The sequence below is a fragment of the Rhinichthys klamathensis genome, unplaced genomic scaffold, assembly GCF_029890125.1.
Source record: "Rhinichthys klamathensis goyatoka isolate OS25496 unplaced genomic scaffold, OSU_Roscu_1.1 h1tg000139l_1, whole genome shotgun sequence".
Lineage (NCBI taxonomy): Eukaryota > Metazoa > Chordata > Actinopteri > Cypriniformes > Leuciscidae > Rhinichthys > Rhinichthys klamathensis.
Genome location: NW_026606674.1, coordinates 2,105,120 through 2,393,477, shown reverse-complemented (window position 1 = coordinate 2,393,477; position 288,358 = coordinate 2,105,120). Strand labels below are relative to the sequence as shown.

Here is a 288,358-nt window from a genome sequence, read left to right as displayed (position 1 = left end):
GCTGCCTGATAAGGCCAGCTGAAATGATAGCAAGAGGCCACTAGCTTCCTGAACCCAGCACCGCTAGGGAACCACTCACAAGGAGGCCTGGTGAGGCCTACTACCTGATAGCAACAGTATGTGGGACCACAACTTCAATTAGAAGGGGTCCCTTCTAGGGAATGTGGCTAGGGAACCCGAAGGAACCCCAGCCAGTCACTATTCAGGGGAACGTACTCACCCCGATATGCCACCAGGACGGCGTGACCTGGTGTCAGAGCATAGACACTTAGTCTGGCCACTTCCTGTCTGTCCGAAGACAGAGCCTCTGGACACTTGCCTTAAGTAAGGCATCCAACCCGAGGGACTGCGAAGCTGGCAGTGAACCACTCGGCCCGGATCTCAGAGACGGGATATCCCGGAGAGTATGACTCAGCATAGTGCTTTATGACCCTTGCTAGCGAGGGGAGTTTCTCTACTCGATCCATGGATCAACCCAGTGTTTGCAAACACTGAGGAGGCCTGTGAAGGCCTAATGGCTGATCTAACCGGGAGGCCTCACGAGAGGCCTACGACCGTCTGACCAGACTCAGGAGTCCGCGTGTTCACAGTGACCCTCAATGAGGGGAGCATATGGTCCCCCTGGTAGGCAAAACCAGGCTTTAGGCAGGAAAGAGGTTCCGAGAGGGAACCAGCAGCAGAGAATGAACACTTCAGTCGAGCCAGGGCGCAAGCTCGCCTTCAGCAGCTGCCTGATAAGGCCAGCTGAAATGATAGCAAGAGGCCACTAGCTTCCTGAACCCAGCACCGCTAGGGAACCACTCACAAGGAGGCCTGGTGAGGCCTACTACCTGATAGCAACAGTATGTGGGACCACAACTTCAATTAGAAGGGGTCCCTTCTAGGGAATGTGGCTAGGGAACCCGAAGGAACCCCAGCCAGTCACTATTCAGGGGAACGTACTCACCCCGATATGCCACCAGGACGGCGTGACCTGGTGTCAGAGCATAGACACTTAGTCTGGCCACTTCCTGTCTGTCCGAAGACAGAGCCTCTGGACACTTGCCTTAAGTAAGGCATCCAACCCGAGGGACTGCGAAGCTGGCAGTGAACCACTCGGCCCGGATCTCAGAGACGGGATATCCCGGAGAGTATGACTCAGCAAGTGCTTTCCAACCCTTACCAGCGAGGGGAGTTTCTCTACTCGATCCATGGATCTACCCAGTGCTTGTGTTACAAACACTGAGGAGGCCTGTGAAGGCCTAAGGGCTGATCTAACTGGGAGGCCTCACGAGAGGCCTACGACCGTCTGACCAGACTCAGGAGTCCGCGTGCTCACAGTGACCCTCAATGAGGGGAGCATATGGTCCCCCTGGTAGGCAAAACCAGGCTGTAGGCAGGAAAGAGGTTCCGAGAGGGAACCAGCAGCAGAGAATGAACACTTCATTCGAGCCAGGGCGCAAGCTCGCCTTCAGCAGCTGCCTGATAAGGCCAGCTGAAATGATAGCAAGAGGCCACTAGCTTCCTGAACCCAGCACCGCTAGGGAACCACTCACAAGGAGGCCTGCTCTTGTGAGGCCTACTACCTGATAGCAACAGTATGTGGTCACCTACAGGGAGGCCTAGAGAGGCCTACTACCCAATAACGATAGTACGTGGGGAACTCACCCTCAGGGAGGCCTGGTGAGGCCTACTACCTGACAGCCATAATATCTGGGAGCTTTTTCTGCTACCCGATAGAAAGTCAGGCTAGCTGTCCAGTTGTCTGTCCTTGGGCTTGTCTCCAGGGAGGCCTGGTGAGGCCTACTACCTGATAGCCAATGTAGGTGGGGATTCGCCTTCAGGGAGGCCGGGTGAGGCCTACTACCTGATAACCATCTTAAGTGGGAATTCACCTTCAGGGAGGCCTGAGGGGCCTACTACCTGATAGCAACTGGTAGCTGAGTCCGGGTGACAGTTCCAAGGCGGCCTGCTAAGGCCAGCCAGCTGGGGACTCGCCTATCAGGGAGGCCCGGTTGGGCCTACTAGCTGATAGCAAGTCAAATCTGCAACAAAGGAACACTGTTGGGAACCATACTACACCAATGTAACTATTGGGCCCACCCACAGGAGGCCTAGTACGGCTAGCTACCTGTAGCGGCATTAAAGCATGTCCCACAATGTTGGGACTCACCTCCGAGGAGGCCTGTTTAAGGCCTACTACCCACCGGTGAGTCAACTGCCCGAACCACCAAGGCCAACCAACTCTCTCGAGAAGTAGCCTATAGCGCCCTCTTGGGGGCTGCTCATACAAGGAGGCCTGCTGAGGCCTACTACCTGATGGCGCAGCCTTCGTTGGCAGATAAGCTGTTTACACAGCGCCTACAGCATCCTGGTGCCTAATCACATTGCCCATGGCAATGTACTCAGCATAGAGAGCTAATACCCATAGAACAAGGGGAGTACAACATACGCCACTCTGCCTCAGTGGAGGCCCCAGTTAGTCAGGGGCCTACCATCTATGCATGGGCGTCAGCACAGGGCAATGCTCTGGCTTCAGGGGAGCGAACTTCGACCAAAGAAGAAGTGAAGGCTTACTTCATACTCAACCCGAGCCATTGTAGTGCGAGGTAGGATAAAAACAGAACTGGGAGTGAAGTGCTAAGACCTACCCTGAATCACAGGGGAATACTTCACACCTCACCCTGAGTTTACCAGGGTGCGGGCCTGCCAGCGGCTCTAGGGGTAACAGAAAAACATCTGTGCCCAACCTAGGGGAGTGGGGCTTGAATGAAAGCCAACCACCTACAACCCACAGCCTGAGCAGTAGCTCAGCAATGTATTAGTGAAGCCTACACTGGCGGCCTAAATCCGTAGGCCAGTTCTGCACGGCAGGGTCGGGCAGGAGACTCAGTCTTCTTCGTGAAGCGAAATACGGCCTAACCCTGCTCAAAAGGACTTATATACCACGGAGGCCTAACTGAGGCCTACCATGTCCTTATAAACCATCCTCTGCACCACGCTGCATTACTCTAGTCACCCCAGAATGCAGAGAAGGGGGCGGGCCTTGGCCTAACGACTCCCATGGGAGGAGGCTGATTATACAGGGATGCCAAAACCTACATTCACAAAGTGAAGGGTCAGAGGAAGAAATGCTAATTTTAGCAGAACGCCTCTAATATCCCTGGCTACAGAGGCGGCCCTGGTGAGGGCCAACCTGTAAGCATAGATCTATCTGAGGGCTCAGAGGAGCCACAGCCTACTAAAGAATATAGTCTGTATTATTCCATACAAAGGGCTGCAGAACGCTCAACCTAATGAAAACTCAACAGAGCTCAAGGGGCGAAATACTCAGAAAAGTCAAAACGGTCCCATGGGCCGGACATAAGATCTATCTGAAGCTCTAGCGTCAGTCAACACTCTAAGTAAACATTCTATCAGAGAGAGACCAACTACTCTACCCTGAGGTGGCTAGTAGCCCGAAGGCTAACATAGTTATCATTCTGGCCACCTAACGGGGAACTTCAGGGCCCTAATAATCCAATAAAGTTACCTTACCTTTATTACCTTGACATGACCCCATAACTCTTTATACAGGGAACGAGGTCTGTAAAGAGAAATATGTTATTTTTTATCACAAAAAATATACTCCTTGAAAAGACCAGCAGCTCACCTGCGGCGTGCAAAGTGAAGACTCACCAGACAGTTCTTCATGAACATGGGGTCTACCACCTTTACATACCTGAAAGAGGCACTCTCACTAACCAAGCCGAGGCGGGCCATCAGAACATTGTTCTAACCATGAGCCCAGCCTCAGGCCTGATGTAAGAAGCGCCTGGGGAGTCGGGGAAGAGAGGAAAAGGCAAAGATATAATCACGCCCTCAGGGAAGATGATCCAAGACCAACGCAACGTGCGTTTGTGCCGGATCACCTCCCTCAGATCCCTCTTCCCATCCACGCATACCCACGCTCTCCTATCCTCTCAACATCAGCGAGCTAGCCCGCTGATGTTGGTGGATACAGGCAGAGTATGGGTTCTTCCATGTCCTCTCGATCTCAGTATGAGATCGGGAAGAAATGAAAGGCTCACCTGAGCTGGTGGTTCTATGACCGGGGAAAAAACCGCTCTCATCGCGAGCGATTTCTCCCCCAACGAGCAGCCACGGCAGCTGCAGCCTGCCCGCGGCGCCTTCTATAATACCAACCAGCTCAGCATACACGGGGCAGGGTGGCTGAGAAGATACAGGAAAATATTTTATTATTTCCACCCTCACCAGCCATCTCCTGTTTGTCCGGGAGAGCGCTTGCTGCCGGACTAAGTTTTCCCTTTTTTTCTTTTTTGAAAAACTTCATCCAATTGCAGCTTCTCATCAGCCGCCGCATCGTCTGAGAGCATTACACCCCTCTCAAGGCGATCGGCGAGCTTCATCTGTGACATCCAGACGCTGAACCCTCTTCTCTCGAGAAGAGGGACAGGCGCGATCACAATTTGTACAGGCAGTTCCCTCGAGAACCGCCTGTGCGCGTCTTCCTTCCCAAACAAAAAATGCACAGTTCGCGTGTGTCACCCGGCTACAAATATCTTGGGCACGGGTCTGCACACTTCTGAAAGCATTTCATAATTACCTGATTTTCAAAGCAGTTACAGACAAAACAGTCCCTGAAGACGAAAAGATGATTTGTCATGTTTGCAAGGCGCCCTTATATACTTCCAGGTCGCACGTTAATCATTCACGCTAATGATTCACGGGCTGTCGCCGGTCAATGTGATTGACGTGATTTGACAGTGATTTCAGACACCTGTCACGCCTGAGGCGTTCCCCATAGCGTCGAATGACGTATTGTTGAGTTCCCTTCGAAAGGGAACAGATATATAGTGACCATGGCTGTCAGGCTTCAAAAAGGACAAAAATCCTCCATTAATCAGAGATGTATAGTAGCCTAACTAAGTAGCCTACTACTTCACTACTGTACTTAAGTACTAAAAGGCTGTATCTGTACTCTACTAGAGTATTATTTTTTTCTCCTTCTTCCACTCTTACTTCAGTACATATTTTCGATGAGTTTAATACTTTTACTCCGATCAATTTTTTATCTGCTGCATAGTTACTCGTTACAATTATAAAAATGTTACGAATCATTCCAAACCCAAATAATCACTGCCAGAGCGATAGATGGCTCTGTCACCAGGTTTGATGAAGCTTGCTCATCACTGAGCGAATCAAGCGATCAAGAAGACTGCGCGTGCTCCCGTTCTGCCTTTCGCTCTGCTGCCTGCCTCCACTGAGAACACTTGAGATTTGTTAGTTTGTTTCGAGATGGAAGAACCAGAAACACCACCTTCAACTTCGAGTGATCGTGGCGGTGAGGAAGGAGACCCCTGGCCCTACTTAGAGTCCATGTTTTCATTTGTCGGAGTGAAAGATTATTCATATAGAATGTGCGAGGACGCCGATGCACTGAATCGTTCTTTGTTTTTAATAGTTCAAAAGTTACTAGATTTAATGTTATTACCTTGACAAACTATACATCATTAAAAAAGATATAAGACTCAAGTTAAGTTTCAGTATTTGACCACTATTTTATTCTGAGAAAATTATAGTGACAGTTATTTCTTAATTTGTGTCAGCAGTAATGAAAAAAATGAGTCGATACCTTTAATATGAATTATGAGCGTCAGCCGCTGCCAAAAAAAAACAAAAAAAAAAAACTCCTGTGTATTCGTCATGAAAGCGCTTGACCAAACAACGTCCCTCAGGCTTTTAGCTCATGCAGTTTTTGACAAATATTGATAGCTTTTCATAGGTTTACATCAGATGTCTTTAGAGAGGAATAATATTTATTGAATTTATACCCCAAATGGGCCGATGTAATCATTATGAGCTTTGGATACTCTGATATACTGTATTTTCAATCCATGCTGGCAGCCTGGGGGCGCCATATGCACATTTAGTCCATATATGGAACACATGAAGAAGAGCCATATGTGACATTCCAGGAACTCCCTGACATAAACGACTAGCTTTCAGATATCGCTGTAACATGCAGATAAATAACCAATAAGCTGTGGAGAAAAAAGGCACAAGCAGGGAAGAGAAGGGTGAGATGCTTTACTACATAATACAATACTTGTACTTTTACTTTCAGTAATTGATGTTGAGTAGTAATTTTTTTTTAAACTACTTGCAATACTTAAGTACAATTTATTTTGAATACTTTAGTACTTCCACTTAAGAATGGTGCTTAAAGAGTACTTCAACTTCTACTCAAGTCACTTTTTTGATAGAGCACTACTTTTACTCAAGTCTGTGTCTCTAGTACTTTATACATCTCTGCCATTAAAGTAACACCAAGTTACTTTTCCTCTGTGGTCGCCCTACAGGTTGGAAGCGGAATTGTCCATTACCGCTGTTGTAAATAATTTAGCCTACCGCAGCCTACTGTCGCACGCGCACGCTCGCTGTTTATCCAGCACCGGCTTTGGAATCAACAATGGCAGACATCCCAACCTGTAAGAAGTCATTTCAGGGAGGTATATCTTGGTGACTGGATTGTTGACGGGGGGCGACGGGTGGCGGGTTGACTAGCTTTCGTGAGGCACACTCGCAAGGTCTCTCGCTCTCTCCCTCTCTGCCGTCCTCGCGCTATGTATATTATGCGCGCAGTATGTTTTGTCTCGCATGCGCGCTCTAGATTCCGGCAGATTTGAACTAATTGTCGGGCTTCAGGGAGACGCTATCAATATGCGGGAGACTCCCGGGAGACTTGGGATGTCTGCAATTGCCACAGGCAATTTGAGGAAGTGGTGGGGGAAGTGACGTATGCCGTAAAGCAGTCGAATTTTGTAGTTCTTTTTGTGCACGGGTTCCTACCCGAAACCCGAAGTTACATAGTGCCAGTAAAAGCGATACAGACCACGTCAGGCTATGGCAGACGTGTCATTTAACTTATTTTAAGTCGATGTACCATCACAAGGGTCTTGGAAATATATTATGAAGGTTGAAAAACTACTTAGTGTTACTTTAATACCATCAAATTATTCCATATGAAACTTCCCTTTCACCATTGCTCTTAAATCTCATTTTCTATATATTCAAGCCTGATCAGCCTACAATATACATGCGAATAAATGCCATTTGGTATTGTCAAACATGACATAATGTGTCCTTACGGTCGAGTTAGATGTGTTCCTATTTTGTTGATCCTGGAACAACATTCCAGTCCGAAAATGTAATCCTAACCCTATCCCTACCCCTCAACCTGACCCTACACATAACCTATCCCAAAAATCAGAGGGAAATGATATGTGAATAATTTGGAAGCATATAACCCTGGTTGTAAGCCTAAACTTGACATAAACTGTAAACTTGTCTCTCAAATCTGATTGGTTGCTTGGAATGTTGTTCCAGGGTCAAAAAGATGTTGATCCAGGAATATGTTGCATTTGTTGAAATCTGGTTCCGCATCTTTACTTGCCAAGTTAGAAAATGCAAAGGAAATTTGAGAGCAGCTTTGGTTTTATAGACTTATAAAATGTAGTGCATAAGTATAATGGCTCTTATGGTTCCCTGTCTTTTTTGAAGCTCGAAAGCCCCTGGTCACTATATGCTTTCATTGTATGGAAAAGAGCAGCTCTAAGATAATATGCTAAATGTTCATTTATGTTTTAACATTTTCTCAAAATCCAGGGTTTTCAACAAGGAATCAAAGAACAAGACAGTGAAAGTTCTTACGATTTATAACTTTTAATTAATTCCTGACTTTCAAGCTAATTGCTACGCTTAACATAAGGCCATGCTTAAAAATATTCTTGTTTGCCGTAACCCGACCGACCCTGTCAAATTAGGACCGACCCAATTATTTATTTTTTTCCCCTTTTAGTCCGACCGACTTGCCGGTTGTAAACTTGCATTAAGACCGACCGATTTTTTTTTTACTCTTCAAACAACTAATACAAATGCAATAAAATAATATACATTTATTATAGTAAGTATTGTGAATATAAATTGCGTAGGCTACGTTCTTTCTTTTAAATAAAAACCCGTGGCGTCATCTATTATGATTATGTTTACACCATTGGTTTACGCATGTCACACTTTGGCCTGTGCGTTCGCTTCGTTTCATTCACTGTCAATGGTTCGCGCTCGGTGATGATGGCTGCGGCGCGGCTGCTTGTGAAATACGTCTGTATGAGCCTACATTTAGTCGCTCATTATTCGAAATTCCTAATGGTCAAATAGGGAATCGATGTTAACGGCCTTTTCTCGGAGCCCGTCCAGCTCGTCATGACATGCCCACCGCGAACGCGCGTCACACAGCAACTGCAGGCTCTGACAAACAAACACACATAAGTGTGGGAAGCCAAACACACCGAAAGGGGGACGAAACGGCGCGGTGTGTTACAGAGTTCGCGCTGCGCTGACTTGTAATCTGCGTGGCTCAATGGACCGAGACGCGCGAGCGCGACAGACTCGACAGCGCAGGAGAAGTGTTTGCTTGCGCCAGCCAATGGTCAGAGCGGCGCGAATTAATCTCACCAGCGCCGCGCTGACCAATAAAACAGCACATCCCATACCGAAATGTACTAAATTGCACAAAAGAAAATCGACCATTCCATAATATGTCAGGACTACTTAATCGGCCTATAGTTTCCTACAATGCGCCTAGCTATTTGACCACACTGATTTCCGTTAATAATAGCAGATGTTTATGGGTCAAATCTCTCACTCTCTCCCTGCAACTTTTTGTTACCCTCCTTTCCTGCCCCTAGACCAGAAAGGGGGCTTGTAACAGTATGGGTCAAATGTAAACGAATGGTGCCAAACGCGCTGTTTTATTGGTCGGCGCGGCGCTGGTGAGATTAGTCATTTTAATTTATTTGTTTCCCTCTGAAAATCCACTTTCATTGAAATCTAGTGGCTCCTTTTTTTCTTTTGATTCTGCCTATTTTTTTCCAAATGAATGCAGCTGGAATTAATGCAATAAATATGTTTTTTTTTTTACAAAGATTTCAAATTGTTTGTGGTCTATAACCTGTATCAGAATGAGGTTCGCAATGGTGCGCCCGAAGGCATGGGGGTTGAAGACCCAGTCAGTGACGTCACGATATGCAAATTTGTTTAAATTCATACCGACCTAATCACCATGACCAAAATTATCCTTTTTTTTTTACATTGAATCTTGAAAAAAAAATATATAGACCTACCTACCGACCCTTTTTTTTTTTTTTTTTGCTGTTACTGCAAACCAAAATATTTTTAAGGATGGCCTAATTTACTGCTTGAAAATTATTGTAAAATGTTAACATGAAAAAATAGCACTCACTCCCTATTTAAAACCCCTTTAAAAGAGCAGAAAACAGTAAGAAATGTTCCGAGGGCAAGATGGCAGAATTACACCAATACCACACATTGGAGGTACAGAACAAATTCATGCAGTTTTCAGTTCAGTTTATTTGAACACCACTTTTTACACAAGTTGTTCTAAAGCAGCTTCATAGACAAAATAAAAATAGCGAAGATAAAAGGAAAATAATAAAAAATATGTCTCGTTTCATTTCATCCTGATTATGCCAACAGACTGCTGAGTGTCTGAAAGATGAAAGTTCGACTGTCACTTTAGTGTTTGTCTGGTCGATTCGTCAGATCTGATTCTCGGGAGAGCTGGAAAAAACAACAGGATCAGGTTTGGTAAAATGTCACAGACAGAGCAAATAACCTATCAAAAATTGTGACATTTACATGTCCCAGTCGTTTGCTGAATACTCCGGGCTGTTCGGATGCCACAGCAAGGAGAATTACTGCCTTTGTGATGGAAATTAGCAGAATGAAAATGAACACAGTCATCTGTGTTAACTCATTATCGGCAAATGAGAGCGCTTCAGAAAAAAAGACGGATAATTAGGAATATTGTTTATCATGCGAAGTGTGTGTGAGTATGTCTGCAGGTCAGTCTGTGACAGATTCAGACCCTTATCGCGCCACTGTCATCATTTGGTTCACATTACACTGATGGACGCAACAGGACGTGCATTGCATTTCAATGTGTCGACCACTGTGGTTTGGGCAGGAATCAAATTCAGGTCTAATTATGAGTGCCGTGAGGGTGTGTGTGTGTGTGTGTGTGTCAGTCAGACAGCATCAGTCGTGATGGGAAGTGTGTCTCGTGTTGCCCTGGGTGACAGCCAAAGATGTTGGCAGAGCATGCGGTGTGGAAGCCACTGACAGCTCCAGGAGGAACAGAAGTGTGTGCATGCGCGAGGGAGTGTGGTTATGCACTTTAGCATGCATGCCAAAATTGAATAGTAACAAACAGGTAATTTGATTATATAATAAGATTAAAAAACGTCTCTGTAATAAGGTCAGGCTGCAATAAGAAAAAGTGTAATTTAATTATAGTTGTATTCACAGAGATGGATTTGTTTAATTACGTTCTTGAGGAAATATTGCAGTCCTGAACAGTGCAATCAAATACTTTTTTTGTGGGATAAAAGGAGGATTTTCTCAATGGAATGCTTGCGTGGTCTGTATACTGTATACCAGGGCAGTATGTATAACATAGTACTGGATATGAATATACAATCATATAGAAGTGTTTAATCTTTTACAGTGTTTAAAGTCGGCATTAAACGGAAATTGCGTTCTTTTCTTCCATAATGTGATGTATATTCAAGTGCAATGTAGGGCGGGACTTGGTTTTGTCCAGCAGGAATTGATTGAATGGTTGTGGTTTGCTATTGGTTGATCTCATGTGAGTGACAGGTTGCCCCGTCCTATTGATTAAAGATCATGAGGGCACATGAATTTAAAAAATGTGCATGGATAAATTATTTATATGAAATACTGCAATATTCCATTAAAAAAAGAATTGTCCATTTTGGTGACTTTAATTCAATGAGTTAAGTCAAGCAAGGCTGGGAGCTGATCCCAAAAAGAATAGATTCTTTAATTTCGAGGTGGGAACCAAAGGTAGGAGTCAAATCCACTCATGTTTTGGTGCGACCATGTTCCTTATGTTCATTTCTAAGCTATTAGAAGAGCCTTTAGAGCTTGTAGAGGAGATTTTGATTCATCCCATTGTCTTGAGCTTTTTTATTCAGTTCACCAAAAAGACTCATCAAGATTTGTTCTCTGATTCTCGCTGTGACTCTTTCTGTAGGTTACATTGTTACACCAGTAGCGATGAGTCAGTGACTGTCTCTTCGAGTAAAGTATTATGAGGGATTCTTTCAATGGTTTGCTAAACAGATTAAAGGGATAGTTCACCCAAAATATGTGAATAAATTAGTTTTACAAACTCCTTGTGAACTTTTTTCAAAGTGGTAGTTGTGTACAGTAGCTGTCAATGGAGGGACAGAATTTGCTCAGATTTCATCAAAAAGATCTTCGTTTGTGTTCCGGAGATGAATGAATGTCTTACAGGTTATAGGAACGACATGAGGGTGAGTAATTAATGACAGAATTTTCATTTTTGGGTGAACTAACCCTTTTAAGTCAGAAACCCTGAAACCAAGTTCATGACCAAATCATAATTTAGGATATATTGTTTTATATTGCACTTTTTAATATATATATATATATATATAAGATCTCACCTCTTCTACCTTCTTTTTCTTTAAAATAAAGAAAATTAGTCTGTAATTAACTCTTGGAATCAACTCCATTGATTCTATAAATGTATATTTATATTGTACATTTTAAATAATATATTTTAATTGTGTAAAAATACCATTCTAATAAAAAACAGTCATGAAAAGGGTGTTTAAATTGGGGTATACATTATTCCACACAGTGTGATCTGTACTACACATCTGGGAATTCCACAGAATACAGAAAATGTGCTTATATACAGAACTGTTAAGAGAAGTCTGGTGGTATGTTGCTGTTTTTCCAAAGGAAGTTTGTACAGTAACTGTCATATAATTATTTGCAATTTAATGCAAAATCATGTCAACTAAAACCCACAACACATTTAAATTAGTGATATTTTTGTTGTTGTTGTTTGCTTCATTTATTATTATTATTATTATTATTTATTTAAGTCATTTTTTCAAAAACAGTCCCTTTTGTAGAGCTTGTGTTTCTTATTTTGATAAACGCTATTAGTTTATTAATATTGAATTTCAGCCATATTCAGAATAAATGAAAATATAAAAGCTATGAATACATTACCCAATTTTCTTATGCAACGATCTGTGTCTCTAATCAGGAAGACTGACGTTTGGTTTATATTCTGTGACAGATTACATTTTGTGTAATCATGCAATGTGCATTGCACGTTTGTGTATGTATATTCGATGCATTTGTTTACAAATGCAGCCTTGGAAATATTACTCATAATGCAATTGCATGCTTGGCCATACATTGTGTGTATGTGATTTGAAGGCCAGCATTCACAACTCTGTACTTTGCAGATTAACGAACCCTGTCCGTATGTTTGTGTGTGTTGTGGGGGAGCTTGGCATCGGTGGGCGGTAAATGAGGATTGCTGTAATTGGATTATACCTTATAAATGTTCTTATGGCTGACTGGGAATTATTAGGGCTGAGCAGCATGGCCAGATTAATTTAAAGCACATAGACTGTGTGTAAGGTGTGTGAGTGTGTTTGTTGTGGATGCTGGAGTTAAAGGCTTAGTGGAATGTCCTCTCTCCCTCGCTTAACATTCAGGGGCTTTCCATTTCTCATGGAGATAAACGGCTTGAGGTAGATATTCTCATGCCATCTCAGTCTACGGTACACACACATATATAAATACAATCAAATAAACACTTCTCCCTTCAGCACTGCACATAGAAACATAATTAATATTATGCGGTTGCCAATCATTTTGACGTGCATTTTGAGTTACAGCACATATTCAGACTTGTGTAAAACACTCATGCTAGCACGTAGCAAACAAACAAGCAAATGCAAACTCAGAGGTCTGAGGTAGTATGAAAGATCAGTGATGATCATAAGCCTGTTTTATATCACATGCACAACCATGGCAAACTTTAGTTTATGGCTGTTATCAAATGAAATACTCAATGTATTTACTCAAAAATCGTTATATTCTGCGCCAAGCTGTGGGTTGCTCATGCGAACTGTGTAAAACAGGTGCTTTATGTTGTCTTAAACTCTACCAGTGTGTATTTCCAGCGCAGTGGGCTGTTTTGGGGTCATCCTGTGTATCTAAGTCAGTGGAAACAGGGGTATGTATAGATTCAATTAAGACGCATCCATTACATCGTGCCAGATTAAAACATGCCGTGTTCCATCATCGCGGTTACATAAACACAGCTTAGCACCAAATCCTGGCCGCAGGCCACCGCTGCCAAGAGTGGAGACACAGAAAACTGTGACTGGCATTTTAATGACGGCTACATGGTGGCAAAAGCTATTGGGAGTTAGAGCTCTGTCTTTGGGGAAAAACATTACTTGTGTGTGTGTGTGTGTGTGTGTGTGTGTGAATGCACAGTCAGTTTTATAAAAACAAAATGTCTTTTAAAAAGGGGGAAAGGCAAGCACAAGCAGCACTGCTTTTCAAATATTTTAATAATACTTTGTGTGTTTGTATATTTTGGCTTGTGGGTTGGTGTTGAATACATTGGATGTCTTCTTCTTCACATTAAATGTCATTAAGGTGCTATTATTTTTATTATTATTATTATTATTACGTGTTTGCTGATCATGTGTCTTTTTTTGTCTGAAAGGTTTGATTTCAGTGACATAAAATGAATATAAAATTTTATATTTTTATTTATTTGATGTTATTTTATTATTTTGAGGGTGTATGATACGCGTGATTTTTTCCCCCAAACCACTTCAGCGGAAATCCCGCCCTGCAGCCGATTTCATTGGTTTAGGTTACAGTGACGGGTAGGTTTTGGGATCAGTGTTTGGTGTAGGCAATCAGTACAGTGATTGACATGACCAATGAAAACTTTAGAATCAGCTGCAGGGCGGGATTTCCACTGAAGTGGTTTGGGGAAAAAAATCACACGTATGATACGTGCATGATACGTGAATGGCCATGCTTCTATTGCGTTTTGTTGCTTCACATCTAAATCAGATGAAGGCAGTGAAGCATGAAATCTCACCGAGTGAGAAATGTAGGACACGCATGCACATTTAATGCATGCCATATACTTACATACACATTTGCTTTCAAAATCATAACTTAACAAACATTCATAAACAACTCTAACACTTCATGATGATGATGATGATGAACTTTTCATAATGTTGCTCCATTGAACTTGTGCCAGTGTGGTGCTTTCCATACTTTGTAATACATTTTTTTTTCCTGTAGCCCACTTTTGTTAGTCAGGTTTTGACGGTTGTTCATGTCTGTGTATGGCTGTGATTGTCGAGTCTTAGGATGTTGTTGTGAATGCGGTCGGGTGCGTTGGGGAACGCTAATGGGGTGCATGACTAATCTTGTGCATTGTGTGTTCAACACTGATATGGCTTTGGATGAAGTACAAGAGATTACGTCCCAGAAACCATCTTCAGCGACCAGCTAATCTCTGTGTCCCCTCCCTCTCGTCTCCAGAACTCCCACGCAAAATGTTATAATCCTTCTGTTTATTTTGAAAACACACAACACCATTTAAAAAAATTAATCTACTAGTTAGTGATATCACAGTTAAGTGATTGATTTAACATAAGGGGTGAACTTTCACTACTTTGGTTTGAGCAGATGTTGGCATTTTTGTCAAGCCTGCAGTTACCACATTTCTTTTTTTTTTTTTTTCATGCCTGCAGTTGGCAAATTGGCAATTTATTTAGAAATATTTCAGGTGTTCTTGCCATTTTGTAAATAATCATGTCATAATAAAGGATGTCTGAAAGGAATATTAAAAGTCAATATACTTCTGTATAGAGCTGCATAATCAGCAGTAGTAATCTGCAAATTAATGTGTAAGGTCGTTTAAGGTAATCTTTCACATGCCCGTTAGTTCACTTCAATGACAGTTAGTGGACTGAGAATTGCACGGATACAAGCAGGGCCGGCTCTAACCCTTTGGTTGCCCTAGGCGATATTGAGTTTTACACTACAACTAATAGATATAACATTAATCCCATGACAGTAGGCTAATTGCCATAGGCTTTATTGCAAAACAAATGCACTGAAAAATAAAGGAAACTTTCATGAGTATTGTACAAATGTCTATAGCCTACTTGAAAGTAAGTTATATATTTGGAAGTAACCCAGCGCCGCCAATTAAGCAAAACAAAACAAAACGAATGGGCAACCGATGTACGAGTTTTATGGGCCGTTAAGACAAAAATAGAAACATAAAAGTATGAGATATGTATCGGCCCAAAAAGCACGTCGGCCCGCGGGAATCTCCCGGTAGTCCCGATGGCCAGAACAATTGACACCTTAATGGCTGAGATGAGAAGACTTACCTCTATACTGGGCTTTCTTTTTATCTTGTTGCTTTCTCCGTTTTCGTCCCTGTGCACCAGAGGGTTTACACCGCTTCATTTTCGATCAAGCGCCAGCAGCTGAGCACTTGCCTAACGTAACCATAGAACGTAACGTAACGCAACTACCCCGCCGCCCCTTTAGGAAATGATCGACAATAATCATCCATTCAATCTAATAATCAGGTTGACAAGTAATTAAACGTATGGCTAAGGGGCGCCTTAGGATGATCATGTTTAATAAACATGTTTTTGTTTCGCTTGTCATTCTAATTCTATGATTAATGGGAAGTAGGCCAGGGGCGACACTAGAGAGCGCCCGCGCCCCCAACACATTTGTCGCCCTAGGCAACCGCCTAGTTCGCCTATAGCAATCGCCGGCCCTGGATACAAGTTTCCTGGGAAAACCGCAAAGTTATGTAAGCGCGTGTCTTCTGTTATCCGAGAAGGGATCTCCTATTACCTCTGTTTCCTTGCCTTATGGTCTCTATACTTCTCTCTGTCTCTTAATCAACCTCTCTCGGGCTACTCGTCTTACCTGCTGGATTAGCCCTTTGTTTCCACATACCGAGCTCTCCCTGTGTCCACCTGTGGTGTTAGGGTTTCACCTGTGCATGTCAGCCTTGCTCAGGTAGGACTTACACTGTAGCCTACTTAACTTGTGACTCCCAATAATAAAAAAGCATTGTAGCTATTACGTCGCTTCTTTTCAATAATTTCACTATTTCAGTTTTAACGGATGTTGCCATGTACTTCACAATTCTACTGACTTCTTAAATAAAAAAAAGTTTTCCCCTTTCCGTAATCAAATTATTTCAAACAAGACATTTTTTAGGGCATAATGTTGTAATTGCTCTTTTTTCCCCATCTTTTTTCATATGGTTGCATGCCAGATCACCAATATAAAATGTGCTATAAAAGCATACATCACTAGTGATGGGAAAACATATTCTTTGGGCATTTAGTGTTCTGTAATTTTACACTAATTCTAATCTCGCATACTGACTCACATACTGACTCATAGCGTCAAACTCACGCACTGCTATGCTAATTGAGATGTAGGGCATGTTTTCACTCATCCGTGTTAGTGTTTGTTCATTTGCTGCTCTTATATTTCATTAGTTTAAAGACATTTAACCACTTATCTGATCATGCTGCGACTGAAGAAACCACTCGGATGAATGAAAAAAAAATGTCCGTTTAGTGAGTGCCGGAGAACATCAAAACTACACCTAGATATTGCATTAACTATCACTGAAAAGTAAATCTTTTTCAGAAAGTACGATCTGTAACTTTTTTAATAACTCCTATTTTTCTTATAATCTTTGTTGCTTTTTGAGAAACATGTAAAGCTGCCTTTGTTTGCACGCATGAATAAAATATATAGCTTGAAGCTAATGCACAGAGCAGCAGTGGCAGGACTTATTAAAGTTTCACAGTGCATTTTGTGAGAAACATCAGGCAATTCTATGAGCCTCTCTGCATCTATCATTTCTGTTTATATCTCCCGCTTTCCCTCTGTGGACTCTCCAACGTGCCGTTTAGCTAGAATCCGTCAGAAATCGATGGCGCCCAATAGAAACCCAGCTGAGATCTATCTGCTTGCTCCACATGCTGACTTTTCTCTTTATCCTCTCTGCCTGCCGTCTCTTCTTGTTTTTTTTCCCACACTTATCCCATCCGGCTCTCCGAGGACGGGTCCAAGGCTCCTTCTCACTTCTTGCCTTGAGCAACAGGCCCCAAATTCCCTGTTGTGTGCCATCCTGGTCATGCAGCTTTCTTCATTTCCTGTAAATCTCCCACATAAGGCACACACAAACATGTGATCCCCTATCTCACTTCTGTCATGACACAGGAGGACGCGTCCCCCAGGGGTCTGTCCTGGGTAATCTGCTGATCTCAGCAGGTGTGTGTTTCTGGGGGTTGCTTCTGTTAGGGTTTTTTCCATGAAGGATTGCATTGTCAGGTCTCTGTTATCGCTAGATGCTATCACAACTGTAACACCATCCCTCTAGCAGCGTCTCTGGTCCTCTACTCTTTTGTGTCTTCTGAGCTATAGATGTAGCCCTATCGAATTATCAGATGTCTCTGTCTATATGTGTGTGCGACTGATGGGTTTGACAGTGGTAGATGGAACATGTGTGGTGTCTGTCTCAACCTCCACTTGTTTGTCATGCATTCATTGTGCGTCCCATTCTTTTTTGCTTTAACAACATACTTAATTTATATGATAGACTACCAAACATGAGACACATCAATGCTGTTGAACAAGTAATTTTCTTTTAAAACAACACAAAATAGCACATTTAGCTCATTTGACTTCTGTAATGTGAGGGATATTAAGTGAAATGCTTATTAAATGCGAAAAAGTAGGGCCGGGATAGATTGCTGTAAATAATTGTACATTTCGTTAATATCAATGACTTTGTAGCATCAATTTGTCACAACAACAAAAAATGCAATTGAATAAGAAAATAATGTTGGCCAGAGATTTTTAATCAATTGAATATTGATTGTTTAGTAAAAAGTGGTCTCCTTGACAGGTGGTTGGAGGGGAGGGGCTGAAAAATGAGGGGGCTTGGTGATGTCAGCCAAAAAGGAAAGTCGTTTAAGAGGCGGAGCAAGTTGATTACTTTTTGATGAAAGACTGCAAATAACATGCACTGATGAATAGTTCAAGAATATATATTAAGAAAACATATTTTATGCTGACTTTAATGCGCCAACAGTGGTTAGTTTTACTAAATTGTAAATCTAGTTTACAAACAGGTCCACTTCAACCCTATTGAAAAGTTTTTCCGACCCTAAACCAAAGCATTGATTAAGATAGAGGGTGACATGTTAGGCCACTCAAACAAAAAGATTGATGTGTGTTTACACTCTTCAGGAAGTGAACCTGGCTTACTTATATTTGTCTGTTCACAAAAGACTATATTTTAGGAAAAAGCGTCTTAACATCGAAAATATTACACACCCACGAACCGTGTCCATTTATAAGTGAACTCTCCTAATGTGTATTGTCTGTAGCACTTATTTGCTGCATTAAGTGGGTCAGATGCGCACACACGTCGCGATTCAACCTAGATGAGACTCACAGCGAGAGTTGGTCCGAATGAGGCTGTCAATCAAAGAGAGGGATCACGTAATGTGACACCCTTCCCATCATACAATAATGCATCTCAATTTAGCACCCCCACATCTCTTTCTCTCATTCTCCCCCTCCAAACCTGTCTCCATCCCCAGACAGGCATTCGGCCCAGATCCCTTCCTCACAGTGATGGATGGATAAGGTACAAACAAAGGAGAGAACAATTCTTTTCATCTAATACTACCTCTCTCACTGGGAAATCTAATTTAAACACAACACCTCTCACCTCCCCGCCTCGCCCGTCAATATTATTTATCGATCAGCACCCACGCATGCATGCGCTATTTCGCACAAACCAAAAGGCATCCCTTCCTGTCGTATGTGGGCCGCCACGTGCCCGCTTCTCTGGGGACGGGGAGAGAGATGGTGTATCTAACAGCTACTGACCTGTGAGGGAAAGCTAATTAGCTGAGAAAGCGCCGCTAATGTTGGAGCGTTCCACCCACAGGTCTGGCCGGGGGTCACCCTTGATTAACCCCAGAACGGATCACTCCAACTCCAGGGACGAAGTTAAACTGTCTGCAAGATATATGTACATGAGCAGGAGTGAAAGGTGGGAAAGAGCAAGAGGTTTGAGAGGAACTTATGTTGGTGCAAAACGACATAGACCACGTTCACACAGCAACAGAATATGTTTGTCAGTCCTGTATTTGAGTCTTTAATGTGGTCACATTCAAACACAGTGCAGTTATTTACGAGAGTGACAACCACATTCTATAACCTAACTCACACCTTAGTTTTAGGATTCTTTGGTCACTGTTGAATACTGGCGTGACTCCTGTTGAACGTTCATACAGTATTCGAGACGCTACTGTAAGTTGCTGTTTGAATGGGACATTTAAAAAATAATAACTGCAAGTTAATACGATTGTCAATCCCAAAAACTGACAGTGTTAAAAAATGATAAACACCATACATGTGTTTTAGTTCCTCTCACTCCACAGCAAATCTCCAAGGAGCAACAGCTCCAAAATCTCCTCTTGCCTTGAGCAACAGGCCCCAAATTCCCTGTTGTTCCCTAAATCCCTTTCGAATAGGATTCACTTTGGAAAATTATTCACGGCCCATTTTAGATATTGAAAAATTTGTATTTCGAAAAACACGATAGTCGGTCGGTAATTAACTCATCTGAAAAAGAGAGTTTACTCAAAAATGAAAATTCTGTCTTTATTTACTCGCTGCCATATCCTTTCAAACCGCTATAGCTTGTTTTCTTCTGCTGAACACAAAATCTGTCCATTCTATGAAATTCAGTGGTGTCCAATGGGGTTGTTTTGGACCCCATTGACTTTCATTGCATGGACAAAACAGTTTTTCAAAATATATATTTATGTTCTGCAGAAGAATGAAAGCCATATGAGTTTGGAATGATGTGAATATAATGAGGGGGCATGAGTAAATTTCAGAATTTTTGGATTAACTTTCCTTTAAGCCACAAATTGGCTTAAAAGGAAGGCTGGCTTTGGTTTACCTGACCTCAATTTAAAATATTTCTTGGAGAGTTTACAAAAAACACATTTAAAACCAGCTAGACTCCGAATGGATCACAGGCACTTTTGTAGCATGAATAGTCAACTATCATAATCCATCTCTTTGGTGATGGATGGATGGTTAAAAATAAAAGCAATTGTAAAATAATCAATAAGGGTTTCAAGGTTCAGACATGTCTAGATTTTCCTCATTTGTGAATGTAGTTTATGACCGCTCAAATTGTATACAGGCAACTGTCACGATTTCAGTGTGTTTAGTTCTGTTTTGTAATCTTGTTTTCCCCTGTCTTGTGTGATTTTTGGTTTAGTCCTGTTAGTTTTCCCGCTCCTCGTTTGTGTTCAATTCTCTGCACCTGTTTTCAGTTTATTATCTCGTTTGGTTCAGTTCATTTAAACCCTGTGTTTTCCCTCAGTGTTTGTCGATCGTCGTCAATGTATGGTTGTATGTTAACCCTGAAGTCCTGGAGTTCTGTTCTTTTGTTCTCGTTTGTTTTTGGATGTTTTGAAGTTTGTTTAATAAATCTATTATATTGAAGCCCTTGTCCTCGTCTTCAGCTACCTGCAGCAACCCTGACAGAACGATCGACCCACATCTAAAAATGGGCCGAAGGAGGAAAAACAAAGAGGTGAGCCCCTTCGAAAACCCAATCCTCTTCCAAGAGGAGCGCTCACTTGAAGAATACGCTGGTCTTTACCTAGAACTCTATGATGATGTGACGCTGGAAGAAGAAGAGCTGACTAAGAGTTTCTGGGGTGGTCTGAAGGACCCGCTAGCCCAGTTAATTCTGGTGAAGGACCTCAATATGTCCTTTTTGGAGTTTGTGGATCACACACTGTGGGCGTGTGGATCCACATACCTCGTGGAAGATCTCCCACTCCAGCCAGTTCCAAGCCCGCCAGCCCCTGAGCCCATCACCTGCACGCCAGCGCCTGAGCCCATCACCTGCACGCTAACGCCAGAGCCCATCGTCTGCCCGCCAGAGCCTGAGCCCATCGCCTGCCCGCCAGAGCCTGCACACCGCATCAGCCCTGCCACCAGATCTGTCCCTGGACTTCCCCGGCTGATATCCTGTATGGCTGATCCCCCGCTGATATCAGTGCGATTAGCCAAAAAGATGGCTGCCGAGGCTGGGGTTCACATCAGCCACATCCAGCCAGAGACCGTCCAGCCAGAGACCGTCCAGCCAGAGACCGTCCAGCCAGAGACCGTCCAGCCAGAGACCGTCCAGCCAGAGACCGTCCAGCCAGAGACCGTCCAGCCAGAGACCGTCGCCTGCCCGCCAGAGCATGAATCCAGCCCCAAACTCCCTGATGTGCTGGCCCCGTCCAGTTCCGAGTCCCCTGATGTGCTGGCCCCGTCCAGTTCCGAGTCCCCTGATGTGCTGGCCCCGTCCAGTTCCGAGTCCCCTGATGTGCTGGCCCCGTCCAGTTCCGAGTCCCCTGATGTGCTGGCCCCGTCCAGTTCCGAGTCCCATGATGTGCTGGCCCCGTCCAGTTCCGAGTCCCATGATGTGCTGGCCCCGTCCAGTTCCGAGTCCCATGATGCGCCAGAGCCAGAGCCCGTTGACCCAGCGCCAGAGCCAGAGCCCGTTGACCCAGCGCCAGAGCCCGTTGACCCAGCGCCAGAGCCCGTTGACCCAGACCCAGAGCCCGTTGACCCAGACCCTGTTGACCCAGCGCCCGTTGATGTCAAGTCTGTTTCCGTTCCTGAACCTGTCCTTCTCCCCAAGAAAATTTTGGGGGGGGGCTATACGCCTTCGCCGTGGCCAGCCAAAGATCCACGGAAGCCCGGAAAAATAACACCGCCGTGGCCACCTGATGGGTCTTCACCGCCGTGGCCACCCGAAGGGTCCTCACCGCCCTGGACGCCCGAGGGTCCCACAGCTCCGCCCTGGACGCCCGAGGGTCCCACAGCTCCGCCCTGGACGCCCGAGGGTCCCACAGCTCCACCCTGGACGCCCGAGGGTCCCACAGCTCCGCCCTGGACGCCCGAGGGTCCGACAGCTCCGCCCTGGACGCCCGAGGGTCCGACAGCACCGCCCTGGACGTCCGAGGGTTCGACAGGTCAGCCCTGGACGCCCGAGGGTCCGACAGCTCCGCCCTGGACGCCCGAGGGTCCGACAGCTCCGCCCTGGACGCCCAAGGGTTCGTCTGCTCAGCCCTGGCCACGCCCACGTCCAGCTCCACCGTGGCCACGCCCACGTCCAGCTCCGCCGTGGCCACGCCCACATCCAGCTCCGCCATGGCCACGTCCACAGCCGGTTCCACCCCGGTTCCCCAAGCTACCAGCTCCGCCCTGGAGGCTTCCTGTCCCTGCATCACCATGCCCTCGTCAGCCTCCAGGGCGCCCACCCTCCCACCCCTTTGGATGTTGTACGGCGCGAGGTCGCGCCTTCGGAGAGGGGGGGGTACTGTCACGATTTCAGTGTGTTTAGTTCTGTTTTGTAATCTTGTTTTCCCCTGTCTTGTGTGATTTTTGGTTTAGTCCTGTTAGTTTTCCCGCTCCTCGTTTGTGTTCAATTCTCTGCACCTGTTTTCAGTTTATTATCTCGTTTGGTTCAGTTCATTTAAACCCTGTGTTTTCCCTCAGTGTTTGTCGATCGTCGTCAATGTATGGTTGTATGTTAACCCTGAAGTCCTGGAGTTCTGTTCTTTTGTTCTCGTTTGTTTTTGGATGTTTTGAAGTTTGTTTAATAAATCTATTATATTGAAGCCCTTGTCCTCGTCTTCAGCTACCTGCAGCAACCCTGACAGCAACATTACATCATGTCATTAATTTAAACCAACACCCCTATCACTTTTTCTGATGTACTCGGCAAACATCTTTTTTGTCACATTGGCATGGAAACCATTCTAGGCTGTGTTGCCTCAGTCTGTAGATGCAGCTTTCACACTTATTAAGATTCATGCCTTTGTCAGCTTTTTTGGTTTTGCTTCAGATTTAGATTGGACATTAGGTAGCCAACACAGCACCAAAATTGTTCATAGTACAAAAGTAAATATAAATGTCCTTAAAATCAAATATTGAAACCAAGCAACAGATGAATTTGACATCAATTCATCATCATTTCCCCCCCCCCCCCCCCCCCCTTTTTACACAACCCTACAAGTTTGGTGCTAGCTCATTGGGTCCAGCTGGTCATAATCATGTTAGCATAGTCATTGTTCATGTATGTGTATTATAATCCTGTTTCTTAATGACTCGTAGCCTCACTCAAGCATGGTTTGGTCACGGCGTGGCCTGCATGTAACTTCTCCTCATATTATATATGTGGGCCCTCTATCATAGCTGTCAGCTCCTCCATTATTCATGCCGTAGTGTTAGCCTAGCAAGAGCGCCGCTGATTTATACAGGCCATTCATCTCTCCTAACAACGTCCTGACAATGTTTGCGCAATGTTAAGCTGACGAAAACAGCTCGTATCTAGCAACATGTCCAGCATAGGTTGCTGTGTGTGTCAGTCAGGGTTATCACAGCAGATGTTTGATTAAGAAATGAAGAAAATCGAGTCGGTCGGATCAGTAATTGGTTTAATTTTGCCTTCTCTGGTGTCTGGTGGTGTTGATGAAGCACTCAGGTTTGCTGTGGTCGATGGATCAATACATAGTTAGCTCGGCTGAATTCTGATGGCAGCCTATTGATTTACAAACAACGGGTTGCTTTCCTTGCATCAGTTTGAGATGTTAGCTTGACCATTGAGGGGATATTCAGTCATTATTGGCAATTACTTGTATTTGAGGTTTGAGGTTTGCACATTGAACATTGTGCAACTTTGGATGCTGTGAAGTGTTGTGTCCGTGCATTTATGTGAATGGTGTTATTCAAATCAATGGCAAATAAAAGTGCCCATGATAAATAAAATGAATGCTCTTTTTAAAATCTAGTTTAAAACACCCATGCTAAGTTATTAGAAATGTCTCAGAAATGTTTCTGCTTGTTGGTAACTGTCACACTGTGGTTTCCTCAGGAACAGACTGAAGATTCCGATTATACATACAAACTCAAACTTTAAAGGGTTAGTTCACCCCAAAATGAAAATTCTGTCAGTAATTACTCACCCTCATGTTGTTCCAACCCCGTAAGACTTTCGTTCATCTTCAGAACACAAATTAAGATATTTTTGATTAAATCTGAGAGCTGGATCACTCCTCCATAGGCTTCTAAAGGGATCGAAATTGGCTGGCCCATAAAAGTTAAAGACATCGTTAAAATAGTCCAAGTGACTACAGTGGCTCAATCTTAAGTTTATCAAGCGACGAGAATACTTTTTGTGCGCAAAAAAAAAATAAAAAAAAAATAACGACTTTATTCAACTATTCATTTCCTTCTCTGTGGGCCGTGAGATTTCACATAGTGTCACTGCACAAAGCTTCTGAGTTGCACGTCACACGTAGGCTCACTATTGGCCGACGCTGGTTATGTGTGTGATGCGTGTGACGTACAACCTAGAAGCTTTGCGCAGTGACACTACGTGAAATCTCGAGGCCCACAGAGAAGGAAATGAATAGTTGAATAAAGTCGTTATGTTTGTTTGTTTTTTGCGCACAAAAAGTATTCTCGTCGCTTGATAAACTTAAGATTGAGCCACTGTCACTTGGACTATTTCAACGATGTCTTTAACTTTTATGGGCCGGCCAGTTTTGATCCCTTAAGAAGCCTATGGAGGAGTGATCCAGCTCTCAGATTTAATCAAATATATCTTAATTTGTGTTCCGAAGATGAATGAAAATATTATGGGGTTGGAACAACATGAGGGTGAGTAATTACTGACAGAATTTTCATTTTGGGGTGAACTAACCCTTTAATAGTAATCAGGAACAAGCTGACAGGCGTGGAAAACACACATAAACACAACGGAGATCGGACAAGGACTGATAGAAAGGATGCATCTTAAATAGCAAACAGAAACAAGATAATTAATCATACACAGCTGGGACAAATAAACTTAATGATAGTAACCATAGAACCGAAGGAGTGGCAGGAAAAGAACAAAGGAAACCAGGAACCAATCAAAACACAAACTTAAAGTCCAAACATGCATTGACACGTGACAGTAACAGCAAAGACTTTTTTTTTTTTTTGTCTATATGTATATGTTAAATTAATAATATATTTATTTTTGATAAACATCTACAATATACAAATACAAAAAAACAATTGTTAAATTAATAGATCTGGACATAAAAATATGTCATTGACATTTGTAATGTCATTTTTTTATTTTTCAGGTGCATTTTGGTATCTTCTCTGCATGTCATGTCTTTTGTCCATCCTGCACTCTGTAAAAAATAGAGTTATCTTGTATTCTTTTGCACAAATACACTCAATGTAGCTGTGGCAGCGGCAGCAGTGGTACTATACCTTTTTTATGAACACATTTCCCAGTTTTGCAGGAATGCTCTTACCAAACATTCTGAATCCTGTTCCTTATCAACAACCTACTTTTCCCACTCTTACTTTGTCATCCATAAACCTCTACTTTCCTTGGATGACGAAAGACAGGATGAGTTCCGGAAGAGTTTGCGAAAAGAAAGAGTTTGCGAAAAGAAAGAAGCGCGAACAAACTGGATTGTCTTACTTCCGCAGAATAAATGTATCTCTTTTCCGCAGACACTTTCTTAGCCTATTTTCTCATATCTCCTTAACGTCTAAGTCCTGATGAACTCGCAGGAAACCCCTCCAGCATGAGCTGAAGGACAGAGGAGGATTGGAGAAGAGAAGGGATCGGAGGGATGCCGATTTTAAGCAGTTTTCATCCTTTAATATTTCAAGAGTTTTCCCCAATCTCTACAGTGTGGATTTAAATAAGTCGTCTGTGCTGAAATTGTAAAGTGTATTTTTAGATGCATCATTCCGTTTAGGTTTTTATACATGTGATGTAATAACAGGACATTAATTGCGGCAGATGAGTAGCATTGAGTTTTGTGAATATATCAACAGTATAATGAGCCTAATTTACATAAAATGGAGGCAAGCTTGTGCTTGAATAATAATAGTGACTTAAATATTTTAAACGTAGTGCTAATTCAGCACATTTAGTGTCTGATTGAACTGGACTATATAACTGGTTAGTGACTAAAATGCAGTTTTTTTGTGAAATACCGTGGCCAACGTGAGTTTTGTATGTGTGTTTGTGTGCTAGACCTCATTCAGCAGTGTTTTGTGCTAGTCCTCACCCAGTGTTTGTGTTCGTCCTCAACCAGTGTTTGTGTGCTAGTCTTAAATCAGCAGTGTTTGAGTGCTAGTCCTCAACCAGCAGTGTTTGTGTGCTAGTCCTCACCCAGCAGTGTTTGTGTATTCGTCCTCAACCAGCAGTGTTTGTGTGTTAGTCCTCAACCAGCAGTGTTTGTGTTAGTCCTCAACCAGCAGTGTTTGTGTGCTATTCCTCAACCAGCAGTGTTTGTGTGTTAATCCTCAACCAGCAGTGTTTGTGTGCTAGTCTTAAACCAGCAGTGTTTGTGTGTTCGTCCTCAACCACCAGTGTTTGTGTTAGTCCTCAACCAGCAGTGTTTGTGTGTTAGTCCTCAACCAGCAGTGTTTGTGTGTTAGTCCTCAACCAGCAGTGTTTGTGTGCTAGTCTTAAACCAGCAGTGTTTGTGTGTTCGTCCTCAACCAGCAGTGTTTGTGTGCTAGTCCTCAACCAGCAGTGTTTGTGTGCTAGTCCTCAACCAGCAGTGTTTGTGTGCTAGTCTTAAACCAGCAGTGTTTGTGTGTTCGTCCTCAACCACCAGTGTTTGTGTGCTAGTCCTCAACCAGCAGTGTTTGTGTTAGTCCTCAACCAGCAGTGTTTGTGTGTTAGTCCTCAACCAGCAGTATTTGTGTGCTAGTCCTCAACCAGCAGTGTTTGTGTGTTAGTCCTCAACCAGCAGTGTTTGTGTGTTAGTCCTCAACCAGCAGTGTTTGTGTTAGTCCTCAACCAGCAGTGTTTGTGTGTTAGTCCTCAACCAGCAGTGTTTGTGTGCTAGTCTTAAACCAGCAGTGTTTGTGTGTTCGTCCTCAACCAGCAGTGTTTGTGTGCTAGTCTTAAACCAGCAGTGTTTGTGTGTTCGTCCTCAACCAGCAGTGTTTGTGTGCTAGTCTTAAACCAGCAGTGTTTGTGTGTTCGTCCTCAACCAGCAGTGTTTGTGTGTTCATCCTCAACCAGCAGTGTTTGTGTGCTAGTCTTAAACCAGCAGTGTTTGTGTGTTCGTCCTCAACCAGCAGTGTTTGTGTGTTCGTCCTCAACCAGCAGTGTTTGTGTGTTAGTCCTCATCCAGCAGTGTTTGTGTGTTAGACCTCAACCAGCAGTGTTTGTGTGTTAGTCCTCAACCAGCAGTGTTTGTGTGTTAGTCCTCAACCAGCAGTGTTTGTGTGCTAGTCTTAAACCAGCAGTGTTTGTGTTAGTCCTCAACCAGCAGTATTTGTGTGCTAGACCTCAACCAGCAGTGTTTGTGTGTTAGTCCTCAACCAGCAGTGTTTGTGTGTTAGTCCTCAACCACCAGTGTTTGTGTGCTAGTCTTAAACCAGCAGTGTTTGTGTGCTAGTCTTAAACCAGCAGTGTTTGTGTGCTAGTCTTAAACCAGCAGTGTTTGTGTTAGTCCTCAACCAGCAGTGTTTGTGTGTTCGTCCTCAACCAGCAGTGATTGTGTGTTAGTCCTCAACCAGCAGTGTTTGTGTGGTAGTCCTCAACCAGCAGTGTTTGTGTGTTCGTCCTCAACCAGCAGTGTTTGTGTGTTAGTCCTCAACCAGCAGTGTTTCTGTGTTAGTCCTCAACCAGCAGTGTTTGTGTGCTAGTCTTAAACCAGCAGTGTTTGTGTGTTCGTCCTCAACCAGCAGTGTTTGTGTGCTAGTCTTAAACCAGCAGTGTTTGTGTGTTAGTCCTCATCCAGCAGTGTTTGTGTGTTCGTCCTCAACCAGCAGTGTTTGTGTGCTAGTCCTCAACCAGCAGTGTTTGTGTGTTAGTCCTCATCCAGCAGTGTTTGTGTGTTAGTCCTCAACCAGCAGTGTTTGTGTGCTAGTCTTAAACCAGCAGTGTTTGTGTGCTAGTCCTCAACCAGCAGTGTTTGTGTGCTACTCTTAAACCAGCAGTGTTTGTGTTAGTCCTCAACCAGCAGTGTTTGTGTGTTAGTCCTCAACCAGCAGTGTTTGTGTGTTAATCCTCAACCAGCAGTGTTTGTGTGCTAGTCTTAAACCAGCAGTGTTTGTGTTAGTCCTCAACCAGCAGTGTTTGTGTGTTCGTCCTCAACCAGCAGTGTTTGTGTGTTAGTCCTGAACCAGCAGTGTTTGTGTGCTAGTCTTGAATCAGTAGTGTTTGTGTTAGTCCTCAACCAGCAGTGTTTGTGTTAGTCCTCAACCAGCAGTGTTTGTGTGTTCGTCCTCAACCAGCAGTGTTTGTGTGTTCGTCCTCAACCAGCAGTGTTTGTGTGTTAGTCCTCAACCAGCAGTGTTTCTGTGTTAGTCCTCAACCAGCAGTGTTTGTGTGCTAGTCTTGAATCAGCAGTGTTTGTGTTAGTCCTCAACCAGCAGTGTTTGTGTGTTCGTCCTCAACCAGCAGTGTTTGTGTGTTCGTCCTTAACCAGCAGTGTTTGTGTGTTAGTCCTCAACCAGCAGTGTTTGTGTTAGTCCTCAACCAGCAGTGTTTGTGTGTTCGTCCTCAACCAGCAGTGTTTGTGTGTTAGTCCTCAACCAGCAGTGTTTGTGTGCTAGTCTTGAACCAGCAGTGTTTGTGTGCTAGTCCTCAACCAGCACTGTTTGTGTGCTAGTCTTAAACCAGCAGTATTTGTGTGCTAGTCCTCAACCAGCAATGTTTGTGTAAGTCCTCAACTAGCAGTGTTTGTGTGCTAGTCTTAAACCAGCAGTGTTTGTGTTAGTCCTCAACCAGCAGTGTTTGTGTGCTAGTCCTCAACCAGCAGTGTTTGTGTTAGTCCTCAACCAGCAGTGTTTGTGTTTTAGTCCTCAACCAGCAGTGTTTGTGTGTTGGTCCTCAACCAGCAGTGTTTGTGTGTTAGTCCTCAACCAGAAGTATTTTTGTACTAGTCCTCAACCAGCAGGGTTTGTGTGCTAGTCTTAAACCAGCAGTGTTTGTGTTCGTCCTCAACCAGCAGTATTTGTGTGCTTGTCCTCAACCAGCATTGTTTGTGTGCTAGTCCTCAACCAGCAGTGTTTGTGTGTTAGTCCTCAACCAGCAGGTTTTGTGTGAGTGCTAGTCCTCAACCAGCAGTGTTTGTGTTAGTCCTCAACCAGCAGTGTTTGTGTTAGTCCTCAACCAGCAGTGTTTGTGTGTTCGTCCGCAACCAGCAGTGTTTGTGTGTTAGTCCTCAACCAGCAGTGTTTGTTTTAGTCCTCAACCAGCAGTGTTTGTGTGTTCGTCCTCAACCAACAGGTTTTGTGTGCTAGCCCTCAACCAGCAGGTTTTGTGTGTTAGTCCTCAACCAGAAGTATTTTTGTACTAGTCCTCAACCAGCAGTGTTTGTGTGCTAGTCTTAAACTAGCAGTGTTTGTGTTCGTCCTCAACCAGCAGTATTTGTGTACTTGTCCTCAACCAGCAGTGTTTGTTTGCTAGTCCTCAACCAGCAGTGTTTGTTTTAGTCCTCAACCAGCAGTGTTTGTTTGCTAGTCCTCAACCAGCAGTGTTTGTTTTAGTCCTCAACCAGCAGTGTTTGTTTTAGTCCTCAACCAGCAGTGTTTGTGTGTTCATCCTCAACCAGCAGTGTTTGTGTGTTAGTCCTCAACCAGCAGTGTTTGTGTGTTAGTCCTCAACCAGCAGTGTTTGTTTTAGTCCTCAACCAGCAGTGTTTGTGTGTTCGTCCTCAACCAGCAGGTTTTGGGTGTTCGTCCTCAACCAGCAGGTTTTGTGTGTTCGTCCTCAACCAGCAGTGTTTGTGTTAGTCCTCAACCAGCAGGTTTTGTGTGTTCGTCCTCAACCAGCAGGTTTTGTGTGTTCGTCCTCAACCAGCAGGTTTTGTGTGTTCGTCCTCAAACAGCAGGTTTTGTGTGCTGTGCTAGTCCTCAACCAGCTGGTTTTGTGTGTTCGTCCTCAACCAGCAGGTTTTGTGTGCTGTGCTAGTCCTCAACCAGCAGTGTTTTGCACAAAGAAGCTCATTAATGACATCTCACTGCAAAACAATTAGCATCAAATGCTTTTGGTGCCCATTTATCTTCAGTGGCACTTTTCACAGGTTTTATTTAGCTGTGTGCGCTTGTGTGGGGATAGTCTTAGTGTATTAACTTGAGTCGCCATTAGCAGTAGTTGACTGAAGTGGGAGTGGGAGGTTGACAAGTAATATCCTGATAATTGGAGTGTGCTTTATAAGTGTGAAGGGAAGAACACCGTGGCCAATGCAGTCATTCTGTCTGACTGTGCTACTATTAAAACACTAAAATACCAAGATAGACTTTAAGAACCTGTTCACTCATTCAGATGAGTCTCGGAAGGCTATAAAATATAATATAACATTTTATTATATATATTTGTTTATTTATTTATTGTTTGTCATTCTGAAGCTTGACAGCCCATTCACTTTCATTGTATGGAAACCATGAGCCTCCATCTCTTTGTCCAATCGCCTGATTTATCTCCCATTATAAAGTACCCATTGTCACTAAGAGTTCACAAGCATAATCATCATATCTCGCACATATTATATTTATCCTATCAGTTGTTAATTAGAAGGTTCAAATTGATTTTATCAATAATATGTCATCTCTCAAAACTTTTTGCATTCATTTCTCTCGCTCACACCCGCTCTGTCATTTCAAGGTCAGATTTAATTGAAAAGTGCATCTAAACTGCTCTGTGCCTCATTACGTGCCAGATGGCTTTGCAAAAATTAATAGCGAAAAAATGAAAGGAGGTATATAATTTAATGGCGGTTTCCCATCAACGTTATCTGCTAATGAAGGGCTTTCTCTGTTGCATTATGAGGGGAATCTGTGTTTTCAATAAGCCCGTTATTAACCTGAATCAGTGAAAGGAGATTAAAGGAGAGGATGTTCCAGCGCTTTTGTTTATGAAGCATAATGCCAGCTAGGTATTAGAAAACAATTAGCGCTTGTGATGGAGGCCACGGCTTTACAGCTGCACCATCAGCAGAGGTGTTTGCTATGCTAATGCTCAGAAAATAACATAAGCTGTATTTTTAATATCTTTAAGATTGGAGATATAGATTAATGCAGTAATCCATGAGAGACTGTGCTACAGCAAATTTGCCACAGTTAAGCCTTGTAAAATCAATGAGATACGATACAATCTTTCAGTTTTCAATAAAAGTTACAATCTAATTCTAACAATTTCCCCTCAAGATGAACATTTTTTATAATTTCCAAAATATGTCCCAGAGTGTACCCAGATTTATTAAAAATAATCAAAATGAACAAATCCCCAACCAGTAATATAATTAGCCCAAACATTGTGTCCTAACTAAATTATTAAAATGTTTAATTTTCTCCCTAATTTTTTATTTATTTAATTCAATATGAGGCAAGGAGAGAGAAGAGTTTAAAATGGATAAATGGAAAATATATGAAAAAAGATAAACATTTTCAAATGTAAAAAAGTATCATCTTAAACCCAGATACAGAACGATCTGCCATGTTTCATGCATTTTAAATATTATTATATTAATTATATTATATTATTCTCATTTTGTTTTTAGAGTTTATGACTGACAGGCAATGCAGTAATCAAATCTTGCATTTTTTTAAAATATTATATTACGTCACATTATATTATATTACATTATATAATGTTCTCATTTTGTTGTTACAGTTTATTATGTTTATACTGTTATGATTCATCTCTTTTACAACGGTTCCGAACGTGACTCATCCTGTCTGTTTTATAATCATGAGACACACATACACACACAAGGTTAAGTGGGTTGAGGGCATGAAATCTCACACATACCCACACACACAGCAGGACAGACAGGCACCTAGGCCAACCTCTGCGCTCCACCCGCAGTTCACTAACAGAGCAAGCTGTCGCTAACGCACACACACACACACACATGCACCTGCTATGGCTCTTCCACAGGTACAAAACCTGAGACACACACACCTGCTGCTTGATCCTCGCTGCAGGGGGGAAATAAGGCAGAGAAAAAGAGATGGATGGCTATTTTCAGAAACCTATGTCTTTTTTTTCTTTATTCTTTTTTTTGTCTTGTTTTTTTGTCTCTGTGTGTCTAAGTGTGTATTCTCACCGTTTCTTATTTACACCTTTCCATCTGTGCAATCACACCTCCAGAGTGTGCACCCTGCCGAGTGATGACAGAGCGAGTGAACGGAGGAAGAGAAATAGTGGTGAAAGTAGAGAAGGATGAAGGGATGCAGAGACTCCACCGTGAGAGGAGGAACGGTCTGTCTGAAGACATTTATAACAGGCTTAATGAGACAACCTGTTTGTCAGACATGCAGAGATCTGCGAGTCCTTCAGGAGAGACCGTGATGCCTGCGCAGTGGTGTTAAACAAGCAGCTGTACACAGAGATTTTTAGAAACAGGTCTTACTGGAATACCTTAGAGGAAAAGAGTTTGAGCTAAGCAGAGTGCGAACCGCAGGATGGCGAAAAGACCCGAGGACGTGCTTGATTAATAGCCAACTTCTGCGAGCACAGAGAGGAAGAGTCTGACTGTGGCCATTTTTAGAGACTTCAGGCCATCTGAGATCAGGGTTTCATTTGTGTATAGACAGTACTCAGAAAATATAGATGACAGATCTGAGTCTGGCACTTTATGCAGAAGACTGATGTGATTTATCTCAAAAGAGGCTCGGATGAAAGGTTAGCATAACGGATGCATAATTCCACTGGGGGCAGACGCACTGTAATCGCTCAGAGCAAATTTGTGGAAATGATAAATTACTCTCGGGGTTCACATTTTCCTGTATAGTGTGTCACAGTTAATGGATTTTGATGCTTTTAATACATTTTTTTTTTATTTGAAATTGCTTTGTTTCTAACACAAAAGATTTTAGTCAGTGTAGAGTTGAAAGAAGTTAATAGCCTACTTTTATTCAGAAAAGGATGCATTCAATTGATACAATATTAAGACAATAATAATGTTACAAAAGATTTCCATTTCAAATAAATGCTGTTTTTTTTTTTTTTTTTTTTTTTTTTTTTTATACTTTCTGTTCATCAAAGAATCCTGACCAAAATATGTTATCATGATTTAAGCTGTTTTCAACAATAATAATAAGAAGAAATGTTTCTTGAGCACCAAATTAGCATATTATAATGATTTCTAAAGGATCATGCGACACTGATGATGACTGACTATGATTCTGAAAATTCAGCTTTGCATCACAGGAATTAATTACATTTTAAAATATTTGAAAATAGAAAACAGTTGTTTTTATATTTCACAATATGTATGTTTTTGCTTTATTTTTGATCAAATGAATGCAGCCTTGGTGAGCATAAAAGACTTCTTTCAAAAATATATATATATAAAAAAAAATCTTACAGACTGCAAACTTTGTAATGGTTGGAACTGACTTTCATGTCCTTCAAAATCCGGCTTAAAAACACGTAATTTGTAAAAAAAAAAAAAAAAGAAGAAAAAAAAAAAAAAAAAGAAGAAGAAACTTGAGTGTCCAAAGTGATCTTGAGCTCCAAAACAGCAAAATAAAAGTATAAATTACTCAAAATGATTGATTCTTCTGAGGCCATACAATAGCTTTGTGTGAAAAACCGGCCTGAAATTTGTTCTCAGACCTGCCATAGCTCTCAAAAGTCCAAACCTGGCACATCATGTCTTGACATGTCATTTTTGAGTGAGATTTGAGAACAATAAGTCAAATTCCAGTCTGTTCCAGCTGTATAATTATATAGGCTTTTATTGAGATGTAGGCCTATGGGATCAGGAATGTTGCTAGCCAGATTCGAGTGTGTCGTTTGAACGAGCACCAATGACTCATATGTGCAATCAGTAAGCAGATTCAGCTCTCTGATGTCCGCCACATCTGAAGTCAGCAGTCACGCCGACCGAATATTTTGTATTCCGAGTGACTCTGCCGATGATTGACTGTGCAGAGCCCGTCTTAACACCACACTCATTAATCTACATCTGTTGTCATGGTTTGATATGAAAGAGAATAAATTAACAGGCAACAAATCTTCTCTTCTGGCTGTGTGTGCCCCCTGTTGGCTGGGAGCAGATGGTGTACGGGAGGGGGGAGAGTTCTGGACTGGTTTCAGTGGCTCAGATTGCTTTGGGGATTACAGTTTAGTTTAGGTTAGTTCAGTTTGGTTTGGACATGCTGTGCGCAGGACCTCTGAGTGTCACCAAGGTTGTGCCAAGGAGCTGCATTGTATTTGAGCGCCCCCTAGTGGTGCTTCATTGTGCTCTGGCTCACACACACACACACACACACAATCACTTCAGTACACTCTTAAACACACATTCCTGCAAATAGATGCAAACAATAGAGTAGAGTGTATCAAAGAAGAACTATTCTCTGAGCATGAAACACCACGGATCAAAGCGGATCTCAAACGCTCTTCACAGCGGTAGATCTGCGTTCTCACCTCGCTCTGTAAATCAGCTTGCTTAAGAAGCGAGAGGCTTTGATTCGAAGTAATGACGTGTGAAGCGGCGTTGTTTACTTATAAATACATGCTCCTTTTATTCGACGAGTACAGTGTGAGAAATTCTGGGTACGTTTGCTGTTTTCGTGTGTGTAACTGTAGAGTAATCACATTTATTGGCGCTGAATGTGATTACATGCTCAACGGGGAGGCTCATTGTCTGACTGTATTTAGCTCATCAAACCCTGAGCAGAGCCAATATGATCTGTCAGGTGATAATCACACAAACACTTCAAGAAAAGCTCAATTTGCACATTAACGCATTGATAAACACAGCATGTGTGTGTTTGTGTTGCAAATTAGTACATACAAATGGTTTCTGCTGCGCCTTAATGGCCCCTTTGTAGGCTACCTGCTTTTTTTACAATAAAATCCAGATGTAAATGCACTCGAGACACTGGGAATAGATCGCCACATCCAGAGCTGGGCGGATTGTGACCACAATTGGTTTAAACTAGAATAGGTTGTACATTTTTCCATCATTTTTTTCTATCTATCAATAACCCTATATAATGAAAAAAAATGAGATACGTTTTTATTTTTATTTGCTCTTGCGAGGCCTTTTAAAACTTTTAACGTTTATTAAATTTTTTGCTTCTAATCCCTGTTAGCATACGCTGTAAAAATGTGTATGATCAATAAAGGTTATGACACAATATGTTTTTACATTGCTTTAACTCATCAAAATAAGTTAAAGTCCCCCTGTGGTGAAAATCGAGCTTTTAATGTTGTTTATATGTCTATGTGTTGTTTTTAATATGCTTTAAGACAAACCATGTGCAAATTCATAAGTCAGCACCATTGCTGAGAATTTTCTCCTTGAAACTGCAGTGAACCAAAGACAGTCTGAAAATCGTGGTTTGAAATCGCTGGTGTTTCTGACGTCACAACTTGTAACCAATCAGGTCAACGTGTGATCTTTAACGAGTGGATCTCTGAGCTGGTGCGAGTGAGTGGAGGCGGGGCTAATTTGCATATTCATAGAACTGTGTATACTTAATGAGGCAAGGGTGTAGTTACATTCAAGCTATTTTAAGCCATGAATAATTTATTTCCCCAAAATCCTAAAGATATTTATAAATGAATAATTCATGATATTTGTACAAAAAATAACCTAAAATATATTTTATATATATTTAAAAAAAAATATATATATAATATATATATATATATATATATATATATATATATATTTATATATCTGTATACTCACAGGCATACTAACTTTTAAAACGCATGAAACCATTATGAATAAAAAAGTACATTTCTCAGAACTTATTATCGCTTGGGTTTTTTTTTTCTTCAAAAGACTTTTTCCCCCCTTTTCTTTATTCGTGGCCACTTACTGTCATTGACATATCTGAAGTAGGAAAACGTTATAAACTAGACATCTATCTGACAAAAGGAAAGCAGCATCAATATTTTAAAATTAAGTCAATGATGGAACATCATCAGGTAAGAATCCTTTGTAATTTTAGTAAGTGCTAAGTAGAGATACATTGGAATGCAGCAAAATGCAATTCAGCCACACACAAAAATCCAGATACTAATCTGGACACAAAACGCAGTGTAAAGTCGACCTGTGTGTGTCTTTGTGATCTGGATGTGATAGTGTGATGGATCAGTGTGCGAATGAGGGATTGTGTGGTTGCCAGGGGTACCACCTCTCTTCACCCCTTCTCCAAAAAGAGATGGATGACATGGCCCACAGCACCAATTTGGCGGATGACAAGTTCAAAAGCAGACGGATGAGTGAAGCAGCCCAGGTGGGCTATTTATAGTTTGCCCGCCTTTCATCCCTCTCCATCCTTGGCTCAGTTTTCCCTCTCATTTTTTATTCCGTGAATTATAGCGGCTCCACCGGAGACACTCTTTCAGAGGGAACAGGACTGGTTTATCCGTCACGGACTCCGTAAAGAGTCAGGTGTGTGAAGATCTTATGATGAAAGATCGTGATGATCAGGATTTAACACTTCTTCTGCTTTCACGATGCTCTCATAACCAGGTTCACAGTCCAAGAAAACTCCAGCTCTAATATTTAGAGCTCATTTCTGTCGAATGAGTTTAAGTCAATTTGTTCAATGGAGCTGCAAATACAAGACTCTTAATTGTAGATGAAAGCAGAATTGCATTAGCCAAAATTACCCAAGGATGAATAAAAGCTGTGAAAGTTGTTCTTTGTTAGTTCATGATATCTAATGCATTAATTAATGTTTATGCATTGAACTTTAATGTAAAATGTTCAAAATTCTTTTAAAATAGTTGAACCCCTCTGATTATCACTGTATAATTTGCACATACTTGATATTTGATATCTAAAAAACAAATTGTTTTAGTCATTAGTCATCATGTTCTGGCATACAGTGTAAAATCCAATCACGAATCAGTGGTGTTTCTAACAAAATCTGTATATCTGTATCTGTCATTCATTTTCAGTATAAACACACAGACTATGGGAACCCAGTGGAGACAGTATTACTGGATTAGAGAGAAATATGGCATTTGCATCTGTCTTCCCCAAGGCCTGGTTGACTAATTGTCCTCTGTGCTCAGGTCTGTAGGTGGAATGAAGTGTCAAACTGGAGCTTGTCACTTGTGTGTGTGTGCATAATTTAGTGAGATTGTGTGTGTGTGTGTTTAGCTCTGAGCTGAAAAGGTATGCAATAAATCTTTCATTTCACAATTGTTTGTGTTTCTTTCCTCCTCATGTGAGTTTGTGTTTGGCCTTTCCTTGAGGACTACATAGACTATCAATGGAACTGACTGAGACTGAGTCAGATCTGTATTCAGACAAATGCAGTGTTTTTTTTTCCTGACAGCTCTCAGAAGAAACATTCAGTGCGTGGGTGTAAATAACATCTGCTTCTATATGTTTGTGCATAATGGGTGAATCTCACAAAAACTCTCAAAGACAGGTCCTTGTCATGATTGTATGGTTTACAATAGGAAGGGGTGAGAAGCGTCCTTGCGTTGGCAGTTATGATCTGTTCTTCTAGTATAGACCTGCTTACAGGGACCCTAAGGCTCGTTGGAGCCAAAGGCAATCCACTGTATCATCTATAGGACGGGCCGACTCTGTATGCAGTAATGAGAATCATCGGGAATAATGGGAACTACAGCAAAAAAAAAAAAAAAAAAGATACATTACAATAATGAGTTTTTGATGGGAAATATAACAAAGTAATTGCAGATTTTTATGGCTATAATTTTGGCATAATATTTCTGAATTGTAACTTTTTCACTATAATAGTAACTTTAAATTACTCAATGTGACTTCATGTCTAAGTTTGACGATTACTACTTGAGAACTTTATTTCTCTAATTTGGACCTGTCACAATTTTATTATTTTATCATAGGATTAATTTATATTTGAATTAGTTTTTATTTTTATTCTTCAGTTGTAATTTTAGTTTAATTTTTAGTGATTTCATTGGTTTTGTAAATTTGGTTTGTTTTTATAAAGATTTCAATTTAGTTTTTTATTAATTTTAGTACTTCGGCCTAAACCTATTTATTTCAGTTAGTTGCCAAGGCAGCAAAAATGCAAATATTTATTCCATTATATGGACAAAAACAGCTAAAACATTCTTTAAAAATATCATGTGTTTTACAGGAAAAATGAAGTCAATCAGGTTTGCAATGACATGAGAGTGTAAAATTATGACGGAATTGTCATTTTTGGCTGAACTATCCCTTTAATAGTCTTAAAAATAGATTTGCTTTATGCCTTTTTTTTTTTTTTTTTTTTTTTTTTTGGGTGGGGTGGGTGGGGGTGAAATAAAACCTGGACATATGTTCTCAGCACGTTTTGGTGAAACTCACATACTGTAAGAACAGCGGTTGTGCATGTTTATGTGTGTACTGGTGTGTCAGCTTGACAGACAGCTACAGATGTTCTGTCTTGAGAAGGTCAGTCACAGATTGAAGCATCTTCACCCTCACTGCTGGAACCTGTGTCGGACAAACAGCGCTAAACATTCCCTCAATGTTCCGTGGACAATTTCCGAAACATTATTGCAGCATAATGCCGCTTGACATCAGCGCCACACTGTGACCTCTGCTACTGCCTCAATGATGTTATATCTATTCATGTTCTGCCCTCATACCTGCTCTCTTTCTCCTACACAGTGTTATTGCACATTGGCCTTTGACATTTGATGCGGAGTTTTCCTTTGTGATAATGTCAGGGACAGCTCATTGATTTGACCTTGCTCGCTTGTCATATGCCCAAATAGCTTCCCTCGGAAATAGAGGAATGAAAAAATGAAGCCATTTCTCACATTCAGCGGCTCTCTTATACGTGCCTTTCCATAGCTGCCCTGTTATGACAGTCTGAAGGTTAAATTATACGGATATATTATATGATGGATTATAGATACAAAATCACATGTTCAAGAGGCAGATGAAAAGATGACCTCTGAGTCAAGTGTGTATGTGTGAATCATAAATGTTTCACAGAAGCATAACTGTAGTGGAATAGAACATTAATTATGGCCTGTCGGTGGACATGTGTTAATGTACTCTTCTGCTCACACACCACGACCACACAAGCACCTGCTGCAGGAACTTAGTGGCACTAATGTCATCTCAACTTCAGATGATGTTCTCTGATCATTAGCGTTGGTGCTAGCAATGGCATTATTTGCTCATCCAAATCTCAGCCCCAGCCATTTCTTTTGAACTCTGAGACACGCAGAGTGCTCTGACACACTAATCAGACCCATTCTGTTTGCTTTGCTTCCTGTTCTTCCATGTTTCTGAAGTAGTGTGCATATTAGCATTTATTAACCTCTTGGTAGCAAACAAAATCAATTTAGCCGCATATGTTAGCATTTTACTTTCTATTTCAACAACATTAGCAATTCAAATGAGAAAAAAAACAAACATACAAAGTGAATTTCTGAACGAGGGTCATTTGCATTCTGCCAAAATCTGTGAAGGATTTGTCCTTGAGTTTTAGTTCTGTCGAAGTAGATTCCTGGAGCATCTGTTGCATATGCACAATACTGTAGTTATACGGTGAGAAAAGGCTGAAGGTTTGTTTCCTTTTCCTCTGTCTACTGCGAGTGGCAGGGGAGGCTCCCTTAGTTTGACCAGGTGGGTCATTAACATCCACACATAATACCAGTTATGTGATCATAATTATGCTGATTAGCACTTAGTCATGACATAAGTCCTGTTGGACCGAAAGCAGAAAATAATTACGTAAACACATTAAAATCTCTTTAGGAAACAACTAAATCACATAAAACACACTTCCAGAGCTTCAATTATGGCTGGAAATAGTGCAATTATTATAATAGGTAATGTTTTTTTTGGTTTTTTTGGTTTTTTTCGCAGCAAAAGAGAACTGAGAATGGAATCTAGCGATGTCCTATAATGAAGGCCCAAAACTTGCATAAACAAAGGTCGATTTGTGCATTGTGGCATTTCAAAATGTGTTGAAAATACAATTATTTAATTCAATTTAAGTAATCTTGCCATGCTAATTAGTTAAAGCTTGTTTAAACTTATACGCACCTAACAAATGATATCATACACATTACCATTGTCTGTCAGGTCAAGTAATGTCATTGTGGACTGTCATGCATAAAAACGCAAATTTGAATGCAGTACAAGTGCGACAGGCACTATAAAATGCTGTTATCCGTTTTCTCTTTCCGGTCAACTACTGTCATGGTGCGCAACAGTTTAAAGTAAAAAAAATTCAATGCTAGTTAGTTAAAGTTAGCTTAAACTGCTTTTGTAGCTGCTTAGCAAACATTAGCATAAACATCACCAACCATTTTTTCTTTAAACATGTTTTGTAGCTACCTAGCAAAACATTACCATCACTTTTGTGTTTCTGGTCAAGTATAGTACTGTCTTGTACACACTAACTAGTTGACAGTTGTGTCGTAGCAACAGTTAGAACAAAATCTTGCCACGCTAATTAGTTAAATTTAGTTTAAATGTGTCGTAGCTTAGCAGACATTAGTGTAAACTACCATCCATTTTCTCTTTCAGAACTACTGTCATAGTGGAGCAGCAGTTTGAAGAAAATCTTCCAATAGTAATTTAACTTCTAGCTAACGCTAGCATCTCTTTTCTCCTTCAGGACAACAACTGTCATAGTGAAACAACCGTTTGAACAACAAATCTCCTCAAGCTAGTTTTTTAAAGTTAGTTTAAACTGGTGCTGGAGCTATAGTTACCCGAATAACAGCACACTCTTTGTTTTGTTTTTTTGTTTTTTTTACCGAGGTTTGTTGCCACCATATCTAGAACAATATCAATCATCAAGTATGATAAAAAAAAATGCTTTATGTGTATCTGCTTAACAATCACATTTGCATACTCACATCTGTCCTAAAACTAATAAGCCGTTTCCTAGAGTTTTGAGCAAAGAAGATTTTAGTGTTGTTTAGCCTCTTAGCATACATTAGCATCTCAACTCTCTTCTCCATTATTCACTCTAAGCTGGAAACAGTAGGGAAATGTTTGGCCATAATGTTGTGAGAAATGTTGTGCATCATGTTTGCCCATAAAAGCTCATTCACCTTCCTCTATTTCGATGTCAGCGTATCCCAACTTACCCCCGTTCCTCATTTTTGCCATCAGCGATGACCTCGCGCTGTTCCTTCTCCATATCTCATCACCTTTCACACGCTGTTCCCCGAGCCGTGACACAAACGGCATCACCAGCCACAGCGCCCAGCTGTGTAAAAATGGTCGATCTGTCCATATAATGATCATTAAGTGTGATCTTCTCTGGAAATTGAACACCTTGAGCTTCACGCCCATTGTGCGGGGAGAGTATTTTTTTTCTCGGACACAAAAGTGAGCTCAGAGCTTTATCTCTGATTGATCTGCTGTGAGTAAGTGGAGCAAGAGACCAATCTGTGGGTTTATAAGAAAAGATAAAAGACCCTTATCTTCTCTCTCTCCCTCTCCCCCACTTTTATGCATCAACGAGAAGTTGCGTTTGAAAGCCAGGAGATCATCTTTCATTATCAGGTCAAGGACTTTGTGCCTGCTTGTGCTAAGAGCTCGGGAGAAGAAAGCATTGGTTGATGCGATAAACTCTATGTGTCTGTCTCACCTCTAGCCATGCTCAAACAGGGGACATCTCTGATATGAGTCTGAATGAGTGTCTGTCCACAAATGTGATGGAGGCAAAGGGAGTGAAAAGATGTAGGAAGGTAAGATAGGATAAAACAGATTGTTGAGCATTCATGGGAGGGATAAGGAAAGCATAGACAGAATTATTGATGAGGGAGGGAGGGAGTCTCATGTGAAGCTTCCAACTGCCTCGCCATAAAGCATTCACAAAAGCCTTTCATGAAACCCTCAGTTGTGAGATTTCACCTAGAGTGCTGTGCCCAGCCGAAGGAGAGGAGAATCAGAGCTCAGTAGTGCTGCTTGTGCATGACATACACATCCCGCTTGTTTTGCTTCCTTCGCTTAGATGAGTTGCGGAACAGTGTTGGTCCTTCTTGAGTTGGACTAAAGTGGGACAAATCTCAGCATCTGTCCACCAAAAATGTAATCTCATGTAATTACGTCTATTAGTGCTTATTTTCAAGGTCTTTATTTACTGACAGCAAGCCAAACTACTTAATGATAATGTTTGTGATGCATTAATGATTCCTCCAATAATATGTCATGATGTAGACAGCTGTGCTGTCAATTTTCCAAATGATCAGACTAATGATTTTCGCCTGGTGGTCGATAAAACAGGTGAAAAAATCCCCTTGATTAGAATAGCATATTTATTACACAGTAAAAAAAATAATTCTCAAATTAAGTACAATTAACTTGGATGTTTAAGTCATTTCAACTTAAACTATACATCACACTGACTTTAAAAATGAGTTGAATCTTGGTACAAGATTGTCCTATTCAAATCAATGTGATAAACGAAATAGGTCAAAAGTAATCTAAAAGTGATCAAAAAGTAGTCCGATTATATTACCATGTGTAATGTAATGGATTACGTTACTAACTACATTTTTTGTCATTTAATTTGGAATCGGTAACCATCTATGTAATCTACCCAGCACTGCTCCTTAGCATCGTGACAGTGAATTGTTCATGGACACCGCGTGCTATTATTTTTCAAGCGAAGCTGTTTTCTCATAGCAGACAAAAAGGGCCAAAATAAACAACATCGTTTCAACCGTTACGAACAGCTTAGCAAATGCTGTGGAAGTTTGCGTTTTGTTTGTTTAGATTACTTTCAGCACTCTTACAAATTATATTTGCATAATGTCAGTATGCGAACACTGTGTGAATACGATTATTCTGTGCTTTAAAAACAGTCACAGTATGCACATTACAGGACAATAAAACAAGGAGAGTGACATCTCCCACGTGTGACTGTGAATAAGAGTTAGAAGCCCAGACGGGCTTAGTTAAATGGAACGCTCTAGTCATTAACTCAGGCTCTTAATATTCTAATGAGTTTTGAATTCGTTAGACTTGATAAGCATATTTCATCTCCAATCAGTCCAGAGCTTCATGAAGCAAGAGTTATTAAGTCAGTGAGCTCTGCGTTTTTTAATCTCACTGTCTCTTTATGTCCATCTACCCTTCTCTCATTTCACATAATGCTGGAGCCGAAGATATGGACTCATAAAGTGTGGGGAAAATAGCAGGTTTTACTGCTTTCTTAGTCATGTCAGCAGTCTTTCTGTCTCTCTCATTGGATTTCGTCCTCCCCCTGTAATCTGCAGGACTGTGTTTGGGTTTACGTGCTCTTACAGCTGTTTACTTTGAGACTGTGGGTGTCTTTGATGACCCGTTTTCTCTGCCGGCTGATTGGATCGTAATTGCTCTGTGTCCATCATGGTGCACTCAAAGTTTCTTGCAGAAGAAGTGTGAGTTTAATTAGCTGTAGTTTGAGGACAAAACTGTCCTCGGAAATTGGACAAAACCTTGCTTTGGGGATATCCTTAAAGGTAAAAACGATTTGTAAATATTAAAATGATTGTGAGAAAGTTTAAAATAATTAAAAGTCACATTGTAAGAGATATAGCGTCGCGATCATGAGAAACAAAGTCGCAGATGTTAGACATAAATTTAGAATCCTGAGTAAAGGCCAAAATTGTGAACTACAAAGTCATTGTGAGATATAAAGTTGCCTTTGTGAGTTAAAGCAGCTATTACGAAAATGACGTATTTACGAGAGTCGCAAACACAAGAAACAGAGTTGCAACTGAGATTTAAAGTTACTTTTTGAGAGATAGTCGCAATTGTAAGAGAAAAGTAACAATTCAAAGAAATAAAGTTCTCTTTACAAGACATTGTTGCTTTTATGTGATATGAATTTGCAATTACAAGAAATAGATACATTTACGATAAAGTCGCAGTTATGAGAATCAAAGTTGTGAGATATGAAGTTATATTGTGAGAGGTAAAGTCACAATTACAAGACATAAATCACAATTGTAAGATAAAGGCCCGGTTTCACAGACATGGCTTAGATTAAGTCAGGATTAGGCCTTAGTTCAATTAGGGCATTTAAGTAGCTTTTATAAGCGTGCCTTAGAAAGAAACATTACTAGTGTGCATATTGAGACAAAACATTGGCACTGACCTATTTTAAGATATATCAGTACAAGTTGCTTTCGATTAAAACAGCTAAAACATGCGTTTTAGTCTGGGACTATCTAAGCCTTGTCTGTGAAACCAGGGGATAAAGTCTCTAAGATCTCTAGAAGATTAACTTCCTGACTTGTGTATACCAATACCATTAAACAAGATTTATGCATACTGTACGTGTTTTTGTGATTGCCTTTATATGTTTTGTGCTGCAGTGAAGTGTGTGTGCTGTTCTAAACTAGAATCATTTCCTCAGTTTCTCTTGAGTGGCCAGTGCAGGTCGGCTGGGTTAATTGGGATGCTGTCATACGTAACAGTACTGGACAGTGAGCAGCAAGGAAATGACAAACGCAGAGTGCAAATTAGAGTCCTTGCTGTCCCCTCTAGTTCGCTTCACACACACACACACACACCTGACTGACACAATGCAAGGTCAATATCTTTTATTACGATCAGGCTGGCCGTGGAGGATCAAAATGCGACGCACACACACTTTGCGAATAACAGCTTAGTGTGCGGATTTGGATTAGCAGCTAGTGGCCGACATATTCATCATGTACACAAATCTAATTATGAGGGTAATTGCCTACAAGGGACTTTATTGGTCCCTTATAATAAGTCTATTGTCTGTCGGTGCAGGGGATCACAAAGCTCTCTATTGATCAGTCATGAATACCGCTATAGCTCATGCGACCATTAATATGGATATTTTTCAGGGCTCTGAATGACTGGGTCAGTGTCGTCGATAATGTCGGCCACGGTACAGAGCAGAAACGAGAGCCTCTTAACTCTTTGCGTGTCTTGTCTTTCTCTTTTTCTCTCTTGCTGGCATATTTAATTACAGGCGTTTAATTGGAGAAGTCGACTCTGTGCCGTCCGTAATTATGGCTCAGTCTTTGGAGGCTTTGTCGCATCGGGCCCCTTGAGCTCATATTCTCTTCGCCGTAATTCAATTAGATCCTTCACTTAGAGCACGGAAGCCTCTCAGCACCGTTACGACATGCTATGCACTGCTTTCCGTATCTCACAATGCTAATTTATTTATCTTTTTAATTCTTTTAAATCATACCATATGTCATTTGAGAGGAGATGAGTACCGGAAAAAGCTCTGTTGTTCATTTCAAAAAGACTATATGGTCCCTTGAAGCACATGCACATTGCCATGACGTTTATTCAATACATGCATTTTCATCTTAAAGTGACAGGGATGTTTTAAATTATGTGTTGGTTTTATCCATAAAAGTCAATGGGGTCCAAAACAAACCTATATTGGACCCCATTGACTTTCAGTGTTGAAAGTACAGTAATTTTGTGATGGGTTAACAAGTCAGACAGTTAGTCTTCTAAAGACCTATATGTATATCTCACAATTGAGACTTTATCTTTCACAATTGTGACTTTATTTCTCATAACTGTGCTTTAATCTCTATCAATGTAACAATGTAAGTCACAATTTTGTATTTGTTTCTCATAATTGCAGCTTTCTTGCAAATGCAACTATTTCTCGTAATTGCAAATTTATATTTCCCGTAAATGCAATTTTATTGTTTAGAATACCCAATTGAGATTATCTTTCACAAAGTACCCTCATATCTCACAATTTTGACTTTCTTGGATCTCATAATTGCGACTTTTTTGTAAAAGATGCATTTTTCTCCATATTTTACAATACTACTTTGTATAGCTCGCAATTTTGTCTCTCGTAATTGCCACATTACTTATTGTAACTGCAAGTTTTATCTCAAATGCAACCAACAGGTTTGAAACGGAATGAGAGTTAGTACATTTATTTTTGGGTTATCCTAATTTTTCAACGAATGGAAGATAGAGGTCTTGCCCCTGAAACATATTGTATATCACTTCAGTGGTCATAGCAAAATAATTGTGATGACAAATTATAGAAGGCATATACCATGGTGCCAAATGATTGCAATATTTCTATGCATTTACATGCTACTTGCTGGCGATGTTCCTTATTTGTTAGCCACAAGTATCAGCTAAATGAATATATATAAATGCCATTCAAAGAATACTATGGCTTTACCATAGTACATGTGCAAAAAAAAACATCACCATGAAAATCTTAAAGTGGCGCTGCTGGAATGACAGCTTGGATACTGATGAGATGAACCATCATTCTGTTGACTAATGGCAGATCGTCTCCTGAATGCCAGTGACGGAGTTGGTTTGTCATGCGTTGGCCTGCTTTAAAAAGACGAAGAGGAGGTGGTACAACAGAAGGGGTGTGTGTGTTTGTTTGAACAAGAATGAAATCGTGCCAGTACTGTGTGTTCTCAAGACAGCATGTTCACGTGAATGCCATTTTAGGACGAGATTGTGTGGAATATGAGCGTTTTGGATCTCTGTAATGGTTATTATTTTAATGTAATTTTAAACTGAGAGTTGGGAAGTAGGTCAGAGAACTTGATCTCATAGCATGAAACTCAGCCCACACACACATGTAGCTCTTCATGCAAACAGTCATTTTTTAACATCGAGTTAAAAGTTTGAGGATGTTAAGGCTTTATGGGGAAAAAAGCCTGCGGTCAAATATAAAAAAAAAAAAAGAGATTTTCACACATAATTGGAGAATGAACATTTGCCCCATGCTGTATAGTTCTCTAGTGCCCCCTAGTGCTGTCATCCGTTTCTTTTTACCAGATGAAATCACCTGAGCTGGTGGAAATAAAGCAATAATTAAAAACCAGCTTGTGAAGGTCTAAAATATTTCTGCCATTTCGGGGTCAATGACGTGATGGAATTCATTTAGCTTATGCTTTTATCTAAAGTGGCTAATGTTTTGCCCGGAACTATGAAGCTATTCAGAAAAACATGACTTGAATAGCCTACACCTATTTTATGGACATTTTTTTATTAAAATTCATTTGTATATTTCTGTGGGATTTGAAGCAACAAAAAAAAAAATGCGTAGGTGGTCTTATTGAGATTGTAATACAGGAAAAAGTCCCATTGAAAGGCTGAAATTCTTGAAGAAGAAAAAAACTTTGGTATAAAAGCAAATTTGTTTGAAAATATTTTTAAAGTCATGTCCTCGTGCATAAAACGGGAAATATCACTGATTAAACCAATGTAGACCATCTATTCATCAGATTTTTTTATCATCAGATTTTTTCACTGAACTGTTGCCACTGACCCATATCAATGCTGTGACTCTCTCCTTTTTTTTTCTGTGTTACAGATATGGAGACATGGTTCCTAAGACCATCATGGGGAAGATCTTTGGCTCTATTTGTTCTTTGAGTGGCGTGTTGGTGATCGCTCTTCCCGTTCCTGTCATCGTGTCCAATTTTAGTCGGATCTACCATCAGAGTCAACGTGCAGAGAAGCGGCGTGCCCAAAAGGTACCCTACACCAGCACGGTCCACCACCTCTGACCTCACAGCGCTAAACGGAGCTGGACTCAAATGTAGATGTTCTCTTGAAATACAAGCTGGTCTGGCTGTGGCAAAGAGATTAGTCTCTGACAGGACCATGAACACACAAACACAGAAAAATGACACTGGGATAGTATTTAATACAACTTGGCACAATGTGCTTGTGACCCAGATGTCTGCACGCTGAGTGGTGTGTGTGTGTGTGTCTCTGTGGTATGTTAACTGCAGGTCTCTGTGGAACCATCATTTAGTGCATGGCCAGATCTCATCCCGTACTTCAACAAAGCAGACAGAAACACAAACACACAGAAACAAGACAGACAAGCAGAGAGAAACTTTGAGATTGGCAGATATAAAGAAATTATGAGAGAATAGAACAAAAGAGAGAACGGCCACATACATACTGCAAAGTTTAAAAGCACAAGCATATGGAAGCTTGTTTCCAACGTTGAGTTAAATATTTAAAAAGTCATTGCGACATTTTATCCCACAATTCAAACTTTTTTTCTTGCAATTCTGATATATACTCAGAAAAGGAGTTTAGAATTGTGAGGAAAAGTCAGAATTGTGACAGAAAGTCGCAATTACCTTTTTTTTTTATTCTGTGATGGAAAAAGCTCAAAATTGCAGGTTATAAACTCAAAACTGCAAGAAATACAGTCAGAACTGTGAGTCTATATCTTTCAATTCTGACATTTTCTCTCAGAATTGTAAGATACAAACTCACAACTGTGAGTTATAAAGTCTAAATTGTGATCTATACGTAAACTCGCAATTCTTAAAAAAAAAAAAGTCAGAATTGTGAGATAAAAGAACTCGCAATTGCGAGAAAAAAGTCAGAATTGGGAGTTTATGTCTCTCAATTCTGACCTTTTCTCAGAATTGTGATATATGAACTCGCAATTGTGAATTATAAAGTTGAATTGCGAGATAAAAAGCTACAATTACCTTTTTCATATTGTTTTTTTATTCCATGGCAGAAACAAGCTTCCATACAAGTTAATCTCCTAAATACTCAAATTTCGTTATGCCTGGAACCAGTGGAGAAAATAATTTTGGGTTTGCTGTTATCTCAAACTTTAGTAACACTTTATTTTAAGGTGACATGGTTACTGCGTGTACTAGTAGTAACAGTAAATTATGCATAATTACAAGTAACTAACCCTAAACCAAACTCTAACCCTAACCGTGACTCTATAGTAGTACATGGTTGATTAATATTACTCAGTAGGCTACTTATTTGAGTAAATTCAATGTAAATACGTCACCTCAAAATAAAGTGTAGCCCAAACTTTAGCTGTGGCGGCAAGTGGAATGTGCCGTGATGACGGAATTTGCATATCCTGATGCTTCAGGATTATTTAAAAAAAAACTATTCAATTAATTCCCAAACCTCAATTAATCTGATTACTCTTGCAATTAAATTTAAATACAAGTTTTACAGCCCATCTGCACAGCGACTGCCATTATAATCAACAAGAAGCTGTCCGCGCACACGCACTACATTTATAGTCGATGCATTAGCCAGACGTTTGAATTTATTATGACACGAGCCTTGTGATCTGTCATTACTTTTTGTGATTATTCCTACCGTAAATCATCATTTCATGTGCGTACAGAAAACAGGAGTCACTTCTGAACATGCAATGATTGGTTTAAACCTTTTCTTTAGCAACATCTGTCAGCATTTAGTAAACCAAATTCTATTGTTCATGCCATTTAAATGAGTTTTGTACGTACTACGCACAATTATTTGGTCATCATCAAACTTCTAAATGACAGAACTCTGTGTACAAGAGGAGTCACAACCGTATTTAGCTGCAGTGTGTACTTGGCCAATGAGACCAGGCAAGGAACAGATGCTGTGTTCTGTATCATGTTCTCCTTTGGGGGTGATCAGAATACAGACGTAGTGATATCCCATCATGTCTCATTAGATGAGTGTCTTCTCTTAATTTAGCTGTTCTTCTCCAGCCACAAATAGTTCAGATATCCCTCTGCCCCTCTGCGCATGGATAAACAGTACAAGCAGTCCACCCAAGAACAACAGTCTGTTTATCCAGTTAACTAGGAACTGAGAACGAGAATAGAAGAGGGGGAAATGAGACAGGAAGTCAAGTTTGTAACAATACCAACATTTCAGTAGTCGATATACTGGATATACCAATACCCTTATCATTTTACAATACTGAAACGTAAACAAAAACAAACTCCTTTTTTACGATGTTAATACTTTAATGAATAAAATATTTATAGCAGTCTGATATTTTGACACAAATTGCAGGTTTTTGTTCTGGCAATCTATCTGGAGAATGGAGATATAAAGAAAAAAAGACTGAAAAGACTGAAATTCCTCAAGGAAAATTTTTGAAATAAGTAGTTTGACATAATTTTATAAATACAATTCTTAATTATTCTCTATCTATCTATCTATCTATCTATCTATCTATCTATCTATCTATCTATCTATCTATACACACACACACTACTGTTGAAATGTTTGGGGACGGTAAGATTTTTCATGTTTTTGAAAGGCGTCTATTATGCTCACCAAGGTTGAATTTATTTGATCAAAAGTACAGTATAAACAGTAATATTGTGAAATATTATTTCAGTTTAAAATAACTGTTTCCTATTTTAAAATATATTTTAAAATGGAATTTATTCCTGTGTTGGCAAAGCTGGATTTTCAGCAGATGTTCTGCTGATTTTGTGCTCAAGAAACATTTCTTAATATTATCAGTTGATCAGTTAATACTTAATATTTCTGTGGAAACCATGATACATTTTTTTTTAGGATTCTTTGATGAATGAAAAGTGTTTCATTCTAAATATTTATTTGAATTAGAAATCTTTTGTAACATTATAAATGTCTTTACTGTCACTTTTGATCAATGTAATGCATCCTTGCAGAATAAAAGTATTAATTTCTTTCAAATAAATCTTACTGATGCCAAACTTTTAAACAATTTATATATAATTATTATTTTCATATGACTGTATATTTATATATTTTTTTATTTAATTTATTTTATACAGTATATGGTGTCAAAATATTCGGTCCTTGCTATGTACATCTAGCCACAATACAGAAAGACTGGTATTGTTACAATTTTTATTTGATCAAAGTACTTTCAACGGAGAACACATTGCCATTCTTCATGTCAGACATGAGCATGCAAACCTCCAGTCACATTCACAGCCACATTGATCACGAGAGGAGGACGTGTTAGGCTAAACGCACGTGTGTTTGTCCACCTGAACAGAAAACCAGGCTTGCTAGAATTCATGCAGCGAAGAGCGGTGGTGCTAGCGCTTATTTGCAGTACAAACGCAAAGGAATGCTGGTGGACGCAGAGGAGGAGGTAACGGTGGAAAGCAATTCGCCGGGGTCTCTCTTAATGGAACATGACATGATGGGCTGGTGCTGGTGCATGTGGACCCCTCTTCCCCCCTGGCCGTTCACCTCTCCGCCAGGGGGCCGGGGTCCAGCAGGGCTGTCCCCATCAACGCTTCCGTGGTGTTCCTCTAACTTTCTATCTTTCTCACTCTCTTTCGCTCTTTCTAAAGCCTAGACCGGGTACGCCGGCACCTCTTACTGGTGGCTGGTCGTGAGACCATCAATAATCATGTGTCCTCTTTTTCAATGGCAGTGCGGTGCATGCGGCTTGGCCTTGCGGGGGCCACTCCCATCCGCTCCAGTTCCAACGGGGCCCTCTGTTTTTTACTGCAACCCTTTTCTCCATTTACTTTATCTCTTTATTACTTTTTGTATCTTGTCTACTTGTTTCAACTGATTTTTTCGACAACTACTACTCATGCATTTTTGAGTGAATTTCTCTCCGGACTGGTTTCTGCTCGCTCTCTCTCTCATTCTCTCTCTCTTCATGACATCATCAGAACTCATCACATGGAGGAATGAAACTGTCTGAGTTGCATGTCATTGATTGGCCAGCATCTAAACGGGAGGCGGGGTTTAATGTGAGGCAGAGACCACGAGGCGTGTTGATCGAGTGCCTGCTGATCATATGCAGGTTCTCGAAGAGCAGCGCCCTAGTCCAGGGGTGTCCAGTCCTGCTCCTGAAGGGCCACTATCCTGCACAATTTAGCTCTTATACTAATTAAACACACCTAAACCGGCTAATTTGGCTGCATCCTAAATTGCATATGTCCCTACTATACAGTAGGCGAAAAACAGTATGTGAAAAGAATAGTATGTCCGAGTTCACAGTATTTCATAAAACGGTAGTCGAAAAGTTCCCAGATGTCCTACTACTACCGGCGAGATTCTGAAATGCACATCTAATGGACACTTTATCCTATAAGGCCACGGGAGAGAATTTATGAAGGGACACAATGACAACATTCCTGTATTAAATTCATACTATATAGAGCATACATCGCAAAGTACGCAAAATAACTATGAGGGAATATGATTTTGGATGCGGCCTTGAGAATTGGATTGGTGTTGGGGTAGGTTGGAGCAACAATCTGCAGGACATTGGCCCACCAGGAGCAGGATCGGACATCCCTGCTCTAGTCGCCTGGTCACTGCATCATGGTGATTCATTAAGGCTGTAGTGAATTTGGGTACGGTGGGCGTCATGGTTCAAATACAGCAGACACTCATTTAGACAAATTTTCCAAATACTGCTTATTTTTTCAAATAATTAGTCTATACACAAATTTAATAGACATTTACAGACACAGAAAACTCTTGTTCCTGTTGTCCACTGTTTTGAACCTAGAGCTGTCCGTCAATGTGGTGATGTTGAGAGAAAAGAACGGGGCAGTGACCTAACGCCTACCATTGTCACAATGAAGTGGTTAAACGTTCCTCAGCATTGTCTCAACGTTGCTGGATCATTGTGAGAATTCAGGCCTTGCTGTCATTGGTCTAGTCTTTTCTCTTAGCTTCTTTCTGCTCTGATAGGTTGATAAGCAGTGTTTTCTGTTTCTCCAAAAGGCATCAAAACAGGCGGGTCAAGCTTTGGTATGTAAGACCAACCCCACTTTTGAGACCCAGCATCACCATCTCCTGCACTGCTTGGAGAAAACCACGGTAAGAAACCTATGGAGAAACCTTTACACATACAGTAACTGGAAGTTTTTCTCAGCAATTCAGCGTTGCCATTATTTGATCTTGTTGATGCACAGTTCTCCTAAAAGGCACACTAAGCACATCTGTAAGAATGTGAGAAGAGGTTCTTCTACAATTTTATACTCTTTCTCAGCTGTTTTTTTAGTACCTTATAGAAGGCTCAATAGCTACTGGACAGGTGTTGACTGTATTTAAAGTGGAAATGAAAATTATGTTATCATTTATTCCACTTCACATTGTTTCAATCCTGTATGACTTTCTTTCCTCATAGGATCACAAAAGGAGAAGTTTGGCATATTATCCCAGGTGCAAGAACAGACACTGTAGAGTTATAAAAAAAATGCTTAAAAGTATTGTGTAAAGTACATACAAATATTTAATACAAATTATTTCCCAAGTACAAGTGCTATTTTCCAGGTTTTTCGTAAAAAGGCCAAGTTTTCTAAAAGATAACTTTGTGTTAACAGACTGAAATTTGAGTTGTTATTAGCTGACGTGATCGGTTATGACATAAGCAAAGCTTTTTGGCATAATTGACATTAAACGTGGCACGATGCGTCTTCGTATAACATATTTGAATAAAACATGATTTGAGAGCAGAGGGAAAAAATGAGGGTGAAAGTGGACAGAAGTTTCATTTTCATAACCTTTAACAACCGTGTCTGACTTCGTCTGCACCCTTGTGGGTTTGCCACAAGTAAGTGCAGTTTTTCTCTCAAGCGAAATCATTAGTCTGGCACTGGCAATGAAAATGACAGCCACTGTTGTCCCCTGCCAGCTAGACTCATGACAGTCTGGAGAACATACTGTGACCCATTCTTGCTTTCCTAGGGCACTAGACTTGAGACATTTGAAAGGAAAATTCCAGTGTCCTGCTGAGGATGCAGGACTGTTTGAGAAACAGCCAAAACAGTAAATCTGGATTCAAGGACACCCTCTGATCTTTGTTTTGACTGGCTCACATTATTAAATGCTTGTGCAATATTTGTTTTAAAGACAAAGGGATTTGAGATTTACCATTATTCTTTAAGTTCTTGTCAGCAATTACTGAAACTAACGAGAACTCAATTTAGACAAAGCACTAAAACCATAAAACAAATTGTGCACAAATGCAAGCAGAAAAACTTCTGTATTTAATTATTCCATACATTAATGAAATATTTCCAGAGGTGTAAAGAATATCTGAAATATTCTTAAGTAGAAGTACGGCTATACCTTACAGTGAAAATGGCTCCATTACAAGTTACAAGTCACCAATTACAATACCACTTGAGTAAAAGTCTTAGAGTATCTGATTTTAACAGCACTTAAAGGGATACTCCACTTTTTTGGGAAATAGGCTTATTTTACAACTCCCCCAGAGTTAAACTGTTGAGTTTTACCGTTTTTGAATCCATTCAGCCGATCTCCGGTTCTGGCGGTACCACTTTTAGCATAGCTTAGCATACATCATTGAAGTGGACAAGACCATTAGCATTTCTCAAAAAAAAATGACCAAAGAGTTTAGATATTTTTCCTATTTAAAACTTGACTCTTCTGTAGTTACATCGTGCACTAAGACCGACGGAAAATGTAAAGTTGCGATTTTTTAGGCTGATATGGCTAGGAACTATACTCTCATTCCTGCGTAGTAATCAATAAACTACTGCTGTACCATGAGTGCAGCAGGCGTAATGATATGACGCAGCGCCTGAAAATAGTCCCCAGCTCGGTAACTTCCAACGTGACCGGGACTAAGTGCCTGCGCCTGCTGCACTCACGGTACGGCAGTAAAGTTTCTTGATTACTAGAAACTCAGGATAGTGTCATTTTTTTTTGAGAAATGCTAATGGTCTTGTCCACTTCAATGATGTATGCTAAGCTATGCTAAAAGTGGTACCGCCAGAACCGGAGATCGGCTGAATGGATTCAAAAACGGTAAAACTCAACAGTTTACCTCTGGGGGAGTTGTAAAATGAGCCTATTTCCAAAAAAAGTGGAGTATCCCTTTAAGCATTTTGATCATACTGAATGTAGGCTCAAAGATGCACTAGTCCTCATCACCTCAGAGATATGCCAGTGAACAACAAGAAACAGTTGATTTGTGGGGAAAGCAATGACACATTTATTTTCTAAAATATAAATAAAACTCAAGACCTCAAAATTGCAATAAATCAAGGTCGACTCAACAGCCTCTTAACCATCAACAAACACCCAAGTCTCAGTTAAGATCAAGTGCTCGGAAAGGGGATAAGTAAACCAATAAGGTTCTTCAATATAACGGTTAAATAAAATAATGTTAAGTAAAATTAAAGAGTCAAAGCCTACTTGCACTGGACGTGCTGGTTTCGGCCTCATCACCGACTGCAGTCATGTCCTCATCTCATTTATGAAACTCCTGCGATTCACAACTACCCGCTAATGCACTTGCATTCGCATAAAGTAGCCTTGTTGACAAGTTTGGGTGAGTAAGGGATATTGTACCTTCAATGCCCTGTAGATGGCGATATCACTTATTTTGTAGCAGAAATAAACCGCTGCAGAAAAAGTTAGGTGCCATGCAAAATGTCACGAGTAATTGCACTACTCATCATCACAAATGTATTGGAGTAAAGAGTACATATACTTATTCAAAAATGTAGTCAAGAGAATAAAAGTTGCTAATATCTTTGATACTATAGTTTAATAATCATTACCCACAATAATATAAAAATCAAATACCAAAATCAATCCTTAAAGTGATAAATACTTCCTGTTTCGTTTTCTCTTTCAGAATCATGAGTTTGTGGATGAGCAAACCTATGAGACGAGCTGTATGGAGGTTTCTCTAGCGAAGGCGTCCATGTCGCGTTCTTCCTCGATGTCTTCATCTCCGCACGGTCTGTCTTCCTGCTGCACACGCAGAAACAAGCGCAAGAGCTTCAACGTCCCCAATTCCAACATGGTCGCCGGCCGCAGGGGCAGCATACAGGAGCTCAGCACCATCCAGATCAGAGAGAGACCGGTTAACAACAGGTGCTCTCACAGCACTCATGCACACTTACACACACATAAGAAGGAATATGATGATATATTGGCAAATTATATAATGTCCAATATAATAGTAATCCATAGTATTTAGTATGCAAATGTTAAATTAAGTATACCGTGCATAATTTGCAGTGTATAGAGCAGTATGTATGTATAGTAAATAGTATGCAATATGTAGTGCGTAGGATGTAGATAGGTTATTTGTACATAATGCAGTATGTAGTATACATAATGTGTAGAATAAAATGTGTAATGCATAATATGCAGTATTTAGTGCACTGTATTTAGAATGCAAATATTTGGAATACAATGTGTAATGCATAGTATAATGGTTAGTATGCAGTGTTCAAAGTGTTTAGTTCAAAGAATGTAGAATGCTGTGTATATTACATATGATTTAGTATACATAATAAGTAAAATACAGTATGCAAAGTGCATATAGAATACAGTGTAAAGTTTATTGGTTTAGCATGCATAATAAGTTGACGCATAGTATGTAATGTGTAGTGTATAATATGCAGATTCTGTTTGGATCTGGGTATGTGAAATTGTTCCCATAGTGATTCACGCTGCTGGAATCCTGTAAAGCTCCGGTTGTGACACTCCCCATATGCCAGGATACTCTGGGAACGCTATCATGATTCCCTCCAACAGCTGGGGGAATTTGCCCATCAGCTGGATTGTATTCTCACCCTCCCTCTCTTCCTCTCTCTTCCAATGCAGCCGCTCCAGTCTCAATGCCAAGTTCGAGGAGACGGTACCCCTGAACTCGGAAGAGCAGTCCTACATCACTGCCGCTGTCATCAGCATGCCTACCCCGCCCGTGACCACTCCCGAGAGTGGAGACCTGGGCAACTGTCCCGACTTCTTGCAAAGCAACATCGTCAGAGTGTCAGCGTTATAGACCATGACCACTATCCTTTCTTTTTATTTTTGGGGCGAGTGGACGCTGCAGCGTAAAGGATTGATGGAGCCCCCTAGTGTAGTGGAGGAGGCATTGCAGCAGGATGAGCCGTAGCTGGACATTTTTTTAATCAGCTCCCGTCCAGAGCTCTCAGTCTCTGTGAGCTCCATCAGCTCAACCTCTAGGCCCATACGTCATGTGAGGAAAATTAGAGGAAAACAATGACCATTATGGTTGTTACCACTTCTATGATTTTTCAGTATTGTGTGTCTTTGAATTCGTTGTCTTCAGTTTGATGGAATTGCGCGATGTTTGGGACGAATAAGGAGTGTACCAGCAGGGGCGGGATTTTACAAGCTTTTAGACAGCTCTACACACACTTTTGATACTAAAAAAAGTAAAGCTGGGCTCTACTAGGGTGTGCGGTCGGATGCTTTTGTGCGCGTGTGATCGAGACCGATCTCTTGCATGATTTGCGTAAGTCTTTGTCTTTTTCCAATTCGGCATGAGCAATAAGGTTTGGCTCTCTCTGTCAGAATGTGCGTTTTACTTGTCAATAATTTGCCTCGTTATGTAGTATTGATCTTTGGAACCCAACGAGTGTGTGAAAACAGCTGTTTTGTTGCTCTCTGAGAGATTGGCCTGTTGATACAGGTGATAAACGGAGACAATCCTCTCTCACACATGTCTGTCCCACCCGTGTTGTGTTCACTCCTTGCCTGGCCTGATGGGATGTTTGTTATACTTCTCTTTTTGAGGATGGGCACAAAGCAAAGCTAAACGGAAAGGGAAACGCCTTTTGTGTTTCAATAGATTTGACTTTCTCACACTGACAGTGGAGGCTTTTGGACTTGAGCTCAAATACTAGCCATTCCGTTTTATACTCCAAATTTTGCGAGTAAACTGTGAAAAAAAATAATAACGTGCTTATTTATTATCTTTGTTAAAATTATTGTGCATGTTGTCGTGGACATGTAAAACGGACCAGAGCATAGCCCGCCCAGAACTTTTTTTTTTTTTTTTCAGGTATAACTTTTTCTTCCCTTCTTTGCCTTCCCTTTAAAGTGATGTACTTTTATCAGCAAACATCCTCACCAAGTCCTGCTATCATTTCTGGATAATGGCATCAAGTTGTGTGTGATGACACTTTGAGAATCATCCAATCAGATTCTTAGCGCTGTTTTAGGGCTGATCACCCAAACCCGCCCAGCGTGAATCGCACAAAATCATGTTCAGGTATGTTTCACTCCAAAATCAAAAGAAAATAAATTATATTTTGCATAAAATTGTTTTAAAAAATAATATAAAACATTTTAATGACAATTAAGCACACTTTACACATCCTCATGTGTTTCTCATTCTCAGTGAGGATATTTGTTACTGTAACAGTACTTTTAAAGGTACTACAACAAATGTAAAATGCTTCATAACGATTGTAAAAATACTTCAAAATGTAAATTATATCATTACAGTAATAATTATATTATATTTTGCACTACAGTAATGACAGATTTGGGGGTGTAAAGTGTTTAATTGTCATTAAAATAATGCACAAAATTGTGCAGAAACATGTCTGTGAGATTTATCCAAAATGTATTATTATTAATTATTTAAAAAAACAAATGTGCACCTGAAATATGAATGATCTCTTCTCTGCCATTTAATGTCTGGAGTTAGCGAGAAATTAGTCTATAATGTTGATTATTTTTATACCAATGTCAATGCAATTTGTTGAGCTGAGGAGCTCTTAATACACCTTGCTCAACACACACACACACACACACACACCACTGCCCTCCTGCTCAATGCCTGAACCCATTCTTGCTTTACCATGTAACTTATGCAACAAGATTCCTTTTGTAAAGATATGCTTTGTATTAAAGAGGTTACTTGGGGAATAGAATCTCACAAATGCATATTTTTAAAACTCAAATGGTGTTGATTATATATTATAAATGTATTTCAGTTGTAAAATACACAAAAAAAGAAAAGAAAAAAGATGAAAACAGAAAACTACGAGAGTGTTGCTAGTGCACCTGTGCTGTAAATTTGTTCTTCGGTGTAGTGAAATTTATTACAGTTTCTTAATTTCTCCTAATTTCCATGGACAGAAAATTTGATGTCTCACAGTTTGCTTTCTGGATCGACGATGACAAAGGCTGGACCATCTGTTTAGGTTTGAAGAGTTTATTTTTTCCTGTTTGGAGGGCAGAATTGACGGAGTGCATGTGCTCACAGACTCACAGAGAACATGTGTGGTTTTTTTTCTTCTTCTTTTTTCAGGATCCACAGGGGACTTTTAAAACAGACTTCCTGTTTGTGATATAATGTACATTTAAATGACTACCAGGTGACGATGGTCCTTTGGAATTTGTTACAGCTTGTGTTATGGACATTAAAATATGACATATTGAAAAACAATGGAAAAAAATACAAATCAGTTGTTTAGTCCGGTGCAGTGTCTATGAATAAATAGAATTAACTAATTGTCCTATTAAAATACAGATACAAAATTACAATGGTGTTGTGATTATTTTATCAATCTTAGTTCATCATGGAAGCATTTCCATCTTATGATATTTAATACCTCATTGCAACTGTATTGTCTGGTTTCAGACAGGGCTTAGATTAAGCCCGGATTAGGCCTTAGTTCAATTAGGACATTTATGTAGCTTTTATAAATGTGCCTTAGAGAAAAAAAACATCTTGAGACAAAACAATGGCATTGGCATATTTTAAGATATGTCAGTGCAAGTTGCTTTTAGTTAAAACAGCTCAGACATGCATTTTAGTTTGAGACTAGCCTGTTAGCTTTGTTAGCATTGATATGCTAGCAAACTGCTAAAAGCAGGTACATGAATTTAAAATGTAGTCTTTCTCTGTAAAATATTGACAGTGTATTAAAATTTTTGCTGTAAATTAGGCCTTTTTTTTCAGGGAGCATTCATGTCCGCCGAGAATACAGTTATGATCCGCAATCAAAATTCAGACAGTATTCACGTAACACAAACATCTGGAATAAGTTGCTCTCCAAAATGTAGGGTTCGTTCAAATACCTAACTGTTACGAATTAATCCACTGGAGGCAAGCTGGTAGAGAACCCAAATGCAACTTTACTTCAAAACATAACCAAACATAAAACCAAGACATGAAACAAGAACAACAACGAGAAACATTCGATACTAGACAAAGACACAGGGCAAACATGAGGGCTTAAATACACACACTAATTACAAGACAAGGAACACCTGTGAACAATGATCAGACGATTAACAAATGACAAGACACATGGCAGAATCACATGACAATCAGGGAATCACATGACAGACAAGAACAAGAAACAAAACCCACAACGTGACAATAACCATAATTATGAGTAATAGTAAAAACAAGTTAGCAAGGCTTCACTCGCTTCTATTCCTAGCTGAGTGGCATTTTCTTTTGAGTTTCCATTTTGCCGATTTCATGCGTTTCTCAGGCCGGTACATATGAGGGACCTGTTTTAATACGGGCAACCGAAGCGGTCTCACACTCTAGCCACTTAGCGTGATTACGTTACACATTAACTTTCTATGCGATGACCACTCAGCTTTTCTTTTATACTCAGGAATCAAAGGGATGAGTAGGGCCGGAAGGCAAGGGATTGCACCTATTTTCCGAGTTCACTCAGAACAAGCCCAGCGCAGGGCTGTGGTGAGCTCCCAGCAGGCGAACGATACTGCGCATTAGCATATTTCCCATCACACCGAGGGTAATTGAGACGTTTGAAGTCGGTTGTAGGAAGAGACCGTATCTGAGAGACGCAGAAGGAGGGGGACCTCACCACACACCGGGGGATATTGAAGTCAGACTTTATACAGGCTGCAGCTGTCTGTTTGTGACCTCGCTATTTTTGCTGAGAGGTGAAAGGTTAATGGTTTTATTTCCCCGCTGACTCGTTTTACTGTACTTGGAGAAAGGAAAGAGGGATGGAGGCTGTCTATATGATAGTACCGTCCGTGTGAAACTCTCTGTACATCTGAACCGACGCTAAACGGCGGATGACACAAAGTCACCAATCTCAATTGGTGTCTTTGGCTGAAAAGTAATACATTTTGACAGTGATTTACCACAGTAGGCCTATGTGAACACACACCAGCACATGCTTGAGGATGGAAGACTAAGTTATAAATCCAGATTTTATTTCTCTGTCTGCACTGGGCCGTAACCAAAAAGTTGCAATTTTAGGGTGGTCTTCCTCAGTGGTCGTCAATGTCAAAAATGTTTGAGATTGATGGCCAGTCAAATCAATAAAGGAGGGCTTTACTTTTCACAGAAGCTGAGGCCGAGCACGAATTCCAGAGTGAGTAGCTAAACATTAAATATTTGGCAAAGTACTCAACTTTTAGTCAAATTTAGAATGAAAAATATAGGCATTTACGTAATCATTTACGTGTTTTATGCAATTAATAATTGTCTGTCATGACAAGAAACATTAATGGATCCATTTTTAGTGCATTAGAAACATGATGACCAGTGAGTGTACATATTATTATACAAACATATTATTTGCAAATAGTATAAATGGATTACAATAAATTACTGTTCTTATACGGCTTTTCTTTTTATTTATTCCTTCAGGGTATATTTACATGACAACCATGTACTAAAAATGGAAAGATTTTCCTTTGCTTTGAGATGACGACATTGTCAAAACTAACCCGGTTCACAAGGATCTGCGAAAACAACTAAACACGCTGTGTTATTCATGCCAGGCCAGTAGTCGGCGAAAGTAGTCACTTTGTAAAGAAACACCAAGCGCCTGACTGAACACGTTATATGCATGACATCACCGTTTTCACAAATATGCGTTTTTGTTGTTTACATTAGAGACGTTAACGTATCGTTTTCATAAACTTGCACATTGAAACCTAATTTCAAAAGTTTGCGTTTTCAGGCCGGCAAAACACCATTGTCGTGTAACTAAACTAAACGGTAACTCCGTTTTTAGTTAAAAATGGTGTCGTGTAAACAACCCCTAAGTCTCTTTAAATACTTTAATTCCTTTAAATAAAAAGATTCCCCCATAAATGACTTTGGTCCCTGTCTGTCTCTATCTCACACAGGAGATGAGAGAGGAAACAGTATGTCTTTTGTAAGCTTGTATGACGGCAATCCTGTGTGCTCCTCTCTGTTTCATAAATCAGATCCTGCACTGGCAATGAGCGGTGGGGGAAAGAGGAAGCTGACAGGAGCATTTCTAGCTCTCCACAAGCTATGTGGATCAGCGTACTAGTATACTGTCCATGCTATTTCTGCAGTAAACTCTGGGAATTATGTTTTCTGTATACTTGGATGACTTATTTGCCAAAATGTCCAATGTGCAACAGTGAAGTCCTAACCGGAAACAAGTTAGTTCGTTTGGTGGCTAACGCTAACTTCCTAATGCTACTTTATAGAATGTCTCAAATTTGCCAAGATTAATGCTTCCCTCAAGTACACCTGTGAAACTCGTACTTCAGAGTCGGGCATTTGTTATTACATGTCACACATTCAAGTCGTAAACATAACATAAAATTAGCCTAAACCATGCAAAATTATTATATTGTGAATAATAAACCTAACTCACTGTGTTGAAAAATATTGATTTCTGTCACTTTATACATGGTAAAGTGAAGCAGACACAGCAATAGCGAACGACAACGATCCAATCAAATCCCAATGAACAAAATCAAGTCCTGCCCTTCCATTTTTCTTCTTGTTTGAGAGGCGTTTCACTCAGATACATCACAATAGGGAAGAAAAGACGAACTTCTGTTTCATGCCGACTTTAACACAATTTTCTACAACTTTATTCCAGCCACTTATCTCAGATTATAGGCTACATATCTGTATTATATATTAGTGTTTCCACCATGTTTCAAATTGGCACACCTCTGACAAAGCCGTAACATGCATCATTGAGAATTCAGTTTGAAGTTGAAGGTCACTTGAAGGGCACATTAGCATGCTACTGTATGAAATGTTTAGTGTTGTATAGCCTATATTCTGTTTTAAAAAAATTGTAGGAAGGATATAGTGTGGAATTCAGAAATTCTAGTGTTCCATTCAGACATAGCTTTTGTCATTTCCATGTGTCTACTTCCTCACTCTTTCTGTATACTCTCCATTGAGATGTTTTATTCATTGCTTTACATCTGTTAAAATTCATGAAGCAGGACAGGGCTAAATCCCTGCGCTTCTCCTCAGCCAAGGATGTATTCCATCAAGTGCAGAGAGGGGCCAAAAATTCCACCTGTGTTTCCACCCAGTAGCACTTAAGCGTGACACCTCTGGAATGCTCAAACTTGCAAACAAATCGCTCTGCAGAAAATCAGCCTGATTCGCCGGAAGTAACTGCATGGTAAGAAACCAGACTTTGCTGCATGCTTCAATTGTTTAAAATGAAGCGTAATGGTTGTTACTAGGCATGAAATTGGTGAATCATGTGTCAGATACATGTTGAAATATGCTGGACCTTGTGGTGTTATGACAAAAGTTTGGCCACTCATATGAAATTTGATGCCTTTAATATGTTACAGTTTAGCCCAATATAATGGGTATTTGAAAGCGTTATAAAACATGAAATCACAATTGACTGATTTTACATTATATTATGAGTGAATTATCAGTAGGTCTACATTATTTTAAAGAAGAAGAAAAAAAAGTTTTAAGTTTTTAAAAATATATTATTTTGAAAAATACTTTTAAATATGTTTATAAATGTAAATATTTGTCATATTTTTGTGGTTACTTAAACATAATGTTTTGACAATTTATAGAATTTCTGCTTAACTTAGCCTCCCTAAAATGTTATTGTGAAAAAAAACCTTTGGAAGGGTTTATGGCCATCCGTAAATCGCTCATTTGACTCACTCATAATAAATAATGGCTGAGATGTTGTGAACAAACACACTGGCTTCAAATAACATCATATCTTTTGTGTTTAATGCACTGTGATTCACATGCAAGTTTTATAATGGGTTTCTCAAACCTTCAACAAAGTTTAGCCCTCTTATAATCTATGCTGTGTGCAGACTATTTCTCCATAGAAAATTAATACTACTTTTGAGATCTAAAACACTCTGTAGTACACCAGTCCATGTGAATCATATCACGGCGCTGTTAAATTAAGACATGAAAATCCGCACAAATGTATCTTCACGATGAGCAACGTTTTCATTCCATCTGAAAAATCTCATTAAGACTCGAGCTTCTGTCCACGTGTGTGTGTGTGTGTGTGTGTGTGTGTCTGTGTGCACGTGTTGAGTGTGAGAGAGTGGAAAACAGTGACCTAGCTGGGTTTTTTTCTGTCCTTTAAGACTGTTGCTTGTCAAATTTCATAATGTGAGCCGGGTGAGATATTGTGTAAAAGCCAAGGCAGGCAGTTTTTGTTTTGTCTTTTCCTTTAAATAAATTTGAATGCTCAAATACCAATGTTAAATAGTACAACACACAAACCTTTGCGCTTGTAAAGAAAAATAAAGTTGGTGTCTGAATGTCATAGCTTGAATGAAAGAAGGAATTTGTGAATTTTTCTGAACAAACTTGAGGTAAATTGTGAATGTGAAAAGAATGCTACATTTTGACTAACAAGATTGCAGATTCTCTTGAAAAATCACTTACGATTCCTGATTCTTGTCTAAATAGTGGCTAAAATCGTAAAGTGTGCACTCGATTTAGTGGTTTGCGACTAGGTCAGTGTAAGTGGTGATGGCCCGTTCCATTGAGAGGAAGGAAGATTTATGCGAAAACGGTTCATTCCAGAAACCTCCCTCTGGAGAATTCAAGTCTGTAGAGACCGAGGCAATGGCTTTATTTTGGAAGAACCCAGTAAATCCTCTTCTTCTTTCCATGTAATGACCACAAAAGCCGCTTTTTATCCACAGTATATTAAGTTATCTATAAAACCACTCACACCATCTAAATGTTGTCATCCAGGCTCCCACATAAGGTCCATTTTCTGGTCCAGTTCACTGCTGTCCGATCCGTTTAGTGTCAGTAGAGGGCAGGAACATCATCTTTAGTGTCTCCACAGTGTCGAAGCAGCTGATGGGTCACCATCAAGTCTATGCTAGGAAAGCTGCTCCATCTCAAACTGGGTGTGTCCGTTAGCGGGCGCATTGGCCCAGGCCTCAGGCGCTCGTGGGTGTGAGTGGCTGGGCTTCAGGGGGTCTTCTGCGGGGCTGTGCGTGTGGATTAAAGAATCCGGGGACGCTGGGTCAGGTGGTTTGTGGTCGTAATACAGAGCCCATAGTAGTGTCACAGTCAACGTCATGGCTAAGATCTGGGCCACTCCGATCGACACACCCAAGAACCTCAACACCTGCAACTGCTTGGTGCCCCGGATAAAACTGTAGATCTTGGGACCACAACCCTGTTGAAAACAAATGTAGTATAGTTCTGTCAATATGAAATCAAATGGACTTTTATTTATATATATATATATATAATGACTATTCATTTTCTTATGTTTCATGTTTCTGGGTTGGAATATTCAAAAGGTTGGAAAATTGGGTGTCATTGACTTTAATCTGTAATTGGTGGAAGATTTATCAACTTTTTAGTTATCAACAGTTTTTTGGTTTTTAACAATCAACAGTTTTTTAGTTTTTATGTATTTATTATTTTATTTTATTTATTAGGGCCCAAGCCCAAAGGGCGAAGGCCCTATTGTTTTCCTTAGGATTATTTATTATTATTATTATTCTTATTATTTTTCTGCTACCTTTTGGACACTTTTGGAGGCCTTAACATGCTCAAAAACTCCTGAAACTTTGCACACTGGTCAGAACCCGCGGCCATCAGGGCCGGGCTGAAGATGGTACCCGGGCGTGGCAGGGGGGCTGGACAGCGCCCCCTGGAACGGGGTCCGAAAACATGGTCCATAAATCAAACACGCTTGCATGTAATAATATGAAACTCGGTACACATGTAGATCTCCTCGTTTCATATATACTTCACACTCTTACTTTTTACCCCAGCCCAACAGGAAGTCGGCTATTTAGGGTTGTTGGTAAAACACACGCAATGGAATGTGAAATACTCCTCCTAGAGAATTCAAACAAACGGCACGAAACTCGGTCAGCATGAAGTCAAGACATTGAGGATGAAAGTTTGCGAGGGGATTTTTGATATCTCGAACGGTTTGGCCGTGGCGAGGAAACAAAATTATGGCGAGAAACGTGAAACAGGAAGTGTGTCATAACTACTGCATACATTAACTGATCTTGATGAAACTTCACCAGTGTGTTCGTTGTAAGAGCCCGATCACATGGATGTGACTATTGTGAGTCAAAGTTATAGCGCCACCAACTGGCAGAAGGAAGTGTGTCACTTCCTAAATGCTTTGAAATCACCCTCTTATTTTTACCCGATTTGCTTCAAACTTCACTACTATAATGTAAACACACGGCAGATGTAGACCTGTGAATGGATTCTTGATATCTTAGATACTGTTGTCGTGGCAACGCATCAAACTTTAATATTCTTTTTTTATGCTTTTGAGACTCTTAGCATGCCTGAAATTGCTTAAAATTGCATGAAACTCGACAGACACATCTCATTTATTAGCCAGTAGACATGTGCAAAGTTTCAGAAACGGGCGTGTTGAGGGCTCAGTAGCGCCACCTTTTGTCAAAAGTGGGGGGATTAATTTTATCTACAGTAATAAAAATCGGTATGTGTATTGTTCTCCTCCAGCCAGACAACTTTCTAATTTACACTCAATAGCTCCAACCAACAGGAAGTCAGATATTTTGGTTTGAAAATTGTCATTTTATGTCTCTCTCTCTCTCTGAGCCTACGTCTCTGTGTGTGTGTGTGTCTGTGAGTGTGGGGAGGGGGAGGGGGGCTAGATTAACCATTTGACTGCTGTGTTGTTTGGCCTGCATTAAAAAAGAAAATAAATGTCTTACGCCTTGTATTTTTTAAATAAGTTGTATTAATAAGTAATCGCATATAACCAGTTGAATTGTAGTGCATTGAAAATAGTTTTATATAATTAGTTTATTAATTAAATTAACTTGGTCCATAAACTTCGTCAGAAAATTTGGTCCATAAATCAAACACACTTGCATGTAATATTATGAAACTCGGTATATAGATCTCATCGGGCCAAACAACTTTAAGCCAGCCCAACAGGAAGTGGGCTATTTTTGTCTTAATGTGGATGTTTTGCAAAACCAGGCTCTACATTTTTACCCACTCCTCTTAAGTGGTTTATTTTATTCCCACCAAACTTTTTCAACATGATGAAAATACATTAAAGAAGCATAATTGTGAATATCTATTGAATATCTCTAATTGTTTTGCTATGGCGAGGGATTAAAATCATGTAAAAAAAAAATAAACACTAAAAGCCTCATATCTTCTAAAAATTTAATTATACACCATTTATTTCTAGATAAAATTATACAAATATCACAACTAAACCCATTTTATTCTTGTTTTCAATTTAAGAGTAATGTACAAGTTTAAAAACAGCCAGGATGCACTATTCAGTTAAAAAAATAAATATATCAAATAATACATAGGGCTATACTGCCCTCTTGTGTTCAAAATCAGGTAGGCCTATTGTATTTAAATATATTAGGTAGCCTATGTGACTCCGAGAATATTTTCTCACCGGTTATTTGACGTGTAAAACGTGTTAAATCGCTAAGTTAAAAGTGAAAGTAAAGTAAGGACGTCCGCACGGACATTTATAGTGGTGGCGCTCACAGTGCGCTCGAATGAATTTCTATGGAAGTAGAAATGAAAAAACATTCGCTCTGTTTTGCTCGCTCGTCGCCATGGACGCGCACCGTTATGAATTCCAGTGCAGCCGCATACTTTTTAGTGTCACTAAAATTAGCGCCATATCGGGGACCGATTGCTTCCGGTTTTCAGGGAAAAGACAACAACAAAAGAGTAAATGACAGATTCGCTTATATAGGCGCTTTTACACAAAATATTCCGTCATAATTTTTCCAGTCAGCTCTTCACTCTCGTGATTAATGAATTTTGACTCCTGTTGCTGATCTTTGCTGCAACTTTCGTTCTGCTCACAATTTAGTAAGCAAATACGTTCAAGTTTTAATTGTAGTGACTAAATGATTTTATTATACACACACCAAATTGACGGTGGGGGGCCATGGTATATTTAAATCTGCCAATTGTAATATCTGCTGGGCACCCCTAGTCTAGTCTTATTAAATGTATGCTTCATCTTTCATTTTTAATTTGTAAATTTGATCAATAAATTCAATTATTTAGAATAATAAGACACTATATGGCTGTTACTCTAGGTAGGGGTGATCAAATTAAATCGTTTACACTGAAAAATAACAATGCATTAAATAATGTGAGATTGTTTTAAATATGAGTTGGAAAGAATGATACTTTTAAACATAACACTAAACCGTCATTAGGTGTCGCCAGGCGACCGTCTTAATGAGTGAGTCATTGATTCATTCGTTCAAATGATTCGTTCGAACGACTGAGTCATTCATGAATGAGACAATACATGTTTATGGATTGGTCATTGAATCTTTGAGTCAATCGATTCGTTCAAAATGCTGAATCATTGTGTCTCTTACAGCGACAAGAGTTTAACCCTTGTTCAAGTTTAAGGCCTTGTCTTTTTGGATATATATCTTTTTTTTAAATTCCAAAATATGCATACAACCCATATATTTTAAATGTATCGTTTGCTTTAAATTAAATTAAGATTGTATGTTTGGTAATTTAACCTGAGATGAATGTGCTATATTTCAGATCAATATATTTGTTTTCCTTAAAATTTGAACTAACACTAACTTTATTCTCATCTGAATTATAAATAACTTATTCCTGTATAAAATAAAAACACATTAGAATTTTCTTTTTTAATCAATGTAGAATGTGTAATTGAAAAATAAACAGATTAGGGCTCTGAGGACAATAAATGAAAATCAATGCGATATGGTGAATGTCCAAAAGATGGCTCCCACAGACTGTTTTAAATGGGGTTGGATAAATATTTTTTGCTTTTAGACAGTGTGTGCGTGTGATTTTAGTTGGGTGACAGTTGTAGGTTACAGTTTGACAAGAGTTTATAGTTTGACAAAAGCACTTTGTTGTGTTTTATTGCGAGTGTACACAAATATAAGTAAACACTTTGCAGTTTGAATGATGTCCTCTATGAACAAAATGACGGAGTATGTTTTTATGTGTAACAGTTCAATCGCACCCGCACCCGCACCCGCACCTCACCCACACACACACACAGACACACAGACACACACACACACACACACACACACACACACACACACACACATATTGAAACCTGAGTGAAGTACAAAGCCCATAATGAAGAATAGTTTAGCATCCAAATACATCGCAAATGTTGAAACAGTTTGATTCTAATGAGAGAGTTACGTGAGCCAAACACCACCTACTTTCACTTTCGCTTTCAATTATTTCGGTTATTTCTTAATTATAGTTTTTTTTTATTCTTGTTCTGTTCTGAATATCATTAAATTTAAAGAATTGCTTGTGTAATATTTTGAGTGTATCATCAAAACAGATTAATTCTCTCGGTTTAGTGATTCCCTAGTTATTTTTTTATTGTTTTCATTGTTCTAATCCGGTAAGGCAAGTGATATATATATATATATATATATATATATATATATATATTTTTTTATATATATATATATAATTTATATATATATATATATATATATATATATATAAATATAGCTGCGAGCAGCGATGAAGGGCCAAAGCCGGCGGCACCGCCACCCCGGTGCCTTTAGGTAACTAAAGGAACCGGGGTTGCGGTGCCACCGGCTTGGGCCCGTAATCGCTGCTCGCAGCTATATTTCTTTAATTATCTTCCTATCTTGGCCAAAATATTTTGGCCTATACATTTTTAATAATTTCTTTCCTGGTTTAATGCAGCTCTAATAACATAATTCTAAAGAAATTTTTGAAAATACTTTCTTTTTTCCCTGATATCAGCCTGATATCATCTGATAATTCTTACTTTACCAATAGCCAGGTGGCTATTTAGCAATTGTTTTTAGCAAATTAGCATTAGCTACCTTATGACATCATGCCCACTTTTCACAATCCAAACAATTCCCAATGGATAAAATCAAGTGTCCATTTACATTTTTCTCTCATTGCACTTCTTGTTTCAATATTCAGAATTCCAAAAATTCTAATTATTTATGTCAGGCCAGTCAAAAAAACAATGTGGAAAAAAGCCTTCTAATAGATCACTGTTGTCTCTTCACATTAACTGGGATGTGAAAAAAAAAAATCACACTTCTGCTTTAACAGTTTGTTTTCATGTAAATCTACTCTACAACAGCTGCCACACTAATATGTGAGCAATGTGACCCGTTCATCCGCTCGCGTGTGTGCCTGCGTGTTTTGGGGTATTTCCTATGTTGAAGTGTGGAAGAGCAGGTAAACTATTTCCTGCTAGTGAGGGATTTATACTGTGGAGTAATTCCTCTGTCATCCACTCAGAAAGAGAGACAGGAAGTGTGTGAGGATCAGACTCGCTCCACACCCTCAGTCCTTCACTCCTAACTCTCCCAATAGTGATCAATGTTCCCGTCTTATTAAACAAAGCCCTGCTTTCACTCTTCTGCTGTGGGACCTGTTTGAAAGGCTGGGCTCTGCTGGCTGTTTTACCATAAACAATAATGTCATGTGTTTATAATGTCCGTCGTTCTGTCTATAATTCTATTGTTTTATCTTTTGCTCTGTCTATCTCTATCTCCCTATCTATCGTTCAACCTACCTGTCTGTCTATCTGTCTATCTATCTATCGTTATTTATATCTCTGTCTATAAAAATAAAAACTTACTTTATCCTATGAACCTACAAACTTCAAAGATTTTTAAACATTTATTAAAACCTTCAAAGACTTATCAGTAGTGTGGCAGACGTGTCACAGGCAGGGCATCTGGAGAGCAGGGTGCTGGATGAGACACTGTTGTGTTTGTCCTCCACCGTGTGTTTTAGGACTCCACACACAGGTGTGTTTCTGAGCTACGTGACTGATTTTAATTGCACTGCTGGAGTCGCTCATAACACTCACTGGCAATACAGCTTGATTAAAAACACGCTCAGCAGGAAAGTGAATCTCTCCGCTGTCTCGCCTCACTTTTACAAAGTCACGTTTTAATTAGGGCTGTCAATCAATTTACTTTTTTAATCAAATTAATCGCATGCTATTCCACATATCAATATTTGCTAAGCCCCCAAATTAAAATGAGATTATTGTGACAGATGAGTAAATCATTGAATAGACATCACAAAACGTGACTTTTAGAAGTCAATATTGCATTCTTTTTGTTTTCATATAATTGAACATACGTCTAACACTGGTTCACTGCAATCATTTAGCAAAGTTATCAATCCAGGTTAGACATGGCAATATTTTTTAATTATTTGTCTATGTACAAATGCAGACGAACATCTTCAGGTGTTGCATCATAACTTGACACGTGCCATGAGATGCCGTTGGACCACTTGTAAGAAGACCCCTCTTGTGAGTACGTTTATTATTTCCAGATGTTGAATCAATAAAGCTCACCTCCTGGTAAAGGTCACTGAGGTCATGGTAGTGGGCATTGCGGGCGCACCCTGGATATTGATTGGAGCAGCAGGAGTCAGGTGGCCACTCCATCTCTGTCATTTCCAGCCAGTCAGTGAAGTAGATCACTCCACAACACTTTAACTGTAAGGCAGGTATGAAAGTTAGCACATTTTCATTCTACGCTCAGTGAAAGGAACTATTTTTGATGTATACATATATTGGCCTGTGTATTCCATGCATATAGGTTTTCATATTATTTTTTCACATATCATTGCTGCACCTCTCCTCCCTTAGTTCCGGTCTCTATGAAGTCCCTCGCGCAACTTTCAACGAACTACAAACGCAACTCAACTAGGCCTTGTCCCCTTTTTTTTGCGTATGCCTTGGGCGAGAATTATTTAAATGAAAAGAAAAGGTATTTCAGAAACAGTCCTTAGATAATAACTTCCTAACTTTGCTAACCTTTTTCATGTTCAAACAGCAACATTACACTCTAAAGAAAGTTGAAAAAATAAAAAATAAAATAATCATCATAACAGTACCCCTTTAAACATCAAACGTGGTCTGATTGACTGCTTGGATTCACTCAGCATTTCTGTCTTAAGTGACACCAATAAAATTACTTGACACCAACTTGTCGCATTGTGTGTGGTGTTGGATGAGGTGTAATACTGGTGATGATTTTGACCTCTCACCTCAGTCTGTAAAGAGTTCCAGGCATGCGTGAGCCACTGGTAGCGCTGCAGGCCAAAATGAGGCATGCGTGACTTTAGACTTATCATATCAGACCTCTGTACCATAGGCTGAAGAAAGAGAGAGAGGGGGAGTTATGGAGAAATATTCATGAAGAAATCATTTCACAATTTTATAAGCCCTTGTAATTTTATAATCACATAAAAATAATTTCTCTACACTGTTATTAATGACGTTTTCTAAATAACAAAAAAAAAGTGTTTTCCAGGAAGTTTAAAGGACCATCCACACGCCCACACGTCCAATTTTAGGCTCTCTTGTGACCAATTTATTGGCTAGCTATGAAATACCCTATTCACAAGTGCATGCATCTGTTGTTTATATAGTCATTGGTAGGGATGTAACGATTCACTCATCTCACGATGCGATACGATTCACGATACTGGTTTCACGATACGATTTTCTCACGATTTTTTTAACAAATGCGATTTAAGACAAAAGTGTCCGTTTTATTATTTCTCAGACAAAATGCTGCACATTTCTTTTTAATTTAAAATATATTTGTCAAATAATAAAACTACATTAAAAAAATTCCCTTCAAGGTTGTTTCAACTCAGTCTTTCTGTCTGTTTGGTCAAGAGGCTGGACACTGGTACCTTCGCACACTATGTAAAAGACTGTGTAAAATTAGTAGTACCAGATTGACAGGGGTTTTACATTGTAATAAAGGCAAGATTCTAATTTTGTTATAATTTGTATCATTACACTAGTAAGAGTAAAAAAAAAACACATTTAGAGAAAGAGATAGTAAAATAAATACAACACCTGGTTGCCACGGAAACACTGATGCACCTTGTGATCTCCGTGGCTCTCGCAATTGTAGTATTAATGACTTTTACATGAAAACGGAGGTGACTGGTGTTACTCACGGTGGTGATTATTATTAGTCTACGGAAAGTCAAAATGCCGCCACACCTCCGATTTGAATGAGTCAACGTCAACATCTACGCTTGCCGTCGCCAAAGCCATGTCTACTGTTTGACGGCACGTGCACACCAGTCTATGGCACACACTGGTGCGGCGCGAGCGGAGCAAACCGAGCGTTTTCAGTTCATTCCTATGGAAGTTGAGCTTGGCTCACACAAGATCAAGTTCCATGAATGAAGTGAAAACACTCGCTAGCTTCACGCCAGTGTGTGCTCGCTGCTATTGTGCTATTGTAAAGCGAGGTTCACAACTTCACAGTAGGCTATAGTAAACGCGCCCTGCTGTTTAAAACGTGTATCGCGATTCGTTTAACATTTCAACCGACTTGAATCGTCACACATTTTTATCGATTTTCAACCGGTTGCGAGTGAATCGTTACATCCCTAGTCATTGGCATTTTACAATTTAGTCCTCATGAGACATTTCTGTCTCATATGATGGCCAAGTGATAAGTACCCACAATGCCCGGAGGTTAGGATTGTCATCTCTTATTTTGGGTAGCAGAACTTGCTAAAGCAGGATAGATTGAAGTCAACATGAAATCACAATTGACTATTTGAAAAAAAGATTCCCTTTTAAGGTTTTATTTTTTATTTTTTTTACCAGTATTAAAAATACTGTTAGGTGCATAAACATGCATAGAAATATAAAGTTGAAGGATGAATGAATGGATGGATGCCATTGGGATGGCAACTTTTCTCAGTCCAATCCAATTCTAATTTATAAAATTAAGTCTCATTCTACAGTTTTTTTTCTCAATAACCAGTTTCACTCTGAAATAAGTCACATTTTGGAAATAAAATGGATTGCGAATGCCATTTCATGTTGACTCTAAACTGAAGAAAGTTGGAATGGCTGCACTGTTGATACTGATAACATGTAACCAGGCCAGGTGCAGCAGAATAAACAGACTCGTTGCCTTTACGCCCACAGGGGTCACATTAGGCCACAACAGCACAATAGGACCATCAAACCCAGCAAAGGTTTTGGGGTTTGTGATAAGAGCGTATCTTGAAGCAGAAGCTGTGTATGTCTGAGTGAGAGAAGCTAGATTAAAGCCAGGTGTGAGTGATATCTTCCCCTTGAGGTGCGCCTTATCTCTCGTATCCCTGGGCTAACAGAAGCAGATGCTACCTGCAATCCCTTTCCCCTTGCTGATCAAATCTTTTAGTCTGCACAGATCCAGGACAGGTTTCTGTAAAGCCTGATGCTAATCTGGCTTCAAGAGCCAACTAGAGCATTTACATAGGCGACTCCATCCTCTACCCGCACACGAAAACACTCTGCTTATTAACTCCCCAAAAGGAAGTCTGCTTGAGTCGGGCTTTTGAAGTCATAATAGTTAAGATTAGACCGTAAGCAGGCGGTTCAGAAATCAGATCCTCATTCCGTTTTCTCCTGGGAATGGCCATGTGGCGGCCGTGTTGTTGACGTGAGAGAGGGAAGAGAGTTGGCATTTCTGTTTATTCATAGCACCACGCACCTCGTCATACGTCCACACTCCACTGGCCAGCTCCACGCAGAATATCACCATCAGACTGCCAAAATACTGGGAATGCACACACACACATACACACACACACACACACACAAAAGAAAAGGTTTGGTTAAAAATATCTTCTTAAACAATAGGGCAGAAGGAAGGTGTTGATGATCAGACATAGAGAAATGAGACCAAAGTGTGTGTGCTTGTTCATGTATGTTCGGATCTGGATTCTGAGGTCTGTTTTGTCTCTCAGGTCTTCTCTCGGGAGTTTCGAGCAATTGTGACAGGCTGTGTTCAGAATAGCATAGTAGTCATGCTATTTTTGTAGTATCCCATTATACAATCCACCCCATTGCAAATAAATGTATAATGTAAATAATATATATATATATATATATATATATATATATATATATATATATATATATATATATATATATATATATATATATATATATATAAAAAAATTTAAAGTTGATAATTGGATGTCACTTGAAGACTTAAATATGAAACATAACAGGAACATAGTGATTACAATGTAGCATAATACTAGTTGAATTGTTTATTTATTAAAGGAGAACTCTGGCGCAAAATGAACCTTTGGTCTAATTACACATTGTTACCTAGTCAACCATTATCTGAGATTTGTTTTCATGATTATCGAATGTAAATAGTTTTATCTCTAAAAACAGTTTAGCCTATAAAGCTAGTATAACGCTAGTATATTGGGCATAGTGTAATGACAAATAAAAATCGCTTGTTAATACCACTAACAAGGCTCAAAATAGCCCCACACTAACACGGTAGCATAATGAGGGTCCCGACCTTCAAACCGAAGCATTGAGAACTTTGTCAGTGTCCAGACAGTTTAATAAGAAGATATTTTATACATACAGTCAACTTCGCGTATACAGGCAGAAGCCATCTTTGAAAAACAGTCTCTACCAGTTGATCTACGAACGCCGATCCAAGTGCGCTGGTGAGATGTGAACGAGCTATAAGTTGTGATAAGGTGAGCGCGAACAGCAGGCTTGGATCGGCGTTCGTAGATCGACTGGTAGAGACTGTTTTTCAAAGATGGCTCCTGCCTGTATACGCGAAGTTGACTGTATGTATACAATATCTTCTTATTAAACTGTCTGGACACTGACAAAGTTCTCAATGCTTCGGTTTGAAGGTAGGGACCCTCATTATGCTACCGTGTTAGTGTGGGGCTATTTTGAGCCTTGTTAGTGGTATTAACAAGCCATTTTTATTTGTCATTACACTATGCCCAATATACTAGCGTTATACTAGCTTTATAAGCTAAACTGTTTTTAGAGATAAAACTATTTACATTCGATAATCATGAAAACAAATCTCAGATAACGGTTGACTAGGTAACAATGTGTAACTAGACCAAAGGTTCATTTTGCGCCGGAGTTCTCCTTTAATGTCTCCAATATTAAAAAGTAGTATGCTCAATATGCTTGGGTGGATGGAACAAAAGAGAATCTTTCAAAGTTTTTTGCATTCGCACATACACAGATTTTGTATTTAGGGCAAACTAACACATCCATCTCATCTCCTCCCTTCCTGAAGACAAAGACACTCTGTCTTTCTCAAAATCTCTTTAACGTACATAGTTCCCCTCGGTTGAACACACACTTTGAGAGAGATAATCAAGATGAATGACAGTGTTAGGAGCCGCATTCAGAGCAGACCCCGTCTGACAGCTTGTTTATTTGGGAAAATCTAAATATTTGTGCCTATTCTACGCCTGTGTTAGCATTTCAGCTAGTTTGTTAGACGCTTACCACAAAAAAAAAAAAAAAAGACAACCGTCTTTTTCTCTACACACCCTTCCCTGCTAATATCTGCCCTTCAAATATGTCCAGTGTGAACTTGTAACCCCTGGAAGTTCCCAACAAGCTGGCTCATCTGCAAACACACGCACATTTTTCTCAGGGTAAGAGAGGTTACATTCTCTCAGCGACCTCTCGGTTTATTGATTTGTTGAGAGTTTTACTCTTCCTCTTCTTAACACTCACACATTTTTTGGCAAGTACTGTTACAGAAAACAGGACACTGTGAAATGGATGGATTTCCTTTTGACCGGAACGATTAACACCCCCTTTTTCACTTAGTCATGCAAACAGAACGAGAGTTAGATGCATCTAGAGTCTAGTATTAAGTCGTATCAGATATGTTTTGACAGATGGCTACTGTTAATGTCATTAAACTGGTGCTTTTGGGTATACTTAAAGTTAGAGATTTGAACAAACGATGCTATGGACACGATGGACGCCTCAAATATGTGCTATTAGTTTTTTTTAAGTGATTAGGGATTCATAGTAGCCTGACGTCATCATACTCAGATTCTAGTCAGAATGTGAGTCTGATACTGCTCCATTGGGCTGTGATTATGGGGCGTTTCAACCGAACCAGGAAAGAAAATGCCTCTGGACTCAATTGGATCGACAAATGCCTTGATCGAGGTTCTCTGTTCCTCTTTTAAAATAAATGCGCTGTCTACATCTTCTATAACAGACGCGATGGCTGAATCTAAATTCTCCAGCGGCAGCCATTGTTGTAAATGAATTCATCCCAAGCGCTATTTGGTGACGTGGATGATTATATTATATACATTATATACATTTTGTAAAATTTGAACACAAAAAAAGTTACGGACTGCAGCTTTAAAACCAATAGTTATGTTATAACACATACATTTTATTATACCATGGTCTGTCTGAATACTCCATTCTGATTGGCTGGAATATAAGCATTCATTTCATGTGCCATTGAACGGAAGAGAGTCTCTCGGTAGCCTGCTTAAAAGTCAGATCTTTTTGATTTTCCTGGCAAAAACGACGAGTTCATCACATAAAAATCAGTCAACAGGCTTTCAGGAAGTCAGGGAGGTTCCGTTAGAAGCTGTTCACACATTGACAATTAAAAAGCAATTCATTCATGAAAATTTAAATCTATTTCACCGGTCAATATGAACTCCTATCTGCTCTCCTGATCTATATTGCCTCCTGCTCTGACAGGACAAAGAGTGTGTGAGAGTGTGAGAGTTAATGTGCATGTGTGTGTCCGGCCAGGTCGCAGCACTCAGTGTGAGGGCGGCTGGTGAATAGGGCGCCCACGTAACCCAAGTGCCTCTCCTCTCTTCATGTCTTCCCGCTCTCCTCCTGGATTGGTTTACCTATTGTATCACAGCCAGATAATATTGTTTGTCGCTGAGCCTCTGGGTAACACAAGCCCACTGGGGCAGAGAGGAGAGGAGAAAGGCTCCTCAGGAGATGAATGGAGACCCAGAGAGAGGAGGAGGAGGGGGAGAGACGGGCAAAGGAGTCCCAGAAAACAGGTCCTCAGTCTGGGTCAGCAGACGGGACCCCACCCTCTCGCCCGCCGCACACCTGGGACTGTAAGCCACAAAACAGCCCTCTGCTTACTCTCTCCTCCCCCTTCATGCTGGGATTTTGTCAATTCATCATCATAAAATAGATTTGCTGACCTTCTAAATGTTACACAATGAGAGCCTTTCAAAGGGGCGATTGCATAGAAAACAGAATTATCCTTGCTCTTTTGAAATATAACAGTCCAACATGTTCATAGAAGCTGGAAAATGGCAGCTTAGAAATCACAGACATGAATGTTTCTTATTTACCATCAAGATTTCAGATTAAAATTGCAGAGGGGTTGAAAAGTCTGAGACCTCAAGTGAAAAAAAATGTTTTCAGTACGCTATGTTTTGGTTTAGATTTGATTTGTTTTTTTATTAAACAAAAAATGTTATGTTAAATGTTTTTATTTTAAAACAAATTAAACATTTTCTAAATTAAAAATAAATTTAACTTCAGTTCTATTTTCACTGCATGAGCAGTAAGCATCTTGAACATTGTCAAAATGTCTTTTTTCATCCATATTTGTTATTTAATATATATATATATTATATTATTATATATTATTACATATGTAAATATTAATATATTTATAAAAATGTCTTAATATCAAAATATATATTAGCACAAAACATTAAACAATTAAATTACATAAATGTTACTTTCACTGAAGGGAAAAGGAACAGTCTGGATATACTTTGTTAAATATCTTTCTTTGCGTTTCGACATCAAATGGTTTTGCAACAACAAAGTATTTTCAGTTTTGGGTGGTCTGTTTCTTTAAAGTAGAAAAAGCAGCCTGTTTAATTCTAAGGGTCAGATAGAGGGTGGATTTTCCTTCCTCCCCAAATCATTTATATTATATGTGCTAACAGCCTGTCAAGATCTTGCCATTTCAGAAGTCACAATGTCACGAACACATCTGTCTAAAAAACACACAAAAATCTCTCACAATGGATATAACTGGCCTTTATTTGGCCCTCCTTGACAGTCTATCATGCTGAGTGAAGTGCAGTGCTCATACATTACTCCTGCCTAACTCTTTGTCTCAGAGTCGCAAGAGTTTTACGACCTCCATAACCTATAGAGCGAGTTTCTACAAGTGTCTGAGGAGGTTATTATCATCTGAAACACACATTCTGATGATACGGATAACTAGACGCAGGGTGCACCATGACATCTAATATAAGAAAGATATTGCCTTGTAGTATCCCAGTGTAGTTATGAGGTGAGAATATGGTAAGAAGTGACTTCCTGTGGCTATAATGTGTCATGCTAGATTTGAACACAAATATCTGTAGCAGAGAGTCAAAAACAACATGAAACTCCATTCACAATGCATATAACTTCTATAATAAGACATATTTCCAACTGAAAAACAATATTGGTTGGGACTTACTGTAAGGGCATTCATCAGGATTTGATTAGATGTTATGCTGTGATATTATTTGTTAACGTGACTTTTTCTGCCTGCAGGGATTTTGCTACATCATAAAAGATCATGGCAAATATGGAAAACTGTAATCAACATACTGACGCAATTTGTTTTTGCTTATTCTCATCCGTATTCGTAATAATTTATTAAAAATATGAATGTTTATACTTTATCAATAAAAAAACTTAAAATATTTTTTGAAATTATTTAAAAAAGCAGAATAACTTGTATTTCAATCTCACCACATGATCAGTGAGCATGCAGCTTAGATATTAAATATCTCTTTCGGCCTAAGTAGTCTTTCGTCAAAAAGCAAAAACTTGCTTGACCCGTTCCACAATTTCTTCTCGTCAAACACACTTGCTGCATACGAAACCGCATACTGTATAATAGGTACTACATTTGTTTTCAAACTAAATTCGCGACTGTTAAAAAATTATGTTTAAAGTACTACATCCACCATAATGTGCACTGTCATGTGACCTTCGGCATCAGTTGCGTCTCTTCACCTCGATTACTAATCCTGTCCCGTGGACTCATGGGATAGTAAAGTGTCCATCGAATGCGCACTTCAAATTCTCACCGGAAGTAATAGGTCATCCGGGTACTTTTCCCCTGTTTCATGAATACTATGAATTCAGACATATTACTCGGCTCACATACTCTTGTTCAGGGGCGTCGGACTGGGGGTAAAACCAGTACTGATTACCAGGGCCCCAAGGGGAGAGAGGGCCCTTGAAAAGTCTGGAATATATTTTATTTTACCTTGATATTTTCATTTCCTAATTAAATTTCATAATGAATGTCAGATGAAATGTAAAGTTAGTGTATTAACTGAATAACTTGGTTGATTGGTTGATTGATTGATTGACGGTCTTATGGTCCCACCCCTTGTCAATGCGCCAAATGGTTTAGTCCATCTGCACGCAATTTGTAAATGTTAGTTGAGCTGCATCTCGTTGAGCGCTGTAGAAATGTCTTTCTCAAAGAAAGCTAAATCAGGCCACCAAAAAAGAAAGTAAAGACAGGAGAAGGAAAGAAAAGAAAATGAGGGGAAACAATTGGTTACTGACTTCTTTTCAAAGAAAAGTGAGCACAAACCAGAACACGAAATTTATAGTGCTAAATTGCTTGAATATCTCCGCGATCGTTAGTGCTAAAAATGAACTGAGACAACCCAATGAAAGAGCAGAAAAATTCTAATTTTTCGAGTTTCACTGTAGCTACAGAGCTACCAAGCTACCTATGAGTGACACTGATTAGCCTATTATTGCTAATTTTAGATATTATAGCCTATTAATTTAAAATTAAACATGTTTCAGATTAGGCTATAATAATGAAGTTTTGTATGCAAACAGCATTATAAGTGTACAGTTTATTTATTTAGCCTTTACCTCAGATTACATATAACCAAATTATCATCTGAAAGTGTATGTTCTGCCACATACACTTTCAGATGATAATTTGGTTATACATGTAAACTGTACACTAATAATGCTGTTTGCATACAAAACTTCATTATAATAGCCTAATTTGAAACATGTTTAATTTTAAATGAATAGGCTGTTTGCATTGCATTGTGGGGCCCATCAGGACTGCCTATGCATAGGGCCCGGGATCTTGTGCTACGCCCCTGCTCTTGTTCGACTACTATATAAAATGGAAGTGGGCAGATGGAAATACATCACATTACAGAAGTAAAATGGGTTCAGGATGGCTTTGAGGATGTGATATCTCTCTCTACTCCCCTCTAGTGTGTGAAGTGAATACACAGTGGTCTCTGCGGAGATGTGTGGATAAAGAAAGCAAGACTTGTTCGAATCTGGTTCGAGGGTGTTTGGGGTCAGCAACGTCAGTGCCAGCTAAACTTAAAATATTCTCGGTACACAAAACCACACACATTCCAAACCACACAATGTTCCTGCTGTGCTCGTCTTTTGTTTTCTTCTCTTCCCAGTTCTACTTACCCAGGACAGTAGGAGCAGACTGCACTTGAGCGTGCCGCAGTAGCCCACCATGGCCACGATGATGAGAAAACAGCACACGGCGATGACGACAGGATGGACGACGGGGGAGTATGTGAGAACGGCTGCCTCCTCCAGTCTTGAGGAGAAGAAGGAGAGAGAGAGAGAGGAAGAGTCATTTCTTGGCAGGCTTTTTGTTTATTTATCCATCCATCCTGCTCACTTGCCTCTTCCTTCTCTCATAGGGCAGCATATTTGAGTAATACACCAGTTGCAAATAAACAGTGATTATACTCTGTAGGAATGCAAACTCTCTCGCTCTTCCTGTCTCTTGCTGTCTCTACTTCTGTTTGGCTCTCTTTTGCACCAGTTTTCTGAGATGCAACAATGTTTTCACTAAGGAAGGCATGGACAAGCTACAGTTTAAAGGAATATTCTGGATTCTGAATACTTTAAGCTCAGCTTTTGAGGCATAATGTTGTAATCGCAACAAAAGAAATTCCATGTGTCCCTCTTTTTCTTTCAAAAAAGCAAAAATCTGTTGTGCCAGCGAGACACTTGCAATGGAATTGAGGCCAATTTGTAAACATTAAAATACCATTTCAATAAAATAGCCACAAGATGTAAACAAAATGCATGTAAACATGACACCATTTTCAACTAAAATGTTTTGGCCGTTCATTTACACGACAACGGCGTTTTGGGGGCCTAAAAATGCAAACTTTTGAAAACGGGTTTTAAAGTGGATGTTTCTGAGAACGATACTGTTATCTCTGTGTAAACGAATTTGTGAAAACATGCAGTGACATCATGCGAATGTTCAAAATGTTCAGTTCTGTCGCATAGTTTCTTTACAAAGGTTGTCAACTACTGGCCTGGCATGCATAATCCAGCCATTTTAGACGTTTTCGTGGATCCATGTGAACGGGGATCATTTTGACAATGTATGTATATGGAAAAATGTGAAGTAAACACTTTCCATTTTTAGTACATCATTGCTAACGCTTTCTGTGTAAACTTGTATCCAATTTTACACTTTCACTATCATGACAACCCAAGACCCTGTAGAACCTAAAATACTAAAACAACTGTATTACTTTTAAGAGTTTTAAGTTATAACAGAAGAATTTGTGTTTTTTATCAATTTTAAAGCTTCACACCTTCTAAACCCTCCAAAAATTGTCCCATTGTTAGTGCCTCACCATAACCTATTGTTGCTTTAATGAAAATTAACCTAATTAAAATTATGCTAGGGCTCTTGATTAAGCTTAACTTGTACTGGATATTTCCTGAGGTAAATATATAACTAAAGATCACACACAAATACACACATCTATAGTCTGAAACGTTCTAGTTGATATCCCATTATGTTTCATTCTGCAGAGATGAGATTTTTACAGTCATCATAGGAGGGCTGACTCAGCATGTTACTGCAACGCAACTCTGGTAAACCTATTTGTTGTGTACAATCAGGTTTTAACAATTTTCTCTCTGTTGATTCCCATTCATGTCATGATGTGGCCCACAGAGGGCTCCGTAATTATAATACACATCTTGGTGATAAATTGCTTTTTGTCAACACTAATTACGAATCACTTGCCTCCAGGATAATATTGGTTCTTATGGGATTTTTCATGCAGTTTTCCTTTAATGCTTGAGATGATTTAAAAAAACAAAAAACATACACAAATGAATGGTTCTCAACCCAGGCCCTGTCTCCACTGGCAACTTAATGCATTTATCTGATTTCTTCTCCAGAACTGCACACCTCATTCATGCTTGTAATTACTTCATAAGCTTGTGGCAATTTGATCCAGACCGGCTGAAAAGTTGGAAAACAGTAAATTAGACCTTTACATGGACCGCTGCCCCGAATGAAAGGATTTTACGGCTCACACCTGTCCATCCGCTGCCTCTCACCTGGTGTCTGCGGTTAAGGTGAGCACATTGTTCAGGTGATCCCTGAGGCAGGCGGACACTCCCAGCACACACAAGGCCATAAGCTTGGAAAAATGAGAAGAAAACACAGGACTTAAGCCACACTTAAACATGCATTTTTGAAGATATCATTTACAGTAGTGGTCAAAAGTGATGTCCGGCCTATATGAAAATTGACATCTTCACCCTTTATCCAAATATTATTAAAAAAGTGTTAACGATTTTGTAAGCATATTGCGCAGTTGTGCTTGAAGTCAATTTTTTATTTGTGATAACGCAATGAAGCATGCCAAATTGTGCAGATATAAGTTTTTGGCTAGGCTGTCAGACAAAGAAATTATAAACGCATGCCAAAACAAGAGAGAACTAACAAAATATTAATTAATAACTGATTATGTTGTATAAAATAAAACATCTAGCTGTTGTTTGTCTTTTTGCCCAATAAATTTGGCAGATAAATACCTTAAAAATATTTTTATGGTTTGATAAAAACAAATCACTTTTGGTATAATTATTTATTATATATGTTTATTTCTATATTTAAATATGTTGATAGATATCTTATATATATATATATATATATATAATATTTACTTTATTATTTCATATTTAATATTAGAATAAAAAATATTTAGACACTTTCTGGCTGCCAAATGTTAGTGGGACACCATGAACTACATTGACTGGATATACAGCCAGTCACCTTTGGCTCAGCTGAGAATCATAAAATTGGCTCAAAAAAGTGAAATTATAGTTCTGAGAGACAGTCTGGCACACTTTCTTACAGACGCCACTTGTTTTGATTATGCAATGCAGTAAAATTCATGCATTTTAGTTGTCTTTGGCCTCTGAATATTAAAAACATGGAGATATGTTTGTGTCCATGGTTGGCTTGGAAACCTATTTAGGTACTCTGCTATGTTTGACTAATATTAGTGGCATGGGTTTAGTTTGCCCTACGCAGGCATTCTTGGTCTAAAAACACACCCTGGTGCTTATCACATTTAATTCCCTAAAAATAGCGGCCGCAGCAGAATGTGAGCTGTGTGCCATCGGAGCATAGCTGGGATTCAGGCTGTCCTCTACATAAAGATAACATAGGATGGGGAGGGAGGGAACACAGATTGCGCGTATGTTGGCGAGAGAGTGGCTGTTGCGCGTCTTGGAGAGCGCACAGCAGCACTGTGCCATGTAACGTGAGCGCTCGCTCGGCCACCTGCTCCGACTTGGACTCGTCTTACCCAGAAGAGAAAGTTGAGCGCGTAGAGCAGACAGCGCAGACATTTCACCGAATCCTCCCGGGCCATTCTAAGCACACCAACTGCTCGCCAAAAGACCTCATTTTAACTTCTGCCACCATAACCGCTGAGGAGAAAACAACAATTAACAATCACATACAGCTTGCTTGAGATGTCAAGATGAACATATCGCTGCTGCAGAAACCACTCTAAGTTGGTTGCTGGTCTTTGTTGGTCTCCTGGTAAGGCTGGGCTCTTGGTTGTGAATGGGTTTTGGCCTCCTCATCACATTACAACCTGCTAAACTACCTGAATACCAGTCTGATCATACTGGGAGACCATCTCAAACCACCTAAGGCCATCTAACCAGGTGGGGAGACCATCTTAAACCACCAAAGAAAGGTTTCTTCCCCCAGGCAATCTACATCACAAACAGTTAAATGTTCTCCCCACTGTGCAATGATAACTAAATGCAATATCCCTTATATTTCTTTGACAATATTTGACCTCTTTTTATTCCATTCCTTGTTAATTCTACTCTATTCTATTTGTATATATAGCACACCTGCACATACAAATTTGTCGATTGTCTTATTCACATACATCTTCATTTTTTCATTTATTTTTTATTATCTGTGCACTGTGTTGTCTCTGTTTACTGCAAGCTTATCCTGTCACCGAAACAAATTCCTTGTGTGTGCAAACATACTTGGCAATAAAACTTTTTTTCTGATTCTGAAGACCACTTTGGACAGGCTGGGGGACCAGTAAATAATCTTAGGCTATTTGAGATGTTTTTAGGGAGGTTTTTGAAATCCTACCATGTCATAAGTCCTTGTGCGTGTTCAGTGCGCATCCAGAATGTCTTGATATAATGTTGTAAATATCCGTGGGAGGTTTCAAAAGCAACATGTGATTTTAAAAAGACCAACAGGTTGCAACTTTCTCTTCTTGAAGGGTGGTTAAATTAACCAGGATCACTCAGGACACTTTTCTACACCAAAAATAAAAGAAAGAAAGATAAATTCTCCAAAAGAGAACAAGAAAAAGAAGTTTGGAAAGTACTGCACAGACAACCCCTTTATATTTTGTCCAGCATAGGAAACTCCTCAAAACTTAGTTGCGCCTGCAATGTAAAATCATATTGATATTCCTAACGGAGCTGCGCGCAACAGTCGGGCGTGTTCGCTGCGATCCATTCACTGCTACTGTCATTCCAGGCGTTATATGCTCCATTCAGGACCAGCTGTGTGCACCTCGCCTTTCCACAAGTGTTTCACTTCTGCATGTAAGAGACTTTCACTCCAAACGCGCTGAGTGTCATCGGGAACAGCGGTGCCTCCGGGTCCTAAAGGCAAACTCTGGATCATCCCGATTATGGCAAGCCGATTTAACATTTATTTATTTATTTATTTATTTATTTAAACAACTAATGTCTATATGTTGATACTATATACGGTCTACAGCATTATAAGCAATAGTAAATGCAACTTGTTTGCCACTGAATTCTATGTTGTTCAGATATCAACTTTTTTTTTTTTACTTCAGACTTGCAGTTGTTGCTTCAAGAAGCTATTCAAGTTTTACTAACTAGGCTATTGAACATTAGGCTATTTATTCCCAGTTAAGTAGATACAACTAAGTAGCCTACATAGGTTCTCAAAGTGCGGCCCGCGGGCCAATGGCGGCCCGCCGAAACATTTCTGGCGGCCCGCGATAACATCTGTAAAACTGTTAAAACTATTGCTTTGAAAAAATCAATATCTCCGTTTAGTGGTGTTTAGCGGCATCCATAGGCATAAGCGGTAATTACATGGTCCGACCGACCGATCGCACTTGACCTCACTCCCAAGGCCACCAGGAACAGTGGTTGTCTACACAGGAATAGGAATCGTGGCCAACCGAAACCAGCACCACAAATCCCATTGCAATTTAAAAGGGTATGTTGACCAAGTAATCAATATTCAATGTGACTTAATAATAATCTTAACAATGTCAAGCTTATTAATAGCCGTGTTTCCATTACCTTTCAAAATGTTCGCGGGCGCGAACACTTGCATTTTCCTATCAACAGTGGAAACAACTTAAACTAGTCTATCATTTCTGGTCATACAGAAAATAATAATGCATTATTCGCAACTACTTTTATTTGTGTAAACTCATAACAAGAAAACGTGCTTTTGTAAAATAAAATAAAACAATCAGTAGCCTAGGCTAGCCTACTACGCGCTTTCATGATCTCCGTGAACTGGAGCGCGAGAACTGAACCAAAATATAGCCTATGTAGGCTAAAGCTTAAAATGTGCACTTTTAAACAAACAAACTCGAATCGAAAGCAAATACCTGATTATGTAATCCGTATGAAAGGTGGATTTCTCTCTAAAAGCGCATCTGCTTAACAGCGGAGATGGAGATATGTTTTTAGCCGACACTTAGAAAACAATAGTTTATTAATAAACAATTAAAATGCCTCGCTGTTTTTTCAGACGCATTTATTATCATTAGCCTATAACTCACCTATAAATCAGGCTAGATCAGACACGTACAGGCTATATGGCTCTTCTCATTCATCACTGCGGGAAAAATATAAATTCCAGGTTCTAATTTGGCCTTAGAAAACCAGTAAAATCGACATGTTTTCCATATTAATTTGTGAATATTTAAAAAAGTATTTTAGTGAATATTTTAAAAAAGACAGCTTTCAAAAAGTCATTTAAACAAAAATCTGAAAAAGTCTGTCGATATTTACTTTTTTTGCGCAGCAGTTGGTGAAGCCAGTTCAAATTAAAATTTTGTTCAACTTTGCGTTTTAAAAAGACAACAACTGTTCATTTTTCGTTTTTCAGTTACGGGTTAAAAAAGATAGATAATAATATGCAAATCTGCAATAATGGAAACGCGACTGACAAGCAATGATAGAAATGAATGATGATGATGACTTGTTTGGTAAGCTTCTATTTTAAAAGTTTATTTCTCTCCCCCCCAAAATTTTCACAAGTTTTGCCAGGTTTAGCCTCAGTTATGAATTAAAATGTGTTTATTGCAACTAATGTAAACTGTAGAGATGCAACCTGGTCATTAAAATAATTTCAAATGGGATTTTCTTTTCAGTTTTTTTTTCTTCGTTTTCTCCCCCGCCACTTTGGCGGCCCTCAGTTCAATGTTGGGTTCCTAAATTGGCCCTCACCTATCAAAACTTTGAGAACCCCTGACTAAGTATATATTACAGATCTATCATGACAGCTCTCTTAAGATTTTTAGCATGATATTGGATATGACAATGCTAATGCATTTGGTCTTGGCGGAATAAATCTGCTACAGCTGATTATTGCTGCTGTTGTAGATTAAAGGTATAGGCACATTTTTTTCAGAAACAATTTTTGTTATTCTGGTTGAAATTCTCTTTACATCCTGATAGCAATCAATTATATATAAGTGGTCTAAATATATATATATTAGGGCTGTCAAATGATTAATCGTGATTAATCACATCCAAAATAAAAGTTTTTTTTACATAATATATGTGGGTGCAGTGTATAATTATTTTATACATTTATAAATACACACACATACATGTATATTTAAGAAAAAAATATTAGTTATATATAAAATATTTATATATAATATAAATTATATATAAATCTATATACAGTATATACATGAAAATATTTCTTAAATATATACAAGCATGTGTGTGTATTTATATATATATATATATAATAATTATACACAGTGCACCCACATATATTATGTAAAAAAAACTTTTGGATGTGATTAATCACGATTAATCATTTGACAGCCCTAATATATATATATATATATATATATATATATATATATATATATATATATATATATATATATATATATATATATATATATATATATATATATATATATATATATTAATTACAAAGTCTATTGTCTGTGGATGTCTCAGGGCCAAAAAATGTTCGTCCAATCACTTAATTCGGTCCGAATGCAGTAATACGATGTCTTACCTGCCTGTCAGTGTAGCCTACCTCCTCAAACCCTGCTCGTGCAGATATCACATGTCATCTGCGCGTTCCGTAAGGCTATGCATCACTCAGACAACAATCGGAAAGTAGCCGCCTTTGAACCAAATCAACGACCTTGTGCTCCATAAGTCTGAGCTCTGCAGTTGTTTACGTTCATTATTATACACTAATGTTATGTGCTTTGAGACATGAGGTAATTTAATGCCGTCTCTCCTCTCGTGACACTTTGCAGGCTCTGCTGTGTGCGTTCATGTGTTTTGAAGGAGGCATGGCTTTAGAGAGCGCTCTGAAGGGAGGGTGGGATCTTATTCTTTCAACGCTAGCTTGCTATTGCTAGCTGCTCCGTAATCGCATACAGCAACTTGCTACTGCCAATACAAACACTCATATGCTGCTGTGAGCATGTAACATTAGCATATATACAATTATCTGTAGCAGATCTATAAAGGTGGAGCTGGGGAAGGTGAAGGGTTTTAGAGGAACTCTGAAAGCAATGCAAACTGCTATAGTAAACACTAAACAGCTATTTAAATGTTGAGCAGCAAGCTCATTGGCTGCAGATGCGACATGAACCAATAAACCTGTGCCATGTAGTTAACTATGTAAATATCATAAGGTTGCATAAAGGACCCATCATCCTGCGCCATCTGTTTCATGACAGAACTTGGTATTTTTACTAATATTACATGCTAGTATAGCGCACTAGAATCTGCTGTATTCTAGTGTTTATATGAAAATTACCTTTAAAATGGTCAGAATAAACTTATAATTAATCCCATATAGTTATGCCATTTCAAATAAATAAATCTTTTGTTCTTTGTGGTGATCACAGTATATCTGAGAAGGAAACAAATCCCTGCATGTCTTTGTCTTATTGGAGACACTTGTACATTAAGTAATTAAGGATATTTACGTCGTATCTGACCAGTTAGGGTCAACTTCTGGGCCCGCTCATTTTTGGGTGCCTCATATTATTAGCCATTGCTACCTGCTTAACCAGTTTCTGTGGTCATTACATGCTTCCCAATCGCATGCATCAACAGTGCTTGGCATGTATCCAGATCCCCGCCCCCGAGATATCGTATGCCCGGGTGAAGAGGTCACATCTGATGGGCGTATTATTGTCTTGAGAGAGACCCAATCTGCTGTTATCTGGGAATGTGTGTTGATTAATTTTACTGTGCTGCAGCTGTCCTGGTCATTTATATAGGCTACAAGTAGGCTATGTAACACAGGCAAATATTAATTTACAAAAGCAGGAATAATTACAACAGTTTTTTTAAGTTGTAATATGAGTCCATAATAATCATCCAGTAATGGCTTTGAGCAAGGAAAATACAGAAATTAAAGTGATTCCTTTAAGTGATTTTGCTTGCAAAAATAAAAGACTTAATTGCTCACTTGCATGCAATATTACATATTCAACTCCCTCATTTAATTCTCTTACATAAGAACAGCCTGTTCTAACACTTATTTTAAATATGTATTTCATTTTGTTAATAGTTGGGTTTTTAAATATATTTATTGTTCAGCACTTAAAGACTAAAGAATTAGTCATTAAATAAAAAATATCAAAACAAAAATATATATATATTTTTAGAAACTGTTCAGAAAAATACATACTGTAGGTAGCTATACAGTGTGCATATGCAAACCCAATATTCTATACGCAAAACCAATATTGCATTGTTTTATTTTGAGCATAACTGTTTACTGGCTGATATTATTTGATATTCTACTGTGCAAATATAGCACCAGGAAACTCGGATGAGAAGAAATATAAAAAGACAACTAGCTTTCAAACGGCCACAAATGGATGAACAGTCATCAGAAAAGCCACATTTCCTGTTTATGATCTTAGGCATATTTTTATTTGATCCAAATTGAGAGCTGAGGTGCAGTGTCACTTTGCAGAACATTTCATGTCTACAGCTGTGAGGTAATTTTGTCTTGGAAATAAAATATTTTAATGGGATGTTTTATAAAAGCCTCTTCCACCACAACTGCACCAAATCATAACTGTCTACATTAAACGTGGGGTCAAGCTGAGGTTTCTTCCTCTCAAGAGACAGCTGGGTAGTTACATTGTCTTCCACTGGCAAATGTCTAGCGGTATGTTTTACAAAAGCCTCTTACACACAGACAGTACCAAAATTGCAACTGTCTAGAGCAAACGTCTGAATTGTCATCCCACATTACAGTCAGCGCTGCCCTCCAAAGGCCAAAACGGCATAAAACCTGCTACTAAAAGACACAATGCTTGTCTCTCTCAAATAACCATGATGATGTCAAATTTAAAGAAGCTAAGGATAATTTTCATACTATTTTTCATTTTAAGTTATAATATTGTTTAGTAACTGAATAAAACAGACAATTAAAGAGTTTGTTCAAAACAATGCTACTGTAAAATGCTCTATAGAAATTTATAGAAGGAAACTTCACAGATTATTATTTTTTAAAATAAAAAAAATCATTTTTAATGAATTTTCGATATATATACATATGACATATGTCAAAATAGTTTTGTATTATATAATTTTACATTTCCATTTATTAGTATACACACAAATTATCTATATAGAATTTGTATATATATATATATAACATGAGTATATGGTACAATATGGACAAAATGCAAATGTCCTGTTACACAAAAATGTGTTTTATTAAGTGTTTATGTTGGTGTCAAGCACATATTTTTGAGAACTCTTCCCTCAAAGGTGTGAGGAAAGGGCCGGGGGTATTTGAAATTCAAAAGAAGGACGAAGTTCCAGTTCAAAATGTGAAGCTTTCCATTCTATTCATTCATATATATATATTATATATATATATATATATATATATATATATATATATATATATATATATATTTTTTTTTTTTTTTTTTTTAGGGCAGAATTCACTAAATTTTAGCTTGACACCAACATAAACACTTCCAGAGAAAACACTCTTTTGTATAAATGGACATTTGCATATTGTCCATATGTACCATAATTCCATAGGCCTATATTACGATTACATCCCACAATTTGCAGCGGTGGATGTAGTTTCAAATAGCGCAAATAAAGAACTACAAATCCCAGGAAAGCAAACACAAAAAGTCAGCTTCCGCGCAACTCTATCAGCGTCCAATCAAATCCCACGTCCTTCACGTAAGCCCCTCCCCTATCAACTTGTGTTTTTTCCTCCCCTTCAGTTCTCCGCTGTCTCCGACGCCATATTGACGAGAAACACCCTTTCTCTAAAACGCCTGAAACACTCTCTCCGCCAGAATGTTGTACCTTGAGGACTACCTCGAGAGTGAGTATATTAATTATTTTAATGGTTCACGTTCGAATTAAAGCGTTTAAGTGTCTGGGAGGTCTGTTTTGGACGTGTGAAGGCGTCGCAGCCTTTAGCTTGTAACGCGTTTCTGTTCTTCTCCCCGGCAGTGATCGAGCAGCTACCCATGGATCTCCGCGACAGGTTTACGGAAATGAGAGAGATGGACCTGCAAGTGCAGAGTACGAATACAGTTTAAACTCACTCTTCTCCCGTAAAACATCACATCTGACCTTGACTAATGCAGAAAGTCCTTCATAACAGTGGGGATTTGTTTGGTTATTTTGCATGTATAATGAGCATGTATGTGTTTATGTTATGATGTTGCATACTGATGTGAAGTGCATAAAATCATGTGGAAGTTAAGCAACATGAGTGTAAACTCGGATAAGGAAAAACTTGTGATTAGCAATAGCATGCATTATTCATTTTAATGCTTTTTATTTTCTACCCTTCACAAACTCTGTTGACACCGTCAATGTCCTTGCTGATATGAATATTCTCCTAATATTCTTCATCACTCTGATCATGTGTAAGGGTTATTGTACATGCATGTATTTGTTGACCATTATAGGTTTTGCATGGAGCATAAACCATCATTTGACATAGTAACTCATGTTATTTATTAATTTGAACTACTTATTTAGCCATGTTTACAGTAGAACTACAGCGATACGAGGTTAGAGAAATATGTCCTGGTCGTATTTCACACCAAAATCAAAAGAAAAACTTTTAATTTTATCTTCAACATTTATAAAGTAAAGTAAACCTAATTAACAACTGTACAAAAAATTAAACAAAAATCATTATAATTTGTATTGTTCGCATAAACACTGATGTCTACAGTAGTGGCCAAATAGAGTAAATCACAATTTGAAAGTAGCTTGACGCTTCAAATAAAGATTGTATAATTTCTATTGATAGACCAGTAGGTGGTGATAAGTGACTGATAAAAATTTGTTGTCATTAGTTCAAGAGTTTTGTTCAAAAACGCGATTCATCCTGTAATGTTAATCAAATCAAATGATGACTCTTTATGAGTGAGTTATTTTATTTATTCAAACTGATTTATATATATATATATATATAAAAAAATATTAAAATAAAAATTACTTGTTTTAAATAAATTTCAGAAATTAACATTTTGTCAGAACCTCTAGTAAATGACTCATTGTTTTGTTTAGTTGTCTATTCAGAATCGTGGGAGAATTGTGATCTCTGTTTTAAACAACAACAAAAAAATCATCATTCTCAATTTATCCAGAATTGTGCAGCTCTATTTTGAGGTGAATGTGACCAGGACATATTTTTTTTTTCTTCCTTCAAATGCCTTGCCTTCAAATGTGATGGTTCATGGATCACCCTTTGTGGGGGTTGAACCTACAAGCTTTTAATGATCTTACCCAAATCGTTGACCACTAGGCTACACAACCTCCATCAAAAGATTTATTTTAGTGATCTGACCATAGACTTCCACAGTAGCCAATCAGTGTGATTGTGAACTGAGTGTTGGGCTCTTGACTTACTCCTGCCTCTGTTCCTTTGTTCAGATGCGATGGATCAGCTAGAGCAGCGGGTTAATGAGTTCTTTACTAACGCCAAGAAGAACAAGCCTGAATGGAGGGAAGAACAGATGGAAATCATTAAAAAGGTAAAGAACAGATGCTATGCACCTCAGTTGATCCAAGTAATACAAATTGTATTCAGAATAATATTGATACTGACTGGTCTTTTTGTCCTAGTAGGAAATCCAAATGTGAAAACCTTCAGTATTTTCAACAAGCGAGATATAATGAAAGTAAAAAGACACTAAATTAGCATTCACTTAGCATAACAGAGATATCAAGATAAGATCAGACAAAATTATTTCTTACTTCCTGAATTTGTCACAAAATACAATTATTTACGCTCGCACCAAGATAAACAATTATATCAATTATATATCTTCGGTGAAGAGCGTCAAAGATGTCTATCATATAGATGGTCATATTACATACTATCATATTACCAAAGATGGCCACATATAGATATTTTTAATATTATCTTGTAATTTGGCAGCAGGTATATTAGGCTTCTGTCACTTTAAGACCTGAAGCACGGATCCATTATACTGTTACACATGCATTTTCTTTCTCGACTGTTTACAATCACTTAAAACATAACTGACTGTTTACTTTTTGACATTGTTTTGTCTGTATTTGACTGTTTAAGCGCAATAAGCAGTGAAAAAGATCTCAATTTAGTACTGAGAGGCGGATTTATGTGCACACGCTTTAGGTGTAAGTACAAAGTCTGCAGGAGGGAGTAAAATTATGCACAATCCCACGCCGAAATTTAAGCCCTGTAACACCAACGATATTCATCCGGAGCAAATGAAACGAGTGAGTGAGGAGAGGCAGGTTTGTGTGTCAACTCGCTGTCAGAGAGATGAGCGAGAAAGCGCAGCTGGTATCGTGTATCTTTTCTGTAGTAACATAAATCCTGAGAATGAAGAGCGAAGCGAAAGAAAGAAAGAGAGAGAAAAAAAAAACATCAGTATTTTTTGATAATTAATGGATAAGTTGGGGGATCATATGCACAGTTTTTTAAAATAAACAATCTCTTTCTCTTTATCAGGACTACTATAAGGCTTTGGAAGATGCAGATGAAAAGGTCCAATTAGCCAATCAAATTTATGATTTGGTGAGTACCATTACTGAATGAGATGTGATGGTACTTTGTGTCAATACTTCATGTTTCCAGTAGGTGGCGGCACATCATTGATGGTGAATGTGCAGTGACTCTCAGGGCTGGCGTTTACTCCTGCTGTTTCATTGATCAACACTGATGCCTTTTCATGTGCTTTAATTCAACTCTGTTTTGATTTACCCTGGAGAGAGTTTATGGGAAACCTGCTGCGGCTTGAAGTTTTTGTGATGTTGGGGTCTCTATGTAGGTTGATAGACACTTGCGGAAGTTGGATCAGGAGTTGGCGAAGTTCAAAATGGAGTTGGAGGCGGATAACGCTGGTATCACAGAGATCCTGGAGAGACGTGGGTGGCACCTGTCAATCACCTTCTATGTAGTTTTAATTAAAGGGCTAATTAAAAAAAAAAAAAAAACTTTTCTTCTGGCTAAGTCTTTGTAAAGGTACCTGATAGGAAAAATAAAGCTAGTCTGAAAATGTCTGGACACACTTAAGTAAACTGACCATGTTGTGGCTTTGTGCTGATTTGAAATTGTTTGTAAAGTCAATTTTACCTGTTCTAGGGTCGCTGGAGATGGACAGTCCCTCCCAACCTGTCAATAACCACCATGTACATTCACACACCACTGTGGAGAGTAAGCCTGTTTCAAGAGACTGTCCGATTCCCGTTTTTCTGTTCCAGTCTTCTGACCTGCTTTGTGTGTTTTTTGACAGAGAGGAAGTACAGTGCGCCAGCCCATCACACTACTGAACACGTACCAGAAAAGAAGTTTAAGTCAGAGGCCCTGCTCTCCACACTCACGTCAGACGCTTCTAAAGAAAACACACCAGGTAAAACACACATTCTCACTCCTCTTGAGTCGCCCTATAAAAACATGTCGGGCACAAACATACACTGACATTCTTTAGAGAAAAGAAACCGTGTTTTCAAAAGCTCATGTTTTTGAAAGAATGCTTACCTAGACTGCATTTATTTGCGTTTATTAAAAATACAGAACAAACAGTAATATTTTGACTATTTAATATAATTGTAATATATTTTAAAATGTTTTTCAACATGTAATTGATTCCTGTGATGGCAAAGCTGAATTTTCAGCATCATTACTCCAGTCTTCAGTGTCACATGATCCTTCAGAAGTCATAATATGTTGATTTGGTGCTCAAGATACATTTCTTATTATAATTAACGGTGAAAACAGTTTATACAATTTTTATAAAGGTTTTTTGTTGTTGTTGAAACTGATACAAATAATTTTAGCGTTCTTTGACGAATAAAAAGTTTAAAAGAACAGCATTTATTTTAAATAGAAATGTGTGTACTTTATGTGTAATTACTGTCACTCAATTAAATGCATCCTTGCTATTTAAAAAAAAAAATCCCAATGACCCCAAACCTATGAATGTTAGTGTGTTTGGTTTTAAATTACTTAAAAGGTTGATTTATTATTTTATTTATTTTTCCTGTCAGAGGAACATTCATTAAAGCTGAAAAGCCATTGTTTCCAAATGCCAATTCAAAATTATTTCTGTGAGAACTAAAACAATCTAAAAATGTTTTACAAAAAAACATTCATAGTTGTTTTTTTTTTCAATAATGTTGAATTTAATATTTATTCTTTTTTAACCTACATCCTCTATATTTATAAATTTTAATTTTATATTTATAAATAAAAAGTGTGTTAAAGTCATTGTAATGTTATATTTTCTAACAAAATGATTGCAAAGTTTCAGTATAACTGCAGCCCTAATCCTAATGACAGTGTCAAGGGAAATAAACAACAATTATGGTTTCTCATAATCATGCCACCCTACAGGCACATATATTTGTGATAACTATTGAGTGGTTCAGAAGAAATATCTTTTATGATGTAATGAGATAACTTATCACTCATATTGTACTGTTCCTCACAAGTGTTTCTGGTTATAAACTAAATGTGATTTTTGTGCGTGTTTCAGGCTGCAGAGTGAACAGCACGTCCACCTCTAACAGCGTGTATAACGTAAACTCCTCCCAATCGCTTTCCTCATACAACCTGAGCCCACTTCCTGCCGGGCCGGCTGCAGGGGCGGGGGCTATCTCCATGGCAGCAGCACAGGCAGTGCAAGCCACCGCACAGGTAAAAACACCATCCTCCCTCTAATTCTGGAGCTATCTCTCCCCCGTCCTCCTCCCTTCACTTCCTGTTTCAACTATTTTTGGCCTCTTAGGGGTCTTTCTCATACTTTTCTTCCCCTTTCTGTTATTATTTTTGTGTAAGATTATGTTATCCTGGCACTCAGCCCTTGTTAATTGCAGCGTTCACTACACAGAGGCACTTTGATATTGTTCTTCGAGGGAAATCACGTCGCCACACCCTGTCCTGTAATTTTGGGTTTTTCATTAAGCCTTTCGTTTCTTATTTAGGTCCAGTAAAACTACATCAGTTATTGTTTTTCTATATATATACAATGTATATATATTTTTTTGTTTGTTTTTTCTGATAAATCAGGTCACAATTCTGAGCGAAAAAAAAGTCGAACTTTTTTCTCGCAATTGTGACTTTATATATCGCATTTCAGACTTTTTTCTGAGAATTGTAAGATATAAACCCAGAAATTGTGAGTTATAAAGTTGAAATTGTGTAATATAAACTCACATTTTAAAAAATAAACTCACAAATATATTTCAATTCTGAGGGAAAAAAAGGTCAAATTACCGGTAGTGAGGGGGGGAAAAAGAGATAAAAATGAGCTTCCATAACTACTAAATCATCAGCACATTGTTTCTTTAAGGAACTTGGATGGTTTCTTCATTCTCTTTAATGTGTGTGTGTGTTTCAGATGAAAGAGGGCAGGAGAACGTCCAGTCTCAAGGCCAGTTATGAAGCTGTCAAGAACAACGATTTCTTGGGACGGGAGTTTGCTCTGAGCCGGGACTCCAGCGCTTACTCTTCTTCTGCGCTGGCTAACACGCTCACACAGCCCCTCACGTCCAGCAACAGCTCAGACTCCCGCACAGGGCGCAAGACCAAGTAAGCATCACACTTGTTTCCATACTCTCCTAAATGGTTCCTGAATGAACCCACCAGAGATATGTTTGTTGCTTTTGTACATTGTACCTCCACTATAAGCACAAAACCCCTTCCCAATTCATATACATCGGATTTTGTTTAACCGCTTTCTTGCTGTTTGTCTTTTTTTCTTTTTTTTGCAGAGGGAACACTAAGTCTTCCAACCACCAGTCCTCTTCATCCTCCTCTTCCTCTTCACTGTCATCCTGCTCGTCGTCGTCAGCATTAGCTCATGAGCTGGTGCAGACCACAGTCACAGAAACTGACACCAGCAGTCAGGTGGACTGGACCTACGACCCCAACGAACCCAGATACTGCATCTGCAACCAGGTGTGTTCACGTCACATCTCTCTCCTGCAGCGTACTGATTCTAGCGTCACTACTATTCCTAGTGATTCTAATATTGGATTGATCTACCTTTACATTGATTGGCTCGTACTAGGGCTGGGCGATATGGCCAAAAAAATGTATCACGATATTTTTTGTTATATCAGTCGATATCGATAATTATCACGATAAATGTCAAATCTTTATTTCTTTCAAGTTTAAAGGCAGATTTTTGCTCCTAAGTGAAAGTTGTATAAACCAGAGCGTTGTGGTTTTAAAAATCTGAGGTAGAACATTCAAACATTTGTCATTTTTCCTTAACAAAATAAATATCTGAAAGAAAAATATTTCTTCAGCACAGTTTGCAGTGCAGGCTGCAATATTCAAATGACATGTTTTGTCTCGAAATGCATATTTGACAGTGAGTTGACAGTAAATCTACATCCTAACTCAAGCTAATGCTACTATGTTAAATTTATGTTCATTAACAAAAACAGTAACATCTGTTTTTTTTTTTTTTTTTTATTTAAGGACCACATTTTTATTTGGTAAAATGTAATATTCTGACTGTTTGAGCTTTATTAAAATTAACCATTGGTCATCCAGTATCATGCATTTAGATCACGATAACCACAGATAAAGCCAGGTACAGCCTCAGTGGCGGGCCGTGCATTTCACACCTAGGCCTTCAGTGATGTCCAACCTGAATTAATAACTTTTAATAGTGTAGCAGCGCACGCATACTCTCTATAATTGTTGTGAATTCCTGTTTTTATTTTGCACCGGCAGTATAGGGTTAATTGCGGTGAGTACGGGAAAGGCCGGGTAGAGAGAAATGAGCGAGTGAGTTCGGCTTTTGTGTTAGTGTACAATGGTTCTTGCGGATCCTCCCTTTTCTTATCCTTAAATGGTTACAATAGTATTAATGTTTGAAAAAAGAAGTTGCTTCGATCATAAATTTACAAGAAAAATTAGGATGAAAATCATATTCACCACGGACAAAAACCGGGGCAAAAAATGCATTATACTCTCCAAAACTACTGATTTTTTTTTTTTTACACAAATCCATCCTAATTTCTTTCCTCAAAAAGACTTAAATTACTTGGTTGTACAGGTTGTCTGTGCGTTTCAGTCCCAACAACCTTTTCTATCGCCATCGAGGCTAATGTGCTGAAAGTCGAATCTGTCCCGTCGTATTTCTGGCATAAGTTTTAATTCGCTTTAGTGCTGAGAGTGTCTGCTCGACAGAAGCAGTAAGTTAAACAGGGAAAACACCTCAAAACATGACGACGTTACAGCTGACACAAGCACTCACGCAGATTTTTGAACGATATCAATGAGATCAGCGGGACTTTTGCCTTTAAAATCAGTCCTGGCATTTACAGTCAGTTCTGTTCTTACCCCGGACAGATCGATAAAGTTCCGTGACTCTGCGTATTAAAAAGCTGAATAAGGGATTTTTTCCGGTAGGTTTGAACCTGCTGGTGGTCGAGGAATGAAAGAAACATTCATTTGTGGGTTGAAAAACTATTAAATCTACAGGAATATATTTTAGTTTAGTTCGTTACAGATGTGGTTAGCTAGCTCTGACTACCAGTAATAGTAGTACACGGTCTGACCATCCAATCAAAGGACGTGAGAATGCCGACGTCATTGTACGCATGCTAGATGGCCCCGGTGCAGTCAACTCGAAATCTGATTGGCTGATTAAATCTGACTGATTATCTGATTGGTTAAAGCAACAGTTTCATTGCCATTCATTTTAAGTTACAGGCGCCCGCACTGTCGATTCTGAAGGCAGATTTATTTGACCCTGGCAACACATGATGGCTGAAATATGATTGGATAAAAGCGCTAAAATAAATATACACTGGAAGCAGCGCAACCAAGAGAAAAGCTATTTAAGAGAATGGACTATTGGAAATAATTTAATACTCATTCATACAATAAAATACATTAAAGTGCAAGTCAGTGATTCTGATAGTGTTTAGGCCAGCAGAGAAGGCCTTGCTGACCCACCACTGTACAGCCTATAGCACCTCACTATCATGGCAAAATGTAACTATGGTTTCTATGGTATTTGTATGAAAAACAGTAGCCTAACAGTTAAATACATTATTAAATACTGTAATTATATTCCATTAGTCATTTAATACATTGTCTACATTAATAATATTATACAATTCAATATGTATATCCCACATTTCATGCAGCAGTTAATATTACTAGGCTAACGTTACAGTAAATCCATGGTAGGCTAAATGGATTCAGTATCAATTCAGATTCTGACTGTTTCGCTGCAGTCTTTCTCCTGTTTGTCAGCGGTGTTTCATCTGCCTTTGAACTGATTTAAACTGGACATTTGTGTTCTTAGCTGAACTTAAGCGCTTCTCACTGGATCTCGTGAGCGAGACGATCAGAGTAAACTCGTCTGCTCTAGTGAGCTCGCGCTGCCATTTGGACTTTGAGCCGAGCGGATAAACAGTCCGTGAGGCGCGCGCGGTTCAAATGAGTTTCGTTCCACTTTTGGCGCATACACATTATCGAACATTTATCGACCTCTTGATATCGTTTTATCGAGAAAAATTATATCGCGATAATTATCGTTATCGTTTTATCGCCCAGCCCTAGCTCGTACTAATTACAGTGTTTCCCCTACCATTGTTTTGGGGGGGGCGGCCCGCCCCCCCTAAAATGCTGACGAAATCCAGTCATAAAAAAGGAATTTAGTGTATAACGCGGAATTTCACGGAACTTGTAAATTTGAGGAAAACATAGAAAGCAGTTCAGTACACTTGAAATCAAATCGCGATGTAGACTAGTGTGTGTGAATATTAAAACACAAAGACTATTTAAATACGAACCCTGCATGTTCTGTGTGAATGAATGGTGCCGCCGACGCGCAGTTTCATACCACACACACACACACTGAAGCACGTGTGACGCTTGCGCTGTTTGTTTTTCTGTTTTTTGAAGACAAATGCATGAACTTCCTCTCCAGGCTCTAGATCCACTCTGAAAGTCACTTCGTGATCATTTCACGCTTCATTTGAGAAAAACTATCATCATGACATAAACCATAGACTGTGTAAACACACAGAAACTCAAAAGGTCTTCACGGCAACCTGTCAAAATAAAAGTTCGGTTTAAACTGACAGAAATATATTACTGTTGTACATTAGAATTTAGATATGTCCCAATGTAATAATACACTAACACTAATCCAAATAAATTATCATCAAAACTGAAATTTTTAAGGAATAATCCATGTTTTAATTTTAACAGTAAAGCTCATTGTGCAGCAAGTTATATGACAAAAAGTTTATTCAATTTCATTTGATTGAAATTGATGATAAATGATAAAATTTGTGTTTTATGTCTTCATTTTATTACCAGAAAAAACACAACACAGAATTAGTGTGATTTTTTTTTTTTCATATATATATTTTTTTTTTTAAAAATTATAAGTTTAATGATTCATAATACATGATTTCAATTAATTAGACATGCTTTTTGATTGAAAAAAAAAAATTTACACCACGTATCCGTAACACGCCCGCTCCGCAACACTAGCAGTCCCCCCCCAATTAATTGGTACCACTATCTGCAAATTTCAAAGCTTTGGTACGGCTGTAAAGATCCACACATTAAAGCTGTTGTGTGTGGAGACGAGTGACGATTTCTATTTCTCCGTCTCCTATTCCATCGTCACTGTTTCTAATTCATGGAAAAGGCCTAAAAATAAAAGAAACAAATATTTTTAATTGGAAAAAAATGATTACACTGATTAAAATGTATATATCATTCTAAAAAAAAATCCCATTGCACCCAGTATCATATTTTGTAGATTTTTTTTCAGTTTTGGAGTTATTTATATTTATTATTATTATTCATTTAATTTATCAGTTTAGTCCCTTAAAATTAAAATCTCTTTTTTTTTGAAGAGAGACCAGACCAAAATTGTAGCATAGAATTTTACACAATAGACCGTTTGGGTTTTTGCCATGATGTTTTTGTGGGCGGAGCCTACCTGGTGGCTGTAAATTACAGTAAATTCTTCTCGCAATTCTGAGAAGACAAATAAGAAATTCAAGTTTATATCCCACATTGCTGACCTTTTTTTCCTCAGAATTGTGAGATAAAAAGTTTATAGGTTTAAATATTTGTTGACGTCTGTTCCTAAATGGTCTATAAAACAAGCATTAAAAAATTGACAAATATGACCAGAACAAGGAAAAACATCTCTTTTGAGCTATTTTTAATCATCGCCACAAGAGCGAGATCACACAGGAAAGTCAAAGATCTTGTCTGGGAGGTGAGATGGGTGACTCCAATAACGGTTTGCAGAAGGATTGTGTGTGTGTGTGTTTGTAGGTTATGTATGAGTGCAAAAGAATTGTCTCCCCCTGAATGCATTTGTTTTATGGCCTCAGTAATATTGCTTTTGTCAGAGTAAATCAAAAATAGAAATGTGTGTGTGCGTGTCTCTGAATAGACATCAAAGACCAAACTTGCACATTCTTTGTTCGCAGGTGCACGCATTGGTGACACTCGGCTGCAGGTGTGCGTGTGCGCGTTTGTCCCTAATGCTCTGTGTCTCATTCTCTCTCTGTCTTTGTGCAGGTGTCATACGGAGAGATGGTCGGCTGTGATAACCAAGATGTAAGTCAACCCTTCATCTCCAGAGACATAGAGACACATATCCTCTTCAAACAACACACTCTATCTGTGCTCTGACAGCTATTGTGACCCTTGGGCAGCCACAATTTTGTAGAGATGACCGCAAACAAAAATCAGTATTGTTTCAGGGACCAGCGATACACTATTATTGATATCAGAGTTGTATCATGGTGATAAAATTATATATATATATATATATATGTATGTATTTTTTATCATTATTATTTTTATCATTTTAATTTATTTACATTATTTGCTGGTTGTTTTTATGATGTTTTGAATGATGCTCAGTTGGAGAAATTGTTCTTTTGACCCTCGTCTCTTCCCGCAGTGTCCGATCGAGTGGTTCCACTACGGCTGTGTGGGTTTGACCGAGGCACCCAAAGGGAAGTGGTATTGCCCACAGTGTACAGCAGCCATGAAGAGGAGGGGAAGCCGGCACAAATAAATGCCAAATCACCTGGGCCAACCTCTCTGAAATGACGGTCCCCCTCGACTGAGTGTACATGTTACATCACCATGTGATCGGGGTGTGTAGATGTGAGAGAGAGAGATCTTTGCCTGAAAGAGTGTGTGTGTGTGTGTGTGTGTGTGTGTGTGTGTGTGTGTGTGTGTGTGTGTGTGTGTGTGTGTGTGTGTGTGTGTGTGTGTGTGTGTGTGTGTGTGTGTGTGTGTGTGTGTGTGTGTGTGTGTGTGTGTGTGTGTGTGTGTGTGTGTGTGTGTGTGTGTGTGTGTGTGTGTGTGTGTGTGTGTGTGTGTGTGTGTGTGTGTGTTTGTAAATCACAACCAAGTTGGGTGTTTTTAGCTGGTGAATCGAAGCACACACTGCCCTCAACTTTTCCTATTTTATGTTTTTCTCTTCATCTCCATTAATCTTTATGGAGGCGGATGGGCAAGATGATATTGGAAAGCCCATTTATTTTATCATTCAAGACATTCCTCGGCTTGCCATGCGTGATGACCCTTCGCATCTGGCAGCTCCTGCTAATCCATATCGGCATAGTATGGATTGACATGATGCAGACTGGGAATTGTAGTGCTGAACTGTTTGATGAACTACAAGTTCAGCTAATACTACACATTCAGCTCTATAAAAAAAAATCTTAAAGGATCCTGATATGAACAGATTACAACAGCAACAGTGACGCCCCATTGCTTGACCAGTGAAAATGTTGTTTTGCTGGATTATTTGTGTGTAATGGATAGATGATGTATTGTGCTCCGCTTAAAGGACATGACTTTTTTTTATTTTAGGGAGGAGCTCTTAAGGTATATAATAGAACAAATGAACAACTGTGACCTGTGTGTATGTTTGTGTGTCTGTGTTTCTAGCCTGTACTGCACTGATGTGGTGAAACATTTTGAGAGATGGGGGTGGGGGGAACAATAAAATGATCAAGAACTTTTGGTACACACTGTCTTAAAGTGCATTGTCGATGATTGAATTCATTTTACAGTTTCTTTTCCAAAGTAGATGTTTCTGGATCAATGACCATTCAGTCCTGGAACTACACTCCTATCAACCAATCAGTGCCCTCTGGTTTTAGTTAGGGCGAGGGAAAAGATGCTGTTCTCTTCATATGATCTAATTTAATTTGTGGCCAACATTTACTTTGTTATTGTGAACTTTAAAGTTCAGACTCATGTGAACATTGTCATAAAATTGCTGTCTCATAAATCATGACCACAATACATGTAATCATGTCAGTGGTCACTACTAATTTTTTAGTCAATGGAAATTGGAGTGTTGCTCCTTTTAAATAAAATAAAAATAAACATTCCTATTTGCACACAACTGAGATGTATGTATGTGTATATATGTATATATCAGAATAGCAATGTATTCTGTTTCATTGGGCTATTCAAAGAGTAAAATGCATGTGCACACTTATCTGTGAAAATGTTTGGAATAAATGGTTTAACGCAAACCTGCAGGTGCGCACTTAACAAATCAAAAGGGAAACCCCAAACACTCTTTTTGGCTGGATTTAACTATCTACCGTTGTTTCCATTTCAACAGCTAGACGAAAAGGTGACGAGACGCGTTTTTAAAAGTTAGGGTGATTTAACTTTTTTTTTTTTTTTTACCGTGGGCTATGCACGCGAGACCTCAAAAAATAGTGAGAAGCGACGCAACGGTCATTGATGTCAGGAAGACGCACGTCTACACTGACCAACAATTAAAAATATATATATAGTGAAATGACCGCTAACACACACCCAGGAACGGACAGGCCTTTAAGTTCAATATGTTTGAGACACCTAGTCGAATTCATAAGTTTAACGCTGTTTGGTAAAGGAAGGCAGGCGCGCGCTCAGCGTGAAGGAGGCGTATCATTACTCTCAGTCATGAGGTTCCGCTGCTCGGGAGTGTTTTTAATCAACCGTGGGGCTACGCAGCTTTGAGAAGAAGAAAAAAAGTAGACTTCAGAGAAACGTTTCACTGCTTGGACACCCGGACCGTTGAAACGAGACTTTACCACTCAGCTCTGACGCGCGTCGAATTAGTTCAAGATTTTCCATGATCATGTCATGAAGCGTCTTCAGATGTGCGCTTCGGATTCCTGAACTGCGCGTTTGAGCGCTTGTCGTTTGACAGCGCACCGTGATCCTTGGGGATGATGTGGGGACCAAACGCACATTCCCAATGGTATGTCTCTTGACTCTATCCAGGGACGTTTGTGCAGAAGTGGGAATGCTTTTCCGTGGGATCTGGACGCTCCGCCGGAGGTGCTGCACGGGTCCCGTTCTGCTGTTTGGGATAGCGGTCGGGCTGTTTTACCACACTGTGACTATGGACCGGGACAGATCCGAGTTCAAGTCCAGTCAACGGGACCAAAGGAACAAATCATCGGTGTTTGAGTATAAACAACTACTCAAGAACCCGGAGAGACTCATATCTCTACTAGAAGCATCACAGACAGATGGTTTTGTAAGTAAACCAAAGGTTCATTATTTCATCATTGCCTATAAATAATAGCAACAACAATATTATTAGTATTATTATTATGTAATTAATATTACAAAATAATTCTACAATATAGAAAAATAGAAATACAAATATTTATGATATAATTCTTAATAATACTGAAAATATTTATATTATTTTGTACTTCATTGTTTTTAAATTTATTGTATTATTCATGCATTTATTTTTTTGTAATCATTAGTCATTTATAATACTGAAAAAAATACTCATAACAGCATTAATACATTTAAATTTAATTCAGACTTTTTTTCATACTGGATGCATTTAGTTTGATATATAGCCTATGAAAAATAAACTTGAAATTGTATTTCCAGTGCTGTATAATGGATGTCACTGGACTTCAGCGGTGTTACAAATGTTGTCCAAATCAAAAACTGTACTTCAAAGATCTCATCACTAGGAGCAAAGCTGTTGCGTTGGGATACTTATCTTACCCCTTTAGCATGAAACCCTTGGTTAAAAATAATCAGTGGGTATTGTTTATTTATGATGGGTGTCTTTGTTGGTGGTATTTTAGGAGTAGAAACTCAAGGCTGGACATTCATTGGTTTAAGAGAGCTCATGAAGGAGGGGTTATTTATGAGTGCATGCTTTTGTCCAAGCAGGGATGATTGACTTCTGCGGGGAAGTGTTATGTCAGTATCGGATAGAAAGATCTGAGGAGAGATGCCAGGAATAAAGAACGTCTGTCATGTAGGATGCCCAGCCAGTGGTTTATTTCTGACTTTTGTATTATGAGGAGGATGGTGGAGCATTTGTGCATGAGAGAGAGAAAGAATGCGCAAAACATGGAAAAGTGTGTGTGAGAGAGAAAATAGGCTCAGTGAGGCAGAAGATGAGGGCAGGAAAGCAATGAGAGGTGAGAGAGGTTTAGTTTTAAGCCATGGATGCGGGACTATGCCTTCCGATAATCCCACACTAACTAACTCTGAGCAGGAAGTATACACTGAGAACCATGACAGCTGTCCTCAATGTGTGTGTGTGTGTGTGTCTTCAGTCGGATAGAGTTATCAGTCTGTCTGTGTGACCCTCAGTGGCTCTCTGATGTGTTTGGAGACCGGACGGTGCCCTGTAGTGTCTGGTTCTGCCATATAAATCGTCATAAACTAGTAGGTAACAGAGTTGTGCCGGAACTGAAGAATTACCTAGTGCAATTGTGGGCATCATGACTTGTTATTGCAAATATTTTGTTGAGTATGTGGGAGTTTGTCTTGTCGAATTAAGGATTCTGGGTATGTGTTTTGTGTTTAGAAGTTTTACACTTCACAACAGCAAGAACAAGCAATACTATAATGTTTGTATGAATGACCATAATGTCATATTACATTATTCATAATGTTCATTTGAATAAAGTGCCTATTCCCATGGTTACTGTGCATACTGTGAAAAGTGAAAAATTCCCATCCCATAAATCATTGCTGTCTCGTCGCCCCTAGAAACTAATGGAGGACGGACATTCACTTTAAGTCACTTCTTTCTGTGCTTTTGGACTGGAGTCCACCTGGTTGTGATCCAGAATCGCACAATTGCATTCACTCTCTCAGCAGATGAACTCCTAGTGTTTACACACACACACACAGAGTGAATGTGAATAACTGCTTTGACTGCTGCCATATGTCAGGCTAATATGAACCACACTATGTAGTGTTTAGACATCACACTTTAGCAGCCAGTTGGATGGTTGTAATCACATACTAATCTCACAGAATCTACACTTAATTTTAATTTATAATATTATTTTTATTTATAATATAATAATAGGCATATAATATAATATAGCCTAATATAATACAAATACAGCATTAGTTATTTTAAATGCTTTATTTTTAATGTATTATACATTATTCAAAATTTAATTTTAAATGTAATGCATAATTCAAATATGTAATACTGAAAAATATTACAATATTAGAATATTTAATACTTATAATTTTACAGCGTTAATGTATATAAATTGAATGAATTAATAATATATTATTCATGAATGCAGTATAAAAAAGGCACAAGTCAAAGCTGTGACTTTGCTGTCAGGAGACAGTGTAACCTACAGTCTAGCACATGCTATTCGTGTTATAGTCTATATTAGGTCTGTGGTTTGCACGAACAACTGCACTCCATCTCTGTTGGTCTGAACGCTCCCCAAAGAGACCGTCTAAGTGCGCATTCAAGTATGCTGAGAGTTTATTGTCTGCCTTTTTGACTGTGTGGGGAGAGGACAAGTACAGGAGGTCAGCAAGTAGCGTGCACTTCTCTTCTACACCATGCGTTGCATTGTTTTGGAGGGTCTAGATGTGGCATAGAGGCGTGTTTGGTATGTTATGTGTTTGATGTGGTTTGCGTTCGAATACGTCTCTAGGAGAGAGAGTAAAAAAGGGTTATTTTTATATATAGGGGCCTCTCGACAGCCATGATTAACCTCTGAACCTTATCCACGGAGCCAGTGGTAACAGAAACCCTCATCCAGAGTGGCACAGAGAGAGAGAGAGAGAGAGAGAGAGAGGTATTTGTGGAGGGGGAGGAAGAAACGAGGAAAGCGCAGAAAAACAGGGAGAAGTAGTTTGTGGTGGGGGGTAAGCTTGAATAAAAATGCTGAGCCAATGCCAAATGTTTAGCCAAGTAAACCATTCACTTTGCATGGACAAGCAGAGTTTGAGGTCTCCTTTGAATCCTAACAGAACCCACATTTTGTTTTCTCTCTCTCCACATCTCAAGCGGTCTCTTGAAGTCTAGGATACATTAACTCAACCCAGCTGCGCTTCGCACTGCGTTCAAATATTGAATTGGGGCTTTTTCTCTGCAGAAAGTTTTTTAGAAGAATAAAAGTAACACTAACACTAACAAGGTAACACTTTATTTCAATAGTTCACTTTAGACATTCTACTGACTATTGCAACTCCATGTCAACTAGCAGTCATTAGAGTATTAGTAGACTGTCTGCTAATATCTGCTAACACTTTTTGATGCTCCTCAGCAGACGTTCTACTGACTAGAAGTAACTTTGCAACTAAATGTCAACTTATTCTACTAACCTGAACCCTAAACCTAACAGTCTACTAGAATCCAAATGTGACATCCAATCGGATTTGTATAGGCATGATTGCTTTGAATTCACAGATCATTTTCTATTTCGATGCAAATGTTTACACACTTGAAATGCCACTGCTCTGATGCGTGTGAGCACTTTAATAATGATAAAATGACGATTTTGTTTGGCTTGCCTTTCCACATTGAGTATAAGGAAACAGAGCAGCGTTTGAGATGATAATGGTATTTTGGCAAGGACAGTAACTCCCAAAGTGTTATCTTGACCACTCAAACACTTTTGGGTGATTTACTCTGGCTTGACTGAGCAGCACTGAATGTTTTGGTTGTCTTCACAACTAAAAATGTAGCATCTGATACCGTCAGTAGTACCAGCACACTTTCTTGTAAGGATCATGTGTTGGATTTCTGCATAGTATCTATCAGGGTGGTCTGTTCTTTATCATGTTTATTGTGTCAGGGGGCATGTGCGGATTGAGTTGTTTGAATTTGAGTACAGATGTTGTTCTGCTTAGATTTGTTTCTTTGTATTGTACACAGCACTTGTGACCCTTTTGTAGTATATGTGATTGCGTGTTTTTCTGCATGTGGGCCATACAAGTCATGACCCTTTGGAGACAGTAGGATGGCCTCTAAAAATAGTAGCATTATTTTTAGTCCAAACACTTTTGGAGTTTAGTTGCACATACCAAAAACACCATCAACTCTGTCTCTCTCATACCCACATATGATATCCCTTAAAAAATAAAAAATAAAACCTCTCATACATGTTCATTCGAGATTTCGTGGACTAGTCTGGTTCCTGTTTAAAATGACCCCTGCTTGTTCATCATCTCCAAGTTAGCAAGCAAAAGCGGATGCTTTCCCCCGAAAGAGCAATTTCAGCTGTGACTGTGTTTTCACAGATCCCTGCACCAGAGGACTAAATGAATATTTATGTGTATATTCATCTCCTGTTTTTATGTGGTGGGAATTAAAGCAAGATTTCCCTGAGAGGATTTAATGTTTTGTGTATAGCTGATTTAATTTCAGATCTTATTAAAGTTAATGTATCATTCTGCTCTCTCAGCTCTTTGGGTTTATATATATATTCATCTCCCTCCCAACTTCCTTTTTATTTCCCTCTTTCTTCATGAGACGTTTCTTATTGGTTGTTATTACTTCCTTTGAGCGCTGGGCTGTTTTAGGGAGCGCTTTAATGAAGTAATGATGTTTGTGTCTTGGGTCGCAGACACGGAGGGTGAAATGAATGCAGTCCAGTAATTGCATGTTTTAGATTAGCGTCTGCAGCCTGAGGTCTCACAGAGGGGGAAGAGAGAGGGAGCAGATTGGAGGAGGAGAGACAGACTGGGAGACGTGGGGAAGAAAGAGTGGGAAACTAAGCATGAATGGAAATGAGATTCCTCTTGTTTCTTTTAAGTTAATGATGAAGTTGGTATTCTAGTGTGTGAAAAGAAAAAAACTAGATTTTTAGTGGTGTTGCCCCATGCAAAACTCACCATCACAATGCTAGGGTGTTGCTATGCAGTTGCCAGGGTGTTTTTTTTAGATGGTTACTTAATGGTCAAAGTCTCAGATATGGCATAGTGTAAATATGGAATTTTTTCACTAGTTTTGTTCACCAAGTGAGTCTAATTGCTTTAAAAAATAATACACATCTCCTCAAAAAACTATTATCCAAAATTAGCCTATATTACATAAAAGAATATATGAAAGGGGAAAATAAAATAAAATATGTAATGAATAATTTTAATGAATTTATATTATTATTATATGCAAATAAAATACTTAAATATAAATATATATAAATAATAAATATATTACTATAGAAATGTATAACTTTTATTAAATTATTATTATTATTAGTAGCAGTAATATTGTTGAAATAAAAGGGTTAGTTATACATTTGTTGATATCAGTATAATTGAAAATAAATATAAGCATTATTTTTACAAATAATAATAATAGTAAAATAATAATGTTGTTGTTATTATTGTTATTATGATTATATGTCAATATAAGTCCTAAATGTAATTAGAAAATATTTAAATATTAAATATTACTTAATGCATAACTCTTTTATTATATTATTATTATTATTATACACAATATTCTCTTATAATGATTTGTCAAAGTTGTTTAGGTTTTTTTTATTTAATTCTTAACGTGTATGAGCAATAGTAAAGAGTCTCTTTTGAGAACTAAATGAGCAAATAATGGGGTGCAGGGGTTGACTTGGCCATTTAGGACCCTTTCATTAATGTGGCTGAGCTCCCAGATGGAAACAGTTACAAGCAGAGGAGGAGTGGACCACTGAGAGAGAGCGAGAAAGATCAGCACAGCACGACTGCAGAAAAAGATGAACACATACAGCGAGCAAAGAAAAGGAATCGGTATCATCCATGCTGAAGGAGAGGAAACGCTCCCCTCCCTTCCTCAGTCACACGCTCTGCCCAAATAACGCTGTGTTCCTCTCAATCGGTTACGCAACATGGAACTGGATGATCGTGTGCTATGTTTAATGACATTTAATAAGACTCATGCTGTCAAACTTTTCCTCTGATGCTAAACTAAACCGTATGCCACAGTTCTCCTGTGCAGTTGCCTGAAACCTGAAATCTGTCCTTCACATGTCCAGGCATCTAAAGTCTACTCTTATCTAATCCTGCTCTCATAGAAAACAGGGTTCAGCCCTCCTCCCTACCTGACGGCCCACAGAGGTCATTACCACGCTACACTGCATTATGGGTACTTTTGAAATGCTCGGCTGCCTTTCTGATTAGCCCCTGGTGTTGTGATCCTCACATGTGACAAATCCAGAGGATTGTTTGAGACCTGTTATATGGAGTCAAATTTGTGTCATAAAGATTTGCGAAACAATAAAGTTCTGCAAAAGAAAAAGAAAATAGAGCAAAATTAAAGAAATAATTAATTGCAAAAATCAATGACAGCTATAAAAGAAGCTTAAGAAAATTTCCTTACCACACCACCTAAGAAAATTTCCTTTCCACACCTCCCTCGAGGTTATGTCTTCAGATCCAGATGCAGATCCCAACAGATCATGCCACCATACTTTGCAATACTTTAGTGTTTCGCAAATATATGTGGCATGGATTTGACTCCATATTGTTATGAACTTCATGGAAAATTTGTAACTTACAAATCAAGTTTATTGTACATTTTTAAAGTTGTAAAGGAAGTAACCTTATATATTCAAATATAAAAGTGTAGTTGCTAATCGGTTCCTCTTTTCTTTCTCTCCCAGGTGCATCATTCTAAACACAGCTGTGTGGGAAAAGCCATTATTCTGACAGGCCGACATGTTCCGACGGACACTGAGGTCCAGTTGTACCAGAGAGTCCTACAGCAGCAGGGTTATCGAGTGGATCAGGCCCGTTATGCAGAGACCAGCGCCTCTCTCAGACAGGACAGAAGAGGTGAGAGAGAGACATCCTGCCCTTTTGTGTGTAAATCCAGGTTATATTACCTATAACAGTACTCTGAATGCTGCCTTGTTTTGCCTTCTAGTGCAACAGTGAACACCTCAAACTATAGTAATATACATGGTTGTCACATGACCTCATTTAGCTAGTAACATCTATTTGTCATCTTTAATATGCTGTTCTGTAAATATGTAAATGTAGCATATTTAATTCAATTGTGTGTTAAATCATGGCTGCAAGTACTTTTTTTTTTTTTTTGCCGACCTGAAAATGTAAACTCAAGAAAGTGCATTGCATTATGGGATATAGTATTCTATTGAGTGTATTGTCACTGCACATATATGTAATAGGATATCTATGTTTAATTATTTATACTGAACTTTTTGTGCATATTATGCACAGTATACATAATGCATACTTAAAATTGTTAGAGTAATTGTTAATATGCTGTTCAGAACATAGCACACATACAGTATCTCACAAAAGTGAGTACACACCTCACATTTCAGCAAACATTTTAGTATATCTTCTCAAGGGACAATGCTATAGAAATGAAACTTGGATATATTTTAGAGTAGTCAATGTGTTGCTTGTATAGAAATATATATTTAATGTCCTCTGAAAATAACTCAACATACAGCCATTATTGTCAAAGTAGCTGGCAACAAAAGTGAGTACACCCTAAGTGAACATGTCAAAACTGTGTTTTCTGTAGTCGTCAGAAAACTGTAGTCGTCCCAGAACTTCCTTCTGGGACGACTGCCATGCAAACCGACTTGTTGCAGGGTATGTCGTATGGTCTGAGCACTGACAAGCTGACCTTCCTTCCTCTTCTGCAACCTCTAAAGCAATGCTGGCAGCACTCATGCGTCTGTTTTTTGAAGCCAGCTTCTGCACCTGACGCACAGCACGAGGACTCAACTTGATTGACTGTTGCAAGGCCTGTTCCAAGTGGAACCCGTCTTGGAAAACCTCTGTATGACCCTAGCCTGTACTGTAACTCAGATTCAGGGTGTTACCAATCTTCTTATAGCCTAGGTCAACTTTGTGGAGAGCAACAATTCTAATTCTCAAATGTTGAACATCCAGTGGTCAGTATGATAGAATTTTACTCAAAGCACAAATTTTAACTGCTCTAATACAAGATACACAAATTTGTATGGTCCTGTCAAGCAGACAAAAACATGAAAATGATGAATAGGACGTGGCTTTGCATGGTTAAACGACGTACAGCTATTATCACTTAGGGTGTACTCACTTTTGTTGCCAGGTATTTTGACAATAATGGCTGTATGTTGAGTTATTTTCAGAGGACAGCAAATATATATTTCTATACAAGCAGCACATTGACTACTCTAAAATATTTCCAAGTTTCATTTCTACAGTATTGTCCCTTGAGAAGATATACTAAAATGTTTGTTGGATTGTGAGGGGTGTACTCACTTTCGTGAGATATGCATGCATAAACTGTATGGGCTCAGGACAGATTGGGTATGTTTGGACTGGCATGCTACCAACTTCTATTTTTGAACCTCGTGTCACAGTATGCAAATTTTCTGGATGCATGGAACTACTTCATTCACAAATATGTGTCGTATACAACCAAAGCGCGGTGCAAATGCAATGCACTTGACTTTTTCCATTTCTAATGTGAAGAATGAACTGGAATTAATGTCAATTGCAATTTTACTGTTTTTTATTTGTTTTTGTTTTTAATATAATCAATTGTTGTTGTTGTCTTTCCTTTCTTTGATTGAACTGAATATTTGTTTTACGCAAAAAGAAATGAAAAGTAATTGTACATTTTCAAGATTGACACTTGTCATGTGACAACAATGTAGCATGCTACGGTTTATTTTTGAATACTGCATAGTGTTTCACTTTTTTTTAGTACGCAGTACACATCACATACTGTATAGTTCGTAGTATGCGAGTATTCCAACCTAGCCAACCGTCACTTGACTGCTGTGAGTGTGTCTTCATGATGTGTGTTTGTGTTGAGGTATCATTGATTGGTATCCAGGGACACAGTCAAATATAGTTAAGTGGTCATTACACAAAAATATTTCCCTGCAGAATGCTGTGATTGACCAATCAGAATCAAGTATTCCAGAGAGTCATATAATAAACTGCACTGGTGTGTGCTGCTAGCTCATGATCTCAGAGGTTTGTTGTTCCCGTCCACCATCAGGTGTTTCAGGGGTTAATTTGGTCTCTACGTTCCCAGCTGGGGTCCTAAAACCCTCCTCCCCATCTCCTCCAGGTCATGGCTGCACACAGAGAGGTGATTGAGATGGAGGCCTCTCTGGCGAACTGTGCCGTTTCGTTTCTGTAAATGTCTTTCACGTACATAGCGTCGACCATTGATACTTGGTTATGTCATAATTCATTCTGATATTTATATTGATGCATAAACTAGTATTATGCAACTTTATTACCACAAATTGAGGTAGTTCAATGTGATTTCGAGCCCTTTCTTACTGATAAAACATACACTCATCTTAATGCCAAGAACGCTGGAGGCATCAGTGTGCTTTCCAGTCCTATTCCATTACTGGCACATTAAACATCTAATATAGTGTATGTGTGTAATGTGTTTGATCGTAGATTCACATGTGGTGACAGTTAGTCAGTACAGTTATATAGTCAGTACAGACTAACGGAGATGCTTATTTAACTAAAGGCTGTTTAGTATGCAGCAGCCACAGGCTGTTGTCTAGGCTTTGGCCTGGAACTCCACTTGAAACCATGGGAAAATCGTTAAGCAGAAGAATTAAGTTAAGCATGGAATTGATTCGAAATAATGTGCTGTTAACAGCATTATTTATATAGAATGAGCTGAAATTATCATGATCATATCAGGAGGGACATGAGAGCTGATTTCCCATGATTCCCTTTGGCTATAAACAGTACTTCCTGTTGTTTGGGCTGGGACGGCACTCAGGCACAAATGTTTGGACTTTATGCCAAATACACACCAGCCCATTTCCTGGAGCACTGCTGACTACCACAATAACTACCAGATGTGCTTTTTCCAGTCTCTCTCTCACTCTCTCTCAAAGAATTTAAAGAAGTTTTATTAGCTCAATAAACAATGGTTCACATTTCTAAAGCATTAATAAACATTACAAATGCACAAACGACTTGATTTAACCAAGTTGAACGTTCCTGGATCAACATTCTTTTAGACTTGGAACAACATTCCTATGAATCAGTCCTATCCCTATAATTGTTCGTAATCCTAACATTAACCCGTATTATTATTATTAACAACAACAATAATAATTGGATATATTTATTTTATTGATTTATTTTTGGTTGGTTAATTAAGCTGTAATGTAATGAAGCTCAGGATATGACCCATTATGTGCCTTAATATATCCTGTTTCAAGTGGACCGACCTTGTGCTTGCTAGATGGCTAATGGGACATTGAACCTCTGGTCTAGCATTTGGTGAATTAAAAACGCCACTCATAAATCATATATGTTTGCATGCAGAGAGATTGCGTACGCCGTATAGGGGGCTACACGTCTTTGATGCCTTGATCGAAACCATGACCGTCCCTCTTTTAATTCAAAGCAGTAAAAAAAAAAAAAAAAAAAAAGTTAAAAGAATGTCAAGTATACATGAAGGCAATCTTATTCCAAATGGAAAATTGGCTCATTTTCTTCCTGACTGCGCTTAGTGTTGCCACAGCATTATGTAATCCACTTTTGTCCTCATTTTTAGGACTGCAAAAGGACTTCACAACTATTGGCCGTCTTTATTATTAGAACGAAGATTTTTCCAAGCCTTAAGCTTTCTTCCTTATCTTCATATTATGAAAATAGAGACCGCTTCACTTAAGTTTTTGTGTTCTTTTTCAGTGTTTACTCAGCTATACTTTGGGGACTATTGTCCCTATACAAGTGAGCTAAATATGACAAAAACCTCCCTTTAGGGACATTCAGGGATGTTCTTCTTCCTCAATAAAATTATGGTATTTCAACATTTACTGGTGAAACAGAAATGTATATATTGGGCCACACAATTTTGAATTCATGGGGCCTTTAAATTATAATAGAGTTGTTTATGAATAGGGTTTGGGTTCATCTACAGTAGTAATAAATAATAATATTGAACTTTATTTTAAAAAACAATAGAAATGTACGTCCTTATTTAGATTTAGCCAAAAAAAGTGTGTGCTGCTGAACTGCCTTAATCATCTCTTTTTGGCAAACTGTCATCAGCATAAAGTCAGTGCTGATCTTACCATCTTTTTTTCTTACTTTATTTCTTCATCTGAATGCTAAATATACTCTCTCTTGAACACAGATGGAAGAGACTGGTCTGTCTTGATTTGCCTAAAGGGCTCTGAAAAAAGTTGCCTGCGAAAAATCAACTTTGCCCATCCGCAGCACCACCAGAGGGTAAGACCACCCACTCCCTAGCTGACCCAAACCACATCCAGCGCTCTTGAAGAGATTCCTGTTTATGATCAAATGTAATGCACAATCATTTAAAAAATATGGCCTGTTATAGATCCGAAACTGAGAAGGAAAATCAAACACAAAAGCCAAGTGCTTATGCCAAATGCTTTTTGTTTGAAATGCATGTGAAATAAGATCCGGTCCAGAGGTTCAAAGGGAATGTTTATATAGAAACCAGGATGCAGTAAAACACTCTCTAAATGCAGAAAATATATAAGAGCTTGAGCCATTCTTGTATTTTACTTACAATTCATTTTAAACCTGTATTTAGTAATGCTAATATACTGATCAGATTTGCTTAAATATCCCAGCTGTTGCGAGTTTCTTGGGTCAGTTATAGTTCTGCATGGAATTGATCCAAGAACAACTGCTACTTACTGTCAGTTATTAAATATCTCTTGGTTGTAGGCCGTTAGTCATCTCACAGGATCTTAAGGCATTACCGAAAGACTGTTTTAAATGTTTTTAAACTTTCCACCAGGGTGGTCTTGGTTAAACTCTGACCTCTTCACACAGGTTAACATAATACCAGCCTTTGCTGGAGCGTTTCTGGACATGGGCGGAGTCTGCCGGTTTTTGACGGACAGCCAGTTGTCAGGTGAGCTGGAATATTCCAGGCATTTTGTTTTTAACACTGATACTGAGACATTAATATTTGCAGCCACAACATGATATGAGTAGTTTTTAAAGTGTTGAATGAGTTTGTTCTGTGGAACACAAAAGGAGACGTTTTGCAGAATGTTCATGTTTCTCTTTTCTGTATGACAAAAGCAGTCCAGTGATCTGGGTTTTAAAAAAATAACTAAAATCACCATAAAAGCAGTGACGTGCGCTATATTCTAAGTCTTCTAAAACAATATGACATATTTTTGCAAACCTAAAGGGATATATTCTCATAAAAATGACATTTCTGTCATCATTTACTCAACTTCATTTTGTTCCAAACCTGTATGACTTTTTCATCTGTGGAACACAAAAAATATATATATTTTATAGAGTTTGAACCATTTTTTTTCCATCTAATGAAAGTCAGTATTAATTATATCCCATTATTGAATTTATTTATATTTTGAATGATATATTTTTCATCTTTTCAGGTTTCATTTTAATTTGAATTTAAGTTTTAGTAATTGTATGTGCTTTTGTTATTTTTGTAAGTTTTTGTAATATTTATTTTTACATTTAATTTAGTACTTCATCTTAAACTTATCAGTTAGTTACCAAGGCAACATTTCTAATTTTTGTTTGTTTATTTTTCAAAAAAAAAAAAATGTTATATTATGTCATATTATATTTTATTTTATTTCAGCTTTATTTAAATTGCCAAAGTTAACAAAACAACACTGGGTCAAAAACAACCCCTTTGGCTTTCATTAGGATTTCAAATTCCTTGATGATAAAGCTTCATCATTTAAATTGGATGGAAAAACAAAGCCCATTCTCAATTTAACTGACGTCTTTGACAGTGTTGTGTGTGTGTGAGAGGCACTTCTGTCAGCAGTGTGTTGGAGTGCTTTAAGGTTTTCTCTGTAATTGCTTATAAAAGTCAGTGTCAAGGGTGATATGAATGGATATTAAAAGTTAAGTGCAAATAATAAATGCCATTTAATTTCAGCAATAGTGAGTTTTCTTAAATGTCAGAGGAATGCCGTATTTACAAAGCTCTTTGAACTTGATCATGCTTAATTTAACTACTTTAAACCAATTATGGGCATCACCACTGAAAGACCTCAAAGAAGGAGGATAACAGTGCCTATGTTTTGTGACAATAATGACCGATTTTTCACCCGCTGCCCCTGTGGCATCAAGACCGCCCAGCTTCAGAAAAGGAGGCTTTGTCTCCAGCTCTGAAACAATATTGTCCTTCCTGTTGGCCCGTCGCCCACAGAAACAAGAACGATTGAGTCCTGGTGTTTGGGGTTTGGCTAGGCAAGGTTGTGTCCTCTTCATAATCATATCTGAAGGCAGGCGTACAGTAGGGTGCACAAATATACACATGACATGGACGGGTCAGTCACCAAGTTGAATGTAAACTCAGCATAGCTCACACACTTGTGTTGGGAGTGACCTGGACTTTGGCAAAAGCCCGAGTTACAGAGATCCTGATGTTTTTCCAAGTGTTTCATTAGGGTTTGGGGTTTGAAACGGGGCCCAAGGCTGGTGTGGTGTGTGTTAACTGAACAAGGTTTGGAGATGTGTAATGTAGAGATGTTTGAGGGTCTTAAGCATTGCTTCAGTTGTGTGGTGTGGCGGCATCCTTTCTCACGTGTGTGTTTCTGATTATATGGTGACACGAGGACTGGAGTGGAATCAGTGAAGGAATTTACATTCGCACAGCAGTGCCAGATCACTCTCTCACTCAGAAATGCTGAGCTGTGCATGTGTTGATATGAAGCCTATAAACACACATTTGCACACTGCACACACTTTGACTTCTATTGGTATTTGAATAAGTTAGTTATAATTGCAATCAAATGATCCTATGTGGCCTCACAGGACCGTGATCTGTGTGCACCACCACAGAAATACGAACTGAAGAGACAAAATGAACTGAGACTCATCACTTGTTGCGAATGTGGCTGCTTTGAAGAGGAAGCTTTTATCGCTAGTTGTTTTATCGTGTCACGTCTGGCACATGTCACTCTAAAATGCAACTTCTGGCAGTTTCAGAAGTGAATGACGACATGTAGTCTCTTTGTTAACAATGTTTCCATTGAGAATGTGTCCATATTGCAAAACATACCGTTCAAATTCAGCAAGGATGTATTACATTTATCATAGTCTTTTGCACTGTTACCAACAACATCTTTCAGATAAATGCTGAACTTTTTATTCATCAAAGAATCATGAAAACAAATGTATCATGGTTTCCACAAAAATATTAAGCAGCACAACTGTGTTTAACATTGATAATAATAAGAAAAATAAATGTTTTTTGAGCATTGAATCAGCATATTGGAATGATTTCTTGAGTTATTCAGTTATTTTAAATTGTAATATTCACAGTATTACTGTTTTTACTGTATTTAGAATAAATTCAGCCTTGGTGAGCATAAGAAACCTACCTTGTTTTAACCAAAATCCACACACCTTTTCATGGAGAAAGGAATGCATTTTGACATTAAAAATCATTCTAACATGGCAGATGAAGTGAGGAAAACGTTAATTACTTTTAACTTTTTAAAAATGAATTTTTTTGCCTAATATTTGTGTGCAGTGCAATTGAATGACTAGCTTGCTGTTAGCTTAGCATCATGCTAATGTCAAATTCTTAAATAATCTGAGATTAAAGTCTCTAGTGCGCTTCATCATTGTTTAGCACTTTCTGCCTATGTAGTGCGTCCAAAATCAATCACTTATGAGGTTATGAGGCTGCATTGTGTTGACGGTTAGCAGTAAGACAGGCAGCTCACTCTGTTATAGAGCAGAGCTTCAGTTTATTTATCACAGAAGCAAAACCTGCATGTGAGAAACGTGGTGAGACTCAACGATTCGCTATCGTGGGATCTCTAGACAGATGTCTGGAGGTCTTTGTGGAAAGAATTGAAGTAGTTTTGGCCTTCATGTCGATGCATGTGCTATGTGTCTTCCTCACAGAGGAAATCAATGTGCCTGACTCTATCCTCCTCCTGCCTTCTGTTTTTCTTTTCTCAGGAGTGACATTACCCATACACCCTTCAGCCTGTGCTTTTTCCACATCTCCACAAGAGGGAACCCCAAACACTGCTGAAGATCAACAGTAAGTCATGCCACATCTGAGGGAAATGGCCAACCAAAAATGTTTTTCTTCAGAGTTGTTGTGATTGTATCCTACAGGAGGCAGTCAATCACACGCTCAGACAATCAGGGCCTGAATGCTACTGTAAGTGTATACGTCCTGGTTACCTCTGCAACACCGCTGACCGCTTTCGTCCACCGCACAGCCTTGGTCAAAACCCACCTGGATAAAACTAGTTATGCTATTGAGGTAAGGAAACATTTTCCTTAGAGTGAGAAAGCTGTAAAACAATTACAGTTTTAATAAAACAATATCTGCATGTCAATACTCAAATGAGCTTAGAAATCTTTATTAGGTGCCTTTTGGCTATTTTGATTTATATTGTTAAATCAGATCAGATGAGATTACTCTAGTCTTAATATTGCAGTTTGTATCCCTGTGCTGCAGTTTACTGATGATGAAGGCTTGGCTAAGCATTTATTCCCCATGTGATGTTTATTAGGCCTCCATGCAGCTGTGAAACACTTATCTCGTGTGTGTGTGTGTGTGTGTGTGTAATGCCAGATTACTGAAGAGGCTTCAGTCAGAGTCTTGTAAACAGCTGGAGGGCACATTGAGATCTAATATGAGACAGATCATGTTTACTGAGTTTCAATGGTTGATAAAAGAGTCCTGACAAACAAGCAGATCACTATAAAGCCTTCATAAAGGTCTGCTCGTTCCCCTCTGGTCCTGTGTGTGTGTGTGTGTACCGTGTGATATAGATCAGAATCTCATGCAAAACTGACCATTTGTGTGCAACAATGTGTCCTTGTGACAAAATTTCCCCTTAGTGTCATCTTCATTAAATAATGTTAGGGTTAGAGTTGTGTCTATGGTAGCTTCTAATTAAGATGGTTTCGTACACGTTTTGTGTGGTCTAATGTTATTTCACAAGCATAAACAATTGTTCTTCTACTGCCCTCTAACTGCACTGCTCTGTCATTACTCTTCAGCTGGGTTCATCAACCTCCTCTTTCTCTTGTACTGCCGTGTACAGTGGAATGGTTTCTCCCATGTGATGATAGATACTGTGTACAGATCACTCACAATTTAAAGTTAGCATGCCAAATACACATTTCATATTTTTACTGTTCACAAAGATGTTCTTGAAAACACTGGGATTTATTCAACTTAATATTAAAGGGTTAGTTCACCCAAAAATGAAAATTCTGTCAGTATTTACTCACCCTCATGTTGTTCCAACCCCGTAAGACCTTCGTTCATCTTCGGAACATGAATTAAGATATTTTTGATGAAATCTGAGTCCATAGGCTTCTTCAGGGATTGAACTTGCCGGCCTCGAAAAGTTATTAAAGATATCGTTAAAATAGTCCAAGTGACTACAGTGGCTCAATCTTAAGTTTATCAAGGGACGAGAATACTTTTTGTGCGCAAAAAAAAAAAAAAAATAACGACTTTATTTCAACTATTCATTTCCTTCTCTTTGGGCCTCTAGTCAGTTAACGTAGTGTGATTCCGTAGAGCTATGTCACACGTAGGCTCACTATTGGCCGACGCTGGTCATGTGCGTGATGCGTGTGACGTACAACAACAGAAGCTTACGCTATTACACTAGTGAACTGACTCGAGGCCCACAGAGAAGGAAATGAATAGTTGAAATAAAGTCGTTATTTTTTTTTTTTTTTTTCGCACAAAAAGTGTTCTCGTCGCTTGATAAACTTAAGATTGAGCCACTGTAGTCACTCGGACTATTTTAACGATGTCTTTAATAACTTTTCGAGGCCGGCAAGTTCAATCCCTGAAGAAGCCTATGGAGGAATGATCCAGCTCTCAGATTTCATCAAAAATATCTTAATTCGTGTTCCGAAGATGAACGAAGGTCTTACGGGGCTGGAACAACATGAGGGTGAGTAATTACTGACAGAATTTTCATTTTTGGGTGAACTAACCCTTTAAAGGGGTGGTTCACCCAAAAATGAAAATTGTCATTATTTACTCACCCTCAAGTTGTTTCAAACCTGCATGAAGTTCTTTCTTCTGTTGAATATAAAGGAAGATATTTTGAAGAATATGGTCCCCATTGACTTCCATAGTATTTTTATTTCTATACTATGGAAGTCAGTGGGGACCAGAATATTTGGTTACCCACATTCTTCAGGATCTTGAAATGAATATAGTTTTGGAACAACTTGAGGGTGAGTAAATTATGTCAGAACTTTCATTTTTGGGTGAACTATCCCTTTAACTGCATAGGCTAAACACTATGCAAAATTATAAAAAAATGACACAAGCTGAATAGGAAATGTTTCTGACTTCTAACTAATTATTTTATAGCTATGTAATTGGTACACCCAGAAAAAATGAATTTGTACTGCAAATATCCTTTACAACTCGATCTCCACTAGGTGGTGACAACTCGTACTAAAACTTGTTGACAGTTAAAGTCTGTTTTTCACATGGGAGAGTTTTTGTCTTAGTTGCTGTGGCAGTATGCATGTCACTACAAAACCTGTTCATCAATACTGATTTAACAGTGTAGAACTTGCAGTGTTCTGCTTAATTTGTTTAGAGAGACTGAACGGATGCTGAATGATGGAGTGATGAGATCTCTCTGTTATTGATGCTCTTCATCTTTGGGTTTATGTACTGTGTCAGACCTCTCTCTCTCTCTCTTTCAGTTACAGGGATTCTTTAGAGAAAGACTGGGTCTTTTGCTCTCTCATCAAGCCATTGATCACATGAATCATGTTATCAGCGACATCCTGAAAGCTGCCCTATTATCCACAAAGGAGAGCAGCTCTTCACCAAGGTCATAAACACACATCACCCTGAAAGTGCCCACATACTTTAATCTTAAAAAAGTGTATCTTGCGTTGGGCAATATATTTGTTATCAGTGTTGAGGAAGTAAAGTAATTCATTAAGTAACTAATTGCATTACCTAGTTTTTTTTTATGGAAGGTAATGTGTTACTTTTGCATTACTTTTTCTCATCTGGGCTTGTTTGTTTTTAATAAAATAATAAATAATAATAAAAAGCCTCAGGTTGAAGGAAATGTAAATTCACACCTGTACAGTAGAGGGCGCAGCACAAACAAACCTGGATTGCAGAAGAATAGGACGAAAACTGTTGACCTTATTGTAAAGTGTTACCGAACTATTAAACCTGATAAACGTTTTTTTTCAATGCATGACTAAAACTGTATTTGTCCTGTATTTAACTTAAAAGCCATTGATTCGATAATTTGTTTATTAATAATACTTTTAGCTGTACTGCATATATAATTTTATAATATACATGTTGATCAGCTCAATGTATAAAATGTTGGTTTTTTTTATTTATTTTTATTTTTATTTTTATAGGTGTAAGCTGTGTTTTCAGTTAATGACCTTCTCATTGCACTATAACGCTTCTCTTCGTCCAGTGGTGGTGAAGGTAAGAATGAACAGCCAGCCATGATCTGCCATGCAAGCTCTCAATATGACCACTAGATGGCAGCACATCAACACACACTCTTTCTGTCTCAGCTTCAGACTGATCTACACTTCGATGGAATGAAGGACCCTCACTTTGACGGACAGATAGCCAAAGAGTATATGCTGGAGGATGTGCTGAAACTGCTTTTCCCAGTATGCAACAGTGCGCCCAGTTCACCTCTTAGCACCCAGGAAGAGACCCAAAAGGTAAAACGGACGTCCGTGTGTCCTTATGTTTTCAAACGCAAGTTAATTAATTAACAGTTCTTTTTTTATGTGTCCTGACTCCTTTTGGAGTGGATGTAGGCACATGCAAAAAAATGTTTTCAGAACATTTATTCTGTGAGAAGAAATAAAGTGTCCAATAACAGGTTTTACCAAGATTAAATTTGAATTCGGCCGGTCATATGATCTTGACATATTTGCCCCCATGAGGCAACTTGGTCCATGTAAAATAAAACCGCCACTGAGTTTGTGTGATTTTAAACGTATGTAAATTTAAAAGGACATTTATGAAACACTAGTAGAACCAATTTTATGAACCCATTCTTGCAATAATCAATGCATTCAATTCAGTCCAAAATATTTTTTTTTCTGCTTGTGTTTTATAAATGAGGCCTATTTAATAAAAAGTGAATTAAAATGTCAAATAAGTCATTTCTCATGCCTTACAAACAGTCCATTTGTATTTATTCGGTTCAATTTCCTTGTCTTCTTTGTTGCTTTGTAAAATAGTAATTTTTTTCCCATGCACATCAATAGTTTTTATCATTGTGGCCTGATTATTTGAACTCGTGCTGCAGTACGGTGACTGTGAGGGGCCAAACGGTCTGTGTCTGCCTCCAGATGAGATGCATTTACTACGGCAGTTTAATCAGCACCTCAAAAGACCAGGACCCTTCCAGCTGGTAAAGACACATTTTCTGTACTTTTAAAGATGCTAATATTAGCTATAGTATATATGCTTTTTAATATGGACTAACAGGCATACATTTTATTGAATTTGACATGCAAACGTGCATCATGTTTGAAGGATCTTTCCATGTAAACTTATCGCATAATAAACCTGTATGTCCCTGTTGTGCATTTTTGCCTGTTAAATAAATTGTGTCTGTGTGTGTGTGTGTTGGCAGCTGTACCCTATATCTCCTCCTCCTGATGATCTCCACCATGATCTAATCCAGGGAGAGTCCCTCAGCGCACAGGATTGTGGATGGAGACCAGCTCTCATGGCCCTGCTCCAAGAACTCAGCCTTTACTACATGAGAAGACATCAGACTGAAAGGTTACACACACACACAAACACATACTTGCACATCATGAGACATTTGCAGATTCCCCGGGTCATATCATCAAGCCTTATTCTTTCTCCAACGATGAGATGAGTTATGCTGCAGGCGTGCAACAATTCTGCAAGGGTCCGGAGATCATTTCATACAAATTGTTTTGTACTCAATCATTCTTAGTGATGTCCTGGTTTAAGCCTGTGGTGCTTTGGGTCATCTGCAGTCCTGTCAAAACATTTGTTTTTACAGTATTTCTCACACAATATCTCCCAAACCTCCTGATGTCTTACTTTTATATTCCTCTTTTTTTCTCCGTTTAATTTTCTCACTCTCACACACCATCTGTCACTGTAAAGAAACTTGAGAAAATCCAAAGCCCTATTGAGTGAATTATTCTATTTTATATAATAATATTATTATTATTACTTAATGGCAATAATACATTTGAAATGGTTTACAATTAAAAAAATACTGTCAAATACACTTTTGCATTTTCAGAATAGCATAATTTCACATATTCTTTCATTTAAAAACGGTTAAAAAAAAGTTCTGTTGTACAAAGTTATAACAGTCTTTGAACATCTTACTACCTCGAGGAATAATTGCAGCAAGGATCGTTATCATGTCAAGTCCTTCAAACAAATGAAGACACCTTTTCAAGCCAACACTGATAGTTTTTATATGTTAAAATGAGGAGGTGAAAGTCATAAAATGCTTGCTTTTGCTATTCCAGGAAAACAATGTGCTAACGTTCCATTCTTCCAATCACCTGCATTAATAAAGCATTTTAGAGCACTTGTTGAGTTTTCTATTAAAAATCGCTGTACTTTCTATAATTCCTACAGCTTGGATGAGCCAAAGAGCCCAGAGGCATCAGATTCACTGTCAAGAAAAGGCAAGTACCATGTGGTAACATATTAACCTGACTATAAGAATTACAAATAAACATTTGTATAAAGCACCTACTGTTTTTACTTAATACAAATACATTTATTAGTGTAATAACTACACTGTAAAGGTCACGCTTGCACACTGCCTCGGAAACTTTCGGCCGTTATAAAAAAAAATCGAATCGGGTTCGATTTTCTGCGTTTTTCGCATCCATAGCAAGCAGTTTGAATGGTGTTTGTTTGGTGTTTTGACAATTCAGAGCCACCGAATCACGAATACGAAAAAACGCATACGAAAATTTCGGACTCGGTGTGCAAGGGCCTTAAAGCCGAAGTTGGCAAAACTGAAAAAAAAAAATTTAAGTTAAGAAATTCAAAGTTTAAGTAAGCAGAACTGGCAGATTTTAATTTTGTACTCTTACATTTTATTTGGTCTTAACTTGAAATATTTGAGTAAGCTAATTCATAGATTTAACTTAAAATTATCATGTCTCAACTTAAATATTTTTAGTAGTGGCAATGTGGCTACCTTTTAACTATTATTCAGTAAATTTTAACTTTCTAATTGGTACCACAATGCTTTGATAGTATTAGCATGGCATAGCAATAGCTAGAGTACAGCAAAAAAGAACAATTATCATATTTCTGTTCTCAAACTAAGCTCATGTTCCACTCGTCAACATGATGGTAACCCCCCCCCCCCCCCCCCCCCCAAAAAAAAAAACACATAACAGAAACTCTTCTAAATTAGCATAGCAAAACAAACACTACTAAATCTCCCATTTAACATTAATCTTGCACAAAAAGCATTATATAACACTTGATTTTAGCATTTACTCACCCTTTCGAGTGTCATGGCAAAGCATGCTGGGAAATAGAAATCCCAGCCCAGTTTCAGTCTAAATTAAAAGAAACAATTAATGTGTTAAAATGAGTTAGTTTTGTGGAAAAGAAATTGCTAAATACTTCATAAAAGTTCATTTGATTGAACTACTCAATCCAATTAATTGTTTTGACAATTATTTTTTTATAGGTAATCAGTATGAAACCATTAAATGCGCCTTACTTCTGTTTTAAGGGAGGTGTGTTGATCCCCACCTGAGGCAGTTGTACACGGACCCTCCGATGGCCCTGGTGCCGACATTTAACGCATGGATGAAGGAATATCGAGCCGAGGTTCCATTTGATGTGATGACCATTCATATCCGGCCAGAACCAGTCAGCCCACACTGTCATATTCACCTGGACGAACATCGTGGACCCAGGTAGACCGAACACATATGGCATAACCACAAACTCAATGGCCAGATTGTAGAATTAATTATTGTGGCATTCAAATGTACATTTAAGAGATTAATTTGATGTGCATAAAATCACGGACACTTTACTGTGTGGACTGAGTAGCCATGCAGTCAGTGTTGTAAAACACAGCAGCTTGAGCTGGGAAACAATGAACAAAGGGTCTGCGGTACGTTAGTGCCGTCGCTGCTTTTTTCTTGGTAATCAGATCTAGCTTCTTATGTGTCAGCTCAAACTCACTTCACCGTTTGATTGATTTATCAGATTAATTTCTGAATTTGCTTTCCCATGCATGGCGAGTCATACACACACACACATTTAAAATCCCTGATTACTGTCTACTGGACTCCATTACACCCTGTAATCTCTAATACCCACAGAGGGGAAAACGTTTAAAGCTGACCCTGACTCAAGATTATAATAAGAAGCTATTGGGCTTTTAATTGGTATTTAATCAAGACATGTTTAATGATAATAATAAATAAAACAGTCAACAAATAACATGGATATGAATGCATTTTATAATGTTCAATAATGTATATTTTAATAATATATATATATATATATATATATATATATATATATATATGTGTGTGTGTGTGTGTGTATACAGTAGTCAACATTTTAAGTGGATCAAAACCTTTCATCAAAGTAATGAATTTTGAACAATACCCGTTCTTGTCTTAGGACAACTTTGATGAACTTTTTTGATCCACTTCAAATGTTGACTATATATCAACCTGACTTCATTAGATTATATCAATGAAAGTAATTTTATTGGTTAGATTACATATTAATAAATCCTTAATAAAACAACTGCAAGTTCCAATTTTTTACAGTGAAGCCTTTCGGAGAAAGACTCAAATGTAAGGTTATTAGTTCTACTCGTAGAAAGCAAAGGGTTGATGGATCCGTCTGAAAGCAGTCTGGGCTGTCTCTTTTCTCAAGGTTTTGTGAAAGCACAGACTTATTTTTCCACGAGTGAGGGGTCACCTGTTGACTGGGACCCAGTTTTAATCCACAGTAATCCTCCTCCCCTGTCACAGCAAGAATAACCCCAAAAGTGAAGGGTGTGTGTGCGTGTGTGTGCGCATAAGTGATCGGGTACGCTGAGTTCCTCAGAACTTTCTTCTGTTTCTTTCAGAATGGCAAACTATCCAGTTGGCCTGGGCAACAGCAGAATCAACATTCTGGTGATGGACGAATCAGAGGCCGAGCCTGTCGTCATGACGATATACACTCTGCACATATACCGTGAAAGCAGGCCCAGTCTGCCAATGTTTGATGAGTATGTGATGTGCAGCTTTGTGCAGGTACGCAGGACAAACACACACACTCTCACCAACTCCTGCCCTAAACTCAGCAGCAGACCCTAATACACACATCTGTCTAAGAGGAATTTGTCGGCTTACATTCCTACACTCTCAGAAAAAAGGTACAAAAGCTGTCACTGGGGTGGTACCCTTTCAAAAGGTACACCTTTGTTCCTTATTTACCCCTAAACGGTGCATATTAGTATCTTAAAGGTACATATTCAAATGGTACATACAACCCCAGTGACAGATTTTATACCTTTTTTTTCTTTTCTTTTTTTTTCAGTAGTCTTGAATCTCTAGAACTGGTTTTAAACCAAGAAACTCTCAATTTGAGGATTTTTTACTTCCATCTTGGATTCAGTCCATCCAACACTCAGTCACTTTCTTTCTTGTGGATGTTCAGGTTTCAGTGCAAGCTGATAGCTCTGATCGTAGACTCACAGTTATACTGGATCACAGCAGGTTTCTGTCACACAGTGTTGACTCATGCTTGTGTGTGTGTTGGGGTGGGGGTTGGGGGGGGGGGGGGGGGGGTATATTTATGTCTAAAATAAAATTAACACATTGATAAATGATTTAATCATTTCCATTTATATGCAACAATATTTACCTACATCTATATTTTATTAAAATTTTTTACCGAATAATTGTAAAATGTAAAAGCCCAGCAAAATCTATGAACTTTTTGAGTGGGATGCAAATGAATCATTGAATTATTTTAAAGGGACAAACAATAAAACACAATTTTTGTTACTTATGTTTTAAATATCCAAAATGTATTTTAAATTTTCACTACTTCTCAATGATTTTTTTGTATGTCATGCTTCTCTGGATCAACGTGATGCAACAGAATGGGGAAAAACGCCAAATGAGTGAACAAGAAAAAGAGAGAGTAACAGTGTTCGTGACTCTGTGGATCTCTAGCTCATTATGAAAGTGTTTTATGGCTGTGTATGTCTAGTGATAATGAGCTGATGACAGTATAGTCCTTAGGGATTCCTGTTCGGTTGGAGCTTCAGTGAGCATCAACCACTTTCGGATTCAGACATCATAAGTTAGGCGTAAGTTACTGGAGTGTTCTCTGAAAAGATTTAGAACTTTAAAACTTACCAAGTGACGAGCTGTGAGTTTTCTTAATTGGTCAATCTCATTCTCTAGCTGTGTTTTTGTAAAATGAACATACATAGGAGATTAAACAAATTCCTCCGTATGTTCTCAATTGTTCAGTTCTATTCTATTGAACACCAGAGACTTGATGTTAACATGCACAAAGCATGTTAATGTGTCTGGGCTGACCACTTGTGATCGGATCAGCCAAGACAAATATTATTGTCAGGTGTAAACAGAGCTTTTGATTGAATATTTGGGATAGTTTTTACCAATCGGACCAATTGGTAAGACTGTGTCCTGTTTTGGAAGACTTATTTTGGTCTCCGATCTATCTTCAATGTGTATGAGGATTGCAACAGCTCCTTTCTTACACATGACATTCCTTCATTTATCCCTTGATCCCTGGAGGGGAGAATGGGCTGGAAATCGAGCATTTTATCACGTTTCCCCTTCAAAGACAAATCAAAAGGTTGTCTGAGGCTTTATTTACAGCGAGACAAACATATTCATAACTCTTCTCTCTGTGTGTCAGGGACACAATCCTAAAACCATAAGCAACATCAGAATTTACTGACTAGCGTTCACATGGGTATATTCAGAAAGCAACATTCTGTTGATGGAGTGAACAAAAGATATATCCATATGTGTCAAAAGATAATTCACCATGTGTACCTCATTAATACACACAGGACTTCCTGACCTCATCCAGCATATAAATACGAGCACTAAGCTTGATGAATTGTCCACTGTTTTACATCCAGCTGGAAAAGTTTTGTTTGCAGCACATCATCTCCTTTGTTCATTCACTTATTTAAGGGTGACATGAAGCATTACCCAACATCCCTGATGATGATGTCAATTTTGTCAGTTTTAGGGAATTTATGTACTATAGTTTTCATTTAAATGAACAATAGTTGTTTATTTGTGTGTGTGTTCCTCCATTTTATAAGATTTGAATTTAGAATAAGATTTGAAAATACAAACATGACCTTTTCTTCAATAAAACTTAACTGTGTGGTTTGTAAAATATTTTAGACATTACTTTCTTCAGCACAAATTAAAGACACAGTTCATCAAAAACTAAAAATCGTTATTTACTCTCCTTGTCATTCCAAACCGATGACTTTCTTTCTTCTGTTGAACAGAAAGGAACATATTTTAATACTGTTTCAACTGTTTTTGTCTCTGTTTATCTCGGTCTCTCTCATCATTAGTCTAAACCGATATAAAGTAGATGATGACATAGTTTCTTTTTTAAAAAAAATTTTATTGAGGCATCCTTTTAACTGACTGGTTTGCTCTAAAGCTCATTTTTAAATAAAAGTGGGTGCTGTTTTCTGACTTTCAGGAAACGTTCTCCACATCTCTGTGTTGACATGGCTTGTGATTGAATGGGTTTTGACTAGGAAGCATTTTTTTTTGAGCAGAAGCCACAATGTGGTTTTATAAATCTGGAGCTGTTCCCATGCATATGATGGGTGTTTTTCAAACTTCGAGGTGACGTTCAGACATAACGGAGAAGATTGGCTTGTTGGCGTCTGTTCTGTTGATTTACATAGATATTTTTATTTATGAACTTTTCAAATGTTGGCACAGTCTAAAGTCAACTCTTTTCGTTTTCCATTTGTATCTCACGCCAAGAAGACACATAGGGTGGTCTTGAGGGAAAACAATGCAAGAGACTTTAATTCTTTCCAACTGCATATGCGCATCTTTTTACACCACAATCCTTCTAAGGAGCGGTTCACACAAGCGTTATGGACAGCAGTGGAACAGAACGCATGGGTCGCGTTTTAACTTGACACGCCGTCATATAAACATGCCGCTAGATGTTACACAACTGCAAAGACATTCGTATTCAGACACTCAGAGCGTCTCTTTGTCCTGCTTTAAGTGGATTACTGTGGAAAACATTAGTGCAGAAGGGACAGGGGAGGCAAGGTGGCAGCTCAGAGGAATTCTTTTGAAGCTACAGCATGTCGACATCCACGTCCACCATCTGCCCTCCCTCTCCTCTTCTCAACGCTCTCTCTGTTTGTCATTACAACCCTCTTCATCCATCAAAGCTTTACGGTGGCATAAAATCACCCCTTTTTGACTCTGATGCTAAAGCAATTAGTTTAGATTGGACTAGTAAAGGAAAATTTCACTCAAAAAAGGGAAATCATTTACTAATCCTCTTGTCTTTAAATCCCAAGCCCAAAGTCTTTTGTTGTTGTTGTCGTTCATATAATGAAAGTCAATCGGGTCCAAAGTTTTTTGACTTCAAGATATTATCTGTTGTGTTCTGAAGCAGAACGAAAGAGTCATATAGGTGTGGAGCAATAAGGGTGAGTAAATCATGCCACAATTTATAGGGTGATCTATCCCATTAAATTATTGACTCTATATTCCAAATTCTTCAGAATACTTGAAAAATCCATTACAAGTGGACAACCTTTACGATACATTTATGGTGTTTTTGAAACCATATTTGAATCTTGAAACCTGAAGATCTTTTCTCTGAAACATGAACCTCGGCTTTTTCGATATGGTGGATTGTTACTTCTCTCCATTCTCTCAATTCTGAGGCAGTTAAAGTGAGTGTGTCTGTCTCTCGTTCCTTCGTCTGGTGTTGTCGTTAGTCAACTGACCCCTGCTTCCTAAAGCCCACTCCAGCTGAGAAGTGTACCACAGTGTGTTTGGCACACTGGTGTGTGTATGGAGTCTTCTGGGTTTATGGAGTCGGTAATTAGGAGAAGGGACGTATTCTGTGTCACTCTGGCACTGTAAACAATACAGATGAGGTCTTTTTAAAATAGTGTGACCTTTTCAATGCTGTATGGCTTGTAAAACGAATGAAGTGCTAAAGAATATAATGGTCTGTTAGGAGTGAGATTCCTTCTGTAGGGAAACTGGCATGTGTTGGACAATCTGATGAATGTGGTTTTTTGAACCATGAATTTGTCTGACTTCAACTTAAGGATGAAGAGAAAACCAGTAAAAATTTGTTTATAGTTTCAATTTTCAGTAGGGATGCCGAGTTAGTATGTTCAATTACGAAATTATCAAAAAAGCAAACTTTTTAGCACATTTATCTGATTTACGTGTTAATGATTTAGGTTTGAACATACAATCATGTATTTGAATCTCTCTCGTCAGTATATGATGTTGAAATGAGATGTTCTTTGACAGGAAAGACAGGAACTGAATTTTCAGTGTGTGAATGTTGCTTCAGTCCATTTAACTAACTCCCAAAAACCACCTGGACTCTTTTCCTCTACCAAGTGCTCTCTCATCTGTTCTCTTTTCATGTTTTTCTCTCATTTCTTCCCCCTTCACCTCAATGGGTCAGCGAGAGTACCATGATGGTCATAGCTGGATGTCTGTAAAATGGGCGGGGGGTTTGAGGACCACCAGCACCCCCTACCAAACACAAGCTCCATTCACCCTGCTGGGCTTTGAAGTCCTCTCGAGTGTCTCTGGCCACTGTATTGTCAGGCTAATGCAGAATGTTGCCCGATTGTTGGGGCAATTTGATTTTTAATTAGTTGAAGATGACACAGGCAGGATGGCAGGTATGCAAACAGTTATTACTCCCACCCACAACGGGTTGCATCAATGTATCGACTCCCATACACGCATCTTCCTCCTCAGGCTTCCTTTATTTCTGTGTGAACACCTGCTTTCATCTTGTAGTGAAAACAAACACACCAAAGGCAATTATGAAGCACTATTGTAATGGTGCCAGTGAACATGTACATAGACGTTTTAGTCTCAAAACCCAAAGGAGCCAAAGGTTAGTCTGTCTTGTTAATCTTTTCTCCTTTTGTTTTATTTCGTTTTTTTGTTCAAATACTTGGAGAATCCCACAGTAATACCAAATGAGCTGTAGCCTAGCGGTTAATGCATGTGTCCCAGTCGTGTTGAGCTGTAGATAGGGTTCTTTCACCTTTTTTTATCGTGCACTAGGGGAAAATATGTGAAAGTGTGAATGCTTCAAAAAGCAGTTTTAAAAGTTAAAACCCAGGTTAGCACTTACACTACTAATAAAATGTGGTAACTTGTTCTCAGCTACCTTTGACCTAAGTGTGAGTAATTTTAAACCGCATTTAAACCAGTCTTTTGCGCTGTCCACTTATAAACCGATCACCCGAAACTGATCTTAATACCAGCTGTAAAGAGACTCGAGGAACAGTTAATGAGGCATGCATGATTTCCTAGGCTCTTTTGTAATGGAGTATTTTTATACTTGACCATCTTGTTTCTCACAGATTGTGTCTGACCGCCAGTTCAACTGCTAATGTGATGCTGCCCTTCTCACTTCAAAACTCAAAAGAAACTATACTCATTCCACATACCTTGCCGGTCGGTATGGCGTAGAGTAATGTGCTCATTTCTTCACATTATCAGGAACTCTTAATCCTGTTTTGAAGTGCAGCAGCTTGGAGGATCCTCCACCGGGAGCCTCAATCCTATTTCGTAGAGAAAACTGCCTGTTTGCCCATGGAGAGCTATTGCTTACCCGCAGTCCGTTCATGCACATCTGGACCGGCTATCTCACCACAGAGAGCGAATGACCACAATGACAGACTTCATTGGCCTTATTAGTGCTGGACTGAGTTAGCACCAGCCAGGGGAAATGCCAATTTGACACAGTGTGCCACATTCACACAATCTTAATAAGATACAGCTGTTTTCTTGCTGATCTGATTTGGGAAAGACGTTTTCTATTTTTGTCTGAGGGTCACAAACAGCTGTTGGTCATATGCGACTTAGCTCAATTCAAGTGATGATGTTTTACTTTTTATTTACCAAGCTAGCTATGGTATCTGCCAATTGCATTAAAATGACAAAGATTTACGTTAGCTATGTAAGGCCTGCTAATTCGATCCAAGGGCGGCATTCAAATTAGCGGTGAAGGTCACATGCGCGTTCCGTCTCTTCCAATGGCAGAGGGATTTATAATTAAATGTAATATATTTTGTCTTAAATGTATTAACTCGTTTCATCTGACTCCATAGAATGAAAGTGTTTTAATGATATCTGTGCATCATTAAGTATACGTTAATGTTTGACTATTCGTTTTAACTCCAATGAAAATAAAGTCAAAGTCTGTTAGAATAATCAAATATAACAATTTATTATGTCAGGTAAATGTATTTCAACAATTCCATAATCAATTGAAAGATAATCAATGCAAATCATCAAATGTTTTAGGATTAGAGAAATAGATGCGAACCCAACATGAACTACATGAGCTAAACCTCACGGGCTGATCTGAAATACAGAAAAAGCCACGATCCCTTGCTGCCTTCCATTAAATAGCCAGACCTCATTTCATATGTAAAACTAGAGTTTAGTGGAAATTTACTGCATTCCCCCACCAGTACTGGGGGTAGGAAGTTTTACCATCTGCTAAGAACAGTGGAAATTAGCATTGAGTTCACACCTTCTGAGAGCAGGAGGGTTTACCCATCCACCCTCCTTTGTGTGTATGTTATCTAAAAACTCTCAAAAACCTTATTACCTTTGTTTTACTTATTTGGAAATGAGACATATGCACCAGCCACCCTGAGACCTTCAAAATGATACTAAACACAATACTCAACGATAATCATTCACATTAAAACCATACATATGTTCTTATGAGTTTCAGGTGATCTGCAAGAGTGGGGGGAAGCTTTGTGTGTGTGTGTGTGTGTGTGTGTATATAAGAGTTGTTCACATGTTAATTTGCGTGGGGGGAAGCAGTGTGTGTGTGTGTGTGTGTGTGTGTGTGTGTGTGTGTGTGTGAGAGAGAGTTGTTCACATGTTAATTTGCAAGCAAGGTCCTTTGTCTTCGGAGACCAGTGGTCAGATAATTTCTCTTTAACCAGTTTCTCGGTCTTACAGTTTCCCTCCTTGATCCCGTGGGTCACATTCAGACACTTAAGGGGTCATAGTAAGACGTTTGTTGTAATCCTTGAAACTCAAAAATTGTCTTTGCAATGTTAGCATCTGTAGAAGCCCATAGGGCTGTGTTCACCTGCAGAACACCTGTTCTCACCAGGTGTATGTAGCATGAGTCCAGCAGGTGGATGAGGCGTTCAGGCTTTCTTCCGGTGATCCAGTGATGTGAGCAAAGTTCATATAGTCAATCTGGACCTTTTGACTTGTTCAGTTGATGTGTCATTCCTTCATGGAGAAACTTCCGCTTCCCCGGCACCTTCCCCATAACGATAATCTGTCCCTTCTTGACCAATCCTGTCACCTCCAGCGGTGCGGCTGTCTGGGCAGACCTCAGTGGATGAAGGTGTTCTCCTTGGCTTCACACTGCTTTGTGTGAGACACCTGAAAAGTATCTTAAATGTCCGCTTCACATATGAACTTGAACTCGCGAAGAAATCCTTAGAAACGCATAATGCAACAAAACAACATCATGTCATTCAATGTCAAATATAGGGGTGGGAATCTCTAGGCACCTCACGATTCGATTCGATTACGATTCAGAGGGCTGCGATTCGATGCTAAATCGATTATCAGAATCTTTTTTTTGTGTGTGTGTGACTATAAATACTTTGCTTTAAAAGTACAAAGTAATGACCCATAAAGAATTAACGTACAATATATTTTATTAACATTGCAAAGAACCAACAGGAAAATACATGTGTGTCTGAACTAGCAGCAGCATATTTGTAGTAAATTAATAATATAACAACGACCGGTAACGTTACAGCCGAGTGTTTTTCCTCCTCTGGCTGGAAACGTGTCATTTGGCTTCATGTGTCTTGTTTCCGAAATATTTTAGTTTTACTCTACAAAGCTTACAACTAGTGTGGCTCTTGTCCAGCTCCTTTCCCCCTTCAACTTCAGAAGCCAAAATATTTCCACACGTCAGCTTTTAACGAGGAGGGTGTTTGGATTTGGCGCTCAGCCATCGCGTCCGCGTCTGTTATGTGCACGCCACAGACGGTCCGGCCACTGCACTTCCGCGCTTCAGAGTTCCGTCTTTCGCGTTCCGTCAATATTACGTTATTATAAATATATATCTAAAAAAAATTTTTTTTTTTTGAAAATCGATTTTTGACAATTGTGAATCGATTCAGAATCGTCCACGTCCGCATCGCGATGCATCTAAGAATCGATTTTTTCCCCCACCCCTAGTCAAATACCATGTTCTTGTCAGCAGGTGTGAATGGTACATTTGTCTCATATTAAATATCCAATTCTTAAATATATATATATTTTTGGTCTGAATTATTCAAAGGAAATGCAGCAAGAGGTCAGTGTAATCAAAGCAATCAAATAAATGGTATGCATCAATACGTCTTGTAATAACAATAATAATATTCAAAAATAAAAAAAATATGAAGAATCAGTGTTTGTTCAGGAATCTTCCAATGCAAGCCACTTATGCAAATCTAAGAAGTGACTTGGAACATGAATGGAGATTGTTCATCCCTTGTAACAGGTGTGAGATTGTGTGTTTGTGTGAGGGTGTGTGTGTGTGTGTGTGTGCATCTGTGTGTGAGTGTGATAGTTTGTGTGAGAGAAAGAGAGAGTGTGTGTGTGTGTGTGTGTGTGTGTGTGTGTGTGTGTGTGTGTGTTGTTGGCTAAGTCACAGTCAATGACAGGGTTGAATTGTAAATTCTGTAATTGTTTGAAGCGCTCACACTTCAGATCTATTTGTTATGATGTTTCTGTTATTAGTGGTTGTTGAGAAATCAGGGGCCCTCTGACCTTCCAACCACCCTAATAACAATTAGAAAGTTTAAACATTCTTAAATTTAATAGCAGGTCTGCCTCTGCTTTAATTTTGTTTTTGCATCATTGATTTGTGACTGTAGCCATTCATATGTATTTACAGTGTTTTCCCATGAGTTGGCAGAGTGTTGTGAATAGCGTATGCTATGTGTGCCTCGGTCATCATGGGATCAGCATCTGGATCTGTTAGTGTGAAGATGCACAATAGATCTTTAGTGAAGTGACACTTTTGGACTCTATGTCATCTTTATCTTCTCATGATGTGTAGTGTTCAGTCTGAATAGACTTGATCTATTCCAGGTGATGATGCTGTGAGGGTGTAGTGATGGAGGAGTGTGTTCAGTGTTCATGTCTAGGAGATGGGTGGAATCGACTGGATAGCAATTGTGTTGCAAATTTTAGTTCCAGTTCTAAACTGGGAGGCCATGCTAATGTAGTGATGTGCTATTGTGAGATGTAAATGGCCTTTGAAGTGTCTTTTCACCCATCTCCCGAATCTCAGGTTATGTTCTAATAATCGTGAGGTCCGGCCGTCCTGGCATCCGTCCCCTGAGGAATTGCAGAAGTAACCTGACAGAAACAAATGCAGAGAGAACCACAGTTAATTCTGATGTTTTCAACAGTTTCAAATTCAGACATGTGGAATTCTTTGCTTGCTCCATTATCATGTCCATTGCAATTTTAATTCCAGCTGTCACATGAAACCGAGTTTCATTGACCAGGTCTGAATTATTGCTGTTGTTTCAGTGCAGTGTGCGACACCTAAAAGCTGCTCTTGTAGTCGAGCCTTCACAGTCTGCTGTGTCACAGCATTAAGGTCCCAGTTCTGCTGGGGACATTCTCTGGCTTTACCTCAAGTTGCTTTCATCACAGTCAGATCTGTGGTCATGGTGTCGTTCACACATTTGGTTAGTGCAGGTCTCTAGTTACCTTTAAAAGGCTGTGGTCTGTCTGATGTTTAGTTCACACCCTCCTTCTAAATTTGCTTCCTTGATCAGTTGGCTATTACCTGTGCCACACTTCTGGGAGTGTTTTTTTAAAGGCAAAAATTAAAACACACCTCCGCCCTTTTGGCACTGGATAGCAGGTCAACGAAATCGAACTGTAAGGATTAATGTCACACTTCTCCAATTAATGCCTGCTTGGCGATTACAATATAATGTATATTATAATTTGAGTTATAATACAGTTACATTATATTTAAGAATATAAATTAAATTATATTATTTCTGGTCTTCTGAAGAGTCTCTGCTCGTTCGCATGTGTTTACATTTGAATATGAAAAGGCTTTCTGGCTCAAGGCTCATAAGCTGTACATTCGCTGTTTCTCTTATCTGTTTGCTAGGTTTCGAATACCTTTTCTTCTCATTTAGTCTTTTTAAATGGCCATTTTAACGTTTGATTATTCTTTTGAACTCTTAATTTTAGTTTTATCCGATTAGATCAGGGAATCTATATCGCTCAGCGTTCCTTCTCCCAAGGTCGCACGGCACACTCCCGTCAGTTCCAATAACCAATTCAGAGGTAAGTTTGGCTAAATATCTGGGATCTGCCGTAATTCACACGTACACAATCGAAGACATATTCATAGCCCCCTTGAATGCCACCTCAGGACTTAATTCAATAATTTACTTTAGCACTTATCTAAAGTAACATTAAATTAGGACAGAGGTATTTTAGACGTACCCAAATCTAGGTTGCAGCATTAGCTGATTCTAGACGGAAACTACCCGTCTCCTCATTCAAGTACACTTAAAATGGTATCGGATATTAGCCGTCGCTAATCTGACGCGAAAGATGTGGAAATATACGAATCCAATAATCTATGGAAAAAACAGTCTTTCAGAGTCATTCAGAATTAATTCAAACGTAACCATTTACAAATTTGGTATGCGAAACAGCTCCCATAGAGTGGAGAGGTAAAGTCTACGTTCTCTAAAGCTTTGCAAATTTGAAAATACAAATTATTGCATTATTGCTTTTTAATCCCGTCTGTGTTAAAGTGGAAGCTTTCAAATGCAATATAGAGTTTGTCAAGATTAGTTTAGAGTATTATTCAATGTGGCTTTTGTGCCCACCGGTGGGCCGGTCACGCAAAGAGTTAAGCGTTTTTTAATGCAGCATGGCATTAGCATTTAGCATTAGCTTAGGTTTTAAGTAGCATGGGCAATACTAGCATTTACCCTAGCCTCGTTTTGGAGGCAGCATGGCTTTAGCATTTAGCATTAGCTTCGTTTTTTAAGTAGCATGGGCAATACTAGCATTTAGCTTGGCTTCGTTTTGGAAGCAGCATGGACAATAACATTTAGCTTAGCCTTGAGGTCCGATTTTAGCCTGTAAATAATATCATCCTGTTTTTCCAAATTTAGCTTTTTATAAACAATGCATCGATCTGCCTTTTTATTTATAAAATCACGTGTTCTCCGATTTCTCCGTTTACAAACTTAGATTTTTCTTTCTGTTGTTTGCCGATTCTCTTATTGTTGCTAGTTCGTTTCAACAAAGCCAATACCACAATGGCGACAAACATGCGGCTGATTTGAAGACTTTTAGGCTGTTTTACAGCTCCTCATCAAGTAACGTTACACGAAAAACATTTAGAAGATGTTATTCCGATTTTAGGTTTCGTTTTTTGTTGCTTAGTCAAACAAGGATATCTTTAATCTATTAACAAGGGTTTTCATTCTTCATCTGCGCTGTCGCTTATCACGTCCTCACGTATTTCAGTTCTGGACTAAACAAAGGGCTTTCCTATGGCTACTCATAACAATGCAAACAACATTTTCATCAACACTTCTCAAGAGGGAAGAAAAAATGACTTACCACTGCGGCAGAAGAAAGTGAAGATGTTCAAACCTCATGCTGATTTAAAATCCCCATATTTTGCTGGAAAAGACGTTGCTCGCGAATTCATCTGTTGCGATCACGTCCCGGGGGTCACCAATTTGTAAGGCCTGCTAATTCGATCCAAGGGCGGCATTCAAATTAGCGGTGAAGGTCACATGCGCGAAGGTCACATTGTCTCTTCCAATGGCAGAGGGATTTATAATTAAATGTAATATATTTTGTCTTAAATGTATTAACTCGTTTCATCTGACTCCATAGAATGAAAGTGTTTTAATGATATCTGTGCATCATTAAGTATACGTTAATGTTTGACTATTCGTTTTAACTCCAATGAAAATAAAGTCAAAGTCTGTTAGAATAATCAAATATAACAATTTATTATGTCAGGTAAATGTATTTCAACAATTCCATAATCAATTGAAAGATAATCAATGCAAATCATCAAATGTTTTAGGATTAGAGAAATAGATGCGAACCCAACATGAACTACATGAGCTAAACCTCACGGGCTGATCTGAAATACAGAAAAAGCCACGATCCCTTGCTGCCTTCCATTAAATAGCCAGACCTCATTTCATATGTAAAACTAGAGTTTAGTGGAAATTTACTGCATTCCCCCACCAGTACTGGGGGTAGGAAGTTTTACCATCTGCTAAGAACAGTGGAAATTAGCATTGAGTTCACACCTTCTGAGAGCAGGAGGGTTTACCCATCCACCCTCCTTTGTGTGTATGTTATCTAAAAACTCTCAAAAACCTTATTACCTTTGTTTTACTTATTTGGAAATGAGACATATGCACCAGCCACCCTGAGACCTTCAAAATGATACTAAACACAATACTCAACGATAATCATTCACATTAAAACCATACATATGTTCTTATGAGTTTCAGGTGATCTGCAAGAGTGGGGGGAAGCTTTGTGTGTGTGTGTGTGTGTGTGTGTATATAAGAGTTGTTCACATGTTAATTTGCGTGGGGGGAAGCAGTGTGTGTGTGTGTGTGTGTGTGTGTGTGTGTGTGAGAGAGAGTTGTTCACATGTTAATTTGCAAGCAAGGTCCTTTGTCTTCGGAGACCAGTGGTCAGATAATTTCTCTTTAACCAGTTTCTCGGTCTTACAGCTATATTTATAACATTGTTGTTTTAATAGTGACAATAAATGTCCCTTTGAAAAAACTCTTTTGGCTGAAACTTTGGTAAATTTTTTTAAGGGCTAAAATGTGTCCTGATTCATCCATACTCGTTATTATATATAAAAAAAAGTTAAAGTCCTATTTTAAACATTTTCTTAAAAATATTTTCATTTATTTATTTTTATTTTATAATATATTTGGACTTTTTTATTTATTTATTTTCAAAAATTTATTTTCATTGAATATCCTGTTTTTGTTGTTGTTGTTTTTTCGTTTCAAAATAATTTTTGTAACCATTTTATATCTAGTCATTCACAGTCGTGTATTCATAAAGAAGGCTATTTTTTTTTTTTTTTTTTTTTATACTTGCAGAATCCTAAGCTGTGGCATAGCTGTTAGTGTGCATGATCCATATATATTATTTTATTTTAAGGATCCTCACTAAATATTCTGTTTCACAAAAGTAAAACTCTTGCTATGTCTTTATATACTCCTAGAACAAACTTGCTCTTATTTTGCTAATCCTTGATCCTTCAGTTTTTCTTCTGCATAATTGGTCTTGAGTTTCAATCAGGTGATGACAGAAGGGTTTGATTGGGATGATTGATGGAGGTGGATATATGGAGAGAGACAGGAGAGACCTCCTGAACCCACCCACCAACACCCACACCTTTCATCTCTCTCTTTCCCTCTCACGCTCTAAAACCTCTTCTTTTTTTTAACTCTCTCCAGCTCAGGCTCTCACAGTGGGTCTTGAGGCCTTTATTTGGCCCATCAGGATCTGTGGTTGAATTGAAGCGATTATGTAGCGGTCCATATGCGCGCGTGATCGGGAGCTCTGCTTTTGAAGTCTGTCAAATCAGACCCACTCACACACGGATTAAGCTCTTACAGCACCGTCTGGGTCAGGGCATCATGTATGCATGGTCTCCCACCGGTGCACTTCTCCAAAATGTTGGTGTTGTAATGTGTGCCGTGTGTTACTTCTTACTTCTGTGTGTGTGCGTGAAAAATAGCTGGAGTTTGGGCCAGGGATAAATCAGAAAACAAGCCTCCTCTCTGTTTGGTAATTTTACATCTGGTATCTGATCGCTGAGTCGGAGTGTTTTTAAATCAAGGAGAAAAGAAAGACTTTTTAACACTTGCATCGCCTGTTCTCCCCTCATTTTGTAACACACCTGTGTAAGCATGAGGGGAATTGACTTCATATATCCACTAAAAATTGGTTCACAGTCAATGCAAAAGTGGTTCAGTTAGTTCTGAAAAAACAACAACAACAACTCTACACTATTAAAAAATAAAGGTTCCAAAAGGCCAATGTCATAGAAGAACCACTTTTGGGTTCCCTTCCTTTCAGGGAACCTTTTTTTCTTAGTGTAAAGAACATTTTAATAATCTAAAGAACCTGTTTCCACCATAAAGAAACTTTTATTTTTTTATGGAACCTTCAATGCCAATACATTTTTTAAAGTATTTTTAAGTGTTTAGCATCTTTTCTTTGCAGATGCCTCTTGGATTAATGTTTTATTATCTAATGCCATGGCATTCAGACATGTTTAAGTGTGACTTAAGTGTCCAAATACGGTCTGTTGTGAGCAGTAGAAGTCTGGTAATAGAAACGAGCACGATGGGGAAACTGGTTTATGGTCTGTGAAAGATTCCCCATGCATTCTACATTATAACAGAAATATGAACCCATGTGGTAATAACTTTATGACCTGACTGCTGGTTTTCATAACATTTCTGCGGTCTGGCCATAGCCCACTTTTTGCTTTGTACCTAATCAGCTCACTTGTACCAGAGAATTGAGTAAATGTATCCGTTCTGTTCTTAATCAGTCCCTGTTAAAGAAGGGATCGAGCTAAAAGCTGTTTGCCGATCTCACTCAGAAGCTGAGTGCTTCCTGCTTTGCCTTGTGTTTTTGTGGTCCAGCGGCACAATTATTTCACAATAACAAACTGCTGGTGGTCCACTATTAGCGGTCAGGCTTCGCTATATGCTTCTGTCAGTTTGTGTGCAGTGTCATGGATTATACAGTGTTGACCGTATATTGTTTTTTTGTATTTTATTAAATTGTTTTTTTGTTGTTGTTTTTTTTGCTTGCTTATTGTTGCCTTTTTGAAAGGAAATTGGACTACACTTTATTTTTAATAGTCCACTTTAGACATTCTACTAACTATTCACAACTACATGTCAACTAACTCTCATTGCATTAGACTGTTAGGTTAGAGTTCGGGTTATAGAATAAGTTGGCATGTAGTTGCAAAGTTACTTCTAGTCAGTAGAATGTCTGTTGAGGGACCATCAAAGTGTAGTGTTAGAAGATATTGCGCAGACAGTCTACTAATACTCTAATGGGAGTTATTTGATATGTAGTTGCAAAGTTACTTCTAGTTAGTAGAATGTCTAAAGTGTTACTATCGAAACAGTGTTACCAAAAATTCATTCATTAAATTAACAGTAAATGCATTTGTAATGTTACAAAAGAGTTCTACTTCAAACGAATGCTGTTGTTTTGAACTTTGTATTAATCAAACAATCCTGAAAAAAAATGATTACTGTTTCCTCGAAAAATTTAAAGCAACTGTTTTCAACATTGATCATATTTTTTTCTTGAGCAGCAAATCAGAATGATTTCTGAAGGATCATGTGACATTGAAGACTAGAGTAATGATGCTGAAAATTCAGGAAAAATAACAAAGGAAAAATATTACTTGTTAAAATATATGAAACCAGAAATTCTTATACTAAATTTTTACAATATTTTACAATATTACAGTTTTTACTTTATTTTTGATCAAATAAATGTAGCCTTGGTGAGCATAATTATTATTATTTTTAAACGTACTGGCACCGAACGTTTGAATGGTAGCGTATATGCATAATTATTATATTTATATACATAAAAAATCATGCATGGACGCATTCTACGAAAGTCCTGCCATTGAGATGAATGAGAATGCTGACAGACAGCTCAAGTAATACAGACCTTCTTGCCTCAGCCAGTTAAAGAAAGATCTGCTTTGGCGGTGATTCATTCTGGCCAAAGTAAAGATGCAACATTTTTGACCTTAGTCCAATTTGTCTTCAAGGACGGGAAATTTACCGCTGTTAAATCTCACACTTACGTTCCTGAATAACTCAGGCCTGTTTTCATTCTTCAGGTCTCCTACGGAGAGACCGATCAGTGAAGTCAGAGCAGCTGTGACTGTGTGTCTGTGTCCAACTGACTCTTTTTGCCTCTGCTTCTAACAGGACTGGAAGATCACTTGATTAAAGCCAAACTGTGTGCTTCTGACTTTCTTTAATGCCCATGTGTGTGTGTTTGGTGGGGAAACGAGGTCCATGAGTGTGTATCACAGGTGGTACAGGGCTGTATCGTATTACAGAGGAAGTTAGTGTGCGTGTTCTGAAAAGATGAGACTGGCAGCTTTGACTTCTGCTCATTTCCGCACTGTAATTAGTAAATGCTTATCTGATGGCATGTTTAGCCTGGGAAAGAGAAAAAGAAGGTAAGAGAGCAACAGATGAGAAGGGAGACATGCAGCAAACTCATAGACCGGGGCAATTGTAACGGACACAATTATAACACTTCATTTCAGTAATGTACATTAATATATACAGTAATATTTTATTAAATATTTTATATAATTTTATATATATATAAAATAAAATATTTTTTTTTATAAATTACAAAAATTGCATGCATGTTTAATTAATGTTTCAGAAATACATTTTTGATGTTTCTATTATTTTATATTATTTTACATATATATTTGTATATATATATTTGTGTTTGTTTTGCCAAGTCCGTGGTCTTCCTGCTGAATTGGGCAACTTTTAGATTGTTGCCGCAGGTTGATTTAAAAAAAAAAAGGACATACAAATTTGGCTTTCCAACCCATGCTTTTTAACACTATGTAGCCAGTTGGTTTGTATTCTTTGTACAAGAAAAATGTTACAAAATGCTTCATTTGCCCCCAATCCCAAGACCCGTCATGCCATCAGGTGTGACTGAGACAAAAAGGAAAGGAAGAGATACTGAGTCTTCTCATTGTATCCTTATGTTGTATTTTCTAGATGATGGATATGATTTGATTGCTCAGATCCTTTAATAGAGCTTGACTAGACACCGGATTCCATCTGCCATCTTCCATTACAACTCAAATTTGTCAAAACCGCAGCTGTCGTACACCACTTCAGTATGACTCAGAAAAAAGCCAAACCGGCGATGTCAGTGTTCAAACACGTGAACTCCAAGCCATGTGAGCTTTGATCTGACCCCCCACAACAGATGATGCTATCAGAGGTCATGAACCCCTGAACCCTGCAAAGCATTTACAGTGAGCATATCAAATAAGTATTCGGAAGATTGTTACAGATATCACTGATTAGATATACTGTATGTTTGTGTGTGTCTACTCATGTGGTTTGTATTAGCCGAGTCCTCTGATCTCATGTCAGATACACTTATTCAGAGGCATTGGATCTTAGACCAATATGAAATGGATCACCAGAGGTTTGCAGGAAAAAGCTATGGCTGTTTGCAAATAGAATACCAGTATATGTACATTACTCTTTATATCGCAAATAATTTATTTCTTAATTATTTTATATGCCTATTATTTATTTTCCGATTTTGTTTAAAAGTTAGGATGTATTCATTTTCACACAGACAAGTACTGTTGTATGAGAAAAATGTGCATACTCTGCTCTTTATAGCACAATGCTAAAATAGTATGAGTACTGTTAGTATAGTGTCATGCCACTATACCAGCACTATTCACTATTTTTATGAATTGAATGCAAAGAGAAGGACATGAGCAGGCTTACTTCTGTGGATTTGAGTAACATCCTCCTGCCTTTTTATGTTGCCTCCGATTTGCTCAAGTGTGTGTGTTTGTTGCGTGTTTAGTGTAAAGCTGGCAGTAGCTCTGCATTCAGCTCTAATAGAGATCTACTGTATGAAAACAGAGAACAGATGTGGCGTAAAGCTCCTCTTCAGATAACCTGACCTTATAAGAGCAAGTCTATAACTTTTTTCCAAAAGCTTATATGAGCTTTTTGGCTTGGACCTGCTACAGATGATTGCATCCATGTGCTTGTTCGTGTATGTTGTGTAATTATGTTTGGAGACCAAGAACTTCAGAACAGAGACAGTTTGACAAACAATCATATACTATGAATATTAAGTATATCAAATTGCTTCTTGATTCTGCTTCTTAGTAAATGATTAAGTGACTTGGTCTGTTGTTGCCTCTCTGTTCATCTATGCCTAGGAGACACATTCCGAGGAAACCATGCGGTTTTATTTGATTGTTTTTTTTTGTTTCATTTTGTTTTGTTCGTTTCATTTAGTGTCATTAGTTTCATTTAGTTTCATTTCATTTCGCATCTTACTGTATGTATTCAGGTTGATTCAGTCATATGAAATATTTTAATTTATGTATATATATATACACTCACCGGCCACTTTATTAGGTACCCCATGCTAGTAACGGGTTGGACCCCCTTTTGCCTTCAGAACTGCCTCAATTCTTCGTGGCATAGATTCAACAAGGTGCTGGAAGCATTCCTCAGGGAGTTTGGTCCATATTGACATGATGGCATCACACAGTTGCCGCAGATTTGTCGGCTGCACATCCATGATGCGAATCTCCCGTTCCACCACATCCCAAAGATGCTCTATTGGGTTGAGATCTGGTGACTGTGGAGGCCATTTTAGTACAGTGAACTCATTGTCATGTTCAAGAAACCAATTTGAAATGATTAGAGCTTTGTGACATGGTGGAAGTAGCCATCAGAGGATGGGTACATGGTGGCCATAAAGGGATGGACATGGTCAGAAACAATGCTCAGGTAGGCCGTGGCATTTAAACGATGCCCAATTGGCACTAAGGGGCCTAAAGTGTGCCAGGAAAACATCCCCCACACCATTACACCACCACCACCAGCCTGCACAGTGGTAACAAGGCATGATGGTTCCATGTTCTCATTCTGTTTACGCCAAATTCTGACTCTAACATCTGAATGTCTCAACAGAAATCGAGACTCATCAGACCAGGCAACATTTTTCCAGTCTTCAACTGTTCAATTTTGGTGAGCTCTTGCAAATTGTAGCCTCTTTTTCCTATTTGTAGTGGAGATGAGTGGTACCCGGTGGAGTCTTCTGCTGTTGTAGCCCATCCGCCTCAAGGTTGTGCGTGTTGTGGCTTCACAAATGCTTTGCTGCATACCTCGGTTGTAACGAGTGGTTATTTCAGTCACTGTTGCCCTTCTATCAGCTCGAACCAGTCTGGCCATTCTCCTCTGACCTCTGGCATCAACAAGGCATTTCCGCCCACAGAACTGCCGCTCACTGGATGTTTTTTCTTTTTCGGACCATTCTCTGTAAACCCTAGAGATGGTTGTGCGTGAAAATCCCAGTAGATTAGCAGTTTCTGAAATACTCAGACCAGCCCTTCTGGCACCAACAATCATGCCACGTTCAAAGTCACTCAAATCAACTTTCTACCCCATACTGATGCTCGGTTTGAACTGCAGGAGATTGTCTTGACCATGTCTACATGCCTAAATGCACTGAGTTGCCGCCATGTGATTGGCTGCTTAGAAATGAAGTGTTAACGAGCAGTTGGACAGGTGTACCTAATAAAGTGGCCGGTGAGTGTATATATATATAATATTCTCCCTCGTAGTCTGTGATCTTTCACTTGCTAAATGCGAATGCTAGAATTACTCTAACTAAAACCCCTCTTTCGGTTCTCTTGGCCGATTAAAGGATTCAGTCAGAATACCTCTTTTATATTCTTTCAAATCAAACTTTTTGATGCCTGCTGCATATGCTACTTCTGTTTTCACCACCCTAATTGAAAAGAAAGCCTGCCTTATAGTGTGAGGGATTGTCTGACAGCATGACAGTTCTATATAGGATTACAATCCACAATCCACAGGATTACATTAAACACTCTCAGTAAAGCCACTTCAGGCTTTCATAACAAAGGCCGTATTTCATTGAGCAGATGGGACATCTGTACGGCACTTCTCACAATGGACCCAGTTTAATTACACTTTCGTTTTTGCATTGATCAGTGTCGAAGAAAGCATGGCACAAATGCATCAGCTTATCTGCCACTTCTAAGTCTCTTTGTTGGTTGGACACTCACACTGACCTGTAATACAACATCTGTCCAATCAAGTTCTCATCTGACAAAATACGTTTGTTTCAGGCCAAGAGAAGAAAGAGTTATATTTGAGAAGAGCCTTTAAAGGTGGACATTTTGCCCTTATTAACAAAGTTTCACAACCATAAATGTTTTTGTTTTTTTAATTTAAATAAATTCCTCGTCATTCTATGCTACTAATATGTAATGAATAAAATGGCCTGAAAAAAGTTGTTTAAAAATATCCCAAATTGTTAGATAAACAGTCTAACTTTCTTTTATCGCAACTTTCCTTTTTTTCTGTCAAAGTTTCATTTTGATTGTCAACTGCTTTACTTTCATCCAATATAGAGCGAGGCTTGATCCCGCTGGAATGGTTTTAAATGTTTGATCCTTTGCAGAAAGCTGCTAATCTCCTGCTTGTAAATTTTTATGTCTTTTAGTGCACTACAGCTGAGGGCTTTGTCTCCAATGTCGGCTTATTAAAACAGCCCTCTTAAGTATGTGTCTTTCCTCTCAGAGGGCTTAAGACTCTCACTTGAAACAAACTTTTAATGATAGAAGCTAAGCAGAGAGTTCTTATGGAATCTGAAAGGGTGTGTGAGAGCTGGGAAGGCAGAGACTTGACCGTGTTGGTCGCTGAGAGTAGGATCTGATGTACGGCAATAATCCTGGCTTTTCTATCAGCGCGGGTTATTCACTTTGATCCGCGGAGATTGTTTCTGTTGGTCTCTCTGCACTTTGTTACCAACACGCATGGCTCAGTAAAGCTTTCAAGCTTAAATGTTCACACACACCCTGAAAACATGCGCACATGCTGTGAATGCATGGCAAAATTATATAGCAATACCACTTACATCCCTAAATTTGAAGGATAATTCATATCTGTAACAAATGGTGCTCACGAACTTTAATTCGAAGAGTTAGGAGTCTCTAAATATGAAATATCACCAAAGAGTTTCACAGAACCTGTAAGATGACTTAAGAGAATGAATAAATATTGTCACATTCGCTTTCATCAACTTTAAATTGTTCTCATTTTTTATTCTACTCCCCAGTTCCTCTCATTCATACTGGTTTTGTGAAATCTTCATCAACCAGATGTTCTTGATTCATTATTCTCTGGTGGTATGAAGGCAGAAGGATGCATCATCAAGCGCTGATCTCAAGTTCATCCACTGACTCCCCTGCATCACTGTAAAAACCTGAGAGTACCTGACCTTGGAAGAAACTCTTTATTCCATCATTTTCTTCTCCAGGGAATGGAAAAATGACAGATGAGAGCGATAAAATGAAGGGTTTTTGTTCTTTCATGTTTTCTTTGCCCTCGGAATGTGAATTAATTGCACGCATTTTCCTTTCCGGAGGGATGCTAACTTTTCACCGGCTCTGATGCATAAAGCGCTAGATGGTTTCCGCCAGGCTCGGATGAGCCTTCTGATTTATGCTGGGCTGCTCAGAATCAAAAGCCCGCTCGTGTTTGCACGCACACACTGTGTGCAGGTACGAACAAGAAAATCCCTGTTAAGTTGTCTTGTGGCACTTTGTCGAGAACAGCGGCAGGAACTTGGGGAATGTTACGTGGCCTCGAGAAGCCCCTGTGCAAAGTGTTAAGGAAGGGGGCAAGCAAAAGAGTCAACGGAGAGCCGGTCTTCTAAAGTGGAGCCAGACCCGATGGCTCCCGTGAGGGACTTCAGGGGTCGGCGGAGCAGGCTCACTGCTGTCATTTAGCCTGTTTGGTTTGTTTGACCCTTGACCCATAACAAGGGGCAAGGCCACAGGGCAGGCGTCAGGCGGCGCGCCTGCTTTAATTTGTCCATGAGGAACCTTGTGTATGCAGACACATGAAAGCGAAGGGGAAAGCTAGGGTGGAGAAAGCTATGGAAACTTTAAAACAACTCCATTTTTATCCATCAAAGGGCGATTTTATTGTCTTGAGTGCTTACATTTTTGACACAGGAGTGCAACCAGCACCTCAGAATATCTTTCCAGACTCAAAACTCACCTGTTTCTCTTTCTTTTTCCACTGTATTTCTGCAGGACTGTGGCCTGGTGGTCAGACCAGATCAGCCCTGCGGTTTGGAGCCCATTCCAGGGCCGAGATCTTCAGGAGAGGCCCAGGTCTCGCCTCGGCCTTGCCTCTCAGGAGATGAACCTGGTAGGTTTCTTCCAGGTTTTGATCATGGGTAGTAAAGTATCTGAAATTTGAATCAGAAACTTGCTGTAAGATTTACAGTCCTGTTTTTTATATGTAAGGTAGTAACTCAAAAAGTCATACCGGTCGCAGATTGTCTGTTTTGTGGACAGAGGATTAATTTTCCACCTATTTTTCTTCTGAATGACAGTGTTGGCCCTAAAACCAAATTTCAGTTGCAAAGTAGTTAATCGTGTGTTTGGCTATATTAGCACGAGATTCGCAGTTTATAAGCCGCTCCACTAGAGGATGGGAAAGTTTTGCTAGTGAACTCAGAGTTTGGTAATTTATGTCTGCTTTTACAGTGTGATAATGTACTGATTCATGGCTTGAGTTGAATCATTGCTCAATTATAAGGTTAGGGCCTCAGTGCTGACTTTATGGGGAAAATAATCATTTCATACAGGTTTTTTGTGTGAGCTTTCCTTCTGCAGGTTTCTCTTCAGTGAGTGTATGTTCAGCTGCTAGGCCTTTTAGATGTAAAGCCACCAGGTTAGAGTTCAGAGGAGGTTTTCAGTCAGTGTAGTATAAAAGTAAAAAGACCGTCCTCAGCTGGGTAGTGCATCAAAGACAGCGGGGAACTACTTTAACTAACTGTTCGAGATGGAGTCATAAACTTTGTTTGTGCGTGAGAACCCATCTAATTACATTTCCTTTTGAAACTCAAAAATCTGAACCGTTTTCAAATCACTTTTTCTGAAATTAATTAGCACTCTGAAATTAAATCAAGGTGTATTTATCAAATGCACAACAATACAGAATGCAACCGTAATCTCCAAATAAATGACAATGAAATTATGCGAGCTAAATGTATTTTATGGATAAAAGGTCAAACGAAAAAGAGCAATTAAAAAGAAAAATATGTGATTTATATAACCGGCACAATGAAGTAATCATGTCTAGCTGCAATGTTTCCCACCTGATTCAGCATTTTATGGTCAACTTTTGATATACAGCTGTAGAAGACTTTAAAACTTCACAGAGATTCTCTCCACTGTGAATCAAATGCGAACACTGTAATTTGAGTAGATCTTGTCATAGAAATTTAGTATAGTGCACTATAAAGAATATTTTACATCTCTGTCAGGTCGTTGGGTCGTCCCTTGCCTGAGCTGCTCAGATAACAGGACTTGTGATTGGAGAGAGGTTGCCTGGCAACCCGACAGATGTTATCACCCCTTGCTGGACCAACCTCAGTTGCAAACCTGCATGATGGACCGGAAGGTGAGGAACCAGGAACCAAAAACAATGTGTGTGTGTGTGTTTAAAGGAAGTCTCTTATTCTCACCAATGCTACATTTATTTGATCATAATACAGTAATATTGCGAAATATTACTACAATTTAAAATAACTGTTTTCTGTTTTAATATACTGGAAAATATAATGTATTTCTGTGATGGCAACGCTCAATTTTCAGCATCATTACTCCAGTCTTCAGTGTCACATGATCCTTCAGAAATCATTCTAAAATGCTGATTTGCTGCTCAATAAACATTTCTTATTATTATCAATGTTGAAAACTAATATTTCTGTGGAAACCATGATACATTTTTTTCAGGATTCTTTTTCAGGATGAAAAAGTTTAAATGAACAGCATTTATTTGAAATAGAAATCTTTTCTAACATTATAAATGTCTTTACAGTCATTGTTGATAATTTAACAATTTCTTTTTATTTTTATTTTTTTATAAATATTACTGACCCCAAACTTTTGTAAAGGCCCATTCACACCAAGGATGATAACTATAAAGATATCATTCTCAATATTAAAGAATAGCAGAGTTCACACCACAGCTATAACGATAACACCACAAATAAACAATATTGTTGGAATCACTTTTAGAACGATTTTATCTACCTGATGAACGATACGAACTTTGATAGCCAATCAGAATCCATCCTGCTATAACGAGCTCAAGCATTTAAAGTGGCAGACAAGCATGCGCTTAGAATAAACAGAATGGTATCGTCCGCTGGTATGGATGCTAATATAGTTATTGTTATAGTTACCGTTGTTGGTGTAAACGGGACAATATTTTAATGACTCGTTAATGGAAATTATTATAAAGTGTTTCCAGTACTCTTTAAATCAACTGTTTGAAATTGCTCTCTTCCCTGCAGTTGATGTTAAAATACATTTCACTGGTTCTTCTGCAGCTGACAGCTTTGCCATATGTGTGTATATACAGTACTAAAGAATAAATTAATGTGGAAGGCAGGCAGCTCAAATAGCATTGAAGTTCCATTGGCAGAAAGCAGCTGTTTATCAGAGACCAACAGCAGGTGCTGAGCTCACATCAGCCGCATGATTCAATTACACTGCTGCTATTAAAGTATGCTGTAAATTCCTCAGAAAGAAGAGGGAAAATGATTCTGGGAAAGAAAACCATACTCTCTTGTGTTTGCAGCTACATTTTATTTTTATTTTATTTTTTAGCTTAATGTGATCTGCTCACCTCCCTGTGTTTTGGGTTGTTTTTAAATGATTGCCTAAAGCCCAGCAGGGGTTTTCAGAGCCGTGTGCCAAACCTACAGTCTGTTCCCGCTTCAAACACTCCCTCAGCACTCATCTTCACAGCATAACTCTTTCCACTTTTCTCGATTTAAGATTCACAAAATCAGATCTGACACATACAAATAGGCCCAAGCTCTCGCTATGCAGACAGGCCACAACATTCTGACTGCGAGCCCATCAAACAGGAAAACAGTGACTCTTCAGGAAAGATTGTTTCAAATAAAAGAGCTTTAGATTGTCAAGGACTAGAGTTATACTCATGAATTTGTTTCATGTTAAATCCATTTCTGCAGTCTCAAGGCACCCCTGTGCTTCGTTTTGAGTTCACAGTGTAATTTCAAATTTGTATGCTATTAATTTTCCTGTACAAAATACATTTAATAAAAATAGTAGTACAGCTATTGCCATATATATATATATATGATATATAATTTATCTTATCTACAGCCTCTGGACACTGTATGAACTGTTGTTGTATTCCACTGGGGAAAAAATACATAATACAGGTTTGGAACAACATGAGTGCAACTTCTGACTTCTTACTGAAAGTTTTTATCCTTAATCTTGTAAGTATGTCTCTAATGTCCGCTCCCTGAGATCTTGTGATTCAGACTGGCATTCCTGCCAACCTCACTCCAAAAACGCACACACAGACGAACATCCAAGCTTATCCGACTCTTGTGAAGTGTTTCGTGGCGACTGTGATCTCAGCAGAGCATATTGTATTTTTAACCCTTATAATGACATTGTTTATTCACTTCCTTGCATTTGGGTTGACTGCAGTCTGGTGCTCATAAGGGACTTTTTTAATCATTTTAATAATCATAATTATGTAGGCCTATTTATTTAGCATTCATTAAATAATATTTTTTTTGCAGTATTCCTTTTTTGACCTTTCTTTCAGTGATTTAAATCAAATAAAAAAATCTGTTTTTGAATTGGTAAGATTTATGCCAGTCTAATACTATAAATATGCCGTATTCATTACACAAATATACTTGAAGTACTTATACTAGAAGCTTCCTGAAAAAAGAAGTGAGTAGTATTTTGAACCAATGTGTTTGGAAACATAAATCCTCACATGAGATAAAGAGACTAAAATCAGTGGCTTAGAAAAAGCGTTTTCAGTGGGCCTAGTGTTGGGTGTAATTAATTACTGTAATTTTATGCAATACTTTTTAGAGAGACTAATTAACACAGTAATCTAATTGCATTGTTGAATATGTATTTAGTAGCTAGAAATTAATAACTTTTTTTAGAGTAACTTACCCAACACTGGGTGGACCCCTCTTGGAGGCAGCCATGTTGAGATCACATGACCAGCAAAATATTAATTTGGTAACCCGGCTATTATGTTTTGAAAACCTTTTGGAAAGGAATGTGGTAAAAGAAGCCGCATAGTAAAACACATGAAGACTGACTTGTTCCTTTTAAATGGAGGATTGTGTGTATTTTTGACTTGACAAGATCTGGGTTTAAGAAGTCAGTCCATGTCTTACAACATCTGACGTATGTGCATGTTTTCACCCAGGTCTTGTTTATCGGTGACTCCACCAATCGAGGGATGATGTACTATCTGATGGAAAGGGTGAACACCACGCTGGAGGACTGGGACAAGGCCCACGACACCATCATCTACCACAACCTGAACCAGGGCCGAACTATCGCCAGCTACTCCTACTACCCACAATTCTGGCTGCCAAAGTCCCAGAGACCCACCTTCCAAAGAGCTCTGCAGCAACTTCTAGAAAGGTGTGTGTGTGTATTGTGTGTGTGTGTACGAGCACTCTGGAGGACGTTTGTCTCCATGTGGCTGTGGATTACACCCATTAAGCTGTGAATGTGAGGGTTTGGGACGGTGGTAAAGGCCTTGTTAACACACTGAATGACTTTGGCAGCGTGTTTGATGGTGGGATGTGGGCTGTATGTGGTTGGGAGTCTATGTGTCAGATCAGAGTATCTCAGCAGGGACATTAACCGCTGCTGGCTCAGCGCGCTGTTGATCTCACACAGCTACTGATGTGGGCAGAAGGGTGGGATATGCAGCACAGATGTGATTGTGTTTGTGTTTGAGTGTGTTTTTAGTGTGCATCTGTTAGGGACATGTGTTTTGGGAGCTGCTTGAATGATCTGACAATTTTTGTTTTTTGCAAAATGAAATTAATAAGCAGGATTTCGATTTTGCAAACGGAACAATTTGCAGTTTGAATACATTTTTTTATTTTTTTTGTGGGTCAGTTCTTGGCATCAATGGCATGGATCGTTGGTTATGTTTTCAGGTTGATCTTTAACCTCTTCTTTAAAACCACTTCCACCGGGACAGGTCACAACCCTTGGAGAACTCACCTCAGACAGTGCTGGTCGCTGGAGGGGTGCAGTGGCTGAACCTGAACCATTTGAGGACCATTCAACAGGTTTTACAGAGGTAAACATGTACCCAAATGCCAAACAAACCCAGCCTGTTCATTATTAGCTTGAGTTGACCACATTTTAATTAACAAATTTCCAATGGCAAATACTTTTCTTCCTTTTTAAAGTTGCTGGTTTTGCTTTGTGTGGTTTACTACCAATCTGACTGTGTGGCTTTTAATACTTAACATCATATCTCTAATTTATCTCCAAGGGAGGGTCTTGAGAACATCATGGTGGTGGTGAAGTCTTTAGGAATGGGTTTCCATCTGCCTGTGGATGGTATTCGCTCCCTTCCACTGGTAAGGACCACTGGAGACCATGAGAGGTCCTTGGATCTGGTCTGTATTCATTCATTAATTGACAGTCTTTATCATCTTCATTCATTGTTTCTAGAATGGAGTGCAAGAACTCTATAATGTGAACAAGAATATTCTGGAAAGTGCCAAGCATCTTGGATTTGAGGTCATTGACACTCTCAGCATCACCATGGGTCGTTATAAGGAGTTCCTGCAGGGACGATGTGCCTGCCATTTTCATGAGGTAAAAGAAAAAAGAGATTTACACTACCGTTCAAAAGTTTGGGGGAAAAATTTATATTTTTATAAAGCGAGAACTCATTATATAAGGATGCATTTATAATATTACAAAATATTTGTATTTCAAATAAATGCTGTTCTTTTGAAGTGCTGTTCTTCCTAATCATCAAGAATATTTTCAAGAATCAATGGACACTGAAGACTGGAGTAATGTTATTTTAAATTATAATATTTATTTATTCCAATATTGCTGTTTTTACTGTATTTTTATGAAATAAATGCAGCCTTGTTGAGCATAAGAGGCTTCTTTTAAAAACATTACACAATCTTACAGCCCCCAAACTGTTCAATAGTAATTCTGTACTACAGTAAAAAGTGTTATTCAATTATTTAAAATGAATGAAAGTCCAGTTATGCTGATTACAGACCTGCCTCGCATAGACGCTTCTATTAATTTATTTTAAAGCAAAAAGAACATAACTTATTTTAATAACCATGTTGTTAAACCAGGATCTCTGTGCTAATTCTGTAAATTTGTATCTGTAGTTATATTATTATGGATGTAATTTACTGCACAGAAGGTACAACTAATTGACATTGTATTTTTTAGATCCACACATACATGTGTGTGAATGAAACAGTTCTACCAATCACACTCCTGTAGATCCTGCTAGAAAAACCCTTTTCCAGCCTTCCAGTCCCATAAATCTTTTACAAGAAAAGCCATTCCTTTTTTTACTTCACCCTAAATGTGATTTGCGGATCAGTTAATGAGTAATTAGCAATTAGGCAGGTTTTTATTAGCCAATAAAGAGCAGGTTGGGAACAGATGTATTAGCTCACTAAGTGTGTGAAGTGGTGGTAGAAACACCAAACCTGCTCACATATGGGACTGATATCACTGTAGAACGGCCACATCTGACAACAGGCCAGCAGATTTAGACCAGACAAACTTAACGACATGTAACATCAGGGTCTTTTGCTTAAGTTTTAAAGGAGCCTTTGTTTGGTTTTTGACTTTTTTTGTTATTTAGTGCTTAGAGGAAACAAGTTCTTAACCGTTAAGTATTTTGTAGAGCAGGGAGCTAATAAGAATTGGCCATTTAAAGTGGATATAAAACTCAAATTGGATAAAAACTAGATTCCTAATTTAAAAAATGTGTCCCATGTCAGAGAACGGAGCCACACACAGAGGTTATAATAACTTATGAACCATTAAAGAAAGACCTAATGTGAGCTTCAAGGTGGTTAACCAATGGTTTATGCTTTTGTTGAACCCGCATTGTTTTGTGACGAGCAATTTTTTCTATAGATATACTCAACAACTTTAAAGTAATACTTTTATATTTCTACATTTTTAATTTGATTGTTGTTCGCAATGCTTCATGGGATTGTAGTTTTTTTCCCCCTTATTAAAACCATTAAGTACACAGCCTTGTACCTTTTGTCTTTTTGTCCAATTTTCAAATACTTTTTTTGCTTCAAATAAACTTTGCATTGTTGTGATTTTGTGATTCACCTCGTTGCTGGTTGGCTTGGTTCATGACTTACAAATCTTTAACGAAAACTTTTTAAAGTCCCAAAGGGAAAAATACTTCCACAAACAACGCTGCTAAAAAGTGGATGGGCACTAATGCTATAATATGGCAAAGATCAGGGGTTTTCAAACCTGTGTAGGAGCACCCCACTGCACATTTTGTATGTCTCCCTCATCTTACACACCTTATTCAACTCCTCACTTCATTAGTAGAGACTGCAAGACCTGAATTGGGTGTATATAAGGGAGACGTACAAAATGTGCAGTGCTCCGGGACAGGGACGGGTTTGAAAACCCCTGGCATAGACCAAGAAATGTCTTTGATGATCATTTTACTTTGTTTGCAGGTCTATAAGCTTCCCTTTCCAACCACTGCTTCCCAACGAAATTTGAAGATCTTGAAGCTTGGTGGAGAAAGTGGGAACCCAGCCAATGAGCAAACAGGACTTCAACAGCACGAGGATCCATCGTCTCCACCTGACGTGTCCTACCACGTAAAGGGACCAGTGAACGCGGTGTACTCGGAGATCTTCCTCAGCAGGATATGTGAGAATCACGCCGTCAATGGGACCATTCGCCAACAGTGACAAAAAGACATTTAGCGGCTGGTGACGCTAACCTGTGCTTGTTGTTCAGGTGTGTGTGTGAGTCTGTATGAGCTGTGAATATATATATGTGTGTGTGTGTGTGTGCTCAATGTGTTGAGAAAGGGCTAAACTGTGCACACCGATTGGTCTAAATCTACTAAACCATATGCTGTATCAAAGTGGTAAATTGGAGGGCGAGTTAGGTAGGTGTCTGTTTGCGCATGTGTGTTTCTGTGTAGAGCGATCCAGATGGAAAAGGGGTGTGGAGGGTTCAATGAGACCCCCTGAAGCCCTGTCAAAATGACTTTGGCAGCTGTGGCTTAAGGGCAGGCAGTGACTGCAGTGCGACGCTGATGAAAAATCTGTGAGACGGTCTTGCGGCACCTTCAAACAGCCTTTCAAAAACGTTCCTACAACGCTCATGCAACATTCCCACAATGCTGCTACTGCTGAACCATGGGCTGAAATGTTCCCAATAGGTTTTGGGAACGTTTTGCAGCTGCTATGGAGTGCCTTTGATGTCACCCTGCCTCACATTTTCACTTTTATGGAAGCTCGGGCAATGTTTTGAAGTCCAGCTTTACACCCCCTTTCCTTGACATGCCAGGTTCATCAAGTATTTATGAAGTATGTTCTATGCCAAAGGTCTTATGAAGTATATTTTATGTTTTAGTATTACTGTCTTATGTTCCTCACATATATTTCTACATTTATTTTTCTACCAGTGTTTTCTAGTGCCTTTAATAATAATCTGTGTAAAATGTTATAAATGCTATTTACAAAAAAAGAGTTTATTTATACTTTTTTGATGGTAAGAATTTTGATGGTAAGAATTTTGATATTGTTGCTGGATTTACTCTTAATTGCTGGAATGCATGATGTTTCAGTTGTCCATAATTTACGTTAAACAGGAAGTGGTTTGTGGAGAGAAAAATCAGCAGGATTTATTTGAAATGTCTCATAAAACAACTTATCTTCCCATCAGTTACTTGAAGTAAAATAAATGAACCCATGAACCTGCATGAGTTGACACGTAAAGATTCCGCAGCGCGTGATTACTCTCTTATTGACATGAGTTTTAGGGGCAATTTATTATGTTTTGAATGGCTGTGCCAATGTATCTGTCTGGTTGTAGCCTACATGAAATATGTGATTCCAACAATCAACATGAAATGTAACTTAACATCACAAACAATTAAAAACGTATTTTTCATAATTTAAAACAAATTGGTTCTTGAATTTATCAATTTTTTTGTATGTATATATTTAATTTGATTCTACCATTTAGGTCATAGGCTATTTTAGCAGGAAAATTATTTGACGTGTAGTGTAGTCCATGCAAACATAAAACTTTTGCTGAAAAAATAGAGCTTCATTGTCATTGTAAACAACCAGATTACAAAAAGTCACCATGCTCAGCTCTATTCTTGATCTATTAAAAAAAAACTTTTGTTGAAAAAGAAGAACCCTTTCTATTAAAATTTATTTAAAATAGCATTATCATATGCCTATTTATGACTATATAATTACATTTGTATCAACTTTTTACTTTCTAATGTTTTGTTTTTATTATTGATTATCTAAGGCAGTTTTTTCCCAACTTTTTTTGTACCCCCATGGTAAGACGCAAGTCCCCCTTAATCGAATCCGAAATATGGTGGTTTCGACTCATATATATCATTATGAAAAATCATTATTAAAGTAGGCTGTCAATAACTATGGGTGAAAACAAAATAGCACGTCAAAGTAACAAATATACTCTGTGCTCGTTTGCGTTTTAATAAACATTTTGTTTTGTTCTCTTAATTGGAAAGTATAATTAATAACATTTAGGCTAGTTGTTTAAGTTATTTCTGTTTTATAAGCAAAATCGAAATCCTTCCAAGTTCCAAGTAGCCTACCCCCGTTTGGGAAGCTCCGCTTTAACGTAGATCGAAATTACATGAAATATAGCCTATTCTCTAACTTTCCAATTCGGTCAAAATAAATAAAAATATATATAGGCAATAAATAAGTTTCACTGAATAAAAGATATATTTAAATTATTCATTTATTGAAGTTATGTTAATAGTCGACGCTTTTGAAAGTCATTGTATAATTTGAAGACTGTGGGCAGTTATTAAATCTCAACATTTTTTATTTGAAATGGTTTTACCCTGTCTAAGCGTCAGCGTTTCTGTTCTTCTGCCTTTTATGTCAACCTTGTTTTTTAAATATATGTTAAATATGTTCAGTTAAATACTAAAGTACGTTTTATTCCTAACACAGTCCTTTCAATCTCACAAAAACCCGAGTGTCCTTGATTCTTTCTCGCTTTGCTCTCTCACCGATCTCCAAGCCAACATCGCTTTGTCCAATCAGTGTTGACAACGGTCGTACCTTCTGAATATTAATGAACCTTTCCAACCAATCACGATGTGGGATCGCTGCACACGAGAGTGTTTAGTTGCGCGCTTTCCAACAGCAGTATATAACTGTTTGTGTCTATTTGAGTTCGCAGTGATGGCGAAGGTGACTTCTTGGAGGTTGGATGTTTTTTTTCGTACCTGCGACTTAATGGATACATGAAAGGAGACTTGTGAATTTAAAAGCACCGTTTGTGGATTACATACGCTAGATATTAGATGTAGTGGACCGGTATGAGACGTCTTTGTCCTAACGTTCAGTTCGGGACTTGTTAAATGAAGTGGACATGGATAATACCGGTTGTGGAATACATGCAATTTACCAATTATTCATTATATGGCTCTCAGTGTGCCCTCTGTGCTCTCAGGGAAGTTGGATGTAAGTATATAAGTGCTGTGTCGTTTTTACTGTCAAATAATGTTTCAATAAAATGTTTGAAAATTGTCTCCTTTTCCTCGGGCCTGGTTATGGCATTTCAATCCAGGCCGACAGGAGAGGAGAACCGCTTCTGATCTTTGTGTCACACTCCGCATCACAGGTGGTTGGGCATCACATCTGTAGGAGTGCCCGAGAAGTTGGGTTGCGCGCATTTGCCCCTGTCGCACAAGCAGAAGGAGCTGTGCGCGCGCAAACCGCACCTTCTACCGAGCGTTAAAGAGGGCGCGCGCCTGGGCATCACCGAGTGCCAAACGCAGTTCAAACACGAACGCTGGAACTGCTCGACCCGACGGGACCCGAACGTGTTCGGCTACGAGCTCACCAGTGGTATGCATGCAATGTCACATCGAAATAGATTTAATTTGAATGTCAATTTACTTTTTTTAACTAGCCTATGCAGTTAACTTTATTAATGAAAGTAAATAATATATAGTTTGTTTGACCAGCACATCTTAAAGAAATTGATAAAATAGTCCTACTAAAACTTAGGGGGACAGAGAGGATTTTTTTTTTAACATTTAAAAAAAGTGGGAATGAAAATTTATATTACAAACATTCACAAAAATCATTACATCGATATAATTATTGATACATTGAAAAAGGTGGAAATATCGTCAAACTTGAAAAGTTTGACGATCACTGTATTGCTAGTAAATTATTTATTTCAATATTATTCACCTTCAGATGTCAATAAAAAAATATTGTGTCTAAAAGCAGATTTTTTTTTAAATATGTAATGCATATATGTGGTGAATGGACACTTCAACTAAAAATAATCAATATCTTTAATTGTCATAAGAAAAACAAGTTTCTGTCATATAATGAGAGATCATCACTTTGTAATTGTTTAAAGCATCTGAATGTTTTAATTGACTGTCAATCCTATGTTTGCCCACTTAATGATTGATTTGAAATGCTGATTCATGTGTTGATCAGAGAGTTTATTCAGGGAATAACTGAACCCACAGCTGTTTCAGGTTAACCTCGATACTAAATTTACTATGGTCTTCAGCTGGCCCTGGATTTAATTCATACAGGATTAGAATGATTACAAAACAAAGAGTCGACCTGACATGCTAGAACGTGTTTCTTGATTTTTGTGAATTCATATAAGATTTACCCCAAGTTTCTGTCACAGAGCAGTTCAAATCCAAGCTCGAGTCAAGGGGAAACTGAATCTCGTGCTGTATACTGTACGTCTGATTTCCTGCTGCCACAACCGGGGTTTAGACTAATAATTGTATAGGCATCTTGCTATTATGTCTCATATGCACTAGATTTACCTTCACAAATGCAACAGTGTTTTGTCTATTCTATTCTAATTTAATTATAATTCTATTGTAATTTTATTCCAGTTATTTAGACTTCTTGCTCTATGTTAAGGTCATCTCTCTTGAAAAAAATAGAAAAAGATTATGGCAGATATTTTCTAGTAATTAAGACAAAGTCTACTTTGCTATGTTAAAGCAAATTATAAACCAAATTTCTTCAGAAATTATATGTGTTATAAATATATATATATTTATGTTAGCTATTAAAAATTAGCAGGAACTGCATGCATGATTTTATGAATAAATAATATAGACATGAAGTGATTTTTAATAAAAACTGAATTGAAAATAGATCTAAAATTATATAGTCATTGTGCCTTTTAACATAATCCATCCAATGCATATCAGAGATATTTACTTAATGTACAAAACAGTGACTTTAAAAATCACATCTTTTCAAAAGGCTGTTCAGAATTTGCTTACACTTTATTTTAGTGTCCTTGTTACACATGTAGTTAACTGTAAATTTTGCATAATTACGTGCAGCTAACCCTAAACCAAACCGTAAATGTATAATTGCATTCTAACAAGGACACCTTAAATAAAGTGTAACCCAGAATTTGTATAGCATCATCTGTTCTCACCATAAAACAAAATAAAAAAAAACCTTCAGCCAAACATTTTTGCTCATTTTTATAGTGGGATATCAGTGTTTCTCTGTATGAATGTAATTGACATTCCCAGACTCCTCTGCTCTGATACTGCTGCACTGTGAGACCCTTTTCACAAATGTCCTGCTGGGTATCTTACATTCCCATATTTTCTGGTTGTTTCAACATTTGTAAGTACTGGATCGGCATCTTGCTTACGTTCTCTTTTTTTTTTTTTTTTTTAAGGGACAAAAGAGACAGCATTTATCTACTCGGTAATGGCTGCCGGGCTGGTTCATGCAGTCACTCGCTCTTGCAGTGCAGGAAATATGACAGAGTGTTCGTGTGATACGAGCCTGTTGGGCAGCGGTTCGCCTACAGAGGGATGGCACTGGGGCGGGTGCTCCGATGACATCGCCTTCGGGACTTTGTTCAGCCGCCGCTTCATCGAAAATGCGGTAAAGAACACATCAGCCCGTGGTGAGGACGCCCTGCTCACTATGAACCAGCATAACAGCGAGGCTGGGAGACAGGTGGGTGACAGAACTAACCTTTCTATTGCGCATTGCTAGTTACAATAATGTTGAAAGAAAATGAGATGCACAACAATGACTGCTCGCTTATTTATAGAGATCTCAAAAAAGACTTTAATAAAGGCTTTACTAAGAAGTCATGGACTTAAACCAACCAACCCTGAGAGAAATAATAACATTCCAAACTTTATTTGTAACAAAAAAGTATATTAATTTAACAAATAGACAAAGGTACAAGACTTTGTACTTAACGTCTTTTATGAAGGCATAAACTAAAATCCCAAAAGTATTGCAAATGATGTAATCAATTCACTATGCTTCATGGGAATGTGTGGTCGTTGCTGAGCTCTTTTGCCGTAATTTCGGTTTCCATCGGGACTTCTTTGATCTCTTTTGAGATTTTTAAGTTGAAATCACACTGACTTGCAGCTTTTACAGAAGCATATGTCATTGCTTTATATAGTTATCATCAAATGATAATCATGTTTTTCTATGGAGTAAATGGGATTTTTAATTCGGTATCGTGGTGGTTGCCCTTCATTGAAATACTGAGAGAATTTCTTGCCTTTCCATTCACATTTTGAGTGACATATGTCAAGTTGAAGCATCAATTTGCATGTGACTTTGCTTGCCTGCTTCAAAAAGACAGCAACAGAACTAGTGAGCTCTCTTAGTTCAGGGCTATGTTTCCCGATATAGATGCTAATTCACTCTAATTGGAGAAAATATGAAAAGTGTGATAGTGGAGAAAATGTCCACTAGAGACCGCATTCTTGCAACATTCATAAAGCATTCAAGGTCTTCTTACAGCCTCGTTTATAAACGGCCTTGTATCATCACTAAAATTCAATATTGATGGTCCAACACAAGGTTTCCTCAATCACCTCAAGGTTTTATGCAAGACGACAAACTTGCATACTCTGTATTTTTTTTTTTACCATTTAAAATATGACAGTTTTCTCCAGCAAATGAATCTTTGACTTGTTCTAACTGACAATAGAAACTATTTCAAAACAGCCAAATAAGAACAGAAATAGTAATGGGCTGCTTCAGCTCTGGCAATTTGTCATTCAAATGAGTTACATCTCCCCACATGTTCTTGATTAATCTAAAAAGCTGATGATTTGCACCGAATTCCACAGCCTTGACTGAAGAACACTTGTAAGTGTTTGGAGACCCTAAACCACAGCTCTGGTTGGAAACCACCAAGGAGTGTTTAAGCTAGACAAAATTCCCCTCAAGTCAGCGAAGGGCCCCCGTAATCCTTCACCCAAACGAATGCTCCTATTTTATGAAAGTCGTCAGCTCACAAAATACTCCTTCCACTTACATGGTGGTGCAGAACATGCAGGAAAGGAAGGACATAAATTCTCCATCCTTAAAAATGATATAGTCCTTGGAAATGTGGTTTATAGTCAAGCAGGGTTTACTCTCCCCGAGTTTTACATTAGTTCCGCGTTTTTGCTTGAAGTCCAGGAAGTCTCAAAATAAATTGCGAAAATATTGGAAGGCTGAAATTGAATCAGTTCACATGTCTTACATAGAAAAACAAGCTGCTCTCCTGATCTCAGTTTCTATCTGTTGTCAATCACATATATAATGCTCTCCGTATCCTATTCCTCTACAGGCGGTGGCCAAAACAATGTTGACAGACTGCCGCTGTCATGGCGTGTCGGGTTCGTGTGCGGTAAAGACGTGTTGGCGCACAATGGCCCCGTTTGAGCGTGTGGGTGCCTACCTGAAGGAGCGCTACGAGACCAGCGTTCAGGTGGTGGAGCGCTCCAAACGTAAGGTGCGACGTAAGGACAAAGACCAACGCCACATGCCTATCGAAAAAGAGGAGTTAATATTCCTCAACAAATCGCCAAATTACTGCTTGGAGGACCGACGGTTGGGCGTGACGGGGACCAGGGGCCGCAGGTGTAACAGAACTTCAGTCGGGCCGGACGGCTGCAACCTGCTGTGCTGTGGCCGGGGCTACAACACACACGTGGTACGACACGTAGAGCGCTGCGAGTGTAAGTTCGTCTGGTGCTGTTACGTTCGGTGTCGGCGCTGTGAGACGATGAACGACATGCACACTTGCAAGTAGAGCAACTACTTGGGGAGGGTTGGAAAGATCTCCTGAGACGAGACCTTGTGAGAGGAAGTGGACCTTCTCTGCGCCGTTGGGCCTATCAAACAAGTATGTTGACAAAATATCCATGGCAACCAGAAATCCACAGCGAAAACCTGGGAGAAATGGTATAATCCGCTTTAAGTACACGTGCGGAACTCTTCCCATGGGCTTCAAATGGGAATCAAGCCATTTTGTATATAATGACTGTGGAATATAACTGGAGCATAAAGGGAACTGAAATACTGAACTGCAGAGAAAAGTGTAAATAGATGAGTTTTTTTGGAGGGGGGGGGGGGGGGGGGGGGGGGGGGGGAGGGGGATATAGAGGCTCCTTCAGTTAATGATGAATTATAATGGGAATTATGTAGATAATATGCAAGGATATTTTTGATATGTAGGTTCCAAATGAGAATCCCTTAAATAAATAATTCCCAAAGGATGTATTCTGCAATTTTAGCTTTGTTTTCTGCATTTAAATGTATATATTAAATTATGAACAATCGACATATTCGATTACAATTACACCGCGTTTTTGAGTTTGAAAAACTTAAATAAAATTAGTTTTTTAGAGACCATGAACATTCTTTTTGCTTTTGACTGTTGATGTTTCTCCGTCTGCTCCTTCCATCCTAAATAAATAAATGCGAATAATTCCCGAAAGTGTAGAGAACGGGGGTGTTCTGCAGTTGCAGCTTTATCGATTTACAATTTAAGTGAATATTCCAAATTATAAATCATGGTTGTTGTCTTTCTAGTTCTTATTTCTTGTGACTGATGTTTGTGTCTCATTCGTTTCCTCTTAAGCTGTAATCCCACACACACACATCTCTGAAAAAGTAGTGCTTTGCTAGAAGTAACAGAGTTGTGCCAAATACCATGGTTGCATTCTCTTAAAAGGCTCTTAAATGCTAATGCGAATGGCCCTTTTATGTAGCCACATTCCAAGCAACGGGACGGTGACAATTTACGGCAACACACGCAGAACATATCAGAGATCTTCTGTCCAGTGACACAAGGAAAAATTCCTGTCAGTTCTTGCACATGCTGGCAAATCTATTAAAGTCGGTGGAAAATCTCACTCACGTTGCATTTCGTGATTTCACTCTGAATGCCTTCTTGTTCATTCTCATGTGGTTGTATTTACCGCTGAGTGGAAGTTGCATCAAGCTTTCTTAAAAACTTTTTTTTTTTTTTTGTGTAAAATCACTTAAGACTATTCTCTACAGTGATTCTCACAAAGACTCTCAACCCAATTCCATCCAATAAATGAATGCCTTTTGGAAATGTTGCCTTTTCACACACTGTTTTAACATAGTATGTTCCCCATAGAACATATTTCTTGATATCTGTGAAAATCTCTATATTCTTCTTTCCAAGAAAAAACACGTTGTTCTTTGTAAGTTCTAGTTACGAATCTTGTCATAATTTCGGCTAATTCTTCGCTTTGTGGGCAACACGTTGACCAATCACAGACAACATCTTGTAGGCCAAATCAAATCCATTGAAATCTTGAAATAATCACTGCAACTCTCCAGGTACATTTTCAGGAGCAGCGCTGAGAACCTTCAGCCCTGGAAACTTGGTGGCAACCCATTCTGGAGAGAGACATCATGCAGGCGAAAGGAGTCCACGTGTACGCATCTGTTCTCTCTGATGTAGCCAACAACTCAGGTGGCTGCCAGACCTTCGGTGCCTTCTTTCACCCCTCTCATTCTTTTTAGTATGCGTTTAATGGTTAAATCATGATTTGTCAAATTAAATCTGCTGTTCTTCAATATTGCCTTTTCAGGTTTTGTTCTGCCATTGCTAATGAGCTGAAACTGTTTCTTAACGTTCTGGAAGTGTAGTTTGGTGAGGAAAAACCAGCTCCACAACTGTTAAAACAAAGACAAATATTTCTGCAGATGAAATTCAGTAATAATCAGCAATTGAAGAATATCCGTATACTTTAATATAATTATTCAGCCTTTTTTACTGTTTGCTGAGTCCCAGAGGTTTTTTGAGGCATGTCCATGCAATATTTTACATTTCTTTAATGTAAGATGAATATAATTATTTTTTCTGAAAATTTTTGTGCTGTTGAGTAGAGACTGAAAGCAACACAGTGGGTGGTGCGACCACATGCACACACGCACAATATGTTTTGGATGTAAGTTTGATCCACGCTGCCCTGTGGAGACCGGGGTCATTGCTCTCTTCCTGATCATCGTTCATCTTTTGTCTCATATGTGAATGATCAGTTATGTCCATCCAAGCATAGCATTACATCCGAAGCCAAGAGTCACGCTTTTTCCACTGGCCCATTCCTGCACGCTCTATGGGTGGTGCCATGCTCTATACGCCTTCCCAGAAGTCTGTAGGGGCTCGTGGCTGTGTCTGGTTGTGTTGGTTAAGGCCTGAGGGGTTTTGGATTGGCGGCACCGTTTTCCTGCCAATAACTGTTGCTTGAATGTCGAAAATTCCCACAACAACTGCTGTAGTCAATGTTAAGATTCTACACACGTCCTTTAGTTCTCGCTCTGCCTTAATTCATTCTGTATGTTTTCTTTTTTTCTTACTATATCTCACCATACTGCTATGAAGTGATTGTTTAAAGCAATTCATCAGTCATTCTGATCATATATGAAATGGGTTAACTTTTCTTGTATACATATGGGGGGAATATGAACAGAATGGATCTATCCATCAGTGACATGATGGTATCTGCCTCCATCTGGTGGATCACATAGTCTTGCCAGAGAAGACCACAAGAGGGAGATGAAGATCATTATTTCAGCACCCACACTCTTGGTTAACTTTTTGTTATAATCAAATTCCTTTAACTTTGTTTTGAATTTGTCCTGAATACTGTCTTAAATAGATGAGGCAAAAAGTTAATGAAAACGTGCAAAACACACGTAAAACAATTATAACGAGCATTTTTCTTTTGCATTATTATTTTACAAATCATGGAAAGGAGCTACACATATTTAGTAGCCAGCACAAATGACGTTGCTCTATATATGACCATTTTTACATTAAAATGCATGTAAAATTTTGCTTATGCATTTTACATTTTGCTTATATTTTTTGAAAGGAAGTAGTTTAGTAGCAGCTAGGCGATTCATCACACGCGGTGCTTATGTTTTTCCAACCTCATTTACAAACTGCATATATGGTACCTCCTGGGTATTTTAATTTCCCAAAATATTCTCAGAAAACGGACTTCAAGTGCTCGTAGGCTATGCGGTTCGCACATCTGGCTTCTGAAGTCGAGTGAAAAAAAGAGATAGCCTAGCAATTTACAGAATAGGCCTATGCCTATTTATACCACGGGCCCGGGGCTGTTGAGTCAATGCTTGAATATGATTGGTGGTCGGTGTTTTCATGGTTGCAATTATAAAAAATATATTACACGTTCAAAGTTTCCGCCTTAACATAGTAAAAATTATGTTCGTGCCTATATAGGCCTACTAAAGAAACACGTTCAGAATTGTTGCCTTAACACGGCCAGAACGTGCGTGGCTAACTTACTCTTTCTAAAGAAACTCGTTCAAGTTGCCGCGTTTGACACAACCGCAGACACATCACGCGTTCTGTTTAAAGACACTGTTCAAGTCACCTTTATTCATAGCTTTATTATACAATATAGTTTGTTTCAAACGTTCGCGTTTCATATTCGGAGTTATTGTCCCCATTCGCTCCTCGAATGAGCAAATTTTGCCACTAAAATCAACACAAGGGATTTGGAAACAACAACAAAAGAATGGAGATCAGAAGGTCCCTGCGTTTGTACATGGTAAAGTATCATAGATCTTAAAACGCAAATTTAGCTTTATAATAAACCTGGCATTGTGCACTCTCTTGGCTCGTTGGCAAATTGCTAAATTGCTTTTGTCCCTCTATTGTTTGTAAGCGTCTTTCTGAACAGTAAACTGACTTGGTCGAATTAGTACGCCTGGCCTATAGGTTCATTGATGCCATATTGTATAGCACATTGTTCTTGTGGTTGGGGTGTCAATTACAGTTTAAATGGGGTAAAACCGTTAGATTTTTTACAGCTGGTTGGGAGTCAGTCCATTTAGGGTAGTTTCCAGAGAACCATTTTAAATATCTTTTGGATGGTAGGCTTCTAGACAATTGAGTGGGTGGTCATGAAGGTTTTAATTTGTTTATGCACTTGAAAAACAACAAGCAGCACATGAACAGATTGAAAAGCATTGTGCACACTCACACGATTATAAAACATATATACTGCATAAACCTATATCCAAATATATGCAGTGCACACACATGTAATTCCTATGAAAGTTCTGGAACTATGAAAGGAAAGTCATGATGCAGCATTACATACAGGAAGTGTGTGTGTGTGACAGGGTATCTTCACCTGACCACTTGGCTTATTTATGAGTGAGGACATCCTGTGATTCTTCTGCCTTCTGCTTTATTTGTTCAGTTCATAAACACACGTTTTTCAATGCTTCTGGGAATCGACCAGCTTCTTCCGAGCCTTCTACTGGGTTCAACTGGATAATTAACCATAAACTATTCAGCAAAAAGTTGTCATTTTGTATTCAGAATCGTAAATGTGTTGCACCAATGCCAAAATCATGGTGTTTCTCTCTTCTTGATGAGACCAAGATTTCATGCTGCAAAAATCATGTTTGTTTCTGGCATTTTCTGGTTTTCCAGTAAAAATATGTAGACATCTTTCAAATTAGATTCATTTACTTCAAAGTCATAAATGTGCATTTCTTGAACTAATTTTATTTTTATTCCCCTATTGTTTTTTTCTCTCTCTTTTTTAAAACAAGAAAAAAAATACTTATTTACGACAAACATTAAACCATTCAAAATAAACGTAAGTATATATTAAGACCAACACATTAATAATTTAGAGGGGAATACCAAAAAAATACCAAACAAAAAAAAATCCTCAAAGAAATAGGCTATTTCTGCGGATACTTTGTAAGAAATGAGGAGAGTATGAAGATTAAGAATGAGTAGATAATTGTTCTGAAAAAAATTGAAATATTATTTTCTTTTCTTTTATTCTTCATCTGCAGTGCACTTGTCATCTCACCACAACATCATATAAAATCTTTCTCTGTTTAATGTCTTTCTCTGGTCTACATGTTAATGAAAGAGTGAAGGATTTATGTGTAATAATGTGAAGTTATGTGTCCGAATTTTTAGGGGAAGGTGTCGCCCTCTGACTCTCATGTTGCTGTGGTACAGGAAAGAGAGAGGGAGGGATTGTTGAAAAGGCAGAAGGCCAGCATGTGTGGCCACAGTCTGGTGAAGGACCTCAGAGAGCCAGAAAGAAAGAGTGAGTGAGACAGAAGTTATTGTTATTATTACCATGAAGTTAAACTCAATCTGTGGAGGTCTGATCCTACTGTTGGGGTCTGAGATACTCTGGGTGGCTGGTGCAACATCACAGGTGAGATTCACACACATACTCGTGCAACATACGTATAATATGTGATTGCTTGTAAAAATCATAGTGTAATGTAACATTTTTAACAAATATTTTTGTAAAATCAAGTATTTTGAATAGGAAATATAATTTGTTTGTTTTGGACTACTTCCTTTTGGACAATTTGTACTTATACATATGGTTTCCAGGGTTAATCAGTAGAAATCTGTCTCGTTTGGGAATATCAGCTCGCTCTACTTCCATTTCCTGTTTACATATAGTAGATACCAGGCAGTCTATAAGCTGGCAGAACAACATAAACATGCAGTTTGCTTTGATATTAATGTTCATACCCGTTTCCAGGGATACTTTCTCTATATTTAGTAACAGAATGTTTACATTTCTGTGGTTGCGGTTGAAAAATGTAGTACATGTATTGCTTTAAGATGCATGAACTATATAAGCAAATCCTCAGTTAGAAATTCCCGGATTTGACATGTATCGTTTGCCATGTCCCGTGGAATGTTGGGTAAAATAATCCTGAGAATGTCATTGGCCTGCTGTAAAGTCATGAACGAATCAGGTAAATCTCCTTGGAAAATCAGTGACAGGTGTTAAGATCCAGCATGTTTTCCAGCTTTACTGATAAAAAAAAACCCTAAAAAAAACATGATATACCATATGAAAATGAACAATTGCTTTTCTGTAAGAGTCAGCACCGAAAACTATTTTTTGTGAAAACTACTGTGTTGTGTGTGTGTGTGTGTGTGGTCAGAATCGTTGTGATAAGAACATCCAGGTGGTGACTAAATCGACCTGTCATTCCTGCTCGATAACGCTTTTGGTGAAATGTCCCAGTGGCTACACCAAGAAACCACCAGGGAAAAGCACAAAAGACTGCAGGTACAGTATATATGTTTCAATCATGACAACTCATTGAGTGAGTTATTTATCTGCTGAGCAAATACAAGAATATGTTCAGCCTATTTAAAATAACATACATAAAGGTCATGCTGCTGCACCTTTGGCAGATTTTTACAAGTGGCGCTGGGGAGAAGGTGTAAACAGAAGTTTTCATAATCGTGCAGCAGAGCAATCGCTGGCTGGAGCACGAAATATATGGTTATGTGGATTGATTAGGATGTATGTCTAGATGGCGATGATAGGGGAACCAATCAGCGCTCATGACTGAACTATTTATTTGTGTGTCTATCAGGTTGATAGACGTTTTGGGAACCAAATGTGTCCACAGGGACAGTAAAACCTGAAATCAGCTACATTGTGGGGACCAACAGTCACTATGAGGAAAAAGACACAATAATAAATAAATAATGTCATTATCTCATTTATAGAGCTAATGGAAAGTTTTTGACTTATAATTCGACATGAAATGGAAGTGACGATAGTCTTTTCTTCCCTATTATAACGTATATCTGAGTGAAACAGCTTGTAATGTAAAATGTACTACTAAAATGTAGGGCGGGTCTTGATTTTGTCCTTTGGGAATTGATTGGATCGCTGGATCGTAGAGTAAAAAGTCTTTGAATTATCCTAATTTTTTTAATTGTAATTTTTAAATGTAATTAATTTGTGATTTTAAAGAATTTTAATGTAAGTCTTGAATAAAAAATGCAGTAAAAACGGTAATATTGTGAAATATTATTATCATTTTAATATATTAAAAAAAATATTGCCATCAGAGATCCAGACAAAGAATATTCTGCAATTTGTTTAAAATCTCTTTAAATTATCCTGAATTAAATCCGATACTTTGATATCAGACCAAAAAAAAACAGCTTTCATGACAAGATTAGGTGTTTCCCTTGTGGATAAACAAATTTATGTAGAATGAATACAAAGGCAATAATGACATAATAATCTCTCTATTTGTGTCTAGGTATGAAATCACACCTAATTTGTCTGTGGCGGGCTGTTCGTATGAGTGCTACAAAGACACGGTGGAACCCCAGTGCTGTCCAGGTTACTGGGGCAATGACTGCATTGGTGAGGTTCAGGTCATTGAAGAGGAATTCTGTTTTGTGTAGAATTGTGTTTTCGAATTCTGTTTCAAAGAAGATCTATGACGTCAATAACCTCTTAAACCAGATACATATGTCCCAAAAGTGATTGTTGTGTTCTATCTAACACATTTGAAATGGCATTTGTCATTTCCGTCATTCTGTGAGGGAAGATGCACTGAGGGAATATTTTGAACGGAAGAGTTAGACAGGAACTATCTTTGTGACTGAAATGCAAGAAAGGGGAAGCATGGCTCCTCTTGGAGAAAGAAGTGGAAAAACATAACTTTAATATTATCATTCCTACTTCAAAAAATCCTAAAGGAATGCTAATAAATGTTTATCATAATTCATAATTGTTTTTTACGACGATTCATCATAATTATGTCAAAACCAATCCCAATGGGTTGTAATGAGATAAAATTACTATTAAAAGCAACCATCCTCTAAAAATAAAATATGACCCTACTGGATTAACTGAACTTCCAGAAGAAATAAACTAGAGAGTAGGAATTTTAGTTAATCCAGCAGGATCTTAAGGGACTCTTGAAGAATTCTTATTTGATCCCAATAATACCCTTTAGGATTGCTTCCAAATTATGATAGGAATTCTATTAGCATTATTTTGGGGAATTTTTGACTAGGGATATAAATCCTATATGCATGAATGTGACCTTCTGCAGTTGTTGATATTTTGGAGTCACACTTTATCCATTTTTAACATTTTATGTGGTTATGAAACCATGACGGTCTTGTTTCTCACAGTTGTTTTTCCTGTGGGAGCTGTACAGTCAATTAGTAGAAACTGACATGTGACATATTATTGTGTGTGTTGTCACACACTATGAGAGGAAGTTTTGAGCCGCTGTGGAACAAGGGATTTGTGTACTTCCTTCCCTCTGAGAGGGATATGGCAGATCTTCGCCTTCGCACCGCTGGAATGTGCTGACCAACAAGCTGTGGAGGTCTCATTTCCAGTATTTCCTCTGCCTGTCAGCACTCACACAGATCCCACAATGAGTTCGCTGAGTCAAGCACTTAAGTTAACATGCGTTGTCTTGGTTTCTTTGGTCTCTTATCAGCAGAACTTCCTGCATTGTTCTTTGAGAGTAAAATGATTTGACCTTTTGCGTCTATGAGACGGGTCAGCATTATGAAAGCTTGGTGAAGCATTATGAGAGGAAATGCATTTTTCCCTGTATCTGATTTCATATTTAATAAATCCAGAACTAGATTTATCTGGATGGCAGAAAGCAAAACTTTTTTGTTCGATCTGCTACTCCCCAGTGGTTTACAGGTGAGGTTTGGGGAGGACCTTCATGCTTATATTATGCTAAAAATCATGCATTTTCGTACGATTCACATTGTATGAATTTATACAAAATCAACACCTTGTAAAATAGTTACGTTTTCCAGTGAGAATGCATTGGATCCACCCACACATTTCCTCAAAAATGAACAAATGGGACCTTATTGTAAAGTGTTACCAATTTTTCTTCAGAGTAAGTGCAGAAAATGTAAAGAATGTGCTGAAAGTGGGCCTGCTCATGAAGAACTGTCTGCATATGCCGCTAGTGTGATTTTCTATTTGTGTTGACACATCTGTGCATGGTGTGTCAATGAGTGCGATTTGCCGTGAAGGATCTGATCCGATGAAGGGGTTTTGTCAGGCCTAAGTGGTCAAACTGACAATGGCGGGAAGGAAAGGAAGAGTGAGGGTCAGTGGAAGAGACGAGGGGCTGTTTGAAGAACAGAGGAACTCTGCTAACTCATATCCTCTTGTAGAGACCCTACCACCCCAAACCCACTGACCCCAGATCAGTCCTAGAAAACAGAATGATCTCAAATCCGTCTCACTCAAACTGAACACAGAACAGTCATGGCAAACATTTGCCCTCAAATCAGGTTCACGCAAACTCGCTGATCTCAAATCAGCCTCAACAAAGCTCAAAGCTAAGATGAACTGCATTAGATAAATACTACTTCTACAGCATGTATTAATCTTAGTTAATGTTAAGTTCTACATTTACGAAATAAAAAGTTGTATGTTAACATTAACTGATGCACTAATTATAGTATAAGTCTTGCCATTTTGTTCCCATTAATGCCCTGGGTATCAAATCCATGATCTATGAGTTGTTAATGCCATGCTCAACTGGTAAATGTGTGATTGACATCTCCAAATTGGCCATTTTATCTGATTGAAACAGTATTTTAAAGAGATATCTTCACTTTAAACGTCATGGAATCTAATCCTTTATTCTTTTCAATAGAGTGTCCAGGATCAGCGGCGAACCCATGCAGCAATAATGGAGTCTGCTCTGATGGTATAGGGGGCAATGGGACATGCACATGTGGAGTAAGTTTAATTTCCTTCTCTGGCTCTGTCTGAATCAAGCACATAGTTATTGAGCTTTTTGGGTGTTTTTGCAGCCAGGGTTTAAAGGAACAGCTTGCGAAGAGTGTAAAGAGAACTTATATGGACCCACATGCAACAATGGTAAGAAGCCCCGCCCCCTTTTATTATGTAGCAGGATTAATTGATTTGGGTTTTTTTTTTGGTGTTGATACTATGCTCTGACTGCCTCATGTGCTATAGTGTGTAGCTGCAAGAATGGCGTATGTGACGGCGGCATGAAAGGCATAGGAGGGTGCACATGTCTGTCTGGGTACACTGGCATAGACTGTGACCAAGGTAAGGCCTTGGATTATTATTCTGGCTGTATACATGTGACATTGGATATTAAAGCAGCATGAGTGAATGTTTTTTCTCTCTTCAGAGCTCCCAGCATGTGCTGCTTTGCGGTGTGGGCCAGATTCTCGTTGTGTTGAGGACATGTCCACAGGGCAGCTTATGTGCAGATGCAAACCTGGTTATCAAGGTGATGGAGTCCAATGTACATGTAAGTACTGCACAAGCAAACTAAGGTTTGTAAAGCTAAGCTTGATTGACGATTGGTTTAGATGTGACATTTCATCAATAGTTAGTTTAGTATCTATAAAGACCATTTGAAATTAGTCTATATGAGATTTATATATTTCAAAAGTTTGGGTCGGAAAGATTTGTATCATGTTTTCAAAAGTCTCTTATGCTTACCAAGGCTGCATTTATTTGATCAAAAATAAAGTTAAACAGTAACATTGTGAAATACTATATAAAATAACTGTTTTCTATTTTAATATATTTCAAAATGTCATTTATTATTGTGATGGCAAAGCTGAATTTTCAGCATCATTACTCCAGTCTTCAGTGTAACATGATCTTTCAAAATCATTGTAATATGCTGATTTGGTGCTCAAGAAACATTTCTTTTTATTATCAATGTTGAAAACCGCTGTGCTGCATAATATTTTTGTGGAAACCATGATCATTTTTTTTCAATGGTCTTTTGATGAAAAGAATGTTCAAAAGAACAGCATTAATTTAAAATAGAAGTTATTTGTAAAAAAAATTAAAAGTCTTCACTTTAACTTTTAATTTGAACACACACACACACACACACACACACACACACACACACACACACACACACACACACACACACACACACTAAAGTTTATTTTGTCAACATGTATTGGCTTGCACCAAGCTCAAATATTTTGCACTAAACTGGCAATAAACACTATAAACCATCTCAGTCTAGCATAGAAATGTATTCTGTACTGGTCTAATCTGTTCATTTCAGTAGAGGAGGCCTTGTGATCTCACAAAATCTATTGTTTTCCTTTGTTGCATTGTCTATGCAGCAATTAACCCCTGCTTGAGAGGTGTGTGCCATGCAAGTGCACTGTGTGTGCATACTGGGCCTAACAAGCATGTCTGCACATGTACAGAAGGCTACAGTGGAGACGGCCGTATCTGCATGCCCATCGACCCCTGCCAGACTAACCTGGGCAACTGCACATCTGGTTCTACTCGCTGTGTGTATGACGGCCCTGGAAAGGTGTGTTTGTGTGTGTGTAAACATTGTAACACACTTTGCACTTATCTGAGCCACTTAAATGTACCGATTGCTTTGGTTATGGTTTGCCATCTTCACAATACTGAAGTTTTCCACAGGCTCACTGTGAATGTTTGGAGGGGTTTGAGAAGTTTGTTGAAGGGGTGGGTTGCAGCATAAAAGATATGTGCAAACCAGACTCCTGCCATAAATATGCCACTTGTGCCACAGTGGAACCAGGAACAGTCGAGTAGGTGAACATTTTCAATGGTTTAATTTTTATGGATTTTGTTCACACTCTTTCTCACATATTCAAAACTACTGCTTCAATTCCAAACATTTTAGATGTAAGTGCCTTGAAGGTTACCTTGGCAATGGAAATATATGCTTTGGCAACATACTTCAGCAGTTGCAAGACTTGAATTCAAAACCAGGAGGGGAGTGGACGGGTCAGCTCTCCAGTGCCATCACACTGTTCAGTGAGTTTCTTATTGGGTTTTCACCATTTTTTAAAGATATTAGGTGTCTTCGACTTCATGCAGCATTGCACAGAACAACTTGACTTGACTTGCACTGACTTGAAGCGCTGCATGCCGCTTATAAACTTTGTCCGACTTGAGATGTCACGGATGCCATGTTACTGGGACGTATGAAATCAAAGTATCGCAAGAGCAAATGAAGAGCAGTTAGCTGGCTCAGTCAGCACAGCTTCTTCAGAGTAGCTGCACGAGCTCTGATGACAACAAGTCAAGTCAAGTCATCTTCATTTATATAGCGCTTTTAACAATGGAGATTGTTTCAAAGCAGCTTTACAGAGATAAACATACAATTTACGGTAACAGAGATTGTTTTGGCTTTATAGCGATTTTGAACAATGTTATTTCCGGCTAAAGTTGGTTTTGATTGATTCACTTCCAGCAAAATTATCATTTGTTATTACATTAGGGGCCACTAAGACGACGGCATTCTCTCTTAACAGACTTTAAACGCGAACCTGTGACCGGATGGCGTTCACATGCGGATTAAAAATTGATTCTATAGTTATATTCGTTTGAATATGTGTGCGCAGGTTTGTAATTTCCCTACCAACCATGCCTAAACAAACTACTTGTCTTGCCTATAAATTTGATACAGAATTTTACAACACAGAACAACACAGCTGTTTCACGATTGGCTGGAATCACCAATGAGAACACTGACGTGTGTTTCATGTTTATTCTGACACTGTTAGTTCTGCTAATGCACACAAATCCTGCTTTTATAACAGTAAAAACCCTTTTCATGTAATCCTAATGGCTAATGTTATTTTGTGTCATGGTTATCAAAACAAAACTGACAAAATACACACACCCGACTTTATTGGTATTTAAGTAATATAGGCTTATGTTGAACTTTATTCTTTTTATATATATATTTGGGCATTTAAGAAACACTGCATGAATGCCATTGCATTAGATAATAAAATATGAATCAAAGTGGGATTCATTTGGAAGACAGACAGCACAAACACACTGGTTAAGTGTTTTCAACTCCTCCCCAGGTTGAAAGCAACAAATCTCGCAGATCGGTTAAATCCAGTCAAAGTTGAACACTCCTAGAGTATCAACATTACCTGAGATGTTCCTTGGGATAAATACAAATAGACACAAATGAGTTAGACATACAGTATAGTGCTAATTTTATTTCTGCTGTTTCAGATAAAGTCATGCCGTGGCCCCTGACCTCCCTTGGACCGTTTACTGTGTTTGTGCCAGTGAACAAGGCTTTTAAAGGCACATCTGTGAGTTAGTTAGACAACAAAAACACACCCACATATGATACCTCCATCTAATACATTCAAACAAATGCTAAAATCATGCTTTTGTTCCAGGTGAGAACCCTGCTGGCTAACGAGACGAGAGCTCGCTATCTTGCTAAGCTGCACATGGTTGCGGGAGAGGTGAACTCTGACTCTCTGAAGAAGGGAATTCTCTTCTATACTCTGACCGGCATGGGTGCCGAATCAATGACAGATGTAGGTGATTGAACCCAGGTTGTGTGTGCGTGTTCCAATTGTTTTCAAGGATGTGCAAATGGAGGATACAAGAGTGGAATCATCATATCCTGTTTCTTTCCTAAACTCTTTCCTGCTCATATCTGTTTATGTTTCACTACGTGTGTGTGTGTGTGTGTGTAATGATGACAGAGAATCATTAGATTCTCAAACTTTTATTATAAAGGCAGAGCAGGTAAAAATCCGTCTCCATGGTAGCCGTAAGAAAGGAACGCTTGTGGAGCCAGACATCTTTGCCTCAAATGGAATAATTCATTTGGTTGACAAGCTGATGGATGCAGTTCCTTCTACTGTGATAAGTGACAAAGAGGTTTGTGAAGCTGAAGGATTTCTTGGAAATTTGCGCTATATAAATGTTATACACTAAACAAAAACAACTCCAATTTGCATGTTTTATCAATGTTGTTTTTGTTTGTAAGGCGTGCCAATTTGTTTATATCTTATTTTCAGGAAAACTTGTTGCAGATTCTCTCAGATAATGGAAAGTTCTCTCAGTTTAAGTCTCTGCTTGAGGTAACAGAGTTTACAGGCAAATATTTGCTTACAAGATTATTGTAATGTTTTCGAAAGAGGTCACTTAAACTCTCAAAGGTTGCATTTATTTGATCATCATGAATACAGTAAAAACAGTAATGTTGTGAAATATTATTGCAATTTAAAATAAGTGTTTTCTATTTGAATATATTTTAAAATGTTATTCATTCTTTTGATAGCAAAGCTGAATTTTTAGAAGCCATTACTCTTGTACTGCTTAATGTTTTTGTGAAAACTGATTTTTTTTTCAGGTTTCTTTGTTGTTCAATTTTTTATTTATTTATTTTAATTGCTGAGACCTTTGATATTTCTGTTTATTAGAAAACCAATATGGCAAAAGTTTTAGAAGAAGAAGGACCTTATACACTATTTGCTCCAACAAATATAGCCTTTGCCTTCCTAAAGCCTGGCTACTTAGACTTTCTTACTTCTGAGGAGGTACAGTGCAAATATATCATTTAATTATATTCTGTCCAGTCACAAAACCATCACTTTACATTTTCTTTTCATTTCTCCCAATCTAGGGTAAGACAAAATTACTTGAACTGATGCGCAATCACATAGTGTCCACTTCTCAGGTTTGTGTGTGGATGTGAGCGAATATATGTGTTCAAATCCATTTCTAGATCATCATTGATTAGGTACTGTCTGTTGTATCGTGTACAGCTGAGTGCCAGCTTCATTGTGTCGAACCCTCGTGCTGTTTCCATGGCGGACCAGGTCCTGACATTTAATGTGACGACTGCTGTGAGTAATAATCATTCATTGAATAAAAAATATTTGTGCAATGCTCAGACATACTCCTAAATCCACATCCACATGTCTTTAATGAAGTAATAGCATATTTCAGCAAGTTTATTTCAGTGGCCATCAAACGTATTTGTGCATTTAAGAAACACTGCATGAATGCCATTGCATTAGATAATAAAATGTAAATCAAAGTGGGATTAATCTGTTCAAGCTAAATAAATATGTTGCAAAATAAAATTGTACTGTACTATTACCAAAGGTAACACAAAAATGTTACCTATTTGTACACATTCTAGTGGTCAAACGTTAAAGGTTTATGTTCATACTAGTTAATGTGATGAACTGTACCTGTGGTTACTCCACTAAGACACCTGTGTGAATTTGAGAGTAAATGACACCACTAAAAATTATGTTTGAAAACAATGCAATGAAATTCAGACATTTTAAGTGTGATTTAGGGGTCAAAATGCTTGTATTATAAAACCACTGATTTTGTCACAAATAGGGGCAGATCCTGGTCAATGGGGAATCTGTGCTGGAACTGGACGTTGAAGCAAAGAATGGCCGTCTTCATTCACTGGAGGGGCTGCTGATCCCTCCATCAATAGAGCCTATCCTACCTCACAGGTGTGACACCAAAGAAACCAATATTTATAAGGTAAGCCGTATCTCCACTTGTGTTGACCAACCATGGCTGTAACAGACACACATTTCTGTCTTAAAGGTATTTCTGTCAAAAACACACCAATTGTTCCAGTTTACAAAGTTAACTACAAATAAGCCATTCAAAGGATGATTTGCTGTAAACACTGTGGTGCTACTTGAACAATTTCCAGAGGGGGACAGTGTTCAAGAAACCTGTTAGAAAACAACAAAAATGACAAACATCGTCTATAAAGTTGTTGTTTGCACTTTTACATAAAAAATAGATGGGCCTTTCGTTTGAAGTGATTGGCTACATCCGAAATCACCTACTTTCTTACTACAGTATATAGTAGGCAAAAAACATTATGTGACAAGAGTAGGATGTCCAAATTCTCAGTTCTCATAAAGAGTTGGCAAAAAGTACCCAGATGACCCACTTCTGAAGTGTGCATACAATGGACACTTTGCTATCCTTTGAGGCCACGGTAGAGTTCGTGAATGGCAGTGACGTAACTGACACTGGTCTGTCTATATACTTTTATAATGGTCGCAAAATAATGACTTATTCAAAATAAGTACCTACTCGAGAGTATTGAATTTCGGACGCAGCCCTTGTTACCATACTGACACGAGAGTGTGTCTCTTCTCTTCTCTTTGTCACAGGGTTCATGCGTTAGCTGTACACTTGTCTCCAAATCTACCTGTCCAACTGGTGAATCACTGGTAACCTGTTACATATAATACTATTAGTGCATGCTATAATTTAATACAATAAAGTTAAAAAATGTAACCTTGCTAACTTTTAGTCTCAGTAGGTCTTTTTATCAGGCTGGCGTTAAATTGGAGTGAAATTGTATACTGATTTTTGTTTCTGTTTTTTTCGCTCCTTTTTTGTACTTCTCATACTCAGGATATATTCTCCAGAGGCTGTGTGTTTAAAAAGAGTGCTTTTGGCATGGTCATACCCACCCATGGCTGTGCCCTCTTCTGCAATGAAACAAAGACTGTGAGTATTTGTTTCTCTATATTTAATGCATTCAAACCAGAGTATATGACAACATGTGCAACTGCATCTAGTTTAGTACTGCAACCTGATTAGCCAACCAAATAAGCCATTATTTGTCTTCAACAGACCCCTCGCTGCTGTAAAGGTTTTTTTGGAGCAGACTGTACCCAATGCCCCGGTGGTTTCACCGCCCCCTGTTCCTCTCATGGGAAGGTAAACCGCACGCACACAATACTCATACTGTACAGGTCAGCATTTCTCAGTTGCCATAACTGTATTTCTTTTGTTGTAGTGCTCAGAAGGCATAGATGGAAATGGCACGTGCCAGTGTGAGCCCAATTTTAAAGGATCACGATGCCAATACTGTGCCGACTCTAACAAATATGGCCCGTTTTGTGACAAAAGTATGAATTTATTTTACAGCACAATGTTTGGGAATAATTCAGATGTTTAATAACAATATTTACTTTGCGTCCCTCCCTTATACCAGCTTGTAGATGCATCCACGGAGTGTGTGATAACCGTCCAGAGGCCAGCGGTAAATGTAAGCAGGGCTCCTGTAAAGACGGTTATGCCGGAGAGTTCTGTGAGCAGCAGACCCAGTCATGTGGACCCAACCAGCCCTGCCATGCCCACGCCAACTGTGTGTCCAATAGGGAAGCGTTCATGTGAGTGCTCTACGTCCTTCCATGTTTTAGAGGGAGACAGAGACAGAAATCACCTGTGCTTCATTTATTTATTACATTTTATACTTTAGGCATAGGGATTTCAAACTCGGGTTTGGAGACCCCTGTGGTCAAAAGGGGGCCAAACTTTTAAAGAAGAAAATGCGGTAACACTTTACTTGAAGGGGTGTGCATAAGACTAACATGACACCTTCATAATCATGACATGACACATGTTATGAATATGAAGGAAGTTTTATGCATGTTTGTGACAACTGTCATTAAGTGTCATTCGCTCAATTATGACATTTTTAATGCAAATATGACATTGTTTGAGATGTCTTTGTTATGACACCTTGACATAAACCAATACATCATAACCTGTCAGCGTCTTTGTCATGACAACTTGACATTACTAAGACAACACAACCTGTCATAAACATGACCTAGCAGATTAATTATCAAACTTAAGAAACCACTTAGCTTTATTGGTTAACATTACATTCAACTGTCAGGTGGTTGGTTTTGACATTGGCTGTCATGAAGCCATTATAACTGTTTAATGACAAATTCAATTTGTACCACTGTAGTTGAGGTCACGAAAAATATTCATGACACAGTTATAATGGCCTTATGACAGCCAATGTCAAAACCAACCACATGACAGTTAAACTTAATTTAATGTCAAGTTGTCATGACAAAGACACTAACAGGTTATGATGTTATGGTTTATGTCAAGGTGTCATAACAAAGACATCTTAAACAATGTCATATTTGCATTCAAAATGTCATTATTGAGCGAAAGACACTTAATGACAGTTGTCATAAGCATGCATAAACCCTACTTCATATTCATGACATATGTCATGTCATGGTTATGAAGGTGTCATGTCAGTCTTATGTACACCCCTTCAAGTAAAGTGTTACCTATTATTTTTATTATGTCCAGATTTAAATATTTCATTATTAATATCACACTGTTTTTCTAACACATTGAGTTTTTCAAATAAAAAAATATAGAAAAAATGTAAAAAGGAAAAAGACCAACATTTATTGTGAAAAGTTCTATAATATAGAACTTTTCACAATAAATGTTGGTCTTTTTCCTTTTTATTTTTTTATATATAAATAAATAAAAAATTGTTCTTGTTGCATTGTTTTATTTTAGGTGTGTATGTAAGCCTGGTTACCAAGGGGATGGATACATGTGCATTGAAAGTGATCCTTGCGCTTTACCACAACGCGGAAGCTGCAGTGTCAATGTAAGTCAAATGCATCTGTGTGCTTGTGTTTTATGTAAGCATGTCATGCTAACATGTTTATTCTCGCTTACTCTCAGGCCAAATGCATAAAGACCGGTCCAGGCACACACACATGCCAGTGTCTGAGTGGTTGGAGGGAGGATGGAGATGAGTGCCAGGCCATCAATAACTGTCTGGATCCATCCAGAGGAGGGTGTCACCCCAATGCCACCTGTATCTATGTGGGCCCAGGACAGGTGAGGGGGTCGTTGTGATTCCCAAACCCCGTCTTCCTAGATTTAGCGAAGTCAAGTAACCTTTGTATATAGCGATACAGATTGTCTCTAAGCAGCTTTAGAGTGATAACAGGAATACATTTATGCATTTCGGCTGTTGTTCGGCATTGTTGATTCAATTCCGTTGTAAAGATCATCAATAATTAAATTAGTTCATTTCATCTTTAAAGCAGTTCTGCAAAAAATGATGTCATCATCCAGCTCAGTTCAGTTCTCATACAACAGCATCAGTTCAGTCAGATCAATAATGTTGTTGAATATTTAGTGTCCCCAACTAAGCAAAAACCCAAACTCCACTGGTGACAGAATGGAGAAAAAAAAACATGGGAGAAACCAGGCTCAGTCGGGGGGCCAGTTCTCCTCTGGCCAACAAATGAACACAGTGTGCTTATGAATCAGGCTGCATCAAAATATTTAAAGGTTTTTTGATGATTGATATTCTCCCTAGAGTGATTGTGCTTGCAAAAGTGGTTACCATGGAAACGGGAATCAATGTGAACCTGTCAATCAGTGTGTGGATCAGAAGGGTGGATGCCATTTCCTGGTCAGTGTTTGAACAAGTCATCACACACCTGCACAGATCTTTACATACAATGTATACATGTATGCACATCAGCTGCTTCCTTTCATTTTGCCGTTTTCTCATAGGGTGCATGCAAGTTCCTGACCCCAGGTGGATGGCAGTGTGTCTGTGAGGACGGCTACGATGGTGACGGAAAAATATGTTATGGTACCATAACACAGGTATCGTATATGACTGTATGTTATAGTTATAGTGTTATAGTTTGATGTGGTTATGCAGAGGCACAACTAAATTAAAAATGATATGCAATTTTTTTAACTGCTAATACTTCAAACTGTATTTGTATAACCTATTTACTTGTTATTTGTAGAATTTGTATAATCATAAGTATTCTTAAAATTGTTTAATTTTGTTTTTGTAGGAGGTGGCAACAAACCCAAATCTTCAAGAATTCAACCTCTGGATTGCTGTAAGTTTTAAATTGTAGTGTTCTAAAAGTATTCATGCAACAGCTAGTTTGACTTTAAATGATTAAGCAGAGACTGCTGATATTTAGTCCTCAGATTTTTTTTTTTTTTTACTTTTCACTGTTTGTACCACTCCACTTGTCTGTGTTTGCACATTCCTGACAGAGTGTTTACATTTAGTGATGGGGAGTTTTTCTGCAGGTTACATCGTACACCAGCAGCTGGCGACAATTGACTCTTTATTAGTGAGTCAATGAATCATTCACTCAAGGGAGTTGCTCAAAAAACACTGCCTGCTTCTGAAATCGCATACTCTCTTGAGTAGGTAGTTATTAAAAAAAATACTTACTTCACTAGCGCTAAAAAAGTATGTTATATATAGTGTGATTGTAATCCAGACGTAATACATTCGCCATGTTCTCATTGTTAGTTGTCCCTTCACTGCTATTCACTAATCCTCTCCCATGGCCTTATGGGATTGTAAAGTGCCCACCATTTGCACACTTCAGAATCTCGCCGGAAGTAGTAGGTCATCCGGGTTCTTTTTGTCTACTCTTTTATGTCAAATACTGTTTTTCGCCTACTATATAGAAGGGCAGTATGCGATTTTGGAGGCATCCACTGATTCATTCAGAACCTAAATGAGTGAGTCATTGAATCATTCACTCCTTCAGTTCGTTCAGACAAAAAAAAATCTGATTTATTCTCTAAAATGTGCAACAGTTCTGTTGTGGCTTCGTTTTGGAGCAAAAATTGAGCAAAAATTTATAAATGTTGTTTGAGTTCCTAATAAGTTCTGGAATATTCCATAGCGAGCGGATCTTTCTCGGCTACTGTCAGAGGCAGACAATTTCACGCTCTTCGTGCCATCGGCTCAAGCCACAGAGAAACTAAATAAAGAAGACAAAGACTTCTGGATGACCCGCAGTAATCTTCCTAGTCTTGTAAAGTAAGTGTGGTCATGCAACCACATCAGCTAATTTGTCTTTTGTCAATATTTTTGGTAACAATTAATGCTCGTTTCAACTCCTTTACTTTAATACAAGTTGCTGTTTTTTTTCTCACAGAAATCACATAGTTTCTGGGATATTTGCTCTAAACGATCTTTCTACCTCCCCATCCCCACGACTGATTTCCCTTTTGAAAAGGACACTTCCTGTTTACACAACCAATGATGTGAGGGCGAAACATCTTATGTTTACCATTAGTCCCAGTGCAATTTTGTCTGTCTTTGAACTTTGCTATGAGATTTTGTTTATCATTCTGTGTTTCTCTCTTTTTATCCAGACAACCAATGTTGCAGGAGGAAACATAACTTTTGGAGATATGGCAGCAAAGAATGGAGTTATACATCTTATTGACAAAGTAAGCCTCTAGACTCTTTCAATTTTGGTCTCAAATAAAAACACGTACAACTTTGGTTGTCATTTACTACAAATTGTAAAGGGCAAACTTATTGATGTAATGATTTTGTGTGAATATGCACACGCAATTGCAGAATAAATGCATATGCACAGATTGAAGAAATGTGCCACTGTTGTCCTCTCCAGGTGTTGATTCCTGAGCGACAGATGAGTGAAGGTTTACTGGAGGTGTTGAGTCAGAGGTCTGATCTCTCTCTCTACCGCAGCTCTCTCTTGGTGAGTGTCCAGTCTTGTAGGCTTGCCGCACCTCAAATGACAATAACCGTACTCTGCATATGGCTTGGACTGTTGTGAATTGTGTTTTTGAATTGTATTTATTTTGCCAGAAACATAACCTGACTAACGAAATGGAGGAGTCTACGGGCTATACTGTGTTTGCTCCGACAGACAGCGCAATCCAAGAATACCTCAGACGAACGGGCAAGGAGTCACTGGTATCATACTACTTATAACCACTAAGGCTTTGTATATTTGTGTGTTTGTATTACGAATATAGTATCTCATTCTTGTGTGTGTGTGTTTATTCCCAGGGGTTAAACGTGACCCAGTATCACATTATACTGAATGAGACTCTAAAAGATGGAGATTTGGTGGATGGACTGTATAAAGATACTATGCTTGGCTTCTCGTACCAACTGGGAATTTTCCGGCAAGATAAGAAAGTAAGTAATGGGTAAATTATTTTAAGTCAACCTGGTACTGTAAATCAAATGCTCAGTCATGGATATATAATGGATTTCTCTGTCATAGTTGCTTGTAAATGAGGCTGAGGTGAACGTGACTGATATAGAGACCAGTAAAGGAGTAATCCACACAGTGTCTGCTGTCCTGAACATCCCCAACAACCGCTGTGACAGAGCTACCTCCAAAATGTTCACGGTGCAATATATCTATTCAGCCTGGTTATTTTCTTCTTTATCCTTTAAATAGCCATTTTAAATATGTATATTGTGTCTGTAGGGACGCTGCATGGACTGTTTCCACCCAACTGAGAACCCTTGCCCTTCAGGAACAAAAAGACTGGTGTGTGCACACATAAAGTGGTCCCAAAAATGTTTGTCAAGATTTCATTTTAAGATATGGTCATTTTCACGATTCACTTTTATACTCAAACTTTAAAAAAAAAAAATCAAATCTGTCATTTTTCAAAAATGCATTTATATTGTCTGATATCAGTTTGATTGGCTGAGACATTCATACAAATTGATACATTTGTTCACTAATAAATTCATTTTATCAGATTATTTTATTTTATCAATTGTAATCTTTATGTGAAATATTGATATTTTAAAAATGAAAATTATTTTCAAGTAACTTCTGTTTTATAGATTTAGCAAAGCGGTAGAAGTCTGTCTGTCCACATTCCCCTTTGTGGTGCACTAACTGGGTTGGGTAAAAATAATGTTTCCTATTAATTGTTTATCCTCAGATGAGGCCAAAGAGAAGATGCATGTACACTCGAGTATATCATGAAGAGACACTGCTGACCATTGGATGTAAAGTTCTTTGTGAGAAAGTCAACATTGTATGTACATTATACATTCTCTTCACATTTATTCTTGCATTATTCACATGCGGCAGGAGCTTTTTGGAGTTTCAGAATGGAAGAAATGTAGGGTTTCAGTATGATATCACTGTTTCTCTCTGTTTGCAGGAAAGAAAGTGTTGTGAAGGGTATTATGGTATCAACTGCGAGAAGTGTCCGGGGTCAGAAGGTCAGCCCTGCTTTGGCAATGGTGTGTGTGTAGACGGGATCAACGGCACAGGGGTCTGTCAGTGCAACCAGGGTTTTAACGGCACTGCATGCGAATCTTGCCAAGATGGCAAATATGGAATTCACTGTGATCAAGGTATCAGAGATTTAAAAGCTTATACTGCATATTCTGTGAACAGTTTTCTCATACAATATGCACTATCTTTCTGTTTAGAGTGTAAGTGTGTCAACGGACGCTGCAAAGACAATGTGGATGGAGACGGCAGCTGTGCCTGTGATCTGGGCTGGAGAGGAATAAACTGTGCCATTGGTATGATTCTCACCTGTCGCAGTATTCACTGGCTCAAAGTATTTGGATGCCTTTCACCATAGTATATAGAGTATATATAAATATATTGTAATCTGTAAATAAAAATTAAGATATGTTAACTTTTTTCAGCTATTACATCAGATATGTGCGCAGGAAAGTGCCACAGCAGTGCAAAGTAAGTTTGCTTTCAAAATACCCACTACCAAACAGGTAGCATGTTAAAACCATATTTTTATTTTGAAGTACCTTGGAATAACATGTACATACCATAATGTAGGAATATGGTAATCATTCAGTACCATAGTTTAAATTGAAGTTCTACAGTACTACACTATCATCTGTATCAAAAGCATTCTTGGGTGAATCTAATGAAGTCTATGGATAACATGTCATATCAAAATTGGATATTTGACATATCAAAAAAATTCCCATTAAAATAGTCAATGCAACAAAAAAAATGTGTTAGTCTTAAAAATAAGCATTATTGTCAAATATTTAAATTTAAATTTTCTATTTGATTATCTTTTAAAATGTAATTTATTCCTGTGATATCAAAGTTGAATTTTCTTCCAATCATGATCACTTCAGAAATCTTTCAAATATGCTGATATTTCTTATCACGTATTATTTATTTGGAATGGGAATCTTTTGTAACAATGTAAAAGTCTTTGCTCTGTCACCAGACTTTTGCAATTTGGGGTGAAATGTGACCTCTTTGAAAAAACAATATTCACTCTGCAGACATAAACTTGAGCTTTTTTTCCTTTTAAAATTGTTTCAGCCAACTTTTAGAGGAATCTTTACAATTAGCAATAGATGCACCCTCTAATTGAGGGAGTGGTTTGAAATTAGTCAAATTGGTATCTGAAAAACTTTTGTTTTTCTAGACCTGCTTCAGAAGAGGTGTACACCTGTTGCCAATTTTCCTCATCTACAGTCGGTTGAGCACTTGCTTTTTAATGTTTTGCGAAATGTCCACCACGTTTTTGTGACCCATACATTCGATGGTCTTTAAATATTGTATTTACATTGAGCTTGAGTTGACTTGTGTTTGATGTGTGTTGTAGCTGCTTGCTGAACGTAGTGGACAAAATATATTACTGTAGTTGTGCTGCAGGATTTCAGGGCAATGGCACATATTGTACAGGTAAACATCTCAAGAAACCTTCAAACACTTAAATAACTGTCGTAGCCAATGATTTAAAATGTTGATATAATATATGTTGTTATTTCCAACAAGCGGTGGATGCATGTGCAGAGAAAAATGGTGGTTGTTCTGTCAATGCTGTGTGCAAGCGTACTGTCCCAGGACGGAGAATATGTGTGTGCCACTCTGGTTATGCAGGCGATGGAAAAGTATGCGTTTGTAAGTGTGTGTTTAATACTCAATTTGTAGACTAATGTACTCACAACACCACTGTCCTAGGTTTAAATGTCCAGGAAACACAATGTAATGTGAAAGTACTGTTGTGCATTTCAGAAGAAAGGTAAACAATTGTATTTGTGTGTGTCTGAAGCCATCAATCCATGCCTGGATGGTAATAACGGGGAATGCCATGCAGATGGTGACTGCATACATACAGGCCCTAATAAGGTAGGAGGTTAATATACAGGTCATCCACTAAGCCAGCAAACAATCACATACAATTCATACAATGCATTTCCATTATTTTATTGCATTAGTGAAGAGAACTGGACAAAGTCTGCATTAGTATAAAAGGGGCAGAAAAGGAAACGTATGACAAGACATTAAACAAAATATTAAATTTGATTTTGGAATGTATAATGACCTGGATATGATTTTGACAGACTCACCCTTAGAATAACTTTGAATTGATGGAAAGATTTTTTTCCCCCTCTTCCAGTCAGCATGCTACTGCAAACTTGGCTTTTCGGGGAATGGAAAGCAATGTGAAGCCATCAACGTCTGTAAAGAGGTACATGCTGTTTTTGATAGCTGTATTAAAATGACTAAATTAGTTCTCAACTGGTTTCACTGCACAACCTTAAACGCCAATCGTCTCTTAAGTCAAATGATTTAATCTATCATTGGTTACTTAAGGTTTGGGAATGTCAATAGTTTGACTAGAACAGGCCCACTTCTACATTCATTTCAGCGTCAGAACCCACCAGTTGACAACCACTGTATTACATAAACTTGACATTGTGGCAGCTTACAGAATAGCATGAATAACATGGCAGAATAGTCACACAATTACTTGTTTTGTCAGAAAAATGGAGGATGCCACAGGTATGCCGACTGTACCATGACAGGACCCCAGGAGAGGAACTGCACTTGTAGGCTTGGCTTTATTGGCGATGGAGAGAGTTGCAAAGGGACCCTGCAGAAGGTTTGAAGTACAGAAAACAAACAGGCACACAAGTGAATATACCTTAACAGTCAGTGCAACTAATTTTTCTTTTTAGGAGATCCGAAACAGAAATTTAGGAGAATTTTACATGGGACTGGTGGTAAGCTGAATTTGAGTTTACACAATCTTGTTTTTTACTCTGAGATTGTGATCTGACTGAGGATTCTTTTTTTTTTTTTTTTTTTTCAGAGGAATAATATTCCTGAACTCGGAAGTCGTGGGCCTTTCACAGTCTTTGTACCCAATTCAGAAGCTTACAATTTATCAGAGGTAAGACTGAGTGCGGATATATAATGGCAAGAAAGTTAGTGAACCCTGTGAAAATCTGACTTCTGCATTGATCACTCAAATGTGGTCTGATTCCAGTAAGTTCAAGACAAACACAATCTCACTTAACTTACCTTTAACCCCATAACTGTCACCCCCCCTTTTTTCGCATAGACATAAAAATCATTATCCAAACTTAAATGGTTGTAATTCAAGAATGCTTTGGAATATTGACCTATGGTTGGTCTTGTTTTTTTCCAGACATTTTCCAGATTATTGTAGAAGTGTAGAAATTATTAAAAATGAAACAGAAAAAAAGTTATATAAGTTTAAGTTTATGAAATTATTTAATGTAAAAATATAATTATTAATATTTTATATAAAATATATATATTACAAAACATATTTTACTCTAAAACTGCAAGGAAATTAAAGCCAAAAATCTGAACAAGTTGTGTTCCAAATTTTAGGTTGATATCTCAAAAAATGAGTTTACAGTAAGATTTTATTCGGGCGCAGTACCCAACTTTTTCACTAGGTGAACACCAGACTCCATTACTGCCCATATAAGGGCGCCTCCATTTTCATATATGTTTTGAGTGATCTGAACCATGTATTTCCATAATTTTCATACAATTTATGAAGTAGACATCCTATTCAGAAGTAGTATGGGTGGTTTGGCAGTATTTGATTTGAATTAAACCTCTAATAAATGCATAAAAAAGACCACATATGTGCATTATAGCTCGCAGCCACATCACAAATCGAGAATACATAATATTTTTCTTTATATTTAAAACATTTTCAGACCTTTTTTTCTCATAAAATGGAATTGGTGTTATCTTTTGAACTCTTGGCATGAAAACAAACTGAGGTTTCTACCAAATTTTCATAATTTTTTCATGTTTATTGCTATTTCAAAATAAAGGCCTAAATACTCCTAATGAATATGAAATATTCTTGTTGCAAATTGATAAATTACTGCTCCTCTGTAATTTATTTTAGAAAACAGCCACCAAATTTGAAAACTAGAGATTTTAAGCTTTCAAATGATATATAGTTTGTCAATATTACTTTAGGTTTTTACTAAGATATTATTGTTTTAAATATATAGTGGCAAACGTCCCACCTGTGGGACGGTGACACTTAAGGGGTTAAAGGGATAGTTCACACCTCCCAAAAAAATAGTTCAATCATTTACTCACCCTTGTGCCAATCCAAACCTGTATGACTTCTGCGAAGCACAAAATATATTTTTAAAGAACACCGGGAAACAAACATCATTGGAGCCCAGTGACTTTCAATGTATAGGGGAAACGAAAAGCAGAGACATGTCAATCTTTTGTTTCACAAAGGAAAGAACATCCAATAGTTTTGGAACCAGCTATGAGTCTGAGCCAATTTGGCTTAGACTTAACTAGTAAGAAACATGACATTAAAAAGGCCAAAACTTACCATTAGCAAATGCAGGATATATCAAGCTAAAAGAGATGAGACAAATTACCTCCTACGAAACAAAAACAGGGAAAATTTTTTAGCTTTATTGATGGATTCAACCTTTTAAAATAGAGATCCACTTACTTGAAGCAGGTCCATGAGCAAGAAAACTGCTCACACACTGCAGTGAACCATCTTACAGTAAATGTCTGAAGCTGGTTATTTAAATGGTAGCAGTATCAGGAGCATGCGTGCTCATTGGCTGAAAAATTACATGCCTATTAGCTCGTTTGCACAGGATCCAAGCTCATTGGCTGACAATTGACATGCCTATTAGCTCATTTGCAAAGGATGCAAGCTGATTGGCTGGCAGATTACAAGTAGATGACCTATCAGCTTGCGCCATGACTGGCTGGAAGAGTATACATCAAGTGCCATGTGATTGAACATTCATGAAGTTTCATGAAAACAAAAGCTCCAAAGAATATGTCCAATGAGATTGTCACTGAGCCAAACTCAAGAAGAGAAAAAAAAAAAGTCCTAATTCTCTTAAAAATTCTTTGGAATTAAAACTTAAATTTGACCTGGTCATGGACAGGTTTTCTGTGATTCACCTAAATGGCCTTTGACTGTACATGATATCTGTCTCTAAATAAGTGTCAAGAATAGTAAGATGATATTGTGATGTGATAGTGGGTTTCTTTAATGTTACTGATTAGTCCTGCTTTTATTTAGAGGACGGAAGTTGTAAAGAGGACACGCTCTGAAAACGCCCAAATCCTGAGGTACCACATAGTGGCCTGCCGTGCCCTCCTGCCAGAAGATCTCATGCAGCCTCGTAACCTGACCACACTTACTGGTGACATCCTCACCATTACGTACTCAGAGGTACAGTGTACCTGATGCAAATACTCAGTATGATGACTGCATAAGATATATATTTAACTCATTATCTGTTTCCAGGATACTATTTACATCAATAACAAAGCCAAGGTGGTGTTCAGTGATCTCGAAAGTAGCAATGGGATTTTCCATGAGATTGATAGTGTCCTAGTGCCTCCCAGTTTCCAGATTCTGAAAGACAGAGACAGAGACAGCTCACCGGTATGTCCCCACAGAATAACTCTGACAATATTCATAATCCATTTTATGATTCATGCCAGTGGTAATAAAGCAAGCATAAAATAATGAAATAACAATGATAGATTTTTATTTTCATTCTCCTTTTTTTTTCTGAAAGCGTAACCTCTCAGAAGTGGTCAATATCCATGGCTTCAAGACATTCTACAAGCTTCTCGAGGTAAAATAAGCAAAAATATCCCTTTTTTTAACTTTTCTAAATGCTCTCCAGTCTACACAAAATTTGGCTAAAGTTCTTATCCTTTGTATTCCATTTATTGTATTCCATTTATTCCTATTATATTACATTAATTGTTATTTTTAAGAAGAACCCTATATTTTCTAATGAAATCCACCGAAGTTTTATATTAAGTTTTGTTTGTTTAAAGGACACAGATACATTGAAGTTGGTGATGGACCCAATTCATCAGCCTGTCACCCTGTTCATGCCCACGGACACTGCAATGGCCGCCCTGGCCCAAGAGCAGAAAGATTTCCTGTATGCGATGCATAACCGTGATCAGCTTGCTGAGTATCTTAGATACCACATCCTGCATGACACCAAGGTTGGACTCTATCCAGTGTATTTCATTTTTTTGGCAAGACTAACTCAACATTACAGGAAATTCAGTGTTGACTCACTAATGCATCATTTAAATGTATTCCAATGAATTGTGTGTCCACTAGCTCCTGCCTGCAGAGCTCATCCATGCCAGCTCTTTAAAAACACAACAGGGCTCAGATCTGTCAGTGGCCTGCATGGGGGAAGAGCATATAGTGAGTACCTTTTGAGATAAAAAGATTTGTCTTGGGTATTCACATATCTATTTCAGTTTATTTATTTTTAATTAACCATGCATCATGTTATGCATATTTATCATTCAGGGGGAGCTTTATGTGAATGATAAAAGCTGTCGGATTGTAAAGAGAAACCTTGATTTCAACGGAGGCCTGATTTATGGCATTAACTGTCTGCTGAACCCTCCAAGCCTTGGGGGGCGCTGTGATTATAAGCACACACTTGATTTCACTGTGAGTCCTAAAAAAGTTCTATTTTTACTGTTTACATCTAACAACATCGGCTGCATTTAACTCCACTTTTAGACATGCACTCGTAAACATACGGATGTATGAAGATATGTTTGCAGCCGACACTGATTTAGAAAACACTAGTTTATTAATAAACAATTAAAAAGCCTAGTTATTTTTTCAGACACGTTTATTATCATTAGCCTACTTTTGCTGGTGCTTTGCAGATAGATTTATGCATGCGCTTAAATAGGCTTTATTCCTCCATGCACCCAGTATTTATTTCATATAGGCGACTAATTGCTTAAATAAATGACTACTAGTCGACTAGAAAAATCTTTGGTCTATGGCAACTCTAATCAATACATTTAGTTGACATTATTTACTTATTATTTATTCGATACTAGTAATTAGTATCTAGCTCTTTACATTTAATTAGTTGAGTTAACATAAAAGGTTAATGAACGAATACAATAATAAAATAAAGATTAAATTAAGATGCTAACCAAATATTTCTAGCATTGCTTGTTGCTTCACTCAAAGGACTGTTTTTAAGGTGACAATCCTTTATACATGTGAAGATTGTACTGTATCTTGAAGATTGTTGTATTGTATTGTATTTTCTGTTATAAAGATGATTGACATTTCGTTAATCAAAATAGTAAGCACATAATGTTGTAAAAAATAAATAACATATTATGCATAGATGCGTTTTGACTACTTTTTGTATTTTGTTTAATTATATCTCTACGACAATCTGATGTATTCCACTTAATACACAGAAAAAACTATATACAATAAGATTCATTAACAACGTACCGCCTGCTGTTCTTCTAAAATGAGGGTGGGCCACAAATCTGTGAGTACAGTTTACAAACCTGTGAGAACGGATTGCGAAAGCGTGGGCACGGTTTATGAATTTGTGGGTACAGATTGCAAAAACTGAAGACGTGATGTCAGATTACATTTAATTTACCCCCAACCAGATAATACTTTAATACCTTATAAATAACATAATACCTTAAGATGACCTTTTTTACACAATTTCCATAGCTCCATAGCGGATTCCAAGTGATAAAGGGCATTAGGGCGTTACATTTAAACACATTGCAAGAGTTCCGCCAGTAGTGGTCACTCGTGCAACGTGAGCAATGACATACATACGAGTGATCGAGATGTAGGGAAGTTAACAAGGGAGAGCATAAAAAATGGACTTAAACGCAGCCATCGTAGTGCATTGTATGATTTGCATAGTATGTACTGTGCAATTTGTATCACTGCTAATGTGATCAGTTCAAATCAATCTACCTTTTTGGTTTCTTGAAAAACATTGTGCATTTTGTTTTTTAGTTGGCTTGCAGGTATTGTGGTCGCCCTGTGTCGGATTGCCCGCTTGGAAGCAAGCCAAAGGTAATTTTCATCTTCATCTGAAGCTAAACCTTAAATGAGTATTTTATGGAAAGAATATTAAGAATATGTTTACCATAATGGTAAACCATAATTTACCATATACGGTATCTAGTCAGCTCTTATTAGTTGTCATGAATTTATTGTAAAACTCTGTACTAAAACTCTGGGTTAAAGAGCATTTTTTCCTCCATTGATATATTTCCTATTTAGGAAGTTAGAGCAGGACATTTTTAAGGGCCCTTGTTTGTTTTTTTAAATAGCCAATAGCCTAATTTTGTCACAAGTACTGTATGATCCATGATTTGCTACTATCGGACACAGGTGGAATTGGGGGAGGGACATTCTCAGTCTGGAGAGCGTTTTTTTTTTTTTGACTAAAATTAGATATTTTTGTTTACAACACTAAAAATCATGAGTAATCAGTGTTTTTGTCTCATAAGACTTTCCATTATAAATGGATATACACTACCGGTTAAAAGTTTGGGGTCAGTAAGATACAATACTTCTATTCAGCAACGGATGCATTGAATTGATCAGTGACAGTAAAGAAAATACATTTATAAAATGTTTATAATGTTACAAAATATTTCTGCTTCAAATAAATACTGTTATTTTGGACTCTATTAATCAAAGAATTGTGAAGAAAAAAAATCATTACCACAAAACAAAACAAAATCCTACAAAAATATTAAGATGCACAACTGTTTTCAGCATTGATTATAAAATGATATGTTTCTTGAGCAGCAAATCAGCATATTAGAATGATTTCTGATGGATCATGTGACACTGCAGTAATGATGCTGAATATTCAGCTTTGCATCACAGGCATAAATTACATTTTAAAATATATAGAAAGCGGTTCATTGTACTAATGTTTCACGATATTACTGTTTTTACTGTACTTTTTAGTGAATGCGGCCTTTGTGAACATAAGAGACAAAAATAAAAAATCAAATTCAGTTAATCAGATAATGCTTTTTAAAATCCATTTCAATTGTGCTTTCAATCTAGGGAGAACAAAAGTGTGTCCTTCCAGATTTGATGTCCAGGTATCCAGGATGTCAGTCAAGGTGTAGTATAGTCGTATGGAAGCCTAAGTGCTGTTCAGGGTACTACGGCAGGGACTGTCTTGGTAAGCAGTGTCTCGCTGTACTATTCACAGTAAACTGTTGTCATATATCCCAGTTCGAACTATTGCTATATGCAGATTTTACATCTCAAAAACCTCATTTTAACTGGGTGTGTAGACTTTTTCTAGCCACTGTATTTAGAAAAACAGTTATTTTGCCAGTTGATGAGCATGATCCTGTTCTCCAGCATGTCCCGGGGGTCCAGGATCCCCTTGCAGTAACCATGGCAAGTGTGACGAGGATCATTTAGGCAATGGCACCTGCACTTGCGATGCTGGATTTATAGGTGTAGCCTGTGAACTTTGTTTGGATGGCCATTTTGGACCGGATTGCAAAGGTAAACTTTTTTCAAAACAATTGTATATGTGTGTGCGTATGTATGCATGTATGTATAGTTGGTTTATTTCCTCTCTTCCTTAGCCTGCAACTGCACAGAACATGGGTCATGTGATGAGGGTCCTAAAGGTACCGGTTCATGTTTTTGTGAAGAGGGCTGGACTGGTCCACAGTGTGAGAACAAATTAGGTACGGACCTTCTCATTACTCTTTTTGTTTTGGGGTTATATAACAGACTACAGAAAGACAAGCATTACTTTATACTGGCAAGTCCAGTTCACTCTGCTTGTATTTCTGATGTTACAGCTGATGGTCCTGTTTGCAATCCGGCTTGCCATGAGAAGGGCGTCTGCATGGAGAATAATACCTGTATCTGTAAACCCTTCTATGAAGGAGATGGTATCACCTGTACAGGTACATACATGATGATCTCAATAGCAATAGTAATAGTGATGATAAAACAAGAGTAGAAACTGTCCACTAACTTCTATCTGTTCTGCAGCGGCCAATATGTGCAAGTACTGGAACGGCGGCTGTTCCAAGGATGCTAAGTGCAGTCAGAAGGGGGAGAAGGTCAGCTGCACGTGTTTCAAAGGTTACTCTGGCGATGGGTTTGTGTGCACACCCGTCGACCCCTGTGCGGATGGTGAAAATGGCGGGTGTCACGAACATGCTATCTGCACCATGACCGGAGCTGTAAGCAGAACTTTCTCTTTCATTATAGCTCTTTAAACTGAATGTGGTCTTTATAAGTGGGGTCTACACATCCATAAGCATATGTAATGCGTGTTGGTCACCAGGGCAAGAGGAAATGTGAGTGTAAAAACAACTACATCGGCGATGGGACTGATTGCGAAGCAAAGCTGTTGCCAGTCGATCGTTGTCTACAAGATAACGGACAGTGCAATTCAAATGCTCAGTGCACGGACCTGCACTATGATGGTGTGTATTCTTCATATAACTCCTGCTTTTATAAAAGTAACTTTATTTTTCATTTAAAAAACTAAATTTTCTATTGTAATATATATAAAAAAAAAAAAAAATGCATGTGATGGCAAAGCTTAATTTTCAGCATCATTGCTCCAGTCTTCAGTGTCACATGACCCTTTAGGAATCATTCTAATACGTTGATTTGGTAATAATATTGTTTTTGCTGCTTGATATTTTTGTGGAACCTGTGATACACTACCATTCACAAGTTTAGGGTAAGTGTTTAAAAAAAGAAAAAGAAATTAAAGCTGCAGTCGGCAATATTTTTTTGATCATATTCACTGAAACCGACACTATGCTCCGACAGAACAACACAAATCTGACTGTCAATCACAGTTCGTGCACATGCCACAGATCCCCCTCACGCACGTTACAATATACACGCACTGACGAGCACAAACTAAATTAAACAATTAAAATTAACAATTAAAAGTCCCCTCAATCTGCCAGACTTTCCGGCTGCAGGTTTAATAGCTTTTTTCACCTAGGATGCTTTAAATTGATCAAAAGTGACAGTAAAGATATTTATGTTACAAAAGATTTCTATTTCAAATAAATGCTGTTCTTTTGAACTTTCTATTAATCAAAGATCTTGAAAAAAAAATGATCATGGTTTGTACAAAATATTAAGCAGCAAAAACTTTTCAACATTGATAATAATAATCATTATTAATTTAATCAATGAATTAATTTATTTAATCAATTAATTAAATGTATTCATTACTTGAAATTAAATGTAATAAACTGTATACCATATTCTCGACAAAGAATACATGCAGTGATGTCTATGAAATTAGCCTAAACATAGTACCTTATGTTTGTGGAATAGACTTAACTGGGTGTGTAGACTTTTTCTAGCCACTGTATTTATAAAAAAAAACAGTTATTTTGCCTGTTGAAGAACATGATCCTGTTCTCCAGCATGTCCTGGGAGCCCAGGATGCATTAACCATGGCAAGTGTGATGATAATGCCTGTTGTCTAGGCTCACTAGGTTTTGAAACAAAGTTAACAATTTTTTCCTTTGTTTAGATAAAACATTAGGGGTTTTCCATTATCGTCCCTCAAAGGGAACATACAAACTCAACTACACAATGGCGCAGGAGGCCTGCAAAGAGGCAGGAGGAACTATCGCTACCTACACACAGCTGTCATATGCCCAGCAGGTGCCGCTCCTAAAGAAACACAATCATTTTAGGCTGCTGTACATTAGGGCCCATTGTATGAATGTTAAAGTGTGTCTTTTCTCTTATGCTTGTCCTGCAGGCAGGTTATAACTTGTGCGCAGCAGGCTGGCTTGACAAAGCGAGGGTAGCATATCCCATGAGCTTCTCTAATCCAAAATGTGGCTTTGGACATGTGGGTATTGTGGACTATGGCATTCGCAATAACCTGAGTGAGACGTGGGACGTGTTCTGCTATAGAGTGAGAGGTAAAAGTCCTCATGGGATATATGTGAAGCTGTTCTATCAGTATTTACAGGCAGGGACAAACTTGGGTTTAGACGGATTGTGTGTGTTTCAGATGTGAAGTGTGAGTGTAAAACTGGCTACATTGGGGACGGATACTCCTGTACAGGAAACTTGCTGCAGGTTCTCTCAACCAGACCAACCCTGTCTAACTTCCTTTCTGTGAGTAGAGCTTCAGCTATTGACAGAATGACCGGTAATCATTTTGACTCATCCCTCAGTGTAAAAAAAAAAAAAAAAAGGTAATAATTTTTGCTGTAATGGACTTAAAATGGAAGTCGATGGGGCAAAGCTTTCCAGAGGGTTTAAAAGCTGAAATGTGAAGCTTGTTTTTTTTTGTAAATTATAGAAATTATTTATTTATGGGCATGGTGAATCTTCTAGGATGTAGGTATCTGACTGCTCTGTCTTTTTCAGCAAATCCTGAATTATTCAACTTCTGCGTCGGGAAAAGTGTTTGTGAATCGTCTAAGTAATATTACTATCCAGTCCACTCTGTTTGTACCTGATAATGATGGTCTCTATAACAACCAGGTGACTCACACATCCACCTATTATACTTTTAATTTTTGTTGCCATTCGTTCTAAATTTAAAGTTAAATGCAAAATAAACTTTGTACAAAAAATCTAATGTAAATGTAAAAATGTCAACTCTAAAAATGTTTGCAGACCTTCTCGGTTAACGTCCCTTATGTGTTCAACAGACTTTGAGCGGCAGAGACATAGAGCACCATCTACTGGATGGGAGGGCTTTGGTACTGCAGGCACTTATTAACATCACTCATGTCCGAACACGACTGGGACAAAGCCTGACCATCACCAGCATCCCGGATCTCCAGAACCCTCAAGTAATGGTGAGGATATAAGTTACTTCATGACTTAATTTGAGTTATATGGACACACTCTTTGATCTGCTTGTCATCACACTCTTGCCTTCTTTAGACCTCCTCAGGATACATCAATGACCGTTATGTCATAGACTCCGACATTTTTGCATCCAATGGGGTCATCCATGTTCTTCAGGGCCCATTAAAAGCACCTCCCCCTCCACCTCCATCCATCCACCCGGCTCATAAGGCTGGGATGGGCATCGGCGTCCTGGGGCTCATCATCCTCATCGTTGCAACTGGATTTGTGGGATACAATTTCTACACACATAAAACAAAGCCATTCCAGTTCCACTACTTCAAGGTAATCCTTGTTTATGCATATTGTTTGTGTTCACATCTATATATTAAGGCTGTCACTATTTAGAGGAAAAATAAATAAATCGCAAGGTTTAACAAAATTATTCTACTCAACATTATTCACACAAATGATTTTGTGTATTAGATTAATTGCGATTACATATTTTAATTGATTGACAGCCCTATTACATATACATATTTTTTGTCTATATGTGGTGTGTTTATATATAATTATTTTGAATTATTATAATGTTAGGAGGATGAAGGGGAAGATGTGAACCCATCAGAATCCAGTCCAAACATCAGTAATCCTCTATATGACTCTGTACCTGCCACAAAAGAACAAACTCCGACGGTCAGTGAATCAAACGTAAGTAAAGCAGCTTTTTACCCAGAATTAAAGAAACAGAACGTTCCCCTAACGTTGGGGACAATATAAGAGTGTTCAGGAAACATTCTCTGTAGGTTAAAAAGTAGCAGGGAGGTTTTTTTTGTAATATCCTAAAATTAACCTAGTATGCATAACTTTCTCTAATGGTTTTTAGGTTTTATTTTTATGACCATAAACTAACCTCCCCAGAACCTTGCAGGAAGTTTGTGTGTGTGTAAAAACCTCAAAATAATCTACCGGTATACAGAACATTCTATACTTGTTATTTATCTATACTTGGTTTTTTGTTTTGTTTTGTTTTTTAAAGAACACAAAACGTTTTCTAGTGGTTATTTTAAGGTTGAAAATGATGTTCCCAGAACATTTTGGGAACAAAAAATTGTTTGCTGGCTATAAGTTTATGGTTGGTTAAATGCTGGTAATTTTTATCATGTCTTACAAGAATATACTCTTTCCTTGAATAAATGTGTTCACATTGATGTTCATTAAAAAATAGATCTGTTTTGTCTTTTGCAAAAGGGTGAAGACAAGCATCAAGTGATTTCCAGTGGATCCTATGACCTTCTCTGTATGTAATTATGGAATTATTTAAATCTCCAGCAACAAAGCAGTCGGACATTCCTGGTGCAGTTCTCTTTGAGAACATGAGAGGACACTGCGAACTCCACGTCATGGGACAGTGAAGTGCTAATGTAGACAATCTGAATACTGAGGTTGTGTATGCATGTTTACTTTTGGATGAGAGAGAGTAATTGAATGTGTAAATGTTTTGAACTTGTTTACTAGCAGACTCTAAATTCTTTTGTTCTACAGGCATTAATAAATGTCCAACACACAATGTTTTAAATAAAAAGCACAAAAAAAGAGAGAATATTTTGGAAATCAAACAAAAACTGTGAAGGTTCTTTCTATGTACTATTTGAAAAAGTCTTTTGGGGTTACAATCTTTGACACATGCTTAATTATCCAAAGCACCTAAAGTACATGCACCTGAAAATCATTTTCTGTTAAGTAAAATGCTAAGAACTTACATGCTTTAGGAGATTGCCTATGTGAAAAGTTTGTGCGGTTTGAACTCTTGACACAGGTTGTATACTTTAAAAAATAAAAAGTGCATATTACAATAAAAAAAAATCTAAAAAATCAATGCCTTTTGGAATTTGAACCAGAAGCCTTGGAAGAAGGTAATGCTTTAGGAATTGTGTGAAAATGGTCTGTTATACATGATTTGGGGAGCAACTAATGTATTTTTACCTTTCCTTTTATGACAATGCCAGCCTCTCTACTCAAAACTTTGCTCTCTTCTCTTTCACTAAAGTCCTAAGCGATAAAAAAAATACACGTTTACACTTTGGGCATGTGAACACATCATCAGAGATTGTATATGTCGTCCTCATCATTTGCGAGCTGACTGACAACCTTGAACACAAGGTTTGTCGTTTCATTTTGATTTATTGATGATGATAAGCTAATTGACCACACGAGGGAGCTGACGATCACCTATTAATTGCCTTAAACGTGTGTCACATTATTCAATGAATATGGACCTTTGCTTGAGTATGAAAATGTTAAAGGAACACTCCGACTTTTTGGGACTTTAGCCTATTCACCTTATCCATACATAGTTAGATAAGTTAGATAAGTCCATACATACCTTTTTCATCTCCGTGCGTGCTATAAGTCTGTTTGACGCACCCACCGCTAGCCTAGCTTAGCACAAAGACTGGATGTAAATGGTTGCAGCTAGCATACTAATCCAAATAAGTGACAAAATAACGCAAACATTTTCCTATTTACATGTTGTGATTTGTATAGTCACAGAGTGTACAAAAAACAAAGTCACATGAGACACAGACATATTTTAACCGTATAAATACTGGGAACTATATTCTCTGAAGGCAAAGCACTGCTACTTGGGCGGAGTGATAACCGCAGCACCTGAGACGCGCTCTCTGCTCCTCACCACGGCTCGTCTCAGGTGCTGCGGTTATCACTCCGCCCAGGTAGCAGTGCTTCGCCTTCAGAGAATATAGTGAATATAATCAATGAGCCAATTTGAAGCAACTTTGAGTCGGTTGGTATAGGCTACTATAAAATAGAGAAGCTCGACTCATGGTAGTATGATGCAAACTTGTATCTGCAGTTTGTCATCCGCTCCACTAGACGACAGAACCCGGATTCACTTTAACCCAAATTCCATTCGAATCGACTGATCAGATGTAGGCTACTAGATTAGAACCTGATTAGAACCTTCAAATGCCACACACCGATCATGTCCATGTGAGTCATGAAAACGACTCGGTTACTAACGTAACCTCGGTTCCCTGAGAGGAGGGAACGAGTATTGCGTAAGCTTATGCTATGGGAAAACTCCTTTTCTCGAGAAATATTGAAGTCTTTATGTAAAACGCATTGCAGCTGCACAGCATACAGCAATGAGCGAGGCAGCTCGGTCATTGGCTGTGCTGCGGCAACTGCACGAACCAATGACGGGGCGACTCTGAACCCGCTTCCAATGAGCGTGCTTCGCGCCCACGCGCGTCAGAGCCCGCCAAGATGGGCGTGGCCAAGGGCTATATATTGGGCGCCCCGTCGTCTGAGTTCTTTAGGTTCAATCGACTGAAGCAAACTGACCAAGCACGGCAGATTACGCAATACTCGTTCCCTCCTCTCAGGGAACCGAGGTTACGTTAGTAACCGAGTCGTTCCCTTTCGAGAGGTTCCTCCTATTGCGTAAGCTTACGCTATGGGAACGCCATGTAAAACGCCGTGCGTGCTGACTTCGCTTCTATTAAGCCGGAGGCCGGTGCCTGAGCCTTTGAGCGAAGTAATTATCCAACGAGCCAGCCGAAGGCGGGCTTTATAAAAGGACAACGTGGAACGGCCCGATGGGCGTCCAGAGACACACACAAGCACATTTTTATGTACTGTCATGTATGAAAAATCCTCCACATCAGTTTCAAAGATGTGATTCTATGAGGGAGGAGACAATGCTCAGCATGTACACACCCCAGCCTATGCATAGTTAGACCGACAGTATGTTAGAGTGCAATGAGGGGACCTGTAGGTTATAAAACCTGATAAATGTGGACGGTGAGGCCCAGCCTGCAGCCGCACAAATATCTTGAATGGGTATCCCACTCGACCACGCCCACGAGGAGGCCATGCCTCTCGTAGAGTGAGCTCTGATGCCCAAGGGGCACTGAAGGCCCTTGGCTTCATAAGCCAGCGCTATAGCATCAACTATCCAGCGCGATATTCTTTGCTTTGACACAGCCAGACCTTTAGTGCGGCCGCCAAAGCATACGAACAACTGCTCTGTCTGTCTGAACAGGGCAGAACGTTCCAAATATACTCTGAGTGCCCTGACCGGGCAGAGTAAATTAGCGTCACTTTCGTCTGCTGGGGACGATAGCGCGGCCAAAGATATCCCCTGTGCTCTGAAAGGAGTAGAGAGCACCTTAGGAATATACCCGTGTTTTGGCCTGAGGACAACCCTGCTGTCGTTAGGTCCAAACTCCAGGCAGGTAGCGCTTGATGACAGTGCGTGCAGGTCGCCCACTCTCTTGACCGAGGCGAGAGCCATCAAGAGAGCAGTTTTGAGCGAGAGCTGTTTAAGGTGCACAGTTCGGAGGGGTTCGAACGGGGCACGCTTAAGTGCGTCCAGGACCGTGGCCAGGTGCCAAATCGGCACCGAGGGGGGGCGTGGGGGATTTATCCTCCTGGCGCCCCTCAGGAAACGAACAACTAGGTAGTTTTTCCCTAGTGTGCGTCCTTCGACCGGTTCATGTGATGCCGCTATGGCAGCCACATATACTTTGAGCGTGGAGGGGGTGCGGCCTGCCTCCAACAGCTCTTGTAAGAAAACGAGCACACTCGGTACTTCGCATGTCTCAGGATTCAGGTTCCTGGATTTACACCAGTCACTGAACACCTTCCATTTCTGGGCATATAAGCGCCTCGTAGAGGGCGCTCGTGCCTCAGTGATGGTTCTCAACACTCCACTGGGGAGGTTCCCGGGAATCCGTTGAGGGGCCACGCATGGAGGGCCCACAGATCGGGGCGGGGATGGAGGATCATCCCGTTGGCCTGCCTGAGGAGATCTAGCCTCAGTGGAATCGGCCATGGGGCAGATTGCATCATCTGCATCAGTTCTGGAAACCACGTCTGGTTCTTCCAGAGTGGGGCTACCAGGAGCACTGCACATTTCTCCTCCCTGATCCGACTGATGACCTGAGGTAGCATCGCGACCGGAGGGAAGGCATACAGCGGGCGGCTCGGCCAGACTTGGGCGAGCGCGTCTGTGCTCTTTGAAAAGAAGAGAGGGCAGTGCGCATTTTCCTTGGAGGCAAAGAGGTCGACCTCTGCTCTGCCAAAGGTTTGCCATAACCACTGAATCGTCAGGGGGTGGAGAGACCATTCTCCTGGGAGAACTTTGTCTCTGGACAGCATGTCCGCTCCCTGGTTCAGAACACCTGGCACATGCGCTGCTCTCAGCGAGCGCAGGTTGCGCTGGGACCATAGGAGGAGCTCCCTGGCCATCGAGTGCAGGGAGCTCGATCTGAGTCCACCCTGACGATTTATATGCGAGACTACCGTCATGTTGTCCGTTCGGACTAGGACGTGCTCGTCCTTCAGGTACGGGAGCAGGGCTCTGAGAGCCAAAGCGACCGTTTTCAATTCCAGACAGTTTATATGTAGGCGCTTCTCCGGGTTTGACCACAAACCGGAGACAGGCCTGCCCTCGTAAAGGGCCCCCCAGCCTATTTTGGAGGCATCTGTCATGATCATTTTTCTCCTTGTGTTCACGCCCAAACTCACGCCGGACTGATACCAGTCGACAGCTTTCCAGGGCGTCAGGGCTTTTATGCAGCCGTGATTTGCTCTGATTAAAAAGTGGCCTGAGCGCCACGCGTGAGTGGGGACACGGCTTTTGAGCCAGCGTTGGAGAGGACGCATGTGCAACAATCCTAGCTGGAGTACAGCTGATGCTGAGGCCATGAGACCGAGCATCCTCTGAAATCGCTTGACGGGGGCGCGCGCACCCGCTCTGAACGATGTTGCAAGGCGCCGGATAGTGAGCACGCGCTCTGATGAGAGGCGTGCCGTCATCTGCACTGAGTCTAGCACTATTCCCAGAAAAGAAATATTCTGGCTGGGGGATAGCATGCTCTTTGCAAAATTGATTTTTAGACCTAGGCACTCTAGATGACTGATAATCCAAGACCTGTGTGTCACTAACTGGCTCTCTGATTGTGCTAGGATTAGCCAATCGTCGAGATAATTTAGTATTCGCACTCCCCGCTGTCTCAGGGGGGAAAGTGCTGCATCCATACATTTCGTAAATGTACGGGGTGCCAGTGACAGGCCGAATGGTAGTACTGTGTACTGGTATGACTGTCCCTCGAAAGCGAATCTCAGAAATGGCCTGTGATGAGGCGCTATTGGAATGTGAAAGTAAGCGTCTTTCAGATCCACTGACAGAAACCAATCCCCCGGGCGAACTTGCGCGAGGATATGCTTGGTTGTTAACATTCTGAACGAGCGAATCATTAAAGCTTTGTTCAGATGTCTGAGATCTAGAATGGGGCGGAGACCGCCATCCTTTTTCGGGACGAGAAAATAGCGGCTGTAAAAACCTGCCTCGCTCATAGAGGGGGGGACTGTCTCTATAGCGCCTTTCTCTATCAGTTTGAGCATCTCGGTGCGTAGAACATGTGAAACATCTTTTCTCACTTTCGTCTCTACCACTGCTGTGAAGCGGGGCGGTCTGCGAGCGAATTGAAGCGAGTAACCGTGTTTTATTATGTTCAAAACCCATTTCGGCATGTCGGGGATATTTTCCCAAGCTTTCGCTCGCACAGATATGGGCTGAATGCTGGCCGGGGGCGTGTCGCAGTGACGTATGGCTCCCGCCAGCGAATCGTTCTGTGTTAATACCGAGCTTACAGCTCTCAGCGGCGCGGGCGCGCGCTGAGCAGCTCTGTTGAATGCCGAGTGCAGGGGTGCGTGTGAGATTACAGGCACGCTCGCTGTAATGCTCACAGAGTGAGATGGGGAAATGTTTAACACTGTGTGTATAGTGCTTATGGGTGGGGGTGCATAGACTGTGGTAGGCACGCGCGCCACTTTCATAAAACTTCCCGCTCGTGGCGGGAGGTTTTTGGCCATATAAACAGTGTTTGTGAGTTGGGGTGCGTGCATAACAGCGGGCACACGCGCTACTCTTATACAACTTCCCGCTTTTACTGGGGAAGTGTTTATAACTGTGGGAACAGTGCTTGTGTGTAGTGGTGCATACGTGACAGTTGGCACACAATCTACATTTATGGGGCGTCCAGCTTGAGCTGGGAAAACATTTGGCACTGCGTTGACAGTTTTGATATGTGGGAATGCGCACTTTGGTGTGGACACGTGACCCTTTAATGACACAGGCAGAAAATAGCTCTTTATGTGATTTCTGTGTGTCGCCGTAAAAACGGTGTTTGTTTGCAGGTGGGCGAGCTGTGTGGCTGGCACATTGGCTGCTGTATAGACATTTCCAGCCGCCTGTAAGGGGACTGGGTAATGCTTTAAACGTTTTGGAGAGAACGGTCCGGCTCTTGCGAGACACGCGCTCTCCCCTTTTCTCCCTGTAGCTAGGAGGACTTACGAGGCTCTGGGTTCAGCACAATCTTGGGCCGAGGTCCCCGTCGCTCGGGCGGTTGTTTCCTGTTGGCAGAGCGCGAGCGGCGTCGAAAATCCGTTTCAGGTTTGGGCTAAGAGACGGGGGGCGCCGTCTTAGCTCGCTGCTGTTGAGGCGGCCGTTGGCGGCTCTGCGATGAGCTAGATCGCTTGGGCAGGAAGTGATGCATAGCCTGTGAGTCCTTACGGGCTTCGGTGAAGCGCTCGGCGAACTCCTTCACCGCTGGTCCAAACAGGCCGCTTTGGGAGATAGGCGCGTCGAGAAATGACGCCTTATCTGCATCCTTCATCTCTGTTAGCGTCAGCCACAGATGGCGCTCAAGGACAGTCAGGTTAACCATAGCACGGCCGATGGATTGGGCGGTGGCTTTTGTAGCTCGCAGCGCTATGTCAGTGGCGCTGCGTAGGTCCTTAAATGCCTCAGGATCGGGTCCAGACTCGTCCATACTGCGGAGAAGTTTAGCTTGAAACACCTGGAGGACAGCCATAGAGTGAAGCGCTGATGCAGCTTGGCCGGCGGCGGCGTATGCGCGACCGGCGAGAGCTGAAGTAGACCGGCAAGGCTTCGAGGGATGAGAAGCTTTAGCTTTCCATCCAGCGTTGGAGGGTGGACACAGATGATTGGCCACAGCCTCCTCGAGGGGCGGAGTCCCCTCATAGCCTCTTTCTTTCGCGCTGTCCACAGAGGAGAGCGGCAAAGAAAAAGAAGGCTTCAGGCGAGCGGAGTGCGGGGCTTTCCACGACTTCGTGAGTTCGTCGTGAACTTCCGGGAAGAAGGGGGAGGGTCTTTGTCGAGGGGCCTGTCGGCGCCCCTGCAGTCACACTCGGGACATCCGCCTCGAGTAAGGGCAGCCGCTGCGTGGTCCGGTCCCAGGCAGCGGGCGCAAATGATGTGACGATCCCCGTCCTGAAGAGGGCCTCGACACGAGGCGCAGGAAGGCATTTGAAACAACGCCTTGTTAAATTTGCTCTTTTAGAAAGTGTCGCGGGGGCGAACACTGAAGCTTTTGAAAGGATATTAGATGATGCGCGCCGGATGGCTTAGCAGAAGGGCGATCGAAGGCGGCTGAAGGCGCCGGCGTCCTCGAAGCAGTCCTGCTGTAGGCTTGTCGACGGCGGCGGCGAAAAGACTCCAACAAATCCGGAGGATCCAGCGAAGAGAAGGTTCTTTGCTGAAGGAGATTAAATCTGAAGAACTCAGACGACGGGGCGCCCAATATATAGCCCTTGGCCACGCCCATCTTGGCGGGCTCTGACGCGCGTGGGCGCGAAGCACGCTCATTGGAAGCGGGTTCAGAGTCGCCCCGTCATTGGTTCGTGCAAGTTGCCGCAGCACAGCCAATGACCGAGCTGCCTCGCTCATTGCTGTATGCTGTGCAGCTGCAATGCGTTTTACATAAAGACTTCAATATTTCTCGAGAAAAGGAGTTTTCCCATAGCGTAAGCTTACGCAATAGGAGGAACCTCTCGAAAGGGAACACCGTTTTCACGGCGACCCAGAGATATCTCAAAAAGAGCATAAAAACCTCTTGTGTAGAAAATGTGCCCACAACACTGTGTTCACTCATACACAAAGCACTGCATGTGCACAAACACCGTTTTCACGGTGACCCAGAGATATCTCAAAAAGAGCATAAAAGCCTCTTGTGTAGAAAATGTGCCCACAACACTGTGTTCACTCATACACAAAAGCACTGCAGCTCCCGTGTCTCACACAGAGTCCACTCTCATAAAGCGGTTCCAACCCGCTCGAGTTTCAGAGTGCATAAGCGCGCCCACGAGCCCGTGTGCGCGTCCCACCTCTGCTTACTCGGTGACACGGCCCATAAACTCCTCTCCGAGTGTAAGTCCCGCTGTTATAAACACTATGAGCGCGCTCACGCAGCCCGCTATGTGCAGCGACGGGAACCATGTAGCCATTCACCCTCTAGCGTTACGCTTCAAAGCGTGGGAAGCTATTCCGGGAATTTCCCAGTGGGTGCTAAACACAATAAAGTTAGGCTATCGCTTACAGTTTCACCGCCGCCCTCCACGTTATCGAGCGCGGCTAGAAACTATTGTGAACCCAGAAGCAGTGACGCTGCTCCGTTCAGAGATAGCAAAGCTATTGTGCAAAAGGGCTATAGAGAGAGTTCCTCTGTCTATGAGCGAGTCGGGGTTTTACGGCCGTTATTTTCTGGTTCCCAAGAAAGACGGCGGCCTCAGACCAATCTTAGACCTCAGATTTCTGAACAAAGTTCTCATGAAGAGACCGTTCAAAATGCTCACTATCAGAAAACTCCTCGCGCATGTGCGCCAGGGGGACTGGTTCATTTTACTAGATCTGAAAGATGCTTACTTTCAGATTCAGATAAATCCCCCTCACAGGCCATTCTTACGTTTCGCCTTCGAAGGCCAGGTTTATCAATACACCGTCCTTCCGTTCGGCCTATCCCTAGCACCCCGTACGTTCACGAAGTGCATGGATGCGGCGCTCTTCCCCCTGCGGAGTCAGGGGCTGCGAATACTGAACTATTTGGACGACTGGCTGATTTTGGCACAATCACAGAGAGAGCTACTGTCTCATCGTACAGTTCTCCTCGACCATCTGAAAGCTTTGGGCCTCTCTGTCAACTGGACAAAGAGCGCACTACAACCCAGTCAGACTATCTCCTTCTTGGGTATAGAGCTAGACTCGGTCACGATGACGGCTCGTCTGTCAACACAGCGCGCGCGCCGTGTTCAGCGTCTCGCCGCATCTTTTCAGATGAACAGACTCACACCTCTGAAAATTTGTCAGAAGGCGTTGGGTTACACGGCCTCAGCCTCCGCGGTGCTCCAGGTGGGGTTACTGCGCATGCGCCCGCTTCAGCTCTGGTTGAAGAGCCGTGTGTCTCACCGTGCGTGGACCACGGGCCGCCAGCTGATAAAAGTAACGCAGACCTGTATCACAGCTCTGCAGCCATGGACTGTGGCAGAATGGTTTCAGCGGGGCGTTTCCATGGGGACCTTTTCTCGCCGAAAAGTCATCTCGACAGACGCATCCAACTCGGGTTGGGGTGCGGTCTGCGAGGGCTCACCGGCCTTCGGGCCCTGGTCAGCTCAGGAGAGCCTCTTCCACATAAACTGTTTGGAGATGCTGGCGGTCGAGAACGCGCTCACGCGTTTTCTTCCGCGCATTCACGGTCACCACGTGCTGATCCGTTCGGACAATATAGTCGTGGTCTCCTATCTAAACCGTCAGGGCGGAGTCAGATCCAAGAATCTCTTCCGGCTGACAGAACGCATCTTAGTTTGGTCTCAGTGTCACCTGCTCTCGCTCAGAGCGACGCACGTGCCGGGCCATCTGAACGACGGTCCAGACAGTCTGTCCGGGAACCCCATTCCCCCCGGGGAATGGTCCATGCACACTCTTACAGTCCAAAAGCTGTGGCGAATATTCGGCAGAGCAGAGGTGGACCTCTTCGCCTCAGAAGAGAACACCCACTGCCCAATATTTTTCTCAAAGAGCGAGGACGCGCTAGCCCAGACCTGGCCCAGCCGCCCGCTTTATGCATTCCCTCCGGTTTCTCTGCTACCACAGGTGCTTCAGAGAATCAGGGAAACACGCCACTCGGTGCTCCTCATAGCCCCGTGTTGGGAGGGTCAGACTTGGTTTCCGGAGCTCACTCAGCTGTCACAGACAGCCCCGTGGCCCATTCCAGTCAGAGCAGATCTCCTCTCCCAAGCTCGCGGCACGATCTGGCATCCCCACCCAGAGCGCTGGGCGCTACAGGCGTGGGTGATCAACAACTACCTGTTGCTTTGCCAGAGGGAGTGTTAAACACGATCATGCAGGCTAGAGCGGCTTCTACTAGAAGGCTCTATGCGTCTAAATGGTCTGTGTTCTCTAAATGGTGCACCGACAGAAACTTGGACCCACGGTCATGCGAGGTTCCTGCCTTGCTAGTTTTTCTCCAAGAGATGTTGGACAAGGGCAGGTCCCCGTCCACTCTCAAGGTGTATGTGGCAGCCGTCGCAGCGTTCGTTGAACCCCGGCGCGGCCAGTCACTGGGCAAAGATGGCTTGGTCATCCGCTTCCTCAGGGTAGCTAGAAGGATGAACCCCCCACGCTCCCCTTCCGATTTGGGACCTTTCCATAGTTCTCAAAGCTATGAAAGCTCCCCCATTCGAACCGCTAAACATCGTGGACCTCAAATACCTTTCGCTCAAAACAGTTTTTCTGCTCGCGCTCGCGTCAGTAAAACGTGTGGGAGACCTTCACGCGCTGTCCATTAGCGCTTCCTGTCTCGAGTTTGGGCCCAATGACTCCTTAGTCGTTCTCAAACCTAGACATGGTTATGTCCCAAAAGCGATTGGTACCCCGTTCAGGGCACAAGTTATTTCCCTATCGGCTCTGCCTGCATCCGATAGCGATTCTGACTCTAATCTCCTGTGTCCGGTCAGGGCCCTGAGATTATACATTACTCGCACTGCTCCGGTCAGACGATCCGAGCAGCTTTTTGTTTCGTTCGGTGGGCGCACCAAAGGGTCGGCCGCCTCGAAACAGACTCTATCCAAATGGATAGTTGATGCCATTGCAGCCGCATACGCATCAAAAGACCTGCCATGCCCTCATTCCACTAGAGGCATGGCCTCATCGTGGGCATGGTCCAGCGGAATTTCCATTCATGACATTTGTGTGGCAGCGGGATGGGCTTCCCCCTCCACCTTTGTCAGATTTTATAATCTGGAAGTTCCCGCCTTGCAGGCTAAACTACTAGCAGTCTAGTATGTTACAGCTCTTCTGGTTGAGCTGCACTATAGGGAGTTATTCACACAGACCGGTTTCGCTCTGTCCCTCTCTATCATGTGCTTATGTACTACACAATCTCCGGCCCGCTCTGCTGGCCTTTGTCACATGTACATATATTTATTCCCACTCATAAGGGTTCCCTGGGGTCTCCCCTGGGACTCATAGTGGATGCTTAGCACGCACGGCGTTGACCAGATGTTCCCGTAGCGTAAGCTAGCTTACGCAATACGAGAGAACCTCTCGTAAGAGAACGAATCGGTTACCTAACGTAACCTCGGTTCTCTCTAGATGAGGGAACGAGTATTGCGTTCCTGGCCGTGCTTGTGCTACTAGCGTTCTCGGTTCATTCTATGAAAACCAGAGTTTACAGCCTAGGACGCCAGTAATATACTCTCTGACCACGCCCGTTTCGGCGGGCTCTGACGTAATGAGAGCATGTCAGACTCTCATTGGCCGAGAGTTCATTCGCGTCTCCTCATAGGCTTAAGCAGTTCTCTGTGAGCGAACCAATGAGCTGCTAGCTAGCCCGCTCATGGTCTGCTGCAGCTGAACTGCGTTGACAATGGATACAAAATTATAGGATAATTTTTTGGCTTTAATTTCTCAGAAAAGATGAATCTTTCCCGTAGCGTAAGCTAGCTTACGCAAAACTCGTTCCCTCATCTAGAGAGAACCGAGGTTACGTTAGGTAACCGATTCGATTTCAGTAACGATCAATTGGATAATGTTTTGATGAACTTACGAATCAAGTTAGATGAAGTTACTGTCAAAATGTATTCACAATTCACATCGTTTCAAAGCAGCTTTACAAAAAGTCATATTGTAAGCTTTAATATTGAGCAGTTTTATGGGTTGGTGATATCACAAAATATGTTGCTGATAAATAATACACTGTTTGAGATTTAGCCTAGCTATACTATATTAATTTACCCTACAGATAAGTCAGTGCCACTTTTGGTGGGCAATGAGAATGACTGCATGAAATTACTGGCAGATCAAAGGAGAGATCATTTCTATGTGGGCTGATTTAGACAATATTTTTCCGCATGTCATGCAGAGCTCCTTAATTTTACATCATTCGTGCTTCTTCGTTTTTCCATTAGGATCAGTGAATAAACACAAACTCGGGATTTTGCACAAATTATGATAATTCCCTTTATTTCAGTAAAACAAAGGATAAATCCGAAAGTGTGTTTTATTTTATTTTTATATTTATTTTATTACAGCCTATTATAATTGCACAGATTTATAGCAGCGTGTTTTTTTTTTTTATGGTTATGCAGCTAGCCTATATGTGAGTGTTAATATTTGTAACCATTTTTATCCAGTAGCCTACATGAACATGAACACGCAATGCGATGGTGGATGAATAAACAATGGGCTCTATGCACGGCGGTATTTCCGGTGAAGGTCTAAGGATGTTGGATTACTTCCGCCGATCGTCGAGTCCAATGCTATACCGAGAATTTATATTGGTTTTTATACATTATTGCTATGTTACTAAAGAAACGTTAGTCACAAAAACAGACAAAACAGACACTCCTCATTTTGTTTATGCTTCTGTGTTTATTATATTAAATAAACATAACTATATATAAAATTACATCTAAACGTATTAAAGTTTCGTTTCAAAGACGAGAGGACAGTACATTTTGAAGACTCTGCCATAATCCCGTTTTCCTCGGTTTTCCTCAAGGGGGTAATCCATCGACCGGAAGTTGAAGCCGGCCGGGTGCCGCCATGTTGTAGCAGAACTTCACTTGCGTTAGCATTTCCATTGACTCCCATTCATTTTTGCGTCACTTTGACAGCGAATAACTTTACATCTGAGGCGTTTAAAGACTCCATTTGTCCATTATTTATTTCTAAAGAAACACGACAATGTATAAAGGGCTCCATTACCTTCTATGTTACACTATGGCCCCGTAGAAACAGATTTAGTAAAAATAGGCTAACGATTGCGTCATAACCACTCGACTCTCTGTCACGCTGTACAGAAGTTACCGTACAGACAGGAGGAGAAGCTCGCAGGCAATCGGGGGGACGTCCCGTCAAGGGAGAAGCCCATAGATAATGAGTCCATAAAAGCAACGGAATACTTACTCCTGCTCACTCACGCCAAAGAACTCTTTGCTCAAGTTCCCCGTCTCTGCAAGATTAACGTTGGCAGTTTTCACGCACAGCTACTAGAAGATTAACGTCTGTCAGACAGGTTGCTCACGTCATCAAGCTTAGTTTGAGTCGGTTTGAGTCTGCGCGTCAGGAACGGAAGTTCTCAAAAATCGCTAAAAGTGGGCTTCAACTGTCTCAACTGAGTTCCAATGAGATCGCTCTGTCCATTTCTTTTACTGTCTATGGTTTTCCTCCGCTTTAAATCTCCCCAACCGGAAACGCACGAGCATCCTTGTGTCAAACGCGGAAGTTATGCGTGCATATAGCCCATTGGATTTTTATCATAGACAGTATAAGAAGTGGACAGAGCCATCTCATTGGAACTCAGTTGAGACAGTTGAAGCCCATTTTTAGCGATTTTTGAGCACTTCCGTTCCTGACGCGCAGACTCAAACCGACTCAAACTAAGCTTGATGACGTGAGCAACCTGTCTGACAGACGTTAATCTTCTAGTAGCTGTGCGTGAAAATTGCCAACGTTAATCTTGCAGAGACGGGGAAATAGAGCAAAGAGTTCTTTGGCGTGAGTGAGCAGGAGTAAGTATTCCGTTGCTTTTATGGACTCATTATCTATGGGCTTCTCCCTTGACGGGACGTCCCCCCGATTGCCTGCGAGCTTCTCCTCCTGTCTGTACGGTAATTTCTGTACAGCGCGACAGAGAGTCGAGTGGTTATGACGCAATCGTTAGCCTATTTTTACTAAAACTGTTTCTACGGGGCCATAATGTAACATAGAAGGTAATGGAGCCCTTTATACATTGTCGTGTTTCTTTAGAAATAAATAATGGACAAATGGAGTCTTTAAACGCCTCAGATGTAAAGTTATTTGCTGTCAAAGTGACGCCAAAATGAATGGGAGTCAATGGAAATGCTAACGCAAGTGAAGTTCTACTCTATATGGCTCTGGGTACTACCAAAGGTACTACGAAGAAACTGAAGTTTTTCCTCCGCTACAGTAGGTGGCGTACGCGGCTTCACGTTTAGTCTGAGTCTGGCTGACACACCTTCAGATGCTTGACAACATGACGCTTGCTACAACACGTGCGGACTGTTTTAAGTACAGATTCTGCAGATGACAGCTCAGTGACAGACTCTTAATGTTACTCAACAGCACATAAACAAACGAAACCGACACACGCTGCGATAAAGTGCAGGAATCGGGTTTCACGAGACTCATCTGTAAGTAAACGTCTTATACAGTGCATTTCTCTTGTTAACTTGTAAACATCACATGGCATGGGTAACTAGTGTATGGGATCTTTTGCCAAAAGTGTTGTTTGATGGCTAAGCATGTATGAAGGCAGGCAGTCACATTACTATGTCGGTTTATCACATACTTTGTTTAAATGCTTTACATTCTTGCTGAACTCGCTGACATAACTTTAGAAGAACAAATTAATCAATAATTTTGTAGAGCTGCAGTGCTTTTTGTTTATAATGAAAACCATGTGCAGGAAACCTGTCTTTTTAGGATTAGAGTTGTTTATTGTGAAGGAAAAATCTAATTTTAGCTTTTAATGGACAAATCTTTACAATTCAACACTGGACCAAAATATATTTGTTTTTTGTTTTGTTTTGTTTTGTTTTATTTTATTTTAATATCCTGCAGCAAATTGACTAGAGGCTGAAACAGAGAAAGTTTACAGAAAAACAGTAGATTGAACCAAAAAAGATTATTACTGATACAGTATTACTGAAGTATAATATTCTCTGCTGTATTTGCTGAACATTGTAGTGAACATTACACCCATCAGGATTTTGCATCACTTCAGGCTGTGTAATGTTTGTTTGTTGTTTTGCAAAGAATTACTTGAATTAATAACATTGTAGATTGTATTTTTAATGAACCACCAGTTTGGTCTATATCATTGTGTCAGTAATGTGTCATTATTCATTTCTTTCTCAGATTTTAATCATTAATATTTATTTATATATATATATAACATATTTGTGTGTTTTCTAGACACTTTTATCATCAGAATTTAATTATTTATAATATTTGTTTTTAGACTTTTAAAATTTTATTTCATTATTAAAAATGTATTTGTATAATTGTTTTGCATCTAAATTATATACATTTATATAATGTATATTATTGAAACTGTACATGTATTATATGAAGTAATAACTGTGTTTATGTTTCCTCTACAGAATACGGGATGTGTTTGGAGTGTCCAGTCATCAGAAGCAGAGCTGTGGGACGTGTGGACAGACATTGACTGTAATGATGGACTTCTGCTGATGGACGGGTAAGACTTGTAACGTGTGAATGTTGTTGTGTGGCACTAAACATGTAGGTAACCATCAATTTCTTTTTGGAGGGTCACCCCTTTAAAAAGCAAATGATGGGAACCTAAATAGGTGGGGAAGGGATGGCGGGCCCAAATTTTGAGTCTGCTAAATTTTTCTTTTTGATTGTATCAAGAAGCATAACCCCTGCTGGACATTGTGGCGGGGTTCGGGGGGGGACCCGACACGTCCCCATCCCCTTCACACATACAGCATTCACTCGTATCGCGGAGATCTGGCTGGGATTGAACCAGCAACCTCTGAAACCATGAGGCAGCGCTCTTACCTGTGAGCCACAGATCTCTTGCTGAGACATGTGCTGGAACTTATATTTTCACTATTCACCTGGACAATTTTCCAATAAACCAGTTAAAGCTTTGACAGAGACTCGAACCCCCAGCTGGGGTTTGAACCCTTGCCTCTATCACCAGAGGACTGTGTTTAACCACTGCACAACTGTGGCTTTCACACTCAAGGCTGGCGTTTCGGGCACTTTGTTGGTTATAATGACAATAATTTAATGTAAACAATCGTGGTGTTTGAACCCATGCCTCTATCTCAGCTTCACCAGCAGAGAACATGTGTTTAACCACTGCACCACTGTGGCTTTCACATTAGAATGGCCGTTTTAGATGCCATATTAACTGGATTAGAACCTGGACTTTCATGAATGATAGTCAATCATTCATTGAGCTACAGAGTTTGTGTGGTTTTGGCACTGGTGTTTAGACAAAGAGCAAAAGCATGTATAACAATTTAACATGGGATTTGAACCCAGGTCTCCAAGATTAAAACACAGCGTTTTGTCTCCTGAGCCACTGAGCAATGTGATTTAAATTGTCTTTTTTTGGACAGTTTTCTTGAGATCTTTTTTTAAATAATGAAAAACACTAACTTTTATGGGGTTTGCACCCAGACTTTCATGAAAGATAGACGAGCATCAACCACTGAGCCACAGGCCTTGTAATGTTTAGTTTCACTGCAGCATCAATTAACAATTCAACACAAGCAATAGGGGGATTTGAATCAAGGCTTTAATGGATGAACGATTATCCACAAAGTTTGTAATAGTGTGATAATGTTTTCTGTCTCTTAGACGTTCAGTTTAACTTAAATTCATGTTTAAATGACATCACATTTTTCTGTCTTTCTCATGGAAACAGATTTGCTTTGTTAAAACTACCTTCTGTGATTTCAAGAACTAAAAATATTCTAAACTAGGTGCTGCAGATATATCAAATGAATTCTATCTAAAATTTCATTAGTGGAAATTGTATCGAAATAAACTGGTGTGGTAAAAAGTGGAGGAAAATGTTCAATTTATCAACAAACCACAAAGTCAGAGATCAGTCATGCAATTAAATACATGAAACTGAAATATTGAAACAAATCTACAATCATAATTGTCACTGAGAACTTTATTAATTCTTCAAACTCAAACTGATAAACACATAACATGTAAATAACCTTATTTGCTTATTTAAAAACATTTGTTATTTAATTTAGAAAGTCCATCACACCTGCCTGGAAGTTTCTAGTAACCCTGAAGACGTTGATGAACTGCTTCAGGTGTTTTTGATCAGGTTGGAGCTAAACTCAGGAAAGTGGCTCATCGGGAGCAGGATTAGACAATTTTAGTCCCTTTGCATCTACTGCTATTTTTAAATGTAAATGCAGAAACACTTATTATTGTCCACAAGGGGGAGCAGCTGACACACTGATCAGAGCTCACTCCTGTCCCTTTTATTTTAATCAGGAAATAAAAATTACAAGTTTTAGTTGTTATAGCAGTGATTAGTTTGTAGTTTACATATAGTGCATATCAACTGTTATTTTGATACAGGCTTTAATCAAGTATATTTATTTAATCAAATAACCAATAAATGGATGAAGAGTGATCAATCCCCAGCCACAGTTTAACCTGTGTTTAAAAAAAGTGACATTTGTCTTTCTATATCTTTGTAGATCAGTTAGGCTGACTTTACAACCCCCTAACATATATATTCCCCTGCTCACTGTCGCCCTCCTCCATCCATATATAATAAGCCAGAGCTTCAGATAGAGACTCAGAGCAGGACGTGCATTGAGAACCGCTCAGTCCCAGATTCTCCTCAAGGAGGAGCCGGTGAATCATCTGATCTCCTGCTGTGATAACCAGTTACAAAATTTAACAGGAGACGGATCTGGTTAATCTGCTGAAACTCACAGACCCGTGTTTATCTGCTGGTCGAAGCCTTGACAAACCGATACATTTGTTGTAAAATACATTCAATTAAATCTCAACCACACCTTCGACTGGCCGCCTTGTTCGTCGACTCGTTTAATTTATTAATGTTGATACACTTGTTGGCCACAAGAGGGAGCTTTTGGTAATTTACCTTATACACATTTAACACAACAAATGGGTACTTTTTCTTGAGTATGAATATGTTAAAGTATGAATGACTTTTTTTTTTTTTTTATGTAGCCATTGACCAAATTCGAAACAACTTTGAAACTGCTGGCATTATAATTCTAACACGATTTGTGTGGCAGAAACTGAAGCGCAGTTCTCCACCGCTCCACTAGGCGGCGCAAGCGGCTTCACGTTCAGTCTGACACCTCCGGATGTTTGACGACATGACGTTTGTTTTGTTGCAACAACACATTGAGTAGTAGACCGTTTTAAATACATATCCTGAGGATGACAGCTCTGTGACAGTGTTTTAATGCCACTAAACAGCACATATTCCAGCACATCAACAAATAAAACCGACACACGCTGCGATAAAGCTGCAGGAATCGAGTGGCACGCGACTCACCGGTAAGTAACTTAACTAACGTTACACACAGTGCACTGCATGTCTCTTACATTATCCTTATTAAGTCGTTATTCTTTGTTCACTTGTTATTTAGTTTTAGTTAAGTAATTAAGCATTCGTCATTCTGTCTTGTGAGATGTTATTCCAGGCCTCTGTGCGTTTATTCATGTTATGACAAATTCAATGTGTTGTTATTTATGCTTTTCCACGCGAACACTAAAAGCCAGATTTCCAGATAATCCCGATATTGTCTTTTACCTAAAATCGTGTTTTAAAAGGCTGCTCGCTAAATGACAGTTAGTCATGAATGAAAGCCGTCGCATCTTCTATGAAGTTTATCACAGACTTTGTTTACATGCTTACATGCATGTACGAACTCACTGACAGCTTTAGAAGACGACATTAATTGGTGCTTCAACTTTATAAGTGTTCAAATATTCACCCGCTGATGTTCATATTATAAAATAGATCTTTGATGTTCCTGCTGTCTGTTGCTGTGTGCAAAATATTTAAATATGTCTATTAGGCAGTGTTAACATACATGTCATCTTATATTTATCAACTATAATTTAGACTAACATTACAATTCTGTTATTTAAAACTTAGATATACCAAATGATGTAATAACTGTTTTTATGTTTCCTCTACAGAATACGGGATGTGTTTGGAGTGTCCAGTCATCAGAAGCAGAGCTGTGGGACGTGTGGACAGACATTGACTGTAATGATGGACTTCTGCTGATGGACGGGTAAGACTTGTAACGTGTGAATGTTGTTGTTTGGCACTAAACATGTAGGTTACCATCATTTTCTTTTTGGGGGGGGTCACCCCTTTAAAAAGCAAATGATGGGAACCTAAATAGGTGGGGAAGGGACAGCGGTGCAAAATTTTGAGTCTGCTAAATTTTTCTTTTTGATTGTATCAAGAAGCATAACCCCTGCTGGACATCGTGGCGGGGTTCGGGGGGGGGACCCGACGCGTCCCCATCCCCTTCACACATACAGCATTCACTCGTATTGCGGAGATCTGGCTGGGATTGAACCAGCAACCTCTGAAACCATGAGGCAGCGCTCTTACCTGTGAGCCACAGATCTCTTGCTGATGCATGTGCTGGAACTTATATTTAACTTTTCACCTGTGATTTAAAAGCTGAACTGGGGTTTGAACCCTCACAGCCACATCACCAGAGAGCGTGTGTTTAGGCTGGGGTTTCGGGCACTTGGCAGTTTATAATGACATTAATGTAAACAATAGTGGGGTTTGAACCCATGCCTCTATCTCCGCGTTATTACCAGAGAACGTGTTTAACCACTGAGCCACTCCGCCTTTCACATTTAAAGATGCTGTTTTAGGCACTTTGTTTGATATAATGACACTGATTTAATGTAAACATCCCTTTTTTTCAGGTCTGCATCGCTGTGACCCTAAATTGGGAAAGCAGTTTTAACAATGTATTGATGGATGTCTCCCTTACATCCTGGTGAAAGGTACAGCATTTCACATATTTGTCTGTTCTGCCCCACATATGCCAGACCAGTTCAAAAAAGACCCCACATGTAAAACACTTAAGCCACTAAGTCTAAACCTGAAACTTGTTTTGCTTTTGGAAGTTTTCTGCCTTCCACATGGAAACTTTAGTGACTGGGGGATTTGAAACAAGACTTTTATGGCACAAGCTTGTTTTTTTTTTAGATTCTCAGATTTGCACTGCAAATGTTTTTGGCACATTAGCAGTGCAAATGGCAGGATGGTGAGCAGATCCAGAGATTCATTGATAATATTCTTCCATTTGAGTGAACTTAAGACAAACTAACTTGCATCATCTAAAAAACAAAGATTGGATTTGGAAAAAAAAATAGTTTTAATCTTTGACACTCACACAAAAACACACACATGCATAAAACAGTACATAGTACATGATATTCACTGATATGGTTATAGCATAACAATATCAAGAGTTTGCAGGCAAAATAAACAACTTTTCCCTCCCAATAAAATGATTTAACCAAATAGAAAAATGGTGAAAACATGCAGCAAATGGTCACATAATAATAGCCTAGAGTATAAAAGACAAGATTTTTTAAGAACTAACAGCTGATTTTATATGTAGTTTTTGGTCTTAGCTTGGTGAAACACTTATACATACTGTTTGAGTTTATACTGTATACGGTATATACTGCAGATCCTAAATTAATAAATAACATTCCATAGACTTATATAGTACTGCATTTGTGGTGTAATTCTTTTGAGTTTCACTGTGAGTGGAGCTTATTGCTTTCATTGTAAAATCAGTGTCTGGAGGGTTTCAGCTTGTCGGGAAATTTCACAGCTACAGACTTGAGTGATGATTGTTATGTTGAAACATTCTTAATCTTCATCATAGGTGCTTGTTTCAGGTGAACGGGAGGATGCTTCCCTGAAGGATTCATCCTCTTTTAGCATACTCTGAAGAACACAGAACATGAATGTTAGGGGGAACTGAGGTAAAGGCAAGAGAGAACACAGCAGATACAGTATTAATGTGATTGTCTTACAGTCAGGTTGTTGATTCCCTCCGAGAAGGCACCGATCTGACGCACTGTGCCCTCTGAGTCCTCCAACTGCACAGAGATACACAACATCATTTAAACAATAGCAACAACATACAGCTATGACCAGATTAGTTATTAAAGGCTGCCAGTTTCAACAAATTTGCACTATGATTAGCAGTTTTATCTGCATTGCATCCTGGTCAATGGAATTGCCTATACCTGCTCCAGCTGATCCAAGCTGCCCTCATATATGCAGAGGCCTTTATGAAAACTGCTGCTCTGAGGCATCTGCACATCCATGGGGCAAACATACTCTTCCGTCTCCTCCTGTCGCTTCCTCCTCAATGTCCCGAAACCTCCAAATGACAGACGTCTTGGCTAAAAGAGGAAAGGACAGGTAAAACTTCACAAGTATTCAAACAGGTTATTTAGTGTTGTATTCCATATATAAGGGAAGTTCAGAGGCAACCTCGCTTATGGTTACTTGCCTTAACTTTGGCTGTGGCTGTGAGGACAGCGTAATCTGGGTTTTCGAGATACTCCTGTTTCAGGTTTTGTGCCTCTGAGCCGATCAGGAGATGGAAGTGAGTCGCAAGGTGACGTCTCAACAGTGTTTTGTTTGGTGGGATGTTAAGAAGCAGAGCCATTGTCTCAATGTTGAAACGAGGCTCTAAAACCTGAGAAATGCAAGTAAAAAAAAAAAAAAGAAGTATAAAAGGAACTTGAATAGAAACTTCCTGCGTGTTTTCTTCCCCACTCTATGTACCATTAGGCCTCCGTGGACTCCGCTTCCTCTCAGGTTGGGTGCGTACTCTGCCAGATCCACTGAACGAAGCCACTCCATCACTCTGTGATTGGTCCATTGACAGATTTCCGCTGGTGTGGCATTATTCTAATCAAAAGGAAATAAATGGAGCATAAGTCAGTCATTGTAAGCGAATGGATCTAAAGTGTGCATGGTAGCATGATGTCAGGGTGTGCTACCTCTGTCGGTCTGCGCCGGAGACAGTCAGGGTCGTAGCAGTTGATACGTAGCACCTGGATGGCCCTCTTAATACCGAGATGGTGAAGCACACTGCCTACTTTCAGACCCAGCAGGTCATCCTAACTCAAGAAATGTTGAGAACCTTAGAATTGCGGGTTCCACAAAAATGTTAAGCAGTAAAAACTGTTTTTAACATTAGTAATAATAAGAAAAAGAAGAAAAACTGTTTCTTGAGGCATCAAATCAGCATATTAAAATGATAAACGAGATTTTTTTTACAAAAACATCAAAAATATTTCTTTAAAAAAATGATTTCAAACATAAACACACACACATATATATCTGACACCTACCACAGTCATATAGTGAAGCATGCGCCCGTCCACTCTGCCCTCGTCAAACTGAGATTTATACTGAGGCAGGCCGATGTCATCCAGCCATCCTTTTACAATAATAATGTTAGTACTCACACTCTGTAATAAAATGTTATTGGTGCATCCCTACTACTAGGTCTATCAGTCCTAAAAAGCATTTGTAATTACCTGCATTCAAAGACATAAGGCTTAATCTTTTAAGTTAAAGCAAAGGACTGATTGTTGTAACTTACGCGTTACCCAGTGGTAGTCCAGTTTACCCATGGCATCTTCATCTGAGCCCAGCGAATGAAGAGCCAGTTGCAGTTTCTTTCTGTGTAGAGGATTTCTGATGGCCAGTTCCTGAAGCACAGAGACAAATATCATACAGCACACAGAATAAACTGAAGTTACATATAAATAAAGAAACATTGACATTGAAATTTAAAAATGCAGGGCTGTTCAGGAGACCTTTTCCAAATCATGCGGAGACGCCTTGAGTAAGGTCTGTCCAGAGCTGATCCATTGCTGAGCATGATTTATATACAAGCCCAGTCCCTGTTCCTGCAGCCACTCGCACACCTGCTCTTTACTCCAGCGTGAAAACGGGCTGTCCAGCTCGCTGAGAGAGACGTCAACAACACATGTGAACAAAAGAAAAAACTCCAATAATAACTTCCTTAACAAACAAACTGTATGTACTTGTTATTGCTTCGCTGCAGATCACGTGACCACCCCAGCCTGGGTCCCGCTGTAGCTCGGACTCCACCTCTCCTAAACTCTGACTCTGGAGAATCGTCCAGGTCAGAGGATGTGGACTGGCTTCTCTTCATCCTGATGCAGGGATTAAGCATGTACATAAGAGTTAATATCTTCATAACCAGTGCAGCTTATCGTTAGGATATTAACAAAGACATTAAAAAAAAGACCTTCCGAGAAACTTCATGATCCCCTTTGATTTCTTCTTCCCTTCAGGAGAGAGTGTCTCTAATGCTTTCGGCTTCTGAGTTTGTGCTCCCGCCAAATCCAAGTGCTCCGTCCCCTTGCGCTCTCCTTCAACTGCCAATAATTCATGAATAGGGTTAATATTACAAAAACAGTGCCAAGAAAGGTGCACAAGTTTACTGTAATGTGAAAAAAATTGCTATATTATTTCAATCATTCAAGTAAAACTTTATATAACACTTTATACTCACCCAGATTGGGGGTGCTGGTTGTCTTGCTTCCTCTGCTCTTGAAAAAGCCACGTCCAAAAGAGGAACGTGTTTTTTTAGAGCCAAAACTCTCACTCCCCCCTGAGCTGGGCTGAGTCGGGGAGACAGATGGAGAGCCTCCATTTTTACTGGCTTGATCCTAAAATATTACAAGGAAAAGTTTAAAGGTCTTGGTTAAGATGTTGAACGTTTTGACAATTGACGATTGATTTTAAAAGTGATTATTCTACATGAAAACAAATTAGATGCTTCGTAATCGGCATCATTCATAAAATGTGTCCAATGCAGTAAAGTGGCTTATTTATTGTAAATACCTGTTTTTGAAAGACTCATGTTGAACTTTCACAATGACCTACAGTAGTCAACATTTGAAGTGGATCAAAAAAGTTAATCAAAGTTATCCTAAGACAAATTCATGGATAATTTTGTTGAAAGGTTTTGATCCACTTCAAATGTTGGCTACTGTAGTTAAGTACACTTTCTTGTGTCATGTATGGCGAGATGTTGTAGGGGGAGCCGTTGTGCTCACCATGAGGACAGTGATGCTTTTGTGTGCAAAAGAGTTTTAAACAACAGGGGGAGCCAGAAAGCTGAATTTTTTACAGAACCTAGTAATATATACATTTTATAATTTCTTAAATAGATTAAGTTAGTACCTCATTATTGCTTGTCAAACGAGAACTTTCAGGCTGCTGCAATGCAGAGACACTGAAAAAGAAAAATGGAAAAAAATAAATCTGTCACAAACATTAATTATATAATAATTCATGTAATACAAATAAATAAAATAAGAATAGGGTACAAAAAGGTATCCCATTACTCTTTGAATAAAGGTACTAATTCTCCCTGAAGATCATACTGTAATGAATTTTTTAATTGGCTAATTTTAAAGTCTTATATTTACCTTAGATGTATTTTTTATTATTATTTATGTTTCAATCAACATATTAATACTTTTTTGTATAACACACTTTAAATAAAAGATGTGTACAGTAAGTAAACAGACCTGTCTGTGGGTCCGAGTGTGGTCACTCCGATGAGGTGGACTTCAGGGAGCAGCTCTGAACATGGAATGAGCTGAGGCTGTGAGAGAGACAACAACACTGATGCACAAGAGAACAGCAGCGAGGAGGATTTTCCCTGAGGACTCAAATTTCAATGAACAAGAGGAGCAGGCAGGGTTGAAATGGCCTGGAATCACAGGATGCTGCTCCCAAACAAAAACAACAGAGACGTTCCCAGTCAAAAGGGTTATGGTTAAATTGTTATTCTCTGTCAGACCATCACAATGAAAGTACTGCAAGAAGGGGGTTTAAAAGGAAGTCTGAGGAACATCCTGTGATCATAACTGTGTGTGTGTGTAAGACCCTTCATACTTCATCAGTTTCCTCTGTGCCTCCTGTGAAGACTGTCTCGGTGTCACACTCTCTTGTGTCCTCTTCCCTGGGTTTGTCTGGGAAAACAGCAAAGTCATGAGACAGGGTAAGTCAGCCAAGCTATTAGACTGGGATGTCGACAAAAGCTTTCTGGGAAATATTCTGAAGAGCTAAGTAATCTTTTGCCTACACGTCATAGACACACCAAGAAAAGCGAGTGATAAAAACGGAGCAATTTCACATCACTCTAGAGCAGTGGTTCTCAACCAGGGGGCCTCAATATTGCTTAAAATTAATTGAAATAAGACAAAAAAAGCATTAAAGTAAGCAAAAAAATTAAGATATTTATTATTTTTTGGGTGTTTTTATAAAGGATATATATCTTTAAAGTTATTTCAAGCTCCAAAACATTTGACTGGATGGAAATTGTGAGGGGGTTTAAATATTGCTGTGGACAATGGGGGGTTCCTTGAAGTCAACAAGGTTGACATCCACTGTTATAGATGACCTCGAAGACTGCAAATATTTTCGGTCAACTAGCAGTTTGTTTCATGACAACACTTTAAAGGTAATTTCAAAGAAAATATAAAGAGCTGATATACCTTTTTTTAAATATTACTAACAAGTAACTTGTAAATGGTAACAGGAGATTCACCTGTTACCACTGAAGACCAGTGTTCACATTTTTAACTTAAAAGCAAGCTATGGAAACCTCACCTTTCGATATCTGCAGAGACATCACCATATCCTGAACTCTATTGTAACGGATCAGAGACTGGTGCAGCTCTTTTATCTTAAGATCCTAAAAAGATTCAGATTAAAACAACATAAAAACTTATCAAATATTACTAAATTCTATATATTAAATGATAGTATATATAAGATCTCCTACTTCTACATACATGCATCTATACGAAGTTTATTTAATTAGAAAGATCGTGGACATGGTTTAAGTAATCTGTGTGCTGGCAGGTGGTCGATGTGATCGTCACAGCAAAATATCATATTGTTTATACCTTCTCTTCATTAGCTGCCTTCAAAGACTCAACAGCACTCCTCATTCTCTGCACCTCCATTTCTGAACACACACAAAAACAACATGTTATGTCATTGAACATGCTAAACATTTCAGAACACGACTGAAGCCTTTGACAACATTGTTATGCTTCTGGAAGCACTAAAATAAATACCCCAGAAACTGCACTGTTGTTATACCCAGCCTGCTGGAAGTAAAGATGATTTGCAGTGTTGAATAAATATTGTGAGACAATACAAGCACATCCAGGCAAAGCACAGTTAAAAGAGCAGGAGAGTCTGCAGCCAAAATCAGGTCACATCAATCAAAAAGCACGTCTAGACATGTGTTATACAAACCTTCATACTCCATACATTCCAACACAATGTTTTTTTCTTTTCTTACAATGTGCAGAAATAGTTTCTCCTTTATTACGCTAAAATGTTTTTGTTTCAGTGTCATCCATTTAAAGTGCATAGCCTCAGCTGCAAATGGATTTATTAGCTGTAAAATGTGTCTGTGCAAGGCTCCATTTATATAGCGTATACAGTGGGCTCCAAAAGTCTGAGACCACGCTTTTTATTTACTTTATCTGTTTTGGTCATGTAACTTTTTTTGCACATCCACTATATTTATGTCCATTAGCAGGTCAAAATAATGATTACGAATACAAAAATCATGAACAGAGACAGTAAAAAAAGAAAATGTTGATAATTGGATTTAATTCATACCGATCTCAATTTAGCACAGAATCTATATATACACATATAAATGCATCTCTGTATACAGAAGAAAGTGCATTATTGGACTCTCGACTGTATATGGAGATTGAATGTTATTATTATATTAATTATATTATTCATCTTCACATTCAGGGTTAAATTTGATTTTGAATCCACATTCCAAATGAACGTTAACATGTTGTTGATAGCAGTATGTTCATATTGTACCTTTTTCTCTGCTTTGTGACTGTTCTGTGTTTGGGTTTTCTGGGAAGGCCTGGTCCTGAAGTCTTCTAAGTGCCTGCTCTTTCTCTTCCAACTGCTTTTGTAGTGATTTCAGCTCCACCTGATCAATCAAAACCCAAATTAACATCTTCCAGCACATCCAATTTAAGAACTAAAAATAAGCTCACTCTGTGCCAAACCCAAATTGACTTAGTTCTCGATTTAAAACGAAGCACAGAAAATGCAATAACAAGAAAACAATGGGTAACTATAATGTAGTGTGAACAAATGCTATTTAAAGGGTCTAAGAAAAAAAAAGACACTGAGTGGCAGAAGAAAAAAAATAGAGCAAGATTTTACATGATTATTATATGAATTATATTATATGATAAAACATGATTTTAAATTAATTTGTCCAGCTTTGAGCATAAGGATAACGTTCATTAGCTTGGCAGATTCCAGTGGCTACTCTGTAAGGTCAGGGTGAACTACACAAGGATTTCTCTTTTGTGGTTAAGTGATTCATGGACAAGTGCTAGCTGTTACACTTCAGTGCTGTTAATCTTATGTTGTGTAAATTATCACCTGACCACGAGGCACTCTTACTTTGGTAGAGTTGAGGCTTCTCTCATGTTCTTGTCTCTCGTTCTCCATTGAAGTCAACTTAAAATGCATGTCTTTCACATCCTGATAAAGACCCTGAAGAGACAGAAGTCAAAGAGTCAAGAAGAGTTTTGTATACAAATGGACAAGCTAAAAGACATGCAATGCTAAATACGTTGAGTTTTGTTTGAAAGATAGGCAAAATACGAAAAAACAAACGTAGAACTTCATAAAGTATACTTAAAATGAAATCAAAATTTTCATCTAACGTGGAGGAAACCTATCCCATTCTTTTGGTCCACCGTAGATTTCTGGTTTCTGAAACTGAATCTCCCCCTGGGCTCATGCAAGTAAAAGAAAGCTGAATGAGACCAGTGTAGTCTGGACTCAAACAGGCAAAAAAGTTTTATAACAGGAAATGGCTCTGGCACTTAAGAGTTTCACTCTCACCCTAAAGCTGAAGGCTTAAGCAGCAATGATTGCCACTATGGAAACCACAAGGTGGTCAAACCATAATAGCCGGGTTTAATTTCATTAAATGTTCAGGTTGTCAGTACAGTTCATTCTGTTTTGCCTTGAGTGCACTTTCAAGGTTCTGATAAAATTACTGGAGACTGTAATTTATTAGGCCAGTGGGACTCTGTACCTGAAATTTCACAGTGGCAAAGGTACAAATGTGTGCTCATTACCTCACTTTCTCTGCAATCCCCTTCTGCAGCGGCTAGCTTTAGTTTCAGACTCGATATCTCGGTCAGCATTTCCAATTTTTCCGCCTCTAAAGCACTCCTACTAAGCAGCTCCTACACAATACAAATTAGATATTAGTTTTCTGGGAAATGTATTTCTTCAATACTGACCACCCCATACAAGAAATTGCTTAAACGCTGTGCACTTTTGTTATTCGACATAGGTTGTTATTGCATAAGATTATAAAACCACACACCTGCTGTAATAACTCTTCTGTAGCACTCAGTTTCATGCGGTGTTCCTCAAGGCTCGAGTCTAGGTCCCTTATTTTTTCTCCTTGAACTTCCACCTGGTCAGTCAGAACACTTACCTGAGGGATAAGAGTGCATATTTATTGAGTTTTGTGTGATGATGTGTGACATTTAGAAACCAAAATGGCTGTATTCACACTGACAGCCAATAGGAAAGCAGCCGTGCACAACTTCAAATCTGACAAGAAAATCCCACACAACCCATAAAGTCTCTCGACTTGGTTTTGACAATACACCTGGAGCACTAGACATTCTTTGTCGCTTTCCAAGCGAGAGAGTCGCTCCTGGTAGACCAAATCCCCTGCTGCAGATCCATGGCCATTGGTCTGGAAACATAAATGATTAGTGTTAGACAGATTTATTCTACATAAAACATACATAGAAACGCACTTCCAAATAAGCACACCAGATTTACTGGTAGTCTGGTGTGCATCCTTGAATTAGCAGGCTCTAAACAGTCAACAAAACACAGTGAAATTAACTGAAATGACCATATACAGGAAAATGCCAGTGGGACCTGGAAAAGAAATCACATGCTGCCATCTGTGAGTCATGTGGGGTTCATACGGATGATACTCTGCTATATGAGATGCATGTGAAAGGTTTTCACGTTGCAAGATTTTGAAGCCCAGGGGTGGACATTTTGTAAAGCAAGCACGCTTCAGGTTGAAAATGGAAAAAGGGGCTGGGGAGCTGAAATGTGCTTAATCCAGATGAATCATGGCTGGAGTAAAGGATGGAAAATGCAAAGGAAGAAAAACGTCAGTCATACAGACGAATACATTTTATATTTTAAAAAAAGAGAGTCGTTGGTATTGTTCATTTCAGAGCAAGTTTTTGCATCAAACAAGTAAGAGTTTACACAACTATTGCCAAAAATTGCAATACATATTCTTAAAATAAAAAATAAAATACTTTATTAAAGCTTTTTATTTTAGGTAATCTCATTTGGATGCAAATAGAAGATCATTGAAACATTCAGGCTGACAAATCAGCACCGACTTTGTACCACACAGGTTATCTCTGTCAGGTTATATAAATGAGTCCAAATTTACTAAAAATTAGGTGAGGGAGAATATTAACAATATAATATGTAGAGTCTTCAATATCCAGGTCGTGTTGGGGTTTGAGAAAGATTTTGATACAGTACATGATTATTGTTTTTACTTAAACTTAAATTAAATTGTATATTAAAATATACAGTTCAACATAACTGTTAAGGACTATATTTGTAGTAGCACCTAACAGTTGTATCTTTAACAAAATCTGATGGAAACCCACCAGTCGTCCTTGCAGCCACTCCATCAGACCCTCAGCTGTGGTTTCGGAAACCTGACTGCGCAGACTCTGCTTTTCCTCTGGATCCATAAGGTCCAAAGCAGCCCTCAGGTCCTCCAGGAGATGCAGCACCCGAAGGCTGCCCAGGAATGGCGAAGTTGGTGACTGACAATCAAACAGGCCGTTTGTGTAGTTCATGGCCTTAGAACCTAAGGCAAATGCAGGAATGAGGATCAGTAAAGGGATTTAGGGATGAGTGAAATTTGTTGGGCAGTTAATGATAAAAATTAATCTTTACCCAGCACTGAATGGCCCTCATCTTATTTTATTATGGGAAATGGGAATACATTTTTTTTATAACATTTTAAATTCTAAAGTCACATCACTGGTCCAAACTGAACGTCATGATGTCACACCTGCAGAATTAGCATAAAACTAGATGAAGATTATGATTAATGACTGAAATGTATTGGTTCATCAAACAGAGCTTTTGTTAGAATGTGATTTTTGTGTGTCCTTTTTGGAATGTATTCAATCAATAAAGTGGAAAAACAAATGTAAAACCTGGGGGAAAACCAGCATATTTGTTTGAAACAAAAAAATGAGGGTGAGTAAATAACTGAAATTATTTTATTTTAAATGCAATTTTTGGGAGAATTCACCTTTAAATCTGTATGTTTTGCTGTCGCCACTTTTAGCACTTTCCCCCAAAAAATACAAATAATAATACACAGCTTGGATGACAGTGACCGCACAACTCGGATGGCTTATCGCAAGATGATGTAAACAGAGAGACGTCCACTGCCATAATTATAGAGTGAATGGGAAAGCATAACCTTCAAGGTTGCTCCAAGCAAACACATTCATTTTCTCTGATGTTCCCAGAGATGGACAGTATTGTGGTCGCGTACTGAATAAGCATTAGATTTCATCAGTGCTGAAATAGTGGAAAAAGCTTGTAATGTAGCAATTCTCTCAGTCTTACAAATCTGCAGAAACACTCACAGTGCAAATGCATTCCCTTCGTGGGTCTATGTGCATTGTTCTTAAAATTCCTTCAAATAATTAGTTTCTCTGACAACTTTTTTATAAACATTATCACAGTTGATTTCTGTGTAAAGCTGCAAATAGTACACATAAGAAAGAAGAGAAAGAATAATTTTTGTGCATAGTATTTTTTTCCCCATTTATTTAGTTGTACCTGCAATGATACCATCCATCTGCTCCAGAGCAGCTGCCAACATTTCACTGGCATCACACATCATGATCACCTTCTTTGAAACCTGCAAATGAGACATTCAAAGGGAAGCAAGGACATGACTCTTCAAATGGCATTAGTGGTGCAGAAATTTGATATTACAGTATCATTGATTAAAAGTTGATCCCTAATCCGACACGGTATATACTACATTTTATAACAATTTTAGTAAAAGATAAGGGGAACAAGTCCATCTATCTGATATTCTCTCTCCCCCCTGCCACTAATATGAGGAGTTTCTGTCTTACTAGGCAGAATGGGGGGACTAAGTGTGTGGGATAATGGCACGATTCTCCCAGGACTTTTCTGCACTGTGCGTTGGAATGCTTGGAATTCCAGACCATCAAACCAAAGTCCCACAGCCTTCATGACCAACGTGCTATTGCCATTGGCTTACAGGCCAAGAGAAGCTTCACTACTCCACCCAAGAGGTTGGATCCCTGAATGAATCATGGAATCACCATTCCAAAAGGAATTTATATTAGCAAGGCAAATTAAAACTAATAGATGGATATGCCTCACTTGAGATGAATCTAAAAATGTGTAGCAACAAATGTCAAAACATGCATGTGCAGCAGCTCACATGTATTAACAAGTACTAAATCATACTATGATTCTTAAGGTATGCAGGACAGTGTTGTTATTGTTGTCTAAAACTATTCAGTCATTTTCATTCAATTGGCATACAGCTGAAAAACAAAAGTATAAATATTAGACAAAAACTTAAAAAATCTAAATTAAAAAACTAAGGTTGAAATGTTGCCTTGGCAAATAAACTGAAATAACGTACTAAAATTACTCAAATAAATCTGAATAGAAATACGAATAAATATTAACATTAAATTTGTATTAATATTGACAAAAAAAATTCTTATCATAAGAATCGGTGAACTTCAGGCTTACATGACAAGGGATGTGAAAACAGATTACAGGGATCTTAAGATAAAAACAAAAATGTTCCATTTTATTAGTTGCACTGCATTTTTATGATCTTATGGAAGGAAACTGATAGATGCAACTCTATGGCCAAAGACGTCCTTCTAAATGGATGTTACAAAGACAATTTAAAGGGGGATGAACAACTTTTTAGAGAGTTTTACCATGTAAACAGCTAAAGCTTAGAATGCTAAACACTGCTTAACCACTATTAAACTATACTGACCCATCTCTATATAGGACAAGATGCTGTACACTACTGGTCACAAAGACAAGCCAAAACAGAATAGGGTAAAAGACTCCAAATTACCCTTTTAATTTAGTTACTGACTGGGCAAGAGAGCTGAAATCTCAACAACTAAACACAGAAGTCTTTGTTAGTCTGTTTACCACCAACCCCCAGAGAAAGAGAACAGATACAAGCTACATTCGCATTCTAACACAAATCTATTCAGTTATGCACTTATCTGATCAACGGGGACTGCAGAAAGGGCACGACCGGCTCACGTCACTCACAGTTTTTATTTAGCAAGAGAAGTTGGCCAGGGCGTTGTTTATATCAGATTTTATTAAATCAATGAGTCCTTTGTTTACAATGCTTGTTCAAAATACACAATATGGCGAGTAGCTTTTTTTTAAGCAAAGTTGTTTTAGAGCCCACATGACAAAGTCAAGCTTCTGACCACAAAGCAACAACTAGCCTAAATCCTCACCGAAACTTCACTGATGAATATGAAACAGTGCTAGAGTAAGTTATGATCTACTGGATTTGAACTGACATCCAGACCCATTACCACCTGTAGAAACACTGGCCAAAGTGAAGGATCCACAGCTTTTCAAGTTACTTTTGGCTAACGGAAAACATTCTTCACATCCCTGGAGGGAAAAAGAGCTGTATTTAGTCAGCTGCCTGCATCACTTCCTATGGGGAAGCCCTGGACTTCTGGCAGCTTCTCCAAATAGTGCAAGGAGAAACTCTAAAAAACTGATTATTTGCTTTAGAAGTGTAAAAAAAATTATCAGGGATGTAATTTGGCTAGTTTAAGAATTCCCAATAAGAATTCAATACTACATGAAACCCAGATGCTTTGTACAGTATTTTTTTTTACCTACAATACTGTTAGGTATCCTCTTTACCTTCTCTGCATTCACATTCTGACCCAAGTATGACCACACATATTGTGTTTCCATCTCTGATGAGAACCAGCTCCATTCTGTTCATCTCATGGATATTTTGATTTTCCATTTTACAAAGCTTGGACGGAAAATCATATGGATAAAAGCGAGCCCCTCATGATGGTGTGGAGAGATCTTTGGCTCCAAACAACCTTTTGAACAATACTTTCCAGTAGGGAACGCAGGAGATTTTAATCACGCACAAATGGAGTGAGGAATTACATTTCCATACGGAAAGAAGGGGGGGAAAAACAGTCGGATTGACTTAATTGGCCGTAGCACCAAATGTTTTGTTTCAGTTTCTTAACAGATCGGGTTTACCACTCTCTATGCAAGTACCATGCACCAATCGCTCCATGACCCAGATGACCAGCTCCATTGAGACCCTGACCCTCCCCCTTCTCCCAGATGCCTGAAAAACTCCTCCAGATGTGCACTCCCTCTCACATACCTTCACAATCAGCGCTTCCTCTAAACATAGATACCGTACAGTCCGCCCTCAGGCCAAATTACTGTCAGATTAATTCACATGTTTTGCTAGTAAATCAGCAGACTGCATATTCCCTTAAAGGGTTGTGAACCAAAGCACTGTAGGAGGGACAGTAATGATTGGCTCAGTGCCCAGACAGGCCTATGCGTACAAAGGTAGAAGTCGTTTTTATTTATTTACATACTCTGACGTTGGCCAGATGTGGAGATAGGGGATGGAGTGGGGGTAGTCTGAAAGAAAAACAGCCCACTGCCCGTGCCGTTATCCAGGCTGAGCCTAGTCCTAAATACAACCAACCCCTCAGATGGGTCGTGCTACTGAGCTATACAAACACACAAATGTGACGTATTTGGCCTTCAGCATTAAAAAAGCTCCTGGTGTTGAGATCCCATTCGCTACTAATCATCGACTGGATGTGGGAGTGTGGGAGTTTAGATTTCCACAAAGAAAATCCTATGCTTTGAGTTTCCTGAATGCAAGTAAAATCTTATCCCATCTTTTATCACTTAGTTAGTTTGATAAAGTGCTTTAAAGGTAAGGAATGTTAGCAGCATCCCTCTTAAAGAGAAGTGAGCTGTCGGCTGATGAAGAGCAGAGACACCTCACTCACCGTACATCAACCATTTAGGTCTTATCCAACCCACAGTCCCGTCAGTAAAGCCCTTGTTCAACGATACAGAAATGCATTCTTATTCAATACGGGATCATTTAGCATTATCATTAATATTATTAAAAATAGAATCGATAATGGGGGTAAAAAAAACTCATCCACACAAATTTATAAAACGTTATATGAATAAAAAAAAATCGTAGAAAATCTGAGTTGTTTGAATCTATTATAGGTTTAATAAAAAATACTACCCTTAACTTTACACACGCACACTGCACTTCTGTGACTTGGAGAAGTGATCATATGTGTGATCATGATGGCCAAAAGAGCTTTTCTTTCAATCACTCACAACAAAGATTTTGAACATTTACATATGGCTTTGATTCTGACATTTTGTAGCTGATCTGTCTTTTGTTCAAATGAATACAAGGAAACATGTGGAGGACAAGATAGGAAACATCTGACCCACACTTCAAGCCTGCATGGGAGCAATTTGGGGTCTTTTATTTGAAGAATAAAAGAAAATGTCCCTGATGTCATAGCTGACCTTTTTTTAACTGTGAAAGGCCACAGTTCCACCCTGGAAGTCACAGTAAACACAGGATATACACAGACTCCAGGTTTAGAGTCTTTACAGTACTATACCCAGAGTAAGAGAGCACTTTACTGTGCGCACAACCAAGAGTCGCACCCACAAGCAAATTCTGCTCTGCAAATGAATGTGTACATTCACAAGTAAAAAAAGAAAAAGTTCCTCTGGCTTCTTCACTCAAAAAAAAAAAAAATGTGTTAAAAAATAAAATCATACCTTTATGGGTACAACAGCTTGTCAGTGGGGCAGTAGCCATAAAATAATATGTACACCTAAAAGGCCCATAGTATTACCTTAAGGTAAATATTGCTAGGCCTACTCTAAAAGGTACTAATATGCAACCTTTAAGGATAGAAGGGTACAAAACCGTTATTTTAAGGGTACTGCCCAAGTGACAAGGTGTTGTAGGCTTCCATAAAGATACAATTTTACACTTTTTTTTCTGAGAGTGATAGCATTAACTCACAAAAAAAAGGTGGAAGATCTCTAGTGATCACTAATGTCTTCAAATGTGAATAGGTAAAAACAGACATTACAAATTTGAGTTTTGTACGAATACTTTTATAAAAGAAGTGCATTTAAAATGTTTGCAACCTATAATTAGGTAAGATAAAAAGAAGACAAAGAGCGAGTAAACAAATGAAAGCCTAAAACATCATTCTAACTATCTTAAAACGAGCAAACGACTCTCAGGTGCGATACAGATGAGGTGCGTTATTTAATCGCTTTTTCAAATATCATACATGACTTACCTTCAAATGTAACGAGGGTCCTAAAGTTATTTGAAATTATAAACTTCCTTCAACATGTGTCCGAAATCAACAAATATTCTCCAGCGTCCCTCATATTAATGTGTTCATCTGAGTTGAACCCGCGTCTCCTCACTCAAAAAGCAGAAGTGTAACTTTCGGACTTGACTTGAGAGTTGTGCGCTCGAGTGCGCATGCGCATGCGCCTGGCCAACCAATCACAACAACCATAAAACGACCCAACGTTGTTAATTTTCTCTAAGTGGCTCTGATTACCTCCAGAGAAAGTATTTGCAATGTCGATGAACGTCTTTTTATTTATTTTTAAATAAATTAAATTATTGCAGCTGAAGCAGTAAGAAGTCGTAATCACGTGATATCTGTTTACAGAGCTTCTCAGGGTTGTCCAAAAAGGTTTTAGTTTTAGTACACTAATATCTTCAACAGGACAAAAAACGCCCTGAGATTTAAATGGAGCTTAACGGAGGGTACAAATTGAGTTCAGATGAATTATCCTTACATTATTATCCTTATCCATTTGGTTTGTTATAAACAGATTGATATTTTTGACAGCCTAAATAAATAAAATAAACAAAATCACCTGGACCTTTTCCTAATTAGAGCTTTCCTCCCATTGTGTTAGTTATTACATATTATGCTCACACAAACCATATTCCTGTTAAATCCATTTTATTTACTAAATGTTTCACTTTATAATAATTTTCATAATTCATAAAAATCATTTGATGCTAGCAATCAAAAAAGTTAGCTACTTATTAAAGTATATTAACATTTTTAACTAGGCCTATTTGAATATAGTCTATGTAATGCTTTGTAGTGCAAATGAAAGGTTACAAAAAGTTTCCATTATCTGATATCGACACAAAGTAGTAGCATATGAGCTCCCGACAAAAAGGTCAACGTCGCCCTCTTGTGGATATTGAAGGAGTTGATCATTTTTACTTTTTTCAATAACAATATGTTAAAAAAATATAATACAGCGTATATAATACAGTGCCACAACCATTTGATACTGAGCTGTTTGATGAGGGAAATCAAGCGTCTTTGTAGCGGAATAAAACAAGTCTTTGTCAGATTATGGTACTTAATTTTTCTTATTGCTGCCTTCATTATCACCATATGCTATTATTTTCAAACATTTCACACTAGATGGCAGGCAAATGCAAGCTTTTTACAGTTGAAGTTTGATGAAACAGCTGTTTCTTTCTTTCAACTTTACACATATGTGACTGCTATTGTAATACATTGAAACCATTAGCCTATTTACTATATGATAATTTCATAATAAATACATTTTTGTTTTTAATGTATCCATGTGGTAGTTATGCCTTGGATGCTTAATGGTGCTAAAACATGACCTTCTATCTGTCCCCACTGTTCAAATATTGTTCTTCCCAGACAGACTCATGGTTTTAGGATCTAGAGATTTGATGTTCTCTCTTTGCAGTCTGAATCCAATGATTTATTGTCTTAAGTCGTTGAAAAAAAGCACAAGTGAAATTACTTTCACTAACCTGTAAAATCTGGTCTGTTTTCTCTGCCTTTTGGTTTGAGACACTTCTGTGTCCATGGCAACTAGGCTCAGAGGGAATCATTTTTAGTCCCGGTTCCTCAATGGAACACACATTGCACTTATTTAGCCCACAGGGGTAAGAGTTTGTACCCTGTCTGGGTCAAGTTGTCACTTCCGTAACAGGAGAAAATGGACTGTTAAAAGCAAAAAGCTAATGAATCTGGAAAATACGAATACGGGCTTAGCATTCAAGGTAAATCCCATGTGAATCCCAGCAATTTTGAGTAGGCAGAGGTATTGCTGAATTCAGCCAAAGCGAAGAGGCAGATACACCTAATATTTAAAATCCTCAATAACAAAAAAAGAGACATTTTAAATCCATCTCTGAATGAAACCACCACCTCAGAGGACTCTCATTACAGCAAACATCCCACATCAAAACTGGAACCTAAAGGGCTTTTTATGTAATCATCTTTCTATCCTGGTGCCACAGTCACAGATATGACCTTTGTTTATTTCATTCACCGTGTCCAAGGACACAGCATGTTGATTAACGGGAAGGAGAGCAGCAATATCTTCCTCACCTGGCAACTGATCTGCACTCACCTCAACACATGCAAGAATGTCCCTTTCACAGAAATAGAACACTTGTTCAATGCGTGTGATTAAATATAATATGCACAAACATCCATGCAGTGCACGCACGAGAATGAAGTGTGCAGGAGTCAAGTATAAGCAATAACTTATTTATTTGTACAAAATAAGCAACTTAATTATTTATTATTTAATTATTAATTTTAATTATCCGTTTTTTCATTTTTTTTTTACAGACCTGTCTTTAAGGGATAGTTCACCCAAAAATGAAAATTCTGTCATCTTACTCACCCTCATGTTGTTCCAAACCTGTATGAAGTTCTTTCTTCTGCTGAACACAAGAATATATTTTGAAGAATGTCAGAAGCCAAACAGTGGATGGAAGCCATTTACTTTTTTTTTCATGCTTTTCCACCCATAGTCTTCAAAATATATTTTGTGTTCTGCTGAAGAAAGGCATTCAAGAAGAAGGAGGAATAAAATAGTCATCAATTACTCACCCTCTTCAGAAAATTTGGAGTAAATCGTTCAATTCATATGGATATTTTATGATCTCCTTATGACCTTTTTGAAGCGTCAAAGTGGTAATTGTGTGGACTGTCAATGGAGGGACAGAGATCTCTCAGATTTCATTTAAAATATATTTTTGTGTTTCGAAGATGAACAAAAGTCTTGCGGGTTTGGAACGAGATAAGGGTAACAGACAAGAGTAATTGATGACAATTTTTTCATTGTTGGGTGAACTAACCCTTTAATAATAATAATTCACAAAGACATGAATAAATGGCCAATTTATTCAGCAGGAAGTGCATTCAAAGAAAAGTTCTGTCACCATGTGTGGAACATAAAATATTATTTAAAATGTTGTTTTGGACCTCATATTCTGAAGTTCTTCTACTTCAGAATATCTCCTTTGATGTTCCACAGAAGAAAGAAAGTGTGGTAGGCCCACGCCATGAGATGATGAGGCTAGATATAGTGATGCATTGTAAACAATCACAGAATGTTCTTTCATGGGTGAACTGTCCCTTTAAAGCCTTAGCGAACGAAAAAGGGAGAAGTCTACAAATAGCCTTCCATAGTATGGAAGGCCCTGCGACATTCAGTAATTATCTGTGGTAGCTGGAAGCAAGAAACAAGGAGTCCATGGATCAGCAGGGGAATCACCATAGGGGAGCCACTTTGTGACACCTAGTAAAGAAATAGCTATAACATAGTCAGATGGATGAGAGAAACACAGTTAGATTGCTCTTTTTTAGTCAAGCTTCTTCATATCCCAGAGGTTTTCAGTTCCATTATTTATTCATGGTCCTGCACACTTTTGTTTTTCCTCGCTAAATGTTCTCGAAAGAACTTTAAATGCTGTAGAAAGTTCTTCGAAAAAGATGTTTTTAACTCATCAATGTTATTTGTTTTTTCGTGAGTGCGATGGAGATGGAACTGCTGATAATAAAGACAGTGTATTGATGGTCATTCAGAGTAGTACTAAGACTTGTTCCAGCTCTGAATGACTCAAGCAGTGACTCATGCATGGACTCGTTTGCACAGGACTTCACCATGGCAAATGTTAAAGCATCAATATCTCTCTTTTTTACCATTGGGTTGAAATATCATATTTACTTGTTTATTTTTAAATGAAACTATGAAAATTACTATCAATTAATCATGCAAACTGCTGCAACTTTCACAAAGTAGCCCAACATGGAAAAGAAGAGAAAATAACGACAGTATAAATTATATTCAGTCACTCAATTTTCATATTCAATTTTTTGAGCTATGCCAAGCTATAATGATCTATCTATCTATCTATCTATCTATCTATCTATCTATCTATCTATCTATCTATCTATCTATCTATCTATCTATCTATCTATCTATCTATCTATCTATCTATCTATCTATCTATCTATCTATCTATCTATCTATCTATCTATCTCTCTGTCTATCCATGTTTATATAAACTCAACCTATGCATGAATTAAAAAAACTTAAAATTAAATGTACAAAATGTGCATGTGAATTTTACTTCAAAAACGATATGGTTTCTTAGTGATAACAAGCAATGGCACCCTTCCTCCAGTGTCTTTGGTGCTAATTCCACTGTACTTTTTTTCATATTCTTTGTTCATAAGTCTCCTTGACTTCTTTTGCTCAAAACTGCATAATACTTTTGTGATAATAATGATTTGTCCTTTGAAATAAATGAGGTCGACAGACAGCCTCTCAGACAGTCCATCTCATCTGCTCCGCTACTCTGTGTAATTACATCATTTCTGACGATGTGAAAGAATAAAGAATAAAACTGTCTACGTACTTATGGAACATAAAGCTGTAGGGGCTGGTGAGATTTATAAGTCTGATCCTTTATTCATTATTCGCTTTAATAACTTTCAATCTGTTTGTATTGAAGTTACACTGTAATTAAGTAACGCCTGTCTTAAGAGAAACTCAAATTAAATGCATGAAATAGAATCTGTCCCTAGAGCTTTCAAACACAATATGCTGCCAACAAGTCTTCTCACTTATCTGCCTAATTTGCCACATTGAAAACAAAATAAATAAAAAAAATACATACAATATTGACGAATTAATTAATCCAAGCCGTTTTCATGTAAATGAAAGTAATTCGATATATCTTTGCACGGTGGCGTTGCTGCCTCTATCAGAGAGGAGTATTCATGCCGTCGGGATGGGCTAAACCAAATCACCCCTCATTTTCATTCAGCCTGAGTTATGCAAACTGACAGATCTGCAAAATAAATATAATTATGCTTACAGAAGGACTCGCATTAGACCACCTGTTCCAATATCATATCACTCATTAGATCAGTTGTCCAGCACTCCAACAAATGATATTCTGATAGAAGCTGTAAATCATACTTTGTAAGTGGCTGAAGAGCTGAGGGGAATTTACAGAGGTCTCTTTCACGTGGGTATGGGTTCAGATTTGAAATGAAATCAAAAATCTTATTTTTTTTACAGAATTGTGAAGCATTTATTATAAATGATATATCCGTGCACATCATTTTCTTTTTGATTCATGTGTCCTAGTAAACTTTCATTAAAGTTACTTCCCCTCTCCATCTCTTTTCTGATGACGTGTTTAGTGGCGTGAGGGAGGGACAACCTGTCAGTCACATGAGATCACAGCAATAGCAAACCACAACAATCCAATCAATTCCCGATGGACATAATCAAGTCCCGCCCTCCATTTTGTCTTCTTCAAGAAGCCGTTTCACTCAGACATACGTCACAATATGGAACACTATCACAACTTCTGTTTCATGCCGACTTTAACACTTGATTTTGGCTACATCTGAAAGCTGAAACTGATACCTTTGCAAATGGTGTAGAGAGGAAGGGGGAAAGCACATCCAAATTCAATGTTGTGCCACATCTTGTTTATGCATTCAACTGGATGGAGTTTAAAAGCAATTAATGTAAACATAGTAAATGACACACGCACAATATTGCTAACATTTAAAAAATGAAAAATAAAATATAACTAACATTTATTTTCTGTTCTGTAAGGACATTTTTTTTCACAAATACAGAAATTGCTAAATAAAAAAGACTGTAAACACAGTAACCAATAATGCGCTCATACATCTGTGCACATTGGGAATCACAATTTCTTAAATAAAGACCAGTTAACACTATAGCGAATTTCTCTGTGGTTTCTCTGCGCTGTCAAAATAAAACTCCCACTAAAAGTCCTGCCAATCGATCAAAAATAAAAACTTGCCAGATATGATTATTAACAATGGCAAATATCAGCCGATATATTGACCTTGGTGATACAGCATAGTATAGTTGACCACTACCTATGGTATCACACAACCCTGTGTATACAGTTTGGCAGTTGGTGAAAAGAATCATATACAAAAAAACTGCCTGTTTAGACATTGACTAGACAGCAAGACAGTTAGCTTAGGTTTCAGACACAGTTTTGTCATTGATGTTGGAGTCCAATCTGTGTAGATTTGTCATCAATCATTCACAAGCATCCAAACGAAATCCCTTCTAACATTTGAATGAGTTACGGTACTGTGTTGATGATTCTTACTCAACTTTGAATTTGAATGGCATGATTAATTACAGTATCTGTAAAAACAGAGCAGCTTTTAATTCTAGTATCAGCCTGGAAGCAGGCGATATGGGGGCTCAGTTTGATAAGAAATAGACTTGATAGTGATTTTCTGCAGAGAGTGTTTGTAAAGCCTAATCCTCTTCAGACATCCCACATCCTCCTAAAGAAAACAATGTGGAAAAAACATGTGCAAACCTGTGCAAACATTTGTAGTGTTTAATGACCGAAGCCGATTATGTAAGTGTTGGATGCTGTTTGGCTCAGGCTCTGGTGAGGGGTATGGCAAGGAGTTGATTGCCTGTCAGTATTACTTTAACCAAGATCATTATATCCTGCTCAAATGCTTATTTGAATTTGTGTCAACATAGCAACCACCTTGAAGGTTAACCGTTACATAATGATGGTTCTGGCTCACCTGTAAAGGCCGCAGATGCAGCTCGCTGCCGCATGCATACGAGCCAGAAACACTGAACTCATTGAAACCATTACATTTCTACCATCTAAAAGGCTTGGGCACAATCCCAAGTTTAAATCTCCAATAATTAATCAGCAGAACTGGGAAAAAACACGGACTAAACAAACCTATCAACAAAAGGCCAATGTAAAAGTATGCAATGCAGTTATGCAATGCTGAAATTGCAATAAAGTATGCAAAAAGGAATGCACTGATATTACACATCTGTCTGTAAATGAAATATCTTGTTCAGTCATGAAACTTTAGAAGGTGCAGGTTGATAGGTCCTTTACATGCAATCTACAAGCAATCACATCATTACCGCATGACACAAGCTGATTGGCCTCTGCTGATCCTGCAGCCAATAAGACTGCTTGCTCAACATTTAAATAGTCAGGTTCATTGTTTGCTGTAAGCTATTAGTGCAGCGTGCTATCAGAGTTCCTCTGAAAGCCTCCACCTCCCCCAGCTCCACCTGCCTAGATCTGCTACGGGATTCATGTATGTCCATTTATGCAGCAGCAGCATATCTTACATGCTCACAGCAGTGTGTCTGTGTAGCAGCTGCAATCATCAACAGTAGACCAAATACATTAACATTGTCATTTTAAATAACACGCTAAAACTATTCCCATAGTTGTTATGATTGAACTATTAATACAAACTATTTTTATAATAAATAAATCATTGATTTTTTTATGTCAGTGACTAATAATACAAAGTTTAAAGTTCTGTCATGAAACTCTAGATGATGCAGGCTGAGAGGTCCTTAACTCAATCTGCTTGCAGTCACATCATTCTATAGGGCACAGCTGATTGGTTCCTGCTGGATCAGTAGCCAATGAGCTCACTGTTCAACCTTAAAAAACTGGTCAGCATTTTCTGTTAGTTGCAGCGTGCTTTCAGAATCCCTCCACCTTCCCCAGCTCCACCTGTATAGATCTGCTATGGGTAATTTATGTATCCTATTTTGCACAGCAGCGTGTTGTGTGTGTATTGGCAGTAGCAAGTCCTGAACTTGCTCTGCAGCAGCAGCAGCAATAACAACAGCTGCAATAACAGCAGCGTAGCGGATCTCTTCCACCAAGACCTTACAAGTAAGTGATGTTATTTGTGACGTTTTTTTGTCTTGGAAACTATTGCTTCCATTTAAGATGAGGAATCCTTTTATCCATAATCTGTTTTTCATTAGGACACTTGACGGGTTACTCGCCGCAGCAGTTTCTGCATGAAAGGTGTCGAGGTGTGTTGTACATTCCATTAGCTTTGCACAGTTCAATTATTGTTTCATTACTGAATATGCAATATCTGCAGTGAAATTAAAGCCGTTATGTTTGTTCCCCCAGCTCGTCAAGTACTAAGCTTTACACCCCCAGCAGCAAATTTACCCTGGCAGCACAATTTGAAAACACTGGAAGTATGTAAAACGTAACGCTAAACTAAGTGTTACATTTAAGTCCAATTCATTAAATGTATGCAATAACTTCAAACATATTTTTACGTCCACTAACATATTTTTGCGTTTTTTTTATACCACTTTATACTTCCACTTCGTGTATACAGAGTACAGACAGTAGCCATCTTTGGAAAACAGTCTCGACTAATCAAACCACGAACGCCATTCATACAGTTCAGAATTTCACTGAACTTCATACAGTTCAGCTCACTTAGCACGTCGTTCGTGGTTTGACTAGTCGAGACTGTTTTCCAAAGATGGCTCCTGTCTGTATACACGAAGTGGACTGTCTTTATAAAATATCTTCTTATTAAACGGTCTGTACACTTACAAAGTTCTCAATGCTTCATTTTGCGTGTAGGGATCCTCATTATGTTACTGTGTTCGTGTGGGGCTATTTTGAGCCTTGTTAGTGGTATTAACTAGCGATTTCTTTTTACTTATTAAATGCCCCCATTACTAGCGTTATACGCTAAACAGTTTTTAGAGATAAAACTCTTTACATTCGATTATCATGAAAACAAATCTCAGAGAACGGTTGACTAGGTAACAATGTTTGGTAACACTTTATTTTAAGGTGCTTGTAATAAGCAGTAATTAACAGTTAATAAGACACTTATAAGACCTTATAAGATGCATATAAGATGCATATAAGCATTAACTACTTCATATAAGGGTTAATTAAAGGTCCAGGCCCTGAAGAGATCAGGGAAACTACTCCCTCTTGGGAAGGTCAATTTTTAAGGGCCTGGGAGTTTGTGTTACCATTTATGTTTGTTCGGCTGTTCTAAAAGTGCAATGTATTGATACTTGAGAAATTTATTATTTAATTTAATTTATTTATTATCATTAGTTAATGCTTATATGCATCTTATATGCATCTTATAAGGTCTTATAAGTGTCTTATTAACTGTTAATTACTGCTTATTACAAGCACCTTAAAATAAAGTGTTACCCAATGTTTTATTAGACCACAGGTTCATTTTGCGCTGGAGTTCTCCTTTAAGTAACTTTTATAAACATGCCCTGAAAAAAAGAAGAAAAAAAACATTAATGAGACAAAATAATGGCACTGACATATTTTAAGATATCAGTGCAAGTTTCAGTTAAAACAGCTCAAACATGCAATTTAATCAGGGACATAGGCTTACGCCTTGTCTGTGAAACCGGGGGATAGAGTAGCTTTAATTATCTTCTGACTATAGCTGAAGATCCTGTTTCAAAGGTATGTTTATCCTGTAAAAAACATTCTGTGAAATGTATTGCAACTCTTAGAAGGGGCAATTTGCATGTTCAAGGTTAGGATTTGATTATCCTGATGTAAAACGCAACTCTGAAGGAAATTGGTTTGCTTTGAAGCACAATTGATCATTTATGCTTTGAATAAAAAACATCAAATTTGTGATTTTGTGAGGAAGCAGAGAAGATTGTACACAGAAAGGCATATTAAGCCATGCTTAAGGCTTGTTGTGTCCTATGAAAATTATTTTAACATTCGACATAAACCATCACTTTGCAAAATTTGCAAACTGAATATTTTAATAAATAATAGTTATCTCTAGAACTACCATGGTTGACCTCAAACAGCTGATAGTACTCGAACGATGAGTTCTTGTAAGGGTAAGCAAGTACCTGTAATCTCAAAGTCAACCATACCACAAGACAAGACTGTTGTCTAGCAGGAAAAGGTCATCCATGTGCACGATCGTCAGCGGCTATGCTAATACTGTGCCAAATGCTTTGAGGTCTTACCCAACAAGAACTTCATAAAGGTCAGGCTATGTCTAGACATCCTCAGCATTTCGCCGTCTTAACCAAATGCCAGCAAAACAAACTAATTTTTGATAAAAATTATGACAACATCAAAACATACAAATAAAAAAGGAAGATGAAAATCGAATTACTATTTGATAATGTAAGACATCTTCACAAAGCAGATAGTCTTCCTGAGCTCAGAGCAGTTTTATAAATCCAAAATTATATAATTTCTTGATTTAAAATAAAATAATGCTATTCTAGTCTTCTGGGATATTGATTGATTGATTGATTGATTGATTGATTGATTGATTGATTGATTGATTGATTGATTGATTGATTGATTGATTGAATGCATGAATCAACCAATCAAGTAATCAACCAACCAACCAATCAATTAATTAATTAATTCATTCATTCATTCATTCGTTCATTAATCAATCAATACTCTGATTCATTATCTAAATTGCTTGAAGGGTTGTCAGGCATTAATTGCCTTTATACTGTAGTAAAAATATTTAGAAGTGCATACACAGTAGCTGAAACTAATGTCAGGGTATACTTTCCTACAGTGATCATCAAGTGGAAGGTCACTCATTTCCCAAGCAAATGTTCAAGGTTTTAAGCACTTACATCTGCATGCACATAAAGAACCACACTTGATTGAAGAGGAGTGACAGAAGTGCTTTTGTTCCTTGTGTTGCTGAAAATGGTAATCATGACTTCAACCCTCAGTCTGTCTGCCCTGGACTGCAATCTCTGAAAGTCTGAACCATAAATCTGTTTGAGGAATATGCTATTGAACTCTGTATGAATTTCATAACTTGACCTAATGGCAAGTTAAAATCTTAAGTGTCTCAGTATACTCAATTATACTTAAGAAACCTCAGTGTACAGTATATACATTGTATTCTTTGTATATTTGCGTTGTTGGTAAACACTGTAATTGCACGCGATAGGTTTATCGTGCTCACGAGATTCGTTTCTCATGAGCACGTGAAAGTCTGTATTTTTTATTTTTGCAAAGGTCCCTTTAGGGGCTCCGTATTAATGCCATTGAACTCATTCTTCATAAATTTGGCTGATCCTTGACGTGATCGCGGGCAGCAGCGCAACGTTGATTCTGTGCTAATTTGATTAATATTTTATGTTTTTTTTTAAATGGTGTATATTTGAGTAGTATATGAGAATCGCAAAAATTATTGACTATATTTTGAGACAAAGGTCTTAATGATTTTCAGTTGTGTTCAAGCTAATTAAAGCAACAGTTTTTCAATAACAGAATAATGTGCAAAATTATGGTATTTGGGGTAAAAGCGCACCTGCTGTTGAGGCTAAAGGCATAATAATGAACTTTTCCATTTGTTGACATGACATGGTTACAATCACATGGTAAATTTCATATTTTAAGTTGGGTGTCCACATTAGATATAATCACCATATTTATAATGAAACACATTTAAAAATATGATATTAATCAAACAATAAAATATTATTTATTGTTACTACTGTAAATCTATATTAAATTATTATGGGATCTCCTTCAATGCTTTCAGAATCCCTACTTTTTAAAATAATTTTATGTATTTTTTTAGAATATATAATTATATTAACAAATTTTAATGGCAGTATATTTTTCCACAAAAAATTATACTTTATTTATTAAAACAAACAGAAAATAATACAAACTTTGCTAAAGTGATTGTGTTGAACAAGAATTAACTTAGACATTGTTAAAACATATTATTTTCGCTAAAATATTTCTATAAATAATGCATGCCTTTTGCCCCATGCTAGTGAGACTTTTACTAAAGGCCCACCTTGCCACCTCATACTGTACATTCATACGATTTTAAACCATTTATTAAACATAATAAACCACTTTTTTATTTTCACACAAACTCTGTTGCTCCTGTGTATGAGGACAGAGTGTTCTTCAGGGTTTTCATTATACTCGTCAAGTAAAATGTTTGTTTTAATCATCCATGTAAAAAAAAGTTATTGTAGCCTTTACAACTTTTACGTTTCAAAACTCTAATTAAGTTTTGTAACTAATTATTAATAATGTTGCTTTGTAGCACACACCATGTCAACCACTGAAAATGGTGGAACATCATTTTGCAAACTGTTTTTCACAAAGGAGAACAAAATCCAGCTTTTTGAAGTAAATAATACATTTCAAGGCCATTAGAAAGACTTTATTAGCTCTGCAGCGTGCAAGCCGCCCTCCTTGTTTATGAGGAGAGAGAGCACATAGTGACTGCGCCACTTTAAACCTTTTCAATATCCCTTCTGTCCTTCATTACTCTTAGAAAAACACTCAAACTGACAGACACCAGGACAAATAAAACACGCACACACGCACACACGCACACACACACACACACACACTCACACTGTTTTTTTCCTGTTCTTGCTAGTCTTGTTAGTTTCTTTTCTCTTTTTTTTTGTTCTTTGTAATCTCTCACCTGCTCCAAGTCCCCTAACACACACCTCTTTTAATCCCCATCCTCGGGTGTTTTCTACTTTTTAACACTTGGTTTAATGTTTGAAAGGTTGAAAAGTATGATTTTTGGCAACTAATTTCACACTTTTCTCCCATCTTGCCCTTCTGAGTGTGAGCGAACAGCTCTAACAAGGAAGGTATAAGTGCACATTCACAGAACCATTCAGGACCTACTGTGCACCCAGCACCAACAGACAAATCCTGGCAAGACAACTAAACCTGCTTAGACAAGTCTTAGACAACATACCCCGAAGACAAAGGTGGATGTCCGCTCTTGGTTTTCTAAAGGCACAGATGTGGCCATATTGCATTTTTATCAAACAATGCAGCTAAGACAACAGCAGTTGGAGCAAACCCTTTAAATCTAAGAGAAAGGTTGCATAAATGATTTTGCATTCTTTTCTGCATTAAAATGTGGAATGGATTTAAACAGGGTAAAAAGTGGTACAGTGAAAGCTTAATGAAATCAATAAAAACACAAAATGGCTGGGAAATGTGAAAAACTGAAGTTTTATGCTTAGACTTCCATGCAGGGGTGCCTCAAACACGCATACGAATGCAAAGACAAATGAAGAGAAAACAGCAATTAAATGCTAAGATTGAAGCCCAGTTTGGCCTGACCAGGTGTTTCTCTGCTGGATGTAAGAATTAAGCGCTCGGATCCATCTTAGAGGTCACTTCCAAAAATCCAATTAGAACTAAGAAAAAAAAAAAAAAAAAAAAAAAAGACTGTTTACCCATCATATAGAAAGCACACAAACATCTAAGACAAATTGTTTAGACAGCAGCAATATCAGCAAGACAAAATCTTGTATCTAGAAATGAAAGTTGTCACATCAGAGTATTTTAAAACACCGAAAGCAGCTATACAATCCTGTCACATGTTGTATCATTACACAGTCTCATCTGCCCCCTGCTTCTCTTGTGTTGATATTGTAATGTAGATCTCAGCTGCCGTAATGGGTTTCACAGACAGATTCACATATGAGAACTAGAACTATTAACATCTGACCTCAATCAGCTCTAATAGCTCTGAAGGCTGAACTGCAGCTATGCAACAGAGCAGCTCAATGACCAATTAAAACAAAAGTAGAAACCTATTACTTTAGTTACAGGGTTCCAAAGGGGACAATCCCTGCTCCCATTGACCTGCAAAGGCCAGAACTGGTATCTTTGTGGTAAAAGTAAATAGACCCCATTTATATACTTAAATGCAGTAAAATCAGAATGAATTGTCCCCTATATGCCACAAAAACAATTCTGCCACCTCTAGCCTCACAAACCGGATGGGTGTTTGTCAAGCAATCAGGAAGTGCTGAGGGAGAGACAGCCAATCATGGAAGGGCTCTGTGAGGAACCATAGGTTATCCGCAAGACGGTCTCTGCAGTGTGAATTGATTTAAGGGTGGACTGGAGGTTAATTAAAAAGGCGAGACAAGGGCAGAGAGAGGAGAGAGAAGGAAGATGTCTGTGTGTGTGTGTGTGTGTGTGTGTGTGTGTGTGTGTGTGACTGACATTATGCTGGCAGGACTATCAGATTGGTTGGCAGTGAGAAGGGTACAAACAGACCTACAAAATATTTGCCCATGCCCATTCTCTGAATGATTCTTTGAAGGCAGAATATTTTGCTTGAAACTCCAGCTGTAGTTAAAAGTGCTTTGATTTGTTTAAAATTCATTTGTATAGGGACACAATAGCATAAAAATAAATAAATAAATATAATTACTCACATAATTATTAGGCTTTTTAATAGAGTTTGGCCTTTTTATGTCAAATTAATTGTTAAACATACATTAGCTTTGATTTTATTTTTTATTTAATTAGTTTGTTTGACAACAAAAACAAAAAAGATGCATTGTAAATATAGCAGTTTACTATAATGTACAATACACACACACACACACACACACACACACACACACGGGTTCTCTATCTTTGTGGGGTCTATCCATAGGCGTAATGTTTTTTATTCTGTACAAACTGTATATTCTCTCCCCTTACACTAACCCTACCCGCAAACCTATCCATCAAACAAAACTTTCTGCATTTTTACATTTTCCCCAAAAAAAAAAAAAAAAAAAAAAAAAAACTAATTTAGTGTGTTTATTAATCCATTTCCTTTGTGAAAACCGCTGCATGGTCCCCACAATGTAGGTGATTTCAGGTTTCACCATCCCTGTGGGGACATTTGGTCCACAATGTAATATAAATCCACACAGACGCAAGCACACACACACACACACACACACACACACACACACACATATATATATATATATATATATATATATATATACATACATACTTATATATACATACTTACACACACTGACACACACACACACACATATATATATATATATATATATACACACACAATTATTCTTTTTACTTTTTAAACCAAAGATGTTATACTTGATCCATGAAAGAATTAACTTTAGATCCTAAAATGTGAGGAAAGTTATAATGAAAGGTTTTTAAGCGCCAAGAGCCACGAGCCAAACTAAATAATATTAATAGACAGAAAAATGTCCCTAATACCCGAAGCCTTTTGCTTGATGGCTTAAGACAGACCTGAATCATTAGCATGCGCTTACTTCCTGCTGTTTTAATGAGTTTCAACAAATGAACTGAAAAATAAAAATGTGTTAAAACCATAACAATCATAATGTATTCTTGTTCAAATGCTTTTTTTGAACGCTTTGTGCCATCATCATTTTAAGAAACAAATCACATATTGTGCAGTGGCACTAAATGATGACAATGTGGGGCCAAGAACACAAGCTTAAGCTCACCTGTTGTGAATCTGATCTCGGTTTGAATGGCCCTCTGCCATCTGGCCTTGTGGAGAGGCGTGTGACAATTTAGATCATGTTGTGTGCACGGGCATTGATTTCAGCAGATAGGATCAATTGAATAAAGCCACTGCCACTTTGTCTTCATTGCAGGAGACCCAGAGGGACAGCTGTGTTTGTGTGTTACTCTACAGTAGAAGCTGCCATTCCCTTTTCCAGCATGTCAGTCAAGCTGAATGTCAACATCTGAATGTGGACGTCTTGTGGTTATTGACTCGGGTATCCTGAGCACACCGGAGCGCAACCTCAGACTTCGATACTTATTACCTGTCAGCCAGCGGCTGCTTTCTTCTTCTATGCTTGATTTCGTTTTATTTGGCCCCTGCGGTCAGCTACTAGACTTCTGTTACCATTCGTCTTTGTTTTCTTCTGCCACTGAACTCTCTGTAGGGTCACTGGATGTGTAAGCCATCTCAGGGCAGAGAGTCTGACGCTGCTGGTGAACAGTGAAAGCTTTTAAGCCAAAGTACTGCAATTAAAGTGCAAATGTGCTGCCAAGAGGGATGCATTTTTATTTAATTATGGATTTCGAAAACATTTTTTGTGGAAAATCATATGCAAATGCCATTTCACAAATAAGGTAGTTAATGTGATGATGACGTAATGAATGTGATTGGGACTATTAAGGGTAAAGTTTAGCATATACTCTAACGCTGTTTTTTTTTTATTCAGTAAGGATGCATTAAATTGATCAAAAGTGACAGTAAAGACTTTAGAGTTTTTACAAAAACGACCGTAAATGCTGTAAATGTACTTTTAAAAAGATCCTGGAAAATCGCTTCACAGTTTCCACAAAAATATTAAGCAGCAAAAATGTTATAATAAGAAATGTTTCTTGAGCATTGAATCAGCATTTTAGAATGAATCCTGAAGGATCATGTGACACTAAAGACTGGAGTAATCCAGCTTTGCCATCACAGGAATAAATTACATTTAAAAACAAAATGTAAACAGAAAACGATTCATTTCAATTGCTATAATATGTTAGAATATTACCGTTTTTACAGTATTTTTGATCAAATAAATTCAGCCATGGTGAGCGTAAGAGACTTTTTTCAAAATCAAAAAAGAAACTATACATAACTTTTTTCCAATTAATATTGGTTTACCAGTGCTTCTTCATCACTGTAAGACACATTTTTTTTCAAAGAATGTTAAAAAATGACTTTATAAATTTTTTCAAGGTCAGTTCATGCATATATATTTTAGACGTTAGGCCATTTTAATAATAAAAAAAAGTTTTCTTTTAAACAAATATCCATGATTTATCGATTCCCGTGTTTTAAAGTGCTGGCTTGTAGCTAATGAGGTTGAGCAAGTCTAACTCTGTAGCCACCAATGAAGACATGAGAAAAAAACAAGACCCTGGTGATGTCAAAAGAATCAAAGCATGTCAAAAGGTATTATGCCGCTTTCCACTTCGCAATTCCCGTAACCCATGCCACCGACCCTGTCTCTGTCAATCTCGCCGGCGGTGGAGCGCTGGCATGTTTCTTCCTGCTGTGCTTGATCATGATGGCAGATCGCTTATGCAACCCATGATGCACGGCCACGCTGCTGCTACTGCTGCTGTCAGCCAGGAAATCAATTTGCCTGGTGTTTCTGCTAACTAGCCCATCATCTTTTAGCCCATCACCACAAGCATTCCTTTTTGTGTTCCGTTCAAAAACCTCTTTTTTGGCTCCCTTCATTTAGATTCAGACTTGATGCTAAAGATTGTTGTGTAGGTGTATATGATTAGCTAAACCCAGACATTTTGATTCTCTTGAACCGTTCGACACATATTTTGTGTGAAAGAGTCACCACAGGTATTAAAGTGTCACCAATCGATCTGGGCAGACCCTGCAGGGCAATGGCATAGATTTGGCCACCTGCTTGCTGACTGACTCAAAACAGGTGAGAGACGCACACAGCAGGTGAGCAAGAGCGTTGCAAGACCAAACACGCAAATAAAAGTCCTCGCTTGAGTTTAGGCATTTAGACATTTATTTGACCCCCAGGCAGAGTATTACTGGCCGTGGTGACCTTTACTTTGTGGCCTGAAGGATAAGATTTTCATCTTTCATTATGTGGCAGCTCTCCGGTGAGATTGAAACCTCTTTTGACGGAAAATAACATGCAGTGTCTGCCCTTTACATGCTGTACTTGTATATTTGCATAGAACTTGTATATTGCTAAGCTCCCTGAATAATCAGAAAATCACTGCATTTTTCCCACTTCAAAAAGTTTTACTTCTAAAAAATGTAGTAATACTTTTGACCAATAAGTAAAAAAAATTATGTACTCACATAAGACAAAACCTTGAGTCATCAGTGGCTTTCATTCCATTCCCTCATTCGGTGGCCGCCATTTTGAGATCACATACTAAAATAAACAAAAAAACACTTAGGACAAAATGTTCCTGAATTATCGTCTTTTAATCACAACAACCTCTTACAGGAAGATAATCAGCTTTTTGTAACTTTTTGTTAAAAGAAATGGCTTAAATGTAAAAAACAAAACAAAACAAAAAAACGTCAAAAAAGTTTTTCAAATATTCTGTAGATATTTTTTCATATTAATTGTTTTTGTTAATTGAAATAAAGCCGAAATAAAATAAAATATAAATATTACATGAAAAAAAGTATAAAACATTGCCTTGGCAGCTTACTGAAATAAAATAAGTTTAAGTTGAACTGCTAAAATTATAAAAAGTAAAACTGAAATAAAAATAGAAAGCTAAAAAGAAATAGTTGGGGGGAAAAACAAATGAGAAAAGCACATTAAATTTCTAAAATTAAAATTAAAACTGAAGTGTTAGTAGATATTAAGCAGACGGTCTACTACTGCTGGTTGACATGTAGTTGCAAAGTTATTTATAGTTAGTAAAATATCTAAAGTGGACTATTGAAATAAAGTGTTACACACAAAAATACTAAATTAACATTTATTTAGGTCAAATCATGATTTAGCCAGCATATTGAGGGTTAGAATTCTTTTTTCTCCACCCCCTCAGTGAAAACGTCTGTTTTACATGATCTTGACATAACACACAGATGATCTGCACGATTCACCAGGTGTGTCGGCACCATTCACAGTCCTGCTCTATTATTCATGTCAGTGTTCCGGAGTATTCGGTGCTCAAGGGGAGAAATCAATTAACCTTTAGGGCGATAGGAGAGACACCGCCCAGCTTGAGAAATGGAAATGAATCCAAAGGTTAGAGGGGTGAAACCCTCTGGCACAGTCACCGTCATGCTCTTTCATGTTTGCATGTGTTTGTGATTCATCTGTGTGACAAAAACAAAAATGAGTATCACAAATCATGCCACTCACTAATTTCTATAATTGCTTTCCCTGTGCCTCATCCACATTGCAACACATCATTAAAAAAAAAAAAAAATCATTCTTTTGGTTTTGATGTTAATATGCAATATGTTTTCTTGTAGGAGCAGAAGCTCTATGCATATTGTTCCTGCACTAGACATAAGGCAGCTTGTAAAGTAAATATCTTGCAGCTCAAAAACACCTTGAAAAGAGGCCCTTTTCTGCTTGGCTGTAATGAATAACATCTGGCTATGGGTCACCGCCACTGTTTTGAATATTAGAGGGTAGCCAAAAGCCAGGAAAAAAGCTGTTTATGATGCAGGATGTATGCAAAAGCAGTTTTGATCCAATAATGAGAGGAACTCGGGGAGAAGGCTGGCTGATGGAGAGTAAAACTCTGCTAGACTTGGCATGATAACAAAGAAAGAATGTGACGAAGTTAAACACAAAAGAAAAGAGACCATGATTGCACTCACCCGAGAATTAATTATTCAATGGCCCCCACAACAGCAAAATGCAGAAAAACAACTTGTCTATGGGGCAGAACCCTCAGAGGTACACCTTTGTACCTTATCTACCTCTAGACTCTAGAGGGTGCATATTAATACCTTAAGGGTGCATTTAGCATTACCTTTAGTATAGCTGATGTACTACTGTGCACACTTTAGGGGTAGATAAGGTACAAGTCTTAGGGTACTGCCCTAGGGACAAGTTGTTGTACACCTAAAAGTATATTTTTTTACTGACAGCTTATTTGGTCACTTTAGCTATTTAATATCTTAATAATAATAAATATGATTTAATATAGCAAACAAACAAATAAATAAATTTGAGCCTGGAATGAAATGCAGAGCTAAACTAACTTGTTGTTTTTATAAAACTCAGCTTTTAAAGTCTGATTTATATAAAGAAAAAAAAATAAGAAAGAAAGATTGAGAGAACATGAAGAACATCAAAACAAGCTCATGTTTCACTTTAAAACAGTACTATTTCTAAAATAATATAATAAATAATAATGAAGTGTTTTAAAATTTTACCATGTCTTGGGTTAATTGGATAGTGGAGTGCAGTGCGATTATTTAATTGTAGTGCTCTACTGTTAGAGAATTTACAGCCAAATTCTTGTTAAACTTTTTGCCTGCAAATGTGTTTAAAAAAAAAAAAAAAATGCCACAGTTTGATATTTCGTTATCCAATCCAATGACAGTCTTAATTTTTTTAGTGTGGTTTAAGTGGTTTAAAGAATGGAGCATTCACTAAACTGCACGTAAAAGCTTCACTTGGGAAGCATTGTCACAGCATTTTCATATTTTAAACATAAAATGGCACTTTTGAACAACAAATGGCTCAAGAAATCCGTTATCCAGCTAGTCCCATTCAGGTTTATTCTGTTCCACTATGGGCTTAAGTGTGTGGAGCTCTTGACATTATGCCGGATTTGAGAGGGCAATCATACTGTGGATAAATCAGATTACTTTTTGGCACTGCTAAAATAAAGATTTGATGCATTGAGTAGATGTATCTATGGGAATGAATACTAGAGCGCTGTATTTCCCCTCTGACTCACTTCAGCCAAAGACATGACCATGGAAAGGGTTGTTTTTAACCACATAATTTGATCATTTTATTCACAGTTTAATGAGAACAGATAAAGTTTGGGTCTTTACATTACTAGTGACACACTGACAGAATTAATAAATGCAATTGATATCCTATGAAGGCCTTTAGCATGTGAATAGCATTGTGACAGTTACTGTAGCCTGTCATAAATGCACATCATTTCATAAGAAAAACCTGACCCTTATTCATGAAACCCACTGAATTTAATTCAACTATCTACATAAGAACATAAGAACATAATTATGAATGAAATGTACAGAAAGTCGTTGCCTTTGTGTTTAAAGGGGCTATACGAATTTTCACGTATTAATCGCTTTTTATAGCCAATGTGTGAACAGCTTGTAAAAAACGAGACCTTCCCCGACTGTTTGTCTGTAGAAGACTGTAGATTGATTTTTACGTAAAGGACTCGGGACGTTTTTGCCAGGAACATCAAAAGGATGTGACATTCACGCACACACATGAGAGACTCTTGTCCGTTCTATGACACATGAAACGAATGCGTTTACAATGTTCAGGATAATGCCGAAATACCTATTCTGCAATGTATCATGCAAAGAAAAGGGATTAATTCAAACTAGTCTCACATAGCCAGATATATAGTCTATAGTCTCAAACAAGTTGCTGGCTGCAATTCCCTTAACGGCCAACAGTGTCGCTTACAACAAGGGATTGTGAATTCTACATATACTATATCCCCTTTAAACTGCTTGTATACAAGGATATGGTCATAAGGTCATGTCACAAAAACACCAATTTCATGCCTCTAAGAGCCCCTCCAAAGAATTGGGCATTGGTAAAACAAATGATACAATGGAAATATGCAATTTAGATGTTTTTGGCATAGTTTTTCAGCAGAATGCATGGCTACTTTTGAATAATCGTCAATAAAGAGAATGCTTTTTGGGCCCTGATGTACAGTTACGACATGCAGGGTCTAACCAGGTCATGCTAACCAGCAAAACTTTGATCTCTTGGCCTGAATAAGGTCCATAAGCTGTTAGCATCTTACTGTAAATTTACTACATTTTTGGCAGATATCTGACAAATAGGAGGTTATACATTATCTTTTGCACAACACTGAGTATTATCTCTTTTAAAAATGGGATTTAGTGTCAAGCCAGGCACTGTAATATGGGCACATAATACAAATATTCATATTTAAGCTGTGAAACCAGGTCAGCTTTCGTAAACTAGCCTTATTATAATGCATCGGCTCTGAGCATAGAACAATTTTCTGACTCACAATCTTTGCCATTTTAAGCATATTCCATGACCCAAATATGATTACTGCGTTATCCGTTAGAGCAATTCATAAACAAGACCCCTTAGAGGGGATGAGGCTGAGAAACAAGAGCTCATAAAATTCAAACTTCATCATCATAATGATTCACAGTGCTGATCCGAACCTCAGAAAACCCTGAATGCCTTTTCATAAAGACTAGATAGTGGACTCTATGAAAAAACAAAATCACTCAGTCCTGTCTACAAATAAATATTGTTATGCCTATTATATAGTAACAAGGTTTGTTGTGTGTTTTATCACATTACGCTGAGTGTCAAGCTCTTGAGTATCCTCTAATCCACTAAATAGTCCAATTAAACCAGCGAGAAACTCACTGTCGCTAGAGGAAAGAGAGCAAACACGCCATGCTAAAGTCTTTTTTGGAGTAGCTATCAGAGGCGATTATTGAAGTCATGCTGGCTGCCTTTTTCATGTTTGCAATTCTCAGTCGACACACACTTTTGCTGTTTCTCAGAATGCTCTTCTATTGCAAAACCTCCCCCATGCTGGAGGTGAAGTTAGAACTTCTATCGTATCAGTTTCTAATCAGTTCTCACAGCAGGTTATTCACCAGACGTTGCATTGAATGCTTTTATGGCAATGATGCAGTCTTTCCTGTACATATCATGATCCATCTCTTAAAGTACCGTATTTTAAATTGATTTTCACTTAATTGGAGTATTTGCTGTTTATCTCTCTGTTTTCGCTAGAAACCACTTATGTGTAGATAAAACATTATTGATTTTGTGAGCCTATGTAGCACACTTTGATTTAAGAGATTAAGGAAATGCAAAAAACAAGGAACCAAAAGAGCAGGTCTAGCGTTAAAAGTTCAGAATAAGCTAAGTTATAAGACAAATATGCATGTATGGAGAAAGTTGTACCAAACAAGTATGGATAAGTCTCTATCCAAGTCAAGTCTCAAGCATGGGGTCCAAATCCAAGTCAAGTCTCAAGTCTTTGAGGGCCAAGTCCAAGTCAAGTCTCAAGTCTATCGGGTCCAAGTCAAGTCTCAAATCTATGGGATCCAAGTCAAGTCTCAAGCATGGGGTCCAAATCCAAGTCAAGTGTCAAGTCTTTGAGGTCCACGTCAGGTATCAAGTATTTGAGGTCCAAGTCCAAGTCAAGTCTCAAGTCTATGGGGTCCAAGTCAAGTCTCAAGTCTATGGGATCCAAGTCAAGTCTCAAGTCCAGGTCAAGTCTAAAGTCTTTGTACTATTTTTAGCAATAGTTATTTCATCTAGTTATGCTCATATTGTCAGTGAGAGACACAGATTCAGTTGCAGGTAACAGAAAAGTTTATTTTGCTCTCAATGAGCCCAGAAAAAATCCAAGTCCAAATAAATGTCCACTGGGCCAGGAGAACACTTCTCAAAAAGAACCAAATACAGCGTCACCAGTGACACAGTGCCCTAGTCAAACTGAGATCCCTGATGAAAGTGATGAGTGTACAGAGAGGGTCTGGGGTGGTGAATCCAAGTCCCAACTGAACAGAGAACGACTGGGCAGGCAGTCAAGGAAACCTGGCCTGGCCTGACTTGGAGTCTGAAACAGCAAGACAAGGCAAGGCCACAGGCGACTGCATGGCAGTACACACAACAAACGGTCTGCAAAAGACTGAACACAAGAGGATCTAAAATAGGGGAGATTAATGAGGGATAAATTAGCAACAAGTGTGACGTGAAATCAATAGATAATTAAGGATAACAAGTGGGAGGGGAAACGCCACAATGACAGCGGAGCACATGGCGAGCTGTCAAAACAAAGCACATGTACTCAAAGACAACAAAGCACACAGACACAGAGAAAAGACAAAAACACAGCAGATCAGACCGAAGTCATGACACATATAGTAACTGTAAATATCAAAACTGATTACTTCTGCTTCAAAATTGTTTAATAAAGCACACAAAGTATTACTTAAATCATTAATTAAAAATTTAAATGTAATCATTAAAAACTATTACTTTCATATATGTGTTATTTTATGATGATTGTGGTTGTTATGATGAATATGTTTGGGTTTGGGTTTTCTTTACTGGAAATACAAAGAAATATATCACAAAAAAAAAAGCTGTAGTCTTTCTCCTTCTGATTTCCTTCTGAACGATTACTGTATGCTCCTTGCACATCTCTATGGCCTCTTTGTATCTGCATGTGCTGTTTCTGCATGAACATGGTGTTCCTGTCAAGGGGCACAGAATGAGAGCGTCCTGTCCTAGACGTTTTCTGACTAACATTGTCTGTAAATTGAAAGCCTGGTCCATTTATCTCCTGTCACCAAAAACCTTCATATTTGACCGGACGCGAGTTCCGAGAAAAAGCGACAGCTGAATACACTGATTGTGGGATCAATATCAGAACCAGATACAATTTCTTTTATGTTGCATTCTGTCTGAGTGAGGTTTGAGAACTTTACCTGAACTGTTGGTACATTCTGAAATGCACCTATAATTTTTTTGTATTGATTTTGTGCTGCTGTGCCACTCTGTCTGACTTGGTAGTGATGTTGTTTTGGTGACCTCCTGGCATCCAGATACAAACATCCGTATAGCAATCGATCAGCCCGACAGCTTATATGACATTTATACAGTGAACCACTAGATATAATATCATGTTTTAATGCACATGTCCAGTCAAAGGTGTGGGCACATTTTTGTAGACTGATATGAAATGTTAATATTTTTTTTTTAAATTGATGAACTCGACTGGATAGTTTTTATGACATTACTATTATTCTAAAATGTAATGGTATATACATAACAGTAATAATAGTAACAGCAATAAAAAAGTGTAGAAGTGTAAAGTTTACAATAAATGTAAATGTACATTTATTGTAAATATGATTTAATTTAATATTTCATGTATTAAAATCTTAATGTTAATATTATTAATATATATATTTTTATTTCATGTAAATATTACATTTACATTAAAATTATACATTAACATGTAATTATTAATATAATAGTTCAGTGTCTTCTTTACAAGAAGATTGTGTAATTAAAGGAGAACTCCGGTGCAAAATAAACCTCGGGTGTAATAACACATTGGTACAGACTAAATCGTTCCCTGAGATTTGTTTTCATGATAATCGAATGTAAAGAGTTTTATCTCTAAAAACAGTTTAGCTTATAACGCTAGTATATTGGGCATCGAGTAAGCAAAAAGAGATCGCTAGTTAATACCATTAACAAGAATCAAATTAGCCCCACACTAACACGGCAGCATAATGAGTGTCCTTACATGCAAACCGAAGCATTGAGAACTTTGTAAGTGTATAGAAAGTTTAATAAGAAGATACTTTACACAGACAGTACAGTTAGCGCATACAGACAGGAGCCATCTTGGAAAACAGTCTCGATCAGTCAAACCACGAACACGGTGATACGTGAGCTGAACTGTGACTTGGAATCTCATATGGTCCGTTGTTTCCGGAAGAAAGCACTGAGCGCATAAGAGAAGCACTGAACGCAACAGAGAAAATAAAAAAATAAATATAATTTATCTTATCTTCAATATCTACACGTACTGTTCGCTCACCTTCGTGGTTCGATTGGTCAAGACTGTTTTCCAATATGGCTCCTGTCTGTATGCGCTAACTGTTAAACTGTCTATACACTTACAAAGTTCTCAATGCTTCGGTTTGCATGTAAGGACACTCATTATGCTGCCGTGTTAGTGTGGGGCTAATTTGAGCCTTGTTAATGGTATTAACTAGCGATCTCTTTTTGCTTACTCAATGCCCAATATACTAGCGTTATAAGCTAAACTGTTTTTAGAGATAAAACTCTTTATATTCGATTATCATGAAAACAAATCTCAGGGAACGATTTAGTCTGTACCAATGTGTTATTACACCCGAGGTTTATTTTGCGCCGGAGTTCTCCTTTAAATTATCATTATTTAAAAAAAAAATGTTTGATAAAGATGTCAACAAAAACTATTTTATTTCCCATGCAATAAGATGTCTAATCACCAAAAAAACAAGTATTAAACAAATGTGCATATTAATGCAACTGGCTACAATGTTTACTCACTCTTTCTCAGCTTCTGTTTTTTTGTTCCTCGAAGAATCCATCTCAGTGGGAATGTGTGTACAGATAAACCTGTGTGAGCAAACAGATAAAGTTAAACAGGAAACCACAAAAGTCAACCATGATAACAGTCTTTGCACACCTTTGGTCTCCAAAGTATTCAAAAGTGTCTCACTGTCAGGTGTGACAGGGCAGAAGGAAAAGGTCTGATAACATCGACAGTGGACCCAAAAGGGCAGTGAGCACATAAAGGCTAGCGGTGGAACATGTACAGCTGCTGCCAGTAGTTATTCTGGTCACAGATCATCCGCACAACACATTACATGCATACAAAGAGAAAAGCTCCAGTGTTTGCTACTGCATCTAAAGACAAGAGCATACTGAACGCTGTGTTATTTTGAGTTAGTTATTTTGCACATGCATGAAATCATGGCACACATTATGGTTTTGGAATCCATGTTTCTTCATGTTTTAATGGTTTACAATCATGTTAGAGGATTCTAAATGGAATTCTCTGTGACTGAATACTTAATTATCAATTATAAAATGGAAAGTTCTGGTCCTATCTTCTAAATGGTCAATACAGTGTTTCAGCTGTGCTAAAACCAATGATATATTTGATATAAACAGCTGTGAAAAGAAATTGTATTCACAATAAAGCACAGCCTCTCAGAGAGTTAAATACCCATTACATTTTTTTTTATGAAATAAGAATGAAACGAAAGAAAGAAAGATTTTTCTGTTTACATTTATTAGATTAACAGCGTCATCTTTTACCTAGTTACTCCCATAAACTACTTCTAAATTATTAAGATGAATACCTGTTAAACCCACTGTTTCATCCAGATGAGGAAAATAGACAGAAAAAGAGCAGAAAGAGCATTCACTATAAATGTCTTAAACCTCAGTGTTTACAAGAGGGATGTGCAATAGAACATTGTGATCGGAACGTCAATCCTGATCATTCACAGAACACCATTCACTCCTGTCCAGTGATCTTATAAGTCCCTCTTATATAACTCAGCGCACCTGATTACATAATGTGTAGAGATCACTTTTAAACAGTCTCAAAACCACCATAAATAACATGCACACCTCTGTCATAGACCTGCTCTCACAATCCTATTGAAGGGAAATGACTGGGCTGCTTTACATCCATGAATAGACTCTCTTGGTTGTGATGGTGGGTTGGTATCAGTGGGGAATGAATGAAAATCTCTTTCAATATTTCACCCCCGTAAACCGACGCTGAGTGAAGGTTTTATGTGGTATGGATTTGTTAGTCACGACTTATGCTGTAAAAGCAACACAACCCTCTGATCTAAATCAAGCTTGGTCAAATGTCTCACTGGTGAACGTTTCAGGTAAATGTCAGATATCTTTCTAAGAGAGCTTAATTCATAGAATTTAAAAACTCTTGAAAAGTGCTTGGCCATTCACTCATGTGCTGAAGTCATCACTTTATGACAAAATATCAAACCAAGCAGCCTTTACTTTAAAGAAAGACAACACATGGCATGCCTCCAGGAGCTCTGCTGTTTTCGAAAGAATTGCAGCGTATCGGTCTTTTACAAATCTGATAAAACTAAAGACTCTTCGGAGATATGAAGAACGCTATACTATAAGTACTCAAGATTAACAGGAGATTGGCAGTGTTATGTGCCCTTTAACTCCTTAATCAAGATGAAGTTGTTACTCTTGATTAGCTTTCTTAAAAATCAGATGCTGAGAGGATAATAACTACACTTGCCAGCAACTTTGAAGACTTCTGTCATCTATAAGATATTCAAGAGTTGCAAAGCCTGTTTCATACAGAACATGACCCTGTGAATGATTCAATATTCTCTGATGTATTAATGTTTCCACTGAGTCATATGAGGACACTTTTAAGAGAAACATGTGAGAGCGCAGATAAACAATCAAATTTACAAGCTGTTTTTCCAGCATAATAAATATGGTGATGCTTGCCTTTGAGTCAAAGATCTGGACAGCAAGCTGTAAGGATGAGGGTTTAATGTCTCACTGACCTAGAGGGCTGAGAGAGTCGCTAGAGAGTTACTGCTCACAGACATCTTTTTTCCATCATGTTGCCTTTAAGCTTCAAGCTAAGCCACTCCATGAAGGTCTCACTTTGCAACCGACTGGCCACATTAATAACCGATTTAAATAAAAGCAGCAAATGGCCAATTTCCCCAAATTTCCCAGTTCCTTCTGTAAATATTTCCGGTAACCTATCAGATGCAGTGCAGGGTGATTGTCGCTAGTTTAATGTGGCGTGTAGGGCTCGTCCACATCCATTAAGCACACTATAGCAGCAGGACTGCTCATGATGAGACACTCCTTTCTATCCCTGCCCACTGCATTGTACAAAAAGCCGGTGGCGGAGATTAGCGGTGGAGGCTCTGTCTAATTTGAGTTTAATTATAGCCTAGCTAGGCGGTAGGGAAGACCTCCACCGGCAGTCCCCAACCAGTATTGACTGGCGACAGGGTTGCCTTGGCAACGGGGCAATCAAAGAGCAAGGCTGATGAATGGTGAATGTCTGTTTCACAGGAAAGCTGTGGTCCAAAGCATTCTTGCATGGGGATATTCACAAACACACATGTGAAGCCTTGGATGTGTTTTGGGAGACTTGTGAGGGTAGCTATTGACAACATCACTATATAATGTTTTTGGGCATCATTTTAAAACACTGATAAAGATATCTTCAGATGTAATACCTACATCTGTTTTTTTGTTTGTTTTCACAAATCTCCAAAATAGACATTGCCAACATAGTTACTATAAAAAGCATCTTACTGTCATTACTTACAATCACACATTGTTAGAACAATCAAGATATTCCTATACACTGTCAAATTACTATTAAACAACCAGACCTGATTGTAACGGTCTGTACAATTTGTTTCCAATTTGCTGTTTTGACATTTTAATGTCATTTGTTACCATGGTGATCCTTGAAATGATAGCACCAACAAGAGGATGCAAGAATTGATTTTTATTAGTCAAGCTCTCTCCTTTTGATTAAATCCTCTTGGACAATGGTGGAAGCAGGAACATGCGTAATGAAAATGAAATATTTGAGTATTTTTGTTTGAAAATGGCAAAACAATTAGTACACTCAGGTAATTATGTCAATTATGAGAATACTATATTGGCTTCTGTAATGGCTGTGCTATCGCATTGGCACAATTGCAATAGTAACTGGCTGTAAGGAATGCTTTTAAATGAATCAGGCAAACATGTTGGTCTGACAATGGCATGACCATGAATGATCAAAAGAAACTGAAAGCTGCAGGAATGCCAGCCTTCAAAACATTGTTTCAGGGATACTAATAGCTTGCAAGAAGCATATTACCAGCTAGTAGCTATTATACATTTTATTTCAGAATATAACTGATAGACATGCAGTATGTAATGTTATAGTCCTGTGAAAACCACCTCTTTTATGAATAATGACTTCCCAGGGGGTGTCCGGAGGGTTAGCCATGCAGAGGTAATCACTCAGAACAGCCCAGTATGAGGCTCTCACTAACCGTCTTTAGATGTGCGTGTGTGTGTGTGTGTGTGTGTGTGTGTGTGCGTGTATGAATATGTGATCTGAAATTTTAGAGCGTGTTTGTGAATGTGCGCTTCTCTAGGTTCTCCATTGACAGACATACAGCAGTTATTCTGAGAGGACAACTAACATGCTTTTACTAATGTATTTACTGTACAGTTTTTCAGGAATGCATATTCAATGTGTAATTGTCCTTTATTAGCACCTGTTAGCTAGGGAAACATAAAAATGATGTCTAAAAAATCATTGTAAGCTGTTACTTCGGTTTAACAGGGATCACTTCAACAATTCGACAATGATTCTTGGGCAGTGAACCATCAGATGAAGAATTAATTTAACCTTTAAAGGAATGAGAAATGATGTTATTATAGCAAATTATACACATGACCCTAGGATAGTGTCTGTTAAGCATGTGATTAAGGGAAAACAACAGCTTGTAATTAGTGGTCCATCAGCTACAGAAGAAACAAGTACTCGCATTTGATTTGGTTAAAGGTCAGCATGATTTTTTTTTTTTTAACCACACACCAATCTAATCTTTTTCCACCTCTTATACTGTACAACAAAAAACACATCATTACACTTCAACATGCATTTGCTGTATACTACTGCTCAAACACAAAAGCCTATGAGGAAACGTCCTTGTATCTTTATTTTGGAGTATGATTGCACAAAGGAGGTCAGAAAATTGACAGAACAAAAAAATCAAGCATTAAAAAATCTGCCATACTTCATAAACCCAATTATACTCATTTGTACATGCTTGAAATGTACTAACATTGAAGAACAAGTCCTTGCACAGTATTTGTTTTATCTCTCAAAGAGCTCTCAATATCATGAAAAGTGATAATTCGACCACCATGGTGAGAGAGTGATATTTTCACAATAAATAAAGAGCAACTTGGAAACGTAATTTGGGTTTCTGCAAAGAGAATCTTCCTGCTGCTCTAATGGATGTTTTTGCAGAGATGCGAGCCATGGGAGCATCTGCTCTTAATGGCGTGCCATAGGAACCGTGCCACTGAAATTAATGAAAAATATCCTAATATACTAATTTAAGAATTGATTTCAAATGATGGAATTAGCACACACAGCAGAGGCTATGATCCATAAATGCAGAGGACAAATTCCGAGTATAGGTTACCATACTTTGCCTTCATGTCACGTCACTTCACTTCACAATATTCAATGACTATTGAGAACAATGGCCATTATTCTTGACTTGACAACCAATGTGGTGAGACACCTGCCATTATCTATGCTAATTTGAGTAGAACAGTAGTGAGTGGTGCATTTATTGCATTGGCTTGTGCACATTAACATTCATCTGAACTTTTTCCAGCACAAGAGTGGCTCTCAGCTTTAAGTACAGCCTCTAATAATTACATTTCAGCATGGACAGCCCCTATTGCTAGCACACTGAGGAGACTTCACAAGCAAATAACATGCCACTTAAGCCTGAGAGTAAGTACTGTTTGATGGCAATCTTTTTCATGGTTGTCATTCCTGGAAAGAGACATTCCCAGCACATGGCGCGCACACACACTCATGCACCTCTAAGATACTAGCCCTTGGTTTCACAGACAAGGCTTAAAGTCCTAGACTAAAAAGCATGCTTGAGCTGTTTCATCTGAAAGCAACTTGCACTGATATATCTTAAAATATGTCAGTGCCATTGTTTTGTCTCAAGATGCACACCAGTAATGTTTTTATTTTTTCTAAGGAAGTTTTATAAAAGCTACTTAAATGTCCAAACTAAACTAAGGCCTAATCCTGGCTTAATCTAAGCCCTGTGTGTGAACCCGTGTCAGTTGTGTTGCTTCACTTCCATTCATAAATCCTTTCCCATGGGCTCATGGAATAGTAAAGTGTCCATCGAATGCGCACTTCAGAATCTCGCCGGAAGTAGCAGGTCATCCGTGAACTTTTCGCCAATTTTTTTCCGAATATGTATTCAGATATACTACTCTTTTCCTGTACTGTTTTTCGCATACTATATAGAAGGGAAGTATTCGAAGTCCATGAATATGAAACAGAAACCAAAACTGAACGTGACAATATTAAGTTAATGTTAAAATGTACTTTTTTTTTAAATGTTAATCTAATTAAACTTAATTAAAATGTTAATTACAACAACAACAAGAAGAAGAAAAAGAACAACAACAACAACATTAGACTGTACTGAGATGTATGTGAAGATTTACTAAACTTTAAATTATGGTAGCCTAATTAATTCTGTTTTTTTGTTTTTAATGGGACAAAATAGTAAATCTGCCAAGTCCACATGCTGGGTCAATCAGTGTTTGAGGGAACCCATTAACTTTTATGTATCTGTATTCAGTCTGCCTATACATAATCACTCAGGCAAAACTCTGCGCACCTGTTTAGCATGAGACAAACGCATTCTCTAAAGCCAATGGTTTCACAGGGCAAAGCCACATGCACATGGGTCTGCATGAGGATGATGCCTCAACTGCTCCCCAGTTTGCGTTTGGTTGTCAAGGAGATTGTCAGACTCTATGAACAGCACTGAGCCAAGTACATAGTGTTCTCTCATTTATCAGACGAGCATTCCCATTCCTCTTTTGTTCTATTAAATACAATGTCTAGTCATATTTGACTTGTTTTCTACATCTGACAACACAAGAGTACATTTGAAAAATCTCATAATGGAATGATTAAAGGAAACAGTTGCCAAAAAAACTATTAAGCAAAACTTATTCAAAGAGCTTTAAAAGAAGAATGTGTGCACAGATGTTAAGACAGGTACATTAATTATCTGACAACTATTTGATTGATAAACAGATATCCAATTTCAAACTGCAAGACGTCATAGAAATTACAACCTTCAAAGAGTAGAAAAAGAAAAAAAAATTATATAAAAATGATATGTGTGTGTTGTACTTCTTGCGGGCCATACAGCTTTACGGATTCATCTCAAGTTTGAAAGCCATGGACAATAACTGTTGATAATACAAGGTAGTGTAGCCTACAGCTCAGTCTCTTTGTCATTTTATGATAAAGCAAATCCATGTTCTACTGTATAAGAACTGTGTTTTTTTTCCTAAATAATGAGAAAGTATGATCCTCCCTCTCTAGACAACGCGTGTCTCCTATTGGGCAGTGTAGATGTGCCCCTATGTTCCACTGCGCCAAAGAATCTGGTGCGCCTTTGCGCGGAGGACATGAACTTGAACGCGTCACTCTCTCTCCATTCCCTTACGCATCAGCTGCACTCAGCAGCTCACATGGTGCCCCAATGAACCCTCGCCCTCACGCATCGTCCAACATACAATGGATTAACAGGAAAGACATGAATGTCCGCACAGAGGACGGCGTCAGCCTGTGCCAAAGGGCTCTCCAAATAGTGACGGAGCTCTGCCTCGCGGGGCACGTCGACCGGGAAAAATGCGCGGATATATTTCCTCTGGAGAGCAACATACCAGGTAAAGGAAGTTCAGGTAAATTTAACATAAACGACGCTCTATTATCCTCTCACAAACATATTTTCTCCAGGAACTTTGGTTAGCCAGTTAATGAGAAAACTTTTTCAAAGCACGAGTGCACGAATCCAGGGCACTGAAAGTTTTAATAGTTCGCTCGCAGTCACGGAAACATTCTTAACCTGAAATCAGCCAGCGTACAGTCAGGAGACGGTTCTACTTGTAGAGTACCATGCGCAACAAGTTTGAAACTCTGTTCGTTTACTGAGTTTTGTTTCAATGATATATAATATTACGCGCAAGACGTTTTCATGAAATACTTAAGCAACACAACTCGCGAGTGTGTTTTCCCCGATAAAACACAGTAAATGGATAACTGTACTACAAATGGAGACGTTAGAATAACGCACACATTTAATCGACAGAAACGTGCATACACATTTTGTTACGTTTGTAACTCAGGGTTTTTGCTCGAATTTGTTGGCAACAAATTAAAGAAGGGTTACGCTTTATTTTAAGGTGTCCTTTTTACTGAGTAATAATAATTAGTGCTTACTACATGTACCTATATGGTTAGGGTTTGTTTTAGTCGCATGTAATTATGCATACTTTATAGTTAATACAATAACTACATACGTGCAAAAAGGACACTGTAAAACAAAGTGTTAACGAAAGTAGTTTTTAAAACAGCCTATCTGTAAACTGTGCAAATTAGAGCAAATAACACTAATGCAAAACCATGGACAATTTGTGCATTCATTGTGGAAATCGGTTTAAATCTGTCAGTATGTTTTGTTTTACATGTAATTCAGAGAAAATGAAAATGAAACAAATACAGAAATACCTATGTCACAGGCTAACAACTTTCAAAATAGAGTCATATGGCCTTGAGTGCAGCAGAAGCCAGAAATGAATTAAATGAAATGACTACATGCTAATGCAGATGCTATTTTATCACTGTACAGTCATCTCAGGAGGGGTGGTGGTGATGTATGAGATTGATTCATCCCTGTAGCTCATTTCTTATTGGTTAGTATCACCATTAGCAGTATGGTGTTAAAACTCACTCCATGATACTGCAAACAACTATAATTATGTGTTGCATTTGCGCAGTGCATTAGGCAGCTGAAACTCGTGCACCTGTTGAACACGTGACAGTTCAACAGTGCCACTCATTAAGAGACCTTTTTCAGCATCAACACTGTGATATATTTAATGTTTTTATGCAAAAAAAGAAAAGAAAACGTTGAAGCGGGTTTGTTGTTGAGTGCCTGTGAACTTACTTTTTATGCTCTATTTTTCATTAGGTTGCATGAAAAGACGAGCAAAATGACTCTGAACTCTGCTTTACTAAAGCACATTTCAGTCTTCTTTTTCTTATACCTTGCCCTCTCTTTCTTTTCTTTTTCTCTCTCCCTCTTTCTCCTGTTTGTCTGTCATGCATCATTTATTGCTGCTGGTGCTCTGTCTGCCCGTCTGGTGTTAATTTATCTCTTTACCTATCCTCGTCTCTTTTTCCTCTCACCCTCTGTTCTTTATGATCTCCTCAACACACTCCATCTCTTTCCAATCTTCACATACTTGCTTCTTTTTCTTTGCTCTCTCTTCCTCTTGTTGCCTGTAGACATCTCTGTAAGTCTCCTAGCTGTGGTCGTAGGTTTCTGTGGGCTCGCCCTTTTGGTAGTCTCACTCTTTGTCTTTTGGAAGCTGTGCTGGCCCATTTGGAGAAGCAAGGCGCTCTCGTCCAATGCTGACCGCTGCCCGCCGGGGGTGCTGCCTGAGGCCCCCCCGGCCCAACCTCCACTGTCTCGTTCTGTTTCTCCTCATCCTGAGACCAAGGCAATTGCAATGGTGGGAAGACAGCCATCGCAAGTCCAGCAAGAGGATGAGGACGACAAAAGGAGGAAGGTACCAGAAGTGAAGGTCAATGGCCGCAGCTCGGTTAAGATCCTGGAGGCGGCCATGAAGATCAGCCAGACGTCACCAGACATCCCTGCTGAGGTGCAGCAGGCTCTGCGGGGGTGTCTTACCAAACAGGCCAAAATCCAGAGGCAGACCACTGAACCTACCTCGTCCTCCAGGTGATACGCCAATTACATGATGATGAATTACATCTACTTTTGATGCTTGATTGCACGTTGAATGACACTACAGACGAGGGATACTCATTTCAATACTACTACTCGAGTTAACTCATATCTAGTTTAGAAAACAGAACGTATAATTGGTGCAATTGAGAGGATGTGCTAATGAAGGGCTGCCTTTACTGAATGATTAACACATACTGAATGATTTGTTATAAGTGTGTGCCTTTAAATGCAGGAAATGACAGAGCAGCTGTGTTTTTTTTTCCATTTATGAAACATCCACATTTATGTTTTACATGGCTGACTTCCAGCTAGAAATAAATCAACCGGATCTAAGCCAATGCACAGCTACAAAGTAGATTAAGCCACACAAGCATGTACAATAGCATTTATACATTTATAAAAACAAAATAAAAATACAGCGTATATACTATATTTCCCCAAAATTTTAACAATTAATATGCAAATTGTGCAATTAAATTCACATTAAAAAACAAATAAACAAGGTCCATATTTTAAACAATTAACAATTTACCAATAATAACAATTATTAATAATAATAATGTCCAGCACTTCAATTAATGGGAATTAATTAGGGCTTTAAAATTCTAATTATTCTATATTTCTGGTGTTATACCATTATCACAAATCACTTATTTTCACATATTTACCCCGCTGAAAGGGTTTTGGTACATCTGGTTGTTGAATACGTCCATTAATCACTGCAGCTCACCAATCAGAGGCCTAGTGTCACATTGCCATGGCAACAGCATTTAGTGATCTTAGCAATTAAACAATCAGCTCTTCTTCTCTTTGTTTCGTGTGGCACAGTGTTTAAAGTAAGCAGGGATGTAATTAGTGTTGCCACGCAATAGCACTGACATGCTGCGACTGTTTGTCCGACTGGAGTAAGGAGGAACAGCTGTGCTCAATTCCTCGTAGAATCCATTATTGACAAGCTACAGAAATATCATTAAAAAACTTCAATGCAGCTTAACAAATGAGGTGTCTTCATGTTAATGAGTTGCACGGAAAGGCCAAATGAAGCTGCTTAAATGTCATTGTGAAAGACCGTTTAGGTGTACTTGGGTTGGAACATTTTCTGTTTTCTTTTTCTATTCTTCCGTCATTCCTCTAATATAACTTCCGCTATCACTGTAAGTACATCACTTTGACTTGTCTATTTTCACTCTAAGAAGAAATATAGTTATTAAATAATAAATTGGCCAATATGCCATGAGATGATGGCAAACCTTGATCAAAAGTCTTTAAAATAGGCGAAAATGTGAAGCTAGTTTCTCTGAAATGGTAGGTTGATCACTAAAGTGAGCTGAACTACCGAAGAGAGGATAATTAAACTATTGCTAACGAGTTAATGCACTACTAAGAGGTTTTTAAATCATTTAGCTTTGGGGAAGAAACTGAGGATATATGAAATGCTATTATTATTATACAACTCTTTACTGTTTTACAATGCCTCAAGTGAAGATTTCTTAGAAACGATTTGCAGCCACAACCCATTGGGTGCTGTAATAAAGAGCATTATTTTCCAAATATCAAAGTAATATATCCATTTAAATGCCTTTGGTATTCAAGCTGGAATTCAGGTTTGTTTCTTTAGTGCTATATGTCAAAAGCTTTTATTGAAGAATGCACAATTTAACTATGCATGAGCATGTGTTATGATACCCATGCCTGCAAAAATGAACGTCCTTCTGCTGTAATATGATAAAAAAAACTATTGTTAGATAGCTTACATGAACTAAAACCAAGATCAATTGAGCTGAGAGGATAGTTTGTAGTTCAGTGTATTCTGCAACATGTGACTGGCTAATAAGACTTGAACATTTCCACCTCCTTTTTCATCTTCTGTAATCTCTTATATGGGAGAGTAGAAATACAAATTGTGAATTCTGGCATTGACTTCTCGCAGACTCATTCATTACGCTTGGCAAGATATTTCAGAACCACTGCCATCAAATACTGGATTTCGAAAGAAGTGCTCTTCAAAACAGCCGAAGACAGCAGTTAATTACTCTGTCTCTCTTTAATTTATCATCACATTGTTCTGGGACGTTTGTGCAAATTGCAAGGCGTAATGTGCAGCATACATGTGCAGGTGACAGACAGAGTTGGACAAAGTAGAAAGAGAGAGAGACAGACTGACAGTGATGATAAGAGACCAAGTGAGAAAAATGGTGGAAAGATTCATTTGGAAAAACAAATATATTAATCATAGAATTTAGCACATTTTAATATCACAAGTCAGTAAAATGATACAATCCATCACTTTTTTTTTTAACACAATGTCATTGTCATATGTTTGTTGTCATCGTCCTAAAGGTGCTAGTTGCTAGGAAACACCATTGATAAGTAGAGAACTACGATTTCCTCAGGAGTCATGACGAGTGTTCAAAATAGGTTTTCTAGTAAAAAAAAAGAAAAGAAAAGAAAAAAAGATCCAGGCCTACCAGATCCAGGCCTACCTATTGTGATATTCTATTGTGAGGTCTACAAAGTAAAAGTTGCTAAAAATGGAATAAAATAAGTTTGAAGAGGAACACGATGGACCCTTTTTCCACATTTCCGGGGTTTTCAGAAGCGGAAGTCTTCACAGTCAACTTTATTTAGAGGTGAATGATCGAGAGACGACAGCAAAAATAGAGAGACTGATAACAGCGGTCAGAAGAGAGAATGATGTGAAATTTGCCATCGCTCCCTCAGCCGTTGTAGTAAAAGCACCCTTACAGCAGGTATTAGCAGTTATGTAGGCCTATATTCAATTTAAAAATATATATATTTTAATTATTTTCTATACAAGATTTGCAATGTTGATAACTGTGGAAACGCATCCTCACAGTGTGTGAAAAGGGTCCATACTACAGTTCTTGTTGTCCACTCCAGTGCTGAGGAGTAACTTTAACTAAAAGAAGCATTGCTACCTACTTAACATTTTTCCCTATAGTGACATCCTCTCTTGCATACAGTATATAGTGCCCATTCATTTTAGTGAGTCACTTAATTTAGATGAATCTGTAAATTATTTAATTCAAAAAGAATCAAATTGATTCACTGATTCAAGTACCTCAGTAATATTATTATTTTTTGTTGTGTTTACTCATGTTTATCTGTTTAAATGTAATGCTATCACCCTCATTGATTGATTGATTCAATCCCTCATAAATACTGCTTTGATTAAGTTTTAAATTATAATCTGATATATTTTCAAATGCATTGTTCTTAGCTACTTTTTGATAGTAGCTTGTATTCTAAGTTTTTAAAAGAGCAGTTTGACTAGTATAGTTTTCCCCAACACAAGGTGCAAGACCAAACTAATATTTTTTAATACATTTTTTCACAAATAACTATAAAAGTTCTCCTTCTTCATAGGCACAATTCTTTCCGCCGACACCTGCCGCGGCAGATGAATGTGACCAGTGTGGACTTCACCATGGACACTCTACCCGTGCGTCAGTCTTCTACAGTCAGTATCGGCCGCATCAAACCTGAGCTGTACAAGCAGAAGTCTGTGGACTCTGAAGAAGGAAACAAGGAGCCGGTGGAGACTTGCGGAAAGCTAAGCTTTGCCCTCAGCTACGACTATGAGGAACAAGCTCTTATGGTTCGCATTCTAAAGGCCCTGGATCTGCCCGCCAAAGACTTCACAGGCACCTCCGACCCTTACGTGAAGATCTACCTGCTTCCAGACCGCAAAAAGAAGTTTCAGACGAGGGTCCACCGCAAGACGCTCAACCCCACGTTCGACGAGGCGTTCAGCTTCCCTGTGGAGTACAGTGAGCTGTGCAATCGCAAGTTGCACTTCAGCGTGTACGACTTTGACCGCTTTACAAGTCATGACATGATTGGTGAGGTGGTGGTTGACAACCTGTTTGAGCTGTCTGACCTTTCCCGTGAAGCTGTGGTTTGGAAGGACATCCTCGCAGCTACTACAGTAAGTACAGCCCTTGTGCGTATAGAAATTATAGTTCATACTTTCCTCAGATACCTCAATAAGACCAGATTCTGGCAGGGATGTTCGTCATACAGAGTTGAATTGAGAATGCCTTTTAAATGAACTTTCTTTAAAGTCAATTTCTGAATTTGAATTGAATTTGAGTTGAAGTTGCAAACAGGATGCAGAATTGCAATTAAAATGTGAATGTAAGGAAATAGAATTGAAATTAATTGAAATTCAAAGAAATTCATATAACTATAAACTGTAAGCTCTGAATAATGGCTTGACAAGAAGAAAGTCTTGTTTAAAAAGCCTTGGAGGTTTAAGAATGAATGATAGATAGAATGATAGAACAATAGATGGGACAATAGATAGAGCGATAGATAGATAGATAGATAGATAGATAGAACGACAGAACAATAGATATAATGATAGATAGAATAGAAGATAGAACGAAAGAATGATAGGTAGAATGATAGATAGATAGACAGACAGATAGAACAATATATAGAATGACAGACAGATGAAAGACATACAAACAAACAGGCAGATAGATAGATATATAGATATATAGATAGATAGATAGACAGACAGACAGACAGACAGACAGACAGACAGACAGACAGATAGATAGATAGATAGATAGATAGATAGATAGATAGATAGATAGATAGATAGATAGATAGATAGATAGATAGATAGATAGATAGATAGATAGATAGATAGATAGATAGATAGAAATTTCAGTAAATTCCTCTTCCTGTCATTCCAATTCATCTTCCTATGGGCTAAATATTAAAAACTATAGCTTAAGTATTACGAGTGCCAACAACTGTCTATTATATCATCGAAAGTACAAGGACAGTTGTATTCACATATGTACTAACTGGTCATATACTTCAAACCAAACAGAAACATTGACTCCATGAGTGTGAAGATCTCATCAACAGATAGATTGATCTGTTATGTAAAGCCAGGTGTGGGGGAGGGCTCATCTCCAAACTGACTCACCCTTTCAGGGCACCCGCATACCTCTTCCAAAAATAGATCCAATTGCCAGTTTCCAGACCCACAGGAAGCATGATTATCAAGCCAGAGCCTTCAAACAACAGGTGTGGAATTGAGTTTGTCCTACCGTCCCACTGACTTCAGAGTACAATTAAAAAAAATGTTACCGGCACTTCATTTCAGGACTATGACAAAAGAACATTAGCAATTTCTGCCCTTTTTTTAGGTTTCTTAGTCAGACACCCACTCATTATGCCTCAGTTAATATATCAGAGCTTATGTAACTGCATCAGTCATGGTATTTATGGGGGATTTCTAAGGACAGCACTTCTTAAAGGGATAGTACACCAAAAAATCTGTCATTATTTACTCACTGTCATTCAAAACCTGTATGACCTTCTTCTGCAGAACAAAGAAGATATTTTAAAGAATGTTTCAATTGTATTATAATATTCATTGTGTGAATATTGAGCACTTTATCTTTACGTTAAGGATAAAGAAAAAAAGGTTTGTGTACTTAGTGAAAAAGATATATCTTTGATTTCTCACAGGACCTGGAACATTAAACCCTAGTTTAAGTGGTAATCTGCACACTTGTTCAATAACTAGACGATCTGTAGAGGTTACAGGCATTGTCCGTCATACCCACCTCGCGTACAGTGATTCAGCTGCATTATAAATCACGTTCCACCGGCTTCCTGCTACAAAAATAAAAGTGAATGGTGACAGCGTTTCATTTTGTGTACCACAGAGATTCTGTGGTGAGTCATTCCTGTTTGGGAAAAGCAATATCTTCCTCCTACTTGTTTGACGCAATAACCTCTTTCAGGCTCATTAATTTCTTGATCGTGTTGTTTTCAGCATATTTATTCATTTTCCTGTTGTGTGGTTGACATATCTGCACCTGTCAAGTTACTTATGTTGTGGTTTGCTATAACATTTGGATCACTCTCATGCTATTTCCTTCTCATTTTCACCACTGACTATAGCTTTCCCTCATAGCTAATATAAAAGTATTGATGTGTAGTGTTGGAACAGCGGTGGAGAGTTTTCGACCTGTTGTTCTCAGTTATGAGAGTATCATAACTGCCCTTTAGGGACAAAAACCGACACTCAGAACCAGACCAGCTGCTCTTAGGCCCCCGACTGTGGAAAGAAGCTAGTAACTCAATTCCTAAAATAGTCGGAGCCATAGATTGCAGGCTTGCTCCGTTACACTTCCGACTGCACATTGAAACCCTCTATTTTATCTTACTCTGACGTTTGGAGGTCTAATTTTGTTCTCTGTTTTTGGAGCACATTGCTGCGGTGGTAAGGCCATTCAGATCTGGAGGAGGGGAACTTGAACAGTCAAAACAGGAAGGGTATTATTGCCCCAGAAAGATTTGTGAATTGTTTCGGACACGAACGCCAATAGGAGACGTGACTCCTGAACTAGCCCGTGGCTCTCTATTCTCAGCATTTGTGGTGCGGATAACAAGAGACGTGGAAGGAGAGGATAGGGTGTGACAGAGAGGGTTTTGGAGAGACTACAGAGAGGAGGTACCACATCGGGGTTAATCTCGGCAACGAAATTTCTGACAAAAATGTAAAACATAAAGACTGGATAAATATATATGCGCAACATGACTATGAGAATTAAACTGTTGATGAAAATATGAGAAAAAACCCCACTGCACCACAATATATTAATATTACACTAAAGAATATTTTTGAAGAAAAAAAATCTAGAATTAATTATATTTTTCAAATGAATCAATGAAAAAAAAATCAATAAATGTCAGGCATTGACCTGCTTGAGCTAAAGCTGAACAGTAAATGTAAAGGTGTGAATGTTTTATTGTCTTTTTTTCAGGATTCCTGTCCTGAAAAAAAATAATAATCATGGTTTCCACTAAAATCTGTTTTCAAAACTAATAAGAAATTATTCTTGAGCACTAAATCAGCATATTAGAATGATCTCACGTGGCACTGAAGACTGGAGAAATGATGCTGAAAATTCAGCTTTGCATCATAGGAATACATTTTATTTTAAAATATAATAAAATATAAAACAGTTATTTAAAATTGCAATATTTCACACTATTACAATATATTTATACTGTATTTTGATCAAATGAATCCAACCTTTGATGAGCACAAGTCACTTCAAAAACAATAATTGTAGAGTAAAATTTAGTAAAATGTATACTGTACATTTGGTGAAATATTAATTAAATTTAATTAACAGATATTGTATCCTTTAAAAAAAGAAACTGTGTAAAAATAATACTGAATGTAACTAATGGTATTGAGAAATGGCATGTGATTTGGAGGGCTAAAAAATAGGCATGTGCACACCTGAAATTTAAACACAGTTAATTATTAAGTATGTACGTTTCTTCCTATTACGCAATCTGTTTTTAAAATGTACTAGGACAGATTAATCACTATCTTTAGTTGCCTTTGAAAGAATAATGGCCGTCTTATTCCAGTACTGAGAGGCAGTAAATACCAAAATACACACTGGCCTTTTAGAATAATCTTTACCGCCTCTGCAAAGCTAATAAAGGTCAGGGAAGCTAGATTTGTCTCATTCAAAACTGAGAAAAAGAACCAGCCACCCAAAACATACGTCCCACAGTAACACTTCCACACAAACACAGCCGTTATGCAAGTCTTCTTGGAAACAGCTCAATTTCTTAGAAGAGCCATATTTCTGTACACAACTTTGTTTCTGAGTCACTGTTTTTTTTTCACTAAAGTTTTTGAAGGAGATATATATGCACTCTCTAGATCTAATAAAGAAATAGATAGTTTAAACCTGATGGGCAAACATTAGTCCAATATTTCACATGCTACGTATTTCACATGAGTAGTTGTCGGCGAGGCAACCAGAAGTCTATTTGGTCAGTAATTAAGGGTTTTGTTTGAAGTCGTATTAAGGGCTCTCTGAAGAGACTCTCAAGAGGAAAATCATATTACAATATTTGCTAAAAGGATGATACCTGCAGATCATTTAATCAATAGTTTGTAATGTTATGTGCAGACATTGCTTCAGGCATCTCTTGGCATCATACAGTCAAATCTCTTTGTTTTCTATTTGTTTTGATATCTAACTTTCCTTCCTTCCTATCGTCCTTCCTTCCTTCAGGAGAGTGTGGATCTGGGTGAAATTATGTACTCCCTTTGCTATCTTCCCACGGCTGGACGCATGACCCTCACCGTTATCAAATGTCGCAATCTAAAAGCAATGGACATAACCGGCTACTCTGGTCAGTGTTAACCCTCATAATCTGTCGAGAATGACTTCAGGCACAATTACCATCTTAATGTTTGGGGACTTAGAGCAGGGGTGTCCAGTCCGGCTCCGATAGAGGGCCAATGTCCTGCAGTTTCGCTCCAACCTACCCCAAAACACACTGTAAAACTGAGATTTGCTGATTGTTAAATTTACTTAAATGTGATTAAAATGAGTTAAAGCAACACTAAACGTGTATTTTCTTAGTTTTAAGGGGTCCAATCTACTTAAATATGTAAAACTGAAATTCCCTTAATTTACTAAAGGTGCAGTATGTAATATTGACAGCTAGTGGTTGAAATGGGTACTGCAGTCCAAATTCAAAATATTAGAGAGTTGTTTGCCCCACCCCCTCCTCCTCAAACTCAAAGCTCACGCAGGTTGCCAGATTGAGGATATGCAACAGGAATGAGCGCAATTGACAATGGAAGGCGACGAGTCTGACAATTGATAAGTTGATTTATCCGCGTTTTAATTAGCCTCTAATCATAGAGCTTTTTAGATGGATGCCGAGGCTTTTTAGGTTGGGTATAATCTGCAATCTCTGACCCAGTTTGTTTGTTGGCTTCCATGGCTGCAATACGCTGTGTATTCCGCCAACTGGCAACATGGGGTGTCCAGCTACTATTGGGTAAATTGGCAGTGGGTGAGATCTCATGGACCAAAACAAAAACAGACATTCCAACACGGAACGCACATTCGAAGTAGAATAGCTGGCTGTAGAATTGTTTTTCGGAGAAAAAAGAATATGCACTTAGCATGTTTGCTAAAGAACTGCAAAGATATTATGGTATTTTTATGCTTTACTACAGTCAAAAAAATACATACAGCACCTTTACATGACTTAAGTTTCTAATGTATGTTGCTCATCTCAATGAGCAATGTCAGTGCAGTAATTTCCTAATTGTTCATTGCAAACATTTGTTATGCTAGTTACAGAAGCTATTTTAAATGTACAGTATCTATCAAGAGTCAAGCAACTATCAAGTAATATCCCTTTTTCTCAGTAATTAGTTGCGTAATGTAAATGTATTGATAGGCTTTCCCTAATTCCTTTAAGTGTGTCACTTTTATTGAGTAGATTCTAGGTTTATTTTTACTCTGCACTTGCCTGCAAGTTTTTATTATGGGGCAAAAGTGTATTTATTTAGGATTGAAGGATATAGTGGCCCTCCAGGAGCAGGATTGGACATCCCTGACTTAAATTATGATGAAAATAATAACTTTAATGTTTTAACCACTTTTCTCCTCATGTTATATAGACAAAAAATGTTGAAACTTTAGCATTGTATCACAAGGTAGATTAAAAATGTCACTGGTATCCAATATATTAGCATTTTAAATACAAAAATGTATTGTAGAAAAATCCAATAAAATAAAATCCAATTAGACTATTGGCAATAGTTTCCTTCTACGGTGTGTACATAAATCAGAAAATCTCATGTTAAAATTAACTGCATTTTGTTTTATGGCTAGGGTCTCTGTAACCCCAAACAGATGTAACATTTGTCATAGAGGATATATGATGCATGTTATTAAGTAAAAAAATTGTACATAATCTGTTTGCATAAGAGGAGGAAAAGTCATCAACCTGACACTTCAATGCAAATATGTTTTTTTGAGATATTAAAACGCCTGTGGGGTCTGTCAGATTGCAAGCAGAACATGCGGGTTAAGACAGCTAAACAGAAAATACATGTAATGAATTTTTTTATGCTTAAAATATTACCACAGTCTAAAAAAAATTTTGGTTGTGGAATATGATAAATAACCAGCTTTATTTTTTGTGTTTTGAATCTGAAAAGCTCCAAACTGATTCACATTGCTCCCCCCCCCCCCACACACACAGATCCATATGTTAAAGTCTCCCTCATATGTGACGGTCGGAGACTGAAGAAGCGGAAGACAACCACCAAGAAGAACACACTCAACCCCATCTATAATGAGGCCATCATTTTCGACATCCCACCTGAGAATGTGGAGCAGGTCAGCCTGTCAATCACGGTGATGGATTACGACAGGTCAGTCCCTGGCTTTTAAGATAATATCAAAACAATTACCATTCAAATTCAAAACCTCCATCCACTCATCTTCCGAACCGCTTGTCCTATGTAGGTAGGGTCATGGCGATACTAGAGCCTATCCCAGTGTCAGGGGTGGTAAAAGTACTCAAAAGTTATACTCGAGTAAAAGTATATATACCTAAATAAAAAATTACTCCAGTAAAAGTAGAAAGTCCTCCATTCAAACATCACTTGAGTAAAAGTACAAAAGTATCCGATTTAAAACGTACTTAAGTACCGAAAGTAAAAAGTAAATATTCAAATTAACTGTAAATATCAATAATTAAGCAGATCAATTGTTTTGGGAGTGATATGCAATGTTTTATTTGAACAAATTATAAGATTAGATACAGCAATTAAGAATGTGTTAGCTAGCTGTTTACAAGGCACGTTTCAATATAAAATCACTTGGCTAACAATAGTAACATTAAAGCAACACTAAAGCACTTTTCCTCTGCAGTCCCCCTACAGGTTAGAAGCGGCATTGTCCGTTACCGCTGTCGTAAATAATTTAGCCTACCGCAGCCTACTGTCGCACGCATGCTCGCTGTTTATCGGTGTAATGCGGACTCTCTCGGGTTTACTGATGACCAAACACACCACTACTGTTTATCCAGCACCGGCTTTAGAGTGAATGATGTCCAATTGTAACGCTTGCCGTAAAGCAGTCAAATTCGTAGTTTTCTTATGTCTCATTCGAACTAAAGAAACGCAACCCGATCTGGCAAACTTACATAGTGTGGTTCTACCAAATATAGGACCACAAAGTGCCTTTCAGAAGTGCCTTTCACCCTGTTACGACTTGATGAACCACTGAAACGATTTTGGAAACATTATTTTAAGGTAAAAAAATCTTCTTTAGTGTTGCTTTAACGTCAACTCACCTCAATATGTTTTCTCAGATTTAAGGGTGAAGTTTTGAATGCTGAAATTTAATTCACCCGTGGCAGGCAAAGAAGACATTTCAGCCGATATTAATCTCCCTTGACTTCAGTGAATTCGAACATAGCATTGATATGGCCATGGGTGATCCCTGTCAGGAATCTCGGGATCATTGCTGGGATCATTGCACCTTCACCGGTTTCTGCGGTCAATGGCGAACTGATTGCTATGTGAGTGTATGCTGGCAAAGAGCTTGTGCCTTCCTTTTTTCAAAAGAAAAACAAGTTTTTCATTGGTTTGGAAAGCCAGTGTAATAAATACTTGGAGTGGGCATGGGGAAATGTATCAGAGTAAAAAGTAAACTTTGTCTTTAAAATTGTAGTGGAGTAAAAGTGAAAGTAGATGCAAATAAAACATACTCAAGTAAAGTGCAGATCCCCGAAAAAAATACTTAAGTAAAGTAACAAAGTATTTTTACTTCATTACTTACCATTACTTACCGAGCCCAGTGTAAACTCACAACATGCTGAAGATAAATTATTCTGACATGAAAGATGATGATAATTATAATATTAAGTCAGATAACATGCTTGGCAGTTGTTATTCAAATATTTGCATCAAACATCTTAATCGAGAACATTCAGTGACAGTCTTATTTTGTAAAACTCTTTATTAAACCAGACAGACAGCAGCTACGGTGTAATTAAAGACAAATTATGCCGTTAAAACATCGTTGAGCCATGAAGAGGTCCTGTTGGTCAAGTATGATCGCTAATAGATCGCTAACTGGTTTCCTCAGTCTTTGTTCATCCATTATTTTGCATCTGGATCTAAAATGTACAGTACATCCTTTTCAGTCTAGCAAGCCACTCACCAATGAAAACTTTTTCTAAAACAAAGTCTTGCGTTCTGTTTCTCTTTCAGAGTTGGACACAATGAAGTGATAGGGGTGTGCAGGACAGGGCCGGATGCGGAGGGTCTTGGAAGGGACCACTGGAACGAAATGCTAGCTTATCCACGCAAGCCCATCACCCACTGGCATGCACTTTGTGAGGTGAGAGACTAGAAATCCGAGGAGAAAACAGGGCGCAAATGCCACTTGCCCATAAGGAAAGTGATGCAATATTTTGCTGTTTTTACGCCATGCAAAATTTAAACGTTTGGACTTGCAAGTTTTATTAAATGTTGTTCAATTAAAGAGATAAGATAACAACTCCATGTAACAGACCAAAACGCATCTTAATACCAGGTGTAAACAGGGCCAATGTTATGTAGATTGAGCCCTGATATGGTGCTTTGGGCTCATTCGGATCCATATGCCAAGTGCATTCAAGTCTAATATGTCCTAAACTACTCTTCTGTAATATTTTGGTATCATCTGTCCCTGCAGTGGCCAGGAAGAGCATCCAGTTTTGAGAGTCAAGGATCATGTCCATCCCCAAAACCCCCACTGACCCCATAATATCCTGGAATCCACACAATCCTAACTGCAAAACACATTTGGTTTGTATAATTAATACGGTATATTTTTCTCTAGTCGTAGCCTGTAATGTTGCATTTTAATTTGAAAAAAGGACTAAACAGTACTGGTATTCCTGCTACAGACACAATCATGTATCCAAATCTCACAATTTCTCTGACATTTTGCTTTTACTGGTGCTGAGTTTATGAGCTCCTAAAACAATAGTTTTCAGGTCACTTTGAAGCTGACAGTGAAAGACAGTGAAATTCGCTGACAGTGAATGTGAAGCTTCTTGCTGTTTGACAGTATAATGATGCTATGACATGTTACAGACACATGAAATGACAGTGCTTATCATTTCATATTCTTGAACGTTTCAGTTATATATTCCCCAGTCTGGTGAAAATATTTGACACATTTGATGCAGTGTTAGGGGAGTGAAAAGAAGAGGTGTTTGAATATGAAATCAAGACCTGTTTGGTATGGAGAAACAATCATGTGAAATCCTTTGCTTGTTAATTGATGCTTCTAAAGAATCTTTATTCGAATAAAACTGTGGTATACTGATTTAAAGACATTCAAATTTAATTGAAGTTAATTAAATTATATATTAATAAATATCTAATGATATGCTCATTGTACTCGAACGTCTCAAATTTGTTAAATAAATGGAAAAGAATCAATTACTCAGCTGTAATACTGCATATGGACACAGGATAAGAAGGTATTGACATAAAAAAAAGAGATACTGTACATAAAGGCACTGAAATCTAGCAGGCAAATGTTTCAGGAGGTCACTAAAAGTTAACTTAAGAGTGGTCATAATGTGACACAAATTTTTCTTCTTTTTTTCTTAGCTAGCATGTGCTGAAAATGATGTTCAAAAGGGACTTACACAGTAGCCAAAGATGTAGCGTGTTTTGTTGTTGTTTAGAAGGATGGTTCTCTCAAGTCAAAGTAGAACAAACATCATAATACAATTTTTGATTATGCCCAATATTATCAATATGCAAGATAATATTCATATCAATTCACATTAAGATTTTTTAATCTTTTTAAAAATATGAAACACTTGCCAAACATCAAATTCTCAAATCTAAAATGAATCAATCATCCCTCTTCCACTCCTGTTCTCCCGTCCTAAATTATTGATGTATTATTGGACTGTCTGTGCTTACAGGCAAAAATATATATTTCCATTACAATGATTTCTGAAACTACTACTAGTGAGAAACATAATTGTGCCTGAAAAACTTGACAAAGTAAATTAAAATGTAATGGGGTCTGGCACTGCACACTGTAAGTAAGTTGTGTGTAATACTTTTAAGGTGCTATAAATAATTCAATCAGGCTAATATACTACAGCAAATATACTACAGGATATGCAGATCCATCTTTAGATGACGGTCAAAAGGAAATCAAAGTTGATGGATCAGTAATGAATTTTTTTTTTTTGAAGAGGTTTAGCATTCTTCATGGATAAATTGGTTCAGGGGGAAAAAAACACATTATTTTTAACCAAATTAATAACATCTAAACTAAGGAATTAAAGCCACTGAAACTTTCTTTCTTTCAACTGTGAAATAACAGGTGCCAACCACACAAACTGCAGGCTCAACTGATACAATATTCACATGTTGTGGTCATTTGAAAAAAGGAATGGACAATATAAATTTGCCTGTTGATTAATTGGTGTTGTAGTCGAGTTTTCTTATGTCAGAGAATTAATATTCATTGAGTGAAATCATCCCGCATCTAATCAGTCAGTATGCAAATAATATGGTATACCATGGTAATTGCACACCATCTTTTTAAAGCTGGTATTCTGAGTGTTTTCTGGTGTGTCCATTGAGTAATAATGCAATCATGGCAATTACACAAACGGCTGTGTACTGTTAACTTTGATTTGCACATGAAGACAGTGCTTCTGCCCCAGAGCTCGGTCAGAGTTATAGAACAAAGATGAAGTATTCTTGTAGCATGCTGATACCAGTACATTAAATATGGTTTAGAAATGGTGAATGGTTTAGATATTATTTCTGAGAGGTAGTATTTTTATTTAATTTAACTTGCCATTGCTGGCACGTGTATATACTTGAGAATTTCTTCGAATTGTTATCTTGTTGAAGTGCATTTCTATGGATCGTTTGGTGGTTGGTTTGTACTATGGGCTCGTGGTCTTGAATAACTTTATACACAATTTGCATATATTGTGTAATGGCTTCTAAAAATTGTACAACTGTTTTGATTAGCACTCAACTTCCTGAGATGATTTCTTGTCGAGCTATTGATGAACTGCTTCTCAGTGATTTTTTGTCATATTTGCACCAGACAACTAAAACGATCGCTATGTATGTTGTTATGATGTGTACAGTTTGTGATAACTTTTTTTTTTAAAAAAAGAAAAAGAAAAAGAAAAAAAGAAAAGAAAAAAAATGCAGTAAATATTTGAAATATAATTTTACTGGATGTTTCAAATGTATTTTAATTAAATAAATTCTGAATTGTTAAAGTGTATTTTACAATGTGTTGTATATTGAAGCTGCTTTATTTGTAGCTTAGAGTGTAAAAAAAAAAAAAAAAAAATCGACAGATGTTACATTATTTTGCAACCATTAGCGGCCTTTGCTCGGTTTCACTCGTTTCTCTTGAACAGGCCTCGCAACAGAAGGGGTCTCCGCTTGTGCTCGAAAAAGATCATTCTGCGGACACACCAGGGAAAGAAATTAAAGGGGGCTTGGAGCAAAAATGTCCCCAAAATTCAAGATATGGGGCAAAAGTTCTTGTTTTTAATATTTATGACAGGATATAGTTAAGCAATACCACACAATCAAGTGTGCTGTTTTCCCGAATATCAGCATGATTGCAAATGTGATAGACCTATATATTTTATATAACAGTTCAATAAACAAGAAGTATAATATTTTAGAACATTTTTTAGAATATTGTTGATTTGCTCTATTTCACCAACGAAAATAGTTCCAAAAAATCCACAGTAGAGCCATTGCGCGTCTCAGAGCAACACATTTAATTACTGAATGAATCTGAGTTTTTGAACAAATTGGTCTAATGAACGATTCATAGACTCACTCATAAAAACACTTGTTTTGTCCCTGAATGAATCAGTTTTGAACGAATCATTTGAATGAATGATTCAATGACTCACTTGTTAAGACAATTGGTGTGTACTGTACTGCTGAGTAGGTACTACATTTGAATTTGAATTAACTTCAAAACCTTTAAAATAGTACATTCTATAGTATGAATATGGGTAGTATAAATGAAATTTGCAAGTAATACATCCACCATGTTGTTTCTGTTTTGTGACCTAGTAGATATTAAAGTAATTGCAGTCGCATTGCACACAATGGGTCTCATTCATGAAACACGAGCAGAACAAATTTTTGTGTAAATCGTGTGTAAAGTGGTTCTGGCGTAAATTTTCGGATTCATTAAAATGTTCGTATTTTCCAAATGTTAGTTGGTACACAAGAAATCTACACCTGCTCCCAGCCACGCGTAAATAGTCCGCTTAACACCGAACGTTTTGCTCATTAATAAGGCTGCATTTTAATTCACCTTAATCGGGTACATATTTGCACAGCATTTTGAAGAAAAAAAATTATATATAGTAATTACATACGTTTTTTCTTATTATGAGAGCCAGTAATAGCATCTGCGATGGTG

General features: G+C 38.6%; 7 protein-coding genes and 1 long non-coding RNA gene across 15 annotated transcripts; 6 read left to right on the top strand and 2 right to left on the bottom strand.

Annotated features, from left to right (window-relative positions):
• Positions 1 to 63,952: 63,952 nt before the first annotated feature.
• On the bottom strand, positions 63,953 to 84,415 carry tspan12 (tetraspanin 12). Of its 2 annotated transcripts, XM_056257577.1 has the most exons (7): positions 84,304 to 84,415; positions 83,045 to 83,127; positions 81,128 to 81,263; positions 74,334 to 74,399; positions 71,866 to 71,973; positions 71,168 to 71,311; positions 63,953 to 64,966 (listed from the first exon to the last, which is right to left on the bottom strand). In XM_056257577.1, the coding sequence occupies exons 1-7, from the start codon at positions 84,367 to 84,369 to the stop codon at positions 64,664 to 64,666; spliced, it is 906 nt and encodes a 301-aa protein (XP_056113552.1). In that variant the 5' UTR covers positions 84,370 to 84,415; the 3' UTR covers positions 63,953 to 64,663. The 2 variants fall into 2 exon arrangements, with proteins under 2 accessions (XP_056113552.1, XP_056113553.1); XM_056257578.1 differs by lacking the exon at positions 74,334 to 74,399.
• A 7,047-nt stretch (positions 84,416 to 91,462) lies between these two features.
• On the top strand, positions 91,463 to 102,954 carry ing3 (inhibitor of growth family, member 3). The gene is made up of 12 exons (XM_056257575.1): positions 91,463 to 91,619; positions 91,751 to 91,822; positions 93,191 to 93,291; positions 94,257 to 94,322; positions 94,576 to 94,672; positions 94,890 to 94,961; positions 95,041 to 95,157; positions 96,283 to 96,443; positions 97,147 to 97,337; positions 97,520 to 97,706; positions 102,327 to 102,365; positions 102,715 to 102,954. Exons 1-12 carry the CDS (start codon positions 91,592 to 91,594, stop codon positions 102,829 to 102,831), a joined length of 1,248 nt encoding a protein of 415 aa, XP_056113550.1. The 5' UTR covers positions 91,463 to 91,591; the 3' UTR covers positions 102,832 to 102,954.
• A 1,686-nt stretch (positions 102,955 to 104,640) lies between these two features.
• cped1 (cadherin-like and PC-esterase domain containing 1) lies at positions 104,641 to 158,891 on the top strand. Of its 2 annotated transcripts, none has more exons than XM_056257573.1 (21): positions 104,641 to 105,315; positions 111,680 to 111,851; positions 116,173 to 116,267; positions 116,844 to 116,925; positions 119,982 to 120,066; positions 120,144 to 120,294; positions 122,727 to 122,857; positions 123,411 to 123,483; positions 123,576 to 123,731; positions 124,328 to 124,432; positions 124,658 to 124,809; positions 125,656 to 125,709; positions 126,783 to 126,965; positions 128,144 to 128,312; positions 150,331 to 150,448; positions 151,572 to 151,708; positions 154,532 to 154,752; positions 155,324 to 155,425; positions 155,624 to 155,711; positions 155,806 to 155,952; positions 157,833 to 158,891. In XM_056257573.1, exons 1-21 carry the CDS (start codon positions 105,031 to 105,033, stop codon positions 158,070 to 158,072), a joined length of 2,946 nt encoding a protein of 981 aa, XP_056113548.1. In that variant the 5' UTR covers positions 104,641 to 105,030; the 3' UTR covers positions 158,073 to 158,891. The 2 variants fall into 2 exon arrangements, with proteins under 2 accessions (XP_056113548.1, XP_056113549.1); XM_056257574.1 differs by having other exon boundaries at positions 104,642 to 105,315; positions 125,656 to 125,705; positions 126,779 to 126,965.
• Positions 158,892 to 160,145: 1,254 nt separating this feature from the next.
• wnt16 (wingless-type MMTV integration site family, member 16) lies at positions 160,146 to 165,768 on the top strand. The gene is made up of 4 exons (XM_056257572.1): positions 160,146 to 160,856; positions 161,017 to 161,243; positions 163,084 to 163,370; positions 164,998 to 165,768. The coding sequence occupies exons 1-4, from the start codon at positions 160,765 to 160,767 to the stop codon at positions 165,460 to 165,462; spliced, it is 1,071 nt and encodes a 356-aa protein (XP_056113547.1). The 5' UTR covers positions 160,146 to 160,764; the 3' UTR covers positions 165,463 to 165,768.
• Positions 165,769 to 170,744: 4,976 nt separating this feature from the next.
• LOC130089886 (stabilin-2-like) lies at positions 170,745 to 202,186 on the top strand. The gene is made up of 68 exons (XM_056257452.1): positions 170,745 to 170,911; positions 171,663 to 171,790; positions 172,785 to 172,891; positions 175,179 to 175,264; positions 175,339 to 175,405; positions 175,505 to 175,600; positions 175,686 to 175,808; positions 176,653 to 176,849; positions 176,966 to 177,096; positions 177,192 to 177,325; positions 178,544 to 178,626; positions 178,717 to 178,860; positions 179,066 to 179,209; positions 179,350 to 179,412; positions 179,755 to 179,871; positions 179,958 to 180,011; positions 180,100 to 180,180; positions 180,689 to 180,841; positions 181,492 to 181,551; positions 181,739 to 181,834; positions 181,961 to 182,047; positions 182,127 to 182,238; positions 182,325 to 182,502; positions 183,668 to 183,761; positions 183,839 to 183,997; positions 184,485 to 184,580; positions 184,685 to 184,780; positions 184,981 to 185,028; positions 185,839 to 185,975; positions 186,094 to 186,202; positions 186,314 to 186,391; positions 186,577 to 186,666; positions 186,777 to 186,884; positions 186,981 to 187,112; positions 187,201 to 187,329; positions 187,411 to 187,473; positions 187,880 to 187,975; positions 188,105 to 188,300; positions 188,379 to 188,474; positions 188,604 to 188,649; positions 189,542 to 189,621; positions 189,715 to 189,840; positions 189,992 to 190,068; positions 190,340 to 190,411; positions 190,706 to 190,825; positions 190,902 to 190,946; positions 191,036 to 191,116; positions 193,286 to 193,438; positions 193,514 to 193,654; positions 193,791 to 193,850; positions 194,059 to 194,235; positions 194,357 to 194,446; positions 194,555 to 194,701; positions 196,049 to 196,108; positions 197,120 to 197,240; positions 197,426 to 197,575; positions 197,659 to 197,763; positions 197,881 to 197,988; positions 198,077 to 198,270; positions 198,375 to 198,516; positions 199,596 to 199,729; positions 199,830 to 199,995; positions 200,088 to 200,194; positions 200,450 to 200,566; positions 200,737 to 200,886; positions 200,975 to 201,223; positions 201,476 to 201,589; positions 202,130 to 202,186. Exons 1-68 carry the CDS (start codon positions 170,831 to 170,833, stop codon positions 202,184 to 202,186), a joined length of 7,638 nt encoding a protein of 2,545 aa, XP_056113427.1. The 5' UTR covers positions 170,745 to 170,830.
• A 17,819-nt stretch (positions 202,187 to 220,005) lies between these two features.
• LOC130089947 (uncharacterized) lies at positions 220,006 to 221,467 on the top strand. 2 transcript variants are annotated; one of them, XR_008807617.1, is made up of 3 exons: positions 220,006 to 220,331; positions 220,980 to 221,077; positions 221,259 to 221,467. It is a non-coding gene; the product is annotated as an uncharacterized LOC130089947 (long non-coding RNA). The 2 variants fall into 2 exon arrangements; XR_008807616.1 differs by having other exon boundaries at positions 221,256 to 221,467.
• A 721-nt stretch (positions 221,468 to 222,188) lies between these two features.
• Positions 222,189 to 255,929, bottom strand: ppfibp1a (PPFIA binding protein 1a). Of its 3 annotated transcripts, XM_056257570.1 has the most exons (26): positions 255,827 to 255,929; positions 254,973 to 255,048; positions 232,831 to 232,912; positions 231,633 to 231,838; positions 230,588 to 230,677; positions 230,297 to 230,410; positions 230,043 to 230,153; positions 229,357 to 229,449; positions 228,754 to 228,871; positions 227,805 to 227,866; positions 227,506 to 227,590; positions 226,789 to 226,865; positions 226,419 to 226,495; positions 226,069 to 226,120; positions 225,395 to 225,551; positions 225,128 to 225,257; positions 224,901 to 225,032; positions 224,670 to 224,820; positions 224,453 to 224,561; positions 224,199 to 224,287; positions 223,845 to 223,964; positions 223,627 to 223,752; positions 223,349 to 223,537; positions 223,080 to 223,238; positions 222,864 to 222,929; positions 222,189 to 222,774 (listed from the first exon to the last, which is right to left on the bottom strand). In XM_056257570.1, exons 3-26 carry the CDS (start codon positions 232,892 to 232,894, stop codon positions 222,697 to 222,699), a joined length of 2,655 nt encoding a protein of 884 aa, XP_056113545.1. In that variant the 5' UTR covers positions 232,895 to 232,912; positions 254,973 to 255,048; positions 255,827 to 255,929; the 3' UTR covers positions 222,189 to 222,696. The 3 variants fall into 3 exon arrangements, with proteins under 3 accessions (XP_056113545.1, XP_056113544.1, XP_056113546.1); XM_056257569.1 differs by lacking the exons at positions 254,973 to 255,048; positions 255,827 to 255,929 and adding an exon at positions 237,444 to 237,569; XM_056257571.1 differs by lacking the exons at positions 229,357 to 229,449; positions 254,973 to 255,048; positions 255,827 to 255,929 and adding an exon at positions 237,444 to 237,569.
• A 13,711-nt stretch (positions 255,930 to 269,640) lies between these two features.
• Positions 269,641 to 285,802, top strand: syt10 (synaptotagmin X). 3 transcript variants are annotated; one of them, XM_056257566.1, is made up of 7 exons: positions 269,641 to 269,937; positions 271,559 to 272,015; positions 275,412 to 275,973; positions 280,118 to 280,238; positions 282,114 to 282,285; positions 284,134 to 284,263; positions 284,600 to 285,802. In XM_056257566.1, exons 1-7 carry the CDS (start codon positions 269,751 to 269,753, stop codon positions 284,669 to 284,671), a joined length of 1,701 nt encoding a protein of 566 aa, XP_056113541.1. In that variant the 5' UTR covers positions 269,641 to 269,750; the 3' UTR covers positions 284,672 to 285,802. The 3 variants fall into 3 exon arrangements, with proteins under 3 accessions (XP_056113541.1, XP_056113542.1, XP_056113543.1); XM_056257567.1 differs by having other exon boundaries at positions 269,650 to 269,952; XM_056257568.1 differs by having other exon boundaries at positions 269,850 to 269,937; positions 271,642 to 272,015.
• Positions 285,803 to 288,358: the final 2,556 nt, after the last annotated feature.

What these genes read in the sequence shown, in the direction of transcription:
- tspan12 (XM_056257577.1), bottom strand. Translation starts at nt 84,369, where the DNA reads ATGGCCCGGGAGGATTCGGTGAAATGTCTGCGCTGTCTGCTCTACGCG. An exon ending in ACCTTAACCGCAGACACCAG is followed by an intron (nt 81,264 to 83,044) that starts GTGAGAGGCAGC and finishes CTTCTCCTCAAG; the next exon opens with ACTGGAGGAGGCAGCCGTTC. An exon ending in TCAGTGACCTTTACCAGGAG is followed by an intron (nt 64,967 to 71,167) that starts GTGAGCTTTATT and finishes TGTTTTCAACAG; the next exon opens with GGTTGTGGTCCCAAGATCTA.
- ing3 (XM_056257575.1), top strand. Translation starts at nt 91,592, where the DNA reads ATGTTGTACCTTGAGGACTACCTCGAGA. An exon ending in CCTTGAGGACTACCTCGAGA is followed by an intron (nt 91,620 to 91,750) that starts GTGAGTATATTA and finishes TCTCCCCGGCAG; the next exon opens with TGATCGAGCAGCTACCCATG. An exon ending in CACAGAGATCCTGGAGAGAC is followed by an intron (nt 94,673 to 94,889) that starts GTGGGTGGCACC and finishes TACCTGTTCTAG; the next exon opens with GGTCGCTGGAGATGGACAGT.
- cped1 (XM_056257573.1), top strand. Translation starts at nt 105,031, where the DNA reads ATGGTATGTCTCTTGACTCTATCCAGGGACGTTTGTGCAGAAGTGGGA. An exon ending in CATCACAGACAGATGGTTTT is followed by an intron (nt 105,316 to 111,679) that starts GTAAGTAAACCA and finishes TTTCTCTCCCAG; the next exon opens with GTGCATCATTCTAAACACAG. An exon ending in GTATTCGCTCCCTTCCACTG is followed by an intron (nt 155,712 to 155,805) that starts GTAAGGACCACT and finishes CATTGTTTCTAG; the next exon opens with AATGGAGTGCAAGAACTCTA.
- wnt16 (XM_056257572.1), top strand. Translation starts at nt 160,765, where the DNA reads ATGGATAATACCGGTTGTGGAATACATGCAATTTACCAATTATTCATT. An exon ending in TGCTCTCAGGGAAGTTGGAT is followed by an intron (nt 160,857 to 161,016) that starts GTAAGTATATAA and finishes TCCGCATCACAG; the next exon opens with GTGGTTGGGCATCACATCTG. An exon ending in ACAGCGAGGCTGGGAGACAG is followed by an intron (nt 163,371 to 164,997) that starts GTGGGTGACAGA and finishes ATTCCTCTACAG; the next exon opens with GCGGTGGCCAAAACAATGTT.
- LOC130089886 (XM_056257452.1), top strand. Translation starts at nt 170,831, where the DNA reads ATGAAGTTAAACTCAATCTGTGGAGGTCTGATCCTACTGTTGGGGTCT. An exon ending in AAGCTTACAATTTATCAGAG is followed by an intron (nt 191,117 to 193,285) that starts GTAAGACTGAGT and finishes GCTTTTATTTAG; the next exon opens with AGGACGGAAGTTGTAAAGAG. An exon ending in ATGGTCTCTATAACAACCAG is followed by an intron (nt 200,567 to 200,736) that starts GTGACTCACACA and finishes TGTGTTCAACAG; the next exon opens with ACTTTGAGCGGCAGAGACAT.
- ppfibp1a (XM_056257570.1), bottom strand. Translation starts at nt 232,894, where the DNA reads ATGATGTGTGATGCCAGTGAAATGTTGGCAGCTGCTCTGGAGCAGATG. An exon ending in GATGGATGGTATCATTGCAG is followed by an intron (nt 231,839 to 232,830) that starts GTACAACTAAAT and finishes CATTTGCCTTAG; the next exon opens with GTTCTAAGGCCATGAACTAC. An exon ending in AAGAATGTCTAGTGCTCCAG is followed by an intron (nt 230,411 to 230,587) that starts GTGTATTGTCAA and finishes CTTATCCCTCAG; the next exon opens with GTAAGTGTTCTGACTGACCA.
- syt10 (XM_056257567.1), top strand. Translation starts at nt 269,751, where the DNA reads ATGAACCCTCGCCCTCACGCATCGTCCAACATACAATGGATTAACAGG. An exon ending in ACATCCTCGCAGCTACTACA is followed by an intron (nt 275,974 to 280,117) that starts GTAAGTACAGCC and finishes TCCTTCCTTCAG; the next exon opens with GAGAGTGTGGATCTGGGTGA. An exon ending in ACGGTGATGGATTACGACAG is followed by an intron (nt 282,286 to 284,133) that starts GTCAGTCCCTGG and finishes TTTCTCTTTCAG; the next exon opens with AGTTGGACACAATGAAGTGA.